Genomic DNA, 236,253 nt, shown 5'->3' on the forward strand with positions numbered 1-236,253 from the left:
TATACGAAAATTTAATAAAACATTAAATCGTTTATTCTTCATAATACAAAAAAAAATAAAAAAACCACAAAAAACAGAGAACATAGAATTAGAATATGGAAATTCAATAGATATTGTAATAACAAAAACAAATGGTGTTGAATAGAAGCCAATAACTGCAAGAAAAGAAATAAATATATATTATGAATTTAAAAAAATATATATATATATTAATAATTGTATATTATATAAAACAAAAATCAATGTATTTGATGAAGGAAAAAAGAGACTACAATAAAAATATAAAATTAAAAGATATGTATGTGTTTTTATTAACGGAAAGTAATTAAACAATAGTAACGGGTTTATCTCCAACAAAACTTGGACTTTGTGTTTTCCTGTAAGGCATTTAATAGTAATGGTAACAAACTGCCTTTGAATTACCGATAGTGGAAAATAATAAGCTTAAACGAAGAAAGTACCAAGTAAAAACATATTTCCTCATACTCAAGCAATCAGTAAATTATCTAGAGAAAAGAACAATATTGAATCCACATTGTAAGGGACAGCTCTGTTAAGAAAGTTTTAACATTAGATCACTGAAGTAAAACCACAATATTATTTAAGTTCTCTAGGTAGACTTGAGGTTAAACTTTTATAAAAATCATAACTGAAGATCTTGAGAATTTAAAATTTCTGCTAGTCCTAAGTACTCAACATGTTGCTTGACCTGATAAATTTTGATGTGCTAATACTGGACTCTACTGAGGATATAGTTTCACTACATCACATATAAGTGGACCCGTGTTGCCAATGTTCGAACTCAATCCAAGTTTGATAAAAATATTACAACTTATCGAATTCGGACCAATTCAAATATTCCCTTCAACAGTTATCGGCCTACGAACCAACAAATGGTTTTTGACGAATTTCATTCAATATTATTTCGATGAGACACATTTTAGTCCTATCAAGTTAGACATAGAGTTGGGAGGTTAGGTTATATGTAATTCTAAGTAGATTTAACGACGTACGCTTGTATATGTGCTGTCTGTCTGTTGCAATCACGCCATCTTTCGAACGAGTTGAGGTAGGCTATCATTTTGCACACATATGTATTTTGCCTCCCGATATTCAGTATTTTTATGATATTAGCCCCATTATTCGACGTAATTGTGTTAAATTTCGTACTGGAAGATGTTAATGGGAACTACATCCTATGACAAACAAGTAAAAAAGCTAGAAGATCGGCCGGGCCGAACTTTTAATACTCTCCACCATTTGGAACGAATTTGGCACTTTCCAAAAAAAAAAAAAAATATTATGGTTTATACGACGACTTTTGCCATAAGCCAATATTTACAATATTTAAAAGCGAAACTTTAAAAAAAAAATTGGTGAATAACGTAGCTATAATCATCAAAACACAGAATACAGGGAGATACTATTATATGTTGGCTATACCAAAATGTGGACCTGCACAGCCATTTTTCTGATAATGGCTTTAGTACCCATTACGAACTTCAAATGCCAAATTTGAAACATTTCCGGTGAATAATGTCTCTTAAATCACTAAAATACCGAAAATAGGGAGGTACCATTATATGGGGGCTATATGAAGACGTGGTAAGTAATTTTTGTACCCTCCACCAAAGTATGGAGGGTATATTAAGTTTGTTATTCCGTTTTTAACACCTTGAAAAATACATTTTAGAAACCAAAAAAGCATATATATTCTTGATCAGCATAAAATTCTATGTCGATTTAGCGATGTCTGTCCGTCTGTGGAAATCGGTACCGGTACACAATATTCCGTATTCGTATGATATTAGCGATAATTAAAGTGGTATTTTTTTTTTTTTAATTCCTTCCAAATGTTGGAGGTCATTAAAAGATTGGCCCGGCCGAACTTAGCTCCTTTTTCTTTTTGAAATTTTACGCAGTAAATATTGCCAACTTTGAATAATGCTCTCGAAAGCACAGCCAAAAGAAATTCAATTAGTTCCAGCCCTTTTACTCGATCCTAGAAAGAGTTCAAATTTTAATCGAATACAACTATCAACTTATACAACTTTTCGAATCAATTTACATAGTAACACCCCTTAGGTTCTAAATCTGCAGCTAGAATCTTGAAATTTTGCATGGGGGTTTTGGTGCGTATGCGTCTGAAAAAGCTGAGTTTTGGAAAAACAAAATACCAAAATGTATTGAAAATTGAAGGCTTGTATTGGACAAACAGTGTGTCCCTGATGAAGTGCAGGACAGATGTTCCAAAGGGAAACTCAAACTTTAAGGATACGAAAAGTTCTGAAATAGTATCTGGAAATAAGATATGGAGGATCTTTTGAAAATATGTACTCTATTCTAAATTTGATATTGGGCGAAGAAATAGGGCTGGAATTCTCAAATTTGATATTGACCTCTCTGTTGGTATCTGGAAATAAAATATGGGAGTGATTTTGGAAATATAAACTATAATTGTACGAAAAGTACTAAATATGGTATTGGATCATTTTTTCGATTACCCTTTTCTATTTAGAAATCAGTAAGGAACAGCCAAAAGTCGGGGGGGGTCGAGTATATGATATCCTACACCACTATGCATAGGTAGTACCCCTCTCGTAAAAAAAAGAATTTATTTCAAGTAGATCATACCATACATCAACATTTGGCTTTAGAGCAATTATAGTTTTCTATAGAGTGCATGATAACACTTGGAGCCGAGTTGCACAAAATGGAAACGTACGTCCTGAAATTCAAATTGCGTTGATTTTAGCCATTATTTGCACAATGAACCTGAAATCGGATTAAGGGTATATATGGAAGCTATATCCTGAACCTGAACCGATCTTCACAAAATTTGATACACATATTTCAGAGCTGTATGTAAAATCTGGTACCAAAGATTATTGTTGTGGAATGGATATTACGCTCGTGAGGAACTTTAAAACACAAACCAGATAAAGCATATATGGGAGCTATAGCTATATATGGACCGATTTATACCAAATTTGAAGTACTGGTTTATAGGATGAATTCAGCTATATTCTAATATGAACCGATCTCGATAAAATTTGACAGAGATATTTTCGAGCTGTATCTGATGTCCGGTACCAAATATCATTCTTCTGGATCCCCAATTCGAACGAAACATATATATGGGAGCTATCGCTATATCTGAACCGATTTTCACTAAATTTGATGTACTTGCTTCTAGGCCGAATTCAGTGAGATGTTCCAAAATACTGGTCATTTGGACTTATATTAGTCACTTGGTGCACAATTAACCCGAAATCGGTTGAAGATATATATGGAAGCTATATCTAATTCTGATCCTATTATCACCAGTAGGTTTCGTCCTTGGGCCAGACAAATATTGTTTGGATAATTTCATCTCAATCGGATAATCAATGCGGTCTGCATTTTTTTCACAAGAATACATGGACAGACAGACGGTTGGACTGGCATGTATAAATCCGCTCAGAAAGTGATTCTATGAAGATCCTCAAAAGTAACCATGGTTCTATCTCGCTTGCTTCTCCATGTTACAAACAAATACACAAAGACATAATACCCTTACCACTGTGTGGTAAAAAATATTTGTTTTTAAGCATTAGCTTGTCTATTTTAAATTACAATTTTCTTTTAACAAAACAGGTAATTTTATTCATCATAATAAAGGAGAGAATTTCAACAAAATGTAAAGAGAGGGTAAAATTAAGTTAAGGGTTAAAAATGATAGTAAAAATCTTCAAAATACCTGAAAATCTGAATAATCGTTCATACTGATTACTTACCTTTATCTGCTATAAAAAAAACAAATTTAGTTTATATATCAATACAATTTATTTATATTAATTAGTTTGTTTATTCTTTGTTTTTAATTTTAATATTTATTTTCATTCAATGCAACATTCAAATGTACTTTCTTGTTATTGTAATTTTGTTGTATTGTTATTACGTTCGATTTACTCAATTATGGGTTCTATCATTCCCTGGGGGGAGGAAAGTGTATTACATACGTCAAATATGGAATAATGCCATTTTCCCAGATTATAATTTTGCATAATATTTTTAGATATTTAATTTAATTAATTTAGTTAATAATGTATATCAAGTTTTTGCTATTTCTTTTCTTTAAATATTTAGGCTACATTCCTTGGATTTTTCTGTTTCTTTTTTTTTTTCTTTATTGTTAAAAGTACATGAGAGAGATTTCGTTTTAATGATTTTAATTTTTAACAAAAAAAGGGAGACAATTTATTTATGGTAAAATTGTATTTATTTTGATTTTGATTTGGCTTAAGATGCAAAGCCAATCCTGGCAGATGTATAAGATATGATTTTTTATTCATTTTCCAAAAATACTTTACGGAAAAGAATAATTTTGGATAACTTGTTTCATTTATTATTTCGTCTCTAATGTCGCCAGAATTGGTCTTCCATCTAACCAAAATCGCATATCATCGTATTTTTTATACATTTTTTTATTTGGTTGCTTATTTTTTTATTTTTGTTTTTATGTATATATATTTTTTCTATATAAATTTACTTTTTCTATTTCTGCTATATGAGAAAATTGTAATGGAGATTAAAAAAAACTTTAAAAATGTTTATTAAAAAATTGTACAAAAAAGTTTATTTTTATATTATCTTCATTAAAGCAGAGATCATTACTTTGTTTATTGTTATTATTTCATTGTAAAATATTTTATTGTAAACAGTTTCTATAAAAAAAATTTATTTAAAAAAAGCTCAGACAAAATGCAATTAATTACCTTTACGTTAACGGACATTTCAAGGATATGTGTCACACACACATTGGCAAATGAAAGAAATCTTTTGTTGTTGTATATGAAGTAAAATATTCATTGTCTTACTTAACACTTAAAACAAGATGTAATAAAAAATTAATGATTACTAATTAAAATATATATTCATTTAAATGTCTTTCAAAATATGTTCTTTTTTCTGTAATAAACTTGAGATATATATTTGTTAATAATCATTAATATATAACAAATTCTTTATTAACTTCAGTTACCAACATAATTATAACATATGGAAATTCATTATTTTGGATATTTGGATTTTGGATATTTTGGATTAAAATAAACGAGAAAAGTGAGTCATACGAAAAGAGATACGCTGTTTTGACTAGATAAATAACTGCTCATTTGATCAACGCCCAGAGGTAATATCCATAAGCAAAATTGAGTTCTTGGAAATTCGTAAAAAAAGTCACTTAAAAATTCCGAATTTTTATACCCTACAACACTATGTTTTGGGTGTATTATACGTTTGATTGGGCCAAAAATTATGTAACACCACGAAATATTGGTTTCCCACATAGGAAAGTATATATTGATCTTCCTTTCTCGCAGAGCTGAGTCGATCTAGCTATGTATGTCCGTCCGTCCGTCCGACTGTCCATCTGTCCATGTTAATTTGTAATCACTCTACAGGCCGCAATTATGGCCCGATCTTCACGAAATGGAGGTGGGGCTAGGGTCAGAATAGAACCCTATTTCTTTTGGAGATGATCGCATAATATTTAGGGGTTGAAATGGACCAAAAACTGAAAAAAAATCCTGATTTTGCTGTTGCTCTACAGGTCGCAATTATAGACCAATCGAAACGGAAGCTAGCATGGGGCTAGATCTTAGGGCTGGGCAGAAGTCTACCAATTTTGATGGTCATCGGGTAATATTTAGTGTGTGAAATAGGCCACAACATTTGTGTTAAAAAAAACTCAATTTTTCTATTAAACCGCGAGTATTTTTAGCAGCGACGAAATCACAAATAGACGAACAGGCCAATTCTGACGTAGATGCCGATAGTAAATATATTAGTTATATATAGCGAAATATATACAATGTGTATATACAAAGAAAGTGGATGTTAGTTAGAATGCTTATATCTGGATGCTTATGGCTGGACCGATTTTGACAAATTTTGTCAATTCAGAATCCCCTCTTGACATAAAAGTATAAAATCTGAAAAAATCGCAGAAAAATATGCCAATAATGATGCTAATATAGATTTTGTAGTATTTTGTGACATTTTTTATTTTTTAATATTTTTTTTAATTTTATCGCATGCGATTTTTTCAATTTAACTTATATTATTTTTTCACCTTACAACACAGGTTGGGGATACTATATAAGTATTGGAAATATCGTCCGATCCTCACGAAGATTATCACAAGGGTAAGGTTGGGCTCAGAAGAGCTAGGCCTATTATTTTCAAAGATGTCCGCAATTTATTAGGGCTTGAAATGGACCAACAGCTAAAAATTTTCTTGATTTTGCAGCCGTTATAAAGGTCACAAATAGAAAACAAAGGACACGAAATCTCGCATAAAGTTAGAGTTTGGGACAGCGGGTACAATGGACCACTAATTTTGTGTGAAAAAATACCAGCATTACTTACAGGCGATATCCGAAATACACAAAATGCGAATTTCTGGCTTTTTTATGCTGATTTCGTTGACGAATACAGCCAAATATCGTAGACAAGCAAATCATATAGATGAGTCTAAATTTGGAGATACAGAGGGGCTCCTTGCTTTTGGAGATGATTGCAAAATATTTAGGGGTTCAAATTAACCAAAAACAGAAATGTTTTTCCGATCACACAATTGAAGCCAATCGACGCGTCTGTGAAGGGAGTTAAGGACAGGGAAGAATTCTAGCATTTTGGATGACTGTATTATATTTAGCTGTAAAATGGATCACAACAACTAACAGCCCGACGGAGTGTATAAATATTGGGCAAATGTCCCTAGTCAAAATCCTAATTTCAAAAGCGAAATCTTCTAATATGGATTTGGACATAAGGGGGCTTCTAACATATTGTAGTGTTGTAGGGTATAACATAGTCGGACCCTCACGACTATAGCCTTTGCTTACTTGTTTAAAATTAGTTTAAAGCAAAGGCTAAGTTTCAAATTGTTGAAATTTTTATCAAACATTTTTTTTAATTTTTTCTTAGTAGAATCCACAATTTTGAAGATTTGCACTTAAGGTTACCATAAAAGAAATATTTGACTGTTTTCGCAAATTATATCAAATATAAGTATTGAAATTTGTGACCATTTATGGTCTGGTGCTTCAGAAGGGGTTCGCAGATATATGCAGGAGAAAACTGAAACCAACTTCAGACTGCTGTCATTTCTAAGCCACTCGTCCGGCAGCTATTAAATTATTCCAGTGAAAGCTCATTATATTGTTTACTGGCTTACAAAAGCATTTTGGTGAGAATTTTCCAGAAAAAAAGTTATTCGCGATGGAATTCATGATCTTTATATTTGGCTGGAAAACCACAAGTGACTATCATTAGAGCACTCCAGCATTTAAATGTGAATAAATCTTTTGTGTCTCGTACCATCGCTCTTTACCGTGATACTGGTAGCGTAGCCCGACGTCAAGGAAGAGGACGGAAGCAAACAGCAACATCAGCAGAAGTGTTTCGAAAAGTAAATAATCGACTTGATCGAAACCCTCGTCGCAATGACCGAAAAATGGTTCGTGAGCTGAACATATCGCAATATTCCATTCGGCAAATATTGAAAAATAAAGCCATTGAAATTACAAAAAGTGCAAGAAAGTGCAAGAGTTGTTTGCTTGGCCGAAAGTGGTGAACTGACGAATTTGGTTTTCTCCGATGAGAAAACATTCCTTATTCAGCAGTTTGTAAACAAACAAAAGGATCCTTTTTACTTGCCAAAGAGGTCAGCTGAAAATGTACACCTTCGGTTAGCCACGAGAACTCAAGCGCCGACCATGGTGATGGTGTGGGCTGAATAAATGCCGAATATTATGTCGAAAATATTCTGGAGGGTATATTAAAACCTTGGGCACACAAACATTTTGGCCGCAGACCTTGGACATTCCAACAGGACTCAGCATCATCGCACTCAGCACACCAAGAATGGTTACGAAATGAAGTTCCTCGCAACATTTCCACCGCACTATGGCCACCAAAATCTCCGGATACCCATCCGTTGGACTATTGTGTCTGGAGTATCTTAGAAAGCTAGGTTGACACTTAAATATACCAATGTGTCGATCACCTCAAGCAAGCGCTTCGCTGGGAATGGGCCAAAATACCGCAGAACAACATTCGGGCAGCTTGTGACGGTTTCATTGGCCGTTTGAAGGCCATAATTCGTCCCAAAGGTGACCAATTCGAACAAATCTAAACTTATTCTAAAATTAGATGCTATTTCCGACATTTTTGGCTTTCGTTTAATAAAATTAAAAAAAAAAATAATGTTAAAGTTATTGCATTTGATTTTGTTGCCGCTTTTTTTATCTCACCCTGTAGCATGTCTGAACAATAAAAAATTCTTAGTCATCTTCTAATCTCTTAAAGTCCTCTCGAAACTCTTTTATATTTTGAATATATTTCAAAGTCTCCCAAATTATGCACTAAGTTTCCAAAAGATTTGGTAAGTTCAGCTTAAGGAAATGTTAGAGCCCTATGTAGAAATGGGACTTACTGTGAATCTTAAACTTATTATAAATTTCAGCATTTCTAAGGGAGCTGACATTTCTTATCTGAGTTCAAGCAATTTTATATTTTTAAAATAAATTATTGCTGATATCGGAAATCATTTGAAAGGTCTTCCATTGATAAAAGAATTTGGTAATATGTCTTGGTAAATTTTTTGAATTGTCACAGTGCAAAAATTCTGAAAAGTCTTTTAAAGATAGAGGGCCTCTACCAGTTTAAAGTATTGGCAAAGATTTTCTCAGACAGGGATCATCTATAAAAAGAAAACCATTGAGAATTAATGAAAATAAAAAACATTTGAAAGGTCTTCATTGGTAGAAAATGTTCAGGATATTTTTTGGATAGAAGGACTTTTATAAGTTTAAGTAAGTGACCTTCAATAAATCATCAGAAGATATAAAATCTCCGAAGAACTTTGAGATGTGTCATTTGTCTTACATTTTAATATGACGCCTTTCAAAAATCTCCTAAAGATATTCGACCGTTCTTCTGGAAATAGAAACCATTTTTTATATGTTTTTCATAGAAAGAAAAGCTTTTAGAAGTCTTCTTTGGATTTCCGAATACCTCTGAAAAACGAGTCGTAATAGAAACCCTTTATGATAGCTCTTCACTAGATAGATACTCTTTGAGAGGTCTTCCATCGAGAGGAGATTTTCAAGAAATTCTACAGATATGGTATTTGTTAGATCCTAAATAGACGGAGAAATCTAGAGAATATCTTCAAAAACTCTCTTATGTACGGAAGACGTACAAAATAATCTTATTGACCTATCTTAAATAGAGTTACATAGAAATATCTAAAACTATGATATATAAAATTCCTATTATGAAAGAACTTTGTGATACAAATCAGTTGGAATATCGAAGATTAATATTAAAAGATATCATATTGATAATAAAAAGGATTTTAATCTCAATTTCTTTAACAATCACTGAAAGGATTTTTATACCCTAGACCACAGTGTGATATGTTATTTGTGCATTTCCGATTTGGAGTTTAAGTCCCTTACATTTATAATATACTCTCCAAAAAATAATAGTTGTAACCAGATATCAGATATACCCCAGTATACCTCTGCCAATTTTCATCAAGAATTGGATGGATTTTTGAACACTCGCGGTTCCAATATATCAATTGCTCTGATATATAATTTTTATACCATCCACCATACATAGTATGGTGGGTATATTAGTCAGTCAGTCTTTTGTCAACGATCAACGATATTGTGTAGCCCCCCATAAAAAGGCAACCCCCACCCGATATTCGATATTCAAGATGATTTCAGCCACATTTTTCAATGGAATTATCAGAACTTCTACACACTTCTAATTCTTTAACAGTAATTTGATTTGTCAATATAGGTCCACGCTATCGTATATCAGCCAAATAACGGAACCTCCCAATATTCGATATTTTGATGATTGTAGCCAATTTTTTTATTGAAATTGTCTGAAAATCCACACAAAGAGTTCCTTTCAAGTACTTTACCCCATGAAAAAGGACTGTCTATATAGGTCCACGATATCGCATACCCCCATACAACGGTACACCCGCTATTCGGTATTTTGATGATTTTAGCGACAGTATTTCACCAGAATTTTTTCAAATTTCTTGTTTCAAGTTTGCAGTGGTTACTTTAAAATTTTCTATGCAGATCCTCGTCCACATAGCCCCATATTCGGAATTTTGTCGATTTTAGAAAAATGTTTTTCCGGTTTTTTTTTCAAATTTCGTATATAAAGTTCCTAATAGGTGCTACCATCTATGATTGAAAATTTCTCATGCAGGTCCATGACTTCTTATATAGCCCCCATTATTCGATATTTTGATGATTGTAGCAAAAGTTTTCAATGGAATCGCAGGAGATCGGGAGAATTGTCTATATAGGTCCAGGATAGCGTATAACCCCCATATAAGGGTACCTCCTAATATTTGGTATTTTCATGATTTTAGCACCTATTTAGAATGGAATTGTCTGGAAATCCACTCAAGAAGTTCCTTCTGAATAATTTACCCTCTGAAATAGAACTGTCTATATGAGTCCACGATATCACATATCCCCCAAAAACGGTACCCCCGATATTCGGTATTTTGATGATTTTAGCGACAGTATTCACCGGACTTTTTTCAAATTTCGTCTTTAATGTTCGTAATGGGCTCTTCAACCCTTGGCGGAAATTTTTTACGCAGGCCCACGTCTTTGTATAGCCCACATATATGGTAACGTAGTCCGACGTCAAGGAAGTGGACGGAAGAAAACAGCAACATCAGCAAAAATGGTTCGAAAAGTAAAGAAGCGACTTGATCGAAACCCGCGTCGCAGTCGCCGAAAATGAAAAATGGCTCGTGAACTGAACATATCGCAATATTCCATTCGGCAAATATTGCAAAATGAGCCCGGGGTAAAGCCATTGAACCTCGAAAAAGTGCAAATGTGCAGAACTTACACCCCAAGAGAAAGAAAATCGACATGTCCGATAGTAGTGAACTGCCGAATTTGGTTTTCTCCGATGAGAAAACATACGATGTCCCGCAGTTTGTAAAAAAAAAAAAACAAAATGATCGTGTTTGCTTGTCAAAGAGGTTAGCTGAAATGTGTACTTTCGGTTGGCCACTAGAACTCAAGCAACGACTATGGTGATGGTGTGGGCCGCCATAACAGCCGATGGTCGCTCTCCGCTCGATCGTGATATCAGAATAAATGCCGAATATTATCGCGTAAAAATTCTGGAGGTTGTATTAAAGCCTTGGGTTCCTCGCTTCATTTCCAGCGCACAACGGCCACCAAAATCTCCAGATAACAATCCGTTGGACTATTGGTTCTGGAGTATTTTGGAGAGCAAGGTTGGCACTAAAAATAATAAAGTATTGATCACCTCAAGCAAGTGCTTCACCGGAAATGGACCAAAATACCGCAGAGCAACATTCGGGCAGCATGTGACAGTTTCATTGGCCGTTTGAAGTCCATAATTCGTGCCAAAGGTGACCAACTCGAACAAATCTAAACTTATTCTAAAATGTGATGCTATTTCCGACATTTTTTGCTTTTATTCAAAAAAAATTTAAAAAATTTCAAAATTATGGCGTTTGACTTTGTTGCAGTTTTTGTATCTCACCCTGTATATAGATCGTACTCTTCCAGGGGAACTCCTTTCGTGGCTTTTCAGACAAAATTGGCAATAATAATCCAAATACCGAATATCGGGGGTACCATTATATGGGGGCTACACGATATCGTGGACCGATATAGTACCTCTTTGAATTTGACCTGCCTGCAGACAATAGACTGATCTGTGCAAAATTTTAGCTTCCTCTCTTCATTAATACAATTTAATTTCGACTCTAGAGTGATTACAACTGACGGACGAACGGACGGACAGGGCTAAATCAATTTTACGCTGATCAAGAATATCTATACTTTGTGAGGTTTAAAATTATCATTCCGATGAGTTACAAACGAAATGACGATATTTATATACCCTTCATTCTATATATAGTGGAGGATATAAAAAAGCTGGATTTTGACAATAAATTCCTTAAAGGTCACTGAAGGGACCTATTTAATATAATACATAAATTTGAAATATAAATTATTATGATTTCACCTATCCACCAAATTTAGGAGAATCAAGTCATTACAATAGAGATTATGTCGATTAACTATGGATATACTTTATCACAATAACTTCTAAGTCATCTATACCAAATATGCTCTTTAAGACGCTGAACCACAACGAAACGCGTCACAGAGTGGTGAGTATTTCAAATTTCGTTTCAAATGATAAATGAAGAACTTAAACCATAAATATATGACAAGAATATATTTTTCGATTGGTTACACATTAGCTTAGCTTCATATTACTCTCTATTACAGAGAGTAATATTTTTCAAAAGGAAACTGACGAAGAGGATGCTTTTTCGGCTCTTTGATATGACGACTTTGGTGAATAGCAAGACCCTTTAGTATCGAGCATTCTCAAGTCATTGAGAATTATCCTGCCTACTTGTATTTTCTAAAAGCCTTTAAAGGAATCTAAATCAATGTGGCACGCAGTTACCAACAAGTCGCTTTGGAATTTGATGGCTATTAGAATAATTTGTATTATAAAGAGTCAGAAATTATATTATTTAATACAATTTTGTAGTAGACCTACCAATATTTCGGAGCATTATACACCGTCCCCATCATCATCCATCATATATGAGTAAAAAAATAGGACGTTTAGTTTTTAGCTGCCTAATTTCTTTCGAGTGATTCTAATGGATGATGAGCATTCTGAGCCTTCAACTCTCATTCACTACTACAATTTTAACCAATGTGTTTACCTTTGCGAATTTCGAAATCCAATAGAAAAAGAAGAATGCTATAATTTTGTCCAATAACTGTTACCAATAGCAGTTTGAATTTAATTTATTGATTAACATATATGTTTGCATGTATGTATGTGTGTTGTTGTATGTATGTATAATTTATTCCATGCTTTTAGGATTATTACTTGGTTTAGTGTTTTCAATCGGTTTTGAACAATTCATACATCTTTTGTTTTTGTTTTTTTTTTTTATAAACAATGATTAAGGGAATGATTTGTGTTGTTTTTAGCTTAAATTCATTTAGGCTGTTTTGTTTTGTTTTTTTGTTTTTATTTTTGTATATGTATATATATTTATTTATTATTTTCTTTTTTTAATATTTATTTTTTAATTTTCGCAATACATGAGACAATACACTGACAATAATCAATCAATCAATCAATAATAATAATCATAATAATTTTGTTTATATGACAATCAATCAATAATATTAATAATAATTTATAGTCATGATAATACATAATGCCATAATGATACAAGAATAATAATTGTTTTTATAATAATTTGTTTATAATATTACAATAATAATAATATGTGTTATGACAATTTTTACTAAGTTTAACATTTTCATTTTATTTTTTTATGATTTTCATTTAGTTAAATTTAGGCTTATTTTGTATATTTCCTTTCAATTATATTATTTATTTAGTTTTTGTTTTCTTCTTTTTATTATTTTAAATATATAGATTAATATTATTTAATAATTTGTAAATATGTATAATTTTCCTTTTAATTTGTTTGTTTTTTTGTTTTTGTTTTTAATTTATTTAATATTTATTTATAATTTGTTTTTATATCAGTTGATTTATGTTTCTGTATGGATTTCTTGTGGATTTTTTCTTTGCTGTTCTCTGGAATATGTATCAATCATTCATAATTTGTTTAAAAAACATAAACTTATTTTGTCTATTTTTTATTTGTTGTTTGTTGTTGTTGATTTCTGAATAATCTATTTTGTTTGGTTGTTTTGTTTTGTGAATTTGTTGTTGTTGCTGCTGTTGTAAAACATAAACACAAGGAATCTAACAATTGCAGTTAGCATTGGGTGTGCCTTGAGGTTGATCGGTCAGTCTTTGGCCTTTCTGGCCTCCGCCCACTAACGTCGGATCAGCATCTAAACTTTCGGACATTTTGTCGCATATAATGTCGACCAAACGTTCAAAAACAGCCTGGAAGAAGAAAAGAAAAAAATTAATTAAAATATTCAAGAATATTTTAGACTATATGCCTATATAAGAACTGTATTAAATAGTACTAAATTTGGAACAGTTTGGTTTAGGGTGAATGGATGAAGATGGTCCCTATTGCTGGTTGTTTTCTGCTAAAGAGGTGGTTTTGAAAATGGGTAATACAAATGACCGAAAAGTACTAAATAGTACTATATTTGGTAAAATTTGGTATTGGGTGAAAATATAGTATTTGAGATCTGAAATTTGGTATTAGGTAGGTGTAGACGGGACATATTGAAGTGGTTTCGGAAATGTTTACTATAATTGTATGAAAAGTACTGAGTGGTACTATACTTGGTATTGGATGCAGTGATAGAGATAAAAATCTAAATTTTGATATTTAGATTACGTCCTAAATTTGTACGAAAAAAATATTGAGTAAAGGAATAGAGTTGAAAAACTGAATTCGAAAATGTCCAAACAAAAATAATAGCTGTCAGAAAATGTGATTTTCTTCAAACTACGCATATTCCTATAAAATACCCAGGATAGGTGCACTGATTTTTCTACCTACCGCATCTATATACAGAAAATTTGCTAAGCCCAAAAAAGTGCTAAGGGTAAAATCTTTAAATTTGAAATGTATGTACTAAAAGGCACTAAAAATAGTGCAATTATTTTGTTAAAATTATTCGCATATGGATCACTATTGGTACGAGACATCAGGACTTTTTTAAAGAATATTTTCCGATATTTAAAAAAAAATTTCCAAAAGACACTCAGACGTGAATTAAAAAAAAAAAATATTCTCCGAATAAGGCTCTGGCTTGGATTTTTAAAGAATATTTTCCGAAGGACACTTTTGATGGACTCATCAACGTGATTTTCTATATTTCCTTAAACATTCTCTACTGTGTTTTTTTTATGTTGTCGCACACAACAACCAAGAAATATAATTAATATATAAACTATCAAAATCCTATTCAGCACTGATTCAGTGGTCACTCTGAAAGCCACCTCTGCGGGAAGCAATTGCTGTGTCAATTTAAGTTATATTTTTATACCCTAAACCATTCTATGGAGGGTATGTAACTCCTCGAAATACTCATTTTAGATCCTACAAAGTATATACATATATTCTGGAGCAGCGTAAAATTCTAAGACTATCTAGCGATGCCCGTCTGTCTGTATGTCTGTTGTAATCACGTTATATTTCGAACGAATTGAGGTAGAAGGTTAAAATATTGCACACATGCATAGTTTACCAGTAGGCAGATTAAGTTCGTAAATGGGCCATGTCGGTCTACGTTTTATAAAGCTGCCATATAGCGGTTACTCCTGATATTCGATATATTCATGATTTTAGCGACATTATTCACCGGAATCGTTTCAAATTTCGTATTGGAAGATCCTACTGGTTACTACAACCTATGGAAAATATTTTTTATGCGTCGTCGTCCATCTATATGACGGTACCTTCAAATATTCGGTATTTTCATGATTTTAGCGACAGTATTCACCGGTATTAAATTTCGTATTTGAAGTTCGTAATGGGACTACAGCCTATGACCAAAATTTTTGTAAGCAGGTCCACGTCTTCGTATAGTCGCCATATGGACTTTTCCGATACTCGGTATTTTCATGATTTTAGCGACATTATTCACCGGAATTGTTTCAAACTCCTAATGCAGGTCCACTTCTTTGCATACCTCCACTTCTTTGGTACCTCCCTATATATGGTATTTTCCACGGGAATTGTTTCAAATTTGAAGGTCTTAATGTGTACTACTACTTCATATAGATCCGAAATAACGATACCTCCCAACATTCTGTATTTTGATGATTTTAGCGACCTTGTTAACCGGACATTTTTTTCTAACTTCGTACTTGACGTTCGCAATCTACAATATAATGCAGAAAACTGTCTATGCGGTCCACGTTTTCGTATAGCTGCCATATAACGGTTTTATTTAAGAGGTATTTTACGACGGATATTTTTTAATTTTCAAGTTCCTTCCAAATTGTGGAGGATATTAAAAGTTTTTTCTCTTTCCTTACCTTAACATTAACATTCTCTTTGGCCGATGTTTCGAAAAATTCCACTCCCAATTGATCGGCCAATTGTCGGCCACGTTCAAAGGAGATTACTCGCTGGTCTTCCATGTCGCATTTGTTGCCCACCAGAATGACTTGTGCGTTGTCCCACGAATAGGTTTTGATTTGAGTTACCCTAAATTCCATGGACAAAAAGGAAAGAAACAAATTTTAAAATTTTCATTCCTGAGATGGAGTCGACACCTCCTCCCATTGTTGTCTTACCAATCTTGTACAGAATTAAAACTGTCCTCATTTGTGACATCATACATCAAAATGAAACCCATGGCGCCACGGTAATATGCTGTTGTTATTGTTCTATAACGCTCTTGGCCTGCAGTGTCCTGCGAAATGGAAAGAGAACAGCATTTTAAAGAAGAAATACGAAAAATACATTCCGTTAAAGCAACCCCATCCACTCCTGACTCCCACTTACCCATATCTGCAGCTTCACCCGCTTGTCATGCCGAAACACTGTTTTCACTTTAAAATCAATGCCAACCGTTGACACAAAGGCAGATGTAAAGCTGTCATCGGCATAGCGGAAGAGGAAACTTGTTTTGCCCACACTCGAATTGCCAATTATCAACAATTTGAACATATAATCGAAATTCTGATCGGAAGCGTCTTTTTGCCATTTTGGATCACCAGCACCAGCCATCTGAAAAGAGGGAGAGAGAGAAAAGGCTATTAAAAATGGGAAAACATCACAACATAGTTAATATTCAAGAAGTTTGCCATTTCAACATTTCTGTCACGTAGAGGAGATTAATGAAATCCCTGCTGTTTGTCAGCAGCTTCAAGTGTGTCTTGGGCTGCCTTCTTTCCTTTTAGGAGCAACAAAACAAATGATGATGATTTCATAACTTGTTTTGTTATACAAAAAAAATCTGGAAGGCAATCTTTTAGTTTTTTATCATGAAATTGTTTACAATGGCAAACAAGGAATTCGACAATTGTTTTCCTATTTTCAGCTTAGATTTCTCTGCGGCAAGGATAATAATATTCGCTGTTGCGCCCTTTTGAAACTCTCAGAGTCATAAAAAACCTCAGACCTAATTTTTTTAAAGAATATTTTTTTAAATATATTTTATTTTATTTCTTTAATTGTTTAAAAAATATATTTAATGTACCTCAGAGTTACAAACATGGATTTTTTGAAAAATCCTTTTTTTAAGGATATTTTCTGAAAGACTCTCAGACGTGTATTTTTTAAATGTATTTTTAAAGGACTCTCATATGTGTATTTTTAGAGGAATATGTTCTGAAGGTCTCTCAGACGTGGATATTTCAAAGAAAATTGCTTGAAGGACTCTCAGACGTGGATTTTTTAAAGAAAATTTCTTGAAGGACTCTCAGACGTGGATATTTCAAAGGATATTCTCTTTTTAAGGATATTCGCTGAAAGACTCTCAGACGTGGATTTTTTAAATGTATTTTTGAAGGACTTTCAAATGTGCATTTTTTTTTTCTTGAAGGACTCTCTGACGTGGATTTTTCAAAGAAAATTTCTTGTAGGACTCTCAGACGTGGATTTTTCAAAGAAAACTTCTTGAAGGACTCTCAGACGTGGTTTTTTCAAAGAAAATTTCTTGAAGGAGTCTCAGACGTGGAATTTTCAAAGAAAATTTCTTGAAGGACTCTCAGACGTGGATTTTTCAAAGAAAACTTCTTGAAGGATTCTCAAACGTAAATTTTTAAAAAAAACCTCTTGAAGGATTCTCAAACGTAAATTTTTAAAAAAAACCTCTTGAAGGACTCTCAGACGTGGATTTTTCAAAGAAAATTTCTTGAAGGATTCTCAGACGTGGATTTTTCAAAGAAAATTTCTTGAAGGACTCTCACACGTGGATTTTTCAAAGAAAATTTCTTGAAGGACTCTCAGACATGGATTTTTCAAAAAATATTTTCTGAAGGACTCCCAGCATTTGGAGGACTCTCAGACGTGGATTTTTCGAAGAAAATTTCTTGAAGGACTCTCAGACTTCGATTTTTCAAAGAATATTTTCTGAAGAGCATTTGGATTTTTCAAAGAATATTTTCTGAAGAGCATTTGGATTTTTCAAAGAATATTTTCTGAAGAGCATTTGGATTTTTCAAAGAATAGTTTCTGAAGGACTCCCACATTTTGAGGACTGTCTGGAGTGGATTTTTCAAAGAATATTTTCTGAAAACCATTTGGAGTTTTCAAAGAATAGATTCTGAAGGACTCCCACATTTGGAAGACTCTCTGAGGTGGATTTTTCAAAGAAAAATTTCAAAAGGACTCTGAGAGACAATAACACTGGCATTTTTATAAATTTAAGGATTTTTTTCTCGGAAAGACTATCAAAGTCTTAACCGAGTGTTTTTTGACGGACTCAGAGGGCCTTAAATGGGATTTTTACATTAGTATTTCTCAAGGACTCTAAAAGTCATAGACATGGATATTTTAAAGAATATTTTCTAATGAACTATTGTAGTTTAGTTTTTAAGGACTCTGAGGACCATATACGAGGAGTTTTTAAGATTATTTTCTCAAGGACTATTAAAGTCTTCGTGGATTTCTAAAAAATGTTTTTGAAGAACTCACAGGCTTTTAAAGAATATTTCTCAGGGACTTTAAGTGCCAAAAAGAATATTTTCTAAAGGACTTTCACTACCATAAAATTAAATTTCTTCAAAGAAGATTTTAAAGGATTTTTGAACCGCAAACATCAACATCAACTTTCGCGGCCTTCAGTTTGGACTTTTAAGATCATTGTCCAAAGGACACTGAGAATAATAAGCGTTGATTTTCTAAAGGATTCTCGGAACTAAAGGACTCTTACAATCATAAAATTTAACTTTTTCAAAAGACTCTAAAACCATAAATGTAATTTGTTGAAGAATATATTTTGAAGCCTTCAATTTAGATTCAAAAAATGCCCAAAGGACTCTTTGAGTCATAAGCCTAGATTTTTTAGAGGACTCTCCCAACCACAAACACGCATTTTTAAGAATGTTTTCCAAAGAACCTTCAATGCCTTACATGTTTATTTTATAAAGAAAGTTTTCCTAAGGACTCCCTCTCTCTCTCTCTCTTTGCCGTAAAAGTGGAGCTTTTTGAAGGAATCTCAGATTTTTAAAATTTTTTTTGGAGGACCTCCAGAGCCACAAACGTGGAGTTTTAGAGAAGGTACTCTGAAGTGTTAAAGAAGGATTCTAGAGCCATAAACGTCAATTTTTGAAGAATATATTTTGAAGCACTTTCGTAGCCTTCAATGTAGATTAAAAAATGTCCAACGGACTCTGAGAGTCATTAGCGTAGATTTTTTTAAAGGACTCTCCCAGCAACAAACACGGATTCTTTAAAGAATATTTTCCGAAGGATCCTCATGTATTTTATAAAGAAAAATTTCTTACATACTCTATATCTCTCTCCCTCTCTGCCGTAAAAGTGGAGCTTTTTAAAGAATAATTTTTGAAGGACTTTCAGATATTTTAAAAATTATTTTTGAATGATCCACAATCGTGGAGTTTTAAAGAAGATTCTCTGAAGTTTTAAAGAAGTTTCTCAGTAAAAGCTGTCAAATTTAAAAAAAAATTATTGAAGGACCCCCAGAGCCACAAACGTGGAGTCTTAATGAAGGTTCTTTAAAGAACTCGAAGAACCATAAACGTGGTTTTGTTACAAAAGATTTTCCGAAGGGCTCGATGAGCTATCAATTCGTGGTTTTAAGAATATTTTCTTAGAGAGTTTTTAACAACTATTTTCCGAAGGACTCGTACCTCATTAATCAACAAGCGTGAAAGTAAGTCGTAAATTTCTAAATATTATTTTCTAAATTAATTTAAGAGTTATAATCTTGAACTTCTAGGGAACATTCAGGGTAAACATGACCAAAACTTTTGCTTTCTTCATCGATTTTCGTGTTTCTAATTCCCAAACCAACGTCGACTGATATCGAGTTTTTGATCTGTAGTTTTAGCAACAAATAATATAAGCGATCCTCGCTAAACTATATTAAAAGTGTAGAATATCACAACAACAATAACAATAATTGTTGCATACTTTTGGGCTATTTTAAAAAAATTAAAATCGAGCAAAAAAGCTTTGAATGCAAAATCAAAAGTCGTTACGAAAATTCGGCGTTGTGATTTCTCCGACAATAGAAAATAATTTTGGACTCTATGACTAAGTGGAAGTTGACTAAGTCGACTAAATGGAAATCGAGTTACGTATCCTCAGCGAATAGCTTTGGAGCTATGTCCAATATTTTTTTTTACTTTTGAAAATACAATAACAAAATGGACACAATTGCATCATAGTCTCTGCACAACGTAAAATGCATTTTGTCATCCGCATTCTTAACACTATTCTTATACATGTTATTCCCCCTTAGCTTGCTCTTCCCTCCCTAGACATTACCACAATTCCATATCCTTAGAAATACATAAGCAAAATGAAAAGCACTTTATATTTAGCTACGTGTCAGTGCATCCTTGTCTTTTTTCAAGAATAATAAAGAGTGGGTGAGTGAGTATATATTCCAGTGTGTGAGTATGTGTATGTTTGCATTTCATTTGTATTCGTTAGTCTCCGGTTATTATTGTTTTTCATCTACATCTCTTTACAGTAACGAAGTGCCACTCAACGGGTTGAAACACTCACCTCCAGCAACGCCAGGCGAAAAGAAAATATAATAATAGAGAAAATACTTGGCATGACTGTCAGCGTGAGTTTGCATTCACTCATCATTTCCTGTGTGCATTCTACACAGACCCGACCCGACCCACCCCACCTAACCCTTTATTCCAAGAAACCCCAACATTTTCCAGAACCTTAGCCACGTATACCACACCTTAAGCCCTAACAATTGTCGTTGGCTTGTCGTGGTTCTCTTGGTTTTGGTGGGGGAAGCGGTTTGGGAAATACAACCGGAAAATGTAACAATCGATTTGGAAATGCATTTGACGTAAGAAATGCGAGCGAGCAATGCTATGAAGCTAAACTACATCCACATCCACTGTGACAATATGGATTTCGGTGAAGCTTTTAAGGTTGCTTTCGTAAAACTCCCAAGGATGAATGGATGTCGAAGATGGATGGAATTCAAAAAGCCAGCCAACTAAAGCTGACAGTATTTCTGGATCCTTTTAAAATGTAACTTTATGTTAAATGTGGATTTTCTCAGAGAAATACTATGTCAGCATGATGCTGAGATATGAGTTTAAAGGATAAGGAGATTTTTTGTAATATATCTCTTTAATAAAATAAATAAAGGGAATGTGAAATATAAAAAATAATATAAAAAGGAAGGAAAATGAAAAGCTTTATAAATCCTTTCAGGCTGCTAGCTGATATTTATCTATATATCTAAACCAGTAAAGAAAGTCCTAAAGTCGGGCGGGGCCAACTTTTTGATACCCTACACCACTTTGCTAATTTAGTAGAGCTCCACATAACAATTAAAAGTTTTTTATGGGAGAATTCCATCATACACGCCATGATTATAATTATAATTTAAAGTTCAAAGGACAAAATGTGCCGAAGCATTTGTATCTTTTAAAGTCGGAAATGGGCAATACAACATTTGGTGCAAAATTGTTCTGAAATCATATAAAGATATATATGGGAGCTATATCCAAATCTGAACCGATCTCGATAAAATTTGGCAAAGATATTTCTGAGCGGTATTTGATATATTTCCCTGAATATCGTTGTTACGGAGTGCATATTACGGCTGTGGGTAACAAATATAACAAATCGGATGAACATTATATAAAGGAGCTATAGCTATATCTGAACCGATCTTAACCAAAATTGGCATACTAGCTTCTAGACTCAATTCAGTATGTGTCAAACTCCATCCTATTTGGGCAAATATTAGACATTGGGTGCACAATAAAAGGTAAACCGGACGAAGTTATATATGGGAGCTATATCCAAATCTGAACCGATCTCGATAAAATTTAGGAAAGGTATTTCTGAGCTGCATTTGATATATTTCCTCAAATATTGTTGTTACAGAGTGCATATTACGGCAGCGGAGTACAAAAATAACAAATCAGATGAACAATATATATGGGAGCTATAGCTATATCTGAACCGATTTCGATCAAATATGGCATACTTATTTTTAGGCCTAATTTGGCTGTATGTGCAAAATTCCATATCATTCGGGCTGATATTATACGTTTGTTGCACAATAAAAAGCAAATCGGACGAAGATATATATGAGAGCTATATCTAAATTTTTACCGATTATCTCCAATTTCAATAGGGTTCGTCCTTGGGCCAAATAAATGATTTGTGCAAACTTTCATCTTAATCGGATAATAAATGCGACCTGCATTTTGTTCACAAGAATACATGGACAGACGGACTGACATGCATAAATCAACTCAGAAAGTGATTCTATGGAGATCCTCAAAAGTAACTATGGATCTATCTCGCTTCCTTCTCCATGTTACAAACAAATGCACAAAGACATAATACCCTGACCACCTTGTGGTGTAGGGTATAAATAAGTTAAAAAGTATCTGTCGATCTTGCCTTCAGAAGTATACACTCAGCCAATGTACGATTATTTAAAAATATTTTGACGTCTGTTATGATTATTCAAATGTTAACCCCTCATGGAGTAGGTTTCGAAAGAATGGGCCGATACATGCCATTTCGTATCGGACCTAAATAAATATTTTATAAAGATTGCGATGTGCCAGGTTTGGACTATATTGCTAACTTCCTTCACTTTACATGACTTATAGGTATGATAAATTTTAGAAAATGTTAAGATGTGCCTGAGGTACTAGATATAGTCGTATGAAGTATTCAATTTTCATGCTTCATCTAATACATATAAAAATATTGGTATGGTATATATTACAAGAAAATCGAACATTTATATCCAAATTATGGAAAATCATAAATTCCATATTCATCTCAGGTTTCTGGCAAAGAGAGATATATTTAGATATAGCAGATTGTAACGAATCGCTGACTTCTTTCGCAAGTTATGACAGATAAAAGTATTGGGGGAGTTACCAGAAGGAGTGGGCCGATATTGTCCATCTCCGAACTCGATCTAAGTTTGACAAAGATATTATGATGTACAAAGTTTGGATCAAATCGGATACTCCCTTCGAGAGTTATCGTGCGCACCTGACAGACGGACGAACGGACATCGCTAGATCGACTCCTAATGTCCTAACCGTTATTTCGACTAGGCACGTTTTGACCGTATCAAATGATATATACCCCCTCTAGTCATATAGCTGAAAGTATAAACAAAGTGATGACTGATTGATTTATCAACACCGAGACAAAAAAAATTGAATTTAAAGTCGTGAAATTTCACATGAGGGAAGCATTCGGCTCAAAGAGACAGGATTAAAAATAATTATGTACTGAATGACTCTCAAAGGGATAAACTTTTATTTATATTCCCAAAGGTCTCTACGAAAAATCTCAGAGTCGCTAAATTCGGTTTTTTGAAGATGATTTTCTGAAAGAATATCAATCCCCTAAAAGTGGAGGTTTTTAAGAATACGTTCTGAGGAACTCCTTAAGCCATAAACAAAAATGTTTCCATGAATATTTTCTAAAGGAAACTCAGAGACATAAACGTGAATTTTAAAATAATATGTTTTCCAAAAGACACTAGGGAATGAAAATTGGTTTTTAAGAATATTTCCTGAAGGACTATCAGAGCCAGAAACGTGAATTTTAAAATGTATTTTCCTAAGAATCCCCAAAGGAATTAATTTGGATTTTTAAAAAAATATTTTCTGAAGGTCTTTGAGAGCTATAAATGTGGATTTTTTAAAAAATATTTTCTGAACGGCTTTCAGAGGTATAAATAACAATTGTCTAAAGGATTTCCGGAAGGATTTCTGTGTTTTTTTTTTAATATTATTTTCTGATGAATCTCCAACAAACCAAATAATGATATCTTCGGTAGGAATCTCAGAACTATAAAGATGGATTTAAATGATTTTTTCTGAAAAACTCTCAGAGGTCGATTTTGTAAAAAATATGGACATTCAGAGCTATAAATGTGATTTTTTAGATTTTTTCAAATCTTCTCAGCCTTTTTAAAGAATGATCCAAAGAATTCCCAGATATATTATCGTGGATTTTTTAAATATTATTTCCTGAGTATTCCGCAACAAACTGATGATTTTTAAAGAATATTTTTAGAAAGGCTCTGAGAACTATAAACATGTGTTTAAATAATTTTTTTTCTGAAGGACTCTCCAAGGGATTAAGGTCGATTTTTCAAAGAGTATGTTCTGAAGAACATTCAGAGCTATATGTGTGGATTTTTTAGATTTTTCGGGTTCTCTCAGCTTTTTTAGATATTGGTCCAAAAAATCCCCAGAGAGGGTTTTGATTTCTTAAATATTTTTATTTTAAATATCATATGCTCAGAATTCTGCAACAAACAAAACGATGATTTTTAAATAATATTTTCAGAAGGACTCTCAGAAGTATAAGCATGAATTTTGATGATCTATATTTTTTTCGAAATACTTTCAAAAGTATTAAAACGGGTTTTTCAAAGAATATGTTCTAAAGGACTCTTAAATTTCTTGATGATACTTTCTGAAAGACTTTCAGACTCATAAATGGAGATATTTAAAGGATATTTGTTAAAGGATTTTCAGAGCCTTAAATAGAGATTTTTAAGAATATATTGTGAGAATCGCATTAGCGTATGAGTTGTGACTGAATTCTTGGAAATTCAATTTCAAAGTACGAAAAAATACCAAACATTATTCCGGTATTACAACATAAGGGATTGCCTACAAATATCGAACCGTACTAAAAATACAAAAAGTACTTAATTAAACTTAATATAGGTATAGGAAAAAACAAAGAGATGTAGATGTGAAATGTGGTATGAAGTTCTCTTGTTACGTTAAGGGATTTTTTCAATTTAAGTGTTCCAGTGATACATTCAACAACAACAAATATTGTTGTAAAATAGTACTCAAAGTTATAATAAGTACTAAAATCTACTAAATAGGGATATTAGTATAACATTCAGACCTAAAAATCTAATATTTAATTTGAGACTCACTCTCACAGTTAGTATAACCGCCATGCACGCCAAGAGTGAGTTGTTATCCTTAGTTACCAATCTTTTTGTCAAATGGTCATTGGAACAATTTTTTTAAAAAGAAAGTCCTTAAAAAATCCAGAATTGTTAAAAGGATCCCCAAAATTCAGGACATTTTCAAGTATATTCTTAAAAAAATTTCTTTAAAACATCACAATTTATGTTAGAAGGCCTAAATGTTTATAATCAAAATTTTCTAAAAATAATCCGTTTTTTCATTCCACAAATGTTGTCTGAAGGTCTTTGAATTTTTTGTTAAAAAATCCAAGATTCATAGTCGGGAAAAATATACCCAATTTTAATACCCTACACCACATCGGTTCAGATATAGCTATAGCTCCCATATATATGTTTCATCCTATTTGGTGTTTAAGTCCCTCACATTCGTAATATGCACCCCACAAAAATGATATTTGGTACCAGATATTATATAGAGCTCGGAAATAGTTTTGCCAAATTTTATCGAGATCGGCTAAGATTTGCATATAGCTCTCATATATATCCTCTGATATATTATTTTTGAAAATAATCCTTCTCGAATTGATATCATGCACTCTTTAGCAATGTTATTTTGTATAAAAGATTCAGAATTGGATATGCCTCCCATATAAAGCCAAAAGTCGGTAGGTGGTATGATCTACTTCAAATAAATTCTTTTGTTACAAAGCTCTACTAAATAGACATAGTGGTGTTGGGTATCATATAATCGGCCCCGCCCGACTTTTGACTTTTCCTGTTTTTTTTTTTTTCAACATCATTTTTTATAATTTTTGTATAATAAGTTATTTAAAATTTGTTAAAGTCCACTCTTTTGGCAAAAAGGTCTTGAAAAATACCTCCGGTATATGTCTGAAGGTCCTTAAGAATATGTTATAGTCGACATTTTGCAGCACATCCTAAACTAATTTCTTAAATACTCCACGATTTCTGCCAATTTTTAGTTGGAATGTTCTTCTCCATGATTTGAAGACTTTGATTAGTATTCAAAATACAGGATTTATGTAAATTAGGGAAGACCTTGAATTATGTTGAAAATCCACGAATTATTGCCAGAATGTCCCTAAAAAATTATTTTAGAAGATCATCGATTTTTGTGCAAGACATCCACGATTTATACTAACAAGGAAGTTCTTAAAAAGTGCAATAGGCATTTATAACGAGGCTTACTATGAAGGTTAAAACGTCTGAAATATGGTTCTATTTAATCGGGAGCTAAGATTTTTTAGGAACTTTTTTCCAGAACTTTCTGACCAAAAATATTGATTTTATGAAGTTGTTTTTAAAAAGCTTTTCAATCAAGTGTCGTAAATACATTATTCTCGATTTCGTAGAACCTCCTGATTGAACACGGTCAATTATAATTTGTTTCATAATTATCCGGACAAAACCTATGTCTTCTTATCAAGGGCTTCAGGCAGACATCATACGTTTTTTTTTTAATTAATTAATTAATATTTTTTGATTTTTCGTTCAAAAGGTCAAGGACTCAAGGACAGGTAAAAATGTGAATATGATGTTCTTTAAAAATGACAAAAATCGAAAATCGTGCATTTCTATTAAAAATATTTTTTGACAGATTTTTCAAATAAAAATCGATGGGCCTACAATGTGTATCAACTGGTAAATTGGCTCATACTTTCCAACTCATTTTTCAGTATCCCCACTTTATTGTTATTTCCTCGCATACATTTCATCTGCCTACCTGTATCCCATAGATATCCCCAATTATATGTATTACACAAGCCAAATTGTATCCATAGAACAAGCAAAATTAGCTAACCTTAAAAATAACTGGAATTCCACACGGCTGACTGGCTCCAGGAGGCGACCTTGAGGTCGTTACAATATTTAAAACTATAAATAGAGAGAAACTCCCATCGACCTGCACCATTTAAACGCATGGTAACCTGCATTGTTGGCACTACAACTACCAATAAATTTGAATCATCGAACAGAACACAAATGTGGGCGTTGTAAGTTTACATAACCACACAGCCATATTGGCCATATAGCCACATATTCTGCTGGTTCCAGCTAAAGTCCTCATCTACCTGTTTAAAGTCCGCATTTCGAGTTTTGTGTTGTTGTTCATTCCACAATAACTCAATACTGATAAACCAATAAATTCCACTACCTGACACACTTCACATCCGTGTAGGGTCCCCGATATGCTTCCCCTTTGCCCCCACGCAGGTTGGCTAGCAGGAAAGTAACCACACCAAAAATAGTTGTTGCATCAGCAGCAGCAGCATCATCATCCGTTTGATGGGTAGATAAAATGCATTACCACGTTTTCCGCATTATTGGCTTTTTGTTGCACTTCCTGTTGCTTTTATTGGTGGCCATGTTGTTATTCTTGTTTTTGTTGCTGGTGTTACTGCCGATTGTGCTGATTCTGCTTTAGATCCTTTGGCAGATTGCTCCGGCTGTCGACTGTTTAAATATTTACCTCTTCCAAATGAAATATGAAAACAGTTGACCTTGTGTTTGTGTGTGTGTGTCCATTACCCATGCTGGATAATTCAGCTCTTTGTGGCTTTGAGAGAGAGAGCGAGAGAGAAAGAGCGGGCAAATGAATGCATAGCAACAGGTTGCATCTGCCATGGTAAAATTGTTTTATATTTTCCAAGTAATTCTATTGGCGTTGAAAATTGATTGCAGTAAAAATGTTTTTGATTAGTTCAATATGTACACACGTTCATTTGTGTATGTGTATATTTGTGTGAATGTATACTCATAGATGGTTCATGGACAATTTGGTATTTCTAATATAAAATAAATACACAAGGACGATATTGGATATAACAAGTCGGTTTTGCCGACAGATGTATACCCCCAGTCTTGAGTTATGATTATTCAAACTGTTGACCCGTTATGGGGAGGTTTCGAAGCAGTTGGCCAATATTGAAAAGTTCGTATCTGACCTAAGACTGATAAAAATATTACAACGTGTCAGATTTGGACTATATCGACTAATTCCTATAATTTATATGAGATATGTGCAAATGTTTTGAAAATGAGGAAATATACGTGAGGTAACAGATAAAGCGGACCGAAGTATTCCATTTTCATACTTAATCTAATACAGATAAATATATTGGTATGTATTTGAAGGAAATAGAATGTTTATATCCACTTTTATGCGACAGTAGGATGCTTATTTTGATTGCTTTGAGCGTTTTGTTTTTCAAAATCTTGTATGTTGGAGAGATACCAGAAGAAATGGTCCGATCCCTACCATTTTTAGAACAGGCCTTGTATTGATGGAAATATTTAGATGTTAGATAGAATTAAATAGAATCGGATGTTAATTTCGATTTTGTCTTATGAGCTTCATGAACATTCACAATTTTGACCCTTTGACATTGACATTCCGACTTACTACCAGATCTTGGGCTCATAAAAATGGTAGAAGGTGTGAATTTTGAAGACAATCGGACAATACATCATATTTTTTAAGAGTTATAATTATTCAAAACGTTGACCCTTTGTGGGAGAGGCAATTGAAGGAGTGGACAGATATTATCCATTTTGACCTAGAACTGACGCAAATATTAAGATTTGCAAAGTTAGAAGAACATTAGATTATTGCTTTCCTTTCCTTCCTTTTTATACCCTCCACCATAGTATGGTGGTCGAAATACACATTTTAGATCCCACAAAGTATATATATTCTTGATCAGCATAAAATTCTATGTCGATTTAGCGATGTCCGTCCGTCTATCCGTCTGTCCGTCCGTGAAAATCACTCTAGCTTTCGAAAGAATTTAAGTAGATTGATAAAATTTTACTCATATTTGGGTATTGAAAATGGGCAATGTAGGTCCACATTTTGGTATAGCCCCCATATAACGGTACCTCCCGATATTCGGTATTTTGATGATTTTAGCGAATTTATTTACCGGAATTGTTTCAAATTTGGTATCTGAAGTTAGTAATGAATACTGCAGCCTAAGACAGAAAATTGTCTGTGCAGGCACACGTCTTCGTATAGCCCCCATATAACGGTACCTCCCGATATTCGGTATTTTGATGATTTTAGCGAATTTATTTACCGGAATTGTTTCAAATTTGGTATCTGAAGTTAGTAATGAATACTGCAGCCCAAGACAGAAAATTGTCTGTGCAGGCACACGTCTTCGTAGAGCCCCCATATAACGGTACCTCCCGATATTCGATTTTATAATGATTTTCTCGACACTATTCACCGGAATTGTTTCAAATTTGGTATTTGAAGTTCGTAATGGATAGTACAGCCTAAGACAGAAAATTGTCTGTGTAGCTCCACGTCTTCGTAGAGCCCTCATATGGCGGTATCTCCCGATATTCAGTATTTTGATGATTTTAGCGACATTATTCAACGCAATTGTTTCAAATTTGATATTTGAAGCTCGAAAGGGATACTACAGCCTAAGACAGAAAATTGTCTGTGCAGGTCTACGTCTTCGTATAGCCCTTATATGACGGTACCTCCCGATATTCGGTATTTTAATGATATTAGCGAAATTATTCACCGAAATTGTTTTAAATTTCGTATTTGAAGTTTGTAATGGATACTACAGCCTAAGATAGAAAATTGTCTGTGCATATCCTCGTCTTCGCATAGCACCCATATAGTAGGATCTCCCGATATTCGGTATTTTGATAATTTTATTAACGATTTTTTTGAAGTTTCGCATTTGCATATTGTAATGGCTTATGACAAATGTTACCTATGCAGGTCCATATCGTCGTATAGACCCTAATATAAAAGCTACATTCCGTATTTTAACAGAATTTTTAACGGATTTTGTTGTTTTGAGAATTGCCAAATTCGTTCCAAATGGTGGAGGATATTCAAAGTTCGGCCCGGCCGAACTTACATCTTTTTTTTTTTTTTTTTTTTGAAAATTTTGACGTTTGGTGGACCGATATATTCCATCTTAACATCAGACCTTGGCTTAAGGAAAATATTGGTATGTATGAAATTTGAAGACAATCAGACTCTTACATCACATTTTATAAAAATTGTAATTATTCACAATTTTGACCCTTTGTGGGGAGGTATTGTCCATTTTCACACCAGACCAAGCACTGATGCGAATATTAGGATTTGCAAAGTTGGAGTAAAATCGGATTATCTTTTCGACCTTTTGTGGGGGAGGTACCAGAGAAGTGGACCGATATTGCCCATCTCCGAACTAAATCTAAGTTTGACAAAAATATTACGATGTACCCAGTTTGGAATAAATCGGATACTCCCTTCGAGAGTTATCGTACACACCAGCCAGCCGGACAGACAGACGGACGGACATCTCTAGATCGACTCCAAATGTTCTGAAATGGATTTGATCCAAAGAGATCTAGGATCTTAAACCGTTATTTCGATTATCAAATCAAAGGTATCAAATGATATATACCCTCTAGCCATAATTACCTCTTCGGTAAAAATCCACAAAGTCTTTTATAGAAGACCACAGAATTATGTATTCCGAGAAGGCCTAAATGTCTTCTTCTTTTCTAGAATATATTTAAATAATCATCTTAATTCCATCCTACTCTTCCAAAAAACTCAACTTTTCCGTAATAAAACTTTCAGTGGAAATTAAAGTTTATTTAACCCTTCATGTGTGTACTCCTTGAAGAAATCTTGTCTTTACGCAATTGATTTGCTCTTCGCTTACATTTCAAATGTCATTGCATACTTTGGGGGTTAAGGGAATATATCTGCCACATTTGCCCCATCCATTTATTAAGAACAAACTCTTTCTCAGTTGAATATACATTTGCACATATTCATGCATAAATATTAATATATAATGAGTGTTATTGCTCTGTGTGAGTGTGTGTGTTGGTGAAAGTGTACGTGATCTTTAATTCTTGAATTGTTTATTTACTTAGCAATCACCTGAGATATCAACACATAAGTCGAACATTTTGTATTCGTAGTTAATTCGAATGCAATTTATTTGCATTTTAAATTGACTTTTAATGGTTATGTTAATGTTGCCGTTGTTTTTCGCTTGCAATTCTTTTGATAACTAATTTAATATGTAAATGTGAGTGAACAAAAGTGAAATTATTGTTTATGATAATGTGATTTTATGCGGCAAATGACCTTGGCATCGCAGGGAAAGGAAAGTGAATGAGGCGAGGTTTTGCAAATAGTCTATAATTTCCAATCACAATGGAATTAAATCAATTTGAGGGTGGGAAATCCTGTTTAATTGTTGAACATTTGATGAAGGATATAAAGATGAGTGAAACATAACAAAAATATGAGGGTATATGGGTTTTACAAAATAATGAAATAAAACTACAGGTTAAGTTTTCTTTGTTTAATCGGGAAGTTTGAAACTGTGTGTAAAATATGATACCGAAGAAATTCGAGGTAGAAAACCGTAGTTTGTGTGTATAGAAAAACTGAAGATAGTCTTTAATATATGTAATCAAACCTTCTAAGAGTTAGTGGAAAGTCATGTATGTTTGGCCTAAGATATGAAATCAAAAAGTGATTTCAATGTCTAAAAGGTTATGTAGTTTACATGTTTACCGAATTCATTTGGGGTTCAGAATTCCAAGAGCTGCGAAGTGAACTATCTAAGCCCGAAGTTACTACGAAGTAAAGGCGAAAGAAGACTTCTATAAAGTGTAGGAAACTCATACATATACTTTGAGTTTCTCACAACGAAATAGATTTTAGACGAGTTGGGAGCTGGGTGAACTAATCTGAAAAATCGAATTTATGCTTATTCGGAAAATGGGTCATGTAGGTCCACGTCTTCGTATAGCCCCATATACCGGTACCACCCAATATTCGGTATTTTGGTGATTTTAGCGACATTATTTACCGGAATTGTATCAAATTTGGTATTTGAAGTTCTTAATGGATACTACGGCTTAAGACAGAAAATTGTCTGTACAGGTCCAAGTCTTCGTACAGTCCCCATATAACGGTACCCCCGATATTCGGTATTTTGATGATTTTAGAGACATTATTTAGCGGAATTATTTCAAATTTAGTATTCGATGTTCGTAATGAATACCACAGCCTATGACAGAAAATTGTCTGTGCAGGTCCACGTCTTCGTACAGTCCCCATATAACGGTACCACCCGATATTCCGTATTTTGATGATTTTAGCGACATTATGTACCGGAATTGTTTCAAATTCGGTATTTGAAGTTCATAATGGATACTACATTCTAAGACAGGAAATGAGCCATGTAGGTCTACGTCTTCGTATAGCCCTCATATAACGGTACCTCCCGATATTCGGCATTTTGATGATTTTAGCGACATTATTTACCGGAAGTATTTCAAATTTGGTATTTGAATTTCGTAATGAATACTGCAGCCTATGACAGAAAATTGTCTGTGCGGGTCCACGTCTTCGTATAGCCCAGATGGTACCTCCCTATATTCGGTATTTTGATGATTATAGCTACATTATTCACCGATTTTTTCAAGTTTCGCATTTGAATATTGTAATAGCTTCTGTAAAATGTTGCCTATGCTAGACCACGTCGTCGTATAGACCCTAATATACGTCTACATTCGGTATTTTTAAGATTTTAACAGAATTTTCTCAAAGTGCGGCCGAACTTACAGCTTTTTTATTTGTTTATTATTTTTTTAATATCGTAGATCCTTAAAAGTATGCAACAATTTGCGAGTTATTATACCCTCCGCCATATGGCCTCGGGTATATGTAATTTGATACGGCCAAAATGTGCCTCATCGAAATAACGGTTTTAGGACATAGGTCTCTTTGGACCAAATCCGTTTCTTGACATTTAGAGTCAATCTAGCGATTACCGTCCGTACGTCTGTCTGGCACGATAACTCTCGAAGGGAGTATCCGATTTGTTCCAAACTTGGTACATCGTAATATTATTGCCAAACTTAGATCCAGTTCGAATATCGGGCCACTCCTTTTGGTACCTCCCGCACAAAAGGTCGAAATTTTCAAAAAATAAATAAATATTTTACTGCACAAAAAGAGAAAGGATACTCTGATTTTGTTCCGACTTTAAAATTCTAATATTTGCATCAAGTCTGATAGGTCAGGTGCGAAAATGGACAATGTCGGTCCACCCCATGAAGTACGTCCCCCACAAAGGGTCAAAATTTGGAAAAATTGTAACTCCTATAAATTTGATGTAGTTTAGTTTAGGTTAAAGGATACATGGTTGTTTAAAACACAACCACTCCACTCGGAAACTGCTGGATCATTGTGTTCATCCTATTTAGAGAAGAAGAAGAAGAAGTCCAACGTGAAATAAAAATATAGCAAAAGGGAAAGTTAGAAGAAATAGAGGAAGAAGCGAAGAGGATGAAAGTTTATCAGCGTGTCGTCTTTAGCCATTTAAATCTTCTGGCTAATTGAAGCATGACTGCTGGCTCGGTTTCAGAAAAAGAGGTCAAATCGGGTAAAATTTACCCAGTACCCACTAACCTCTGTCTGTCTCCATAAAGAGTTGGACAGTGGCAGAGTAAGTGCTCCACCGTCTCGGTTTCCTCCTCGTCCTGACAGAGCCTGCAGTATTCAGTGTCGTCGACCCCCTCCTTTCTGAAGTCGTAGCCCTTATGTTACAGAGTCCTCGTAGGCCTACCATAAGCTTTAGGTCAGATTTCGTCAAGGAGATGACTGACGTTAATCTCCGTTCGGAGATCACTGGCAATATTTTTTTGGAAATATTACTTCCCCTTCCTTCTCCCAAGTTAGTGCTTATGTAATACTTGGAAGAAGTGACACAACAGTGGCTTCACTAAGCTATCGATCCGCCTCTGGCCAATTCATCTGCTGATTCATTGCCGGATATGTTAATTTAAAGGATCTTCGGATATCCAAGACTTCACAGAAGACTCCAGATCCCGTGCCACTTTCCATCTTTGAACTATCAGTATAGACAGCCGTTAAAATGTGGTTTGTTCCGGGTCCAGATGTCTCTGTTTGGTATATGGACGTCCAGTGATTCGAAACTTTGCCTGGGTGATATATATTCACCGGTTATAGCCCGACTTCCTATACTCTCCACATATATTAGAATAATAGAATGTCCAAAGGACTGACTCCGCCATTGATCGTAGGGCAGCTTGTTCCTCTACAAAAATACTTAAGGGCTTTGAACTTTATCAATGTTTTTGCTGAAGGTAGATCTGTCTAAAGCACCGAACAACTGATTCACATAACCATTCGATTATATGTGGTTTAAGTCACCAACTCTTCCCTATACAGTTTCTACAAGAATAGATTGCGATTAAGCCGTTTTTCGCTCGCCCCTCGATGTTCCACTTTTAATTTAGTTTTTGGTCAAGGGTAGTACCGAGGCACTTAGGTTCCGTTGACAGGCTTAACCTAACTACATCCAGCAAAGGTAGCGAAAAATCTGGGATTTTCCGCCTCCTTATGAATAGTACGATCTTAGTTTTAGATGGGTCTGAAAATCTACTATTATTTTAAGAAACCACATTCACATTTTTTTGTTTTGTTCGCTGCTGGTGTTGAACTCGCAGCCTTATAATTTGTTATTCAACTCTCTACACGCCGGGCTACAGTTACCAATATTTGTTAAAAATCTCATATATAAATAAACAACTCATAGTATTTTATAACTCTTTTCTTTGTTTATCAACGCCGAGTCTAATAAAGTTTTGGTTATGTAACCAGACGCAACGTTACTCATTACTTGGTAATGAGGTAAATAAGTTCGATTACTTTATAATTATTAAGGAAATCGTCATTACCTACTCCATTCTTCTGGTAATGCAGAATGATATCTCTTTACATTATCTTTTAATGGGTTATTCAGTCCACACTACTGCCATGTTATGGCTGGGTCTTCTAAATCACACTAGCTTCTGGCTTTTTGTAGAAAAAATATCATAAAATTTTCTAATTTGAGAGACATGCTGTTCTCTCTTTCTCTTTATAAAAGCATACCACCTGCCCATCCACCAAAGATAATTCTCGGATCTTTAACATATAAACAAATGTCTACTTCAAAGTTAAATATCCATGGAATTGGCGTCAAAATGCCATTAGCCAACAATGTTTTATCCATTCTACCCTCTATAAATAATTGATGATGGTTTTGAGTTGTCTACAACAGAAGTTGTGCTCATTGCGTGTTACCATCATTGTTTGAATGTCAATCAGAGAAAGAAAAAAATTGACATTTTTGTGAATTTTGTTGTTTTATTTATTGTCAAAATCTAAATACGACTAAAAATAAAAGCACAACGTCAGCAGACAACGAAGTGAAGAAGCCATTTCAAGGCATTCAACATTGAAGAGAACAACAACAATTGATTGACCTCTCCTCCCTACTTTGTATTGAACCGGAGAGACCAAAGAGACCGCAGAGGGAGAGAGAGCAAAAGGAGTGTGGTTCGAATATTATAGATATTGTGTAGGTGTTTGCCATTGTTGGAGTATATCAGTTGGAGACATGCAAATGTTTTAGACCAGATTATTTGTTTGCTGGAAAAAGAGTTTGTTTCCAAAGGAAGGTGAGTTTGTATGTATGCATGTATTTATACATGAATATATGTGTGTGTATATGTGAATATGTTAGTTTTATTATAACAATAGAAAAATAGATTTAGTTTGGATTTTATATTGGATGATTATCTCTATCTGTGCATAAAAATGACGAATGTTGTAATAATAGAAAGGAAGGAAGAACAAAAATTGATAGTAGCATAGTTCATGCATGAACGAGTTAGTTCAATAGTACCGTTCATTGAAAAAGAGCATAAAAACTCTCTCCGTCTAGGTAGTTTATTATAAATTACTGAAATTTGATCAGCGAACAAACAATCCAAGCTACTAATCTTGTTCGGGGTTTCATCCGCATAGACTAGTGAATATATAGCTAACGAGATGTTAGTTTTGTTTTTTATGCAGTTGGCTGAGACGCTTTTGCATAGTCAAGAAGCTGATTGAGCCAATCGACCTACTCACCTTTGTCATTCCGTTTGTAACTCCACGAAATACTCATGTCAGATCCAATAAAGTATATATATTTTTGATCAGTATATATATTTTTGATCTTTCGAACGAATTGAGATAGAAGGCTAAAATTTTGCACAAATGAGTATTTTACCAATTTGTAAATGGACGTTTTCATATAGCCCCCAAATAACAATACCTTCAGATATTCTGTATTTTGATGATATTAGAAAAAATTTTAACCGGACTTGTTTAAAATTTCATATTTGAAGTTCGTAATGGTGAACTTAATATACCCTTCGTAATGGTGAACTTAATATACCCTCCAATGATGAACTTAATATACCCTCCATACATAGTATGGAGGGTATATTAAGTTCATCATTCCGTTTGTAACTCATCGGAATAATCATTTTAGACCCAACAAAGTATATATATTCTTGATCAGCATTGTCCGTCCGTCTGTTGTAATCACGCTACAGGCTAAACGAATTAATACAGAAAGCTAAAATTTTGCCCAGATCTCTCTTTTGTTCAAGATGGGCTATATCGGTCCACGATATCGTATAGCCCCCATATAACGGTACCCCCGATATCCGGTATTTTGATGATTTTATCCACATTTTTCAATTAAATTTTATGAAAATCCAAACAAGCAGTTCTCTAAGAGCACTTTACTTCTTAGCTGAGAATTATCTATATAGGTCCACGATCTCGTATATCCCCATATAACGGTGCCGTGCCGAGGAGTTATTTGAGGACACTTTACCCCCTGAAAAAGAATTGTCTATATAGGTCCACCATCTCGTATATCCCCCATATAACGGTGCCCCCTTGATATTCGGTATTTTGATGATTTTAGCCACACTTTTCAATGGAATTGTCTGGAATTCCACACAAGGGGTTCTTTGTGAGCACTTTACCCCCTGAAAGGGAATTGTCTATATAGGTCCAAAATATCGTATAAACCCCATATAACGGTATCCCCCGATATTCGGGATTATGATGATTTTAGCCACACTTTCCAATGGAATGGTCTGAAAGTCCGCACAACGAGTTCCTTGTGAGTACTTTATTCATTGAAAGAGAATTATCTGTATAGGTCCGCGATATCATATAGTCCACATATAACAGTACCCCCCTGATATTCGGTATTTTGATGATTTTAGCCACTTTTTTAATCGGAATTGTCTTAACCCTACTATGCATTTTGTATCATATATGAGACAACCACGTTTTTTTCATTTTTTACATATGTTATCTCCAAAAAATTGGTAAAAGTCGCCATAATAAGTGAGACGACATATCAACGAACAAGATCAAAGAAGAATTGAAAGCTTATGCGATAATATGTATTTTGAAATAACAGTTGTTTTGTGACATTCGCTGAAAAAGCACGTGTAATTTAGAAGCTGTTATAAATCGTACGTTTTACTGTAGGTACTTCTGAAATCAGAGATTTAGTTTATATATCTTATTTGTAGTTTAGTATTTTTCATTATTAAGTTTGAGAATTTGAGAAATTTTATATTTTAGTAGTCAATAAGTAGTTTATTTCGGTTGTGCCATATATGATACATTATGCGTTTAGCAATAAAATAATGGTTGTAGCATATATGATACAACCACATATGTATATGGAATTTCACAGTAAAACACGTTTAAAAAATTGTTTTTAGCTATAAACCATGTCATTTAAATCTAAATATTTAAATGACGAAATGATAACTAATTTAGTTAATCAATTTTCCGAGAGCGAAGATGATTTAGATGATTATAGTAGTGATGAGGAAGAATTTTCAAAAAACTTTAATCCTACGATAAGCGGATCACACAGCGAGTTACCGGGGATAATACAGAACCTAACGATGATATAGACGATTTCCATATAAATGATTTACCAATAACTTATTTGACTTTATACAGAAATGTATAAATATGTTCTATAAAACCTTTTTGTATGCATGTATGTATAATCAAAAATGAATAATCAAAATGAATTATGTTTTTATGTTATTTTTTCCCTTAATATTTTAAATTCTTCAAGAAGAATCATGTTATTTTTTATACTAAATGTAAGAAAACGCCATTAATTTATTTTAATTCCAAATAAATATCAAAAATTAAATTTTTGGAATATATGTGTTTGGGGTTAATACATAAGTGCATGATGTCTCATATATGATACAACCAGGGAAATCCATTTTCCACTGGCTTTCGACTTGCAAAGTTAAAAAAATATGTATTTTTCGATAATCCAGTATCCCAATTACACAAAAAAAATATTTGTTTTTAAATAAAAAAAGTCGTGCATGGAAGGGTTAAATTCTATACAAGGAGTTATTTGTGAGTATTTTATCCCTATTCAAATGGCCAATGAAACCGTCACAGGCTGCCCGAATGTTGCTCTGGGGTATTTTGGCCCATTCCCGGCGAACCGCTAGCTTGAGGCGATCGACACCTTGGTACTTTTTAGTGCCAACCTTGCTTTCCAAAATACTCCAGACACATTAGTCCAACGGATTTGTATCCGGAGATTTTGGTGGACATTGTGCGCTGAAAATGAAACCAGGAACCATATATGGTGCGATGGTGCTGAATCCTGTGGAATGTCCAAGGTCTGCGGCCAAAATGGCTTTAATACACCCTCCAGAATATTTTTGCCATAATATTCGGCATTTTTTCTTATGCAACGGTCGATTAATACGAGTGGAGAGCGACCATCGACTGTTATGGCGGCCCACACAATCACCATGGCCGACGTTTGAGTTCTGGTGGCCAACCGAAGGTGCACATTTGCAGCTGACCTCTTTGGTAAGTAAACTCGATCATTTTGTTTGTTTACAAACTGCTGGGCAACGAATGTTTTCCCATCGGAGAAAATCAAATTCGGCACTTCACCACTTTCGGCGGTGTAAGTTCTTGTACTTTTTGGAATTTCAATGGCTTTTTTTCAATATGCAACGGGTATCGATCAAGTCGCATCCTTACTTTTCGAACCATTTTTGCTGATGTTGCCAGTTTCTTCCATCCACTTCCTTGACGTCGGGCTACGCTACCAGCTCACGGTAACGAGCGATGGTTCGAGACACAAAAGATTTATTCACATTTAAATGCTGGAGTGCTCGTACGATAGCCACTTGTGGTCTTCCAGCCAAAGAAATCACACTATCATGCTTGTATTTCATCACGAATAACTTTTTTTCCGGTAAATTCTCACCAAAAGGATTTTGTACGCTTGTAACTTATATAGTTAGCTGTCTCTGGAATAATTTTAACAGCAGTCGTATGAGTGGCTTAGAAATGACAACAGTCTGAATTTGGTTGCAGTTTTTTTTCATCTCGCCCTGTATATCTGCCAACCCCTTCTGGTACCTCACCCACAAAGGGTCACAATTTCAAATGCTTATATCTGTCATAACTTGCAAAACAAGTCTGCAATTCTTTAGAACTTGCTATATACAAATATTTCTTGTAACCAGAAATCTGATATGAATATGTAATTTATCGGAATTCATGATTTCACATAAAAATAGTCATAAATGTTCGATTTACCTCAAATTTTACAAATACCAGTATTTTTTTCTGTATTAAATGAAGTATGATGAGTAAAAAAGCTGTAAGTTCGGCCGGGCCGAACTTTGAATACATCTAAACCGACATAGAATTGTATGCTGATCAAGAATATATATACTTTGTGGGGTCTAAAATGCATATTTCGTGATGTTACAAACGGAATGACAAACTAAATATACCCTCCATACTATGGTGAAGGGTATAAAAATGGAATGGTACGAATATTTCCACGTACTCCAAAAATTTGCACTTATCTTATAAAGTATGGGAAGTAGTCGATATAGTCCAAATCGAATCAAATTGTTCCAAAAAATTGAGTCGCACAAAGAAAGGGTCATCAATTTGTGATTAAAAGTCAACATCCCAGTAGTAGTATGAATATCTCAATGTCCTCATTGATCAAATGATCAATGAAGTCCATTTGCTGTTATGATGTGTTCCGATATTAATGATTCCTACCCCTTGCAATATGTTTTTCTGCCTAGCCGCGACGTTAATGCCACAGATGTTATTTCCAAGTGTTAATAATTGTACCACATGGGATATTCTATGCCACCTCCCCCACATGGTTATCTGATTATATTGTGGAAAAGTTTTCCAATTTATCTATCTCTCTACTTTCCACCTACATTTCCCTTCTATTTAAATAATACGAATTGTGTTTTTATTGTTATTTTCTCTAACAAATCCAAGTTTATATTTAATTTGTTTATACAAACTTATCAATCAGAACGAAGGAAAAACCTTTGCCATACAAAACAATCCAACAATCCGGCGCATATGTTCGAATGGCAGAAAAACAAGAGCAGCAACAACAACATGCACAGAAACAGAAACATTATATTAATTGAATACAAATCCGTTTCCATACAAGTGAAAAGTTATACAAATACAAGCTAACAAACATGCACGCACACACATATGTGTGTATGTATAATTTGTGTATATGTGTGTTTGTATTACCAAATGTTTATCTATGTTCAATCATCGTTAAAGTGAGAAAACAGAGCAAAGTGGGAGTGGCAGGGAGCGGGAAGGAGAAATAGAGTGAAAATGTGGGAGGTGTGCCCCGCAACATGTTCGCCAGCTTATGGATTATTTCCACTTGAAAAAAGCTTATCCCAGCACATAAATACCACAAAGTTTTATTCTCGACAAGGCTGTATTAAGAAATACCACTTTTTTCTCTCTCTCTCCCATGACAATGACAATAACAACAACAGCAAACATGGAAACAAACTTTGCTGGAGAATGTAAACATTAAAGTTACTTTTGAGGGTTTTTCTTTTCCAAACTAAACTAAAAATAAACTTGAGACCATTTTGAGTTGCCAACAAAAGCAAGATTCCCTCAAAAAAAAAAAAGCAATGTACGAAAACGAACTTATCATTTCGGATAATTTCCTGTAACTGATAAAAAAGAGAGAAATGTCAAATTTTTTGATTGACATTAAACATCCATGCTTCAATCTCAGACGTGGCGTATGAATGATGTGTGTTCGTTGAGTTTATACGGCGTCATACGTACGGTTTTTCTAGGGCCTTTTTTTAGCTGGGACGGTATCAAAAATGTGTTGTTGTTCGGCATGACGTTTATTAACACAACATCCTCCACACAATTCTGGGTTGAGACCCAGACTACGATTTGAAGTCAGTTACAATAGATCGTCTTCCAAACCCTGGTTTATATCAGTGTAGGGTAGAGAGCCACATTTTTATCTTATCTAGTTATTATATTGTGTGATGAAGCTGCTTTTCTGGTTTCTTCTTTTGAATTTTCGTAGTGCACTTTTAGGCGCCCCAACAATTATTCAACTAAAATTATTCAACTAAAGTTAATTTAAATAGATTTCCGACAATTCGAAAAATACAAAGTAACCTAAAGGCCAGTTTCCACATCGTGTTAGAGTCATATGTAAAGTGATATTTTAATTTTTTTTGTGTGAACACTTTTGTAGTATACTTATACAGGGTAAGATGAAAAAACTACAACCAACTTCAGACTGCTGTCATTTCTAAGCCACTCATCCGACAGCTGTTAAAATTATTCCAGAGACAGCTCACTATATTGTTTACAAGCGTACAAAAGCATTTTGGTGAGAATTTTCACGGAAAGAGGTTATTCGTAATGGAATTTAAGCATGATAGTGTGACTTCTTTATTTTTGGCTGAAAAACCACAAGTGGCTATCGTTAGAGCACTGCAGCATTTAAATGTGAATAAATCGTTTGTGTCTCGTTACCCCAATACTGGTAGCGTAGCCCGACGTCAAGGAAGCGGACGAAGAAAAACAGTAACATCAGCAGAAATGGTTCGAAAAGTAAAGAAGCCGCATCGCAGTGGCCGAAGAATGGCTCGTGAGCTGAACATTTCGCAATATACCATTCGGCAAATATTGAAAAATGAGCTCGGGGTAAAGCCATTGAAATTCCAAAAAGTGCAAGAACTTACACCGCAACAGAAAGAAAATAGACTCAAAAGAGCTAAACAGATGCTTCCCTTGGCCGAAAGTGGGGAACTGCCATATTTGTTGTCCAGCAGTTTGTAAACAAACAAAATGATCGTGTTTACTTGCCAAAGAGGTAAGCTGAAAATGTGCACCTTTGGTTGGCCACCAGAACTCAAGCGCCGGCCATGGTGATAGTATGGGCCACCATAATAGTCGATGTTGTATCGACCGTTGCATCAGAATAAATTCCGAATATTATCGCGAAAATATTCTGGGGGGCACGCAAATATTTTATCCGCAGACTTTGGACATTCCAACAGGACTCAGCACGCGCCACCCAATAATGGTTACAAAATGAGGTTCCTCGCTTCATTTCCAGCGCACCAAAGTCTCCGGATATCAATTCGTTCGACTATTGTGTCTGGAGTATTTTGGAAAGCAAGGTTGGCACTAAAAAATACCAAAGTGTCGAGCACCTCAAACAAGCGCTTCGCTGGGAATGGACCAAAATACCGCAGAGCAACATTCGGCCAGCGTGTGACGGTTTCAATGGCCGTTTGAAGGCCATAATTCGTGCCGAAGGTGACCAATTCGAACAAATCCAAACTTATTTTAAAATTTGATGCTATTTCCGACATTTTTTGCTTTCATTCAATAAAATATAGAAAAATGTAAAAACTTATGGCGTTTGACTTTGTTGCAGTTTTTTATCTCACCCAGTATTTTAAACATTGTTGTAACTTGCTATGTAACTGACCGAATGAGAAACAACGCCCAGACGAATCGGCCATGTGATAAGGCTGGGGTTTTGGAAATGCTTACTGAAAGAGTAAAAAATCTAAAATGTCCCAAAAATGTAATACTTTGTTTTGGGAAAACGGAATGAACTAGAATTCTGAGACACTGATGGTGTGCAGGATAGATGTACCAAAGGGATATTGTAAATTTGAACTTTAAGATTATGAAAAGTTTTAAAATGGTACTAAACTGTACTTTAATGTACTAAAAATTGAATACTTTGTTTTGGATAAACGAAAATTATAGACATTTGGAATGGAAGTTATTGAGGGAGTGCAGAATAGATGTACCAAAGGACTTTGGGAAATTGAACTTTAATGTTCTGAAAAGTTCTAAAATGGTGCCAAACTTCGAAAATGGTACCATTTGGTGCTATGTGAACTGATGAAGCTAGCAACTTAAAATTTGGTACGACAATCAAGGAAGTAAGTTTTTTATATAAAGGTGGTAAATTGTTGGTGCTAAATTTGCTATTGCTCGAACGGATACTACGTGAAATCTGATATTTGACATTTTGATGACTCTTAGAGTGTAGCGTTGAGATTTGAAAGTGGTTGGAAATATGTACTAAAAAGTACTTAATGGTACTAGATCTGGTATTTTGGTTGAAATTTAGTTGAAAGTCTAAAATTTGGAATTAGTATCATTGCCTGGCGCGGGATTCGGAAATACGTACTAAAAAGTACGAAAAAAGTGAATAGTATTGACTTTGGTGTTTGGGGAAGAAATAGAAATCTGAAATTTGGAGTGAGAGTATTTGATATTGTGTAGGATGGACAAACTAAAGAGTTTTGTCGAAATTCTAACAGTACGCAAAAGTACAAATTCGTTCTGGGTGAATGGAAGAAGGTGGTTATTTGTTATATAGGTATTGTAGTCCCTGTTTGTGGTAGGTTTGTGATATAGAGGTGCTTTTGGAAATGTGCTACAAGTGCACGAAAAGCACTAAATTGTACTATATTTGGTACAATTTGGTATGGGTGAACAGATAGAGCTTGGAATCTGAAGTTTGGTATTACGGTCGCTGTTCATGTGTAGCCTGAACATTGAAGGAGCTTTCTGAAATATGTACCAAAATTGTACGAACAGTACTGAATAGTACTATGTTTGTGTGAAGGAATAGATATAAAATTCAGAAATTTGATAATTATATTAATTATGATATCTGTATTTGGGATTTGGCGGTATTTTGAAAATGCGTCCTATATCTGTACGAAAAGTACTAAATGGTACAGAATTTGGTATTGGGTGCAGCGATAGGACTGGAATCCTCAAATTTGATATTGAGGCCACTGTTGGTATCTGGAATTGAGATATGGAGGTGGTTTTGGACATGTGTTCGAATATTGACAAAATGTACTAAATAGCTCTATATTTGGTATTGGGCGATGAAATTCTAAAATTTGATATTTAGGATACCGAAAGTATCTGTGGTGAGATTTGGCGGTGGTTTGGAATCATGTCCTATATTTGAACGAAAAGTACTAAATGGTACTAAATTTGGTATTGAAGGAAGTGATAGTGCTGGAATCGTCCAATTTGAAATTGAGGTTCCTGTAGATATCTTGAGTTGAGACATGGTAGTTGTTTTCGAAAAATTCTGAAATGTGATATTAGGTATCTGTTGGTATTTAGAATTGAGATACGGAGATTGGTTTAGGAATGTGCGAAAATTTTGAATTGGGTGAAGGAATAAAGCTTAAATCCTGAAATTGGTTATAAATGTCACTGTTGGTATCTGTGGCTACGATATGGAGGTAGTTTTGGAAATGTGTACTATAATTGTTCGAAAAGTACCTAATGGTACCAAATCGGGTTTTGGGTGAAGGGATATAACTGATATCTCGAAATTTAATTTTGAGGTTGGTATTTGGGTATCTGGGATTAAGATAGGAAGTAGTTTTGGAAATGTGTCCTATAATTGTACAAAAATACTAAATTTGGTATTGGGTGAAAGAATAGTTTTCCAATCCTGAAATTTAATATGGAAGCACTGTTGTTGTCGGTGGTTAAGAGAAGGAATTCATTTTGGATACGCGTGCTATAATTGTACTAAATGTTGCTAAATTAGGTAATGGGGGAAATTACTGAAATTTGATATTAAGGTCTCTGCTGGTATCTGAGATTAAGATATGAAGATTGCTTCCGTACTTTAACTATACGAAAAGAAGAAAATTCTACTAAATTTGGTTCTGGGCGAAGGGTTGAAGCTGAAATCTTGAAATATGATTTGGATGTCACTGTTGGTGTCTGTAGTTAAGAGAAGAAGATGGTTTTGTAAATGTGTACCATGAACGTACGAAAAGTGCAAAATGGAGTGGAATTCTGAAATTTGGTATCGAAGTTAATGTTCGTGTCTCGAGTGGAGAAATGTACCAAAAGCATGGTAATAAAATTTGGAGTGGAACTTAGAATAGAGCTGGAATTTCGAAATTTAATATAGAGATCACAGTAGATTTATAGTTTTGAGAAAAAGAGGTAGATTTGGGAATGTGTGCTATGATTGCTCGAAAAGTACTAAATATGTACTAATTGGTACAAAATGTGATGTTGAATGAATAAATAGATCATGGATATATAAACAAAGTGTTATGGGACTGGTGCAGTTGAAAGGCTAATACGATGTATGAAATGCAATTGTTGTCCAAGAAATAATGATCAAATTGAGCAGTTTGAGTACTGTAATGAACTAGTGGAACAAATCTAAAATTTTAAGAAGGACTTTTCGTTGACGAAATATCGAAAACTTGCGAGTTTGTCATAAAATTCTGCTATAGATCCCAAAAGACATTAAAAGTCCAAATCTTTCCTAAAATTAAAAGAAAATCTCTTAACAAATGTTGGAAAAGGTCACACATTATAATCTTTAGATTTAGTAATGATTTTGCTGCTGTTTTATGTTTTTAAAATAAATTTTCATACTTGGTCCATTTTTTCTCTTATTATACTTTCATGCAATTTTGGACAACTTATTAGCCGTCTCCTATCTTCTCACTTGTTGCTTCGCAGTTTGTTGCACTTGTCATCATAAATCTTTTCAAACTAACCAATAAACTTATATAAAAATGTGGCACAACAAACTTTGGAATCAATTTAAGAGGTCATAAAACTGACTAACTTGCAGCCTCATATACATTTTCAATAGACACCCAACATTGCTTGGGCGCCATTTAGTCTGGATTTTAGTTTATGTGAACTGCGTAGTAAAAATGTGTGTGTGATTTTGTTTCTATATGTGACATCAGTTTTCGAAAAAAAAAATAAAAAGAACAAAGTAAGAATGCACAATGGTTGGATGTAACCGACCACACTATAACCTACAACACAAAAAATTTTTAAATTTTTGTCTCTTAAATTATTAGCCAAAAACAGGTCAACAAATTTCCTATCTAGTAATTGTTTTCTTAATTTATTCAATAAAATCTTTGTCATAATCTACTTAAATTCTAAATTATTCAAAATTTCCCATGAATTTTCCATAATAAAGCCTGGGAAAAACTTTCACCAACCAACCTACGCCGTGAAAATCTCATTTAAATGTTATTTGAGGCAGTAAAATTTAAGTGAATCCCATCAAAAAATAAAAGCCTAAACATGATAATGTTTATTTTTAGCGACAACAAACAATAAAAAAGGCAAACAAAACGATGTAACAACAACAACAAAAACAACAAGACCTAATATAAAACTGACAAATATAATAAATAAAATGAATGATGTGCCGAGCCAAGCGTCATCATTAAATGGTCGGTCGGTCGGTCACCAAAGAAAAGTTCAAACAAAACGAAAAAACACAAACACAAAGAATAGCAAAAAAGTAAGGACATAATAATGGCATAAAAAATAAATCACATACACACGCACACTGACACCGATACACATTTTTGTATTCTGACCAGGTCGTTAGACTGTTAAAGACACACTTCTATGCAGCCAATGGGGAAACCAATACATGGGCGAGAAGAATTTGAAAAAAATTTACAAATGTGTACATTAGGGTGGGGTAATTTGAAAAACCCTGAAGTGGCGCGTCGAACAAATAAGTCCACTAGAAGATATGTCTGCGGTGAAAATATAGTCCGCTTATTTTGTCTTGAATGTTTATTCCCTCAGCCATATGGCAATGGTATGATATGGTATATATCATTTGATATGGCCAAAACGTGCCTCATCGAAATAACGGTTTTAGACCCTAGGTCTCTTTGGACCGAATCCGTTTCAGGACATTTGGAGTCGATCTAGCGATGTCCGTCCGTCTGTCTGTCTATCTGGCTGGCTGGTGCGCACGATAACTCTCGAAGGCAGTATCCGGTTTGATCCAAACTTGGTACATCGTAATAGTATTATCAAACTTAGATCGAGTTCGGAGAAGGAAAATATCGGTCCACTTTACTGCACCGAAAGTGAAAGGATAATCCGATTTTGCTTCAACTTTGCAAATACTAATATTTGCATCTCTGCTAGGTCAGGTGCGAAAATGGACAATATCTATCTACTCCATCAAATACTTCCCCCACAAAGAGTCAAAATTTTAAATAATAATAACTCTTATAGAATTTGATGTAAGAGTCCGATTGACTTCAAATTACCCATCACAATATTTTTATTGACCCAAAGGTCTGGTGTGAAGATGAGATATATCGGTCCACTTCTTTCTAACATCCGCGAAATTAACATCCGATTCCATTCAGACATGGCGCCACTCAATATTTTTATCAACACAAGATATGCTATAAAGATGGTATAGATCGGACCAGTTCTTCTGGTACCTCCCCCAGACAGGATTCAAGATTTTCAAAAACAAAAAATCTCAAAGAAAGGGAAATAAGCATCAACTCTCTTCAAATTTCACACAAACAAACATTTTTGCTAACACAAAATCTGTTGTGAAGATGATATACAGGGTGAGATGAAAAAACTGCAACCAACTTCAGACTGGCTTAGAAATGCCACCCGTCCGTCAGCTGTTTAAATTGTTCTAGTGACAGCTCATTATATTGTTAAAAAATGTATAAAAGCATTTTGGTGAGAATTTTCCAGAAAAGCAAGTTATTCGCGATGGAATTCAAGCATGGTAGTGTGATTTCTTTATATTTGGCAGGAAAACCACAAGTGGCTATAGTTAGAGCATTCAGCAGTATTCAAATGTGAATAAATCTTTTGTGTCTTGTGCCATCGCTTGTTATCGTGATACCGGTAGCGTAGCCCGGCGTCAAGGAAGTGGACGGAAGAAAACAGCAACATCAGCAGAAATGGTTCAAAAGGTAAAGAAGTGACTTGATCGAAACCCGCGTCGCATTGGCCGAAAATGGCTCGTAAGCTGAACATATCGCAATATTCCATTCGGCAAATATTGAACTCGGGGCGAAGCCATTGAAATTCCAAAAAGTGAAATAGTGAAAATAGATGAAAATAGACTTAAAAGAGCTAAAGCGTTGATTGGCTTGGCCGAAAGTGGTAAACTGCCGAAATTGGTTTTCTCCGATGAGAAAACATTCGTTGTCCAGCTGTTTGTAAACAAACAAAATTTTATTTGCCAAAGAGATCAGCTGAAATTGTGCACCTTCGGTTGGCCACCAGAACTCAAGCGCCGTCCATGGTGATAGCCATAACAGCCGATGGTCGCTCTCCGTTCGTATTAATCGACCGTGGCATCAGTATAAATGCCGAATATTATCGAGAAAATATTCTGGAGGACTCAGCACCATGGCACTCAGCCACCCAAGAATTGTTACAAAATGAGGTTCCTCGCTTCATTTCCAGCGCACAATATTCACCAAAATCTCCGGATATCAATCCGTTGGACTATTGTGTGTGGAGTATTTTGGAAAGCAAGGTTGCCACTATCGCTTCGCCGGCAATGGGCCAAAATACCGCAGAGCAACATTCGGACAGGGTGTGACGGTTCAATTGGCCGTTTGAAGGCCATAATTCGTGCCAAAGGTGACCAATTCCAACAAATCTAAACTTATTCTAAAATTTGATGTTATTTCCGACATTGTTTGCTTTCATTCAATGAAATTTAAAAAAAAATGTTAAAATTATGGCGTTTCAATTTGTTGCAGTTTTTTTTTTTTATCTCACCCTGCATATGGGAGCTATATCCAAATCTTAGCCGTTCTCGATAAAATTTGGCAAAGGTATTTCGGAGCTCAATAAGATATATGGTACCAAATATCAATGTTGTCGAATGCATATCACGAATGTGAGGGACTTAAACACCAAATCGGATGAAATATATATATATATATATATATATATATATATATATATATATATATATATATATATATATATATATATATATATATATATATATATATATATATATATATATATATATATATATATATATGGGAGCTGAACCGATAATCACCAATTTCAATAGGGTTCTTCCGTGGCCAAACAAATATTATTTGGAAAATTTCATCTCAATTGTATAATAATTGCGAGCTCTATTTTGTTCACAAGAATACATGGAGAGACGGACTGCATAAATCAACTCAGAAAGTGATTCTATGAAGATCCTTAAAAGTAACTATGGGTCTATCTCGCTGCGTTCTCCATGTTACAAACAAATGCACAAAGGATATAAAAGAAATACCCTTACCTTTTGTGTAGGGTATAAAACTCTCTAAAACATTACAAAAGCATCGAAATGCTCATTCTGGCAGTTTTTGCCTTCAAAACTCAAATAGTTTACGAAATATAAGCCGAACAAATATTGTTTGCATTCCAAAACAAAATAAAGTCTGAGGAAAAAACTCAAAATGGACACTCGATTTTCATCGTAGTTATAGGGTCTCATGGACTTTTTTGCTCAGTACAACCCCACGTTAAGAAACGCGTCCATTACGGTTTCCAAATCGCCCCACACTAATGTACATACATATATACTCCCATGTAAGAATCTGCTAAGTAACAGTGTCTGAAATTTTTGGTTGGTTCATAACGTCATTTATGAAATGTTTTGAAATTATAATCGATATTGGATAGAGAATAATAAACATGTAAGAAATCTCTAAAACAGCTTGCTTATGGTCCCCTTTGAGTACCCAATAAAGTCTTTAAAATACCCAGAGCTACTACCCTATAAAAAATCAAAATTAAGTTTCTTTTTTGAATTCTCCAAAAACTGAATATCAATTGAATGTCATTTCTAATAAAATTTGTGGTACAATCTAATGAAGGAATCATCCTTTCCGGCTGAGGCAACCATCAACAATAATGGCAATAATTTTCTGTGAAAAAATAACCACTTTTTTATCGGATAATCATTATCAACAGCATAATCGGTTCTGGTCTACAACACATCGACAATAATTGAAGATCAATACAAGGGAGGCGGTTTCACTGTTTTATCAACACCCCTGCACATCCTAACCATATAATAGCCCAGCTTAAGTTATCAAATGCAACCAAAAGATTGATAAGCTGTGATAACAAACCCCGAGCATACCAGTCAGTCAGCAAGAAACCGTTATCAAGTATTTCTGCTCACTTAATTTCCATCGCAAAACCCCATGCACCGCCAAACATCACCGCACCATGAAATTACCCCCATTTACAATTCGTAGAAAATGTTATCGTGTTTGTTGTTGGCTATTGTTGTTGTTGCACGTTTTCATCACATTGTCCCAATGCGGCCCACGCCACTTGTTTGTCTTCGTGAAAAGGACAACCGAGAAAGGATGAAAAATGCAAACTGTTTGCGCTTTTTGTTTCCATTATTTCCAAAAAAATGTCCTTTTTCGTTTAAAATTCTTTTTTTTTTTTTTTTTTGGTAAATGATTGAGTACAGGCGTTTGGGATGTCGATACGGAGATTTTATGGGATTGTTCGGATATTTGGGATTTTGAAAAAAAGAAAAAAGCTATTTTAAATAAAAAAATAATAAAGATAGAAAATTATGGAGTCAATGATTGACACCAGCTGGTTACGATATCATAAGGACGCGATTACATCATAGTCATATGTAAAGTGAGTTTTTTAACTTTTATACCCTCCGCCATAGTATGGAGAGTATATTAAGTTTGTCATTCCGTTTTTAACACCTCGGAATATACATTTTTAACCCCACAAAGTATATATATTTTTGATCAGCATAAAAATCTATATCGATTTAGCGATGTCCGCCCGTCTGTGGAAATCACTCTATCTTCCGAACGAATTGAAGTAGATTGATAAAATTTTACTCAATTGTATATTATGTCTGCAGGACTTTTGGTATTGAAAATGGGACATGTAGGTTCACGTTTTGGTATAGCGCCTATATAACGGTACCTCCCGATATTCGGTATTTTGATGATTTTTGCGACAATATTCATCGGAATTGCTTCAAATTTTGTATTTGAAGTTCGAAATGGATGCTACCGCCTAAAACAGAAAATTGTTTGTCCAGGTCCACGTCTTCGTATAGCCCCAATATAACGGTACCTCCCGATATTCGGTATTTTGATGATTTTAGCGACATTATTCACCGGAAGTGTTTCAAATTTGGTATTTGAAGTTCGAAATGTATGCTACAGTCTAAGACAGAAAATGGTCTGTGCAGATCCACGTCTTTGTATAGCCCCCATATAACGGTACCTTCCAATATTCGGTATTTTGATGATTTTAGCTACATTATTCAGCGATTTTTTCTTAAGTTTCGCATTTGAATATCGCAATGCCTTATGAGAAAAGTTACCTATGCAGATCCATGTCGTCGTAATACCCTAATGTAACAGCTACATTCGGTTTTTCTTTTTGTTTTTTTTTTTTGTGATATTATAACAGAATTTTTAACGGATTTTATTGTTTTTGAGAATTGTCAAATTCGTTCCAAATGGCGTAGGGTATTCAAAAATCGGCCCGGCCGAACTTACAGCTTTTTTAATTGTTTAATTTTACTTTTTATGGTATACTTTAAGGAGTTCGAAAGAAAAAGACGATAAATAAATAATAAAGATATCAACGCCCAGACGAATTTTTGACTCCATTCAATCTGGTTCTGCCTCTAAGTCCAGTCTCAAAAAGTATGCAACCTGTATGGGTTGTATCCATAACGAGACTGGAGTTAGGTGAGTAGGCTTGGCTGGACAGCGAAACAGCTGCAGCGTGTCATGTGGGTCTGTGTCACAAGCTGGGCAGATGTTCTGCACATCGCTGTTAATCTGGGCCCAGTAGGAATTTAGACGGCTGCACCATCCGGATCGTAATTGAGCCAAAACTACTCGGGTTTGTCGGGGCAGCTCTCGTTCATCAGCTGCGACGGGAGGGGGATGGTCTCCTAGCACAATATTCACTCTATATCCTTCAATGACTTATGAGACCGCATTAGAGTGAGTACTATTCAGTCCCGCTTGATAGGCCTGTTGATCTAGAGGCTCTCTCTTATACCTCTGTACCTCTCTCTCTCTAGATCATAAAGGTCTTTCCTAACGTGCCTAGGCGGAGGTTGCCTATCCACAAGATGGTGATTCGGATGGCTTTGTCTATAACACCCAAGCATTGACAGCATTTTGTTATATACATGTTCGTGTTCGTCCATATATGTTCCACTGTGGAATGATTTGGTATGAGAATCAAGGTTGGAAAGTAAGTTTGATATGTGAAGGTGGTTTTATAAGTGTTTACCAAATATGCGAACTGTATTAAGTGGTACTAAATTTGGAACAGTTTGGTTTAGGGATGGTAAACGTATGAAGCTGGAATTTTGAAATTTTGTTTTTGAAATTTATATTTGGTACAATTTGGTATCGGGTGAACAGTTAGTGCTTGAAATCAGAAATTTGGTATTAGGGTCGCTGTTCATGTGTAGCCTGGACATATGCAGGTTGTTTCGAAAATATCTATATATATAAATGAAAGTTGTGTTAGTTACTACGCTTATAACTTAAGAACCGCTGGACTGATTTTAACGATTCATACAAATTCGGAGTTGTCTCTTTTCCGAAAAGGATAATATCCAAAAAAATCGGGTAAAAATGTGATATATTAACATTTTTATTTTGACTTTTCAAATGTACAATAGTAATGTTTTATTTTGCATGATTTTTTTCTATTTTGACTGGCTTTTTTCTAATATACATTTGTAGTGTTTTTTATATTTTATTTTTGAATTCGAATATTAATACCAATTTATTTAATTGACTTGATTTCTTGAGAACTGAAATTGATGGCGGGTTACATGGAAGTGTAGTACCGAATTATGTATTGGCGAAACGGAATAGATGATACCGAAATAATTTAATGCGGTCACACCAAAGTTAAAAGATAATTACTTTTTCAAAATCGTTAAAAAAATCACGAAAAAAAGATCTCATTGCAACAATTCTCAAAACGGGAAAATATCGAAATAAAATTCCAATGCAATTGAATTTTAAAATAAAAGTACATTCTATTGACAAACTTTGTAAGGATCTTTAAACAGTTGCTGTAAAAAATCAACGAACAAGTTGAAGATTTTTTCTATTTGTTATTCTTCTTTTGTAAATTTTTTTTCAATTTGTAAAATCATATTGAATTCAGTGGATTTTTTGTGAACAAAATAAAGAATAATTTTTCACCAAAAAATGAAATAAGTGAGAAATACGATGGTAACTGACATCTACCTTTCAACTCCAGGGCCTACATCGTGCTTCAGCTGGAAGATGCGCAGACATTTAAACAAACAAAAATGACCGAAAAAGACTAATGGGGCTTATTTCAAAGAGTGGCCCTGCTTCTTTCATGTGGCAATAATCCGTCCAATGAGAGCTCAAAATGCAAAAAATTTTGGGAGTACAATCAGTAAAATACCAAATATAAAGGGTGCAAAATAGTAGAGCGAACGGGAAAGAAAAAGATTTCTATCCTTCCAAAAATTCTTCCTGAACATTTAAGATACCTTAAATCGCTTTTGCAGGTCATGATATCGATCATAAATAACCATCGTATGATTTAAGCCATTTTTGGAGTCTTCGCCACTTTCTTCTATTTTTGGCCCTTATTTGGCATCTTTGTTTCTAAGGGGGGTAGAGAACCTCTTCGCATAAAATCTTCGGAGTAGGGCCCATATTGGTCTTGACCTCTAAAAAATTGTATTTATGCTACCCTGGGCTAAGGAACCATCGTACAGATAATTGCCACATAGAAATTTATTCATGTAAAGTCCCCACATTGGAGTATCCCCAAGTCCACTTTCACATCTAATGTGTGGTCAGAAAAGAAAAATTTGTATTCTATTGAATTTGTAACCCCCAAGAGAATATTGGTTGGGAACGTAGATTTGGGTTATACATCTATATGAAATAAATTGTGAAAACATGAACAAATTACAAATATGTGAAAGTAGCACAGGACCGAATATTTGTTGAATCGTCATTGAATTATACAATGATGAAAAATATGGACTTTATGGGGTCTCCAATTTACAATTTAAATGACAAATAAAAATAGTTCCCATCTTAGAGTAATGGGTGTAAAATAGTAATTATATTTGACTATTCTGAAATCAGTCTGCCCTCAATTATGAGGTGGATAAAACTATTTTTACTTATTTAAATCACGTGATTTTTTTTCAGTTTGACATGCTATGTTGTTCTGCTATATTTTCGATTTGGCCTCTATTTGTCATCCTGGATTATAAGGGGTGAAGAAAGTTTTCAATGTAGGTCGATGTTTCGCATTTTACCATATTTCAAAGGATTTGGGGGTGTGTATTTGGGGGTGAAAATCTTACACAAAAATTTCAACATATCTACAAATTTTAGATTTTTCTCCATGTAATAGTACCCCCTCAAGTCCACCTTTTGGCGGACAAACAGACCGACATGGTTAGGGGGACTTATGAGGACTCTAATGCACAATCTGAGGTGCTAATGGGTTTAAAAAATTAATTAACTTTGGCTATTCTTAAATCAATTAGCCCTCAATTATGAGGTGTACAAAGTACAGTAAATTCCAAATTACTGCTCATTTGACTAAAAATTAAAAACTAATCGACCAGTACGTGAACATTTATAACATTCATATCTTTAAATAATTATGCTTTGACAAATATGCATAATAGACAAAAACTACGGGCCGGCAACGCGGACCGGGCCAGCTAGTATACTATAATTGTACGAAAAGTACTGAATGATACTATATTTGGTATAAATATAAAATTCTGAAATTTGATATTTAGATACCTGATAGTATCTGTGTGTAGAGATTTGACGGTGGTCTGTAAATGTGTCCTATGTTTGTACGATCAGAACTAAGTGATACTAAATTGGGTGAACCTATGTCGCGGTCTCTGTTGGTATCCAGGATTGAGATATGGGAGTGGTTTTGGAAATGTGTGCTATAATTTTACGGAAAGTTCTAAATTGTACTAAACTTGGTATAGGTTGAAGGAATAGAGCTTAAGTCGTGGAATTGTATATGTATGTCACTGATAGTGTTTGTGGTTGCGAGATATATGTAGTTTTGGATATGCGTACTACAATTGGACTAAATGGTACTATGTTCATGTAATGGGGAAAATAAAAGAGCTGAAATCCTGAAATTTAATATTAACCTCACAGTTGGTATCTGGAATTTAGATATGGAGGTGGTTTTAGAAATGTGTACTATAATCTTACGAAAAGTACGAAATAGTACTAAATTTGATATTGAGTAAAGGTATAGAGCTGGAATCCTGAAATTTAATATGCATGTCTCTATTAGTGTTGGTAACTGTGGTTGAGATAGGGAGCTAGTTTTGGATATGCGTACTTTAATTGCACTAAATGGTACTAAATTTATAAGGAAAATTAAGAAGCTAAAATCCTGAAATTTAATATTAAGATCACAGTTGATATCTGGAATTAAGATTTGGAAGTGCTTGTAGAAATGTGTACTGCAATTGTACGAAAAGTACATAATAGTACTAAATGGTATGGTAAATGGTACTAAATTGGGTGAGCCGATAGAGCTGTTATCACGAAATTTAATATTGAAGTCTTTGTTGGTATCCAGGATCGAGATATGGAGGTAATTTGGGAAATGTGTACTATAATTTTTTGAAAAGTACTAAGTGGTACTGAATTGGGTAATGGGTGATGGGATAGAGCAGGAATCCCGAAATTTGATATTGAGGTCTCCGTTGATATCTGGTGGTGGTTTTACAAATGTGTATCTACAATTGTTCGTAAAGTACTAAATGGTACTAATGGAACAGTGACCTCAATATCAAATTTCAGAATTTTAGCCCAATATCAAAATTTTGAAACATTTAGTAAGCATATCCAAAACAATCTAAATCTCTCCATCCTAGACACCAACAGTAATCCAAAATGAGTATCATTTAATACATCGTACTAAATTTTCAGAGATTAAAGTTTTTCCTTTTTCTGAAGGAATAATAGAAAAATGTTTAACTTTAAAATTTTAAAGTCGACTTTTCGCTGACGTTTCTTTTTAGATAAAAAAATTCTGGAGAGCGACTAAAAGTAGGCTATATAACTGCTACATATTGTTTTTATATGAGCACACCTCTGTTACGAGCTGCACCTCTATATATTTTATCAATAAAATATTCTTCCAAATTCCATTTTGTAAAGTCGTTGGTAGAGATCTTCTACAAAATCTCTTGATTTAAAAAAAAGAGACTTAAAATGCGCTCGAAGCCTCTACACCAGAAATGAGCCAATTTTAAAAGAAATTATTTAAGGGAAAACTAAAATCAAATTATTTTTTATGATTTTATTTAGATTTAAGACAAATTACGAGCAATTAATTTCAACTTTAAAGTTGGTGAATTCTCACGTATTCTCTTCTAACGTGGGGTTTAAAAAAGTTCTCAATAACTACCAACCGAAAAATCCAATTTTAGATATCATTTAAAAAATATATTCCTACCGGCATCCCTTTTCTTTTGGTGCGTGTGTGTGACATTGGTGGGCGGTTGCCATTTAAAGTCTCGAACCTCTCCTCCAACAAATGAAAGATGTTCTTGACAACAGAGAAAAAAATAGATGGCCAAGAATAATAACAAAAAAACGGATTGATGTTGACATCTTCAGTGGATGTTAGTAAGGGCAACATTTAATATTTAAAACTGAATAAATATTTTTCATGTAAATAGGTAGGAGGGGTTTACCAAAGACGATATTTTAAAGTGGTTGACTAATTGCTGAAGTGAGCCATAAGTGCTCGCGTAAGTTCTAACTAATATGTATTGTAACGGGGGTCCTACAAAACTGAATAGAGACAATTAAAAACTGCGTTAAGCTGGGACGATCTGAACTTTTTATACCCTCCACCATAGTATGGAAGGTATATTAAGTTTGTCATTCCGTTTGTAACACCTCGAAATATACATTTTAGACCCCACAATGTATATATATTCTTGATCAGCATAAAATTCTATGTCGATTTAGCGATGTCCGTCCGTCTATCTGTCTGTCTGTCTGCCCGTCTGTGGAAATCACTGTAGCTTCCGAACGAGTTGAAGTAGATTAATAAAATTTTACTCAATTGTATATTATGTCTGCAGGACTTTTGGTATTGAAAGCGGACCATGCAGGTTTTGGCATAGAACTCATAAAACGGTGCCTCCCGATATTCGTTATTTTGATAATTTTTGCGACAATATTCAATAATAATATATACAGAATTTTTAACGGATTTTATTGTTTTTTAGAATTGCCAAATTCGTTCCAAATGGTGGAGGCTATTCACAGTTCGACCGGCCGAACTTACATCTTTTTTACTTGTTATAGTTTAAACCACTAGAAAAACTTTGGTTATATGCATATCTCGGATAACCGCTTCATGGGCTATATATCCAAACTTGTGCCAATGTTGTATATTTCTGCAAAACGTTATTCTAGCCTTTATAATATATTTGGTCTAAAATATTGAAAAATATTTTCTAGATTTTAAATGGCGTTACCGTAATTTGAAGCTATTCCAAAATCTGCAACCCTCGAAAGTATATACATATATTTGGGACCAGGCCAAGATATATATAGAGTTGATGTTTCCTTAAGAATGTTTTATGAATAAAATATATACAGGGTGAGATGAAAAAACTGCAACGCCATTATTTTTACATTTTTTTTTTTTTTAATTTTATTGAATGAAAGCAAAAAAATTTCGGAAATAGCATCAAAATTTAGGGTTAGGGTTTAGGGTTTGTTCGAATTCGTCATATTTGGCACGAATTATGGCCTTCAAACCAATGAAACAGTAACACGCTGCCCGATTGTTGCTCTGCTGTATTTTGGCCCATTCCCGGGGAAGCGCTTGCTTGAGGTGATCGACACTTTGGTATTTTTTGTGCCAACCTTGCTTTCAAAATACTCCAGACGCAGTAGGCCAACGGATTGGTATCCGGAGATTTTGGTGGCCATTGTACGCTGGAAATGAAGCGAAGAAACGCAATTTGTAACCATTCCTGGGTGGCGCGTGCTGAGTGCGATGATCCTTTTGGAATGTCCAAGGTCTGCGGCCAAAATGTTTGCGTGCCCAAGGCTTTAATACACCCTACACAACATTTTCACGATAGTGTTCGGCATTTATTCTGATATTATGGTAGATTAATACGAGCAGAGAGCGACCATCGGCTGTTATGGTGGCCGACACCTTCACCATGGCCGGCGCTTGAGTTCTGGTGGCCAACCGAAGATGCACACTTTCAGCTGACCTCTTTGGCAAGTGAGCACGATCATTTTGTTTGTTTACAAACTGCTGGGCAACGAATGTTTTCTCATCGGAGAAAACCAAATTTGACAGTTCACCATTTTCGGCCAAGAGAAGCAACTCTTGAGCTCTTTTGAGTCTATTTTCTTTCTGTCGCGGTGTAAGTTCTTTCACTTTTTGAATTTCAATGGTTTTAAACCGAGCTCATTTTTCAATATTTGCCAAATGGAATATTGCAATTTGTTCAGCTCTTAAGCCATTTTTCTGCAAATGTCACGCGGGTTTCGGTTGAGTCGCTTCTTTACTTTTCGAATCATTTCTGCTGATGTTGCTGTTTTCTTCCGTCAATTTCCTTGACGTCGGGCTACGCTACCAGTATCACGGTAACGAGCGATGGTACGAGACACAAAAGATTTATTCACATTTGAATGCTGGAGTACTCTAACGATAGCCACGTGTGATTTTCTAGCCAAATATAAAGAAATCACACTATCACGCTTGAATTCCATCACGAATCATTTCTTTTTTTTTTCTGGAAAATTCTCACCAAAATGCTTTCGTACGCTTGTAAACAATATAATCAACTGTCACTGGAATAATTTTAACAGCTGCCGGACGAGTGGTTTAGAAATGACAGCAGTCTGAAGTTGGTTGCAGTTTGTTCATCTCACCCTCTACATTTGTCGGCAAAACCGACTGATACTTTTTAACTTGTTTTAGAATATGTTTATATGTTTGACAACCTGTATTTCTGAAGCATGTCTCTTATGGACAGAAAACTTTTAGCAGGTCGTCTGTGGACAAAAGATTATTGAAATATATTTTATAGACGGAGGGTCTTTGAAAGATTTTCTACAGATTACAGACCTTTTAAAGGTTTTCTACAGAGAGAAGATTTATACATGTCTCCTTCGGAGAGAAGGACATTAACCGGCTTTTGGCAAAAGATGTGTGGATATAAGACCTTTATTACACTGTACGACAAATTTAAACTTTTGGTCTCACCCATGATCAAACTGACCAGATTCTGAAAATATAGCTCAAAATAAAATATACGTTTCTCCCAGTTTTTCTAGATCAATTCATTTAAGCTTTTTACGAGCAATTAAATTTTTGGAGTATTCAGCCAGTATATACCTACAAACAAATAACCTTTTAAAAAACACGTTCAGGCCGAAGAATGTTGAGAGAGTTTATGACCTCTGACAAATATATTTTTGATTTTTTTTTGGTCATAGAAAATTAAATCCATTTAAATTTCCAAATGTGACAAATTCTCTGAAAACGATGAGCGAATCCTTTGTCCCACATGCATTATCTCACATCGCACATCATCAAAGTGACCCAGTAACACCATACAAAAGCAATGTCATCGCGTTTCGTTAGATCAAGAAGAGAAAAAATAAAAAAAAATAATAAATACATAGAAACATTATTCAAAAAGGATAAATGGAAGCCACTACAACCTCCATATGGAAATTCAAAGGCGATATATTGTTGATGGTTTGTTTTTCAAAAGATTGTGCCATTTTTTTTCTGCCCTCGAAACTCACATCATTATCAATGCAATGGTCTGGGCTGCCAGCATCGAGATGTAATGGAACGTGGCATGCGATATGCCATGGTGGCTGTGGCGGTGGTGATGATGATGTGTATCTTGCATGGCCAGCAGACTAGATGCCTTGCATTCTTTGTTGTTGCTCGTGGATAAAATGAAGTCAGAATGTGGCCAAGAGAAAATGTGGAAAATGTGTGGGTTTTAATGGAAAAACAGGACAACGGGCACAACAAAGAAGTAGAAAAGAAAATCAATATTACACACCATTCATCCTACGCTCTCAATGTCTTCTAAGGACTCCCCCACAACACCAGTCACTCTATCTCTCACTTTCTTCTCTTCATTTGCTGGCCATGGACGAACAAATGTCCTCAGCTGGCTGTTGGCTTCCCAACTCAACTTTGCTTTTATTGTACCCCAACTTGGTTGTAAGGCTGATGGAGATGGTGATGTTGATGATGTGAATGTTGATGTTACAGACCCCATACTGTAACACAATTGAAAATAATTATATATTTCTTATTCTTATTGTTGTTGTTGCCGTTGCCATTGCTATTCGTAATAGGAGAAGCTAAGAAAATGAATCTGTACATTCTTTTGCCGGAGAATATTATATTTCACGACATAGCTTAGATTCCGCCATAATGAATCCTTGTTTGGCTGCTTCAGGTCTATTGATATTGAAATCGAGGGAAACTAGGGGGATGCCATGAAGGCCAGGGAGGGGGATAAAGGGGATGGAGAAACACTCGTAATAAAAAGTGGGAGTAAAACCAACATTTTAATGGACTTCTTCGGTATTGAAAAACAATCTTATGGATAAGGCGAGAAAACAAAAACAGAAAGTAAAGCTTCCCGAACACCAAGAGGATCTTAGTCACATAGTTTCATAAGGGTTTTTATTCAAAACAGACGGACACATCATTAGAATGTAAATGCTGCTGTTTTACATTTTCAACGAGACAGTGGGACGTATCCGTAATTTGTCATTAATTATACGTCCCGTAGCCTGTGGCTAATATCTTTGTCGAAGGGTGAGTGGGTGATAGGAGGTGAAGAATATGTAATGGGGTATAATCATGAATTTCCGTTGACCTTAATGCATTTCTGGGTAGTTCGAGCAAGTAAGTATGTGTGTGGTGGGAATATATGTAGATATATGAAATCATCGTATGTTATTGTGCTTAACGGAAATAGTCAATGCGGAGTGTAACAGCCCTGCGAACAACGTCCGACACGTCTGCTCAAAATCTGAAGTTTTGTCCGACGTATAGCCGAATTTGGTTTCCTACGATGAGAAAACATTCATTGTCCAGTTGTTTGTAAACAAACAAAATGATCGCGTTTACTTGCCAAAGAGGTCAGCTGAAAATGTGCACCTTCGGTTGGCCACCAGAACTCAAGCCGATGGTCGCTCTCCGCTCGTATTAATCGTCCGTGGCATCAAAATAAATGCCTAATATTATTCTGGAGGGTATATTAAGGCTTGGCCACGCAAACATTTTGGCCGCAGACCTTGGATATTCCAACAGGACTCAGCACCATCGCACTCAGCACGTGCCACCCAAGAATGGTTACAAAATGAGGTTTCTCGCTTCATTTCCAGCGCACAATGGCCACCAAAATCTCCGGATACCAATCCGTTGGACTTTTGTATCTGGAGTATTTTGGAAAGCAAGGTTGGCACTAAAAAAAACCCAAAGTTTCGATCCCCTCGAGCAAGCGCTTCGCCGGGAATGGGCCAAAATACCGAAGAACAATAATCGGGCAGCGTCTGACGGTTTCATTGGCTGTTTGAAGGCCATAATTCTTGCCAAAGGTAACCAATTCGAACAAATCTAAACTTATTCTAAAATTTGATGCTACTTCCGACATTTTTTGCTTTCATTCAATAAAATTAAAAAAAATATATATTAAAATTATGAGGTTTGACTTTGTTTCAGTTTTTTATCTCACCTTATAGGTCCGAATTCTGAGCAATTTGTCGGAAGAATTTTTATTCTTGCTTGCTTGCTTTTTCTCTTCTGCTTGTCTGACAACATTTGTTGAAAATGAGCAAAAAAGAAAAAAAGAAGTGTCTCTCTCTCCATTTTTCTCTCTCTTTTCTCTCTCTTTTCTCTCTCTTTAAGAGGCTTTGGTGCTCATACATTGTGTTCGAAATAAATGCGTAATCGTAGTCATGTCATCGGGGAAATGTACGTGTTTGGTTTGAAATCAATCAGAAAACTCTACCTACCGAGTTAAGTTTGAAAGTCAGCAAAAACTTGAGATTTTCATACAACCCCTTGGTCAGCCAACACGTCAACTACTCCATATAACTTTCCGTCAGAAGTCGGATAGAATACGCATCCGAAGTCGGAAGTTTCATCCGAGTTTCAGTTCGAAGTCGAGCCAAACTCGGACAGTTTTGTTCGCTGGGAAATTCTAAAGTATCAGTCGTTAGTGGCCGTCAGATACTAAGTACAGGCTTTGTGGGGGGAGATTCCAGAAAGAGTGGATCTCCCATATTCACCCAATATCTAACGTTGGCAGAAATATTTCCATTTAGGAAGTTTGGATAAAATTACAGATCTATTTTGCATTCTTTAAGAGTTTAGACCAGAAAGTGTAGGATGATACAGCCGCACGTGACCTTAATCTAATAAAAGTATCTTAACAGTGTTTCTTTCAATCTCATCGAATGGTCCCTTTGCTTGCTGGAAAAAGCATGACTTTTTTGAAAAATCTGGTGAGGTGAAGTACCATAATTAATGTACAGAAATATGTCATTTTAAACCTAGACCTAAAACTGGTAAACATTTTAAAAGTTAACTCTATCGAATTTTTTTTATTATTCAAAACTTTTTCCTAGTCAAGGTTAAACTGTCAAAAACAGAGATTCCCGTTTTTGGGAGTTTTTCTTCGAAATTTATACATCTCAATATTTGGAACATCTTTAGTTTAGTAAAAACTCTCCAATTTTTCATACCCTCCACCATACTACGAAGGGTATATTAAGTTTATCATTGCGTTTGTAGTACCTCGAAATATACATTATATACCCCTTTCGAATAAAATTAAGTAGGTTGATAATTTTACTCAGGTGTGTGTTTGGTCTTCAGGACTTTTATTGGTATTGAAAATGGGCCCCCATATAACTCCAGATATTCGATATTTCGATAATTTGTGCCACACTTTTCACTGGAAATGTTTCAAATATGGAATTTAAAGTTACTAATGGGTACTGCAGAAAATTCCTCATGCAGGTGCACGCCTTTGTATAGCCGCTTTAACGGTTCGTATCTGAATATCGTAATGGCCTATGGCAGAAAATGCCCTACACATGTCCACATCTTCGTGTTGGCCCAATATAACTAGCTCCCTATATTCGGTATTTTTTTTTAAATTTTACCAGCATTTTTAAACCACTTTTTTTGAAAATTTGCAGATTCCTTTTAATTAATGGAGAGTATTCAAAGATTGGCTCCGCCGAACCTACCACTTTTTTACTTGTTTAAATATATTTTTTTTGTTATGCGATGATTATTCACACTATTGGCCCTTATGGGGTAGACTCTGAAGGAGTGGGTCAATATTTGACTTAAGCCAAATATAAATTCTACAATGTGCCAGATGTTGACTGTATCGATTACTTCCATCATTTTATATGAAATAAGCTCTATTTCTTGAAAAGGTTAAAAAATGTACGGTAGGTGCCAGCTATTGAAAATCTAACAATTATTTCCAATTTTTTGGGTATAATTAATCTAAGCTTTAACCTTGTGTGCGGGAAGTACGAGAAGGAGTGGACCGATAAATACCATGTTCAGAGCAGATCCCCTGTGGAGAGAAACATTTACATATACCAAGTTAGAAAAGATTCGCTTACTTGTTTTGGAAGCTATTAGAGATATAAATATGGGAAATTGTGGCCCTTTCTGGGCCATATCTGCCCGATATCTACCATCTTCCCACCAGTTCTTGTATTAGTAGAAATATTGCAATTGGTAAAGTTTAAAAAGAATTAGATGCTTGTAACCCCTTTGTGGGGGAGGTACAAGAAGAAGTTGTAATAGTATTACGATGTACTAATTCTGGACCAAGTTTGATCCCCCTTCGAGATCCCCCTATTTCGAAATAGGGATCCCCCTATTTCGATGAGACACGTTTTAGCCGTATCAAATGATATATACCCTCTGTAGCCATATGAATTGAACAGATTCGGATTTTAAATTTTGGAATGGTTAGAGTGTCGGCTAAAATTTTTCATCCACTTTTTTGGATGGGTTCTCTCCAACTTTTTAGAATTTTTTTGAAATCCCACTGATTTTTGACGTCGTTAGGGTTTCGGTCATATTTCCCAAAAAAAACGGGTTTCATCTGATACTTAATGTTTTCATTGGGCAGTATTTCCCCTTGCTAAAATGTTGCTATTTAGGCCATCTTTTGGGTATACCTCAACCAATTGTATTTTAATGTTTCTGCTTTCATTGGGTATTTAACCACCATAATCCCCTCTTTGATATGGCGCCCATACAAATATTCCTCCTAATGAGAGTAACTCAAGAATTCCATTTGTATTTAATTCGATTTTTTAAGAATTTTAATTACAAATTGAATAATTCGAATTTCAAATGAAATAATCCGAATTTTAATGAATTACAAATAAATTTCTCGAATTACAATCGAAAAATTTTGAATTACAAATGGGATGCTCTCGTCTTTAGAAAACAATTTAAGAGTCTTCCAAACTTGTGTTTAGATCCGATGGACATCTTGCATATCTTCCATTTATGAGCTTTATGAATATATACATATAAATGTATATACAAAACGGTGGATGTAGAACCACTGTCTGGACAAGTTTTATATGTAAGTTCCAAAACAAAATATCTCCCTACATAGTGGATATGTATATCTCAAAATATTTTTTTTAACAACTCAAAATAATTTAATTTCCATTGCCTTTAATTCATTTACTTGTGAAATATATACACATGTATTTTGTTTAACAAATTTACAAGGCACAGCGGGTGTTTTATATGCACACACACACTCTCATACACTTATACACCCTGTCATGATTTATTATTAATTATACGTTTTATGGTCATTGGTCAATTTGTACAACAAGGTCATGACACAGGAGGAAATTTGATATTTCCTCTCCATCGCCCGAGTTGACATTATGATGAATGAATTTCGATATGAATATAAATATTATTTTGTAATGAAAGTTATATCGAAAAATATATATATCGAATAAACACACAGTATCCTTGGAAATATGATTAAGAAATATTTATATCTTTATGATGCGGTATTCTGGTAATTAGATTTTCACATTATCTCCAAGGGTGGGAGTTGATTAAATTTCCTTTCAATGCAAGGAGTCAAAAGGCCAAAGTGCCACTTTTTACACTCCAGGTGATTATGTATTTGTACATTAGTTTGAAACAGGTAAAAGGAAACGAGATAGACCCAGAGTTCCTTTTGATGATCTGCAGAGAATCACACTCTGAGTCGATTTATGCATATCCTTCCGTCTGTCAATGTATTTTTGTAAATAAAGTACAGATCGCATTTATTGCTCGATCCCGATCAAATTTTGCACAAGTCGTTTGTATGACCCAAGGACGAGCCCTATTGAAATGGGAGATAGTGGGTCAAAATTTAGATGAAAGGTGAGATGAAAAACCGGCAACCAAGTTCAGACTGCTGTCATTTCTAAGCCACTCGTCCGACAGCTGTTAAAACTATTCCAGTGACAGCTCATTATATTGTTTACAGAAAAAAGTTATTCGTAATGGAATTCAAGCGTGATAGTGTAATTTCTTTATATTTGGCTGGGAAACGACAAGTGGCTATCGTTAGAGCACTCCAGCATTTAAATGTGAATAAATCTTTTGTGTCTCGTACCATATCTCGTTACCGTGATACTGGCAGCGTAGCCCGACGTCAAGGAAGTGGACAGAAGAAAACAGCAACATCAGCAGAAATGGCTCGAAAAGAAAAAAAGCGACTTGACAGAAAGCCGCGTCGTAGTGGCCGAAAAATGACTCGTGAATATTAGCTCAATCAGCCCATTCGGCAAATATTGAAAAATGAGCTCGGGGTAAAGCCATTGAAATTCCAAAAAGTTAGAAAGCAGTAAGTTTAAAAACCCTCCACCATTTGAAACGAATTTGGAAATTTTCAAAAAATAAAATCCGTTAAAAGTTCTGTTAAAATCTTAAAAATTCCGAATATAGGTTAATTGGAGTCTATACGACGTGGACCTACATAAGCATATCTGTCATAAACCATTACCATATTCAAATTCGAAGCGTGAAAAAACGGTGAATAATGAAGCTAAAATCATCAAAATACCGTATATAGGGAGGTACCGTTATATCGGAGCTATACGAAGACCTAGACCTGCATAGACAATTCTCTATCACAGGCTGTAGCATCCATTACGAACTTCAAATGCGACACCTCAAACAATTTAGGAAAGCATTGTACCTTAAATCGTCAAAATACCGAATATAGAGAGGTACTGATATATGGGGCCTATACGAAGACAGAGACCTTCATTGACAATTTTCTGTCGCAGACTGTAGTTCCCATTACGAACTCTAAATACGTAATTTAAAACTACTCCGGCGAATAATGACGCTAAAATCATCAAAAAACCGAATATTAGGAGGTACCGTTATATGGGGGCTATACGAAGACGTTGACCTGCACATACAATTTTCTGTCATAGGCTGTAGTATCCATTACGAATTTCAAATACCAAATTTGAAACAATTCCGGTGAATAATGTCGCCAAAATCATCAAAATACCGAATATAAGGAGGTACCGTTACATGGGGGCTATACGAAAACATGGACCTGCAAAGACAATTCTTTGTCTTAGGCTGTAGTATCTATTTGGAACTTCTAATACCAAATTTGAAACAATTCCGGTGAATAATGTCGCTAAAATTATCAAAATACCGAATATCGGGAGGTTACGTTATATGGGGGCTATATGAAAACGTGCACTTACATGGCCCATTAACGAACTACTGGCAAAATAAAGATGTGTGCAAAGTTGTAGCCTTCTATCTCAATTCGTTCGAAAGCTAGCGTAATTACAACAGACAGACGGACAGATAGGCGGACATCGCTAAATCGACTTAGAATTTTACGCTGATCAAGAATATATATACCTTCTTGGGTTTGACATGAGTATTTTGAGGAGTAACCCTCCATAGTATGGTGGTGGGTATAAAAAGTGTAAGAACTTACACCGCAACAGAAAGAAAATATTTCTATTTAATTGGCAGTTTAAGGCCATAATTTGTGCCAAAAGTGACCAATTCGAACAAATGAAAACTTTTTCTAAAATTTGATGCTATTTTCGACATTATTCGGATTCATTCAATAAAAATAAAAAAATGTAAAAATTATGGTGTTTGACTTTGTTGCAGTTTTTTATTTCACCCTGCACTTTTTGTAGTCTAAAGTGTATATTTTAAGGTGTTTTAAACGGAATGATATACCCTCCATACTGTGATAGAGGCTATAACGAATAAACAAGTAGGTAAGTTAGGCCAGGGCGAACCTTAAATACCCTCCACAATTTGGAAAAGAACTTGAAAAATGTAAAAAAAATCCGTTGAAAAATGCCAGGGATATACCAAAAACTAGACCTATATTGAAAGTTCTATTCGGTTCGAAATTGTGACCAGATCACCCAAAAAGACCTTAAATCTGTCGCTACAGTTTTATGGGTCTTATACCAAAACGTAGACCTTTATAGCAATTTTTCAGTACCAAAAGTCCTGCAGACATAAATCACATCTGAGTAAAATGGAATCAATCAACTTTGAAAAAAAAAAAACAAACCCAGGTCCAATATAATATTTTATATGGACTACGATTTTTCAAAAGGATGATGCTTTGTAGGGAAAGATCCACAAACAGTGGGCCGACATTATTTATTTATATATACACCTGATCAAATTATAAATTTTGACTACATCGGCCTCATTCTTCGCTTAAAATGAAATATGTTATGCTTTTGAGCTTTTAAATGCGATATATCAGAAAAAGCGGAATATATGTCATATTATAACATTAGGTATTGAGTTTTTGGCAGGAATATTGTTTTTTTTATCCAAATGTCCTGAGAGATTGTTTCCATGAGGCATTTTGGTCGTATGCCTTCTCTGGATTGAAACATACGACCAAAAATTGCTTATCGAAATAAAAATCACTTCCTACGTTTGTCTTTCAATAGTGCCCTAATTCCAATGTAGGATTCACCGATAATTTTGAAGAACATAAAATGTTTTAGAAAAATTAATAAAAATTTGCACCTGAAGTCGAGTTGATTGTCTCGACTTCGATTTCAGAGACATTGTCTGTCTTTCTAGCCCTGGTTACAAGTTTTCATCATCAATTTTTACTTGTTGCTCGCACAATATCCTTCTCTTAGCCGAATTTTCTTCTAACAGATAATCTGTATGGATTTCAAGTAAAAAAAAACCTCAAACCGCAACAAAAAATATTTATATTTAATGTTTATAATTTTCTTAATAATATCTTAATTGTTTTTTTTAAGTCTGGAATATAATATATTTTAAATTCATAAAACTTTGACCACTGCGTATTGTTAATATATTACTTATACGCAGACATGTCCACAGTTATGAAAATGCCTGTCCACCTCCAGCCAAAAAAATATATACATTTGGATACATCAAAACTGTTTAAACTCACCTTTGTTTTGTTGTTTTCTTTCTCTGCTACTGTCTGCTTTAGAAAATGAAAATTCCAAGATTCACTTTTAGGTGTCGGGTTGTTGTTGTTGTTGTTGCCTTTCTCTCTCACGCAGAAAATTCAGCTAGGTTGAAAATTTCAAATAATTTCTTTATTATACGCAATTTTTGAGAAAAATTGGAACAGTTTGTAATTAAGATGAACCAGAAAAAGAATGGGTTTCTGTGTCACACACACACTCACACACTGGGGGCATACAGAGGAGGCAGCGAGAAAAACAACTGCCTGATTGGGGTTATCAGTTCTCTGTTATTTTATTTTTTATTTATACATATAACTATGTATATTTCTCTTTTTTGTTGTTGTTCTTTTTTCTCGTTCTGCTGTTGGGCACAAAACCGTGTTATAAAGGAGGGGAGAGAGCGAGTGAAAAAAATACACACATAAAGAAGTATTCAGCAATTTTTTTGTTTTTCAAAAGACACTGTTTTTCCTGTTGTTTCTTTCTTTCTTTCTTTAATTTCAACAAATAAAAATCCTTGTAGTCAACTTTGGCCAGGACAATTTCCTGTTACAACCTTAACGACCAAGACCAAGGCGAAATGTAGATTTTTACTGCTGCTGTTCTTGGTGTTAAAGATGATGTTTTCTTTGGCTGTGTGACTTGACTTGGCTGCTGATTTTAGCCCGAGTTATTTTGCGTATGTGTGTGTGTGCTTGTGTCTGTGGGTATGTATATGTGTGTGTGTTCTTGTTGAGAGAATGTCTGTATATCTGACTCTGGTTTGCTGATGTCTACAACAGTGTGATATACACTTTGTTCGTTTATTACACACGGCTGGCTATGGCTGACTGACTGTTGGCTATTGGCGCGGCAGACTACTACGACTGCTAACTAAGTATGACTGCGTCCTAACAATAAAATTTTGTTGGCGTTTGTATGACGTTGAGATGTAGCAGAATTACTTGTTTTTCTTGTTGTTGTAGTTGTTGTGTTTAACTGCTGGTATTCCTGTTGGACTTCTCCGCCACATCCATAAACAGATACATAAATCGATAATAATTGTCGTCTCGTTTTACTTCGTTGATATATTCTTTTTTTGTTGTTGTCGGTTCCTTACTGGTTAATGGGACAATGATGATTTTTTCCAAAGGATTTGAATTTTAATTTTTTAATTTTTAAGTTATTGAAAAAGCTGTGCGTTTAGATTTCTTAGCTGAGGAAACAGTGATTGAATGAATTTCACAAATTTAAAGCATATGTTAGGGAGTTGGTAGTTGGTTTGAAACTTTAGTTAGTTTTTCTTTTACAACACTTTCGTTATTTTATTTTAATACTCTAACAAACTCCGTTATTTTATTAAATCCAAATTCACAGGATATTTTTTCGTAAAAAAATAATGCCAATGGGTTTTCCACTTTTTTTTTTTGTATAGCACTTCTTATTGTTCTCCAACGTCTGCGGTTGTCGTCTTTTTGTCAATGTGAAAAAATTTTCTCAATTGTCTACGTGTTTGCTTTGCATATTCTGTTTCTGCTTCTTCTTACTTTTGTTCCTGTTTTCCACTCACGTCAAAATGTTGTATACTAACGTTTTTTGCCCTGTCACACATACACATAGATGACTGTGGACATGGAGAGTTGTAAACAGCGGTGAGTTCTCTTTGATTCTTATATTCTCTTTACTTTCTTGGAATTGTATCCTTTCCTCACTGCAATTTCATTCTTAAAATGTCCACAATTTTTTTTCGTTTATCTATTTCTAGTTTTCGAAAAGACCACCAGATGTTCTCGTTCGATTCGTTTTAATGAGAATGAGTGAATGAATGTAATTGAAAGGTAAGACATTTTGGTAACGGTTAGCAGAGCGCATGTCTGTAAACTGTCAGTCGCCATCACTGTATAACAATGATTGATAACGGTAACTGTTTGCAGATGTTAAAGCACAGTGTTGTGTTTTAATTTAAAGATGGAGACAAATTAAGACTCAACACGGTTAATGAAATATCAAATGTGAGTGTGTATTGATTTTATAGAACATAATTAGCGATTATGGCACAAACTTCCCAATAAACATTAATGTAATATATGTGACAAAACTCTTTGATTTATTAATTAGAATCGAAGATAATTGATGAAAATTATTAAAGATATCGACTGTCAATTCCATTGTGTATTGTGTCAAACATAATTCGCTGAATTTACGTTCGATTTTACATAAAAGCACTTGAATCGAAAGTTGCAATCCACTGGAATTATTATATATAAAAATAGTTTTCACCTACTTTTTTATTTGAAAAAATGTAATTTATGGCAAATTTTTATAACAATCATGGATTATTAATAAACATTTGTTATAATACAACCAGAATTTTTAAAAGAAAAATGGTTAAAAAATGAGTATTGGATTCATGGTACAATGAATTCAAGGTAGGGCAGAACTACCATATGATTTAAATTTTTTTTTATTTTCTTGGCTTAATATGTCATCTTTATTTGTTTATGTATGTGTTTTCTTTTCAATAACAAAAAAATTGTTCAGAAAATATTCAAATTTGGGTGTTTTCAAAATGTTTATTTCAACGTATGCATCGACAAAATCTAGAGTTTTTGTAGCGAAATAATCCTTTAGAGATATATAGTACATGATTTTGAAAAGAAGTTTTGACCTTTCATTCAGTTATCGCGTTTTTCAATTATTTACTCAAAATAAATGCAACAAGTAGTTTGATTTTTTATTGTTTTGATACTAATTCTAACATTACAAGCCAAACAGGTAGACCTCTATACTTGCAATTTTTTCAAAGTTAGCCTACCTTCTCTTCATTGTACCATGATTGGATTTCTCTTCTATAATTGTTTTTATACAACCAGAATTTTAAATGAAAAATGTTTAAAAATGTGTATTGGATTTCTCTTCTATAAAAACCAAGGCAGAATTAAGAATGTAACCTTATGCAATCATATATTTACATTTTTTCATTTTTTTAAACATCTAATTTGCAAATGTATATTCATTATACAGTGAATTAATGCATCACAATTAGAGATGGGAAACTGTTTTGAATGAAGTAAAATTTGACAAGAAAATGCAGAGCTGGATGTTTTTATTTGAAACGAGGTTACCTTGAATTAATTATACCCTAATATGATCTGGTTACTTGGAGAAATTGTCCAGTAGCTTCTTTCTGAGGTAGTAAAGTAATTTTATTTTATTTTGCAAGGAAACTGTGAAAAGTAAATGTAACGGATACCGTCTTTGTTCAGCAGCTGGGTAAGGTGTATCTAAACACGCAACGTTAATCCAATAGATCTATTAAACGTAGAGGTTAAATCTTAAATATTGTAAACGAGCTATAAAAATCTGGCCATAACTTATTTTATAAATCATAACATCGTTTATCATGCCTTTTAACTATTTCTGAGAAGAATTTCTTTGAATTGATTGGAAATTCCGAACTTGTTTCATTTTTCTTACAAAACCAACAGAATAGTTTCTAGGTTGACCACATCATTATAAAACCACATCATTTAAACAAAATATATATGAAAAACAAAACTCTTTCAAATTCCTATAAAAGAACACAACGTGCGATTTGCAGTTACAGTTCATCAGAACAATTCGATTCGTGTTGGTTACGCAGAGCAATATCGTTTAGATCAAATTGAAAATCATTTCCTTTGTTGCCATCTTTATTGCAATGTTTGCTGTTTTCAACATAGCATCGGCCAGAAGATATGCACCTAAAAGAGGAAAGGAACACAAAAACCCGGCATCAGCAATGCAACCCATAGTGCCTCTGCCAATATTACCACCTGCTGGACGGCCTTATTTTGCTGATCCAACACCAAGGAGACCTGGTCTGGTACCACCTATCAAGGCTTAAATTGGCAAAGTATGGAAATTAATAAGTGTTTGAAAAATGTATGTGTATTTCCAATGTTTACATACATATATACAAAATATTTGCAATTATATAAATAAAAATATTATGAGTCATTTGTTTAAATCACTTATTATTGGCACCGCTCTTATTACAATCTCTTTTAGGAAGCATGCTAATTTTCGTACATGAGATCGATTAATCTTTACAAAATGTTGTTCTATAACCCAAAAGATCAACAAAAACATAGAAATATAAAGATAGGACAAGACAGAGTCAAAATATGGCAACCCTATGTATGTATTTATTATTTTAAAAATTAAAAATATATATAATTTTGAATGAGTCTGACAGGAAGCGGGCATAGCCTCAGGGCTGTATTTCTATAGTTTTACAAAGCTGTTCTACTTCCTTATCATACCATGGATTCTTGCAGGTACTGGAACAAAGCATTTACCTTCTTCATTCTACCATGGAATTTGCAAACTCTCAATGAAAAAAATATCAACATTTCCCTCTCGCATAATTCTCTTTTGCAGAACATTTGTGTTAACAGGCGACTTCCAGTAAGAATTTGTTTATAATTTTACTACGAGGAAGGATTTTTCCTTTACGATATCATAAAAATTGCAAAACTAGTAGATTCTTCTAGGTTCTGAAACAGATCATTTAGTAGTAGTTGAAATTAATCGATATCGATAAAGACAGTCAATTCCCAGTGAGTGTCATCATTCCACAGTAAAATTAAGAAAGAAGAAGATATGTTGTTTACATTCTTCCAACTTTTTATCAAAACGTACTAAACGTTTGTTTTTCTTCCCCTCGAAAAATGGCATCCACATTGGAACAGTACATAAATCATACCGTGTCCATTATAACTGCAGATGGACGTAACTTCATTGGAACATTGAAAGGATTCGATCAAACTATAAATATCATATTGGATGAATCACATGAGCGCGTATTCTCCACAACATCCGGCATTGAGCAAATCGTTTTGGGTCTACATATTATTCGAGGTGACAACATCGCTGTAATAGGACAAATAGATGAAACGATTGATTCCCGCCTGGATTTTGCCAATATACGTGGTGAACCATTGGGCCCAGTTGTTCATTGAGATGGTGTGAAAATTGTAAAATGTTGCCTACTAGTCTGTACAAACACAAAATGAATTAAATAAAACAATACATTACATTTAAGTAAAACAATATATTTTATTTATTTTCTTATATTTTACTCGCCATTACAATCAAAACTAACTTCATGACAATCCAGATTTTCCAAATTCACCACAACAATACTTTGGGTTTCGGCAAATCTTGGCACACACACCAATCGGGTTTTCTGGCCTTGTGAACCTTCATGAAGCCGAGTTGAAAACTCGTCACAATTACCGACAAAATAGACATGTGGACAGTCTCTAATAACAAAAGGATCACAATCCAAATATGGATAACATGCCAATGTGTCGGGAGCCGTGGGAGCTAAGTGACCCCATTTAAGCGTGCAACGTAAGGCTTCCAATGGTTTCTCGAGACCTGTATTCCTTAACATGTCATTAACATTCTGGCCAGCAGTACCCATAACAAGGGCATCGTCCACTGAACAAACATAAGGATTTGAAACACTTTGAAAGTTTTCATGCTTGGCAGCCTTAGGAAACATGCAGCTGTGGAATGGTTGTTGTGGCATCATAAAATTTGCTGGATCATAGGCGCCAGGCATAACATCAAGATTTATGGAACTGGACCAAGCTGCAAACCATTCGTCTAATGCATGCATGGCATCGACAACATCTTTGGATTCATTGGGTCGAGACTGTAAGGAAGGCAAGCGTTTTTCTTCGCTACTTTTTACTGAATTTCCAGCAATTATAACACGCATCTTTCTCGGTTCTCCAGCCTTGAGTAAATTACCGCGTAGCCAATATTGAAAAAGATTCAATGAATCAACAAAATTATGGGAATTAACTTGATCTAAACCGGATAATAAAACAAGCAGACGATCTTTTCCCTTCTTTGGCAATGGCCTTTGGATACCTCCTTCATAAAATAGAATGTCCTGGACATCGAAACGACCGTCTTCTTCAATTAAGCCCATAACGGCACAAACAACGCCAGTGGCCATTTCTTCACACCGTACCTTACCATGTAGACGTACACGTTGCAACTCATCTTCCAATATTACTTTATCTTCAGGATCGGAATAATGTTGTCTAGCTGGTTGTGGTGCTAATTGATTCTCCTCCGATATTTCCTTCAATATGCTTGGTTTATGTTCCTGATGTTTGTAAATTGTACCAATAATAATGCATTCCTCTTCATCTTCTTCGCGTAGATCACAGAGTTTCTTGATGGGCACAGCTTTACCCCAATGTTCCTCAGCCCGTTTGGCCAGCAGCGCAGACATTTCGGTCAATCGATGCGAATACAAATGGAAGAATTGCCTTTGGTAATCGAACGATTTTACCAGGAATTTCTGTGAGAGATTCTCATACTTGTGGGCGGACATTTCTATTTATTTGGATTTGGATATTAACCGTCCTTCCAAGGCTATGCCTATGAGTAGTTTTGTTTACCTTTATAAACCGCCAAGACAGACGACACCGCGGAACGATGTTTTGCGGCGGCAAGAATTTCGCAATGTTCTTCTGTGTAGGGTGGTTCACATGTTATATATTCTTAAACCATCGATAATTAATACAAAAATACAAATGCTCAGTTCCAGAGCATGGAAGAATCTTCTTTTTTGAGATATTAAACGAATCGTTAATTCATTTTTTCAGTTCCAGAATCTACTAGTTTTGGAATTTTTTATCGTAGCACAATGTTTCACATTCTTCCAGTTCTGGAAGTAATGCTGTGTTCGTTTCATGGTAGAAGATAGATTAATATATTTTTAAAATGTTTTGTCAAAAATAAGTAGATTTTTATATGTTTTCTTATACGACGCCAATCGGAGGTTGTTATAATATGTATTTTTTAACAAATTTTACCTATTTTAATGATTTTTCATTGAAAATTTTCAATCACATAGTTAGTTTGACGGTTCATTGTCCCAGCAGCTGTGTCGATGCGTCTAGCTATATTCTTCTACCATGGTACTTTTGGCCCATTACATTGTTGATAATTTATATGTAAGCAAACTTTTTTTCTAAATTACCAAATGGTAAGTCGATATGACACAATAAGATTCTAGTACATAGTTGTATTTTTCCTAGTTTCTTGGAAATTGAACAAATTTTCTCGTTAAACCACCATGGGAACTTCACGTATTTTTTCACAATTTTCTTAAGTTTCTTCTCCGCCCCAAACACACTAAAATAAATTCTCCCCTAATGCTATAAATTTGAATCTTAACAGAATTTGAAAATTTTCAGAATTATTTTGAATTGCTCTGTTCCAGAGGCTGCGAAAATCTACTAGTTTTGCAATTTTGTATGATATCATAAAGGACAAATCTGTTATCGTAATAAAAAGCTTCGCATTCTTGCAGTCTGGAACAGACCAAAAATTCTATTTATTTTGTATGGATTCTCAGACCTTTCGGTTCACATAAAAATATATAAAATTACTATTAAGAAATCAGAAGCCATGAAAGAATATAATTTTAAGTTTTTATTCAGAACCATCAAGAATCTACTGGTATTGCAATGGACTATCGTAGTAAAAATGTTCACATTCTTGCAGTTCTGAAAGAGACAAATTGTTTTAATCTTCGAATGCCAAATGTAATCAAGGGGTTTGTCGTGTACCGCAATACCAATCTAAAAGCCTAGTGGTGATTTCCATTAGTTTGTAGAATCCGCGCTGGTTTAAAATAGATCCGGAATAAGCAATAAATAATGATGATGGTCTATAAAAAACCTCCGCAAGCAAAAAATCTGCTAAGATCTACTGGAAGGATACATTTAGTCGGCATATTCGATATTACCAATTAGCTTTTGAATTTGCTTTTATTTGAATGAACAATCACCATTTTTGTGATCTAATTTAATGTGTGGTCAGGCTACTGCATACGCCACATTTTGTAGAGTATGAACCCTCTTTAACATTTCGATAACGCACACGCTAGAGATGACACATACACTTATTACCAAATAACTTATTCATCCACCACTTCTACATCTGATGCCAAAGAATAAAAACTTAATTAGAAAAGGTTTATAAGAATTATTTTCAAAAAAAGCACCAAAACCCGAACATGGATAATGTTAGTATGCGTATTGACACATTAAAAACAGAAGCAAATGACCTGCGAAAGGAAGTCAAAGAACTAAGAGGTAAGCACTTAACATTGCTTCCAATGGAAATGACTAACATATTATTTCTTTCCATTCCATTGATGAATAACTGAAACAGCATCGCTGGAACAACAAAATGAACTGATTATCAGTCTGCTTACTAGGCAGAGTCAATTGCTGGAACAAGCTAGTTTGATATTAGCGGCAACTGAACCAAATGTATCCGAAGTGGTTTATGGGACAAATATTACGGAAATTATTCGCCGTTTCCCCTTAAAAGATATGGAAAGTTTGAAGCAATATGAATCGAGACTAAATGATGATAATATGCAACAAAATGTAAGAAAGCTGCATAACTCTATCTGTCTAATTTCAAATTTCACTTTTAAGGAATTTTGCTTATTTAAAAATGAAGGAAATCCACAATTTACGTTTTGATATAAAACATAGTATTCTTTAATTTTAAAATCGAAATTCTTTCTGTTTCTTTGCAAAAGGAATTTAAAAATTCTTTACTTCTATATATACCTGTCTTTTTCTGCAGATAAATATCGTACAACATCTAGTTGCACCCCATGGGCTTGTAAAAAATATAGGGCATGTCATTTCGGACAAAATTATTATGGAAGTCAATGTTGATGGTCATCATAATAAGAAAAGGCTGCTGGATTACAAACGATTTATAGAAGTTTTGTATGGTAAATCACAAATTATACATTGTAATAAACAGCATTTGTATATCTACGTGTTGCCAATTTTACAGGTGCCTGCTGTAACGAACACTATACGCAAAAAGACTTCTTAAACGATCTTAGGCGAGCGTTAAGAATTGCGAAAAATCGTTGTCACAAAAACAATTGCGTTGCCCGACAGAAGCTGCGTGGATGTGAAACTGTAGCAGAAATAAATTTGGACATTGTGAAAACCGAGGGTGGTGTTAAGTTTGAATAGAGAAAAGTAACCTTTGTATTTCTATGTATATATGACATTAATAAAAGTTTAAGCACTAGCTAGGAATAAGATCATTTTTAATTACTATTAAGTTAATAGTAGTATTAAGTATTGCTATTAAGTTAATATAGTATTAAATCTTAATTATTTGACAGTCTATTCTAAGATAGGAACTGAAATCGTATACGAGGATACTCATTTGAAATTGAGAGAAATTGTAAATATTAAATCTAAGTAATATTTGTACATCAACAATGAACGTTTTCTTTTTATTTTTGAATTGGATTATCATGTTAGTCAAATTTTGTAAGATACATTCGAACATTTTTGATAGAGATTATCTATTCTCCATGAAACGAGAATGACAACAATGCCTGTTATCGGGTGATTTGATATATGGGTTCTACTAATGTTCGCAATTTTCTACAAGGCTTGGGGTTCATTCATTTGAAAAAAGGGCTTTAATACAAAAATGCATGACCTTTCGTTTTTGTTCAAGCCATCTGGTTTTAGGTATGGCCTATATAATTTTGAAGAAAATCTAAATTGATCAGAAGAGAAATTACATTTGTACAAAGCGGATTTCCATTAATTAGATGTAATAAACAACAATTCATAAAGCAAATTAATATTTTTTAAGAGTTTTAATGTTATTGGAAAGGATATACGCTTGAATATAGACAACGGAGAGCACTCATCGCTTATCATCGAAAAAATTCGAATCTACAGATGCCACATATGTCGTTTCAGGGATATGAGTAAAAATACTAAAGTCACCCAAACCTAAAATGTTAAAAATATTAACAACTATAACAGATTTATGAACTAAAAATGGTACATTGAAATAGAAAAACTAACCCCTACATGATGACATCAATTGAACAATTGTAATTATTGAAAATTTTTTTTTCGAAGTCTAGTGGATCGACTATGCAAATTCGAATTCGTTTTTTTTTTTTTTTTTTTTGAGTTACCGACAAAAACTCAATCATTGATATAAAATAGAATTTAAGGTTGACAAAATTGGTATCTATCGGTAGGTCTTAGCGACTACTTTAGTTTCGTCGCTAACTTACCAACAAATTTCGTGAATTACCGGTTTTTATCGTTAACTCAAAAAATGAGTTAGGGAACTCCACTACTGATCGCGCAAAAACTGCCAACCGACATCTGTTTGCAACAGATTTTATTTTATTTTCCCAGTAACATTTACTCAGCGATAAGTTACTGAGAAATAATACGATTTCTTCTTCCTCGAGAGTAAAAATTGCAAAACGTAAACGAACAGCATCTTGCAAAACATTTGTAAGATAACAATCTGATCCAGCAATACAACTCTGGCGCAAATCTTAACAAAAGAAACGTTTTGATGCAGTTTATTACTTGTTGTTTACATTTTCATTACAAAAAAAAATTAATAATAAAAATCATAAAACGTTTCAATACAAACAAGTAAAAAACATTAAGTTCGGCCGGACCAAACTTTTAATACCCTCCACCATTGGTTAAAGAAAACGTTTTTTATAAAAGTATCTGAATTCAAACGTTCTCCACTCAATTAACTAAAAATAACAGTAAGACTATTTGGATAATGATGTTAAACTTTTCAAAAAAAAAAAAACAAAGTAAGTGAAGCCGTTATATGGGGGACATTCCAAAACCTATACATACAATGTTTCGCCACCGAAGCTAGAACTCAATACCAATTTTTAGACAAATCCGTGAAAAAAATGTGGCAAAAATCATCAAAATGCCGAATATGGGAAGGTACCGATATTTAGGGGCTATATAAAAACTGGACCTATACATACAATGTTTCGCCACACGAGCAGGAACCTATTAAGACCTACAAATACCAATTTTTAGACAAATCCGTGAAAAAAATGTGGCCAAAAATCATCAAAACACCGAAATCATTGGCAAATGTGGCAAAAATCATCAAAATACCGAATATCGGAAGGTACCGTTATATAGGGACTATACCAAAACGTGGACCGATCTCATTTTCAATACCAACCATCCTATAATAAAAATTGTTCTGCCAAATTTTGAAGCTCTACGTCAAATTATGTGGGCTGTATCGTGATTTCAACAGACAGACGGAGAGACAGACATACGGACATAGCATGGTAGAACCAAGAAGTTAGTCATATAATCATATTTTTTCAAATTTATACATTTGACAACATCCCATTGTCAAAATCTATATCCATAAATCAGACAATTTTTAGCTGTCAACTAAATAAATAAAAAAGCTCATTGTTGAAAAGAATACACAAAATTACTTATAGTTTAATATCTAACCAGAAGGCTATATAAAATGAAAAATAATAGTGCGTGTGAACACTCCTTTACATTTCGATAACTCATACGTGCTAGAGTAGACAACTTCACTTATTACCAAATGACTTATTTATCCACCACTTCTACATCTGCTTCGATATCTCGTCATGCAAAACTGATGCCAAATAATAAAAACTATACAAAGGGAAATTAAGCAAAACAACTGCAAGAAGGAATTAAAAAACAAAACAAACATGGCAAATGTTAGTGAGCGCATTGATAAACTAAGTGATGAAGCAGCCGGTTTACGGAAAGAAGTGAAGGAACTAAAAGGTAAGCACTTACAATAATTGTTTGTTATTATCAAAAATGACCCTGACTAATTCACATACATTTACATTTGTCTGGTTTTCTTCTTTATGTTTGGGTGAATGAATGGAACAGAAACATTACAAGAACAAAATGAACTGATTATTAACCTGCTTACCAAACAGAATCTATTGCTGGAGCAAGCAAGTGTGGCACCACCGTCACTCGAACCAAATGCAACCGAAGTAATGTATGGGAAAAATATTACGCAAATTTTGCGTCGTTTTCCATTACAAGACATTGAAGACCTAGGCGAATATGAAGCAGAACTAAATGATAATAACATGCAACAAAATGTAAGGACCAGTAGCCCGACCAGTTTAAAATGTTCACTTGTGAGAAATTTTGCGTGGGCTTAAGTTTAGGTGCTGGGCTCGTAATGTGCCTGAACATTTTGATTAAGGCAAAGTATTTTAAGGGAGATCCGGTTGTCCTTTTATTCGACTCGAAAGTTTGGATACAAATCCTAATTTTAACCGGTTTTACCGACCACCATTATATGGCACTTGTTGCATAAGTATTTCCATAAGCTTTCCACATTGTATATACCGAACTTTAGAATACAATAGCCGGCAAAACTGGATTTTCATGAACGAAAAATACTTTTTCCAATATCGGGGTAAAAATACGCACCTGTTATAAAAATTTCACATAATCCCAGAATAGCACCTGAAATCAATTTGCAAAAATGCGAAAGTCTTCGCTTTCTGTTTTTTTTTTGCAACGTAGCTAGTTCTCACAATAAAACATATATAATTGGATTGACTTACTCTATGAATAATATGTTTAACTGTCTGTCTTTCTCTGCAGATTAATATTGTACAACATCTAGTAGCACCCCATGGACTTGTAAAAAATATTGTGCATGTTATTTCGGACAAAATTATAATGGATGTCAATGTTGATGGCCATCACAATAAAAAGAGGCTACTGGATTATAAGAAATTTATAGAAGTCTTGTACAGTAAGACAGAATTTTCAACAGTTGGCTTTTTACATTGTGTATCTCTTTGTTTTCTTAATTTCCAGGTGCCTGCTATACGGATGGCTATACTAAGAAAGATTTCCTAAACGACTTGAGGCGTGCACTTAGAAATAGTAAAAATCGTTTGCACAAAAATAACTGTGTAGCTCGACAAAAAATGAGTGAAAGATTTATTGTAACAGAATTAAACATGGACATTGTAAAAACTGAAGAAGATGTTGATTTCGAATAGCTTACTAAATTCGATTAATTTTAAGTTAGCTTATTTTGGACTATTTGATTTAGTTTTCATTCACAGTTTTTAGGTGATAAATAGGAGTAAGATTTTTTATTTCTTTTGTCAAATTTCCTGAGAAATGGAAAAAATAAACATCTGTTAGTACAAACTAACATCATCAAAAACTACTTTGCAATATAAAAATAAGTTTACATAATCTTTTTCTGTGATTTACAAGCTTTATTAATCACCAAAAACGGAATTATCTTCTGTTTTAATTATTGATTCCAGTTGTGAGTTGGATTGTTCTTCATCATCCATAAATTCATCCTCGTCTTCATCGCCATAATCATCATCAGCATTGTTTGAATCTTCATCATATTTACTGGATCGTTTTTTCACACGTCTACACCTTATTTTAGAATTACGATTTTTAACACATCTCAAACCACGGCGAAAATCCGACAAAAATGTGTTTATACTGTAACCATTCTTATAAACGGCCTCTGCAAAAAGAATAAGAAAATTTGTACATGAAAATGATTCATTCATTCAGTTTTGGTATTGTTCAATCATCATTGATGACAAATACTTACGATACACTGCATCTATAAACCGTTGATAATTAAGAAGACGCTTTTTGCCGTGTATTCCCTCCAGATTGGATTGTACTATTATATTATCAGATAATACAAATTTCAGATTTTTGGCTACGCCCTTGGGTAATAATAAACGTTGGAGTATAAGTACCTTGGATACAAAAGAAGCAAAGAATAAATAACAACCCCACTCGCACTAAAAATTTACAACTATTATATAGGAGCTATGTCAAAACGTAAGACCGCGAAATTTCAAATTAAATTAAAAGTTTGAACTCGTTCAGCATGGGGGTCTTTTTTATGAAAAAGCTCTTGTCCACTTGATTGCAAAAACATATTAAAGGTATCATTTTTGTCACTGGATATAAAATACACTTATGCTGACAAAAGATCTTCAAAAAGTGGACATAATTCCCTGACGAATATCTACTACTTACATTAACATTTTTAAACTATTTAAGTTGAGTATTTATAAATCGTTCATAGTGAGCGAAATTGTGTCAAAAATGCTTTAATGCTATCGCCTCTCGAGATCAGTAAACAGTAGAATATCCATAGAATCCAAATAGCGTACTAAACTTACAACTTCATCTTCGTTATTTTTTCCAATCGATAACAACTTTTCAAGCTTATCGAGATCATCCAAAGTACCGAGTGGGAACATTTTCGAAAAATTTACAACTTTTTTGTGTATTGCTTCTTCACTGGATTTTGACTTTGTGCTGTCCCTAAGAATTGCAAGATTTCCCATCACCTGGATCTTTTTACTTTCCGACAATTCATGTATTATGGCCAATATTTTGGCATTCTGCTTCATTAAGCCATCTGAAATACAATAATAGATTTGTATATTATATTTATATACATGTTTATGTTTCCTCACACTTGAGTTCATTTATTTCATTCTTCAAGTCAGTCATCTCCTTTTCCAGTTCATCAACTTTCACATTAACATCATTGCCCTTGAGCACACTTATTTCCTGCTTTAGTGAGTTGGTGAGTTTTATTAACTCCTCAACCTTAGCAGCTAGATCCACTGTTTGATCCATGGCCGTACAGGCAGGATTCTCACAAAGAAAATTCTTGAAATCTCCCAAACGATACAATCAATCCTTCCACTTTTTATTGTTTTGATTGTTTTGTTTACAAATCGACCGAGTTATCGATAACAATATTCGCAAGATAATGGGGATCACACGCATTGCAGTTACGCTCCACACGAAAACGTATGGCATTTGTCCAAACTATGGTACAATGAAGACAAGGTAGGATACATGGTAGAAGAATATAGGTAGTCGCATCGACGCAGCTGCTGGGACAATGAAATGTCAAACCAATTTTGGAATTGAAAATGTTGAATGAAAAATTTTTTTATTTGTAAAAATTGTTGAAAATGGCATTTTACAATAACCTCCGAATGACGTCGTATAAGAAAACATATAAAAAGCTACTTATATTTAAAAATAAATTTTAAAAATTTTGACATATCAATGCTCCCAAGCGTTGATGCATCTACCTGTATTTTTCTACCATGGTAGGATACATTAGAGAAAGTTGCAAGCACAGTACAATGGAATCAAGTTAAAGCACAGCTAACAATAGATTTTACTTTTTTATGGTTGAGTTACCCTTCACTCTCAATGGAATGTTATTTGGTCCCCTAATATATACAAAAGGTGTTTAATACCACCACAAATTATATAGATTTGGTCTATATACCTTCAAATTTCATATTTTTATTATTTAATTCAAAATAAACAAGGTAATCTTATTTAACTCATTTTAAAAATAAGGAAAAATGTCAAATAAATGAAAACAACTCGTTGCATATAATTGTGAGTAATTTTGACAGAAAGCGGACATAGCTTCAAAAAACAACAGTTTTCTACAGGGATTAAAGCTAGAATCACAAGCAATAAATGTTGTTGTTTTTATAAAAATAGACAACGGCTTTAAGCTTGTCTATTTTGCAACAACAAAAACTCAGGTGCTCAATTCTTGTTCTATGAAAATCTGTAATGTAAAATTTAATAAAAACGACAAATTTTAAGTAAGAAATTTTATACACAAAATATTTTTCATTTCATTTTTTTCAACAAAATTCCAGCCGCAGGTTTTAAGCTCTCTGATGGAACTTTGCCAGATTTAAAAGATTTAAAGAAGGAAGCTATCAAAATTATGATCGGCGAGGCTTCAATAATTCAACTTAAAAGTTTATCAACCATCTTGGGAATCATTTCCGGTAATGATTGTATTATGCCAAAACAATAGAGGTACCTCATTTGATAAATCGAATATGGCAATACTTTTCCAACGAACCTTATCATTTTTCACACGAGAATTATTTTATATCTAAAATGTATACGTATGACGCGTGGTATATTTTACAAAAATAGTAAATAATCTCTTATCTTCGGCGTTCCTTGGAACGTAAAATTTATCTTCTCTGGGTTTATACAGGGTGAGATAAAAAACTGCAACAAAGTCAAACGCCATAATTTTTGTATTTTTACATTTGTTACATTTGAAATAGCATAAAATTTTAAAATAAGTTTGGATTTGTTCGAATTGGTCACCTTTGGACGAATTATGACCTTCAAACGGCCATTCCCGGCCAAGCGCATGAGGTGATCGACACTTTAATAATTTTTGGTGGCAACCTTGCTTTTCAAAATACTCCAGACGCGGAGATTTTGGTGGCCATTGTGCGCTGGAAATGAAGCGAGGAACCTCATTTTGTGACCATTCTTGGGTAGCGTGTGCTGAGTCCTGTTGGTATATCCAAGGTCGGCGGCCAAAATGTTTGCGTGCTAAGGCTTTAATACACCCTCCAGAATATTTTCGCGATAATATTCGACATTTATTCTTACACGGTCGATTACTACGAGCGGCTGTTATGACGGCCCACACCATCACAATGGCCGGCGCTTGAGTTCTGGTGGCCAACCGAAGGTGCACCATCACTTTGTTTGTTTACAAACGGCTGGACAACTAATGTTTTCTTATCGCAGAAAAGCAAATTCGGCAGTTCACCACTTTCGGCAAAGCGAAGCGACTCTTTAGCTCTTTTGAGTCTGTTTTCTTTCTGTTGGTTTCCAGCCAAATATAAAGAAATCACACTATCACGCTTGAATTCCATCACGAATAACTTTTTTCTGGAAAATTCTCCCCAAAATGCTTTTGTACGCTTGTAAAAAATATAATGAGCTGTCACTGGAATAATTTTAACAGCTGTCGGACGTGTGGCTTAGAAATGGCAGCAGTAAATATACCGACATCTTTAGTTGTTGTGTAGTCCTCGAATGATGCTTTATTTTAAGTCAGTCTTTTCACCATATTAACCGGGTGAAAAATGTCAAAATCTGCATAATAACCTCAATATGGATTCTGTACTAAATCGAAAACTGAAAATGCGGCCTGATGATAGATATTTTTAATATTTATACCTGCCCTAGCTGGTGGAAAATTATACTTTGAATCAAAATTCAACCATTCTATAATCATATTATTTATGAGGCTAATATTTTTGTTTTCTGGTTCAGATCAAAATCATCTTTGATAGTAGGTTAGAACGTGCAAAAGTGAAAAAATAATAATAATGAAATAAATGTTAATTTCCTATCGTACGCCCATATCTAATTCAAACATTCCATAATCACGTCTCATATTATTTATGAGGCTATTATTTTTGTTTTCTGATTCAGATCAAAATCTTCTTTAATAGAAGGAAAAAACGTGCAAAAGTGAAAAAAATATATGGTCTGAAATAAATATCAATTTCCTGTCGTACGCCCATATCTAAGGAATTAAATTAAATTTAACTGAAATGACATCAAATAAACAAAAAATTTGAATCGTATGATTGTACGAGATTTCCTTCGTAAATGTATCATAAATTCTTGTACTTTCTAGTACAAATCTAATGCATGGAATTGCAACGTGTTGAAATTTTTTATGTATATTTATTAAAATTTATATTTAATAGACAAATTATTATTATTATTTATAATTAATAAACAAATTTCACTCATAATTATTATATATTTTATTGATTATCACGAATTATTTTTTTTTTTTTTTGGAAAATTCTTACCAAAATGCTTTTGTACACTTATAAACAATATAATGAACTGTCACTGGAATAATTTTAACAGTTATCGGGCGAGTGGTCTGAAGTTGGTTGCAGTTTTTATACCCTCCACCAAAAAAGGTATGGAGGGTATATTAAGTTCGTGATTCCGTTTGTAACTCATCGAAATAATCATTTTTGACCCAACAAAGTATATATATTCTTGATCAGCGTAAAATTCTAAGACGATTTAGCACTGTCCGTCCGTCTGTCCGTCTGTCCGTCTGTTGTAATCACGCTACAGTCTAAACGAATTAAGAAAGGAAGCTAAAATTTTGCACAGATCTCTCTTTTGTCTGCAGGCAGGTCAAGTTCGAAGATGGGCTATATAGGTCCACGATATCGTATAGCCCCCATATAACGGTACCTCCCGATATTCGGTATTTTTATGATTTTACCCACATTTTTCAACAGAATTGTCTGAAAATCCATACAAGGAGTTCCTTGTGAGTACTTTACACGCAGACATAGATTTGTCTTTATAGGTCCACAATATCGTATATCCCCCCATATATCGGCACCTTCCTATATTAGATATTTTAAAGATTTTAAAAGAATTTTTATTGGATTTTATTTTTTTTTTTTTGATAATTTTCTAATTCGTTCCAAATGGTGGAGGGTATTCAAATAAACAAAAAATTTGAATCGTATGATTGTACGAGATTTCCTTCGTAAATGTATCATAAATTCTTGTACTTTCTAGTACAAATCTAATGCATGGAATTGCAACGTGTTGAAATTTTTTATGTATATTTATTAAAATTTATATTTAATAGACAAATTATTATTATTATTTATAATTAATAAACAAATTTCACTCATAATTATTATATATTTTATTGATTATCTCTTAATTGGCTCACTAAGACTATTTTGAACTCTGTCTTTGTGGTTACTCTTGACAGATCTATATGGTTTAGTTGTATATTCAAAACGATTATAGGGTCTCTTATGACCAATTGGCTCAGATAGTTCGAACGGTTCCTCGGGATTGTATTGTTCAACGGATACATGATGAGTCTTTTTTGCATAATGTTTATACGATTTTAGTGGATCCGTTGGTATTAAAATTCCGATATGGTCCTTGTGTGGGTCCAACAAATTTATGATGTGTATGAGTCTTGCTTGCATAATGTTCATACGATTTTAATGGATCCGTTGACATTAATGTTCCAAAATGCCGATATGGTCCGTGTGTGGGCCTAACAAATGTGTGATTTCTATAATGAGTATTACTATGTGGATTCACAACTTCCCTGTGTCCCATTGTGGTCATAATTGGTTCTCCATGTCTGGGATATGATGACAGGTGAATTTGCGTTGGTTTCTCTGACATTTTTATCCTTCTACCATTTTTGAAGTCTACATCCAATGTAGCTGATGTTAGGACGATATATGTCGTAATTATGACTATTATAAATATCCTCATGGCAACTGGGATTATCTTAACCTTATGTTATCAAAATGAAAATGTGATTAACTACGATCGCTCATAGAGCTTATATAACCAATATCTGTTACAATAATTACAACAATATAGAAATGAATAAATGAATAAATTGTGGTTTTTTCAAATTAGAATTTCAAACTGCATTAGTCAAATGAAGTTTAAATTTCCCATGGCTGGGTAAGAAGTTATTCATCATTGCTGAAAATAAAAACGCGTACAAAACGACTAAGATGTTATAACAAGTTGGGATATTGACAAGCTGAACCCATAAAGCTACGCATTTAGCTTTATTTGTTTACATACAAAACCTTTATCTGGGTTTAAAGTTATAATTGATTTTTATCGTCAGATTTATTGTGGTTATTAAATAAATTATATGTTAGCCTACTTTTAGTTTGGACACCTATAAGGGGAGGGTACATAAGCAGCTTGGCATCATGGCTAGGCATATTTATGTCAAATTACAAAGGGAAACGTCGGCGGCTCTGGCATCCCTTTATGATATGTCACCAAATATGCCATGGGAAGACTTCAAGCTATTTATGTACTTGCACCCATGGCTCAATAAAAAATGTTCAAAGAAACCAGAGAAATGTAACTCTGTGCTGGAGTCTTATAGTGTCAAATAGACTTTAAAATGCGCAACAGTTGGCTTTGTTTATTTTGTTTTTTTTTATACAAAATTCTTATATTGGGAAAAACCCTCGAAACAAGAATGAAATTTCGGTGTTATTCCACAAGATGGAATCTAAAATAGTAGGACAATACAGTTTTATCACAAAATTGTTCAATTTGTTATCTATTTGCGTCGGAAATTTGCATTTATTTTGCAACCAAATTTTAAATCATTTCAAATTATAGTATTTTTTATTCAAAACAATACACATACATATACAAACTGTGTGTATGTTTTGACAGAATAAGGGTACCAAAAAAAATGTATGTGAGGGGTTGCTTTGTTAAACCTTCTGTAATTGTGGCATGCTTGCACCTTTGCCCATGGCACAGCTTCGTGAAACTACAGAAATACAGTCCTTAGCGCTTGCTTGTGGTGATCGACACTTTAATATTTTTTAGTGCCAACCTTGCTTTCCAACGGATTTGTATCCGGGGTTTTTGTGGCCATTGTGCGCTGGAGATGAAGCGAGGAACCTCTTTTTATAACCATTCTTGGGTGGCACGAGCTGAGTGCGATGGAGCTGAGTCCTGTTGGAATGTCCAAGGTCTGCGGCCAAAATGTTTGCTTGCCCAAAGCTTAAACACACCCTCCAGACTATTTTCGCTATAATATTCGGCATTTATTCTGATGCCATGGTTGATTCATTCGAGCGGAGGGAGGGAGTGGCCATGGTGGCCAACGGAAGTTGCACATTTTCAGCTGACCTCTTTGGCAAGTAAACACGATCATTTTGTTTGTTTACAAACTGCTGGACAACGAATGTTTTCTCATCGAAGAAACCCAAATTCGGCAGATCACCACTTTCGGCCAAGCGAAGCAACTCTTTGTCTGTTTTGAGTCTATTTTATTTCTGTTGCGGTGTAAGTTCTTGTACTTTTTTGGAATTTCAATGGCTTTACATCGAGCTCATTTTTAATATATGCAGAAGGAATATTCCGATATGTTCAGTTCGTGACCCATTTTTCGGCCACGGAAACGTGGTTTTCGATCAAGTCACTTTACTTTTCGAACCATTTCTGATGATGTTGCTGTTTTCTTCCGCCAACTTCCTTGACGTAGGGATACGCTACCAATATCATGGCAACGGGCGATGGTACGAGGCACAAAAGATTTATTCACATTTAAAAGCTGTGGTTTTCCAGCCAAATTAGGGAAATCACACTATCACGCTTGAATTCCATCACGGATAACTTTTTTTCTGGAAAATTCTCACCAAAATGCTTTTGTGCGCTTGTAACCAATATAATGAACTGTCACTGGAATAATTTTGACAGCTATCGGACGAGTGGCTTAGAAATGACAGCAGTCTGAAGTTGGTTGCAGTTTTTTCATCTCACATGTATGTATCAAGAATATTTCGGGGAGTTACAAACGGAATGACAAAGCTAATATATCCTCCAAACAGTGGATGCAATCATTGAAAAAAACATACATTGCAGGGCGCGCTTTACAGATATTAACCAATGCATGGTATTGAAAGATTGAGCAGTTTAGATCAATTTCTTGAAAGAAAATCCTGGCATTGCATTTATTTTTCGCGCTATTTAACTCATTTTAAAAATGAGCGAAATTATGAAATTTGTGAAAAAAAAAACTTGTTACATATGATTAACACTGATAGTTAACATTACAATGTTACAAACAAAAGCATACGCATGGTAGAAGAGCACTGGTAGATGCATCAACGCTTGGAAACATTGATATGTCAAAAATGTTTAATTTTCTTTTCAGACATAAGTAGATTTTTATATGTTTTCTTATACAACGTCATTCGGGGGTTATTATAATACACGTCCTTCAACAATTTTAAATAATTTTTCATTCACTATTTTCAATATCAAAATCGGTTTGACAGTTCAGTTCAGTGTCCCACCAACTGCGTCGATGCGTCTACCTATATTCTTCTATCATTAACATACGTACAATTCATGGTAGAAGAATACAGGTAGTCGCATCGACACAGCTGTTGGGACAATGAACTGTCAAACCGATTTTGATATTGAAAATAGTGAATGAAAAATTATTGAAATTTGTAAAAATTGTTGAAAAATACATACCATTACAAACTCCGATTTGCGTCGCATAAGAAAACATAAAAAATAGACTTATTTTTGATAAAGCACTTAAAAAATGTTGACATATCAATGTTCCCAAGCGTTGACGCATCTATCTATATTCTTCTACCATAGTACAATTACAACACATATACACAAGTTATACATGTGTGTGTATTGTTTTGAATAAAAAAGAAAATAATTTGAAATTATTTCAAATTCAGAGACAACAGAAATGCACAACAGAAATCACGTTAACGGGTAACAAAATGTTTAATTTTGGGATAAAATAACTTGGATTCGATTTTATGAAGACACCCCAATATTCGATTTATGTTTTGTGGATTTTCACCAATATAATAATATTGTGAAAAATGTTGAATAAACAAAACCAATTGTTGCACGTTTAAAAAGTCTGTTTGACATAATTAGACTCCAGTACTAAACCTAGTAAACTGTGAACTTACTTTAAGCGACTTGAAATAAAATATGCTAAAATGTATTTGCTTGAATGTTCACATTTGTGTAATTGTATTTATTTTAATTTTTCTTTATATGGTTATTAATAATTGAATAATGTTATTTTTTTAAATGTAAGTGCAAAATTTCCAACGTCACATCTTAAAAACTGTTACTTCTTGACAATTTATTGACGGGGTACTGAGTTGGAGGATATCTATTGGGAGTTTTTGTTGGTTTGCCTGACCAATTGTTGCGTGTTGGTTTTCCAATGTTTGAAGGGCCATAGGGTTTCACAGCAGGTTTATAAGGCTTTGCTGTTGCAGGTCTATAAGGTTTCACAGCCGGTTTGTAAGGACTTGGTTGACCAGGATAGTTTGGCTGGTTTGGTGCAGGTCTATTAGGCTTATAGGGTCCTGCTGTAGGCAAAGTGTACCGTCTATCTTTAGGTAATGAATGTTGTTTGGCTGTTGCTATTGTCGCCAAAACAATGATTGCCACCAAAACGAAAATAGCTCTCATTTTTCGCGATTTTGTTGAGAACTATTAGAATTAAAGTTAATCGACTTTCTGATTGTCAAATGACACTGTTGTTTATCTTGATAATTACACCAGCTTTTATATCGAAATCGAATTGGAAGTTGAGTACTATTTAAAGAAATGTGGTTACATAAAATATTTTATAGAAAGAGTTTGCGGTTATTGATCTGTTATATTAATATGTTCGTAAATTCCATGTTTTGATTTGAATCGTTATAAAGTAATGTATTTTTATTTGTATATCTTCCACCATATCGATATCTGTCCGTCTGTTCAAATCAAAATAGGGATCACAATATTTAAGATATGTAAATTTAATTTTGGTACTGGTGTTTGTAATACTCTTAAGACGTTTGGTATAGCTTCCATGTAACGGTACCTACAAATTGTCGCTACTTTGATGATTTTACCCACAATTTTCCCCGGAATTGTTCCAAATTTGTTATTTGGGTTTGTAAAGAGTTCCACTTTTTGTGGCATAACATTTGCTTAGTTCCACCACCTGCAAGAATCTACTAGTTTTCCAATTTTTTTTTTGATATCATAAAAGAAAAATCGGATATCGTAGCAAAAAGTTCCAGAACAGACCAATTGAATAATAACATAGAGGTAGGAATACATATTTTTTTTTTTTTAACTGGCTAAGTCATTGCCTGGTTTCTTCGCAGAGGAACCAGGAGGTTTAAGGTTGATTTAGTTCGCTCATTTGCTCTTTTCCGAAGAAGCAGACGATAAATTAAGCCAGTCAAAAAAGCCTTTTATGCATTCTCACCTTAACATAAATAAATATCATGGTATATGAATATAGGTAGATGCATCAACGCTTGGGAACATTTATATGTCAAAAGTATTTAAATATTTGTTGAAAAAAATAAATGTCTATTGTTCTGTTTCAGAACCTACAAGAATGTACGATTTTTTAAATTTTTGTCGATATCATAAAGGAAAAATCGGTTGTCGTAGCAAAAACTTTACATTCTTGCAGTTCTGGAAAATACCATATTTGTTTTCCTATACGACGCCGATCAGAGGTTTTCATGATATGCATTTGAATTCGGGAACAATTTTTACAAAATTTAAAAATTTTTCATTCAAAAATTTCAATTTCAAAATTGGTTTGACAGTTCATTGTCCCTGCAGCTGTGTCGATGCGACTACTTTCATTCTTCTACAATAAATCTAATTTACACAGATACCATGGTAGAAAAATATAGGTAGATGCATTAACGCTTGGAAACATTGATATGTCAAAAATTTTAAAATGTTTTATGAAAAATAAGTGGATATTAAAATGTTTTTTATATGACGCAAATCAGAGGTTGTTATAATATGAATTTTTCAACAATTTTTACAAATTGTAATAATTTTTAATTCAACATTTTCAATTCTAAAATCGGTTTGACAGTTCATTGTCCCAACAACTGTGTCGATGCGACTACCTGTATTCTTCTACCATGACAGATACCTATAATGCACGTTCTACAAGCATACTTCATTTATTTGACGTAAAATCAAAGTCAATGTAAATAACGCGATTAATGAAAACAAGTTCGTTATAAATAAGTGCTTTGTTCCAGAATGTTCAGAAATTGATCTGTTGTTAGTACAACCCAATTTTTTTGATATCATAAAGGAAAAATCGGTTATCGTGGTAAAAAACTTTTAAATTCATGCAGTCCTGCAACAAACCATATAGTAAACAAAGAACTGATGCTCTGTTCCACAACCTGCGAGAATCTACTATTTTTGCCTTTTTTTTTTTTTTGAAACCAAAAGATTAATTTGAACTCTGTTCCAAACCTGCAAGAATGTACAACATTGTAGTACGATAACCAATTTTTCCTTTATGATACCGGGAAAAAATGCAAAACTAGTAGATTTTTGTAGGTTCTGGAACAGGCCAATGGAGTGTATTGGTCTGTTCCAGTACCAGCAAGAATCCGCTAGCTTTGCATTCTTTTTCGCTAATCGTAGTAAAATGTTTTACATTCTTGCAGATCCAAACAAACAATTTTCTTTCATGCAATATAAGATTGTTATTAAATTCCTATGCAAAAACTAAACTCGTACAGCTTACATTTATAGGGTAACCTGGTTTCGAACGGCGTAAGTCAAAAACGGCAAATAATAAAATATTTACCTTAAGTGATGAGAAGTATATTGCAGATCAAAAATGATCTATTTTTGAGTACATCGAAGCTCGCAAAAATTGATGAAAAGGAATTGGGAAAAATATTTTCCTCAAAAAAAAAAGTGGAAATACACTGCATATGTCGAGTTACAATGAAAGAAGAGCCAGACATAGATCTCTGATCAGCAAGCGAAATCAAGGAGTAAGATTGCGATTTTCCAAAGTGCACATATCAAATGATTTTTCGAACGGACGAGAGCGAATTCAGATCTTACAGGGTGAGATGAAAAAACTGCAACCAACTTCAGACTGCTGTCATTTCTAAACCACTCGTCCGACAGCTGTTAAAATTATATCAGTGACAGCTCATTATATTTGTTTATGTTGGCCTTCCTTCCCGAGTCCAGTCAATCACGGATGCTGATTGACACAACGGGGCTCTCCTCGGCGGAGACCGTAGAGCGCAGATGCCACCGGGTGGTGGTTGTTGTTGGTTAGCTCACTTTGATACATTCGAGACTCTGCTCTCATTGGAAATAATTGTAAATGTAGTATTAGTAATCGACAATGATCCTCGGCGATCACTGCGATCCTCTGCAAATGCAAGAACCTCTGCGTTCACTTGTCGTTTAGTAGTTGCAGTGTACACTTCTCGCGCGCTAACTCCTCGTACCACGTTTATACTAACCAGGCCTTTGACGCCACCCCAAATTACTTAAGGTAATTTTGTTGTATTAGAAAAGAGAAATACACAAATAAAGGATGAAACTATTTAGAATTAAATACTAATCTCTTTTGTTTCATTTCTTTGCTATTTCTTTTCACCATCACCACACGCGCGTATCACCCGTACCTCTCACCATCACATAACAACTTTGGGGAGTTATCGTTGTTGTTGCCGTTGTCTGCCATTCCTCCACTCCCCTGAGTTAAACAATATTGTTTACAAGTGTACAAAAGCATTTTGGTGAGAATTTTCCAGAAGAAAAAAAATTATTCGTGATGGAGTTCAGGTGTGATAGTCTGATTACTTTATATTTGACTGGAAAACCACAAGTGGCTATCGTTAGAGCACTCCAGCATTTAGATGTGAATAAATATTTTGTGTTTCGTACCATCAATCGTTACCCTGATACTGGTAGCGTATCCCGACGTCAAGGAACGGGACGGAAGAAAACAGGAACATCAGCAGAATGGTTCGAAAAGTAAAGAAGCGACTTGATCGAAACCCGCGTCGCTGTGGCCGAAAAATGGCTCGAGAGCTGAACATATCGCAATATTCCATTCGGCAAATATTAAAAAATGAGCTTAGGGGTAACGCCATTGAAATTCCAAAAAGTACAAGAACTTACACCGCAACAGAAAAAAATAGACTCAAAAGAGCAAAAGAGTTGCTTCGCTTGGCCGAAAGTGGTGATCTGCCGAATTTTGTTTTCTCCGAGGAGAAAACATTCGTTGTCCAGCAGTTTGTAAATAAACAAAATGATCGTGTTTACTTGGCAAAGAGATCAGCTGAAAATGTGCACCTTCGTTTGGCCACCAGAACTCAAGCGCTGGTCATGGTGTTGGTGTGGGCCGCCATAACAGCCGATCTCCGCTCGTATTAATCGACAGTGGCTTCAGAATAAATGTTGAATATTATCGCGAAAATATTCTAGAGGATATATTAAAGCCTTGGGCATGCAAACATTTTGGCCACAGTCCTTGAACATTCCAAGAGGATTCAGCACCATCTCACTCAGCACGCGCCACGCAACAATAGTTACAAAATGAGCTTCCTCGCTTCATTTCCAGCACACAATTGCCACCAAAATCTCCGAATAGCAATCCGTTGGACTATTGTGTCTAGAGTATTTTTGAAAGCAAGGTTGGCACTAAAAAAATACCAAAGTGTTGATCACCTCATGGTACAATGAGGAAGTAGAATAGCTTTGAAAAACTACAGAAATACAACCCTGAGGCTATGCCCACTACCTGGCAGACACATTCAAAATTATATGAAACAGGTTGTTTTCATATTTTTCCTCAATTTAAACTGAGTCATATAACGCGAAAAAAATGAAATGCCCGGATTTCCTCTCACAAACATGATCCAAACTATTCAATCTTAAATAGTTTGTTTTCATTTTTCAAAACAATAAATACATACACAAAATTGGAAGAAGTCAGCTTCTGGACCTTGTGTATTGCATTTTATTGAGGGTATTATGGATCAGACTATGTACCTTAACATTTTGAAACAAAGTTGGGCACTCTGTAAGGAAAAGCTTGCCCTTGTCGAAGATTATTGTTTAATCAAGACAATGATCCGAAACACAAGACTTATAAAGTGCTGTCATGGCTGCTATATAATTGTCCCTACGTTATGGATACACCAGCCGAGTCCAGACGTAAACACCATAGAGAATTTATGAAGCTATCTCGATGGAAAAATCCGCCTGCATACCATATCTTGCAAAGAAGTTTTGAAGAAAGGTTTGTAGAAAGAGTGGCAAAAAAATGTAACCTAGATTTTGCGAAAAACTTGTTAAAAGTATGCCAAATAGGCTACAAATGGTAAAAAAGTAAAGGAATGGATACAAAATATTAATGTTTAGAAATACTTTAAATTATACGAAGTGTACGAGTTTGGCTTTGTCATTGAAATATGATCTCTTTTAATTTTTATTTATTTTTTTACTTTCAATAAATTAACATGTTAAGTTTTTTTTTTTTGCTTTTTAAATTACTTTATAGTACACTGTATAACAAAAAGTTAAAAAAAAACAATTTTTTTGTAAATATTTTTTTTGGGAAGTTATTAAACAATAAACATTTTTCTTTGGCTGTACGAGTTTCGCTTGGAGCTACTGTATGTTCTCTCACACAAATTCAAGTCGCTCATTATGATTAATAATTTGTATTGCTTTTAGATTTTATTAATAAAAATATTGTGTGCATATACTTATGTACACACACATATATGTATGTGTTGGCATGCATAGGGGATTTTTATTGATATTTTTCACTTTAAGTTTCTTATCAGTTTATTTGCAAAAAGCTAAAATAAAGACAACAACATTTTCGGTAATTTACCCTTAGCAATGGGATTTTTTTCCTGTCTACGAATCTTTCTATAAAATGATGCAGCCTCAGAGACATCTTCACAGTTACTCAAATCTTAATCTTAGAGCAAAAACTCTTTACTGGAACTTCGCAAATATGAAATTTTTCACACTCCTGGCTGCACTGATGGCATTGTTTGCCATCTGTAATAATTTCTCGATGGTATCGGCATCTCGTGACTCCAGACCTGTTCAACCTAGAGTTCAACCACCACCGCCACCACCCAAACAAAAACCATTCATCTATGATGCACCAATTAGAAGGCCAGGAGGACAAAAAACTATGTACGCTTAAAGTGTTAATAATTTGTACTTTTTAATAAATTTTATTTACGGCAAATATATCATCTTCTATTTTTAGTTTGAGTATTTTTTAAAGACACTTTTTTAAATTAGAAATATGTATTTTTAATTGCCTCACACCATTGTTGCCATTGAAATCAATTTTAAATTGGACAAAATGTAAATTTCAATAAAGTCGATTTTGTGGAATAACCTTAAAATTCTATTCATCTTTTGTGTATAAAATGCAACTCGGATTCGACACAATTCGTTGTCTCTAAACATCAGATAATATTGTTACAAAAATTATGAATAACGCTGTTTAATTTTCAAGTGTATCGGCAAATCGTCAATAGCCTAAAAAGCAGTTAGGCTGGAAATACATAAAGCGCATATTTGGCTGGCCTAAGTCATCGGCTGGCTTCTTCGTAGAGGAACAAAAGAGTTTTAGGTTGATTTAGTTCGATTTTGGCCCTAGGCTCTTTTGTTCATTTCCAAAGAAGCCAGCCAGATAAGCGCTTTATGTATTCCCACCTAAAGTTCGGCCGGGCCGAACTTTGAATTCCCTCCACCATTTGGAACTAATTCGAAAATTTTCAAAAAAAAAAATTTGTTAAAATCTAAAAAATACCGAATATCGGAAGTTGCCGATATATAGGAGATATACGATATTGTGGACCTATATAAACAATTCTATTTCAGGGGGTAAAGTACTCACAAAGAGCTCCTGTGTAGAATTTCACAGAATTCCAGTGAAAAATGTGGCTAAAATCATAAAAATACCGAATATCGGAGGGTACCCATATATCGGGGATATAACCCATCTTCGAACTCGACCTGCCTGCAGACAAAAGACAGATCTGTGCATAATTTTAGCTTCCTATCTTAATTCGTTTTGAATGTAGCGTAATTACAACAGACGGACGGACAGGGTTAAATCGTCATAAAATTTTACGCTGATCAAGAATAATTATACTTCGTTGGGTGTAAAATTATTATTTCGTTGAGTTACAAACGGAATGACGAATTTAATATAGCCTCCATACTATGTAGAAGAGGGTATAAAAAGGTACCGGAGGGTATAAAAAGGTATCGGCATACAATCAAATGTTTCCACTTATTTATGCCCACCACTATTCTATGGAGGGTATATTAACTTTTTCATTCCGTTTGTAACTCCTCGAAATATTTGTGATAGACCCTAAAAAGTATATACATTCTGGATCAGAGTAAAATTCTAAGACGATCTAGCGATGTTCGACTGTCTGTCTGTGTCTATCGTAGTGAAAAATTTACATTCTTGCAGTTCAGGAACAGACCAAAGTTGTTTTGGTATTTGGTATCAAACAACTTGTTGCATTTGTTTTGATAGGAATTCTGACATTACAACCGGTAGGCCTCTTTTCTTGCAAACATTTTTCAACTTAGTTTTCATTGTACCATGGTAGTAGCCATCGTAGAAGAATACAGGTAGTCTCATCAATACAGCTGCTGGGACAATGAAATGTCAAACCTTTTTTGGAATTGAAAAATTTTGAATGAAAAAATTATTGAAATTTGTAGAAATTGTTGAAAAATGAATATCATAACAACCTTCGATTTGTGTCGTATAAGAAAACATATAAAAACGACTTTTTTTGACAACACATTTAACAAATTTTGACATATTAATGTTCCTTAGCATTGATGCATCTACTGTATACTTCTACCGTGGTAGTAGCCGTGGTACAATTTATATTTTGTAGTTCTTCCTTATATGTGGGCCAGACCAAATATTTTGTTATTTTCATGCCTCTGAGAGGGTATTACCATCTCAAGTCAAGGAAGAATATAATCTAAAACAGAAAATTAAAATATTCCTCTAAAAAGTTATGTAAGACTTAAGGTGAGAATACATAAGTCGCTTTTTGACTGGCTTAAGTCACCGGCTGGCTTGTTCGAAAAAGAACAAAGGTGCGTAGGGCCAAAATCGAACTAAGTCAGCCTAAAACTCTCTACAAGGAAACCAGTTAAAAAAGCGTTTTATATATTCTCACCACTATGTTATTATTCAATTTCTTTGTTCCGGAACTGCAAGTTTGTAAAACTTTTTACTACGATATCTGATTTTTCCTTTATGATATCGAAAAAAAATAGAAAACTAGTAGATTTTTGCAGGTGGTGAAACAAAGCAAATATTATGCTACAGAAAGCAAGGGCTGGATTCTTGTTCTATGAAAATGTGGAATGAAAAACATTTCCTTTATAAAATTTTCATTTGACATTTTTTCCATTATAAAAGTTTTCATTTTACATTTTCATAGAACAAGAATTGAGGCCCAAACTCATTATAAACTCAAAATACCAAAATACAAAATTGTGGGTAATCGTTGTAGGTACCGTTACATGGGGGCTATACCAAACATCTTAAGAGTATTACAAACGCCTGTGCCAAAATTCAATTTACTTATCTTAAATATTGCGACCTCTATTTTGATTTCAACAGACGGACAGACATCGTTATGGTGGAAGATATAAAATGTTAACAGAATTGTTAACGGATTATATTTTTTTGAAAATTGCCAAATTCGTTGCAAATGGTGGAGGGTATTCAAAATATTCAAAAAAAAATTATTCAAAGTAATTATTTATAACTATTCAAATCAAAACTTGGAATTTACGAACATATTAATAAAATAGATCAATAACCGCAAACTTTTTCAATAAAATATTTCATGTAATCCTTTAAATAGTATTCAACTGCCAATTCGATTTCGATATAAAAGCTTGGGTAAGTATCAAGATAAACAACAGTGCCATTTGACAATCAGACAGTCGATTAACTTTAATTCTAACAGTTATCAACAAAACCGCAAAAAATGAGAGCTATTTTCGTTTTGGTGGCAATCATTGTTTTGGCGACAGTAGCAACAGCCAAAAAACATTCAACACCAAAAGATAGACGGTACACTCTGCCTACAGTAGGATCCCATAAGCCCAATAGACCTGCACTAAACCAGCTAAACTATCCTGGCCAACCAGATCCTTATAAACCGGCTGTAAAACCTTATAGACCCGCAGCACCAAAACTTTATAAACCTGTTGTGAAACCCTATCTCCCTCCAAACCCTATGAAACCAAAACTCAACAATTTGTTAGGGAAACCAACAAAAACTCCTAATAGATATCCTCCAACGCAATACCCCGTCAATAAATTGTCAAGAAGTAACAGTTTTTAAGATGTGACGTTGGATAACATTATTCTATTCTATTATTAATAACCTTATAAAGAAAATTTTAAATAAATACAATTACACAAATGTGAACATTCAAAGCAAATACATTTCAACATATTTCCAAGCATGGTACAATAAGGAGGTAGAACAGCTTCGTAAAACTACAGAAATACAACCCGTTTTACCCGTTTCTGTCAGACTCATTTCAAATTATATGCAAACATTTGTTTTCATATCTCCTTAATTTTTAAGGTAGAGCTACAAAATTCCCTTTTTATTGTCCAATGTTTCCATGCATATTTCACATGGTAGAATAATACAAGTAACAGCAAGTGTTATTGTACAACAACAACCACATGCAAAATTGATTTTGCACGTAAAATATTTATTTTATATATCATTCTCCTGAACGTAAATTATTAGCTATCAACAATCGGTCAATTTCAACACTTCATGCAATCCATTATCCATTTTTGAGGCAAAAATATCACAAGGGCAAGGTAGACCTTCCCATGGCATAATTACAGAAGCTACCCCCTAAATACGATTTTTTTCATTTTGTGCCCTTAAGGGCTAAGGCTGGAAATACATAAAGCGCATATTTGGCTGGCTTAAGTCATCGGCTGGCTTCTTCGTAAATAAACAAAGGAGTTTTAGGTTGACCTAGTTCGATTTTGGCCCTAGGCTCCTTTGTTCATTTCCGAAGAAGCCAGCCGATGACTTAAGCCAGCCAAATAAGCGCTTTATGTATTCCCAGCTTAAGTACATAAAAAGCTTGAAGTCATGGCTAGGCATATTTTGTGACATTTCACAAAGGGATTACAGAGCCGCACTAAAATCCTGCCGTCGTTTTACATTATAATTTGACATTAATATGCCTAGGCATGACTTCAAGCTTTTTATGTACTTGCGCCCTTATTCTGTTGAAACATATACATATTATCTGTATGTGTGTGTATTGTTTTGAATAAAAAATACATTAATTTGAAATTATTTCAAACTTGGTTACAAAATAACAAATCGTACATTTTTGTGATAAAATTGTATTGTCCTACTATTTTAGATTCAATCTTGTGGAATAACCCTGAAATTCCATTCTTGTTTCGCGTGTTTTTTTTTTTCAATATAAGAATTTGGTTTAAAAAAAATTAAAAGTAAACAAAGCCAACTGTTGCATATTATAAAATCCATTTGACACTACAAGACTCCAGCACAGAGTTGCATTTTTCTAGTTTCTTTAAAGTTGAGCAAGCTTTCTTATTGAGCCATGGACCTTCTAAAGTTCGGTTTTAGATGCTGGTTATGTTGGCAGAAGTTGTTCTTCTGCCAAATTTATTTCGAATCGGCAAGAATATTGATATAGCTCCCACATATAACTTTCATCCGAATTTAGATTTAGGCCCCTCAGAGTCTAATATGAACTCTATAACAATGATATTCGCTACGAGGTATCAGTACTTACGTACTACTTATGATTATGTATGTATACATATACATAAGTATATATATATCTTCAGGCATAGTAGAACTAAGGGTTTAATTACATAAGAAGCTTGAAGTCATGGCTAGGCATATTTTGTGGCATTTCATAAAGGGATTACAGAGCCTCACTAAAATCCTGCCGTCATTTTCCATTATAATTTGACATTAATATGCCTAGCCATGACTTCAAGCTTGTTATGTACTTGCACCTTAAGAAGGCAAAATCAAGCAATCATATGTTTACAATTTTTTTTCAAATTTATACATTTGATAACATCTCATTGTCAAAATCTATATTCATAAATCCATTATATTCACACAAAATCAGAGATAGGAACTGTTTTTGCATCGAAATTTGACAAGGTACATTACAGAAAATGTAGAGCTGGAATGCTAATTTGAAATGAGGTTACCCTTATTTCATTGTACCATGGCTTCAGGCTACTTGAAAATGGAGCTTTTTTAAAGTCAAAATGTGTGTAAATATTTTTTATTAAAATATGATACAAGACTTCATTATCTTTACCCAATACGACACAATACCGAAAATTATACTTCGAAGCATTGTACAATAAAAAGGTAAGGTAGAGCTACCAGCTAATTACAATTTTTCTTAATTGTGCCCGGCTTCTGCCATTAGAAGAAACGCGCATTACAGCGTGCAAATTAAAGGTAATACCAATTATTACCATGGAAATGAAAGAATTATCAAGTGGGATAATATTTTTTGATAGGAAATTCAGGCACCTCATTCGTCTTTCACTCTTTTCAATATTCAAAATAAGGAATACAAAATTCAAAATATTAAGTAAATTAGAAAACCCTGTTAATTCTAATTTTGGATAATTCTGACAAAGCATAGGCATAGCTCAAGGGGTGTATTTTTGTACTTTTACGAAGCCCGTCTACCTCCCAATAGTACCATGCTTCCATCGTAAACTAAGAAGATAACGTCATTTCAAATAAGCATTCCCATTTTTGCTTTTTCTGTAATTTACCTTGTCAAATTTCACTGCATAGAAAGCAGGTTCCCATCTCTGATTTGTGTATGTACAATGTATTTAAAAATAAATATTTTGATATGAGATGCTGTTAAATGAATAATTTTGAAAAAAAAAAATTAACATATGATTGCATGACTTTACCTTCTTAATTCTACCATTCATGCTTCGAAGGACACACGGGCGAAAACAAAAGATTGAAAGATACTACACATTCACCCAATAGCAATATTTTCAATGTTTCGCAATATTTTAGATTTTTAATAATAATCATTCTTTTACACGTATTTTTAAGGCCGTAAGTTGTTGCCAGATTGTAAATTTCTGTTTACAAGTTTTTTAAAATGTTATTAATATAATTCCATTAATGTTTTATTCAAAAAACAAACGTCAATAAAGGATTTTTTGCGACAAAAGCATGTCATCGACCTCAGAAGATAAAAGAAGATCGCGATAAACGAATGAAACGCTATGGATTATTCACAATATCTAATGCAATTGCAATTTTGTTTCATCCCTAAACGGAGACATTTTTTTAAATGATGTATTATGAAATTGTATTTCATCAAAATTTGAATTTTTTAACATTATTTTAGAGGTATCCCAGAACCTGCAAGAATTTAATAGTTCTCATGGATCTATAAGAAAAGTTGCTCAATTTCAGGAAGCTAGGAAAAATGCAACTATAGTTGTGTTCCAGTACTTTTTTAGTAGTAAAACTAGCAGAAGAGAGAACAGTTCGAAATGTCATTCTCATTTAGGTTTGCTCAAAAACTAAGGGAACGGAAAATTAGCAGAAATGCGATAAAATGTCAAAATTCAAAATTCCAAAAGTAAACAGCCTAAATCGAACTGGTGAAACCTTACTGAAAAGGGCGCCAACACTTAAAAAATTAGTATTGAAGACGATAAGTTAAAATTAATAATTTATAATAGTAATTTATAATCTGATTCCTCATTCTGCCAGTCCTCTTCACTGCTGGAATCATCCAAAAGTGAATACATCAGTTGCTCCATATTTTCTCTTTTTGTTTTTTGCACGACAAATATTAGTTTTTCCTTTAGTTTTCAAGTTGATCATTTTCTTTATTGAAATGTATCAATACATTTTTCAACCTTGTTAGCCCTGCCAATTAAATGTCAAATTTACAATATGCACATTTCTGCTCGGCCAAATTCATGTAGATAAAACAAGCAGAAATATGCACCACTTAGCGCCATTTTTTTCTCGAGAGAGCTGCAAGTTTTGCTAGTTTTTGGAGTTCGGGAACGCGTTGTAGCAGAATTAGCGCTAATTAGTACTAATTTGCAGGTTCTGAAACACAACTTATGTACCAGAGCCTTATAGTGTCAAATAGACATCTAAGTATGCAAAATTGGCTTTGCTTATTTTATATTTTTTAACAAAATTCTCATATTGGAGAAAACAACAAAACATGAACGGAATTTTGGGGTTCTTCCACAAAATTGAATATATGATAGTAAGACAATTATATTTTCTCCCAAAAGTGTGTAATATGTTTCCCATTAAGGTCGAAAATATACATTTTTGTTGCAACTGAATTTAAAATAATTTCAAATTATTTTGTTTTCATTCAAAACAATGCACACACATATACAAACTGTGTATATGTAATGACAGAATTGGGGCACCAGAAGAAAAAAATTGTATTTAGGGGGTAGCTTTGTTCTACTTTCTGTAATTGTGTCATGCTAGTTCTGAAAATTTCTTTCAATATCATAAAGGGAAAATTGGTTATCTCATTTTTAGATTTTTGCAGTCTGTTCCAGACTATTTGTTTATTTTTCAGAACAGTACATATATATACAAAAACTATACTTGGTAGGTTCCAGAACTGCAAGAATGTAAATGTTTTTACTACGATTACCGATTATCCCTTTATGATATCGAAAAAAAAAACTTGGAAAACTAGTAGATATGTGCAGGTTCGGACATTACAAAAATACTAAAAGAAAAAATTGTATTCAGGTGATTGCTACTTTGTCGTCATTGTTCCATGGAAGTAACATTTTCACATTTCATTTTTGCGAATTCTGGAACAAAACGAATATGTTATTTAATTCCTTTTTTAATATCAAATCACCCCACTGTACGTTGATAATGAAAATAATAATCGATGTGTCAACGAATGTTATTCGTGGGACATGGCAACCCTTATGCCATAACGGACTTCCACAAACAATAACAAAACTTGGCGTGCCTTGAATGGAAAGCATATTTTTGAAATAAATTTTCCTGTGTTTCTGCGTCTTAAAAGGGCGATCGGATTTAAAGAACCATTTAAAAAGAGTTCTAAAAAAGAAACTTATAATTAACAGAATGAGCGATTCAACAGCAAAACGATACCGAGGACGTTCCAAAAAAGGGTCAATGGCGAATAAGAGCCAATACAACAGCTATGAATGGTCTGTTGCAAATAAAGCAGAGCTCGATCCTTGTGATTGCCTGCATGTTGGCTGTGAAGGATGCTGGTATCCATGTGAGACGTGTGGCAGTGTCAAATGTTCTACGTTTTGTCGACAAAAACGTAAAGAAACAGCATGGGAACAACAATATATTGAATGGATGCGATCCAATTAGAAATATGACGGGTGAGCTACGAAAAGTTGCACTCCCGTTTCTTTTAATTCTTACTGAAGTAGTCCAACATTAACTTTGACCTGAAATTCAATTGTTTTTATGTCTTTGATTTTTCTCCATTTTCTTTCGATGCACTTGAAATGTTTTGTTTAATTTATAAAAATTTACAACATGCGCCGGATATTACTTAACTTAATATGAATTCAATGTTTTGCTTTTTTTAAACACATGTGTTATTTGAATAAATTAATATCTTATCTTTTCCTATATTGATCATTGACTATGATATTTTTGGAGATCACAGACGTTCAGAACAAACACCTATCCTAATCCCATTAATTTTTAACATTTGTTTTAAAAACTTTAAGTTAAGTTTAAATTTCTATACCTTTTGTCTAATCGATTTCGGAAAGAAATCAAACTGGATGATTTTTGTAAAGTTCTATACTGAAAGAATATTAGATCCCACGGAAAAAGGCCGATTGACATCCTTATTAGTATTCAGGATCTCAACATTGGGAAACTTTTTTTGTTGTTATATTGACCGCCGTTGCGTCAATGAAAATTTAACCCGATATTAGTTTTGGTATGAGGGAGTCGGTGCACGACTGCACCTTTCTGAATCTGGTTGTCAAAAGGAAGACTGTTACCAAATTACCATTTTTTTCAGAACGGCATTAAAACCCCTGTGCTATACGTACTGATGTAAACGTTTTGTTTTTTCTTATGATGTTAGACGCCCCTTACTAGATCATGTAATACTTTCTGACGCGCTTGGGCGGATTGCTTGTATGCATAACATAAATATCCCAAAGTATATACACTAATGTAATATTTCATATGAAAATAATGATTGGTAATACCAACTTAAAGAATTGAAAAATTTAGTCTCATATTTGAGCGAAACTTAAAATTGCTATGAAAGGTGAGATTAAAAAAACTGCAACCAACTTCAGACTGCTAACATTATATTGTTTACAAGCGTACAAAAAGGTGAGAATTTTCCAGAAAAAAGGTATTCGTGATGGAATTCAAGCGTGATAGTGTAATTTCCTTATATTTTGCTGGAAAACCACAAGTGGCTGTCGTTAGAGCACTCCAGCATTTAAATGTGAATAAATCTTTTTCAGCAGAAATGGTTCGAAAAGTAAGGAAGCGACTTGATCGAAACCCGCGTCGCAGAGGCCGAAAAATGGCTCGTGAGCTAAACATATCGCAATATTCCATTCGGCAAATATTGAAAAGAGCTCGGGGTAAAGCCATTGAAATTCCAATAAGTGCAAGAACTTACACCGCAACAGGAAGAAAATAGACTCAAGAGCTAAAGAGTTGCTTCGCTTAACCCAAAGGGTTGAACTGCGGAATTTGGTTTTCTCCGATGAGAAAACATTCGTTGTCCAGCAGTTTACAAACAAACAATCGTGTTTACTTGCCAAAGAGGTCAGCTGAAAATATGCTCCTGCGGTTAGGCACCAGAACTCAACCGCCGGTGATGGTGTGGGCCGCCATCAGATAAATGGCTAATATTATCGCGAAAATATTCTGGAGGGTGTATTGAAGCCTTGGGCACACTGACATTTTCGCCCAGACCTTTGACATTCCAACAGGACTCAGCACCATCGCACTCAGCACGTGTCACCCAAGAATGGTTACAAAATGAGTTGGACTATTGTGTCTGGAGTATTTTGGAAAGCAAGATTTGCACCAAAAATACCAAAGTGTCGATCGCCTCAAGAAAACGCTTCGCCGGGAATGGGCCAAAATATCGCAGACCAACGTTCGGGCAGCGTGTGACGGTTTCATTGGCCGTTTGAAGGCCATAATTTGTGCCAAAGGTGACCAAATCGAACAAATCTAAACTTATTCTGAAATTTAATGCTACTTCCGACAATTTTTGCTTTTATTCAATAAAATTTAAAAATAAAATGTAAAAAGTATGGCGTTTGACTTTTTTGCAGTTTTTTTATCTCACCCTCTAGTTTCCTATTCGTGTACATTCTTGAACTCTGTATTGACTTGGAAACATTTTTTAAGGCCCTGTAACTAAATTTATTCGATTGGCAGTTGGTCTGTTCCACAACTGCAACAATGAAAAATTGTTTACAACGATCATATAATATCAAAAAAAAAAAATGACAAAAGTAGTACATTCTAGCAGGTTCTTGAACACAGAAATTTGTTTTCTATAAAGCAAATATTCTTTTTGTAAAATTGTTTACTGTTGCAGTTCAGGCATATCTTATATACATGCGCCTTGGTTCTGATAAAAATCAAATTAATCCCTGAAAAGGTGTCTATATTTATATACCTTATGTAAATATGGCTTGGTTTTAATAATCCTTAACAATACAGCTTGATTCCTAGAAGAAAGTCTTAATATTTCTAAATGCGAGTTGAAATTATTAACAAGAAGCTGCAAGAATTTACTTTTTTCCATTATTTGAATCATACAAGAAAATCTGTTAACATAGTAATATTTTTACATTCATGCAGGTTCTGGAACATATCAATCCTTTAAAAATCATTTAAGTTCTTTGTTATAAATCGCATAGTTTTCCAAACAATCCGTAATTATAGCGAGATAAAAAAAGTCATATAATATTTTTTTTATTTATTTATTATTTTTTTTTTGTAATGAAAGTTTATTTTCTTTCGTTTTCTTTTCTCAAAAATAAATAACTTAGACATTTAATGATATAAGAAATTATAAACGGTGCCTTAAATTAAAGAACTTTGTGACCATTGTTGTACTTCTGTGGGCAGGGCTTGATATCGTTGTACAGCCTGATTAATTTGACCATATGTTAGCACCATTTTATGCATTTCAAATTCCTTTTGCACTTTACATGTTGTCGCTGTTAGAGGCAATATAATTTCCATATTTCGCAAGTGTTCGAAAGCTTTCAAAGCCACGGGCCTTTCAATGCCCTGCATTGTTGATGAAACTTTGGCAAACTTATGAAATCGTGAAAATATAATTTCAAAATTGAATGGATCACGATCATAAATTTCCGAATGATGTTTAATGGCAATGATTAGACACAATTCCAATACGGATAGACCGCACAAGAGCTCAACTTTTTCATCCATTTCATAGATGGCAGTTAACTGGGTTATTTGTTCGGCGGTAATTTGTTCCGCAATCGAAAGAGAGGTTTGCATTTGGCAAACCAATCGAAAAATAAAAATTTTAAGGAAAGCTTGACTAACATCAAAATCAAATAGAGCCTGTAGAGACTTAACAACTGAGGGCGTTTTAATTAACTCTGCAATATGTTTATTCCATGCTTCCATATATTTCTTGCTAAACTTATATTTGGAGGGTTGAAAATGGCTGCGATGAAATGTCAATTCACTGGACTGTAAATGTTTGAGTGTGCCAACTCTGTCCGCTAGTTCTTTTAATTGTTTTTCACTGGGTATGGTTAAAAGTTCAGCAAACAGCTTAACATATTCATCAAAGTCTTCTGCATTTGGAAATATGAATACCTGACGATGTGAAAAACGTGATTTTACACGCTTCTCCAATAGCTCAATAACATCTAAACGACAGGTAACACCCAAGACACAAATCGGTGCCTGGGCACTTTGTGATACGTCAAAGAGATTATATAGCAGAGTTTGATTGTGATGTGCGCAGAATAAGTCGAATTCGTCCAATATGAATACCACACTTTTAGAACGTTTATTACCCGCCTTCAAGCAGGCAAGTAAAAATGCCAAATTTTCGGAAAATGAACCGAATACTTTGCCATCAGTGGCATTTTCCAACTGCATTTGTACGGTAACCGACTTGAGTGCCAGGCGATCATCTGTATGTAGATTACCATTGAGATGGACAATTAAGGTGTTTTGTATAAAATCCTTGTTTTTCATTAGGTCCGTCAGTACAGCATTAACGAGCTGAAATAAATAATTTTAGGATAATTTCACTACTTTGGTATATCTGTAAAAATAAATCACTTACTGTTGTCTTCCCCGATCCTCGCGGTCCAATCAACAGCATAGAATTCGATTCACCCATTTCTGCTGTCCTTTGCAACAATTGCCGAATATTATCACGTTCATTTTCATGACCACGAAAAGTACTGTAGTCCGTTTGTAATCTTTCCTTAAGGAATTTTCTTGTTTTTAATATTTCTTCACTATCATCGGGCATTTTTATTAAATACTTTATTGGGTTATCAATTGATTTATTTACAACGATCCCGTTTGTTTGTTTACCGACGACTCCGACTGAACAAATGCTCTGCTGCCGCCAATTTTTTTGTTTGTAACAGCATAAACGATAAATCGATAACTGGTAGGATCGATGACATTGTTTGAAGATAGATCATGGTAGAGAATACAGACAGTCGAATCGACACAGTTGCTGAATATTTTGAATGAAAAATTATTCAAATTCGTTAAAGAGTTGAAAAATTCATATCACGAGGAACTCCGATTGGCGTCATATAAGAAAACATATAAAAATCTACATAATGTCAACATTATTTGTTTATGTGTGTGTTTTCTTTTTTTATAATAAAAAAATTGTTCAGAAAAATATTTAAATTCAATTCATCGACAATATTTACAGTTTTTGTAGCGAAATAAGCATTTAGAGATACATATTAAACATGATTTTGAAAAGAAATGTTGAACTTTTTATTTAGTTTTCAATAATTTATTCAATAGCAATGGAACAAGTTGTTTGTTTTTTTTCTATTGTTTTCGTGACATTACAAGCCAAACAGGTACACCTCTATACTTGCAATTTTTTCAAAGTTAGCCTACCTTGTCTTCAAAGTTGCGCTCCAGGCCCATTTATTAGATCGTGTAAAGAGCGAATTCCCTTAAAATCTTTTAACCGTCAAAATTTCGACTGAAACGAATAATAATTCGCCTCTGTTTATCTTTTTTGTGGCGAATTTGTAAACATATAAGGAAAAAACAAAGAAATGCATACGAAACAAAGCACACGAGCATAGTAATAAAATTAAACAAATTTATAAAAATTAAACGTTTCAATGAAAATATTCAAGCAGTCAAGCAGACAGAAAAAAATTATGTGTGTCTGTATAACCATGGTACAATGAAAAGAAGGTAGGTCAACTTTGAAAAAATTGCAAGTATAGAGGTCTACCTGTTTGGCTTGTAATGTCAAAATTAGTATCAAAACAATAACAAATCAAACAACTTGTTGCATTTATTTTGAATAAATAATTGAAAACCGCGATAACTGAATGAAAGGTAAACACTTCTTTTCAAAATCATGTACTATATGTCTTTTAAGGACTATTTCGCTACAAAAACTCTAGATTTTGTCGATGCATACGTTGAAATAAACGTTTTGAAAACATCCGAATTTAAATATTTTCTGAGCAATTTTTTTGTTATTGAAAAGAAAACACATACATAAACAAATAAAGATGACATATTAAGCCAAGAAAATAAAAAAATTAAAATCATATGGTATCATAGCCCTACCTTGATATCATTGTACCATGTGTATAACATAATAGGTGTGTCTGGTTACTTTTCCTGCAGGAATTGTCCAGCAACTTCTTTCTGAGAGAGTAAGGTAGTTTTATTCTCTTTTGCAAGGAAAATGCGAAAAGTAAACAGACGGTATTCCTGCAGAAGCTTGCACCTAATCAGCTGATCAAATCAAAACAAACCAATTTGTCCCCCATCAGGAGAATTAAAACAAAGGAAGCAATACTAATTTTACAAGTTTTTTAAATAAAAATGTTGGAAATAGTCTTTTATTTTCTTATTACATATTAACATTTACGTTTTTCACATTTTGTAAAGTTTTTCTCCAAAAACTATTAGTCTTGCTAATTCCAAAAAAAAATTTTCAAATTGAAAGCACAAAAATAAATAAACAAACAATAGAAAACATCTGATTGAATGTCGATGAATGAGAAGAAGAAGAGTTGCAAGCGATTGCAAGAAAAAATTTTTCCAGCAAGAATTTGCAAACTCTCACTGAAAGAACTGTCAAAATTTCTCTCTCCAACCGCTCTCTTTTGCAGAACTTTTGGGTTAACAGACGACTTCCAGTAACAATTTGTAACAATTGTTACAAATTTTAGGGTAACCAGACACACCTAATATTTGTAACAACTATTACTTTTAGCACAAAAGTTCTGCAAAAGAGAGTGACTTGAGAGGGGTTTTGACAGTGCTTTCACCGAGTGTTTGCAAATTCTTACTGAACTAATTTCTTGTTGCAAACATTTGCTATGTTTCTTCTTCTTTCCGTGATTTGTATTTGGGAAAGCACATATAAATATATATTTTGATAATGATAAGCCTAAAGGTAAGATGACATAAAAGGCTCTTTTGACTGGCTCAAGTAATTGGCTGAATTCTTCGGACAAGGAACATTCATTCAACATTTTAAATTCTAAAATCAGTTTGACATTTCATTGTCCCAGCAGCTGTGTCGATGCGACTACCTGTATTTTTCTACCATGAGCTTTACACTACTTTTCTTATTTTGCCATGGGTAGTCATGATTCGTAGTGGAAAAAGGAAGTTTTCAAATATGGGCCATACTTTTGTTTTAAAACAACCAACTAAAAATGTAAATTGTTGAAATTCATTTGATTTCTGAAGCCAAAATCGAACAATTACGAATAAAAATAATTTATTTACTCTCATTTTAAAACAATTAAAATTAAGTCTATCATGTCTAGCCGTCTCTACCGAAATTTTCAGTTTATTCAAGCTAATGCGAACGAGAGAATTTTTCACATTGTTCCTGATTTTTAATTACAAAAAAAAAAAAAATCAAAAAACCCAGAACTACTTTTTGCACGTTGCATAGTCGCAGTTCACTTCCAAATAGGAATATATAACTTGATACAAAAATACAGTTGACCATATAAAAAATATGCGAATTTGTTAATAATACCGATAAAAATTCTGTATTTGCTAAACTTTTTTGATTTTTGATATATCAATGCTTATAAACGATTATGCATTTGCCTATTCCATTTAAGAAAATCAAATTCGATTAGTAAAAGGTGTCACCCTGCAATGTCACTAGATACGCTGTTATCGAAATCAGCAACAATGTGATGGAGGTATTCACACACATTGACGGCCAAATGTCAAAATTACCAACCACGCAGCCAGCTATAGAAACTTCTCAGACTTTTTATTAAGAGACTACGGGATTTTTTTAAAGAAAATTGGACTGAAATATGCCTCCAAAAAAAGCTCCAGCGCCAAGTAAAAAAACCGAGCAGAAAAAGAAGGAAAAGGTCATTGAGGACAAGACTTTCGGTTTAAAGAATAAGAAGGGTTCCAAACAGCAAAAATTCATCCAACAAGTTCAGAAGCAGGTTAACAGCGGTGGTCAACATCCGCGCACCGACAACAAAAAGAAGGATGAAAAGGAGAAGAAATTGCAGGAACAAAAGGAATTGGCATTGATTTTTAAGCCGGTGCAGAAGGTCGAAAAGGGTACAGACCCCAAATCGGTTGTGTGTGCTTTCTTCAAACAGGGAACATGTACCAAAGGTGACAAATGTAAATTCTCCCATGACTTGGCTGTGGAAAATAAGGTCGAGAAGCGTTCCATCTATGTGGATATGCGTGATGCCGAAGAGGATGACATGAAGAACTGGGATGATGCCAAACTCAAGGAGGTGGTTAATCAGAAACATTCCAGTGAAAAGAAGAGGCCCACGACTGATATTATTTGCAAGTACTTCATTGAGGCGGTGGAAAAATCGAAATATGGCTGGTTCTGGGAATGTCCCAACGGCGAGAAGTGCATTTATCGACATGCTCTGCCACAGGGCTACGTGCTGAAGAAGGACAAGAAGAAGGAAGACAAACCAACGGAAATTTCATTGGTAGATCTAATCGAAAAGGAACGAGCAGCTTTGGGTCCCAATACCACTAAAGTAACGCTGGAAACATTTTTGGCCTGGAAGAAACGAAAGATCCAAGAAAAGAAAGATAAAATGGCCGCTGATGAGGAACGCAAAAAGAATGACTTTAGCAAAGGCAAACAATTCGGTATCTCGGGTAGAGAAATGTTTAGCTTCAATCCTGATTTGGTGGATGATGGTCCGATGGAAGATGGCGATGCTGCCTTTGACACCTATAAACGTGAAGAGAACGAAGAAGAAGTCGAATACAAAGAATTGGATTTGGCGTCACTTTCTCTGTCAGCCCAGGAGGTTGATGGAACGGGTACACAGGCTTCAGCAACACGTCTACAGGAACAGGCCGATGCATTGGAGAAACAAGAAGCCGAAGCGGCAGCCGCTGCAGCTGCTGACGAAGAGAGTGCAACATCTAACACACCTGCCACTGATGCTGCTCCCATCAATAAGGATCTGTTTATGGGATTAGCCGATGAATTGGATGATTTAGATTTGGAAGATGAAGACGAGGACGAAGATGACTAAGATGAAGAAGAAGATAGAGATTAGGGGACATGTGTCATGTTTTTAAAACCACAAGATACTGCTTATCTGCTGCTTCAACAACAAAATAATCTTCTGAAGAGAAATTAAATAACAAAATGTTATATCAATTTAAAGAATTTTTAATAAATCTTAGTTATTTGTCAATACAAAAAATGAGAGCGTAAAAGGTATTGATTCAATTTATTGGATTGTATTTATTTTAATCATGGGTAATTATCTATTAATACCTATCATTAACAAGTCATGGATACGAACAATGTGATTGAATTTATTAAAGTAGTCCTGAGAAATTACGTTCGATGTCTGAAATCTTGCGCGAATCATTCTTGTTTTCAAACGGATATATTGATTTTATGTTCTTTGTAGATATTGATTGAATTGGGTATTTGCTGTTCCAAGTCACAGTTTGATTTAAACATAATTTAACGGTACCTGTCGATTTAAGGTATTGATAACACTTGAACCTTTTTACACCAAATAATATAATTGATTTTTTTATGGATACAAGGAAACAACTTCTACTTCATCTTATGCAATTGCGGTGTCCTCTACCCATTTCTGTAAGACTATGAATGCTATACAAAACAACCCAAAAAAAATTTCCGTTCTCAAAAGCCGAATCCTCGACCATGGATTGTTACATAAGTCTGTAATATAATTTTGTTTATGTGCTCTGATAATTCGGTGCATTTTTATTACAGCGGAACTAAGTTCCAATCCTTTAAAATCCTTATTCATTATTGGTTCTCGACAAAATATTGATTTTTCAATAGAAAATGTGCCACAAATGTATCATTTTGGGGTTGGTTTGATTCGTACGTCGGTGGTTCTTACATAACGGTACCAAACGATTTCAGGTATTTTGAAGGTCGTATTTACATGAATATTCTAATCGAAATGTTTTTAATGTGGCATTTAACTTTATTCCTCGCAAAATACAGTAAAATCCATTTTGTAGTGCTATTTAGCAGTACCCCCGATAGAGACATTGAAGATAATCTACAAAATATCCCCTATAACATTAGACGTTAAATTTTCTATTTTATTTTGATGTAGTTCTAATTTAGCGAATAGCAGTTTGAAATTACGTTTTTTACTCAAATTGATTGTAAAGTATTCTATCAAGTTTAAAATACTGGAGATGCCGGGGATTGAACCCGGGGCCTCTCACATGCAAAGCGAGCGCTCTACCACTGAGCTACATCCCCCATAAATAATTACATTTTTCAATATAAAGTAAAACAAGTAAAAAAGCTGTAAGATCGGCCGGGCCGAACTTTTAATACCCTCCACCTTTTGGTACAAATAAAATCCGTTAAAAATTCTGTTAAAATCTTAAGAATACCGAGTGCTTATACGACGACGTGGGCCTGCATAGGCATATTTTGTCATAAGTTGTTACAATAATTTAATTGTGAAACTTGAAGAAAAATCTGTTTATGTAGTTAATGTAGTTAAAATCATTAAAATACCGAATATTGGGGGGCGGGGGTACCGTTATATGGGGGCTATTCGAAAACGTGGACCTGCACTGACCTGCAATTTTCTGGCATGGGCTGAAGTATCCATTACGAACTTCACATGCGAAATTTGAAACAATAAATAATGTCCCTAAAATCATCAAAATACCGAATATCGGGGGGTACGGTATATGGGGCTATATGAAGATGTGGACCTGCACAGAAAATTTTCTGTCTTAGGCCGTAGTATCCATTACGAACTTCAAATACCAAATTTGGAACGATTTCGCTAAATAATGTCGCTTAAATCATCAAAATACCGAAAATCGGGGGGTACCCTTATATGGGGGCTATACGAAGACGTGGACCTACATGGCTCATTTTTTGACTTAGGATTTAGTATCCATTACAAACTTCAAATACCAAATTTGAAACGATTCCGGTAAACAAAGTCGCTAAAATCATTAAAATCCCGAATATCGGGGGGGTACCGTTATATGGGGACTATATGAAGACGTGAACCTACATGGCTCATTTTTTGACTTACGATGTAGTATCCATTACGAACTTCAAATGCCAAATTTGAAACAATTCCGATGAATAATGTTGCTAAAATCATCAAAATACCGAATATCAGGAGGTACCATTATATGGGGGCTATATGATAACTTGGACCTACATGGCCCATTTTCGAACTTAACCTGCCTACTGGCAAAATATACATGTGTGCAAAATTTTAGCCTTCTATCTCAATTTGTTTGAAAGATAGCGTGATTACAACAGACAGACAGACGGACAGACAGACAGACGGACATGGCTAAATCGTCTTAAAATTTTTACGCTGATCAAGAATATATATACTTTGTTGGGTCTGACATGAGTATTTCGAGGAGTTACAAACGGAATGACAAAATGAATATACCCTCCATAGTATGGTGGAGGGTATAAAAATATCCTTAATTTTATCCTGAATTATTACTTCAATATTTAGATAACACATCCGAAGATTGTGGATGAGTAAAACAATAATGGTAGGGATAGAATAAATAAGAAACAATATTACCTTGTAAGGTATCCTAAAGAGAAGATACAAAACCAAATATATAAATATTTTTATATTGTCGACGAAAGATTTTTGGTTACTAAAAACTGCAAAGAATATTTCCCCTAAATATTTATGCCCAAAGGAACTCTCCGAAGTTTCAAATATTTCACAAAGTGAAGTCAAAGGCAATAACATAATCTGTTCATCATATCTACCATGTCATCAATGAAGAGCTATACAGGGTGAGATGAAAAAACTGCAACCAACTTCAGACTGCTGTCATTTCTAAGCCACTCGTCCGACAGCTGTTAAAATTATTCCAGTGCAAGCTTTCAAAAGCATTTTGGTGAGAATTTTCCAGACAAAAAAGTTATTCGTGATAGAATTCAAGCGTGATTTCTTTATATTTGGCCGGGGTGAAGCCATTGAAAGAAAATAGACTTAAAACAGCTAAAGAGTCGCTTCACTTGGCCGAAAGTGGTGAACTGCCGAATTTGGTTTTCTCCGATGAGATAACATTAGTTTTCCAGCAGTTTGTAAACAAGCAAAATGATCGTGTTTACTTGCCAAAGAGGTTAGCTGAAAATATGAACCTTCGGTTGGCCACCAGCATTCGGGCAGCGTGTGACGGATTCATGTCGGTTTGAAGGCCATAATTCGTGCGAAAGGTGACCAATTCGAGCAAATCTAAAATTATTCTACAATTTGATGCTATTTCCGAAATTTTTTGCTTTCATTCAATAAAATTAAAAAAAGTAAAAATTATGGCGTTTACTTTGTTCCAGTTTTTTTATCTCACCCTGTATATTTGAATTATAATTTGTGAACACAAATTGAAGTCTAATCAACAGTTGTATTCAAGAGTCTCCATATCCAGCTGTTTGCAGCAAAGGAAATGTCTCTGGGACAAAATTATACTTGGAGATGCCGGGGATTGAACCCGGGGCCTCTCACATGCAAAGCGAGCGCTCTACCACTGAGCTACATCCCCCATAATTATGGATTTATTTATATCAAAAATGGATGATTAAAATTTAAGAGACAGACCTTTAAAACCAAACTGCGGTTTAATGAATACAACCGTGTAAATGTGGAAAAGGACTCACATAGCCCGGGCTATATAGAATGGTCTCTGATAAACATAAATTGATACATGAAAATTTTTTGCATAAAAAGGATCTCAAATCTTTTCTAACTCTTCAAAGCATTCATTTTCCGTTCCATTTTTTAAATAGTCCAGTTTTACTCTGCCTAACAGGTTCATGTTGCAATAACCATTGGACATTGTAGAAGAATACAGGTATTATCGCTTGGGAACATTAATAAGTCAACGCAACGCAACATTAATAAGTCAAAATTGTTTTTAATTTTTTTTTTTCAGTTTTTTTTTTTTTAGTTTTTTATAAGTTTTCTTATACGACACCAATCGGAGGTTGTTATGATATATATTTTTTTTAACAATTTTCACAAATTTGAATAATTTTTCATTTTAAAGTTTTCAATTTCAAAAAAAAAAAGTTTTGAATTTCATTGTCTCAGCAGCTAAGTCGATGCGACTTCCTGTATTCTTATACCATTAAAGAACAGAAACATAGTTTCCTGCAATAACAGTCCAGCAACTTTTCTCTGAGAAAGTCAAGTAAACCAATTATGGAATTGAAAATGTTGAATGAAAAATTATTTAAATTTGTTAAAATTGTTGGAAAACGCGTATTATAATAACCTCCAAATGACGTCGTATAAGAAAACAAATATAAATCTACTTATATTTGAAAAGATATTTAAAATTGTTTTTTGACATATCAATGTTCCCAAGCGTTGATGCATCTACCTGTATTCTTCTACCATGCAAAAAATTAACCACAAATGGAAAAGTTGCAAGAGATTGCAAGAAAAAATTTGTTTGGCAAGAATTTGAAACCTTTCATTAAAAGAACTGCAACATTTCTTCCTCGAATCGATCTCTTTTATAGTACATTTTTGTTAGCAAATGGGTAACTGGGCAGACCTAGTATAACACAGTGCAAAGCCAGAGATGCATCACATACTCCCTATTAAGCCAGGCGTTTTGTCATTAATTACTTGTAACAAATGGAAACGTCACATGAAGGTATTTCCCTATATTAACATGTTATTAGTAATCCGTTAAACATTAAGGTGAGGATACATAAATAGCTTGGCATCATGGATAGGCATATTAATGCCAAATTATAAGGAGAGATGACGGCAGGAGTCGAGTGCGGTTTTGGCATCCGGTTATTATGTGTCACAAAATATGCCATGCGAAGACTTCAAGCTGCTTATGTACCCACACCTTTAAACGAAACTAACTGGCTTAAGGCATCAGCTGGGTTCTTCGTAGAGGAACGGAGGAGTTTTAGGTTGACTAAATTCGATTTTGTCTCTAGGCTAGGCTCTGTTCATTTCCGAAGAAGAAGCCAATGACTGAAGGCAGTTAGTTTTGTTTAAAGGTGTGGGTACATAAGCAGCTTGAAGTCTTCGCATGGCATATTTTGTGACCTATCATAAAGGGATGCCAAAGCCGCACTCGAATCCTGTCGTCCTTTCCCATTAGAATTGACACTATCCATGATGCCAAGCTACTTATGTAGCCTAAAAAAGAGTTTTATGTATTTTCACCTTAAAACAATCAAGCAATCAGTTGATTTTTCAAAACGAAGCAATTTACCGCCATAAAAAGGAATGTAGAGCGCAAACAGAGAATTCCAATAACAATGTGCAACAGTAGTTACAAAAAAAACTTAGGGCAAGCAGACACACCCAATGAGGCAAACATTTCATACACATTTCCGAGGATACTTTTGTCGTTAAAAATCCGGCACATAAACACCTTATATAACGGACTGTCAGAATAGAATCGATTTATTATCTAAATTTCTACCGGGGTTTTTAAAACAAGACTATTGTAGTAAACGTTAGTGAAAAACTGTCTGTCATCTGCCATATGATCTATAACTAAATTTTCGAAACTAATTTAAAAATTATCTGGAGATGCCGGGGATTGAACCCGGGGCCTCTCACATGCAAAGCGAGCGCTCTACCACTGAGCAAAGCGAGCGCTCTACCACTGAGCTACATCCCCTACAATTATACTAAGTTAAAAGCCTATTCGTCTAGTTGAATCTTAATATTAATTTTATATTAAAGGACATTAATTTTTTTATTAAAATCGAAAGTTTACAAAATTTTCGTTTTAGATTAAAATTTATGAATCCTTCAAAATTCATTATTGCGGACAAATTATTTTGTTTTGACAAATCAGCTGATTGCTTGCAAGATTTTTGTCTATGTTTACTTTTCTGAGTTTTCTTGCAAAAGAGAATAAAACTACCATACTCATTCAGGAAGGAGTTGCCAGACAATTCCTGCAGGAAAAGTATCCAGAATAAGTAAACAAAAGATGTAACAAATGATTTTTGAACCAGTAACTACGATTACGCCGTACAATTGTCTATAAAAACTTGATAGTTGGCAACGCCATTGATCACTTAGCCTGTATGAACCTATCATTAATAATAATCATGGTAAAATAGTACAGGTAGTCGTATCGACACAGCTGCTGCGGACAATTGACTGTCAAACTAATTTTGAAATTGAAATTTTTGAACGAAAAATTACCGAAATTTGTAAAAATTCTTCAAAAGGCATATCATAACAACCTCTGATTGGCGTCGTATAAGAAAACATAAAAAATGATAAAAATAAGTAAATTATTGCCTATTTTTCAATCTGCTGATTTTTTACTTTTTATAGCCTCCACCTTGGAAAGGTTTGTATCATCCATAAATATTTATTATAGAACCCATAAAGTATATATTCATAATCAGCATAAAATTCTAAGTCGATTTAACGATGTACGTCTGTTGAAATCACGATACACCCCACATTATTTTACATAGAGCGTAAATTTAGCGGAACAATTTGCATTTTGCCTAGGATGGTTGGTATTGAAAATGAGACATATCAGCCCACGTTTTGGTATAGCCCCCATATAACGGTATTTGTGGGTCATAATGGCTTCTGGTTCCGGTGGCAAACATTGAATATTTAGGTCCATGTTTTCCTATAGCGCACATAATTCGATACCCACCGATATTCGGTATTTTGATAATCCTAGTTACCTTTACCCATGAAATTCTTAAAGTATAAAATTGTCTGTAGAGGTTCCCGTTTTGGTATGGCCCCATATAACGGCCTCACCCACTTAATGCTTTTTTGATAAGTTTAACTGCATCATGCAAAAGGTCTTACTGGTATTTGTAGTTTAAAGTAGAGCACGCTTCAATTCAGATACTTAAAAATATTAAATATTATATAAAAATGATTCCTTTACCCTAAGGTGGTGGGTATTAAAAGTACGGCCCGGCCGAACTTAATGTTTTTTACTTGTTTACTAAGTAAAATTTTCCAGTAAAATTTTGCAAACTCTCAGTAATTCAACTCTCACAATTGTTCTCTATGTTCGCTCCCATTAACTGGAATTTGGGATATCTAACAACATTTGCAATATTTTGTACAAAATACTGAATTATCATTCGTACAGACCTAATAAACTTTTCCATGTATTTCTCTTAGGTAAACGTGATCAAAAACAGTTTTTTTTTTAACGAAACAGGGATTAGGCCTGCCTTGAGTTATTGGTATACCAAAAAAAGAACAGCATTCCTGTCCAACAATTACTATTTGTATTTAGCGCTTCCTAACCTTTTTCTTTTGACTTAACCCGAATTTTTAGACTTATCCTTACAGCCTGTTCCACGATCTCACTAACTTTCGTTCTTTCTTTCGCATAGCCTTACGTGATTCAGTGTTGCAAAATATTTTTTGGCAAAATTAATCGCGAAATAAGGCAAAAAAAAGCGCCAAATGTCTAATTTAAACGCGAAAAAGCAGCAGTGGCTCTGTCTCAACTGACAGTTCAGTTGTAAACAAACAAATTGTAAATAAACAAACAAAATAAAAAAAAAATGGGGTGAGATTTTTTGTCTTTTGGCTGGTGGTTGGTATTGTTGAGTTGTGATGGTACAGGTTTTTACGTTTATTTGTTGTTGTTGGGTATGTGATTCTGGGGAACTGAACTGCCTGGTAGGTGTTACCACTGCTACGGTCTTGGATGGTCTTGATGGTGTGGTATCCAATGCCTCGAAGCAGTAATCTATTTCGTCCGCGTAGCCAAAAGTTTTACCACTTGGTGCTGCGGACTTCGACAAGAAGAGTGTCCGGTCAATTGCTGTTTCCAGCTCCGTTAGGCACTCAAACCGGTATAAACCACCACCTGTAACTTGCAGCCCTTTTTTATTTTCCGCAATTTTCTTTTTGGTGCGGGATTTTAGATCGGCCCACGTCTGTAAATAGTAATGCCGGTCAGACAAATAGATCGTAAGCAGAGTTTTCTGACTTACCTTTTTCCACTCTGCAATTGTGCGGGAAGGAGGACCCATGGTATTTAATTTAAAAACTAACTTCTTCCAGTGGTCCTCCAGGGATTGCCTGCTGCTTCCAAAAATTGGCACTCCTCTGGCAAACTCGGGATTCTCCTCCATATACTCAACTAGTGCCCGCAGCTGTGTAGTTGATGATTTTTTCGTGCTGGAATTGAGAAAATAAAAAAATATATTTATTGTTCCCATAATAAATTGGATTTATTATTTTTACTTACATTTTTGTTTCCATTTTCAATTAAGCAATGTTTATGTTTTAAAACAGATTTTCCTTAATTGTTATCGTACGACAGCAAACACACAAGTGACTGATTTTGACATTTGTGTTCGCATGCGTACGAAAGAAAAAAGATAGTGGAACGCAAAATTACACTGAAACGCTTACGTTTTCGTTCGCATTGATTTTCGTGCAAATTTTCGTTCTGATGGATTTTAGTGGAACGGAAATCAGCTGTTTGTCGTGTAAAAGTTGTGCGAACGTGTTCTTTCGATATCGTGGAACAGGCTGTTAGAGTTTCAAAACTCGGTCATTCCCACCTTTTTACATTTGCTTCAATCTATCGATTATAACACCATTGACTAAGATTAACCCGTTGTACCCCAAACTAAAAATTAACTGGAGATGCCGGGGATTGAACCCGGGGCCTCTCACATGCAAAGCGAGCGCTCTACCACTGAGCTACATCCCCTATGAAACGTTAAGCATTTTTTGCATAAATTTATTTATGCATGGATCTGAGCAATAAAAACTCTGGAGATGCCGGGGATTGAACCCGGGGCCTCTCACATGCAAAGCGAGCGCTCTACCACTGAGCTACATCCCCCACCCTTTTTGTTCCAGTACAAATTTTCCAGCCGATCCAATAGGTAATTCATTTGTTTAAAAAAGTTTCCCATGGATCTGAGCAATAAAAACTCTGGAGATGCCGGGGATTGAACCCGGGGCCTCTCACATGCAAAGCGAGCGCTCTACCACTGAGCTACATCCCCTGATGGGAATCGGTCGCCACATTATAGTTTTGTTCATTTTTCTTTTCTAAAAATTGGAGTTTTGCAATCTGTCAAATTTACTTTTGAATTCATGTTTTTATTTGTTCTAGCATTACTTCCATTTTAATGATTAATGTGTTGCGATATTCTTATTAAAACACTTATATTTTGAATATACGACTGTCTGCTTTGTAACAATTGTTGTAAATTTTTACTGGAGGAAATCTGTTAACCCACAAGTTCTGCAAAAAAGCTCGATTTGAGTGAGAAATTTTGACATTTCCTTTACTGAAAATTTGCAAATTCTTACAGGATAAAGGTGCAAGTACATAAAAAGCATGGCTAGGCTTAATAATGTCAAATTATAAAGGTTATATAAGTGCGGTTCTGTAATCCCTTTATGAATTGTGACAAAATATGCCTAGTCATGACTTCAAGCTTCTTATGTACTTACACCCTAAGGCTGGAAATACATAAAGCGCATATTTGGCTTGCTTAAGTAATCGGCTGGCTTCTTCGTAGATGAACAAAGGAGTTTTAGGTTGACCTAGTTCGATTTTGGCCCTGGGCTCCTTTGTTCATTTCCGAAGAAGCCAGCCGATGACTTAAGCCAGCCAAATAAGCGATTTATGTATTCCCAGCTTAAGTCTCATATTTCAATAATTTGCAACCTCTCTGCTTCCTTCTGAGTATCTGGGAATTTGTTTTTGGAAATCGCAATCCTAATTTTTTTGCTGTCGGAGATTCGTCCTTTTGGCTCATTTCCTTTTTTATTTTCAATGAAATACAAAATGCTCTGTTTTGACAAGAATGCTGATTGCTTGCAAGTTTTTGTAGGGATTCCGTTTGTTTCGTTTTCACTGTTTTTTTAAGAGATTAAAACTCATGGTAGAATTAAGAAGGTACAGTCATTTTTTTCAAAATTATTCATTTAACAACATTCCATTGTCTAAATGTTTATTTATAAAACCATTGTGCTTACACAAACCATCTAATTGCAAAAGCATTAGATTCTTGCAGGTTCTTGAACAGAGAATAAGTTAGAGTAGCCATTTCCACCCTTCTTAAGGAGCAAGTACATAAAAAGCTTGAAGTCATGGCTAGGCATGTTAATGTCAAATTATAAAGGAAAACGACGGCAGGATTTTAGTGCGGCTCTGTAATTCCTTTATGAAATGTCACAAAATATGCCCAGCCATGACTTCAAGCTTCTTATGTACTTGCGCCCTTACACTTATTGATGGTACCTCGATATACGAATTATAAACATTTTTGACTAACTAATTTAGTATTGCCCTTTTCCACAACCTGCAACTTAGTGATTCTTATCGGAAAATCGTATCGGCTATAGTATTAAAAACGTTTACATTCTTGCAGTTCTGGTACATATCATAGCTTTATAATATATAATTTAGCTTTCCATTCAAAAGAAATTGTAATTTGTATGAACTGTATACTACGCAATATTATATAATAAGCGCATACCATGGTAGAAGAATATAGGTAGATGCATCAACGCTTGGGAACATGTCAACATTTTTAAAGTGTTTTGTCAAAAATAAGTCGATTTTTATATGTTTTCTTATACGACGCAAATCGGAGGTTGTACTGATATGTATTTTTCAACAATTTTTACAAATTTCAATAATTTTTCATTCACTATTTTCAATATCAAAATCGGTTTGACAGTTCATTGTCCCAGCAGCTGTGTCAATGCGACTACCTGTATTCTTCTATCATAGCGCATACAAATTGTTTTCTTTTACCATGGCAACTCTTTTCTGACGAACTGGACCTTGTCATATCTAAAATATTTTCATATGACAAGTGACAGTTTTTACAAAAATAATAAATTATACTTTATTTTCGGCGTTTCTTGGCACATAAAAAACCTTCATTGTAAGGAAACGTTTTCGGTGATGCTAGTTCTTGTGTAGTCCCCGAATAAAGTTTTACTTTGGTTCCACCTTTAAGGTTCAAATCCCCAGAATTACCAGCTGAAAAATGTTGCCAAAATCTTTACAATACATGTTATAAGGATTCTGTACTAAAACGAAAATTTACGCTGATGATTTCTTGTAACGAATTTAATGCAAATTCGACTAAAAATGAGGGGAGAAAATGATATTGTCGTCATACTTGTCCTAAGCGAAACCAAATTCAATCATTCCATAATAGAGTTTTACATGACTTATCAGACTAATATTTCAGTTTTGTTTTCACAAGTCAGCTGATTGCTTTGAAAACTAGCGGTAGACGAATATAGGTAGACGCATCGACGCAGCTGCTGGGACAAGGAACTGTCAAACCAATTTTGGAATTGAAAATGTTGACTGAAAATTTATTTAAATTTGTAGAAATTCTTGAAAAACGCGTATTATAATAACCTCCGAATGGCGTCGTATAAGAAAACATATAAAAACTACTTATATTTGAAAAGAGATTTAAAATGTTTTAACATATCAATATTCCCAAGCATCTTTCTGTATTCTTCTACCATGATAATAGGCGTGTCTGGTTACTTTTCCAGCAGGAATTGTCCAGCATCTTCTTTCTGAGAGAAAAGGTAGTTTTATTCTCTTTAGCAAGGAAAATGCGAAAAGTAAACAGACGGTATTCCTGCAGAAGCTTCCAACTAATGAGCTGATTTGTCAAAACAAACCAATTTGTCCCCCATAAGGAGAATTAAAACAAAGGAAGCAATAATAATTTTACAAGTTTTTTAAATGAAAATGTTGGAAATAGTCTTTTATTTTATTAACATGTATGTAATAATATTAACATTTACGTTTTTCACATTTTGTAAATTTGTTCTCCAAAAACTATTAGTCTTGCTAATTCCAAAAAAATATTTTCAAATTGAAAGCACAAAAAGAAATAAACAAACAATAGAAAACATCTGATTGAATGTCGATGAATGAGAAGAAGAAGAGTTGCAAGTGATTGTAAGAAGAAATTTGTCCAGCAAGAATTTGCAAACTCTCACTGAAAGAACTGTCAAAATTTCTCTCTCTCTAACCGCTCTCTTTTCCAGAACTTTCGGGTTAACAGACGACTTCCAATAACAATTTGTAACAATTGTTACAAAATTTAGGGTAACCAGACACACCTAATAGTTGTGTTTGGTTATCTTAAAATCTGTAACATCTGTGATCAGAGATGGAACCTGTTTTCCATGCAGTGAAATTTGACAAGGTAAATTGCAGAAAATGCAGAGATGGATATGCTAATTTGAAATGACTTTACCTTCTTAATTTTACTGAGCGGTGCCATAATGGTGTCGATATTTTGTTACATACTCTGAATTTTAACGAAAATAAATACTCTATTACAACACTTTTTCTAGTTCCTGGCCGCGTTTATATGGTTATTCACGATATACCCACACTGATTTGCCAATAAAAAAAACATTGTACCTATTTAGTTCCAAGATATCAAAATAAATGTAAGTTGACATACTTATTATTTCGACCATAACGTATACATTATAATAGAACATTATTAACATTTTTCAGTTAAAACAAAGAAATAATCATTAAACAACATTGCTAATGTTTGCTTCCATAAATAGCTTTGCCACAGTGCCACATAGACTCGCGCACTCACAAAACATGTCTGCTGGGTTCCACTCACTTATGAACAACAAACAAATTGTATGACTTTTCAACTGGGCCTATTTACTTATATTGGTACTTTGGCAACACTCTGACATGAGGGGATGTAGCTCAGTGGTAGAGCGCTCGCTTTGCATGTGAGAGGCCCCGGGTTCAATCCCCGGCATCTCCAAGTTTTTTTATTGGATTTTTTTATTTTTCTTCTTTAAATCAAATTTTTGATTGTATTTTTTTATTTTTCTTCTTTAAATGAGAAGTTGTTAGGCGTGGACTATTTAAACTTTAGTCCTGATTTTTTATTAGGCGAGTTTACTGGCGACAAGTTTTATCGTTCTCTTTTCAAATTGCCTCTTGCATTTATACAATAGTTTTCATCATTGCCTTTTCTGTCTTTTTTAATTATATTTTTGTATAAAAATAAAAAACCCATAAATAATTGCCAGTACGAGCAATGTTTTTCCATTTCCATTCCCCCTACACCTCTCTCACACAAACAAAGAATTCATCCTATGGCACAATTCAGAAGGTGGAACATCATATGACTATTGCGACGTGCTAAGTTACATGAGATATGTTATAATTTTGAGAAAATGTTAAATATGCGTACTCGACCGAAGTATTCCATTTTTATACTTCATCTTATACAGAAAATCGAATATTTATATCCATATCATCTCAGGTTTCTGGTTGGGAGAAAAGTTGTAAAAAATGGCTGACTTGTTTCGCAAGTTATGGCAGATAAAAGTATTGAAAATTGTGACTCTTTGTGGTGAGATATATATCATTTTCACAACAGATCTTGCGTGACTCTTTGTGGTGAGATATATATCATTTTCACAACAGATCTTGCGTTAGTAAAAATGTATGTACGTGTAAAATTTGAAGAGAGTTGGGAGTTTATTTCGCTTTCTTTAAGCGTTTTGTTTTTCAAAATCTTGAACCCTATGTGGGGGAGGTACAAGAAGAACTGATCCGGTCTCTCCCATCTTTATAAAAGATCTTGTGATGTGCTAAATCTGAACGGAATCGGATGTTAATTTCGTGTTTTATGAGCTTCATGGATAATCAAAATTTAGACCCTTCACACCAGACTTTAGGTTAATAAAATTATTGTGATGTGTGTAATTTAAAGGGAACCGGATGCTTATTTTATGATCGTTTTGGTTATTCAAAACATTGACCCTTTTGCGGGGGAGGTACCAGAAAGAGTGAACCGATATATCTTCTACACACCGGACCTTGGATTAATAGAAAAATTGTGATGTAAGTATTTTATCGGATCGGATTATCCCTTCTCTTTCTGAGCAGTAAAATATTTCGACCCTTTGTGGGGGAGGTACCAGAAGGAGTGGACCGATATTGGCCATCTCCGAACTCGATCTAAGTTTGATAATAATATAACGATGTACCAAGTTTGGACCAAATCGGATACTCCCTTCGAGAGACCAGACAGACTGACCGATGGATACGCTAGATCGGTTCTAAACGTCCGGAAACGGATTTGGTCCAAAGAGACCTAGTCTAAAATCATTATTTCGATGAACCACGTTTAGGCCGTATCAAAGGATATATACCCTCTCTAGGGTATATTTTGGAAATTTGGAGTCTGCGAAGGTTTGTCACAATTTGGAAATGTGGAGTCTGCGAATGTCTGTCAGAATTTGGAAATTTGTAAGGTCCATTCTATTAGGAAATTATATAATATGTTTATATGTGTTTGTATTTTAGGGAAGACATTGAAAGTTCTGTGAGACAGATATAGACATTATCTGTTTTCTTTAAATAAATATTTTTTACACATTACATTGTTTAGCTCATTTAAAATTCCTAAAACCTAGAGTATTTGAGCCCTAAACCATCTTACATTAAAGTCCAAAAAGTACCTTCATGCTAAATCAAGAGCTGTTCGATTCCACCCTTTTATATCCTTTTTCCGTACAATGTACAAAGAAATTGAATAAATTCAAAAGTAGTCTAAATTCCATAGACTTCTGTAAGAAATCAACTTAAATTACAAGCTATTTGTCTTTGTTATTTACGACTTGACTTACTTTCTTTTCATGCCCGCCAATCAAATCTGGAGGGTGTTGAACCCAGAGATTAAATTTTTCACAAAATACTTAAAATTTTGGCACACATTTCGTTGGCAATAACAAAAATTAATTCGCAACGTATTTTTAAAATCGCGCAGACATTCTTCGTGCTTACGCATGAAATACCGCTAACCATGTCATTTTATCAATGGCTTTGTTGTCAGCTTTGGACGTAGCAACGGAACAAACGAACGAACGATCCGACCAACCTACCTATCCATGCACTTTGCGTTGTGCTGTGTTTTTGTTGTCTTCTGGAAACCCCCAGTTGACCAAGTTAAAGGTGCAGTCATCAACATTTTTATGTTGGTGGCTGAATGAATGGTTTTCTTTTTAATTTGCATTCGTTGTAACGCCACGACAGCCATCCTTAACATCCATTCGAGCATTCATTAAGTGGGGAAATGTTTTTATTTTGTATTATTACTTTTTTTTAATTTTTGGCAAACTAAAGAGGCTTGATGTATTTTGAATGTTGGAGAAAGTAGGTAGTTGGATTGTAATGGAACATCATTTGTCATACAAATAAACTGATCATCTTCCTTATTGAAACAGCATGAGAAAATATACTATCATTAAGAATCCGAAATAAATATTTGAATGAAGCTGAAATTCTGTAACTTTTAGCGCGTTCACATACAAACTTTTAACCGGATTAACCCTCCTTATCACCACATATTTACTTAATCCGGATTAAATCAACAAGTTGTCCCAATTCATATTGGGCGCCAATTCATAACTATGTGCAGAACATGTGACTGGCGTGCAGTACATTTATCCTGCACAAAACTACATTAAACCATTTTCACAAGATTAGTATTTAACAATTAAAATGGTATCAGTCAGTTTTTGCCGACAGATTTAGACCCCAGCCTTGAGTTATGAGGTACCGAAGCAGTTGGCCAATATTGACCAATCAGTATCTGACCTAAGACTGATAAAAATATTAAAACGTTGCAGATTTCGACTATATCCTTTATTTATGAGATATGTGCAAATTTTTTGAAAATGTGGAAATATGCTTGAGGTAACAGTTATAGCAGAATGAAGTATTAATTTTCGCACTTATGCTAATATTACGATTCGCAAAGTTAGAGCAAATTCGAATCCTTTATCTTGTTGTAAATTATTTTCCTTGAAAATGTAGACATTTTGTGTGGTAGTTACCACAGAAAGAGTGGACCGATATTGCCCATCTCCGAACTCGATCTAAGTTTGACAATAATAATACGATGTACCAAGTGTGGATCAAGTTGGGATTATCGAGAGTTATCGTGCGCTCTAGCCAACCGGCCAGACAGACGGACGGACGGATGGACATCGCTACCCTCCCTAGCCATATGGCTGAGGGTATGAAAATATCAAATTTCAGTCTCTTTGTCTGAAAAATGGCCTGGACCTTAAAAACACCTTAAATCTTTGTTTATTTCTCCCAGATCGAATTTTCATTCAATGGAAACCCAAACTTTCTAATTTACACCTACTTCCGTTTAAAATCTGAGATGAAAAGTTGTAATAGCGATTATCAGGGGTACCGTTAAATTGAAGCTATATGTTCTTGGAACCTGAAACGTCACATTACAAGCAGCTTGGTATTAAAATCCAAAATCTAAAAAATATTTGAAATTTTGAATTTGAATTATGAGAACCCTAATGTCAAATTACAGCTCATTCGGTTCGAAATTGTGGCTGAAATATTTAAAATTCCTAAAATCAAAAGAATATACCGACGAATGGGGACTAGACCAAACTTTCTAAATTTTATATTGGCCGATAATGTCAGTTCTGTTTTGACACTTTTGTAGCAAACACATGCGAAACACACGTTAATAAACAACGTTACGCTACACTGCTTCAGAACGCGGAATATTGGTGATTATATATTTGACCAATAATCGGTCCGTAACTTTGGCACAACGTGAATTTCGTCGCAGATTTCCTGGCTGTCTAAAGCCTACTGGTGAAACACCGCGACTTTTAGCCGCTCACCTCGAAGAGACTGGCACATCAAAAGATGCTGCCAGACGTAGTAGACCCGGAGTATCCGTTCAGCAGAGAATATTACTGCTGAAGCCGAGGATATCACGGAAGCGACGTCGACCTCGACGAGATGACGTGCTTCGCAAATGGGCATCAGTCGACGGTCTTTACAGCGAATTTTGGTACAAGATTTGAAAATGTTTTCGTATAAAGTCCCTTAGCTGTTAGCTAACCGCCATCCGTAATAAGAAGAGGTGAGTGATGATGCCCATTTCCAACTTAGCGGGTACGTAAATAAGCAAAATTTACCCGAAAATCCATTAAACCCGCTCAAAGTCTCTGTATGGTGTGCTGTTTTCGCTGGAGGATTCATCGGATCTTTTTTCTTTGCAGAAGTCGCGGGCCAAATGGTTACTGTGAATGATGAACGCTACAAAGCAATGATCAACGACTTCTTTTTGCCGCAACTTGATAAAGGATACATTTCCCAGGCGCAAATCTCCCGTTTGGCGATTTGCACTGGCCAGCAAGATCGCCTAATTTGACAGCTCCAAACTTCTTTTTATGGGGCTTTTTGAAGTCGCGGGTTTATGTCAACAAGCCTTAGACACTTTCAGCTCTTAAAGACAATATTCGTCAAGAATGGGAGGACCAAAGTTATGGAAAATTTCATAAAAAGAACTCAAATGGTAACAAATTGTGGCGGCTTGTTCTCGACTTCATGTAAGAAAAACTAAAAGACCGAATAAAAATAATCCACAAGAAGAATCAAAGTTTTTTATTTTTTAATTACAGCCAAAAAACAACGGAAGTTTATTTTGCTTCCTCGTACAGGGTGAGATGAAAAAAACTGCAACCAACTTCAGACGGCTGTCATTTCTAAGCCACTCGTCCGACAGCTGTTCAAATTATTCCCGTGACAGCTCATTATATTGTTAACAAGCGCACAAAGGCATTTTGGTGAGAATTTTCCAGAAAAGCAAGTTATCCGTTATGGAATTCAAGCGTGATAGTGTGATTTCTTTATATTTGACTGTAAAACAATTACTACTGGAGTGCTCTAACGATAGCCACCCAGCATTTAAATGTGAATAAATCTTTTGTGTCTCGTACCATCGCTCGTTACCGTGATACTGGTAGCATAGCACGACGTCAAGAAAGTGGACGGAAGAAAACAGCAACATCAGCAGAAATGGTTCGAAAAGTAAAGAAGCGACTTAATCGAAACCCGCCTCGCAGTGGCCGAAAAATGGATCGTGAGCTAAACATATCGCAATATTCCACTCGGCCAATATTGAAAAATGAGCTCGGGGTCAAGCCATGGAAATTCCAAAAAGTGCAAGAACTTACACCGCAACAGAAATAAAATAGACTCAAAGCAGCTAAAGAGTTGCTTCGCTTGGCCGAAAGTGGTGAACTGCCGAATTTGGCTTTCACTGATGAGAAAACATTCGTTGTTCCGCAGTTTGTAAACAAACAAAATGATCGTGTTTACTTGCCAAGAGGTCAACTGAAAATGTGCACCTTCGGTTAGCCACCTGAACTCAAGCGCTGGCCATGGTGATGGTGAGGGTCATAACAGCCGATGGTCGCTCTCCGCTAGAATGGTTACAAAATGCGGTTCCTCGCATCATTTCCAGCGCACAATGGCCACCAAAATCTCCAGATACCTTTCCGTTGGACTATTATGTCTGGAGTATTTTATAAAGGAAGGTAGGCACTAAAAAATATCAAAGTGTCGATCACCTCAAGCTAGCGCTTCACCGGGAATGGGCCAAAATATCGCAAAGCAACATTCAGGCAGCGTGTGACGGTTTCATTGGCCGTTTGAAGGCCACAATTCTTGCCTTGGTGATCAATTTGAATAAATCTAAACTTATTTTAAATGTCTAAATGCAGAGCAACTTTCGGGCAGCGTGTGACGGTTCCATTAGCCGTTTGAGGGCCATAATTCGAACAAATCTAAACTTATTCTAAAATTTTATGGTGTTGCTTTCATTCAATACAATTAAAAAAAATGTAAAAATTGTGGCGTTTGACTTTGTTGCAGCTTTTTTTATCTCGCCCTGTACTTGTATATGCTGCACCTCGTATATTCGTTAGGAATCCTAAACGACAATAATAGTATCTAAACACTCGGGTTAATCTACTTTATGAGGATTTATTTGACGTATAAGCAATATAAACAATAAGCCACTGTCTTTACTAAATCCGGTAATCTCTAAAGACTATCTATAGTTTTAGATTAATGCACCGGACTTTTTGGGTTAGATTCAGTTGGACGTGTGGCGATCTCACTCCCCTCTTTTCATACTATTCTACAATTGATGGGTAAACCACACATTCTTCTCGATATTATTTCAGAATAAGAAAACCCCACCAATTGTTTTATTTAATTCCCATACACATCTATAAACTTTAAATGATTTATGTAAATGTTTCACAAAATAAAAAAAAAAACTCAAAAAAATTTGTTTGTTTAAGAACTTTCAATTCAATTTTTAATGGCAAGAGGAAAAAACGTTTTACGTTTGGGGGAAATTCCAAAATTTTATTCACATTTTGGGTGCCGTTCGATGGGAATGTGTGTGAATGTGTACTGTGCTGAAATTAATATTCAAATATTCGTTTTTGTAATTCAACAATCAGTTTGGTGGGGTTTGATTTTTGTTATTCTTTTGTAATTTTATAAAATTAACGACACGCTAATTAAAACATAATTTATAACACAATCTGAATGACGCATGGGAATCGGAGGGAGGAAAATTGGAAATGTTTGGGGGAAAAACTAGGTACACAATTTTAAACATTTTGTGATCCTCGGGGATAGAGAAACTTTTATATATGCATCCGGAGGACTAGAGAAACCTTAAATTATTTTTAAATAGTGACTATTCATTGTGGAATACTTAACCGAATTGATTACTAGCATTTAATCAATACATCAAATGTCACATGCCCTAAACTCCATCCAATGCAAATGTTAAACTCTCCTCTTCTCTATTCTATACACAATAGTCTCCCCACCCGCGTATGGGTTAAACCAAATCATCAACAAATTCTAAATCGCAGCCATATCGATATTATCTAAACTCAGTGAGCTAATCTACATTTCACGATCACACAATTAAACCACAACCAAAGAGCAGCAGCAGCAACAACAACACAACCCAAAAAAATGTTCAAACTGAAAAAAAGTAGAAAACTTGACTTTGAACTGCCATAAAATGTTTATTTTTACCCATTTTACCGTGTTGTGCTATTGTAGATGTTGTTGCTTTAAATTCGAATGCAATTTCTAAATACGAGTAGGACAAGTTTTGAGAAAGACAACAAAAACTAAACAAAAACACAAATCTAGGCTTCCTTTTACCCGTTTGCACTCTTCTCTTAGGCCGACAAGGAGCTTAATATGCGCCTCTCTAGTCTCTCTCATAGAATTATTTCTGTTTTTATTTTGTTTTGTGGAAATTTCTCTCGCCATTTAAAAGAGATTCAAGAGACATTCGAGAAGAAGTGGGAGCAAATGAATCATTTCCCCACAAAAAAGTTGCCATGCTTTATAAAATAACTAGCTAAACCCTTTTGAACTGAAATGCATTCAAAATTGTGGTTTTAAATAAAAATAAAACTAATTGAAAATATATAATATAAAAATGTAAAAAACTTATTTGTTGTAATGCTTTAAGATATAAATGTTGTTGTTTTTCCTTCAGGAGCGTAAACAAACCAGTCTCTCGGTCTACCAACGCGAAAATCTGCCAGGCACAGCTGACCATGAGAAAAGCAGGAACATGTCAAATTTAGACCAAATGCACGAAAAGTTTGTTTTTTGGGATTTAATGATTGTCATAGCAAATGCTAAGCATGCTGCATGCTTTTAAAGTTTAACGGCAATAGATATGAACCTATGTACTTCCCCGTAAGAATCGTAGCCTCAATTAAATCGTTGTGTAGATATTTTTTACTGCTAGCCTAATGTCATTGCAAAGGAGTGGTAGGAATATGTTTCTTAATAAAATATTATCCAAATCTAAAGCGATCTCAATATAATTTGCCAACATGTATGTTTGTACCAAATTCCGCCACTTATTCCAAATTTCATTGGAATCTGTCATACAGGGTTGCCAATATTCGACGGACCTTTGGGCCCATTCCAATCAACGAGGCTTGTCCGCAGGCAACATTCTTTGCGTCAATTGAATTTTGTACGGGAACAAATGCAAATCAATGCGAATAATCCGTTGTAAAGTGGACCGAGCCATGCCCAACTGCTGAGAACGGCGTTTTTGGGATGTTCTTGGGGACCTCTCAACACTGGCTCGTACGGCAGCGATATTCTCGGCCGATCGCCTTGGTCGACTTTTATATGGCCTCTTCGGATTAGAAAGAGCCTTACCAGTCGAAAATTTTTCGTATAAACGCTAAATGGTGTTCTTAAAAGGCGCACTTCTCACATTTTTTAATGTTTTAAAAGCACGTTGAGTTTTCACAATTGACTTCTTCTGTTGAATGTAAATTTGTATTGGTTAAATCTGCATGGTAAAAATCTGCTTGGACTGACGCTTCAAACGCGGTATGTCATTAAGCGATGTGACATCTCTGTCAAAAGTTATGGCGTTGCCATATGGGTCCGACGAATATGGGCAACCCTGTATATATCGTGTTTGGTGCATCAAATACATGAAATCGGCCTAAAATATATATGGGAGCTATATACAAATTTGAACCGATTTAAATGTAATTTAGCCAATTTTTATGCGTTTCGAATTTTTTTGTTCCAAATTTCATTGAAATTGAGGATTCATAGCGTGTTTGGTGTATCAAATACATGAAATCGGCCGAAAATATATATAGGAGCTATTTCCAAATCTGAACCCATTTCAATACAATTTAGCAAATTTATATTTGTTCTGAATTCCCTTACACATTTCAAATTTCATCGAAATTGGGGATACACAGCTTGTTTGGTGCATCAAATACATGAATCGGCCGAAAATATATATGGGAGCTATATACACATTTGAAACGATTTCAAAATTATTTGACAAATAAAATTTTAGACCAAATTTCATCACACATTCCAAATTTCAGTAAAATTTGACATAAAAAATGTGATCGATGCATCAAATATATGATATCGGTCGAAAATATATATGAGAGCTATAGCAAAACTGGTTTGAGAGTGACAAGGAACACTTTCCTCGTTACCATATGTTACATGTCTTAAGAACAACAACACAATCAGATCGTGGAAACAGGCTCTTGATAGAGAACAAAGCCTCTAATATCTTAAAACGCCTGACGGAGATAAATATTATATGTTTTGTCACAAATAGCCATAAAAAAGAGTTCTTTAAATTTCGAAGCCGGTGTAGGGGTCCTCGAGTAATAGAGAAATTTTTTACATTGGGTAGACCAAAGTAAAAATACTATCTAAGTGAGGTTCATACAGATAAACAATAAACTGCAACAAAGACAAACGCCAAAATTTTTACATTTTTTTAAATTTTATTGAATGAATTCAAAAAATGTTGGAAATAGCATCTAATTTTAGAATAAGTCTAGATTTGTTCGAATTGGTCACCTTTGGCACGAATTATGGCCTTCAAATGTTGTTCACACGCTGCCCGAATGTTGCTCTGCGATATTTTGGCCCATTCTCGGCGAAGCGCTTGCTTGAGGTGATCGACACTTTGGTATTTTTAGTGCCAACCTTGCTTTCCAAAATACTCCAAACACAATAGTTGAAGGGATTTGTATCCGAAGATTTTGGTGACCATTCTGGAAATGAAGCGAGGAACCTCATTTTGTAACTGTTCTGGGGTGGCACGTGTTGAATGCGATGGTGCTGAGCCCTGTTGGAGTGTCCAAGGTCTGCGGCCAAAATGTTTGCGGCCCAAGGCTTCAAGACACCCTCCAGAATATTTTCGCGATAATATTCGGCATTTATTCTGATGCCACGGCCGAATAATAGGAGCGCAGAGCGACCATTGGCTGTTATGGCGCCCCACACCATCACCGTGGCCGGCGCTTGAGCCAACCGAAGGTTTACTTGACCTATTCGGCAAGTAAACGCTATTATTTTGTTTGTTTACAAACTACTGGACAACGAATGTTTTCTCATTGGAGAAAACAAATTTCAGTTTCAGTTCACCACTTTCGGCTAAGCAAAGCAACTCTTTAGCTCTTTTGAGTCTATTTTCATTCTGTTGCGGTGTAAGTTCTTGCACTTTTTTGAATTTCAATGGCTTTACCTCGAGCTCATTTTTCAATATTTGCGAATAGAATATTGCGATATGTTCAGCTCACGAGCCATTTTTCGGCCACTGCCAAGCGGGTTCCGATCAAGTCGCTACTTTACTTTTCAAACCATTTCTGTTGCTGTTTTCTTCCATTCACTTGCTTAACGGCGGGCTACGCTACCATTATTACGGTAACGAGCGATGTTACGAGACCTAAAAGATTTATTCACATTTAAATGCTGGAGTGCTCTAGTGATAGCCACTTGTGGTTTTCCAGCCAAATATAAAGAAATCACACTATCACGCTTGAATTCCATCACTAATAACTTTTTTTCTGGAAAATTATTTTTATGGTGATATGTTAAAGCTTATGTCTGTATATACAAGCCTGCTTCAATTGACAAAGTAAAAGACAAAATTGAAGTATTTATTTGTGAGATACCGGCCGAAATGTTGGTAAGAGCATGGCAAATATGGACTAAGCAGATGGACCATTTGAGGCGCTTTTTAACTTTCTCGTATCTCTTAAAAAAATCACCATTTATTTCTTTTTTATTGTTGCACTAAAACATTCCCTAGATTTACGTTTGACCACCCTGAACGTCATATTGGACTGTTTCGAGACCATTTGTTTAGTTTCGTTGGTCCCGTTATACAGTCTTTGGTTTATTTTCATTTAATTTTCCCGTTCATAATGTTCAAGTGTTGTATTTGCTCGAACGCAGTATTTCATTTCAGGAGTCTAAAGAATTCTTATGCTTATCCAATCGACTAATTTTTACGATCTTGGCAACCCTGTGCCGAAGTCATCAGTGAAAATTGAGACATCTTCATTGGCTCTCTTTAACTCACTCCCAATAAAAAAGACCAAAACAAAAGCAAATCATGCAATGAACGGCTTAAAACAGGCACGGCGCCCAATGTGTAAGCAAAACAACTACAATGTTAAGCCATTATTGAGAGAGTAATTGAGACCAATATTTGTTGGCGAGAACTGCAAAGAGAGAGACTATAAATAAAAGTTTCGAAGCTCGAGAAGATTCACAACAGACAGAGTCTTCTTCACATAACGACGTTCGAATTTACACAAGAAGCAAAAAAAAAAAACAAAAGTAATCAAATAAATATCCGAGCGAGTGATAAAAAATAAATAGATTTTGAAAAAAAAAAATCAAACAAAAAAGTGAACTGAATTGCAAGAGAATTACAAAAATAAAATATTTACAAGCAAACGTGTGTTGATCTGCATCGAGTGCGTGTTTTGATATTTTTCCAACAAACTAATCGATAGATGCACATGAATTCCAATAAATAAACGGAACTATTGTTGCTGACAAATTTAAAATAAAACAACATTTAATTGCTCTCAGAATTATCTTAAGAAAAAGCATAACAACAATAACAACTGAAGTGAACGTTTTTTTCAGTTCATTTAATTTGAATATTACCTGACTTGAAATCATAAACATCACTTGTCGTCAGTTCAATCTGTCAGTGGGCTGTCGATAGCAGCAATCCAAAAATTGAGATACAACTTCAGGCGATTTCATCAGTCAATTGAATTTAATTTTTTTCGGTTTCCATCAATCGCTCGCTGTTCGTTGGTCAGTTCATCGAGTGACAACAAAGGCGTTGAAAAGAAATACAAAAAAGAAAGTTTTCAGCTTGACTCCATATTTAAGCAAAAAAAAAAAAAAAAAATAAAAACACAAAAACATCTTTTGTTTTGTTATTTCATTATACAATAGATTATTATTGTTTAAAAATTGTTTGGTGTATTTGTGTGTGAGTGTGTCTTTTTGCCTACATCCAACTTTGGCCCCATATTTGAAAGATAAAAAATCTCACAACAACCTACGATAACAAAGTTCAAGTAATACAACAACAACAACAAAAACAACAACCACAACACCAATAAACCAGCAACATAAACTATAGTTTATTCATCACCATCAACATCACCATGGCTATAAAGTTAAACGCAGCGAAAGTTTCTTTGGCACTTTGCCTATTCCTAACTGTGGCCGGCCACAGTTCCTTTAGGCAAATGTCGGCCCAAGCCTCATCGATACCCATTTGGGAATTTTTAACACGAAATGAAAAGGTAAGTTAATGGCAATTTGTTTTATTCCTTTAATATCGCCTTAACCTTAGGGCTACAGGGGTTAAAAATATTCCTTGACGAAGTAAAATGGTTATGGGCGGTATCTAAGCTGATGTATAAAGGTTATGATCCACGCTCAGACATCGATGTGTTCAGTCAAAGCCACTTAAATGAAGGGACTAGCAGTCTTCCAATGCTAAAACATATATACATCATTATTAATGTTGGGCGCCACCAGCTAATCCAATAATAGCAAAAAGTTCTTGTACATAAATTATTATTGATTAACTTAGAATTCAAGATTCAGTCTAAAAGCATTTTTAAAGCAAACGAACGCATAAATTAATTGCCAATTCCATTGATTATACTTCAAATAAATGACAGATCTCTGTAAAACGCGTTTTATAGGCGCCGGTATAAAGCAGCTTTGAGTGGATTTTTTTTCTAAAAAAAAAAAACACAATTATAATGCGACGATGGACAGGGTTTAGAATTTTGCTCAGACTGAGCTGCTTACGATTATGTGGGTGTCGTTTTGCTCCGATGGGGAAATGGGGAAAGTATTTGATCTTATTTTAGTTCTGACCAACAAGCAAAGAAGAATTTAATCAAAACAAGTAGAGTTTTATTTCGTTCGCAATCTATTGACCTCTACGCAAGGTGGTGTATTGTTTCGTAGACCAAACATAAATCCACTGTATTTTTGTTTTGGTTATTTAAGGACTTTTAAGACCAAAGCACAACCAGGTCTTCGCTTCATTTTCTGCTTTGCAAATGTAAAATAATAAAAAGGGCGACGGACGAGTGGATAAGTTAAAGCCACGTTAGATCCCATCAAAAAATTTTACAGGTAACAGAATCAATAGAAAACTTTGTATCGGATCGGATATCTGAAACAATTGACGGATTCCTACCACAAATGCCGACTGGAAGCTGTTGTTATACAGACGTGCTAGGGAGAAGAGCGGGACTGGGATTTTTTTTATTGAAGAACCAAATACCGTAACTTCTTTCTGCTTGTCCGATCACAATACGATCCTTAAATTGGAGGTCCAGACACAATATCGGCTACCATAATTATATGAGTACCAGATCATGCGGGAGTTAGAGGTAACGAAATAGCGAACTCTCTCGCCATAAAGAGGAAAGGAATTAGAAACAATAAACTAAGACAATACAGTATCGCTTAATGCGTCACGTCTAGTATTAAAGACATGCCCCAAAAAACGCCCACACAGAAAGACAAAGAAAGACAGAAAGACAAAAAATCCTATGGGGCGACCCCAACGAGATAAAAAACGAAGAACCTTTTATTACTAGATAAGAAGTAGATTAGTGCCCCATTACGGGACACATGGGCCTACAAGCTAATCTGTACAAGATATGATGTGCAGATTATAGAATATGTATTCAGGGCATACGAGGAAGATGACGAAACTTTGAAACATTTTCCCTGCCAATGCCCAGCGTTTGCAAATATCAGATCCCAATTCTTAGGGAGCGACTCCATGCCAGACCTTAATCAGATCATGGTTAATGATATAAAACAGTTAAGGAATTTCATTAAGGCACCTGAATTTCAAATATAACTGACTGTAAACTGCCCGTCTTCTTTGGAAAACCTTTAGTCTAGAGCGCACAACAGTCCTATATTGGGTTAAGTGTGTGCCCACCAGGGCATGCGCGGATTGTTTCGCCCCTCTTTTCAGCCTAACCTAACCTAACTAACCTAATAACTATCTAACCAGATGAATGATCTAATTCTTCTTGAGGGGTATGAACGGGAAAATCGAACCGCTTGATGGTATTCTATGCCCACAGTTTATAAGCAGCATGGACCTAAACAAATGATGTTAGTTACAAGAATAATTGTTCTGGTCATATTTCGGAAACACTCCTATCATATCTGATCATGGTTTCTGGCAAAAATTCTCTTCAGGACTATTTGAGATTCATTTTTTTAATTTTTAAATCAAAAATATTCTCAAAATTAAAAAAATAAATTCCGCAAATAAGTTATTCGCCACATGGAATTCTTCAATGCATTTCATTTGTCGTTGGGCGGTTGTGTGTTCCAGCGAAAATTCATAGACAAGTTTGTTATTAATAACTAACAAAAACAAAACACGGTTATAAAAAGTAACTGGATTTTTATTGGCCTTTATTAAATATTCAATAACAATGCCGGCAATAATATGCGTTAAATTAATAAAAAAAAAACAACAAAAACAGCAGTAACGATATATGCTATACAATAAATTGTTAGAAAAATAAACACAAACTCAATGAAAAATACACAAAAACAGACAGACAGGCCGATAGACGGATAAATGAATGAGACTTCAAAAAAAACAAGACAAACGTAAAAAAAAAAAACTAAGAACTAGGTAAATCACCGGACTATATCGAGTTATCATCATCCAGTCAAAATTTGCACTATAATGCTGTGAACATTTCAATTATTAATTTAAAACTATTCGACGATTAAAATTGAAGATTTGTTGTTTTTGTTGTTGGCCCAGAGAGACCATCATTGAAAAGCGATTGGAGATTTCTTTATCGATACCCGAGGAGATTGTAAACTAAGTAGATCACTTCAATGGGCGGCTTACGCTTCTTGGGCCCAAGGAAAACTTTGTTGGCCATGAAATTATTAACTACAATTGGAATTAGATTAGCGTTAACGAAAATTAAATGAAATAATTTAATGGAAACATGTTCTTTTCACGCCATTGAAAATTATCATTTTTTGTTCAGATGTAAAGCATTAATAATGGAAGTGTGAAATTAGGGCATAATACCATTTGAATTAGCACTACGTATATACATATGTAGAAACTGAGTTTTGAAAACTATTATCAATTTTTTTGTCCAATTCTTGTCTTTAGATAATGCTGCGTTTCGATCTGGTACCATTAAGTTATTGTGGGACTGTGCTCGTTGTTCATGTCGTATGAATATTAAAAAAAAAAGAATTCTAAATAATATTAGTTAATTTCTGAATATTTTACCACATCCTGTGCCTCAAATCTCGCTCAATATTAGATGGAAATTTCTATAACAGCGTTACCTAAAATTCAACGTAGCGTAAACACATATTTAACTTCCCCACAATGGTGAAATGCTTGTATTACCCAAAAACGTCAGCTTCATATCTTAGAATCCATCAAAAACAAGTAAAAAAGTAGTAAATTCGGCGCGGCCGGACTATGAATACCCTCCACAATTTGCAACGATATATAGCTGTTATATTGGGGTCCATACAATGACCTGGTCCAGCATGGGCAATATTAGTCATAGGCCATTACAAGATTCAAACACGAAACTTGAAAATTCGGTGAATATTGTATCTAAAATCGTCAAAACACCGAATATAGGGAGATACCTATAAATGGGGCTATACGAGATCGTGGACTTGCATAGACATTTTTCTGCCATAGGCTGTAGTATTCATTACGAATTCAAAATACGAAATTTGAAACAATTTTGGTCAATATTGTATCTAAAAACGCCAAAATACAGAATATTGGGAGGTACCGTTATATGGGGGATATACGAAGACGTGGACCTGCATAGACATTTTTCTGTCATAGACCGTAGTACCTAGTACGAACTCTAAATGCGAAATTTGAAACAACTCCGGTGAATAATTTTGCTAAAACCAAAAAAAAAAAAAAAAATACAGAATATTGGCAGGTACCGTTATATGGAGGCTATACGAGGACGTGGGTTTTTTGTCATAGGCTGTAGTACCCATTACAAACTCTAAATACGAAATTTGAAACAGCTCCGAGAAATAATGTCGCTAAAATTAACAAAATACCGAATATTGGCAGGTACCGGTATATGGAGGCTATACGATATCCTGGACCTACATAGACAATTCTCTTTCAGGGGGTAAAGTACTCACAGAGAGCACCTTGTGTAGAATGTGGTTAAAATCATAAAAAAGCCGAATATAGACCGGTAGACTTCGAACTTGACCTGCCTGCGGACAAAAGACAGATAGGTGCAACATTTTAGCTTCCTATCTTTCTTCATTTTGATTCTAGCATGATTACAACAGACGGACGGACAGGGCTAAATCGTCTTAGAATTTCACGCTGATCAAAAATATATAAATACTTTGTAAGGTCTGAAATTATTATTTCGATGAGTTATAAACGGAATGACGAACTTAATATATTTTCTATACAATGCATGGTGGAGGGTATAAAAAGAAGATACGCGTATGCGCTTGTTGAAAGTTTAAATTGCTAAGTAAATTAAATAAAGGGGACAAATTCCCCCTCTTCCACTCTTTAAGAAATTTCCGAAATTCGTGCATTTTTGTTATGAAGTGTCTTCGGCGATGTAACAGACAAAAATACGAAAAATATTTTGTAGAAAATTTCTTTAAACGGAATCGGAGCAGGAAAAAAATATTCTGCAAAATTATTTGTCTTAAAATACGCCTAAGAGTCCCAGAAGAGGCCAAGAGTCTAAATCTTACCTAAATCCATATACAGAATGAGATAACAAAAAACTGTCGGAAATAGCATCAAATTCTAAAATAAGTTTAGATTTGTTGCTCTGCGGTATTTTGGCCCATTCCCGGTGAAGCGCTTGCTTGAAGTGATCGACACTTTGGTATTTTTTATTGCCAAACTTGCTTTCCAAAATACTCTAGACACAATAGTCCAACGGATTGGTATCCGGAGATTTTGGTGGCCATTATGTGCTGGAAATGAATCGAGGAACCTCATTTTGTAACCATTCTTGGGTGGCGCGTGCTGAGTGCGATGGTGCTGAGTCCTGTTGGAATGTCCAAGGTCTGCGGCCAAAATGTTTGCGTCCCTAAAACTTTAATATACCCTCCAGAATATTTTCGGGATAATATTCGGCAATTATTCTAATGCCACGGTCAATTAATACGAGCGGAGAGCGACGATCGGCTGTTATGGTGGCCCACACCATCACCATGGCTGGCGCTTGAGTTCTGGTGGCCAAACGAAGGTGCACATTTTCAGCTGACCTCTTTGGCAAGTAAATACGATCATTTTGTTTGTTTACAAACTGCTGGACAACGAATGTTTTCTCATCGGAGAAAACCAAATTCGGCAGTTCACCACTTTCGGCTAAGCGAAGCAACTCTTTAGCTCTTTTGAGTATATTTTCTTTCTGTTGCGGTATAAGTTCTAGCACTTTTTGGAATTGTAATGCCTTTACCCCGAGCTAATTTTCCAATATTTGCCGAATGGAATATTTCGATATGTTCAGCTCACGAGTAATTTGTCGGCCACTGCGACACGGGTTTCGATCAAGTCGCTTCTTTACTTTTCGAACCATTTCTGCTGATGTTTCTGTTTTCTTCCCATCACTTCCTTGACGTCGGACTACGCTAGTATCACTGTAACGAGCGATGGTCAAGACACAAAAATTTTATTCACATTTAAATGCCCTAACGATAATCACTTTTGGTTTTCCAGCCAAATACAAAGAAGTCCCGAATAACTTTTTTGTCTGGAAAATTCTCACCAAAATGCTTTTGTACGCTTGTTTACAATATAATGAGCTGTCACTGGAATAATTTTAACAACTTTCGAACGAGTGGCTTAGAAATGACAACAGTCTGAAGTTGGTTGAAATTTTTTCATCTCGCTCTTTTTATTTAGATTAAGATTTGGACTCTTGACGTCTTCAAGGATCTGCAGTAAAATTTTATGACAAATAATTTTGTTGAATTTTGATTTGCTACGATCCCGTTTAAAAGAAGTTTTTAACCATATTTTAGAAAAAGGGACTAAAAAGACCTCTTTTCTGACTCCCTAGAGGGCTAAAATTTTCTACCAAAATATTTCTCGTATTTTCCCCAACAATACTGCCGAAGGCACTATATACCGCATTCAGCGGAATCTTAATCCGCAAATTTTGTGTGGAAGAGAGTGGAACTCGAGATGTAAACTTTCAAGACATCGATACACGTGTCTTTTTTTATCTCTTCTTTTATAATGGATTTTTCCCGAAATTTTTGGAAAAACAGAATTAGTCCCACAGTGGACTTTTTGGTCCAGCGTTGAATGATGCAACTTAGAACGATGACTTAAATATTTGTTTATGCTTAGTAAATAAGTTATTATGTATATGAAACTTGTGAAACAACACGAGACTCGACTATCGATTGCTGAAGATCGATAGTCGGATATTACAAAAAAAAAAAAAAAAACGGTTTCCTCATCAAAATCGAATTCGTAATTACTGAGTTTTTGGTCTACCGTAAAAGTATACAAAATATGCTTACTGGCATTTTTCTTTGAGCGTATAATTTATGTTTATTTTTATACATTTTTGTCATTCATATCGAAACACAACAACGACTTGAACCGTTTTTTCGGCGATAAAAAAACGTGTTTGTGCCAGCACATTGTAGTCCATCACATTCATAATTTCTATTGTTTTTGTATTGTTAATATCTACATATGTCTGTCTGTATCTATCCTAGAAGTATAGAAAATTATACTCCATACATAAGCTGCAAACTAGACATAAAACGCGGTATTGTATTGTACTCCTTTTTGTGAAGAGTACCCCCCGACCAAAAAAACAAAAAAAAAACTATAGCTTCAAGGTATTAATTCGGCAATTTTGTCATTTGCAAGCTATACTTTTTGATTGTTCTATTGAACTCAGCAGCAGCAGCAGCAATGACCAGTTTTCGTTTCAATTCAATGATCTGATATTCTAATCTGATGGTCAAGAAATCGACGAGATCTCTTGTTTTTTTTTCCTTTTATTGAATTTAAATATTTATGATTTGTTTTATTTAATGATGACAATATTTGTCTATGAATTATGATGGCTGGTACGCATAACGACACACTAGCCTGGTTTGTTTGAGTGGAAATAAGAAAATAATCACAGATGACAAATTGACAAGATTTTTTTCTAAAAAAATATATAATTAGTTTTAATTGAAATTGTTGGTCTTTGGCGAAGATTTGTTAGAAAAATGTTTGTTTAACATTGCATAAAAGATGCCATGTGTGTAGTACCATTAATACTCTCAAAACCATTCGATGATCAATGTCAAGGTTTATTTGAATAGTTCGTAGCAAATTGTTGGAAAAGGTCTCCAAAAATATATGTTGCCATGGGGTTTTTAGTAAGCTGTGTAAGACGCGTGCATATTACGGCTATGGCGAACAAATATAACAAATCGGATGAAAAATATATATGGCAGCTATAGCTATATCCGAACCGATTTTCACCTAATTTGACACATTTGTTTCCAGACTCAAATTGGTCGTTAGTGCCAAATTCTATCCCATTCGGTCCAATTTTACACGTTTGGTACACAAAATCGGACGAAGATATATATGGGAGCTATATCTAAATATTGATAAAGAGTCAAAATTTTTTGCATTTGTGGGGGAGGTACTTGATGGAGTGGACCGATATTGTCCATTTTTTCACCTGATCTACCATTGATAAAAATATTAAGATTTTCAAAGTTGGAGCAAAATCGGATTATCCTTTCTTCTTCTGTGGAGTAAACTTTTTTTTTTGGAAAATTTCGACTTTATTTGACCGATCTCCGAACTTGATCTAAATTTCATAATAATATTACGATGTACCAAGTTTGTACCTCCCTTCGAGAGTTAACGGGCGCACCAGTCAGATGGATGGACGGACGGACTGTCATCGCTAGATCGACTCCAAATGTTCTGAAACGGATTTGGTCCAAAGAGACCTAGGGTCTAAACCCGTTACTTCGATGAGACACGATTTGACGATTGATTTTGTAATATACCATATCTAGCCATATCAAATTTGATAGAGATATTTGAATTACATCCAGTATCACTGGTACAGAAAATGGGTCATATCGATCCTCTTTTTGGAATAGTCCCCCTGGAAGGATTATTCCGATCCATTAAATTTTGCCTTATATTGTCATTTAAAGTTCTTTTTGTATATACACGCTTTTTACCCAATTTTTTTTTTTTTGAAGAGCTGGTCACCTTATTCTTTACGGCGGCAGAAAACGAAGAATGTGTCAACCAGTAACTGTTTGCGTTGTACAACGATACAATGGTTTCACCCACTTTCACTTTACCAATTAACGTTATTAGAATCACTGGTTCTACAATTATTGGCAAATGTTAAAGTATAACAAACATTATTGTCTAAATATAATAGAGGTGCTAATAGACGAAAAGATGCTAACAATCTTCAATTACTAGGTAGTAAGAGATTAAGATGAAATACAAGCTTTTATTTGTGTTTTCAGAGGGAATAAATTGTTTCAATGAGCCTCTTACACACTGCGAACGAAGGGCCTGTTTTTGTATGTCGAATGTGAAAAAAACATTACAAGTGTGTTTTTTTCAATTTGGAATTAAATTTAAAAGTAAAAAAATAATTTTGGAAGAACTTGAAAAATGTCAACAAATTTAGAAAAATACTGTTTAAATTATGAGCTTTATGCGGGGGCTATACGAAGACCCGGAGCTGCATAAGTACTTTTTCTTCGTAGGCTGTAGTACCCATTAAGATCTTCAAATACGAAATTTGAAACAATTCTGGCGAATAATATCGCTAAAATCATCAAAATACAGAATAAAGGAGATACCGTTATATGGGGGGCTATACGAAGACGTGGTCCTGCATACGCAATTTTTAGGCATAGGCTGTAGTACCCATTACAAACTTCGAATACAAAATTTGAAACAATTCGGGTAAATGATGTCGTTAAAATCATCAAAATACAGGATATCGGGAGGTGCAGTCAAAATACAGGATATCGGGAGGTACCGTTATTTGAGGGCTATACGTGACGTGGAACTGCATACGACATTTTTTGTCATAGGTTGTCGATAAATCGTCTTAGCATTTTACGCTTATCAAGAATATGTATACTTTGTTGGGTCTATCATGAATATTACAAACGGAATGACAAAGATTATATACCCTCCATAGAATGGTGGAGGGTAAAAAAAAAATGTTATGGTTTTTATACCATCCACCACATAGTATGGAGGGTATAGTTCTTCGTTCCGTTTGTAACTCATCGAAATAATAATTCTTGACCAGCGGACTCTGCCCTGTCCGTCCGTCCGTCCGTCCGTCCGTCCTTCTGCTGTAATCACGCTAAAGTCAGAACGATTAAAGATAGGAAGCTAAAATTTTGCACAGATAAGTCTTTTGTCTGCAGACAGTTAAGTTCGAAGATGGGCCATACCGGTCCACGATATCGTATAGCCCCCCATATAACGGTACACCCGCTATTGGGTATTTTGATGATTTTAACCACATTTTTCAATGAAATTGTATAAAATTCTACACAAGGGGTACTTAGTAACTTTTATAATCCCTAAAAAGTAATTGTCTATATAGGTCCGCGATATCGTATATCCCCTTTTAACGGTACTTCCAGATATTCGGTATTTTGATGATTTAAGCCACTTTTGTCAATGGAATTGTCTCAAAATCCACACCAAGAGTTCTCCGTTAGTACTTTATCCCTTGAAAGAGAATTGTATATATAGGTCCACGATATCGTATATCCCTAATATAACGGTACCTCCCGATATTCGGTATTTTGATGATTTTAGTCACAATTTCAATGGAATTGTCTGAATTTCTACACAAAAAGTTCTTTGTGGGTACTTTACTCCCTGGAAGAGAATTGTCTATATAGGTCCACGATATCGTATATCCCCCATATAACGGTACTTCCAGATATTCTTCCAGATATTCGGTATTTGGATGATTTTAGCCACATTTTTCAATGGAATTGTCTCAAAATCCACACCAGGAGTTCTCTGTGAGTACTTTATCCCCTGAAAGAGAATTGTCTGTATAGGCCTAGACATCGTATAGCCCCCATATAACGGTACCCCCCAATATTCGGTATTTGATTATTTTAGCCACATTTTTCAATGGAATTGTCTGAAAATCCACACAAGGAGTTCCTTGTGAGTACTTTATCCCCTAGAAGATAACTGTCTAAATAGTTCCACGTTTCAGTATAGTGCCCATATAACGGTACCCTGATAGTCGGTATTTTCATGATTTTTTGTGGCATTATTCACCGGAGTTGTTTCAAATTTCGTACATAAAGTTCGGAACACTTACTACAGCCTATGACACAAATTACTTATGCAGGATAACGTCTTCGTTTCCCCATATAACGGGTTTCTTTTGAGCGGTATTTTTCAACGAAATTTTTTTTGAAATCTTTTAAGTTTGTTCCACGGAGGGTATAAAAAGTTCGGCCCGGATTTAGCTTCTTTTTTACTTGTTAATTAATGGTATATTTATATGGTGAAAATATCGCCTCTTTGAATACCAACGATTCTATAAGTTTTATAATAAGTTAACATAATATTGCAAGATCTTGGGACAAATATGGATGGCATTAGTATTGGATACATACAAATTTTGGGTCCTTCCTTATTTTGTCTGCTGTAACTTGTCATCTGCAATTTTTCTCTCAAAAATAAAAAAAAAATATATATATATATATAAATAAAAAATTAAAACTCGTACTTTCGTTTACCTTTTCTTCCTTTCCTCGTGGTACCAGCTGTAATGAGTATCTCAAAATTTTCAAATATTTTAATATTCATATATTCTGATTTACAACCCCCTTCACATCATCAACTAATCACGAAAAAAACACGAAATAATTAATTACACATTTTTGTTTTGTTTTAATATAGGCAAATAATTATAGCCGGTTTTATTTTTTTTTTTTGTTACTTGTAAATGTAAACAATTCGGCAATTTATCATTGTTGGGTAAAACCAAATGTGACAGCCTTTTCTAATTGTTATTGTTTTACTTCATTTTTATTAATGATCTACTTTCTAAGCACATTTTCAAAACCACTTTGAATTTCGAATGATTTACGATGTATTGGAGAAAATGCGTTTTATTTTTTGAAAGGTTATTATTTCAATATTTTATACAAATTATTTCTCCTCTGTCAAATTGAAAGCATTTCTATTCGAATTAGTCAATGATGAAAGATTCTGGTTATTAATATTTGTTTCTCCTTTTGAATTCCCTTTTTTTTTGATGAAACGATATTTGTTTCATTTACAAAAATAACAGCAACAGTAACAATTCTGCACTAAATATTCACTTGTTTTGTTGATACGCTCGGTTGCATTTTATAGTTTTCTATTGTTCGTTCGTTCGTTCATTCATCCACCCATCTATCCTCAAGCGAATTACGAATTGCACTTTACACGTTTTTGGAGTTTGTTTTTTTTTTTTTTTTTTTTTTTTTGAGCGGGATGGATGTTGAATTTTTGTATTTTCCTCATCGTTTCAGCTAGTTTTTATCTGAAGACGCAACAACAACAATAGAAATTAAATGAAGTGCAGATTTATTTGTTACAGTTTGTTAAAAGTACAAACTGCTATCCGTTTTCATTGCCTGGCTGGCTTTTGCCGTCGAACAATACAGAGCAAATTGTTCAATTTCCTTTTTTGAGTTCCAGATAAAGACACAGTGGGCAAAAAGGCGGACAATTTATTTACCCACAGCTTATTTATCCACAAATGTGTATTACATGGTAGAAGAATATAGGTAGACCCGTCGACACAGCTGCTGGGACAATGAACTGTCAAACCTATTTTGGAATCGAAAATGTTGAATGAAAAATTATTTTAATTTGTTAAAATTGTTGAAAACGCGAATTATAATAGCCTCCGAATGACGTACTATAAGAAAACATATAAAAATCTGCTTATATTAAAAAAAAAAAAACATTTAAAATTTTTTGACATATCAATGCTCCCAAGCGTTGATGCATCTACCTGTATTCTTCTGCCATGGTGTATTATTTATTTATCCACAAACGTGGATAATTTTTTATCTACCAAAGTGGATAGGTTGTTTACCAACAAACGTGGATAGTTTATCTATCCACATATGTTTGTATAATTTATTTATCCTGGATAATTTTTATACCCTCCACCATAGCATGGAGGGTATATTAAATTTGTAACACCTGGAAATATACATTTTAGACCCCACAAAGTATATATATTCTTGATCAGCATAAAATTCTATGTCGATTTAGCAATGTCCGTCCGTCTGTGGAAATCACTCTAGCTTCCGAACGAATTGAAGTAGATTGATGAAATTTTACTCAAACGTATATTATGTCTGCAGGACTTTTGGTATTGAAAATCGACCATGTAGGTCCACGTTTTGGCATCGCCCTCATATAATGGTGCCTCCCTATTTTCGGTAGGTTGATGATTTTAGCGATATTTTTCACCGGAAATGTTTCAAAGTTCGTAATGGGTACTACAGCCTATGACAGAAAATTGTCTGTGCACGTCTTCATATAGTCCCTTTATATCGGTACATTCCTATATTCGGTATTTTGATTATTTTAGCGACATTATTCAATGGAATTGTTTCAAATTTGGTATTTAAAGTTTGTAACGGATGTTACAGCCTATGACAGAAAATTGTCTGTGCTCGTCTTCATATAGCGCCCATATTACGGTACCTCCCTATATTCGGTACTTTGATGATTTTAGCGACATTATTCACCGGAATTGTTTCAAATTTAGTATTTGAAGTTCGTAATGGGTACTACAGCCTATGACAGAAAATTGTCTGTGCAGGTCCACGTTTTCAAACAACCCCCATATAATGGTACCTCCCTATACTCGGTATTATACTGATTTTAGCTACATTACTCACCGAATTTTTTTCAAGTTTCGCTTTTGAACATTGTAATGGCTTGTGACCAAAGTTGCCTATGCAGGTTGACGTCATCTTATAGACCCCAATATAAATGCTATATTCGTATTTTTAAGATTTTAACAAATTTCTTTGAAAATTACCAAATTCACTCCAAATGGTGGAGGGTATTAAGTTTTTTACTTTTTTTACTTGTTTTTGTTTATTTTCTATCCACTGTGCCGCACACATGTCTTGGAGCATTTCAAACCACAGCAGCATTGCAGCATTACCCACCACTACTTCCGTTAACTATTGCAAATTGCTGCGGACAATAACAACATTTTCCTAATCTTGCGGATAAGGCATTTGCCAACGCTGTAATTTCTAATGGAAGATAAATATAAACATTCGTTTATCTATTAAAATATTTGAAACATATCCGCATGGGTTTTGAAATTTTTGATTATTTTTTCAATTAGTATTGGAGTGGAGAAAATATTTACTATATTAGAAAAATAATCATAAAATGTCAAAACACGTAGGGAAAGGATTGGAATGTGTGGCGAGTTATTTTCCGAAATAAGAACGCTGACAAAAAAATGAAAGATGAAAAAACTGCAACCACTTTCAGACTGCTGTCATTTCAAAGCCACTCGTCCGACAGCTGTTAAAATTTTATTGTGTACAAGCGTACAAAAGCATTTTGGTGAGAATTCGTGATGGCATTCACGCGTGAAAGTGTGATTTCTTTATATTTGGTTGGAAAACCACAAGTGGATATCGTTAGAGCACTCCAGCATTTAAATGTGAATAAATCTTTTGTGTCCCGTACCACCGCTCGTTACCGTGATACTGGTTTTTTCCGATGAGAAAACATTCGTTGTACAGCAGTTTATAAACAAACAGAATAATCGTGTTTACTTGCCAAAGGCTGAAAATATGCAACTTCAGTTGACCAACAGAACTCAACCGCCGGCCATGATGATGCTGTGGGCCGCCATAACAGCCGATGGTAGCTCTCCGCTCGTATTAATCGACCGTGGCATCAGAATAAATGCCGAAAATATTCTGGAGGGAGTATTAAAGACTTGGGCCCACAAACATTTTGGCCGCAGACCTTGGACATTCCATCTGGACTCAGAACCATCGTACTCAGCACGCGCCACCCAAAAATGGTTACAAAATGAGGTTCCACAATGGCCACCAAAATCTCTGGATACTAAACCTTTGGAGTATTCTGTCTAGAGTATTTTGAAAAGAAAGGTTGGCATTAAAAAATACCAAAGTGTCGATCACCTCAAGCAAGCGCTTCGCCGGGAATGGGCCAAAATACCGCAGAGCAATATTCGAACAAATCTAAACTTATTCTAAAATTTGATGTTTTTTCTGAAATTTTTTTGCTTTCATTCAATGAAATTAAAAAAAAATTAAAAATTATGGCTTTTGACTTTATTGCAGTTTTTTTATCTCACCCTGTACGTCGTTTACAGTTTATCAGATTTAATAAACCCTCATAATACTATTGAATATATGTCAAAAAAAAATTCGCTTAAAGGGGGTTGTAAACGCTGCAAAAAATTCTAATGTAAACCTATCATGAGAGGACTTTTGGTTCTCAGACCAAATGTCAAATATTTTACGTTTCTTCGATATTCAGTGAAAAGCCTAAGGAGATTTTAATTCTTTTTTAAAATTATTACTTTAATAAATCTTTAAAATAAAAACGAGAGTAAAAGAGATTGGTGGCTTTAAAAGCGCCCGCAAGGATTTTTTAAATTTAGGTCAATATTTTGTTGATATAACGGATCCGGTTTTTGTGAAGTATTTCTGTATTTTTTTTTTTTTTTATACCCTACACCACATAGTGGTAAGGGTATTATGTCTTTGTGCATTTGTTTGTAACATGGAGAAGGAAACGAGATAGACCCATAGTTACTTTTGAGAACCTTCATAGAATCACTTTCTGAGTCGATTTATGCATGTCAGTCCGTCTGTCCGTCCGTCCGTCTGTCCATGTATTCTTGTGAACAAAATGCAGGTCGCATTTATTATCCGATTGAGATGAAATTTTCCAAACAATATTTTTTTGGCCCAAGGACGAACCCTATTGAAATTGGTGAGAATCGGATCAAATTTAGATATAGCTCCCATATATATCTTCATCCGATTTCGGGTTAAATGTGCACCAAATGTCCACTATCAGTCCAAATTACCTGAATTTTGGCACACCCAACCGAGTTCGGCCTAGAAGCAAGTATATCAAATTTGGAGAAAATCGGTTCAGATATAGCTATAGCTCCCATATATATCTTTCATCCGATTTTATCTTGAAGTCCCTCACATTCCTACTATGCACTCCACAACCGTGATATTTGGTACCAGGTATTAAATGGAGCACAGAAATAGCTGTTTTAAATTTTATCGAAATCGGTTCAGATTTGGATATAGCTCCCATATATATCTTCATCCGATTTCGGGTTAATTGACCACCAAATGGCCAATATTAGCCCAAATGGCCCGAATTTTGGCACATGTGACCGAGATTAGCCTTAAAGCAAATACAACAAATTTGGAGAAAATCGGTTCAGAAACAGTTATAGCTCCCATATATATGTTCTATCCGATTTGGTGTTTAAGCCTCTCACATTCGTAACATGCACTCCACAAGAATGATATTTGGTACCAGATATAAGATACAGCCCAGAAATAGCAGTTTGTAATTTTATCGAAATCGGTTCAGATTTGGATATAGCTCCCATATATATCTTCATCCGATTTCGGGTTAATTGTGCACCAAATGACCGATATAAGTCCAAATGGACTAAATTTTAGTACATCGGACCAAATTCAGCCTAGAAGCAAGTATATCAAATTTAGTGAAAATCGGTTCAGATATAGCTATAGCTCCCATATATCTTTCATCCGATTTCATCTTTAAGTCCCTCACATTCCTACTATTCACTCCACAACTGTGATATTTGGTACCAGGTATTAGATGGAGCACAGAAATAGCTGTTTGTAATTTTATCGAAATCGGTTCAGATTTGGATATAGCTCCCATACATATCTTCATCCGATTTCGGGTTAATTGTGCACCAAATGACCGATATAAGTCCAAATGGACTGAATTTTAGTACATCGGACCAAATTCAGCCTAGAAGCAAGTATATCAAATTTAGTGAAAATCGGTTCAGATATAGATATAGCAACCATATATATGTTTCATCCGATTTAGTGTTTTAGTCCCTTACATTCGTAATATTCACTCCACAACCGTGATATTTGGTACCAGGTATTAGATGGAGACCAGGAATAGCTGTTTTAAATTTTATCGAAATCGGATCAGATTTGGATATAGCTCCCATATATATCTTCATCCGATTTCGGGTGATTGACCCGAATAGCATCGTAATAGCATCAATTTTGGCAAATCCGACCGAAACCAGCTTAGAAGCAAGTACACCAATTTTAGTAAAAATTGGTTCAGATATAGCTATAGCTCCCATATATATCTTTCATCCGATTTGGTCTTTAAGTCCCTCACATTCGTAATATGCACTCCACAGGAATGATATTTGGTACCAGATATCAGATAAAGCCCAAAAATAGTTGATTTTAATTTTATTAAAATCTGTTCCGATTTGGATATGCCTCCCATATATATCTTCATCCGATTTCGTGTTTTTGTACATAAGACAGAATTCAGTCTACAAGCTAATACGTCAAATTTGGAGAAACCCGGTCCAGAGATAGCTATAGTTCGTAAAATGCACGATAGAATTAGATAGATTTTGATTTTGTACCAAATATCTCATACAGCTCTGAATGCCCTGTATTAACCTTTTTACGAGAGCTCTACTAAATATGCATAGTGGTGTAGGGTATCATATAGTCGGCCCCGCCCGACTATTGAGCTTTCCTTACTGGTTTTTTTTATTAAATTCAACTAAAATCTTAAAGAGTTCCATCACCTCCCTTATATTTTGCATTGAAAAAACTAAAAAAAGGAGTGTCATGTTGGTCTTGCCTAACCGGCCAGACCCATAGAAAGGTCTACCAAAAACTCATCTAAATCCTCCTCTAAAATCCCCTCTTTCACCATATCAACATTGAAGAAGAGACTACAACAAATTCCAATCTGAAGATGATGGTGGTTGTGGTGCGGTCAATAACCTGTTGCTATTGTTGTTGCTGCTGCTGCCGACTTAGCCCAATACATGCCGGATGAATATCAAAAGCAAAAAAAAAAAAAAAACTAAAGAAAATCGCCGTATTTATAGTCACATAATCAAAATATCATTAAGCGAAAACACAATAACATAAAAAAATAAAAACATTTCGAAAAGACCAACGACGACAGCAACAACATCAGAAACAACTTGATAATTACATGCGAATCAAAAAACGAAAGAAAGAAATTAATAAAGAAAAATAAAAACACATGAGAGTAAATTTACATAAAGAAAAAATATATATATATAAAAACAAATTGCCGCCATATATGGCCCGTCGCAATACAGCGAAAGCGTTTATTTGGCAAAAAAAAGACAAATCTGCGTTACTGACCCAATGTTAAATGTTGACGCCACACACCATCTCGACGACAGCCAGACGGACGGACGAATGGATGGATGGACAATACAATTTCCAATGACAACAATAGCAGCGGCTTCCTTTCATCCCTCCCAACCACTTGGCTGGGTGATGGGACTTACGTAAATTATTGACTAACATATTCAGTTTTCAGGCTTTTATTTTGTTTTTTTTTTTCATTTTGGAGGGGTTGAACTGGTTTCCCCCCATAATTGGTGTGTCGTCTGGCGACAGACAACAACGCCAGCGACAACGAATCGCTCAATTGATTACATTTCTTAAATAACTGATATATTAGCTGAAATTTCAAAAATAAAAAAGTAACTCTTTTTTCACAGAAAATGTGTCACAGCTGAATGTGTGTCTGTGTGTGGTATCCATGTGTGTGTGGTTGGTGAGAAAATTCAAGATGACCAAAAGCGATCACTTCATTTTCATAGCACAATGGGATGAAATGTATTAGACTATGTTTACATAGAGCCCTTTGCAGTGATAATTGGCCAATTGCAATGAGTTTGATTATGAAAACATATTGTGATTGATGTATAAACCATATGAAAATAAATGCCATTAATACAGATAACCGCATCGACATAGGTGTTGATACAATAAACAGTCAAACCAATTTCAGAATTCAACGTTTAAAATTGAAAATTTGAAATTTGTTAAAATTCTTCAAAACTACATAATATAAGAACCTCGGAATCACGTAGCATGATTTTTATTTTTTATACCCTCATCCATACAGGGTGAGATAAAAAACTGTAACAAAGTCAAACGCCATAATTTTTACATTTTTTGTTGTTGCAAAAATTTTAAATTTTATTGAATGAAAGCCAAAAATATCGGAAATAGCATCAAATTTTAGAATAAGTTTAGATTTGTTCGAATTGGTCACCTTTGGCACAAATTATGGCCTTCACATGCTGCCCGAATGTGCTCTGCGTTATTTTGGCCCATTCCCGGCAAAGCGCATGCTTGAGGTGATCGCTTGCTTTCCAAAATACTCCAGACACAATAGTCCAATGGATTGGTATCCGGAGATTTTGATGGCCTTTGTGCGCTGGAAACCTCATTTTGTAACCATTCTTGGGTGGCGCGTGCTGAGTGCGATGGTGCTGTTGGAATGTCCCTGGTCTGCGGCTAAAATGTTTGCGGACCCAAGACCTTAATACACCCTCCAGAGTATTTTCGCGATAATATTCGGCATTTATCTGATGCCACGGTCGGTTAATACGAGCGAAGAGCAACCATCGGTCGTTATGGCGCCCCACTCCATCACCATGGCTGGCGCTTGAGTTCTGGTGGCCAACCGAAGGTGCACATTTTCAGCTGAGCTCTTTGGCAAGTAAACACGATCATTTTGTTTTGTTTACAAACTGCTGAACAACGAATATTTTCTCATCGGAGAAAACCAAACTCGGCAGTTCACAACTTTCGGCCACTCTTTAGTTCTTTTGAGTCTATTTTCTTTCTGTTGCGGTGTAAGTTCTTGCATTTTTGAAATTTCAGTGGCTCATTTTTGCCATATGTTCAGCTCACGATCCATTTTTCGGCCACTGCGACGCGAGTTTCGATTAAGTCGCTTTTCGAACGATTTCAGCTGTTGTTGCTGTTGCTTCTCCCGTCCTCTTCCTTGACGTCGGGCTACGCTACCAGTGTCACGGTAACGAGCGATGCTACGAGACACAGAAGATTTATTCGCATTTAAATGCTGAAGTGCTCTAACGATAGCCACTTGTGGTTTTCCAGTCAAATATAAAGAAATCATACTATCAGGCTTGAGTTCCATCACAATTTCTGTCTGGATAATTGTCACCAAAATGCTTTTGTACGCTTGTAAACAACATAATGAGATCAATCAATCAGATCAACTGTGTGTTTCTTTTTCCTTTACCTATACCACATAGTTATTTCAATCACAATAAATATTTTGACAACTAATCGAATGATCAGCTGTTTCAAAGGGAGCATCCATGGTAGAATAATATACTCAGCTGCTGGGACAATAAACTGTCAAACCAATTTTGGAATTGGAAATGTTGAATGAAAAATTATTTCAATTTGTAAAAATTGTTGAAAAACGCGTATTATAATAACCTCCGAATGACGTCGTATGAGAAAACATATAAAAATCTAATTATATTTGAAAAGACATTTAAAATATTTTGACATATCAATGTTCCCAAGCGTTGATGCATTTACCTGTATTTTTCTACCATGGGAGCATCTATTTATTGCCATTAACTGTCAAAATACGTATTGTAACTGAAAATACAAAAATGTAAACAAATGCTCATGATATTTGGTATTTTTTAGGATTTTGTCACAGTTTCCACAGGAAGTATTTGTACATGCATGTGTCAAAGTATTTTGACTTTTTTCAATATTTGTGTTTTATGATATAATATACTACTTTGTTTGTAAACATTTGCGAAAAAGGCAATAAAGATTAAAAAGCTTTGTTTACCCGAGTATAAATAATAAAATTTGGCGCCTAGTGTAATTTTTTAAAGGCGCTCCTTCGGAAAAAAGCAATCACAAAAATATTGACGTATTGAATGACAGCATGTGAAATTATTCAAATTCATTGATGACTTTTATATGGTCATCAACATATATGGCTGTAATAAAAAATGGATTGACGTAAATCAAAATAATCATGACAGCCCAAGTCGGGTGACTTCATCACCATCTTCCATACTACTTATACCTCCAACATCAATGGAATTTCTAAGAAAATAATTTTCATTGAAAAATGGCAACGTAAAATGGTTTTGCATGGCGAAATGATGAATTAATCTACCGATAAGATCGTGTCATTAATATTTTCCTAAACAACGCATTTATTAACACTTAATTAGGCAAGCCACATATTTTTATTGCTGTTGTATTTTCCAAAACAAGAACCTGTTTCATCTTTTTCCAGAAAAAATCCAAAACATCAATGTTGAACTTATCTACATAACTTGATGGTTAAGTTACCTATGCTGATGAGATGGGGAGTTTTTTTCTCTCTCTCTTTCTACATTCTTTTGTAGAAAAATATTTACTCATCAGCTAGTAAGTAATTCGTTCATTCATCTGATAACATGTTTTATGTGTCTTGATCATAACCACGTTCTGACATTCCTTATTTTATTTATTACCCTCCCGCGTTTTTCTTGTTCTTTTTTGAAAATTCTTCTTTCAGTGATAAATGGCTGGAGAATCTTAACTTATCTTCAAAGTAGCTATGAATGTCTAGAGTGCTTTGGCAATAAATCGCTCTGTTTGCAATTAATGCTGGTAGTCAGTCACGCAAATTGAAGAAATGACGAGCGTATAAGACATTATTAAAAGCAGTAGCCGAAGTTGATGAACCATCATTGATAATGCATTCACAATAGCAAATGGCAATAAACATTAAGTCAGAGGAAATGCATCATCATTGGCTGCCATAAAAATGATATTAAAGATAGATATTAAATATATTATTTGTGTGAAAAAAAAAATATAAATACAGGGTGAGATGAAAAAACTGCAACCAACTTCAGACTGCTGTCATTTGTAAGCCACACGTCCGACAGCTGTTAAAATTATTCCAGTAACAGTTCATTATATTGTATACATGCGAAAAAAGGCATTTTGGTGAGAATTTTCCAGAAAAAAATTATTCGTGATGGAATTCAAGCGTGATAGTTTGATTTCTTTATTTTTGGCTGGAAAACCACAAGTGGCTATCGTTAGAGCTCTCCAGCATTTAAATGTGAATAAATCTTTTATATATCGTAACTTCGCTCGATTTCAAGGAAGTGGACGGAAGAAAACAGCAACATCAGTAGAAATGGTTCGAACAGTAAAGAAGCAACTTTATCGAAAACCGCGTCGCAGTGGCCGAAAAATGGCTCATGAGCTGAACATATCGCAATATTCCATTCGCCAAATATTGAAACATGAGCTCGGGGTTAAGCCATTGAAATTCCAAAAAGTGCAAGAACTTACACCACAACGAAAGAAAATAGACTCAAAAGAGCTAAAGAGTTGCTTCGCTTGGCCGAAAGTGATAAACTGCCGAATTTGGTATTCTCCGATGAGAAAACATTCGTTGTCCGGCAGTTTGTAAACAAACAAAATTATCGTGTTTACTTGCCAAAGAGGTCAGCTGAAAATATGAACCTTCAGTTAGCCACCAGAACTCAGGCGCCGGCCATGGTGATGATGCCGGCCGCCATAACAGCCGATGGTCGCTCTCCGCTCGTATTAAACGACCGTGGCATCGGAATAATTGAAAATATTCTGAAGGGGTGTATTAAAGCCTTGGGCCCGCAAACATTTTGGCCGCAGTCCTTGGCCAACAAAATCTCGGGATTCCAATCCGTTGGACTATTGTTTCTGATGTATTTTGAAAAGCAAGGTTGGTACTAAAAATACTAAAGTGTCGATCACCTGAAGCAAGCGCTTCCCTGGGAATGGTCCAAAATATCGCAGAGCAACACTCGGGCAGTGTGTGACGGTTTCATTGGCCGTTTGAAGGTCATAATTCGTGCCAAAGGTGACCAATTCGAACAAATCTGAACTTAAACTAAAATTTGATGCTACATCCGACATTTTTTGAATTCATTCAAAAAAATAAAAAAAATTAAAAATTATGGAATTTGACTTTGTTGCAGTTTTTTATCTCACCCTGTATTCTTGATCAGCATAAAATTCTATGTGGGCTTGCGATGTCCATCCGTCTATCCGTCTGTGGAAATCACTCCAGCTTCCGAACAAATTAAAGTAGATCGATAATGTATTATCGATGTATATTGTATCTGCAGGACTTTTGGTATTGAAAATGGACCATGCAGGTCCATGTTTTATTATAGCCCGTCTAAATGGTACCTCCCGATATTCGGTATTTTAATGATTTTAGCGACATTATTCACCGGAACTGTTTAAAATTTGGTATTTGAAGTTCGTAATGGATACTACAACCTAAGACAGAAAATTGTCTGTGCAGGTCCACGTCTTCGTATAGCCCCCATATAACGGTACCTCCCGATATTCGGTATTTTAATGATTTTAGCGACATTATTCACCGGAATTGTTTGAAATTTGGTATTTGAAGTTCGTAATGGATTCTACAGCCTATGACAGAAAATTGTCCGTGCGGGCCCACGCCTTCGCATATAACGGCATCCCTCGATATTCGGTATTTTGTTGACTTTAGCGAGATTATTCATCGGCCTAAGCCAGAAAATTCTCTGTGCCTAAATTCGGTATTTTGATCATGTTTTGAACTACACTATTCACCGATGTTTTTTGTCAAGTTTTGCATTTGAATGTTGTGATGGCTTATGACAAAAGTTGCCTATGCAGGTCCACGTCGTCGTATAGACCCTAATATAAAGGCTACATTCGGTATTTTTAAGATTTTAACGAATTTTAAGGATTTTTTTTTTTTTGAAAATTAAAAAATTCTTTCCAAACTTTCAGCTTTTTTTACTTGTTTTAATGTTTGACAGTACTTTTTGAAAGACGAATTTCTAAGTATTAGTGGAACTGAACAGAAATTGAACAAGTCAACCCAGCTGATTTGCTTTTTTATGAAAAAGATCAGCCTATTACTCATGGTACAATAAAAAGGTAACGTATAGCTCCCAGCTGATAACAATTTTTATCTACTTCTGCCAATTTTGTGTATGTATTTGTTGTTTTGAAGAATGAAAACAAAATATTTTTAAAATCAATGATTGGAAGAAAATCAAATTGCGGGGAGCGTATCAATAATATTAACCAGATTTGTCATGTAATTGAAAGATTGAACACTTAGGATCATATTTTTGAGAGAATATCCAGAATTTCATTCATCTTTGGTGTTATTTGACTCATTTTAGAAATTAACAAGAAATATCAAATAAATGAAAACAACTTGTTGGATATAATTTTGAATAATTCTGACACGAAGCGGGCTTAGTCTCAAAGCTGTATTTCTGTAGTTTTACGAAGCTGTTCTACCTCCTTATTATACCATGCTATTACTTATGACAGAAAAGCTATCTTCTTATGTACCTCCATCTGTTAAAAATATTTAAATCTTTCGTTTTTCTCTTTGCATTTAAAATCCTTTGAAAATATTTCTTATAAATCCACTTTTCTGGCACTTATAGGTCGTTAAGAATATTCTTTAATATCCCAAAACAATGGTCCATAGAGAATATTTTGAAAAATAATAAGAAGAATATTAAAAAAACTATGTGACCAATTTGACAGACCTTCATAAATGTAATTTTACACTCCACAATGGGTTAACAACACGATTATTATTTCCATAAGGTATTTATTTGTTTTACAGAAATAAATACCCATGACTGATTTAAGGTGACACGGATTACGGTACCTCTTCGGAATAGAAATGTAAATGACATAGCCGACAAACATTCGGGGGACGTTCCAATATAGTTGTTCATTGCAATCAGACGAGTGCGGCAAAAAGAGCCAAATTCGTATAGTGAATAGTCCAGCTAACGTTAAAAATGAATTAAAATTTTTTTGTCAACTCAAAGTACGTGACAAATTTAACAATATTCAGACAATTCGGCGCATTGTTTTAAAAAAAAATGATTATATTGGAATTGTTTTTTTTTTATTCCAATAGAGGTGAAGTATAGCAAAATAAAACCCCCGCATAAATTATTGCACAATATTTTAGTTTAGGTTCTTGTTTTTCGCCTCAAGAAGCTAACAAACAAATTATTGACGTTATTTCGGTAAACAAACAAAAAATATTATTAAATTGTCTAGCTCACACACAAAACAAAAAAGAAGTTTTTGAATGAATTCCAAAAAAAAAAGAGAAGAAGAAGAAAAAATAGCCACTCGAGTTTTATTATTGATTTATTGAGAATTATAAGCGATTTGCCATTTCAACAAAAACAAGTGAATTGGAAGAACCATAATGATGATGATGATCTCAACGTATCAGTGTGAAAGGCTTGATAAAAATCTTTTGTTGTCTGTTATATAATTATTTGATTGAAGCCAAAATCAAAGCAAGTGACGCGTTGACAGCTCTTGATTAAACGCGTGTTGGGGGGTTCTAAGTTGTTTGGGAATTTTGAAGTTGGCGTGAATTAGTTTGGTTTTTTTTTAAATTTTTCAAAACAGTAGGAAGCAATTTGAAATTTTTTGTTTGTACATTTAAATTTCAGCGGAGTTGTGTTCTAGATGATTGAATCAGCGCTGTGATTGAAACCCCTTACCCCAATTGCAAGAGATATTTTGTATTTTATCAAGTGAACTTTTGCGTTTTACGGGTGCGTATCTGTACAAAAGTCTGTACCAAATTCAAAATTGCCCTTTTCCATTTAGGTCGCCTTAACAGCCTTACTTCAGACTCTTTAAGATAATCTATAAACTATGGATCAGATAGGTCAAAATTTTTTGTTTTTCTTCGATATGGAAATTAAAGGAACATAGAACTTAGTATAAGGTAGTAGAATACCGGTATTCACATCGACGCAGCTGCTGGCACATTGAACTGTCAAACCAATTTTGGAATTGAAAATTTTGAATGAAAAATTATTAAAACTTGTAAAAATTGCTTAAAAATTCATATCTTACATAACACATAAAAATGTACTCATTTTTGAGAAATCGGTAAAAAGTTGTGACATATTAATGTTCGCAAGCGTTTTGCATCTACCTATATTATTCTACCATGCATATCTGTCAAGGAAGAACAACAAGGCGAGAGGGCAAGAGATAAAAGTGAAACAAACAACTCACCAATCGTTGGTGAGCCAGTTCGGAGGGGGACTTAAATGTAAACGAGAGCGAGAGAGAGAGAGAGAGTGCACACATGTCGCTATATCCCAGAGCTGGCCAAATTATTGGTGAGTTTTTCTTTAACATCTGCTCTCTCGAACATTAAAAAAAAGACAAGTAAAAAAGCTGTAAGTTCGGCCGGGCCCTCCGCCATTTGAAACGATTTTGGCAATTTCCAAAAAAATAAAATCCCTTTAAAATTCTGTTAAAATCTTAACAATACCGAATGTAGCTGTTATATTAAGGGCTATACGACTAAGCCATTACAATATTAAAATGCAAAACTTGAAAAAAAAAATCGGTGAATTATGTAGCTAAAATCATCAAAACGCCGAATATAAGGGGGTATACCGAATAATATTTGGGGGTATACCAAAACGTGGACCTATACTGACAATTTTCTGTCTTAGGCTTTAGTATCCATTACGAACTTTAAATACCAAATTTGAAACGATTCGAGTGCATAAGGTGCTAAAATCGTCAAAATACCAAATATCGGGAGGTGGCGTCATATGGGGGCTATATGAAGACGAGGACCTGCACGGACAATTTTCTGTCATAGGCTGTAGCATCCGATGCGAACTTCAAATACCAAATTTAAGATAATTCCGGTGAATAATGTCACTAAAATCATCAAAGTACCGAATATCCGGAGGTACCGTTATATGGGGGCTGTACGAAGACGTGGACCTACTTGGCCCATTTTCAATAACAAAAGTCCTGCAGACATAATATACATTTGAGTAAAATGTTATCAATCTATTTCATTTCGTTCGGAAGCTAGAGTGATTTCCACAGACGGACTATTTCCATATTTAGACTATATCGTCTACTTCCTATACTTTATATGAGATATGTGAAATAGTCTAAATAGAATCGGATGTTAATTTCTCGTTTTATGGGCTTCATGTATATTTAAAATTGTGATCCTTTGTGGGGGAGGTACCACAAGGAGTAGACGGACATATTCCATATTTACACTAGACATCGGGTTAATAAAAATATTGTGATGTGAGTAATTTGAAGACAATCGGACTCTTAGATCAAATTTTATAAAAGTTAAAATTATTCAAAATGTTGAACCTTTGTTGGGGAGATCGTCCTTTAAGATTCCCTTAAGATCGTCCCTCAAGATTCCCTTAAAGTCTACTGTAGAGACTTCCTTGTCGTATATTAGTACTAACTTCAGATCGTCTTTGACGTCAAAACGAAAGACTTAAGACACAAACCCCAAATAACAACAAGAATCGCTGCCCCTCAAAACACACAAACAACACACCTTAAAGCAAAACGCAATTATTAGCCAAAATCCAAATCATGAAATATTTTCAAAAAATAATGATAATGATAACAATAACAATAAAAAGCAACAACTCGTGCCTGTTATTATTAATCCGTCCATAATTATGCAAATTAAAATAGCCGCCGTTACTGTCACAACCCCTATACCTGTTAACAACGCAAATAATTCTTGAGAAAAATCTATAGCATCTTCCGAAAACGACTGAATATTTCTATGGAATTCTTTTGCTTCCTTTCCTACGTCGCCGACGTATAACCGCAAAAATGGTCTCTTATGTGTGCAAAATTTTGTAGATATTCGAGAGTGTTAAACAAAATAAAATTAAACTGGTTTTATATTTGAAAATTTGCTTTGGCTAAATCGATGTGTCACACAAGTGATATTTTTCTTGTCGAATTCGAATGATAGATACAAATATTTGCTCTGTCTACTAGTCTTGCAATTTTCTTCGATATCATAAAGGGAAAATCGGTTATGGTAATAAAAACTTTTACATTCTTGCAGTTCTGGAACAGAGAAATTATAAGCTGCGTGTAGTTAGAAGACCTTCTATGGGTTTTGTCAATGGAAAGATTAAATAAAAGTAGTAGCCAAAAAGACTTCTAAAGCTCTAAAGAGAATATTTGGCTGGCTTAAGTCATCGGCTGGCTTCTTCGTAGATTAACAAAAGAGTTTTAGGTTGAGTTAGTTCGATTTTGGCCCTAGGCTCCTTTGTTCATTTCCGAAGAAGCCAGCCGATGACTTATGCCAGCCAAATAAGCGCTTTATGTATTTCCAGCTTAAAACAGAATAGGCCTTATTACATCGGTCGGATCTTACTTACATCAGAATAGTCCTGAACATCCCTCAAAATACATTTTTGAAACGGATTGCTTCAAAAATATTTGAAGCCCCTTAACAGACAAGAAGACCTCCCACAGCATCTCAATTCCAAGAAATGCGTTACTTTTTTTTATTTATTATACCCTCCAGCATTTAACTTTGTCATTCCGTCTGTAACTCCTCGAAATATTCATTATAGACCTTAAAAAGTATATATATATTCTGGATCAGCGTGAAATTCTAAGACGATCTAGCGATGTCCGCCTGTCTGTCTGTCTGTCCGTCTGTCTGGTGAATCACGCTATCTTTCGAACGAATTGAGACAAAAGGCTAAAATTTTGCATACATGCATAGTTTACCAGTAGGCAGGTTATGTTCGTAATTGGGTCATGTCGGTCCACGTTTTCGTTTAGCCCCCATATAATGGTACCTCCCGATATTCGGTATTTTCATGATTTCAGCAACATTATTCACCGGAATCGTTTGAAATTTTGTATTGGAAGATCCTAATCGGTACCTATGGCAAAAAAATTCGAATGCAGTTTCACGTCTTCGTATAGCCCCATATAACGGTACCTCCCGATAGTCGGTATTTTCATAATTTATGCGACATTATTTACAGGAATTATTTCAAATTTCGTATTTGAAGTTCGTAATGGATACTACATCCTATGACAAAAATTTTTGTATGCAGGCCCAAGTCTTCGTATAGCCCCCATAATACGTTACCTCCCGATACTCGGTATTTTGAAGATTTCAGCAACATTATTCACCGAAAACGTTTCAAATTTCGTATTAGAAGTTCACGTCTTTGAATAGTCCCCACATACGGTTTTCATTTAAGTGGTAGTTTTCGGGATTTTTTTTTTTTTGAAAAATTTCAAGTTCCTTCTACATGGTGAAGGGTATTAAAGTTCTACTTGTTTATATCAACATTTTGGGTTTCAAAGTTACCGATTTCTGTCGGCAACTCCCAAAATGAGTTAGAGAATCCCACCACAGAATAATCCTGAACATCCTTCAAAATAAATTTTCAAAAAGAACTGCTTCAAAAATATTTAAAGTCCCTTAACAGGCAAGAAGATCCCCCACAGCATCTCAATTCCAAAGAATGCCTTGCTTTTCTTATTTATTTTATTTTTTACAAAATTCACCCCGTCGAGGCTTCAGTTCATTAATTATCTTTTAGCGTTTGCACACTTCATTTGCAAAATTTACAGCGAAAGCGCTATGTCACCGCAGACACTTGACCCCCACCCATCCAGAATGTTTGCATTATCAGTTAACAACTATAAAATTAATGTGCTAAAATAAACAAAAACAAAAAGAAAATGAATCATTTTTGAGATTTTTATTTATTTTTTCATCATATTTTTTTTAATAATGCCAAGGTTTAGTTATACTGTGGAATTTCGAAAAAAGGTGTGTGTTTAACAGGCACCCATCTCCTTGCGCATCATGTTTAATCGTAACGATGATCAATGAGAAAATATTTACAACAACAAATGATGATGACATTCAGAAGATTTTTTTTTGTTTTTGAAATGACATTGTACAAAATAAAAATGACACAAAGACATACTGTTTAGGGAGGTGTTTAAAAATTAATAATATTTTCGCAAATATATTCTGTAATTATTTTTTTTAATTTACCTACAACAGAAAGTATAATAAAACAAGTAAAAAGCAGTTAGTTCGACCATTTGGAACGAATTTAGACAATTTAAAAAAAATAAAATTCGTTAAAAATGTTGCTTAAAATTTTAAAAACCCAAATATAGCCATTATATCAGGTGCTATACGAAGATCTTCGTAGGCAACTTTTGTCATAAGCTATTACAATATTTAAATACGAAACTTGAAAAAATCCGGTAAATAATGTAGCTAAAATCATCAAAAACCGAATATAGGTTCCGTATAGGTACCGAGGTACCGTCCTATCGGGGCTATGTGAGGACCTGAACCTGCATAGACAATTTTCTGTCACAGGCTGTAGTACCTACAGGGTGAGATTACAAAAATACTTCTGTCATTTCTAAGCCACTCGTCCGACAGCTGTTAAAATTATTCCAGTGGCAGCTCATTATATTTTTTACAAAAGCATGTTGGTGAGAATTTTCCCAAAAAAAGTTATTCGTGATGGAATTCCAGCGTGATAGTGTGATTTCTTTATATTTGGCTGGAAAACCACAGGTGGCTATCGTTAGAGCACTCCAGCATTTAAATGTGAATAAAACTTTTGTGCCTCGTACCATCGCTCGTTACCGTGATACTGGTAGCGTAGCCCGACATCAAGGAAGTGGACGGAAGAAAGCAGCAACATCAGAACAAATGGTTCGAATAGCAAAGAAGTGACTTGATCGAAATTAGCATCGCAGTGGCCGAAAATGGCTCGTGAGCTGAATTCGGCAAATATAAAAAAATGAGCTCGGGATAAAGCCATTGAAATTCCAAATGTGCAAGAACTTACACCGCAACAGGAAGAAAATAGACTCAAAAGAGCTAAAGAGTTGCTTCGCTTGGCCGAAAATGGTTTGGTGGTCTCCGATGATCGTGTTTATTTGCCAAAAGGGTCAGCTGAAAATATGTACCTTCAGTTGGCCACCTGAATTCAAGCGCCAGCGATGGTGATGGTGTTGGCCGCCATAACAGCCGATGGTCGCTCTCCGCTCGTATTAGTCGGCCGTGGCATTAGAATAAATGCCGAATATTATTGCGGAAATATTCTGGAGGTTGTATTAAAACATTTTGGCCGCAGACCTTGGACATTCCAACAGGACTCAGCACCATCCTTCATTTCCAGCGCACAATGGCCACCAAAATCTCCGGATACCAATCCGTTGGACTATTGTGTCTGGAGTATTTTGGAAAGCAAGGTTGGCACTACAAAATACCAAAGTGGCGATCACTTCAAGCAAGCGCTTCGCCGGGAATGGGCCAAAACAACGCAGAACAACATTCGGGCAGAGTGTGACGGTTTTATTGGCCGTTTGATGGCCATAATTCGTGTCAAAGTTGACCAATTCGGATTTTAAAAATATTATTCTACAAATATATTTTATTTACTAAAATACGATACCTCTAACCATTGGCCCCACGGGTTTTCCTCAATTTGTTATTCGTAAACTCATGGCTGGTAATAAAATAAAATGCGAAAAAAATAAACATAAATAATGTGGCAGAACCATCAACACATTGACAGCTAATAAATTATGAATAATTTCTGTGTAAATGTAAACGAAAGCCTTTAAACAAATTATGTACATGCTATAAATTTATAATTGTTGCAATAAAAGTATTTTTTCTTTTCTTTTTTTGCTGATTCTGATTTTTATTGGCTCTTTGTAAGAAAACGAAATAAAGAACAGATCCTTATATTTTCGAAACTTCCCTTTCTTTGTGCGGCAATTTGTACATCACTCTCGATTTTATGCGAGTGTTTGTATCTGTTGCCAACTTATATAACATTTATTTGCCTCAACATTCCGCATACAAATTACCACAAAATAAATTCTGCCCAACAAACAAAAATCCAATCATAAAAAGTGAATCACAAAGAATATCCGTCCACATTTTGGTTTTGCCAAATTTCTTAATTTCAAATTTCCAGCACATTTTTTTTCTCAAAATAATTTTTTGTTTATTTATTTGTTTTTTTTATTTTAGATGTCTTATTTGTATTCCCATTTTGCCCAATTGGTGAGCGTGCACTGTAAAACAACAGCAGCAACGTCAAACACACCGGTCAATCAATGCAAACATGATTTGTTGAATTATGGCTATGAGAAATTGCAAACGTTTGCGGATAACCAACTGGAGGCAATGGATCCCTATCAACGGAATTCGGAAAATTTAAGTAAGTATATTTTTACAATTATTAATATAAGTTGTTATTATGATGGAAAACTTAAAAAGCTTAAGCAGGGCTGCAGCCCTTCATTAGTCATTTACATAGCGGCGAATGACGCCCTCGTTTAAAACTTTTTTCTACAATAAAATTGGCCGAGTAAAAAATAGTGTGAAGAAATTAAAATTTATTTCCGATCAAATATTTTACGATTGCCATCACGCATTTCCAGTCGAATTGGCATTAAATTATTTACAGAAAATTTTCAACGTAATGGTGTAAGCATGATACAATAAGGAGGTAGAACAGTTTCGTAAATACAGCCCTCAGGCCATGTCCGAATTATTTAATTATTCAGAATTATTCAAAATTACATCCAACAAGTTGTTTTTATTTATTTAGTATTTTTTTTTTGTTTATTTCTAAAATGAGTCAAATAGCGCGAAAGATGAATGAAAAGCTTGGATGTTATCTCAAAAATATGACACTTAGGTATTCAATCTTTCAATTCCAATGCAGATCTGGTTAATATTATTAATGCTCGCCCCGCAATTTAAGTTTCTTTCAATCATTGATTTTGAAAATGTTTTGTTTTTATTTTTCAAAACAACAAATACGTACACAAAATTGGCAGATGTCAGGCACACTTAAAAAAAAAAATTGTAATCAGCTGAAAGCTCTACCTGAACCTTTAAGGTGCAAGTACATAAAAAGCTTGAAGTCATGGCTTGGCATATTAATATCAAATTATAACGGGAAACGAAGGCAGGATTTTAGTGCGGCTCTGTAATCCCATTATGAAATGTGAAGATTTTGACATCACTTTTCAGCTGATTTTCTGGGGTTAAGATCTAAAAGCACAACTTTTACAAAAAAACGTAATTCATGGACTACACAAGAACTAACAGCATTGAGGAAATTTCCTTAAAATTAAGCATAAAAATCTCAATTTTTATATGTTTGGTCTTAAAAAATATAAATAAAACAAGAAAAAAAGCAGCTAAGTTCGGCCGGGCCAATTTTTTTTATACCCTCCACCATGCGAAAGGAACTTGATTTAAAAAAAATCCGTTCAAATGAAAACCTTTATATGGGGCTATACGAATACGTTGTGCTGGATAAGTAATTTTTTTGTCATTGGCTGTAATAGTACGATTCCGAACTTCAAATACAATATTCGAAACAATTCCGGTGAAAAATGTCATACGAAATTTGACGCAATTCCGGTGAATAATGTCTTGGATAGCGATATATGATTGCTATACTAAAACGTAGACCTATATAGACAATTCTCTTCGAGGGAGTAAAGTACTCAGAGAGAACTCCTAGTGTGGATTTTCAGACTATTACATTGAAAAATGTGACTAAAATCATCAAAATACCGAATGTCGGGAGGTGGGATATACGATATCGTGGACCTGGATAGACAATTCTCTTTCAGGGGGTAAAGTACTCCTTGTGTGGATTTTAAGACTATTCCATTGAAAAATCTGGCTAAAATCACCAAAATACCCAATATGGGGGGCACCATTGTATGGGAGCTATACGATATCGTGGACCTATATAGACAATTCTCTTTCAGGCGGTGAAATATTCGCAGAGAATAGAACTTTAGATAGTTTCATTAAAAATGTGGCTAAAATCAAAATACCGAATATCGGGATATCGGGAACGATATCGTGGACCTATATAGACAATTCTTTTTCAGGGGGTAAAGTAGTTAAGAAGAACTCCTTGTGTAGAATTTCAGACAATTCGATTGAAATATGTGACTAAAATAATCAAAATACCGAATATCGGTGGTACTGTTATATGAGGGCCACACGATATCGTGGACCGATATAACCCATCTTCGAACTTGACCTGCCTGCAAACAAAATACAGATCGGTGCAAAATTTTAGCTTTCTACATTTATTCGTTTTGACTCTAGCGTGATTACAACAGACGGTCAGACTAAATCGTCTTAGAATTTTACGCTGATCAAGATATATATTCTTGATCTTTGGTGGATCTAAAATTATTATTTCGGAATGACGAACTTAACCATACATAGTATGTAGGGTATAAAATATGGAAATATAGCGGTTTTTATGTGCCTAGGAACTAGCCGAAAATAAGGGATTAATTATTATTTTTGTAAAATATACCGTCTCGTCATACGAAAATATTTTAGGAAAGAAAATATTTTTTATATGAAAAATGACAAGGTTGATTTCGTTGAAACACGGTTGCCATATTCGATTAACAAATGAGTCTACCTCTCTCATTTTGCCATGGTTAAACCCAAATTCAGGTAGATGCATCAACGCTTGGGAACATTGTCATATGTCAAAATTGTTCAAATGATTTTTTTCGTAATCGGAGCTTGTTATGATATGCATTTTTTCAAAAATTTCTACAAATTTCGTTAATTTTTTATTCAAAATCTTCATTTCCGAAATTGGTTTGACATTTCATGGTCCTAGCAGCTGTGTCGATGGGACTACCTGTATTCTTCTACAATGGTTAATCCATTGACTTTAATAACCCCATGGTACACTAAAATCAAGGTATGGCACTGCTACCAATAGATTTTATTTTTTATTTTCTTGGGTTGCCACATCAACCATGGTAGAGGAATACATCAACGCTTGGGAAAATTGATACGTCAAAATTTTTAAAATGTTTTTTTTTGTTTTTAAATAACTAAATTTTTATAAGTTTACTTATACAACACCAATCTGAGTTTGTTATGACATTCAATTTTTTCCAAAATTTTTACAAATTTCCATAATTTGTCATTCAAAATCTTCATTTCCAAAATTGATTTGACAGTTCGGTTTACGAAGATTAGTCATTTGTATGATCGAAAAATACAGGTGTAAACATTAATGTATCAAAAATATTTAAAAAAGTCTGTAAAAGTAAACTGATTTTTAAATATTTTCTTATATGGTGCCGTTCAGAGGTTATCATAATAATACGTTTATACTTTCCAGATCCAATGGAACTACATTGTGTATACATCAAGTGCAATCGTTCTGTATGCACCAAATTCAGTGGATTTCATAAGATATTTTCACAACAATTTACTGACACACACCTGACACAATCTGAAATAATTGTTTTTCTTGTTCACGTTTTTCAGTTTGGACTTCAATTATGCGTGATCACCCCAGCTCCCAATTGATTACCACACGCAAACCGGCACTGGCCACACCTCCGGCAACAAGTATTATCATTCTTACCCATCAACAACCCAGTACTCCAAAATCCAATCCCATAGGTGCCACAACAACAACAACAGAAACACAATATCCACACAATCCCATGTTTGATAGCAGCGAACAAAAACACCAATATGCCATGGATATGGACATTGCCTATGGTTATCCCAGTATGGCCCATAATCCTCAGGTTGATGTCTTCGATGTGGGCAGTGTTCAGAAAACCTACCTAACTGGACCCTCTGTGGTGCGTGTCAAGCCCGATGGTACACCCGTCGAAGAGGACAAGAATAAACCAGTGGTCAAGGATGATGATTTGGAACACTATGTCAATACTGGACTCTTTGGAAGTGATAATACCAAGCCGGTGGCACACACACACACTCCCACAGCCACAACATCATCAAATGGAAAACATAGAAAAATTGCCACCATTAATGCCCTGAAACAACAATATTTGACGAATCTGGCAATACAGCAACAACAGCTATTGCCACCCTATGAACATTCCCGCAATCCACGTCAGGCATATTGAGGATAAGTTTTTCTTTTAATGCCACTAATTTGCAGGAACGTTTTTGGAAGACATTGAATAATTTCGAAAGTGTTTTACTTTTCAGTGCGGAAATGACGATCTTCCGATCATTTCATTAGCCTTAGCTTTATATATTTGTATTTATTTTTATATAAAAAAAAAACAAACAAACAAAAATAGTAATTTAAGTGCATTTTTTTCTCAGTGTGATTGTCAAAAACTAATAAGAGTGAATGTTGTACATTCCAGATTATCGATTTTTTTTATGTATGTGTAAATGTGTAGAGAACAATGAATGAATGAATGTGTCTCCGAAATCTCTTTCTTTCTTTCACATAAATATCCTTCTTTCAATATCTTCCTTCAATTTTAAGAACATTTTTTTTTATTTTATATGCATGCATACAACTCATGGAACGATTTACATACATTTTATATAAATAATATTTGTATTAATTATTTAATAGATATATTTTTGTAATGTGTCATTTATTTACTCGTCTATCCTCTGTTCTGTATCATTTATTTTATTTGTATTCTACGTTTTTTTTGGACATATATTATATATTTTTTAATTATTTATTGAGTGCTTTAGTTATAGGTTATATATAATTTTTGTAATATAAATTGACCAATAAAATAAAATTCAAAAAAAAATATATAGTTTAAATTTTTCTTATAGCATTAAAACATTTCTACATAGGGAGTTTTTGGAACTCTTTCAGGAACGATTGGACATTAGGTACCTTTTTATACCCTACACCACAAGGTGGTCAGGGTATTATGTATTTGTGCATTTGTTTGTAACAGGCAAAAGGAAAGGAGACTATGGCATAGAATCACATTCTGAGTCGATTTATGCATGTCCGTCCGTCCGCCTTACCGTCCGTCTGTCCATGTATTTTTGTAAACAAAGTACAGGTTGCATTTATTTTCCTCTCCAGATGAAATTTATCACAAATCATTTGTTTGACCCAAGGACGAACCCTGTTGAAATTGGAGGTAATCGGTCAAAATTTAGATATAGCTCCCATATATATCTTCGTCCGATTTGCCTTTTATTGTGCACCAAACGTGTAATATCAGTCCGAATAGTATGAAATTTTGCACATACAATCAGATTGGACCTGAAAATAAATATGCCAAATTTGATCGAAATCGGTTCAGATATAGCTATAGCTCCCATATATATTGTTCATCCGATTTGTTATTTTTGTCCTCCGCAGCCGTAATATGCACTCCGTAACAACAATGTTTGGGGAAATATATCAAATATAGCTCAGAAATACATTTGCCAAATTTTATCGAGATCGGTTAAGATTTGGATATAGCTCCCATATATAACTCTGTCCGATTTAACTTTTATTGTGCACCAAACGTCTAATATTTGCTCAAATGGTATGAAATTTGGCACTTACGACCGAATTGAGTCTAGAAGCTAGTATGTCAAATTTGGTGAAGATCGGTTCAGATATAGCTATAGCTCCCATATATACTGTTCATCCGATTTGTTATATTTGTTCCCCACAGCCGTAATATGCACTCTGTAACAACGATATTCAGGGAAATATATCAAACACAGCTCAGAAATATCTTTGCCAAATTTTGTCGAGATCAGTTCCGATTTGGATATTGCTCCCATATATATCTATATCTGATTTCAAATTAATTGTGCACCAAATGGGCAATACAAGTCCGAATTTAAAAGATACAAATGCTTCGGCATATTTAGTCCTTTGAACTTTAAATTATAATTATAATCATAGCGTGTATGATTGAATTCTGCCATAAAAACTTTTAATTGCAAAGTCGTGTAGCAAATTAGCAAAGTCGTGTAGGGTATCATAAAGTCGGCCCCGCCCGACTTTAAGACTTTCTTTACTGGTTTTCTTTGTATACCCTCCAGCTTGAACAGGATTAATTAACTTTATCATAGATGTTACACTAAATATTCGTCGTAGACCCCATAAATTATACAGGGTGAGATGAAAAAACTGCCACCAAATTCAGACTTCTGTCATTTCTAAGCCACTCCTCCGGCACCTGTTAAAATTATTCCAGTGACAGCTCATTATATTGTTTACAAGCGTACAAAAGCATTTTGGTGAGAATTTTCCAGAAAAAAAGTTATTCGTGATGGAATTCGGGCGTGATAGTGTGATTTCTTTATATTTGGCTGAAAAACCACAACTGGCTATCGTTAGAGCATTTCCATTTCGTCCAGCATTTAAATGTAAATACATCTTTTGTGTCTCGCACCATCGCTCGTAGCCGTGATACTGGTAGCGTATCCCAGCAGAAATGGTTCGAAAAGTTAGGAAGCGACTTGATCAAAACCCGCATCGCAGTGGCCGAAAAATGGCTCGTGAGCTGAAAATATCGCAATATTCCATTCGGCAAATATTGAAAAATGAGCTCGGAGTAAAGCCATTGAAATTCAAAAAAGTGCAAGAACTTACACCGCAACAGAAAGAAAATATGCTCAAAAAAGCTAAAGATTTGCTTCGCTTGGCCGAAAGTGGTGAACTTCCGAATTTGGTTTTCTCTGATGAGAAAACATTCGTTGCCCAGCAGTTTGTAAACAAGCAAAATGATCGTGTTTACTTTCCAAAGAGATCAGCTGAAAATGTGCACCTTCGCTTGGCCAACAGAACTCAAGCACCAGGCATGGTGTTGGTGTGGGCCGCCTAACAGCCCATGGTCGCTCTCCGCTCGTATTAATCGACCGTGGCATCAGAATAAATGCCGAATACTATTGCGAAAATATTCTGGAGGGTGTATTAAAGCCTTGGGCACGCAAACATTTTGGTCGCAGACCTTGGACATTACAACAGGACTCAGCACGCGCCACCTAAGCATGGTTACAAAATAAGGTTCCTTATTTCCAGCGCACAATGTCCACCAAAACCTCCGGACACCAATCCGTTGGACTATTGTGTCTGGAGTATTTTGGAAAGCAAGGTTGGCACTAAAAAATACCAAAGTGTCGATCACCTCAAACAAGCGCTTCGCCGGGAATGGGCCAAAATACCGCACAGCAACATTCGGGCAGCGTGTGACGGTTTCATTGGTAGTTTGAAGGCCATAATTCGTGTCAAAGGTGACCAATTCGAAAAAATCTAAACTTATTCTAAAATTTTATTCTATTTCCGACCTTTTTGGCTTTCATTCAATAAAATTTAAAAAAAAATTAAAAATTATGGCGTTTGAGTTTGTTGCAGTCTTTTTATCTCACCCTGTATATATTCATAACCAACATAACATTTTAAGTCGATTTAACAATGTCCGTCTATCTGTCAGTATTTCTGTTCGAATCACGATGCAGACCACATTATTTGATGTAGAGCTTCAAAATTTGGCACAAACAATTTGTATTGTGTGTTGGTGTGGAAAATGAGATATATCGGTCCACGTTTTGGTATAGCCGCCCATAACGGTACCTCCCGATACTTGGTATTTTGACGAGCTTATTGTTTTTTTTTTCATAATCTCCTATAAAAGTACAAATTGTATTAATAAATTTGTAATTCACTCTATTAAGTGTAACGCAAAGTAAGTAAAATGTATAGATTGTATCAGAATCGAATATGCTTGAGATAGAGGATAATGTAAACATATCATTATTTTTATAAAATATCTAGAAACTATTTTTGATTTTATATTTTCAAAGAACCTGACACTTACATAAGACAATTTGGTCTTCAATCCGACTTGTATTTTACTATCATATACATACTGGACAGATAGTCTTCCTTGCCGTCTAGAATTTTTCACAGCCAGTAAATACAGACAAAATTTTACACAGCAAAGAGCAATCAAGATTTTTATAAAAAATTTTGAATTGTCATTTATTCGTCAAATAAATAACGAATCATCTTAAAAGGCGTAATTTAAGTATTGGTATGCAGGTATTTTATGTGACATCTCGTGACAAATGTCATTTCTTTCCTGTGAATATTTTACTTTGAAATACATCGTAAATACCGCTTAGGTATTTATTCGACTGAAAATTTTAATTATAGAGCATACTTTTAGGCGGACAACGTTTTAGAAGATTATTAAAGCTGTTATTTTTAAATCCCAAGCAAAATGGAAGTAGCTCCATGATTTGATATGATGATTCAAAATATTGAGCCTTTGTGGGGGAAGAACCAGAAAGAGTAGACCGATGTATCCCTTCTTCACACCACTTGCATTGTTATTCAAAACGATTACCAGTGGGGAAGATAATAGAAGGAGTGGTCCGTTCTTCGAATCACGAAACGAAATAACGAAAAACGATTTTTATGTCCGACATCATTTTTTATTTATCGGAAAGATGTAATAACCGCCCTTATTGTTTTGTTTTTGAAAAAAAAATAAAAGTACCTAACTCTCTCAGACAGAAGTTGTAGGATAATTCCTTCAGGAAAATTAAAACAATTACGAAAACAAAAACTATTTTACAAAGTTACCAACCCCAACAAATGTTACCAATTCTACCATCTGTGCAGACAACAGAGTGGAACTATTTTATCGATGTCGGCGGTTTATTAGATCGGCGTATTGGCCTGCGGCGCGCCGCCGTTTTACAATCGACTTGTCTCCTCAGCAACTGTGGCAGTCAACTTCATGTTCAGTCAATCTAAAAAACACAAGTCGGAAGAAACAAGATAATAAACGCTGCAATACAAAAAATAGAGTGTAATATATTGAATATTGATTGTGCTACAACTTAAATAGCAAGCTGATGAAATTCAAATAAAAATTACAAAATCGAAAGCAATATATTGTGTGTGAAAGAAATAAAACATTAAAAAACTAAGAACTGAAAAAGCAAGAAAAGTATAAACTAAACTTGTAAGTTAACAAATACAACAACCACGACTAAACAAAAAAGCCGGTTAGTGTTATATATTGACCATACCCACATATATACAATTTCTATATACCAAAGGGAACCATACACATATATTTACGTGAGTATGTTGAAGCAAGCTTTAAGAAAAGGGAGATTTTCTTTAAAGTTTGAATAAATATTCATATTGGAATCGATGGAAAATTTGTTTTATTAGCGCGGTTTGCGGTATAATTATTTTAAAAATCATTCGGAACTACAACATGTATAGGTCAACAATTTAAAATAAGACAATATATATTTATATAAAAAACTCATTTAAAATGGAATTTCATTAAATAAAGACTTGTTGGAAAACTTTGAAAATCAACAACCACGTGTTGTTGCTATTCTAGAAATTTCTTTTCAAAACATCAAACGAAATTTGCGCTTTTTTATGGTTTAATATTTAAAAAATCTCACTCTGTTTTGGTTTGTAAAGCCATCATACCATCAGCTCTTGCCAAAATATTGTTACGCCCAGTCCCCCAGTTTATTGCGGTTTAAGCAAAAGAGTTCTTGCTTGATTTCTTCTGGCACGTACACCATGACCACCACGTTGTTTGTTTTTACATGATTACAAAATCCATTACCCCCCGCGTATCTCTCTGTTTACACTTTCCTTCCACTCTCTTCTCTATTACTCTCTTTTATCAAATCAGCTGTTGTTGTTATTTAACCTCCCCATTCCACTCAATTGATTAGGCAGAAGATGTAAAATTAAATTACAAAACAGTTTTAGTGAAGTGGAAAAAAACTGTGCCTTTATTGATCATGGTATATATTATTATTATAAGAAATATTTTTTAAATTAATGCTCTAATATTTTTAATTCTAAATAAACAATAAATATACATATGTATATAGTTGTGCAAGTCGTCTAACCACAAGCAGTCTGGAGTCTTTCGTTGTGATCCATAGTAGAAGAATGCAGGTAGTCGCAGCGGTACAGCTGCTAGGAAAATGAACTGTCAAAGCAATTTTCGAAATAAAGATTTTGAATAAAAATCATTAAAATTTTGTAAAAATTGTTGAAAAATTCATATCATAACTACCGCCGATTTGCGTCGTTTAAGAAAACGTATACAAATCTACTTATTTTTGACAAAATATTTTACAAATTTTGACATATCTAACAATATACCTGTTTTCTGTGGGAATATGTACTTCATGTCGTTTAAGTGTGATTATAAATTTGAGTATAAGTTGATTATTTCTTTCACCCATGGACAAAACAAACATTGTTAGGTTTCTTTACCCTGGATAAACAGTACCAGAAGATTTTAATTTACATTTCCCAATAACTTCATCTGATTTCTGTAGAAATATTGGGATGTGAAGAGATGAAATAACTGCAACAAAGTCAAGCACGATAATTTTTAAATTTTATTGAATGAAAGCAAAAAATGTCGGAAATAGCATCAAATTTTATAATAAGTTTACATTTGTTCGAATTGGTCACCCTTGGCACAAATTATGGCCTTCAAACGACCAATGAAACCGTCACACGCTTCCCGCTGCGATATTTTGGCCCGTTCCCGGCGAATCGCTTGATTGAGGTGATCGAAACTTTGGTATTTTTTGTGCCATTCTTGCTTTCCAAAATACTCCAGGCACAATAGTCCAACGGATTGGTATCCGGAGATTTTGGTGGGCATTGTGCGCTGGAAATGAAGCGAGAAACCTCATTTTGCAACCATGCAAAGTGCGATGATGCTAAGTTCTGTTGGAATGTCCAAGGTATGCGGCCAAAATGTTTAGGTGCCCAAGGCTTTAATACACCCTCCAGAGTATTTCGCGATAATATTCGGCATTTATTCTGATGCCACGGTCGATTATTATGAGCGGAGAGCGACCATCGGCTGTTATGGCGGCCCACACCATCACCATGGCCGGCGCTTGAGTTCTGGTGGCCAACGAAGGTGCACATTTTCAGCTGAACTCTTTGGCAAGTAAACACGATAAATTTGTTTGTTTACAAACTGCTGGACAACGAATGTTTTCTCATCGGAGAAAACCAAATTCGGCAGTCCACCACTTTCGGTCAAGCGAAGCAACTCTTTAGCTCCTTTGAGTCTATTTTATTTCTGTTGCGGTGTAAATTCTTGCACTTTTTGGAATTTTAATGGCTTTACCCGAACTCATCTTTCAATATTTGCCGAATGGAATATTGCGATATGTTTAGCTCACGAGCCATTTTTCGGCGGGTTTCGATCAGGTCGCTTCTTTACTTTTCGAGCCATTTCTGCTGATGTTGCTGTTTTCTTCTGTCCACTTCCCTGACGTCGGGCTACGCTACCAGCATCAACGAGCGATGGTACGAGACACAAAAGATTTATTCACATTTAAATGGTAGAGTGCTCTAACGATAGTCACTTGTGGCTTTCCAACCAAATACAAATAAATCACACTATCACACTTGAATTCCATCACGAATAACTTTTTGTCTGGAAAATTCTCACCAAAGTGCTTTTGTACGCTTGTAAACAATATAATGACTTGTGACTGGAATAATTTTAGCAGCTGTCGGACTACGCTACCAGCATCAACGAGCGATGGTACGAGACACAAAAGATTTATTCACATTTAAATGGTAGAGTGCTCTAACGATAGTCACTTGTGGCTTTCCAACCAAATACAAATAAATCACACTATCACACTTGAATTCCATCACGAATAACTTTTTTTCTGGAAAATTCTCACCAAAGTGCTTTTGTACGCTTGTAAACAATATAATGACTTGTCACTGGAATAATTTTAGCAGCTGTCGGACGAGTGGTTTAGAAATGACAGCAGTCTGAATTTGGTTGCAGTTTTTTCATCTCACCCTGTATTCGTCTTTCTATTTATAGTATTTAGATGATTTTTCGATACATTGCAGTACATTGTGGTTACAGGTTGTCTTTGGACATTATTTACATCATGCAAAATGAAACCATATAGACGACTCACATTCGAAGTCGACTCAATGTCCGTACGTCGGCCCATGTATTTTTGTAAATTATGTTACAAATGTAACAAATTTCTAGCTTATAAATTTTGGTGAATATGATTTTGGATATAGCTATAGCTTTAATTTGTATTTTTGGCAGGAATTTTATTTAAGTCCCTCAAAAACTGCAATAATAATTATATTTGCTACAAAATGCCATTTACAGTCAAGTATACCCTAGACAACTTTTGTTAATTTGAAGATGCATTTCCTACATATTAGTTCTATCCGATTTCACATTTACATCACTATAAAGACGTATCACAGAATATGATTCGTAGCTCTCCTTTTTATGCATAGTGGTGTACGGTACCATATAGTCAGCTCTACCTGGTTTATTAATTTATTTTAGTGTTTTTATATAAAGAAAATACAATAATTGTTAATTTTTATAGTACAGTACTTGAGAAACTATTACAGCTTTCTTGCAAAAAATATTTAAATTTTATACGAGATCCAGAAATGCAACAACTTCCTTTTAAAAATTGTCCTTTTCTACCCTCACATCTCAAAGACAATCGAATTTTCTATATTTACCGGCAATATCCATGCACATGGAAATATAGTCCACATATTAATTACCAAAAAATTTTTTTTTTCATTATATTTAAAAAAATCTTGCCATTTATGTATTCTACAAATAAACAACAGCAAAACTATTCAGTACAACATGAAAAAATCATACCACCCTGAAACCTGTAATATTCATAACCACCAAACAGCAGCAGACTCCCCTCTGCCTACCAATTGCAATTGTTTAGAGGTCAAAAAGTCAATAAACTCATTTCACTTGGTTTGTGTGATATACAGTTGCAGTTGTTGGATGCATAGATGAAGGATGGATGGATGGATGGAAGTGGACGGCGGATAGATGTTCTTGCAGTTTTGCCTTGCAAACAGCGGCCGGGCAATGCATTGCACGAAAAACGACAAAAACAAGTTGAAGATACGATATACAATATACCCACATACATCCATGCGCATTCATATATATATGTTTGTAGGTGCCAGTCACCATTGCAAGGCAATGCAGAATAGTTGTTGTTGACAGCAACTACGTCGTCGTCGCTGTTTGTCGCTTTTGGAGAAATATGGGAAAAACAAATTGCATATCATGGAGAGAAAATATAGTCCCAAACACATAAGCTGACGTTGGAGCAATGTTGATGTGGTGGTATAGTTGATATGTGGAGGAAAGCAAGCCAAAAAAAAAAAAACAAACAAACAAAATGTAATGTGAAATCCATCCCTCCCACAGAAAGTCAAGAGGAGGTACGGCAGAAAAAAAAAAAAAAAAACAAGAAAAACAAGGAAAAGTTGTCGGCCGGTAATGATGATGGAGGTTGCAAATAAAAAAAGCAAAACAAAACTCAATCTCGTATGCCTAGATTAGCTTTTCAGCTTTCAGCTGCTTGCTGTTGGTGTATAAAAAATACATACTAATATAAATGCGGTTTCAAGCTAATATTAACTACCTAATATGAATACACATATTATATCTGTGGAATACGGTAATTCATTTTTTGTATTCTAAAAATTAAAGACAAGCTTAAAAAATATTTCTTTATATTTACTCGAGTTTTTTTACTGATATTACAAACAAATCCTCCCAAAATATTTTTATGCAAACCAATGCTTATTTTACTGATATTAAGACTGCGTTGAATACCTAAAAACATCGTTTTGTGATTGAATACTATGAATACATTCTTGAACATGAAACTCAGTTCATACTCAAAGCAATTAGATTTTTGGAAATCAATATATGAATGGTATAAAAAGCGACTGATAACAACAATCGAGAAAGCACATTAATGTGAGTTCCAAGCGTTGATCAAAGGTCGCTACGGTTAACTATCCATCCCTTCAGATATTTAGACAGCAGAAAGGACTTTCTAAAACATTATTATAGTAACAGTAATAGTAACTGACCCAACACCCGGATAAGGACTAAATTTCTTTTCAGTGGCAGCGGGGCTAGAGAATGTTCTACGTACGACACTCACTTCGTATACAAACAATTGGAATTTTGAAAAGCAGTTTAAAAATTATATGTATCGATCTTCTTTGGTTAACAATCGACTGCTCGAGAAAGCGTAGTGAATTTAATTCAAATAGTTCACTAAAAGTCTTTATATACCTGCTGGACAAATACCCGGATTAGGGCAACATTTCCCTTTCATCGTCATGATCTTCGTCAGTCCGGTCTTATTAATGCCTGAGTAGAGAACTTATAGTTAGAGGGCAAACAGAGCACAAGCTAAAACTGTTCACCAAAGGTCGTTACATGCCTGCTGGCCATAGAGTAAAATAGGGAGTTATAGAAGGTGATATCTCCGGAACTATTTATCCTCTATTCCGGAATTACACGTCCTCCAGTCGGCATTGAAAGGGTTTACTTTGCAGATGACTGTACGATCATGGCGTCGGTTCCGTCTTTGGTGACATATGTGTCAGGTGGAACGTAGTTCTCGCGGAACTTGCCGCCGTCTGCCACACGAGAAATATAAAAATAAATAAACGGTCTCATTTTAACTTGGACTACGAAGATGATAATGCAGCATAATGTAGTGATCGACCACTACAACAACAACATAGGTCGATAACGCTTAAGGTCAACAATCTTATCGAACTTCAAAGGTCTTTTATTTGCTCGACTGCCTCTCTGGACTAGAATTTCGATACACATTTCTTTAGGCATATATTTTGTGGATGGGTGAATTGTCGCATCAGTGCATTTCTATATCTTGAACAAAATGTGTATGACACTATATACAGACTTTCCATCCTTAGAATGACCGATTCAAAAATATTTCTTAAACTTTCTAGAATCAAACCTGTATTGTTACATTCTTGTATGCATTCTATACGTGTGGCACAATAAAAGAATTGTATTTACATAGTATTATTTATTTTGTATCGACAAAACAAAAATCTACCTTCAAGTGGTTGCTTTGGAAATGATAAAGCACCTGTTCCCCCCAAATAAAAAATGTATATGCTCCCAGGACACCTAAATTGTTTTTAAATGCTAACAAAACCTCCACCACCTACTCCCAACTTCGAATTTTCTATCATTACTTAAAGATACATACCGTAAATGTTACTTTTTCTGCCACTCCCTCTCCTGTTCAGTGCAACATTTTGTTCTATCGCTATTTGTATTCTATGAAGAACGAAAACAAAACGAAAGAAAATGTGGACAACCGTCAGCCAGCCAGTCAGCTGATAATGAATGTATTGCGTGGTGATGTGCCCCCAAATAGCTCAAGTCTCTAAACGGCTTGCCAGCCAATGATATTACAACAACGCAGTGGTATCGTTAATCAGACGTTGTTGTTTACTATTTTTATTATATGTTTGTTATTCTGTCGCAATTATATATGTATATATAGTATATGTTTTGTGCGTACGTCCATATATACATAAGATTTAATAAAAAACAACACCTGTTTTTTGGTGAAAAACAAAAGAGACATTTTCCCTGAGTTTTTCACGTACGCCACTTTTTTGTCATCCACAAGTAAATTAAACACGTGGTATGAACAAACAACAACCATAAAAGTCCTTTGTCAAAGGACACATCGTCAGGTCAATATTCTTGTGTGAGAGAATTATGAAATAGTTAAATATTGTACACAAATAACAAGATAATACACTATAATTGTAAGATTAAATAAAAATTAACACCGATGACAAAAAAATAACATTGTGCGAAATTTTTTTCATAAATACAGGGAAGTCCAGCTGATTATGAAAGTAGTACTAGGTTAAGTTAGAGGATGCGTGGTTGCTTAGCAACCGCTCCACTCGGAGACCTGCTGGTCCATTGTGATCATCCTGTTGGAGTGCAAATAGAAAAATAAGAGATTAGAAAAAGACTTATGAAAGAAGGGTATATCCACGAAGAATTTATCGTGTTGTCTTTAGCCATTTTAGTCTTCTAGCTGGCTGAAGAATAATTGACGGCTCAGTATTAGAGAGTGAAGACCGATCATGCAGAGTTTGCTTACCCGTCAGTCAGCCTCAGTTTGACTCTAAAAAGAGTGTTCCGCAGATTCTGTCTCTTCCTCGTCTTGACAAAGCCTACAATAGTCAATATCGTTTCCCACCCCCACTTGGAAGTCATAGGCCTAATATAACAGTGACATGTAATTAAGCCTACTATAATTTTGTAGGTCCGATTTCACCATGGAAATTAGTGATAGAGATCTCCTTTCGGAGATTACCGGCCAAATGTTTTTGGATGCAATACAGCCTTTTGCATTTTGCCAGTTATGCTGAAATCTTCCAGAATAGTGCTTGTGTATAATCTGGAAGCTCTCAATCTCTAGAACAGCTGACTCGGAGCCACTTCTTGTCAATTCATCCGCAGCTTCATTGCCAGAGATATTGCCAAAGCCAGGAACCCAACAAAGCTTTATACTCTTTCCAGAGCATTTCTGCACTCCAGGGGAGATTGATGGTGGATGAATTTAGCGCTTTTAGGGCTGCTTGACTATCGACTATCGGGTTTCGCTGACGTATAAAGTCAGAAATCGGAGATATAGCGAAATATATGAATCTAATTGTTCAGATATTATTTTGAAATATCATTAGAACGACAGGGGGCATATGTATTTGGGAAAAAGGGGCCATACAAGCATGACAACCAATATATCCCTTTTTCATGACTAGATGATATTATTTTGATAATTAAATGAATCAAAAGCATACACATTAATAAAGTACATGGAATGTGTTTAAACGAAAAAATTGTGCTGATAATGATCTGATACTCATTTGAGATTTTTAATAGATGCAACAAATTACTTCTGATAGCCACTTGAATCCTTAGGAGGACCTTTAAGGTGATGCTAAAAATTGTTTTTAACCCTACGATAATAGTTCTGGTGGTCCTAATAAAATATTCCTAACAAATATCAAAAACTATCCCCCTCACTTGGGCGCTGCTCTGCAGGTTATAAAAATTGAGGACAAATCCATCTTTTGTACATGCTACTTTGCATCGCTGTATTTTGTTTGTATTTCACATTGTTTTATTTTTATTTCTACTTTCTTTTCACTGTTGTTGTGTTTTTTATTATATTTTTTTCTCTGTCTCTCGCTATTCCATCTCTATTTAATTGTTTTGTTTGTAGCACACATTTTTCCTTACATATATCTACGTATGTGACGTACGCCACAGACCGACAGATATGTTAACATGTGTCTGTCTATATAAATTTTAAATTGTCGTTTCGTTTGTTTTGCTATACGCCGTTGTCGTGGTTTATTTTTCTGCCGGCTGACTGGATGGCTGGCTAGCTATCTGATTGTTACCGGTAACAATTTTGTGTCTAATATTCTCAGTCCAATTTTGAAATCTATTCACTGCTGTTCGCTCATAGCGAAAACATTAAGAATTTTTTCAACACACGCTCCCCTGCTCGTTGCGAGTATTTACCACGAGTTTTTAGTATATTTTTCTGAGACGCATTTTATTTATTTCGCTTGAAAATATTGAATTGCGTAAGTGTTGTGAATACATACGTTTTTTTTTTTTGTGTTTTGATTTTGAGTTTGAGAAAACACCCACCGGCAAAAAAAAAATAAATCATTTTTGCTAAAGCCGGTTTTAAAAAAGCCGCCTAAAAATAAGAGAAGTAATTAAAAAACCCAAAATTAAAAGAGAAGAGTTTTGCTTGCTCGTAATGATAAAATGTGACAAAAGGGCTTTCCTCAAAAAGTGAAAAACGTTCGCCCTATGACCTATAAAAAAATTTTCGTCTAAATAAAACAATGTGCTTAAGCCGTGTATTATTGTCAATTGATAAATATTTTAAATAAATACCAAAAAACTGTGTTAATTAAAGTTGTTGGTATTTTTCCACCGAAAATATTTCGTACATAATATTTAATTGAAAGATAATTAGATTGATAACATATTAGGTAAATCAAAAACAAGGTGGCGATAATTTTCATTACACTATGTTATAATAATGAGATCTAGAGGCCAAGCGCTCCATGTTTTCACACTCAAACGTTAACAACTACACAACACCTTACAGTATCTGAAAAGTATTGAATTTTTCTATCATATCTCAGGCGATGGCACATATCTATAAAGGTTTGAAGATAGAACTCGCACTAGTAATGTATGTAATATATACAGGGTGAGATAAAAACTGCAACAAAGTCAAATGCCTTAATTTTTAATTTTTTTTTTAAATATTATTGAATGAAAGCCAAAAATGTCGGAAATGGCATCAAATTTTAGAATAAGTTTAGATTTGTTCGAATTGGTCACCTTTGGCACGAATTATGGCCTTCAAACGCCCAATGAAACCGTCACACGCTGCCCGAATGTTGCTCTGCTGTATTTTGGCCCATTCCCGGTGAAGCGCTTGCTTGAGGTGATCGACACTTTGGTAATTTTTTAAGGCCAACCATGCTTTCTAAAATACTCCAGACACAATAATACAACGGATTAGTATCCGGAGATTTTGTTGGCCAGTGTGCGCTGGAAATGAAGCGAGGCCCCTCATTTTGTAATCATTCTTAGGTGGCGCGTGCTGAGTCCTGTTGGAATGTCCAAGGTCTGCGGCCAAAATGTTTGCGTGCCCAAGGCTTTAATACACCCTCCAGAATATTTTCGCGATAGTATTCGGCATTTATTCTGATGCCATGGTCGATTAATACGAGCGGAGGGCGACCATCGGCTGTAATGGCGGCCCACACCATTACCATGGCCGACGCTTGAGTTCTGGTGGTCAACGAAGGTGCACATTTTCAGCTGACCTCTTTGGCAAGTAACCATGATCATTTTGTTTGTTTACAAACTGCTGGACAACGAATGTTTTCTCACCGGAGAAAACCAAATTCGGCAGTTCACTTTCGGCTAAGCGAAGCAACTCTTTAGCTCTTTTGAGCATATTTTCTTCCTGTTGCGGTGTAAGTTCTTGCACTTTTTGGAATTTCAATGGCTTTACCCCGAGCTGGGGTATTGCGATATGTTCCGCTCACGAGCCATTTTTCGGCCACTGCGACGCGGGTTTCGATCAAGTCGCTTCTTTACTTTTCGAACCATTTCTGCTGATATTACTGTTTTCTCCCGTCCACTTCATTGACGTCGGCCTACTCTACCAGTATCACGGTAACGAGCGATGGTACGAGGCACAAAAGATTTAACCACATTTAAATGCTGGAATGCTCTTACGACAGCCTCTTGTGGGTTTCCAGCTAAATATAAAGAAATCGAACTATCACGCTTGAATTCCATCACGAAAAACTTTTTACCTGGAAAATGTTCATCAAAATGCTTTTGTACGCTTGTAATATAACGAGGTGCCACTGCAATAATTACAGCAGTCTGAAGTTGGTTGCAGTTTTTTCATCTCATCCTGTTTATAATACATATCATTCCATATCAAAGGCATCGGTTCTGATTGCCATACCATATAATGGTGGTGAGTCAAAAATGTGTCCTGAAAGTCATAGAGAAAGCTCCATGTTTCAAAATGGATTCCATATCAAAGGCATCGGTTCTGATTGCCATACCATATAATGGTGGTGAGTCAAAAATGAGTCCTGAAAGTCATAGAGAAAGCTCCATGTCTCAGAATGGAAATAGATGCGTCCTATGGATTTTTTTTTTTTTTTTTTTTTTTTGTTTCTAGAGCTATGAACACTTCTTTTTAAACTATTCACTGAGTCACGTAGCTATCGTCTGTTAACGGTGATCGGGGAAACTGAAAATGACGTTTCGGCACAACATTGACGGCGAAATTGTGTCATTTCAATAACAAAAAGAGTCAAAATCTAGAATATTTTTTTTTCTAAAAACAAATACAATAGACCAAACAAGGCCGAATTTTGTATTCCATTGATAAGATTAAATTTTCTTTCAACACTTACCGGGGTCTGCCCAGCTCACATGTTCCACTATCATAAAATAAATAAAGCACAAATGATTATGAATTATCTTCAAGTATTTATTATTGACTAATTCTTTAATGTTTTTTTTTTATATTTTCAGATAAAAGAAAAATTACAGCAAAGGGAGCAACACTATTAAAATAAAATTATTCCAAATTTTTGTTGTCAAAAAAAAATATTTTCGAAAAGCGCTTGCTATAACTCTGTCTCTCATTTGATTTGGTTAACAAAAGAATTCAAAACGGATCGCTTGCCTGAAATACAAAAACATCTGTTGAAAATAGAAACCATAAAACTGCATACGAAAAACGATCGGCTATGTCCTCTGCTACAACGATCCCATCTACCGCCCATCATAATTCAAACACTACACAACTATCAACTGCAAATTGTAAAGCAACGAGAACCGCTGCACCACCTCCATCATCTTCTGCCGCATCAGTATCTCAATTCGATATAACAAAGGACGAATTTGAACGGATATCGGAGGCATTGAAAAAGGAAGAATTTCGTAAATTATTTCTAGACTATATTGAGGAGATCCAAGATCCAGAAAATCGCAAACGCTATGAAGATGAAATCAAACAAATTGAAGCTAAACGTGGCGTCGACGTAATCTTTGTCCATCCTCAACCCGGGTTTGTTATTAAAACCTCACAGAATGGCGAACAAAAATGTTTTATAAATTGCGCCAAAAACGAACATGTGGGCAAGCCCACAAGTCAGGTCTCACTGAATCATGCGACCGGCCAAAAGGGATTGAGCTGGTCCATTCCCATGGCCCAGGCACCACCACGTGATGACTTCGATAATAACAAGAAACGTTGTTGCGTCTATGATGTTGTCTTCCATCCTGATGCCTTGTATTTGGCCGAAAAGAATTCAGCCTTCCATAAGTGCCTGGTTGATACAGCACTAGATGCCGTGGAAAGGGAATATAAGGTAAAGTTTAGTTGAATGCTATTTTAAATGGCCTTGTTTGTTTAAAGACTTTTTGTTCGTTGCAGGTAACACTGGATCGAGTTAATATCAAATTTCCCAAACTACAATACAAAGGTTTGCCCAGACCCACTGTGATACGTAAACTGTCAAAAACCCCCTCTAAAGATGCTGAAGAACCCCATCCCCTTGAGCACATGTATCCAGCAAAACCCACAGCCGATACAGAAGCTCCCAAAATATTACCCATGAAAAGCATGGAAAACATGAACAAAAAATCCGAATATTGCACCCCAAAGTACACGCTAACACATCGCCATGATGTCGATCTCAGTCAATATACAAATGAATTAGATGCTAAACTAAATGCCACCAAACCTCGGGAATTAGTTGTAGACATAGAACTGCCTCTATTGAATTCCAGCAATGAATGCCAATTAGATGTAACAGAAAAATCGATATTTTTGCTCAGTGATAAAGCTGGGGCCAAATATCGCCTTAACCTCGATTTGCCGTTGAAGGTTGATGATAAGAACGGCTCGGCGAAATTTGATGTGGATACCAGACATTTGGTTATAACACTGCCTGTAATACAAACGCCATTGGCCATACAACGAGAAATGCATGAATCGTTGTTACATTTGAATCGTGAAGATAGTGGTGTGGAAAGTGATATGCTCAATGAAGATCTGGTGTCGAGCACCGCCGAATCTCCTGTGGAGGAATTGAATTCTACTCCCTTGGATGAAGTTTTACAGAAGGCTGTGAACAATGTTGCTGCTAATGATGGCGATAGTTTCCTCAAATCTAATGTGGACTATCAACTTCCAAACAAATTTGACTGCAATGTATTGGATAACACCATGTCACTGATACTGCAGGTGCGTAATGTCCAAGATGATTCCATACAAATGCAACAGCATGAACATTCTTTAGAAGTACAATTTAGTTCTGTGGGGTCGGGATACTATCCCACCTACTACGCCTTCTACATTCAGTTGACCGAAAGCAATAGCGAAATGAAAATCAACAAGGTTGAAGCTGAGGCTTGGGAAAATAATGTAATTCTAAACATATATCTCAATCAAACTGCCGAGAATTTAACTAGCTATCTTGCTGGTTTAGATAGTGATCATCTCAAGGAGTATTACATTTATGGTAAAACCCAAATGGCCCATAAATCGAGGCAAAGGCAAAAGGTGGTGGCCAAACATCTGTTAACAGAGCCAACCAATATGGACATAACCATAGAACGTTCAGAGTGTGATAAATCAGTTGATATAGAAATCAAACCACGTTTGGCAGAAAATTCCACATGCAATACCAACACCACGGAGGATGAAGATTGTCATGGTACCACCAGTGCTAGTGCTGATAACAACTCCACACAAAACTCCAAGAAGCTAAATAAAAAACAGAAACGTAAAAATAAAAAACGTCGTTCTCTAAGTGAATCTGCCTGTGATGACATTAAAGCATATCAGCAACAACAACAACAACAGGATCAACTAGATCAACAACAGAAACAACTGCAAGACCAACAGCAGCAGGAGAAGACCTCCAACGTTATAACTGAAAATGAAGCCGATGTTGATGCCGACGACGACGAAGATGATGAAGATTCATCACCGGAACGTTGTGACAAATCATCGAAACCTCCCCATCATCCCATATCCTCGTCAATGAATGTGCCTTCGGCATTATCATCATCATCATCATCTAATTCTGCCAATTTAAACTGCATGGGACAGCAGCAACAACGTAACAAACAGCGCAGTTTCTCTGAATCTCGTGATAGTGTTATAAGTCTCAGTGCTGGTAGCTGTTCGTATAAGGGTATTTTGAAACACTATAGCCGTTATGGTCCCCGCCCATCCCTCACCGATTCATGTTCATCTATTGATGAGTGTTCATCGTCGGCCTATTCCACCTCAGTGGATGGCATGGCAAATGCATTTAATGCTCTACGTTTTTCACAATCATTCAGCGATATACCCGAAGAAAATGTTGTCGGTCTATCGGAAAGTTGTAAGAAAACTGTTCGCTTCAGTGAAGTTATACGCAAGCAGGTGTTTAGGTAAGTAACATCTGGGTATATATTTGGGTGGGTGAACTATAGAGTTTCCAAAAGCAAAAGAAAAAAAATTGATTTGCAATGAAAGACTAGGCCGGACCGTCCCAACTAAATTTGGAAGTTAACGAAAAATCCTTGAGTTTATGCTTGTTTATGAATACGCATTTAAAAAAAAATAATATAAATATTCATGTGACTGACAGTTCGAAAAGTCTTTAAAAAATATTATTAAAAAATCCGCGATGGTGCCTCTGATCAGAAGACATTTAAAAATAAGATTGCATTTCTAAAATTGTGAAAAGTATCCACGGTTTAAGCCGTTGAAATCGTTGATATTTTCTGAGAAAAAATCCAAATAGGCCATTTATCATTAATAATTACTGAGAAAAGATATGAACTTTTATAGACCTGTAGTGGAGTTCCCTAACTCATTTTTTGAGTCACCGACAAAAGTTTGTAAAATTAAATTGCTTATGATTTCTGTAATTAACGAAATTTGTCCAACAGAATCAAAGTAGTTATTAAAATTTTGTCCGTCGGTTACTCAAAAAAATGAGTTAGAGAATCGCACTACTGATATACCGAATAGTTAAAAAAAATCCCCAAATTGTAGACAGAAATATCAGCTCCACGACACGTGGCAATTATTGACTTATTTATCTGAAATTGTTGTCTTCCTTCGTAAATCATTTATCCGATTTCTAAAATCTTCCATTATTCTCTTTCAGATTGGATTCCAGTATCTTGGGTCAACGCAAAAAGAATCAAAAACGTCGTGATCGTAAACAAAGAGCTTTACAACGTCGTCTTAGTGAAGGCGATTCCGCTGATTATGAAGACAATAAGGTAAATTGACGATAAACTGAGAAATTTGCAAATCTACCCCATAATTTCATTTATAACACATTTATCTGATCAAGAAACAGAATCATTAATCACGTCACTGGACGTGTCATCATAAGGCCATATATTAAATTGCCACCAAAATGGCAAACGATCATCTACCTCCTCCAACCATAGTTAGTCGTTTGTACATTTGTTTGATTGGTCCCATTAAAATTTGTTTTTGTCTCAAATTACTCGACACTATTTGGTTTAGCCGTGTCTTGCGTCTTTTGTTTATCAACAATTTTCTAGTTATTTATTTATTTAATGATTTGCACTTGCTGCGCCCGTTGCCACGAATACGATGACGTGCGATTTGTTTATTATATCCTTCGTTTTGTAGATTTGGCAAAAATATTTATTTAGTAAATCATGGTTGTTGTGTTTATTTTTTATAACATCTTCATACATAGTATCATCCCCCTTCTACAAATAAAAAACAGACCTTTTTCAAGAAAAAAAAAAACAAAAAAAAAACAAAAAAAAAAACAACAACAATTGATAGAAAATCGATGGCATTAAGCCAACTATGTCTACCTCGCTACGATGTGTTCATATAAGGTATAGCGTGTAATTTATCAATGCAATATGTGGATGCCGTTCAGTTTTTCCTTTGCATTTTATAGGACATGCTTCTTCTTCTTCTTCGTTTTCTATTTATATTCTATATTTATAGTTATTATTTAATAGATTAAATCATAAGCGCTTGTGAAATATGGACACTTGGTGTAGGTTAGTTCTACGGTTTTATTATCTTAAAAACAAACGCCAACCGGTACAAATGACAAATTATGTGTCATTTGTTGATAAACAAAATATGTTTTAAGGTGCATATTTCAGATAAAGAAATGTTTTTTTTTTTCATTATTTTATAATATAATAAATATTTTAGACTTAATATAGGGATATTTAATCCGTTGTGATAATAAAATAATTTAGCTTTTTATACCCTCCACCATAGTATGGAGGGTATATTAAGTTTGTCATTCCTTTTGTAACACCTCAAAATATACATTTTAGACTCCACAAAGTACATATCCTTGATCAGCATAAAATTCTATGTCGATTTAGCGATATCCGTCTGTCTGTCCGTCTGTGTAAATCACGTTTTGGTATAGTCCCCATGTAAAGGTACCTCCCTATTTTCGGTATTTTGGCGATTTAAACGACATTATTCACCGGAATTGTTTCAAATTTGGTATTTGAAGTTCGTAATGGATACTACAGCCTATGACAGAAAATTATCTGTGCAGGTCCACGTTTGGACCTGGTATAGCCCACATATGACAGTACCTTCCTATATTCGATATTTTGATAATTTTAGCTACATTATTAACCGATTTTTCCAAGTTTCGCATTTCAATATTGTAATGGCTTGTGACAAAAGTTGCCTATGCAGGTCCACGTCGTCGTATAGAATGTAATATAACGGTTAGATTCCGTATTTTTTAGATTTTTATCGGACCTTCGCCTTGTCATGTCATGTCCACAGAAGTTCTTGGGTCGGCATTGTGGTTTGTCTAAATACTTCCTCATTACGCCTTATAAGGGGTCAACGAGGTATTCTTATCCGTGCTCTAAATGTCTTGTAAACCTTGTTCTTAATGTTCAATTTAACGCTGATAGCTGTGGCTTGTGCGAACTACTTAAACGATTTGTCGACTATGTCCCCCAGATAGTTCCCCTTGACCTGGTCATTCAGCTGTGTTCACATCTCCGCGGACAAGGCAGGAAAGGGTGTGGCCGTGGACTTAGTGGCGGATATTTTCATATACCGCGAGATAGATTGTAGATAGAAATGCCAATTCAAATTGTTTTTAACGGCATTGTTCAATTTGAAGTTACGAAAAGTTAGTTTTCAATTATTTTGCTACATTGACAAATTTTGCGTTCCAATTGTCCGACGCGACATATTTTCAAAACTTTAAGTTTTTCCCGTCGTGGATGATATAAAATATTTATGTCCGAAAAATTCTCTTGTCTTTCGAATAAACACATTAAATATTAAATGAATTTATTGTACTTTCCATTACAACAACAAATCAATTAATATTTAAAAATATATGTTTATCTCTTTTCAGCCTATGGTACCTTTACCAACATCCAATTCCAGTGCGCAATATTTGAAAACGAAAAATAACTGCAACAATAACGGTGTCTCTTCGGCAGCAACCAACAAGAATAGCAACAACAAGGCCAAGGATAAAAAATCGAATCAGAAAAACAATCGACCACGGCTGGAGTCGGAATCATCATCCGATGTGGATAATCACAAGAATGCTATGATGTTTGAAATGGACATGTAAAGCGCAACCCAAACTCCAAAATGATTTTCCAAAATTTATAAAACAAAAGCACCCACCAACTAACCATGGAGCAAACTAAAAATAAGTGGTCCTCTACAAAATTTTGTATTGAATGGAAATTTGAAAAAGAAATCAAATCGTCGTGTTTCATCAAAACATATTAACAAACATACATACATCAATACACAATATATATCCATTTGAAATTGTTTACTTAGCTATTAGAGAAAGTAATTTTAATAATGTTATTACACACAGCAACAAATATTGTAGTAGGCTAGTATATAGTTATCCTAGTTTCAGAGTATTTAAAAGAAAACATCTAAATATTCATCATCTATAGGAAGAGTAATAATTGCCTTATAAGAAACAAATTATGTATTTGAATACAACAATAATACCTTAAAACCCCACACTAACATCAACATGCATGCGTATATATATTGCTCAAAAAATATCCCCACAATCCCCTTGAATTTTTTTGTTAGCACATTTGGCCCTTTTAAACAATTTGTAAATTTTTGTTTTCTATTTATTAAAAAAAGAAAGAGAATTATATTAATTTGATTTCTGTTTGCCTTTCACACACACACATAAATATATAACGGTTGTATAAATTCCAAATATTATTTGCGAAACACAGCACTTTAAAAGAAAGACTTTAAAAATTTTATAAAAATTGTTAGAAACTTTTAATTTTTTTGTTATCATATGTAATTATTATTTTCATTTTCTTCTCTAAGAAAAATCCAATATTGTTATAAAATTTAAAATTTTGTTAATTCTATTAAAAAATTAAAAAAAAAAAACATACATTTACCCCACAAAAAAGAAAAACCTCTTGTGCATGCATGCCTCAAATATGAAATTTTTCAAAACGAAAATGAAATCAATTTGAGTTTTACAAAAGAGAACGAACATGAATGTTTCTTCTGCTTGTTCTACACACGAAGTATATTTATATAAATAGGGTTCACTTCTATATTCATCAATTACAATTGTTCATATCAAACACATTTATATAGATTGTATGTACTCCTGTATGAGGAATCTTTTTTATTATTATTATTTCTAATGTTATGCCACATATACATACACACATATATATTGAAGTTATTCCTTACAAAAATATAGTATATACAACGTTTAATACTGTATCGATTGCATACGAAAGAAGAAACCTCAAGAGTTTTTTTTTATTAAAAATTATTATGTATGTACACTACTTTTTCCTTAATTGTGAATAAAACATTTTAAATAAAAATACCAATTTTGTATTATTAATACTTGCAAAATCAGGAAAGTGGAGAATTCCTTTAAATATATAGAGGTATACAGGGTGAGATAAAAAACTGAAACAAAGTCAAAGGCCTTAATTCTTACTTTTTTTTAAATTTTATTGAATAAAAGCAAAAAAATGTCGGAAATAACATCAAATTTTAGAATAGGTTTTTATTTATTCGAATTGGTCACCTTTGGCTCGAATTACGGCCTTCAAACGGCCATTTTGAGACTATTTTCTCGTTGCGGTGTAAGTTCTTGCACTTTTTGGAATTTCAATGGCTTTACCCCGAGCTCATTTTCAATATTTGCCGAATGGAATATTGCGATATGTTCAGCTCACGAACCATTTTTGGGCCACTGCGACGCGAGTTTCGATCAAGTCGCTTCTTTACTTTTCGAACCATTTCTGCTGATGTTGCTGTTTTCTTCCGTCCACTTCCTGGACGTCGGGCTACGCTATCAGTATCACGGTAACGAGCGATGGTACGAGACACAAACGATTTATTCACATTTAAATGCTGGAGTGCTCTAACGATAGCCAGTTGTAGTTTTCCAGCCAAATATGAAGAAATCACACTATCACGCTTGAATTCCATCACGAATAACTTTTTTTCTTTTTTTAAATTGAAATTGTTTCTCAATTGGCGAAGCAAATTACCGGATTGACTCGAAACAACACATCCCAGGGCATTCCTCGCCCTCCATAGAGATCGTTACGTATGCGGATCATGGCATGTAGCCCCGGTGTTGATTGAACAGCTCGCTGAGCTTACCTTAACCTTAACGGCCACACTCTTTACCACCTGATTTGCAGTGATGAGAACATAGCCGAATGTGCAGGTCGAGGGAAATATAATACCGACCACGAGCATACCCAAGATCCTAAGGTTCACATTCGGTATGGCCTGCAAACGTGAGTGTAATACAATAGAAAAGTATTCACATCTGACAAAATGACACCTGTGTACCATTTACATACGGATATTACAATTTTTAACTTAGTTCAGCATAATCATATGCTTTCGATGCAATTCCTAAATGGATGTAAACGAGGGAGTCATCCAAATCATTATGTGGCTCAATAATTTTCAGAATGATCTCAATTAGTATTGGTCGCATTTTTTTAATTGTCCTACGAAGCTGTTCTACCTTCTTATTATACCATGGGAAAAACTAATCATTTTTTTTCTTTTTTATTAAATTTCTTGCCTGGAAGTAGTTTCGGAAAAAATTTGTTCATAAATTGAACTCAAGTGTCGTTTATGTTATAAAATTAATAGCTGCATCTAATTATGAGATCTCTTAAGATTGGGTGCAATATCATAACATTTGGCATTTGACCCAATGCCTTCTGCCTTAAAATAAGTGTTAGACTTAGTCGGCATTATTCTGACATGTCGGTGCTGTGGCAAAAAGTTGGGTTACAATATTGGGCCATGTTGGGCGCCAGATTGCCTTAAATGCTAGCTTTTTTTAGGTTGAGCGCCGTAAAATATTTTCTCCGATAATATTAAAAAAACCCACGTCAATATTGACCAGTTTTGTGCCAGCAAAATATAATTTTTTTTTTCATAAAAAAATATTACAAAACAATTTCATATAATAAATAATTTACAGCATGCATACATTTATATATTAAAACCCTAAAACTAAAATTTCTCTTCAATTAAATTACGAAAATGTACAATTTGTTGCAAATCACGACGTTTCACTTCCAAAACATACAACACCGGACAATCCAATGAGCTACATTTCAAATCACCAACTCGACCACAACATGCCTGACAAATGTGCTGCGTCGTCAGATATCCTTTTTCAATTTTGGACATTTTCGCTTGTAATATTATCATGGAACGTGTCGGATTGCCACAACAAACATCACATATTCCTTGTTTGGTGTGTCGGCCACAGTCCACCATACAATTTGTGGAGGAGAAGAATTGGGATATTGTACTTTTTTTTGATTTATTATTGCCACAGGGTATGACCTCATTGGCCGATGACAGAGCTGGTGTCATAAGGATTTTACGTGGTAAATTTGCAAACCTTGAAGTCGAGGAGGAAGTAGAAGTAGATTATTATGTTAATAAGTTATCCTGCTAATAAACATACCATTCATTGACATCAGCTCCAATTAAAAGCAAACAACGATTTAAGGGCGGTATAATGGCCTTAGTTATATAATATATGCCATTTATTTTGAGACCCTCATCGGCCAGCACTTCATGCGGATGACGTATTAAACGAATCAATGGCACACCAGGTGGCCCATTGGTTATTATGAATGGGACACGTTCTCCGCGTCTCGGTATGCGACGGGGATCTGTCTGAATCCATTTTCTTTATATTTCACAATAAAAACAATTTACAATTTTTAATAAATTTCTCTTAATTTTACCAATAGTTCACATTACCTTGTCAACTCCAGTGCAGGCACACAGGCATTGGCTTTATAGCCATTCATGCCTCTAAACTCCTTGGCAAAGATTAAATCTTGTATATTGGCACGTCCAGATAACAGTTTGGTAAATTGCCTGCAAACATATTGCTTCACTTGGCTAACGTCAGCGGTTTCGAAAAGTATTCGTAAAACTTTTTCCAACATCTGTCATACATAGGGAATGAAATATAGCTAAGCTTTCAAATGTTTTCCACTGCCTTACCTTTGCGACCATAGGACAGCCATCTCTTCGCACAGTTTCAATACCCTTTGCTTCATAGACGGGTTCTTCTTGATCGGGAGTTTCATACATATAACCCACATAACGTTTTTTAGTCTGGAATAAAATATACAAAAACAAGTAAGCAAAGGCTAGAGTCATGCGGGGCCAACCACGTAATACCCTACAGCACTACAATATGTTGGAAGCCCCTTATATCCAATTTCATTTTGGAAGATTTCGTTTTTGAAATAATGTCATAGAGCCCTGCCCAGATGGGTTTTAACCGGGGACATTTACCCAATATTTATGCACTACGTCATGTTGTTAGGTATTCGAAACAATTTCACACGAAAGTTGTGGTCCAACTTACAGTTAAATATAATCCAATGGTCATCCAAAATGCTAGACTTCTTCCCTATCCTTAACTCTCTTCTGATGCAAAATACCGTTTCGATTAGTTTTCAATTGTGGCCTATAGAGCGACTACAAAACAAAATTAGAAAAATTTTAATTTTTGTAGTCCATTTGAACCCCTAAATGTACATCTTAAGAACAATAGGCTTTAAATCTGACCCTAACCCTACCCCCATGCAAAATTTCGTGAGGATCGGACGATAATTGCGAACTGTATATAATACCCTCAAAACGTAATGTTGCAGGGTGTAGAAAAAATTTAGAAAATTTACAATTCAAAATTGAAAATCAAATTGAAAAAATCGCATGCGATAAAAAATATGATAAAATTTGAAAAAAAAAAAAGTGGAACAAAAGATTGTCACTTTTTTATTGGTATATTTTTCTAAGATTTTATCCTTTTCGAATAGATGGGAGTTGTGAAAATCGGCCCTGGGGTTCTTAGCTTATAAGGAGAATAACTAAGATCTCTTTCTTTTACATTTACAGGTGGAGATAAAAATAAAAACTGCAACAAAGTCAAAAGCCATAATTTTTACATTTTTTTGAATTTCATTGAATGAAAGCAAAAAATGTCGGAAATAGCATCAAATTATGTCCTGTTGGAATGTCCAAGGTCTGCGGCCAAAATGTCTGCATGCCCAAGGCTTTAATACACCGTCCACAATATTTTCGCGATAATATTCGGTATTTATTCTGATGCCACGGTCGATTAATACGAGCGGAGAGCGACCATCGGCTGTTATGGCAGCCCATACCATCACCATGGCCGGCGCTTGAGTTCTGTGGGCCAACCGAAGGCGCACATTTTCAGCTGACCTATTTGGCAAGTAAATACGATCATATTGTTTGTTTGCAAACTGCTGGACAACGAATGTTTTCTCATCGGAGAAACCCAAATTCGGCTGTCACCACTTTCGGCCAAGCGAAGCAACTCTTTAGCTCTTTTGAGTCTTTTTTTTCGGTGGAATTTTAATGGCTATACCCCGAGTTCATTTTTCAATATTTGCGATATGTTCAGCTCACGAGCCATTTTTCGGCCACTGCGACGCGGGTTTCGATCAAATCCCTTCTTTACTTTTCGAACCATTTCTGCGGATGTTGCTGTTTTCTTCCCTCCACGTCCTTGACGTCGGGCTACGCTACAAGGATCACGGTAACGAGCGATGGTACGAGACACAAAATATTTAATTAACATTTAACATTTCCGTTGCGGTGGAATTTTAATGGCTATACCCCGAGTTCATTTTTAATATTTGCGATATGTTGAGCTCACGAGCCATTTTTCGGCCACTGCGACGCGGGTTTCGATCAAATCGCTTCTTTACTTTTCGAACCATTTCTGCTGATGTTGCTGTTTTCTTCCGTCCACTTCCTTGACGTCGGGCTACGCTAAAAGCATCACGGTAACGAGCGATGGTACGAGACACAAAACATTTAATTAACATTTAAATGCTGAGTGGAGAGAGTGGTTTTTCCAGCTAAATATAAAGAAATCACACTATTACGCTTGAATTCCATCACAAATAACTTTTTTCTGAAAAATTCTCACAAAAATGCTTTTGTACGCTTGTAAACAATATTAAGAGCTGTCACTGGATTAATTTTAACAGCTGTCGGATGAGTGGCTTAGAAATGTAAAAAATTGTTGCAGGTTTCAGTTTCTTCATCTCACCCTGTATACTGTATCTATTTTGCTACATATCCGATATCTTGGCTATTAGCATCACTGTATTGGCCAGAAGTGACCTTTTAATGTATTGTGATTTGGCTGTGATTAAAAATATTCGCGGTTAAGTGCAATTTTCCTATTTTCTTACATAACAGTCCTAAACTCAACTGCAAAAATCAGCAAAATTTCCTGTTTTTGGTCCATTTCAACCCCTAAATATTTTGCAATCATCTCCAAAACTAAAGGGTTCTAACCCCACCTCCATTTTCAATTTTGTGAGGATCGTGTCATAATTGTGACCTGTAGCTTGATTATAAATTAACATGGACAGATGGACGGTCGGGCATACATAACTAGATCGACTCAGCTCGGCGAGATAGAAAGATCCATACATACTTTCCTATGTCGGAGACCAATATTTCGAGGTGTTATATAATTTTTGGCTCAATCAAACTTATAATACCCCCAACCCACAGTGTTGTAAGGTATAAAAATAATTGCCAAACATTCATTCTTTCCAAACATCATCAGATTAGAAAGCCATTTTTGAACATTTCTTCACACTCTTACCTGCAGTATACACGGCTGATAGACCTTTTCCAATTTCAATTTTACGGGATGGGGATTCTGTTTTGTTATCGCATCGGCAATTTCTTCACCAATACGAAAAGCTTCCTCGCGATTGCGACCAGGTACCAAAACGAAAAGAGAATCGGTGTCACCATAGACAACCTTAACATTCCAGTTTTCATTGGCTTCAACCGTTTTAATAGCCCTCTCCAATGTTTCACGGCCTTTAGCCACCACCGAATCGCCCACCTCTACGCAAGGCATGCGACCACTAAAATTTGCTGCCGTATAACCGTAGGTGACATTTGCCATCAGTTTTAAACCCAATTGACGCGAATGAAGGATGCGCTGCAATGCTGAATTGGTTTTGTGTAACTTCATGGACTGCTTTACCATTTGACGCGTGTCTAGAATTTCGGTCAGCATTCTGGGTAGAATGCCTTCACGTACGGACGACTTGACAAAGACCACACCGCAGGGAGAGATTGTGATGAGATCACAATCCACCAGTTTACGCAGCATTGTGGGTGAGACACGCAGCTGGGAGGCACCAAATTCAAATGGGGTTGATCTGAAAAGTTGATAACATTTAAAGTAAACTTAGCTTGTGGGTAATGAAAAGAGAAAAGCCTATTTACATTCCCAAATGTTCCACACGTCCCAGGCAAGTTGAAAAACAGTAATTATAACCAATTATCATGCTGGGGTATAAACTTTGAAAATCCAAAACAATCAGGGGATCCGCATAGAATCTAGACTGGGGCTCTAAAATTAAGGGTAAATACTCTGGCGCCCTCATATGGGCTCTTTGTTGAACGCTGGACGATGCGGGCACCAAATTTTTGGGTTTAGCTATTCTGTAATTAAGTAATGAAAATATTACCTCTAAATGATTTATTATTGGCAAATGAAAGCCTACCTCAACATCATACTCTCCACACGAAATTGTGAACCTCTCGACAGGACTTCATAGAATTGTATGCCAATCAATTTTGCCATTTCACTGGTGCGTCCAATCAAATCCAATTGATCCAATAATGCCAGCGTACCTCTTACCCTTTCCAAATAGTATTCCAAAACAATCCAACGTGATCCGGGTGAAAAATACCATTCCGTCAACGAACGATAACTATGGCAGGGGCAACGTTTGTGCAATATGTGATACATGACATTTTCAAAGGTATAGGAAGTGAGGGCTATCTCGGAACGCATGAGCCGCCAGACATCCAATAGAATGCGGCCACACAGTTTCATCTAAAACGCAGATATTCTTGTACACCTATTATTCATAAAGAGAATACTGTTCCTACCTCCACATCTAAATCGGTAAACGAATCCCGATCTTCATCAACAAATTCCCTAGTCTTTTGGGTGGGAACTCGTGACAGCAGAGGTGCAATATTTAAACATAAATACTTGGCCCGATCAATAATATAACCCCAAGAGGACATTTCAATTTCATAGCCGGCGTAAATATCGGGATCCCAACGTGAGCATAGGCCCAATAGAGCTTCCAACGCTTCAACTTCACTGTTAACAATTGTGACTTCAATATCTTCATCCAGTCCATGGATATGACCCTCTTTCGTTACCTTATCCCGGGGATCATGTACCATAATATAACCACAAGATTTCCTGGGCAATTTCTTTGCGTCATCAATGTGATCACTGGGTATGCTATTTTCAATGGCGTAGAATATACAGCGTATTTCATCGATTTGGGGATTTGGAAAGAAATCCTCACGAGTGGCCACAAATAGTTCCAAGGTAACCGTGGTTAGGTAATTGAACTGAAATTGGAAAAGTATTGTTTAATGTAAATTGTTGCAAAGAAATACAGAACATAGTTCAGGACAGACCGACACTTATTTGTTCGCAAAAATAACAAAGTGCGGTAAGTTGAAACAGGTTAGGTTTAAGGATGCACAGCAACATGTTTCACACGGAGACCTTTATCTCAGAAAGAATCAACAGTGGTGATAGGAAAGGGAACGTTATAGAAAAGAACAAGCAAAAAATCAGCCAAGTTCAGCCGGCTCAACTTTTTATACTCTCCACCATTCGGAAGGAACTTGAACATTTTCTAAAAAAAATCCTCTGAAAAATACAGCTCAAATGAAAACCTTTGTATGGAAGCTATACAAAGGCGTGGTGCTGCATAAGTAATTTTTTGTCATAGGCTGTAGTAACGATTCCGAACTTTAAATACGAAATTTGAAACAGTTCTGGTGAATACTGTCGCTATATTATCAAAATAACTAATAAAGGGAGGTACCATTGTATGGGGGTAATAGAAAGATGTCGACCTGCACAGACAATTTTCTGTCATAGACTGTAGTATCCATTACGAAATTCAAATAACAAATGTGAAACAATTCCGGAGAATAATGTCGCTTAAATCATCAAAATACCGAAAATAGGGAGGTACCACTATACGAAGACGTGGACCTGCACAGATAATTTTCTGAGATAGGCTGTAGACAGACGGACATCACTAAATCGACACAGAATTTTATGCTGATCAATAATAGATATACTTTGTGGGGTCTAAACTGACAAAACTTAATAAACCCTCCATACTATGGTGGAGGTATAAAAAGAAAGGTAGATTAGAGGAGGTGTATTACTAGTAGGGTTTGGTTAGGTAAAAGCTACTTTTGGCAAACGTAAGTATGATGAGAAGGGCTTTTATCATTAACTGCGGTCAGATATGTGATGCTGTAGCTGCCAGTCAGTGTGCCTATCGCTTAAATCAGACCTGTTAATCGACAGAAGGGTGCAGGATCTTCTTCTCGAGATTGCTAGATGTTCTGCCAGCATCTTCGGTGACAGTCATCTTGAAACAATTTATCTTAGCTTATCGGTGGTTTGACAGTCTCATCAATTGGTAGATTGATTGACTGGGAACCACTGCAAGGTTATTTATCAGTCATTTCGTCATTCACTATATTGCTGTGTTCAACAAAGCGTAATGAATTCAGGTATCTCAAAGAGGACTTTCTGGCAATCAGATATGACTCTCGATTTAATGGCACTTGACTTGAAAGATTTAAGGGCAGTGCTGACTATTGACATGTACTCGGATAGTTACTGGCCCTATAATGCTATTAGAAGGTTCCGTTTTGGCAGCCTCCTCCGCCTGAATAGCGCTGTAATTGTCATTAAATTTATAGAAGCATTTAATATTTAGATTAGTTCTGAATACTCCAACACTGGTATCATGCATCTTGGATCATGAATAGCCAGACCGTCCCCCTGCGTGGAGCATAGCTGATTGCTATCGAACACGTACACAGGTTGCAAATAGTGGAAGGCCCAGTGCATATACTGGGTAGCTACGAAATAAATAAGCAGTCGCGGAAAGTCAGCGGGCCTGGGGGAAGATTCTCGGCTTAAATATCCAAGTGCCAATGATGATGAAATAAGGGTAGCACTCCAATATGGACTTCTCTGTTATTAGCAATTAAAAGGTATTTGAAAAGTGTTCCTTCTCAGACTGCAATATGCTATTCTTCCTGGTGACTAAATGTCAGAAATTTTATAGGAACCCAAAAAGGACAGACACGCACAAATTTAAATCCCTTAAGACCGAGTTGATAAAGGACTCTTGACGTCTGAAATCAACCAACGATGTCGAGAGAGTGGTTAATGTAGTCACAAGTGTCCTTTCAAGGTATGAAAAATTTTGTTCTTTATATAAATATTTAGAGGTCGATGCCTCACTAAAGCCTTTGATAAAAGAAAAAGTTGCCAGATACACATAACCACCCGCTGGCAATGAAAATTCCATTTAACTCAATTTCACCAGTCCTATACTAGATATAAACCGGACTAGTACCAAATGTGTCCCCAAATAATGCAAAGGTAACCAATTGACACCTTTTCGTCCCTAAGTAATGCAAAGCAGCGACAGTTGTGCATAAATAAAAACCACCACGAAAAAACCAAACGAACATTTGAATGAGATCTCTACGAACAAGAACCACTTTGAATAGTTTTTTTTTTAGATTACCAATAAAAAAACAATGCACCGTTATTCTTGAGGAATGCAAGTGCGTTTTGTTTGGAAAAAGCATTCTTATTCTAATGTGAAGTGAAGTATCATTTTTCTGTGCAAATAAGTTATAAAGTGTTGAAAATAACAAATAAAAAGGTAAGAATGAGTAGTAAAAGTAATAATAGTAATAAAATAATAATAAAAGTAATTCAATGTAAAATTATAGCATTCTTCTCAGAATTGTTACAAATTATTAATTTGTTTGTTTTCACTATAGGTCAAATCAAAATTTTAGCTGATGCTTTAGCTGAGTTGAAGGTGATGGTGCTACGATCTCAAAGTGATGAGATACCATTATCGAATAGGTTCCCCATCACTTATGAAAACAAACATAGATTATATACAATTTGTGTTAATTTTTAGGTAAAGATTATAGCATCAATTATAAAAGGAGAGGAAATATCGAAATGTTAAAAATGTTCAAATATTACTACGAGTATAATATTGAGGAAAACCATGGAAAAAAGTTTGAAGTCCCTAAGTAATATATACAGCGTTATTTTAGGTAAGGTGTATATAAACATTATTTTTATATTCTACATTTTCATACATTAAACATTATTTTTTGCAGATTCAATACCAGTTACAGAATATTCGGACACCCCTGAAACACAACTGCGAAAAGCAATACAAGTGCTTTTATAAATATTAAATTTAATTTATTTTTGTTCAAGTTTTATAGAGTAAGGTATATTTGTATTCATTTGTTTGCAATAAAAAAATGAATTAAAACTAAAAATTAGAATTTCACTAACAATAATTGGTACTGAACTATCTCATGGGAAACCAGTTTAAAATTGGTCTGCTTATACTAGATAAGGGATAGTCAAATGACACTAGTACATAACTGTATACATAGAACTAGTTAAAAGGTAGTCTGCTGACACTAGTCTGTGGCTGTGTACTTGGAACTTGGTAAGGGTTAGTCTTTTGTCACTGGTATATGACTGTAAACCTGGAACTAGTAAAGTACCATCTACAGGTAATGCAAAGGGAGCCAATTGGTTACCTCGTATGACATCCCCATGTTAAAGTTTACAGTTGTTTGCACTGTGAGGGGTCTTAAGTGGAACTAGTTACTGTAACTCTGAGAATCGACGAGTTTCCGATGCCGAACTAGTTCATGTTGCTAGCGGGCAAGCTAGCCATTATGAAACCTATTATTAGCTCAGAGAACTACAAGTTACAAAATAAATTTTACTTACCTCAATATCAGCCTTGGCTTGTTGTAGATTTTCTAAAGCCACTTTAAAGCCATAGCTACTATTAAATGTTGTATCATTACTATGGCCACTACCGCCACCAGTGGTAATATCATGGACGTTTAGTTGGCGCAAAAACGAAGAACGTTCCAACTCGGCTAAGGCAGTTTGACTGGATACACTGGATTCGCTGTTCTGTGAAGAATGTGGCAGAATACTTTCATCGGCGCACGTGGGCACAACATCCTTGTCCTTTACATCTTCTTGATACGTAGTGGCATTGAGGGGGTTATGTTTCTCCATGGCTTCTTGCATTTTTTTATTCAATGAAACCCGTCTCAGTACACGTCTATTGTGTCGTCTTCTTGTTAATGGATTAACACGTTCCAAGGGTATTTTTTCCAATTTTGTAGTGACCGGAGTAAAACTTTTGTTTATTTCGCGATTTATTTGGGATTGTTCTTTGACTACGGGCGTTCCGGGGGTTAAAGGTGTTAGAGTTAGACTCATGGAAGAACAATTTAAACTAGTGTCACTATCATTGTCACCATCACTGCCACCGGCATTCAACATCATTGTAACCTTTTGTCGCCTCACTTTAATTGGACTATCTTCTTCGGCGGCTAAATTGTGCGTCTTCTCTTTTGCGTCTTCTTCCTTGAGATTTCCTTTTAGTTTTAACAATTCTCGCGCTTTGAGCCAAAGTTTTGCATCCTGTCTAGAGGGCGCCGACTTTTGTGGTTCAATGGCTACAGTTGTTTGATTGGCAAAATATTCCCTGACGCGCTGGGAGTTGCGATATCGAGTCAACATTTCTGGTCCACCCAAACGCATCAACTGTTGTCGTCTCCATAGAGTAAGACCCTTTACATCACTACCCAAAATACTTTGAAATTCTTCCAGATCATTGAGTTTATTGCTATTTATTTGTAGAATTGTAAAACCAATTTCTTTGTGTTTGGTAACATCATCTGGATTACTGTAGAACGGCTTCTGAAATTCATATTCTGGTAATTTGAGTTTTTCACAACCTTTCAAAACCTCCTCTCTTGTGGGTGGTAAATCAAGTGGGGTCAAGATAACCTCTGAATCTGGAGGTGGAGAATCGTGGCTATTGCTTTCATGGGATGAAATTATTTGAATGTTATTATCCTCGTAGGAATTGCCTGAATGTTTGTTTTGCAATAAAGAACTTGGACTTGAATTTTGAGTAAACAACGAGGGACTGTTTTCATAAAATGTTAAAATTTTGTTGGTTTTGATATGGTTTTCTATGGGTGGACTTGGGGTTTCGATGATTTCATCCTCCGAACTTTGAGAGAAAAACTGAATTGACGGAGATTTGGAATGTTGGATATTTGTGGATTGGGGTTTAGCCGAGTCTTCGGTTTCTATTGGTTTTCCCAGACTCTCACCAAGAGCAGATAATTTAAGAAGTGCATTGAATAAATTCTTATTTCCGGAAAATCCCAATGACGCTGAAGATATTTGGGAATCTTCCGATAAGTGTTTTGACATAATATGCAGGTCTTTAGAATCTTCATTTGGTCTTAACTGGATATCCTCTGTTAGAGTCCTTAGAGTGAATCGATCATTTGAATTAGTTTGTTGGTTATTTGCATCGTTCTTACCTCCATGTGTTGTTTTTAAGCCTACAGACGGTTGTGCTATATCTCTTTCAAAAACAGTTATATTCTTCACCAAACTCTGATTGTTATCATCAACTATCAGACTTCTGTCATCGTCCCATTCTTCTACAACATCTATCATAGATGTTTCCCTTGAACGTTCAATGGTTTTGAATGTTTCCTCCGAATCACCACTTGTTTCGAATCTTAAATGTTCCATAGTGCTTGAGGTGTAGTTGTGCTTCTCATTATCACTTGTTGGTTGACATTCTTCTGGTTGTGTTTCTGTGGTCTTCTTTTTCATATTGTCTGCTTCTATTGGATATTCATTGTTATTTCCTTCTTGTAAACATTCTGTAGGTTCTTGTAGGGCAGATTTATATTGTGAAGCCTCATTTGTAGTTTGAATTTTATTCAATGGTTTCTCTATTGTACTGGCTTCTACACTGCTGTTTTTAATGGAAGATTTACTGACGGGACTTTTGTGTTGCATTGTACTAAAAGTATCACAACGTTTCCCTTTATTACCTGCAGTTTCAATTCCAGCCGACTTTTCTTGCATCGTAGCGTCTACTTCTTTGTTATCCTTTGCATGTACAGAATCTTGCTTATTCTTCAAGTTTGCTGGCTTGGAATATACCTCTGAGACTTTTTGAATTCTTATGCCACAGTTTTGTAATACATGATTTGGAAGAGATTCTCCATTGATTTCTGTTTCATTTGTAGTTTTATTTGATATTTCCAAATTTTGTAATTTAAAGTCTGGATTTTCAATAACTTCTTTTGAAATACCATTCTCTTCTCTTTCCCCTCTTAAATTTGCAGACACTTTTTGACATACTCTTTTCAAACGTACACGACATTTCCTTCTTGGCGTAGGAATAGTATCAACCTTTTCAACCATCCCTAACTTTTGACAATATTTACGCTGAGTGTTTTTAATCAAATGATCCTTAGCATGGTTATTTAAATTTTCACATCGATCCTCGCCCTCATTCTCTGTTAAAGACTTCAACATGTGTTCATTATTCTTTACTTTAGCTCCATTCTCTAAATTAGCTGATTTAATTTGATGATTTTTTAAATTATCTCTTTCGCTATTCATGGCATTTGAATTCTCCAAATGGGTGGCAATTACCTCACCATTTTCACAAGTTATTTTGCGTCTTTTAGCCGAGCGTGATGTGCTAAGAAAACTACGTCTTAGACGTTTTAAGTTCGGTGTTTTTCGATACTGAAATGAAGGATTGTCAGCCTCATCATCGGACTCAATAACCTCATCATTATCTTCATCCACATTGTCCTGGTTAGCAGATGGAATGGTGTCCTTAACAAGTGTGGTCTTAATACTACTTCCTTCGTGATTTGAAAGTGCCCTCTTAATATCGTTTTTATTCGTTTGTACTTTCTGTTTCCTACTTTTGGAAATTTCAATATTTCCACCACTTATGTCTTCTTGTGTTTGGGATCTTGAATTACATTCATTGATTTCATTTTCGGAATGTTCCTGGATTTGCCCTATTTGTTCATTACCTTCTACACTGTACACTCGCAGCAATTTCTCATTTGTTCTTCGTGGAGTTAGATTACAAGTAACATGAGTTTTATCCAAATTTCTTTTCGAACGTCTTCGATTGACACTGAAATGAAAATAAAAAATGTAATTCATTGAGTGCGCATTATTACGAATAAGATATCCTAAACGATTGATATTTCAATTGAGGAAAAAATCACATCATATCTTATTTGACAACTTACTTGGCAGTTTCCTCAACAACAGGGAATTCGAACACGTTTTCTTGCTCTGATGACTCTACAGAAATACTCTTGCGCCTTAATTCGGTCATTGCCACTCGTCTGCGCAATGAAATCCTGCAAGGAAATATTTTTAAAATAATTAAAGAATAATCTGACTCAATACAACTTAAATGCATCGAAACTCTTTTTGTTCAAGAGTAATGCAGACTTCAATAAGTATAAAAGCAAAACAAGTAAAAAAGCTGTAAGTTCGGCCGTGCCGAACTTTGAATAGCCTCCACTTGTCACCTGTTGTAGGCTGTAGTTTTCATTGCGAACTACAAACACCAAATTTGAAAAAAAATTGTTGAATTATGTCGCTAAAATCATCAAAATACCGAATATCGGGAGGTACAGTTATATGGGGGCTATACGAAGATGGACCTGCACAGACAATTATCTGTCTTAGGCTGTAGTATCCATTACGAACTTTAAATACCAAATTTGAAACAATTGCAGTTAATAAGGTTCGTAGAATCATCAAAATACCAAATATCGGGAGGTACAGTTGTATGGGTGCTATACGAAGACGTGGACCTGCACAGAAAATTTTCTGTTTTAGCCTATAGTATCCATTACGAACTTCAAATACCAAATTTGAAACAATTCCGATGGATAATGTCGTTTAGATCACCAAAACACCGAAAATAGGGAGGTACCATTATATGGGGGCTATACCAAAACGTGATTTCCAAAGACGGACGGACATCGCTAAATCGACATAGAATTTTATGCTGATCACGAATATATAGACTTTGTAGAGTCTAAAATGTATATTTCGAGGTATTACAAATGGAATGACAAACTTAATATACCCTCCATACTATGGTGGAGGGTATAATAAAAAATGGTAAAATTAAGTCAGCTTTTTTTGCTTACATACCTTTCTTTTCTTTCACCGCTATTTATTATTCCCAGAATGAACACAATGGAACAAAGGTCTCCGAGTGCGTAGCAGCGCATTCTTAAATCCAACATGTTAAACCTAACTATAATGCGATGAACAGGTAGCTCAGAGATTCTGGATGAACGACTTTTTAAAATCAGAATGGAATAAAGTTTTCTACAGATGGTAAGTACTTCGATGGAATTGTAGTCAAACGACTAAAGTAGAAGATAAATATGAAGGCAAATAGGAGAAGAAGCTGCGGTCTTAATGGCTTAAATTTGGTTGTTATCTAAAATCCTAAAACGAATTATCGATATAAAAACTCCTCGCCTTTAGGGGATTTTCAGAGAACCACATCCTATGACCCTTATGTGTGTTAACGACGTCTAGAAAAAAACGTTTCATAGCGTTTCAAGTGCCATCTACACGTCACATTGAGATATTGTACTGTATTCGCCATTACTAAAAAAGTACTGTACATTTTGTAATGTCATCACGTTATATTTCGTCAATAGATGTCGTTGGCATTTTTGAAATATCTTCATGCCGACTTCAACACAATCTATAACTGAAAATTGTAATTTCGTCCAGTTTACCCGGTGTCGAAAACTGTTGATATGTACCAGTCTTGTACAAAGGTTCTTATAATGAAACTCCCTTTACCCCTAATGAGGGTCAACCTCATATATTTCACTAATTATACCCTCCACCATGGGTAGGAGGGTATATTAACTTTGTCATTCCGTTTGTAACACCTCTAAATATTCGTCGTAGACCCCATAAAGTATATATATTCATAATCAGCATAAAATTCTAAGACGATTTAGCGATGTCCGTCTGTCTGTCTGTCCGTCTGTCTGTCTGTCCGTCTGTCTGTCTGTCTGTCTGTTGAAATCACGATAGAGCCCACATTATTTGACGTAGACCTTTGGCACAAGTGTGTGTATTGTCCCTAGGATGGTTGGTATTGAAAATGAGATATATCGGTCCACGTTCTGGTATAGTCCCCATATAACGGTACCTCCCGATATTCGGTATTTTGATGATTTATGCCACATTTTTTCACGGATTTATCTGAAAATTGGTATTTGTAGGTCATGACGGGTCCCTGAGCGTGTGGCAAAACATTGCATGTATAGGTCCACGTTTTGGTATAGCCCCCATATAACGGTACCTACCGATATTCGGTATTTTGATAATTTATGCCACATTTTTTCACGGATTTGTCTGAAAATTGGTATTTGTAGGTCATGACGGGTCCCTGAGCGTGTGGCAAAACATTGCATGTATAGGTCCACGTTTTGGTATAGCCCCCATATAACGGTACCTACCGATATTCGGTATTTTGATGATTTATGCCACATTTTTTCACGGATTTGTCTGAAAATTGGTATTTTTAGGTCACAACGGGTCCCTGAGCGTGTAGCAAAACATTGCATGTATAGGTCCACGTTCTGGTATAGTCCCCATATAACGGTACCTCCCGATATTCGGTATTTTGATGATTTATGCCACATTTTTTCACTGATTTGTGTAAAAGTTGGTATTTGTGGGTCATAATGGGTCCTAGCTCGTGTGGCGAAACATTGTAATTATAGGTGCACGTGTTGGTGTAGCCCCTATATAACGGTACCTCCCGATATTCACATTTTAATGTTTTTTGCCACATTTTTTCTAATGTTCTTTTACCCTAGGGTGGAGGGTATTAAAAGTTTGGCCCGGCCGAACTTAATGTTTTTTTACTTGTTTTTAAATCGTTAATTTGAGGAAAAAAATATAAAATAAAAAACTTACAAATTCTTTGATTTCTCCGCAACCGATGATAAAGAAGAAGCCTCGGCATCAGGATTTGTTACTGTTTCTAAAATAAAAAGGCATAACACATTTCAGATCTCTACAATTTCTCGCCTTCCATTATAAACTTACGCTTCCCTGTCGAACGATTGGTAATAACCAAGGGCAACGGTTTGTATTTATGACCACTTTTGGGTGTTCTCGGCGAACGAGATGGCGATGCGGCGCCAAGTGTATGTCGTCTTTGTGGCGTAGTTGGGGTACGTGGTGGTGTTTTAGCTGTGGCTATATTTTTTGTACTTTTACTTGGTGTTTTAAGTATATCATCAGAACCATCGTTTTGTGGTAAAGATGTTTGTAACGTTCTTTCTGTTGATGTTTGTGTCAATTTCAAAATCAGATCATCCAAATCGTCAAGGGCAACAGAAAAATCATGTAGATTATCATCTGTGTCATCGGTTTTATTTAAATCATCATCACAGTGAGATTTCTCCAATACTGCTGCGGCGGCGGTCTCTTTGTCTAATAGCTCGGGAGACAGGGCAACTAAATGGGGGTGGTTTTGAAATGTAAATGTGGGATTCTTTGCGTGAATTTTCCTAGAAACTTACACTCCTTTTGATTTTGTGATAACGGAGCCAAACTGCTATCCAAATCTATCTTTTCACTGTTATTATCCTCTTCTAACTGTTGTAAGATATTCAACAACTCCACGTCTTCCTCTCGTACTGCAAAAATTACAAAAAGATAACAATTTATTAAACCATTTATGTATATTGCCTCAGTCCGCCAACACACTACTTACATGTTGCATTATGTGGAACATGCTGCTGTGATTGTGTTAAACTTAATACCAACTCTTCATCCACTATGGTTTCATCCATGAATATACTTTCATCTTCTGATAGTTTTTCACTATCGGCTCTTGTTAAATCCAACAATTCTTTGTTCGAAATACTTTGTTGAAAAACATTGTTATTGGACAAATGATTCTCCACAAAGGAAGCATTTATTAAATTCTCACTTCCATCGGAGCATTCTTCGGGATAAACAGCATTTTCCATCATTTTTGTAAGATTAAATGTGCGCTTTTGTTGTCTTGTTAAATTGAGGCTAGTGTTCATGGTCATATTTGAGACATTCGATTGTTGTGTACAATTTATGGTTTGATCAGTTAATTGAGTGGTTTCCAATATGGAATTCTCTAACGCTATTAGTTTACTAACTAAGGCAGTACGATAGAATACTTCGCTTTCAGTGGGATATGCAATGGGACGCTCTTGTGTTGGTGGGACTTCAAGGGCAGGAATCTGCAAACAAGATATTGCATTTTAAAACAAATAATTGTATTTTAATCTTATCACATTACCCCTTTCAATTTCTCTTCATCATCCTTAAAAGTCTCCAACAATTTTTCTCTACGTAACTTCTCATCGTTCCAAATAGATTCTATTCCCGGATTGGAATGTAAGGAATTTTTGCCTTTTGTAACTAGCTGAAAACGATTCAAAATAAAACTTGAACCAATGTCACATTCAAGACTACAGCATGAAATCTTTTTGGCAATATCACAGTCTAAAAGCTGAGCCTCACTGATTGCCTTAACCGCTACACTTTCAGAATTGTCTGATCGACGAAATTTTACAACTTCCAATGGAACATGAATCATACTCATGCCATATAGATTATAATCAATCATAAATTGTAAAATATATGGTACGTGAGCTTCATGTGGATGGAAATGTTTGTTCATAATGGCTCCATTTTGTAATAGATTAGCTGCTCGCCGCACAAAACGTGGATTAAACATGTGAATCTTTAGGTATTGATGCTCTGAACGATGATAGCCATAAAATGGTCTGTATAAATGTAACAATTTATAAAAATTACCAAAGATATTATAAAAAATAATTAGTACTTACATGCCCTTAACCAATTGCACCTTGAAAACATGCTGCACATTCGAGCTCCCTTGGCTCAGAGATATATTTATGGCCTTATCCAAATTCATTGCTATTTGATATATTGCCTTATTAACCGACTCGAAATCTTTTTGGTCATAGGGCACATAGAAGTAGGGGAATACGCCATGGACATGCATACAAGTCTTTTGACCCTGGGCATTTGAACCAAATATGCGTATAATGGGAACCTATGGGCGGAGAAGGACAAATAATACTTTTAAATTATGACACGCTTTTTCCGAATCATATCAAGGACTTGTTTGGGTATATTTAGGTGCAGGATGAACCAAAATCTCAACCGGCCTTAAAAATATTATGGTAAAAACTGAAATACATTGGAACACACAAATACATAGTTTCTAGAATTTACAGTTTCTAGAAAGGATTGCTCCTCATTTCTCCCAAGTCACACTGCTATTCCTACCAACCTTTTTGATTTCTTTGCCGCGAAATTCCGAATAGACAGGATCCAAGCCAGGCACTGGTTTCTCCATGTAAAAGTCGGCAATAACCAGACGTAGTGAGAATATTCCATCATTTGTAGACATATTCATTCAATATTTAGATTAACAAAATAATAAAATTGTGAAATTAATCGAAGACATGGTCTAAAACATGAGAAACAATCAGTGTTTATTTACATTGCTTCTTCTTGGCGCCCAAAGAAAAATATGGCATTCTACATGAATTGATAGCAAATTAATAACAGCTGGTTCAATAAAAGGTATCTAAAGACGAAATATATTACTCAAAGCACCATTCACATGAGGAAAGTCTAAATATTATATATAGAAAGCATATATTTCGTTTTAATGTTTCTTGGTTTTCGAAGCCTACTTGATGGCACTTGGGAACCGGTTACAAAGTACCTAATACTAAGTTTTAAGTTGTAAAAGGAAAACCCCAGTCCGTCTAAATTGTAAATTCCACTGCTTATACTTCAAATAAAACATCATAAAGAAGGTTAACCCAGGAAACACTCTTAGACAGACCTAAACCTTAAGTTCATCATGCTGGCAATATTTCTCTTTCACCAAAAATCGTATGAGTTTTTGGCAGTGTTGTCATATTTATTTCATGGAATTACCCGTGTGTCGACCCAACTTACTTTCATGAAATAATTTGTGTATTTACAGAGTCTTGACGTATTTATGTCAGTGATAGAACCTCATTTATGATAAGTAAGTTTAATTGTGGGAAGTCTCTGTTTTTAAGACAAAGGGGTAAATATGGGAATGCATAAAGCGCTTATTTGACTGGCTTAAGTCTTAGGCAGGCTTCTTCATAGAGGAATAAAAGAGTTTTAGGTTAACTTAGTTCGATTTAGGTTAACTTAGTTCCTTTGTTCATTTCCGAAGAAGCCAGCCGATGGCTCAAGCCAGCCAAATAAACGTTTTATGTATTCCCACCCTAAAGGAAATAAAAATATTGTAAAATAATACAGGTAACAGCAAGTGTTTTGTATAACGTAACAACAACCACATACACATTTGTTTTTGTACGTAATAAAAGTGTCAGATTTATATGTCCAAAAATGTAAACAAAGGAATTAATTTTTAATAAATTATTTTAATTTCAAAAATATACACTTTGGAAATTTCGACATATTTAAAAGTCATAGTGTCAATATAATGCCGGTTATTACATCTTTCCGATAGATTAAATAATGATGTTGTCGGACACATAAATCGTTTTTCGTTATTACAAGTCTCATTTAAATAAAAACTGTCCGATAAGCAAAGGGCTAGACCATCTTCCCTTTATCTTTTAAAGTAAAGTTTACTGAATTCATGTTGCCATATTTTATATTGATAATATGACAATAACAACAAAATATATTTAAATAAAGAAATGGATAACGCAAATCATTTATTTAATATTGAGGAACTGAATTATAAATTTATTTCACGAAATTAATAACAATTTCGTTTTGTTTATTATTTTCAACCTAAAACGAAGATGCCATTGTGAAAAAAATGCTGTGACTACCTGTTACTTTTACAAAAAGCGTGCCATATCTCTGTAAGAAATGCATATCGGATAACGTGAAAGTGGACAATAAAGGACTTTCTGGTTGATCCATGTGTATACCTATTGAAAATTATTATTAGAAATTAATTAAATCATGAAACGTCACATCGAATTTGACCCAAATATTACTATAAGCCCAATTCTCACGAGAGTAATTTTTAGTCCAAACAAAATGTTTATTTCCAAAACACACAAGGCTAATGAAACTGTCTTAAATTGAATACGTATCCACAGCTTCGTGTGTTAGTATTTTTATACCCTCCACCATAGTATATACCATGGTGGGTCCATGTGGACCCACGTTTTGGTATAGCCCCCCATATAATAGTACCTCCCTATTTTCGGTATTTTGATGATTTAAGCGACAGTATTCACCGGAATTGTTTCAAATTTGGTATTTAAAGTTCGTAATGGATGCTACAGCGTATGACAGAAAATTGTTTGTACAAATCCACGTCTTCATATAGCCCCCCATATAGTGGTACCTCCCGATATTCGGTATTTTTGTAATTTAAGCTACATTATTCACCGAAAATGTTTCAAATTTGGGTTTTGAAGTTCGTAACGGATGCTACAGCCTATGACAAAAAATTATCTGTGCAGATCCACGTCTTCGTATAGCCCTCATATAACACTACCTCCCGATATTCGGTATTTTGATGACTTTAGCGACATTATTCCCCGGCATTGTTTCAAATTTGGTATTTGAAGCCTATGACAGAAAATTGTCTGTGCAGGTCCAAGTCTTCGTATAGCCCCCACATAACGATAGCCCCCGATATTCGGTATTTTGATGATTTTGGCGACATTATTCACCGGAATTGTTTCCAATTAGGTGTTTGAAGTTCGTAATGAATACTACAGCCTAAGACAGAAAATTGTCTGTGCAGGTCCACTTCTTCGTATATCCCCCTCATAACGGTACCTCCCTATATTCGGAATTTTGATGATTTTAGCTACATTATTTACCGAATTTTTTTATTCAAGTTTCGAATTTGAATATTGTAATGGTTTATGACAAAAGTTGCCTATGCAGGTCCACGTCGTCGACCCTAATATAACGGCTACATTCGGGATTTTCAAGATTTTAACAGAATTTTTAACGGATTTTATTTTATTTGAAAATTTGTCAAAAGCGTTCCAAATGGTGGAGGGTATTCAAAGATCGGCGGGGCTCAACTTACTGCTTTTTTACTTGTTATTTCTAAAACATGTAAAATTGGTGGTGCTTCCTTTCTTTTAATTATTTTAATGGGGGACAAATTGGTTTGTTTTTGACAAATCAGCTGATTAGTTGCAAGTTTCTGTAGAAATACCGTCTGTTTACTTTTCGCATATTCCTTGCAAAAGAGAATAAAACTACCTTACTCTCTCAGAAAGATGTCGCTGGACAATTCCTGCAGGAAAAGTAACCGGACACACTTATATTACGTTTGTAGGTCTGATAGTCGTTAAAAATCCTCCTAAAACAACTTAGCTTATATTTCTTTTGAGTATTTATTCTTTGATTTATTTTTATTATTTTATTTTTTAACATGTTCATAGATTTTTAAATGTTTTTTTTTTGCATTTCTCCGCAAATGCATTTTTGTTTGTCTTTGTAATGGCTTTGAATTTGAATATTTATTTTCAAGTTAAATTTTAATTATTTTTCTATTAAAATGCTTAATATAAATTTATGATTTCATTTTTTTTCTTTAACTTTTTAGAAAGTAAAAAATCGCACACTAAATTAAGACAGTACAATTCAAGTTGATGAGTTCGAGTTTTTTGTTATTTTTTCTTCGTTTTTTTTTTGTTTGGTTTTGTAAAGAAGGCTTTTCAGGTGGATTTGAAAATTGTTTCAAATTTCCGTACAAAGAATAATGAAATGAAATGACGATCTAATTTTTATCAGTACAAAATTATGAAGAGAAAAATAAACTAAATATTTTGAATACAGACAAGATACGTTTATTAAGCTAAGTTTTCTAGTTTTTTTTTGTTCTTCCTTTTTGCGCCTTTGCAATAAATTAAATTTCCAATATTTATTGTTACGGCTTATTTTCAGAAAAATTCTCGGTATTTTATTTACTCGCCTTGGTTTGAATAATAATTATACAGTTTTTTATCTTTTAGTTCAGAGAGTGCTTGTAGATTATTTTTTATATTTAAGTTATTTTTTTTTTAATTTTTTACTTAGAAAAGTCATTTGGTTTTGAGAATTACTTACTATCAATTAGTAATAAATTTTAATGTTTTTGTTTTTTTTTTTTTCTTAATAAATTTTACAAAGTGCACATTTTTTATGATTTTTTCTTAAGTGAAAGATTTTGGTATTTATTTGTGATTTTATATTAGTTATTTTTAAGGATGTTTTTAGGTTAAATACATACATGTTTTTTTTCGAAAACTTGGGTCTCGGCAGAGCCACAAAATTTAGTGAAATAAATTCTATGTAGTCAAATAAATTTGGAAATCTTTTGTAATTTTAGAAGAAAATGTTCCATTAAAATACTAGAAAATCCTTCCATAATGGATTTTATTGGGCCGTTCCCCTAGAGTTTTAATCGCACTTGGCTCCAGCACAAACTTTATAGAAAAAAACTAGGGGGTTTAGACCACATATTATTCATTGCAAGGAATGCAGAGCGTAGGATATAGTAACAAACTGTTCAACGATTTAAACAAATTACGAAACTACAGGAAAGTAATTACTGTAGTCCTTGTTGGGGTATGCAACCTTACAAGCGTCTCCTAGACTGCAACATTATAGGCTACATTTTGCTCTTTCAACTCCTGATTGTCTTTAATTTTTTTTTTCAACAATCTTAATAACTGGAGGTAGATTTGATTCACCATATACCTGCATCTATGGCTAAACAGCCATATAATACTCAAAGCCAGGTTTCATTATGGGTATTCTAATATTGTACTCCTATGTGGTGGACCATGGTTAGAATTTTGAGAGTTCACTAGTCTTCGTTTCAATGTTGCTGCTTCTCGCTATATAACTCAGTGTCCAATAATAAGACCAAATTTCCAAACAGAGGCAGGGTGAATGAACGTGAAAGGGTTTAAACCCTACTGATCTCAGAGTGAGGAAATTGAAAGTGAAGGTCAACCATACGCTGGGGGTAGGTACTCGCAAAAGCCACCCACATAGTTACCGAAGCCTAAAAAATGGGCGTGATGATACCGCTACTGAAGCCAGACAAGGATGCCAGCCCAGGGTAGTCATACAGTCCAATTTCGCTTTTGTCGCCACCAGTAGCGAATACTATCCTTCTTCGTCAAGGACGTAACCACAACATACCGTGCAATGGGAAAGTAGTAGTCAACCGCCCACACTGTTTGAGGATGTCGAGAAAATTTCTCTTCAGTCTAGTTTGAAACGTTGGAAAATAAACTGTACATCAGTACGTCAGACGTTCGTGGAGTTTCAAAACAAGAATCTGGCACAGTGAAACAGGGAGTTCCTCAAGGTGGGTATCGTCTCCCTAGTTGTTTAACACCTACCTTTCCAGAATTCCGCGTCCTCCAGGAATAGAGACCATACAGTATGCAGATGATTGCTCGATTATGGCGCCGGGTCCTGTCCTCGATGGCTTGTGAATCAGGCTGAAAACCTATCTCGCAAAGGTTGCCTCCTTCTTGCATCGAGTTATATGAAAATATAATATACAAATAAATCAACGGCAACACTCTTTACAAAATGCAGTAGTAACAAGGTCCTCAAGATGCCAGTCGCCAGCAACTAGAGGCGGGGTAAGGAAACCTTTTGACCCCTTATAAAGGGCGCCCAGAGTTGCGAATTTTAGTGCTACGCAGTGGAAAAATACCGACCAACTGCAACATGTTGTCACCTCACGATGCCAGTGTACCATCTACATGAGGTGGCGAAAGAGTTCTTCCCAAAACTAAGCATGTATTGCGATGGATAGGCAACCTCTGTCCATACAAGTAAGGTGAAATCTTCTTGATTTAGAGAGAGGTGCAGAGAGAGAGAGAGTGCCTGAATAGTATAACATTAACGCAGTCACACTAGAATGCAGAAAAAATATCATACAAGAAGATGATCCATCTTTTGTTGCAGCTAAAAAAAACGAAGGAGAATACGATATTGTCGATCGTACATAAAGGGTGAGATGAAAAAACTGCAACCAACTTCAGACTGCTGTCATTTCAAAGCCACTCGTCCGACAGCTGTTAAAATTATTCCAGTGGCAGCTCAAATATTGTTTACAAGTGTACAAATCATTTTGGTGATAATTTTCGAGAAAAAAAGTTATTCGTGATGAAATTCATGCGTGATAGTGTGATTTCTTTATATTTGGCTGGAAAACCACAAGCGGCTATCGTTAGAGCACTCCAGCATTTAAATGTGAATAAATCTTTCGTGTCTCGTACCATCACTCGTTACCGTAATGCTGGTAGCCTAGCCCGACGTCAACGAAGTGGACGGAAGAAAACAGCAACATCAACAGAAATGGTTCGAAAATAAAGAAGCGACTTGATCGAAACCCACGTTACAGTGGCCGAAAAATGGCTCGTGAGCTAAACATATCGCAATATTCCATTCGGCAAATATTGAAAAATGAGCTCGGGGTAAAGCCATTGAAATTCCAAAAAGTGCCAGACTTACACCGCAACATAAAAAAATAAACTCAAAAGAGCTAAAGAATGGCCGAAAGTGGCGAACTGCCGAATTTGGTTTTTTTCCGATGAGAAAACATTCGTTGTTGTTACTTGCCAAAGGGGTCTGCTGAAAATGTGCACCTTCGGTTGGCCACCAGAACTCAAGCGCCGGTCATGGTGATGGCGTGGGGCGCCATAACAGCCGATGATCGCTCTCCGCTCATATTAATCGACCGTGGCATCAAAATAAATGCCGAATATTATCGAGAAAATATTCTGGACATTCCAACAGGACTCAGCACCATCGCACTCAGCACGCGCCACCCAAGAATGGTTACAAAATGAGGATCCTCGCTTCATTTCCAGCGCACAATGGCCACCAATATCTCCGGATACCAACCCGTTGGACTATTGTGTCTGGAGTATTTTGAAAAACAAGGATAGCACTAAAAAATACCAAAGTGTCAATCACTTAAAGCAAGCGCTTCGCCGGGAATGGGCCAAAATACCGCAAAACAACATTCGGGTAGCGTGTGACGGTTTCATTGGCCGTTTAAAGGCCATAGTTCGTGCCAATCTTGACCTGTTCAAACAAATCTAAACTTATTCTAAAATTTGGCGCTATTTCCGACATTTTTTGATTTCATTCAATAAAATTTAAAAAAAAAATTTAAAAATTATGGCGTTTGACTTTGTTGAATTATTTTATCTCACCCTGTAGTTATATTTATATTATAAATATGTCAGGTGTGAAATTGATAATATCGGCCAAATCTTTCGTACAACTTCTCATCAAACAATCAAACCAGGACCATGCCGTCCTAATGGATAGATGGTGAGGAAAAGGAGAAAACGCGCAAAATACTTGTTCGTACACTGGCAATTTTTTTTTTAAATTGAATATTGCTAGAAGATACGTTAAAACGCTATAACGACATTGAAACTCAACGAGCCTTCTTTATATACACTGACTACAATCTACATATTTTACTTCTCCCAAAAGCACCGCGTTAGCACTAACTTCTTTACTTTTTATTTGGACTTAAAGGGACACGCCGGCGTATTGAACGTCTTGGTGTTTGAACCAAACAACAACCGTCAATATTACCCTCCTGAGAAATATTCAAATTCAAATATTTTATCCATTTCCATTTACATTTTTCCCGTTTAAAGGGACACACCGGTGTATTGAACTTCTCGGAGTTCGAACCAAGCAACAACCGTCAATATTACCCTCCTGAGAAATATTCAAATTATACAATGTCATTTGCAACAGGTATGGCCATGTGCTGCTTTCTATTTCCCATCGACTTAGTTTAGAATTGTAAAAACATCTCTTGATGTATTTCTTCTTCTGATTTCAACATCATTAAATTAGGCAAATTTTGACTGAGAGTGACTTTATTCATAATTCCATATTTTTGTTTTCATTTTAATTAAAATTAGTAAAGTTTATGTTTTCAAATCGTATTATTATTTTTTTTGTTTTGTTTGATGTCGGTAGAGAAAAACGTTGCATGTATTTTTTTAGTGTTTTGTTTCTGATGTTATTATAATGCATAAGTTCGTTTATTGCTGATAGTTGTTGTTGATTCATTTTAAATGGTAAATGTAATGTTGTATATTCATTATTTTTGAGATGTTTTTATTTCTGGGTAATACTCCTTATGGAAGTTAATGTTGTTTGTATTGTTTGTTTTTGTTTTGTTTAAATAAAGTAAATTACTGCACATTATGTTGTTGTTATCATTATATTAAGCTGAGATTTTTAAATTAAGTTTATTTTTTTGGTAGTTTCATAATTAAACGTTTTTGTTTTATTTATTTGGATTCGTTTTTATTTTATGCTTAGGAAATCATCATAAAAACTTTAACAAACTTAACCTTAAAAAAGAGCAAAAATAAACAAAATTTAAACAAAATAAATTAAGTTTTAAAAAATATTTTTTTTTATTATTTTTTGAGAAACTTTGGATAAGAAAGGGGAATAGGGGTTGAAATATGGAGGATAGGAAGAAAAGGATTAGGTTATTGTTTAAATGGAAACAAAAAATTGCAATTTAAATTCGAAAAACAAATGAAATTCGAAGAATCTACGGGGTGAGTTTTTCTTTATATTGAAATTTGACATTGGAGATTTTATATTAATGTAAAAAAAGAAAATTTGATTTGTGTTTTTAATTTTTGCTAATTTGAATTTGATTTTTTTGGTTTGTTTTCTTTTTTCTTTTTGTTATTTTATAAATATAAATTTGTTAATAATTGTGATAATTTTTTTATTAATTTTAACTTTATCTCTTAGCAAAAAAAATACAATTAAAAATATATGTATATATGTAAATATTAGTTAAGTATATAATTTTCTTTATGAAAAATGGAGAAGAGCGACACTTCTTTGCATTTGTTTTTTTTTTTTTTTCTCTTGATAATGTGATGATGGATTGGTGTTAAGAGAGAGATAGAGAGGAAACTTGAAAGATTGAAGAGAGAAATTCGGTGATGTTGTTAAGGGACGTTTTGAGGAGCTGGTGGTGGTTGTGGTGTATAAAGGGTTTCAGAAGAGTTTTTTTGTGGTTTTAATTTTTTTGTTTGTTTGTTTTAAGTAAATGTTTTTTTTTTTTAATATATAAAAGCGACGTTTTGCTTAATAGAATTTAAACGTCAACAACCATTTTTTTGTGTATATCTGTGTTACCGACCACCGAACAGAATTCATCAAATGAAATTTTACCATCCTCATCCTTATCGGCAAAACAAATTGTTTTATCCACAATCTGTTGCAGTTGCGTATCCTTGAGATTATTGCCTACCATCATTTTTAAAACCTACAACAACGTAAAAGAAAAAGGTTTAATTGTTTGCAAATTAAATTTGCTTTCTAAAGTATCATCAAGCTTACCTGAAACAGTTCACCATTTGATATGTATCCATCATTGTCCATATCATATATACGAAATGCAAAGCGCAATTTGGATAATTTGTCGCCTTTAACGCTAAATTGTGATACACCTTGTATGAATTCCTTAAAATCTACTTCTCCATTACCGTCCGCATCGAAAATATCAATGACACGCTGAACCAGGGGATTTTGTTGCAGTTCTGGCAATGACATAAATTCATCCACGCTCAAGGCACCGGAATTATCCAAATCAAGTTTACGAAAACGTTTGCCCAAACGACGAATCTCATCGGCATCGACTGAAAGAAAGAACGAGATAAATAACATGTTGCACAACACATGTTACACAATTAGAACATGCCAAACAAAAAAATATATTTGTCCAAGAAACATCATTATAACAAAATAAAATCTTGATTTTCCAATATGTCATCTTCTTGTAAATGCTATAAATGAATAATAACACTGGGATACAAAACTTCAAAAAAAAAAAACAAGTTAAAAAGTATCAGTCGGGTTTGCCGATAGATGTGTGGGGTGATATGAAAAAACTACAAAACAAGCGTACAAAAGCATTTTGGCGAAAATTTTCCAGAAAAAAAGTTATTTGTGATGGAATTCAAGCGTAATAGTGTGATTTCTTTAAATTTGGCTAGAAAACAACAAGTGACTATCGTTAGAGCAGTCCAGCATTTAAATGTGAATACATCTCTTGTGCTCGAGGTAAAGCCATTAAAATTCCAAAAAGTGCAAGAAGGAAGGAAAATAGACTCAAACGAGCTATAAAATAATTGCTTCGCTTGGCCGAAAGTGGTGAACTGCCGAATTTGGTTTTCTCCAATGAGAAAACATTCGTTGTTTAGCAATTTGTAAACAAACAAATTGTTCGATTAAATCTATCTTGACTTGTGTTATGATTATTCAAACTGTTGACCTTCTACGAAGTATGTTCCAAATTAATGGGTGAATATTGTTCATTTTTTTTTTGAAAATTTTAAACTTTATCAGAAGGAGTGGACCAATATTGCCCATCTCCGAACTCGATCTATGTTTGACAAAAATATTACGATGTACAAAGTTTAGACCAAATGGGATACTCCCTTCGAAAGTTATCGTGCGCATCAGCCAGCCAGATCGACTCCAAATGTCCCGAAACGGATTTGGTCTAAACCGTTACTAGGCACGTTTTGCCCGTATCAAATAACATATACCCTCTCTAGCCATATGGCTTCGAAATGACCCAGAAAAACCGTAGCTATATTCGTCATCTGTGGGCTCCCACAAACTAGAATTGGAACATTAGAGCAAGTGTGTATTTTTGCTGTCGCACACTGTTTACATGGAGGTTTCGATCGAATATTTTTAATGCACTGTAGAATGACTGTATATGCTTTAATCCTGTGTTTATAACATTATGATTTAAAGGAGTATTAGTGCTTTAATTTGAAAAATGTTGAAAACTTTTTCGAAGGACGTTTGGAGTCGATCATCTCAAATAGAGTACACCGTCCGTTCCAAACTTTGCAAATCGTAATATTTTTGTCAAACTTAGACTGTTGTCGAAGATACATACATTTTCGAACAAATTGTAAATCAGAGGTGGTGGTTTTAGACGAACTTAAGGTAGTCTTTACAGACGAGATAAATGGAGAGTCTTTATTGACAAACTGAGAGGAGTTATTATACACCATCAGCCTACTCGCAGTTTCGCCATTCCAAAGTTCAATCGGAGCAATGAGCATGCATTTATTTAATGGATATAGAGTGTATGCATTTTAACTGTCTCCTGAACAGCAACGTCAACCGCAGTATCTTACGCCACATTTGAAACTCAATTGCAACGGATTCTAAGTTAAGATTGATGAAGCAATGGAATTTATAAATCGAAAGAATATTTTGATCGTAGATGTGTAGAAAACCAAACTCAATTAAAATTGCAACCTACAACGTTTTAATGGTTACAACATATTGAGAAAGGATCGCACCAGAAGTGGAGATGGTGGATTAGCGTTCCTCTTACACTATCCTGTCAATACAGACATATCTCGTTTGAGCAAGTCTCATAAAATGTATGGGAGTAGAAATCAAGTAAGGACGCCCCCATCCGAATAAAAGAAAACTGTCACAGTCACAGAGTTTGAAAGCCACTCTTTCTCTAACTATGGGAGAACTCACTGGCCAGGAGTTCAACAGCCTTCGCTTTAGAGGACTGCCTAACCTTATGACTTGCAGATAACAGATCACTGTCCAACCCTTCCCATATTCGGGTAGCAGAAAGCTAGCTATTATACCTACTAGATGCATATCCGAAATAAGACATTTTCCAGCAGAGTGGATGAGCGTCATGAGTTCCGCTTGTATTGACAGTGGAAGGCAACCGGTTTGTACAGGAGCACAAAATATAAAATGGCTAGACCATCTGACGTTTTGCCACATTGGAAACTATATGAGTAAACTAATAATGATAGGTCACTCTCGACTCCTGGGAAAAGGTATGAAGAAACCCAATCAAATTTAACGACATAATGTTGACTGATCCGAAAAGGTACGCTCACCACTTTGATCGCCAATTGGTCGAACACCCCGTGATAGATATGGCGAACGAAGAGTACTACGACGTATAAGATCACTTTCCGCCGAAGATATACAATCACAGTTTGTCTGTCAATTTTGCGAGTATCATAAGAAACGCTAAGTCACCCAAAGCGTTTGTTTCGGATAAAATCTTTATGGTAATGTTGAAACACCTGTCGCTATTCACGTACATCGTTCCCGAATAATTGGACTGGGTGGTCCCGCTGCTAGAGATGGGCAAATACGCCTGCAGTTAAGTACCAGACCAAACTCTCTACCTGTCGCTAATCACCCACATCCTTCCCAAAGAAAAGGGCTGGATGGTCCCGCTACTAAGGATGGGCAAGGATGCGAGCAAAGGCACCAATAAAGGCCAATTTTGCTTTTGTTGCCCGTTGCAAAGATTCTTGGGACAGTATTAGACGAAACAACATGCTGCCTTCTCATGACATTGTTGGACCATCTTCAGGGTGACATAAAAACTGCAACAAAGTCAAACGCCATAATTTTTACATTTTTTTAATTAAAGTTTAGATTTGTTCGAATTGGTCATCTTTGTCACGAATTGTGGCCTTCAAACGGCCAATGAAACCGTTACACACTTCCCAAATATTGCCTTGCGGTATTTTGACCCATTCCCGGCGAATCGCTTGCTTGAGGAGATCGACACTTTGGCATTTTTTTGGTGCCAACCTTGCTTTCCAAAATACTCCAAACACAATAGTCCAACGGATTGGTATCCGGAGATTTTGGTCACAAAGGTCTACGGCCAAAATGTTTGCTTGCCCAAGGCTTTATTACACCCTCCAGAATATTTTCGCGATAATATTCGACATTTATTGTGATTCTACGGTCGATTAATACGAGCGGAGAGCGACCATCGGTTGTTATGGCGGCCCACAGCAGCGCTTGAGTTCTGGTGGCCAACCGAACGTCCATATTTTCATCTGACCTCTTTGTTTGTTTACAAACTGCTGCACAACGAATGTTTTCTCATTGGAGAAAACCAAATTCGGCAGTTCACAACTTTCCGCCAAGCGAAGCAACTCTTGAGCTCTTTTGTGTCTAATTTCTTTCCGTTGCAGTGTAAGTTCTTGCACTTTTTTGGAATTTCAATGGCTTTACCCCGTGCTCATTGACAGTTTGTTGTTACAGACCCATGTCAAGTATAACCGTGGTGATATATGATCACTTCATAGACGACCTAAAATCGCAGTATGTCCAAAGGATTATCTGCCTTTAAGTTCTCTGAGTCTATGGGCGCATCAGATTCACTCTTTCTCTACAAATGGACTTAAATAATTTAAATGAAATTGGATATCCAATGCATCTGTGAGCAATAAGCGCCGTAGCTCTGTGAACTTTATGGCTGATTTCCCTAACCACTAGAGCTCCATAGATGATAATCGTTCGCACAATTCATTCAAATATCCAATTTCATTATAAGCAGTTTTAGGCCCCAACTTTTTCCTATAGATTTCTTGCAAGAGTAATGTGCAATTAAGCCCCTCTTCGTTCCTCATTATTTCTCTTCCAGTCATTGAGCTTACAATTGGCCTAATTGAAGAACACTACAGGATTGGAACTTTAATTTCAAAAAAGATTGACCGTGACGCAGTAGGCTTTTGCAGACGTCTACTTATACGCTGTGTTCTATGTTTCACATTTTTTTGTGACATGGAAAATCTAAAGTCTGATAGATTCTAAAAACATTAACAACAAACATGAATCTTCGCAAATTCTATTGAAGGTAAAAACATAAATTTTCATGGAGGGGAGTAAAGTAGTGTTCCATATATAAGATAGTTTAAAAAAGTGCATAACAAAATATAGACACATGCCATTCTAATGCTTCAATGCGCTAAGAGCGGCAGACGGGAGAAAGAATGGCAATTAACTTGAAATAGATATACACAGAGACGAAATTTTGACAATCTTTCATAGAGAAAAGAATGACAGCAAGTGAATATGAATACACATATGCAGATATAGAATATTATTTTGACAATCTAGCTAGTCAATGTCCCATGTCCACAAAAATTAAAAGAAAACACGAAAAGTATTTTCTTTTCTTTTTTATTCTATATATAGATGATGTTCAATGTCTAGCAACAATGCCAACAATGAATGCTGCTTAAACGGTGCTAGTAATGTGTCAGTATTTGTCATATAGTTAATATGTTTTTGAGATTTTTCTTCTACAAATCAAAAAGAAAAACAAGAACGTTGTAGTACTCGGCAACAACAAATAATATGGAGCATAAAGAAGAATTTTAAAATTCATTCATAAAATATATGGAGGTTCTTTTTTTTTTTTTTTTGTTGCTAGTATGTCTTTAGTAATTTTGTTTATATTATAGCCATCACATGATACACCTGTGGCTTTAGTTATGATGCCTAGCTTTTATTATAAATAACACTTTGCAACACATGTTCGAACCCAAAATATTTCAAGGATTTGATGAGAAAATCTGAACCTCAATATAAGAAAATCGGTGTTTCTCTTTTATTGGGGCTATACAAGGAGGTGGACTTTTGCTTACAACTTTTTGTGAGCATTTCAAAAAACCCAACATGCCAATTATAGATATTTTCGTGCACACAACTCCTAGGATAACATTCATTCCGTAATTGATAAAATCACCTGGGACTGCATCGATATGAATGCTACTCACATCTGTCTGATAGGCATATTGATCCAGAGGCTCTTTTAGGCTTTAGATCATGTTGGTCTTTCCTGATACCCCTAGTTGGGGGAATTTTATCCACCATATGATGGATAACACCCAAGCAGGTAATGCAATGAAAACAAGTGATTTTGACATATGAGCAGAACTCACGTAGATGGTCCACTGGAGTCTTGAGAGACCTATAGCAATATAAGTGGTCAAAAAGTTCTCTTTATCCGCAGTCCAAGTAAGACCTTGTTTCTAATTTTTGAATTTATCAGATAGAACAAGCAGACACAATTCTTTACAATCTCAATGCCATCTTTTTCGATCTCCGAAGTTTGGACTTTCTGATTCGAAATTCCACATTCAACTGGAGTCTACAAATATGCAACATACATTTTTGATAAGTTTGGTTTAGTCTTCGACTAATATGTCTAGGTAAGGGGTGCAATGTTGTTGGGAACGGAATCCGTGTTGAATGCTGATATAGTCTCCTCAAATTATGGGGACTTTTCCCTCAAAAGCCTCAAAAGACTTCGGTACTGCCGACAAATCCCAGCGTAAACAGATGTGTCAACATAACCATTGAGATTCCATCCGGTTCAACGCATTGGATGACTAAGCGTTTCGTACAAAATCACTCTTTGTAAACCGTTCCTGGGCAGGAATTGGTCTTATACGACGTAGTACTTTTCGTTTCATTCTATCATTTTCGGGATGTCCGACAAATTAGCGATTAATCGGTTCCAATGTTGGCACACTTTAAGTGGGCTAACTTCTTATTTCTCTTAGGATAATTCACTGACCCTGGGTCAGTAGGGTTGCAATGGCGGAGCTCAACACGCTCATTCGCTATTTCCTCCGCCTCTACGCCTATGGCTAAGGAAAGTGAGACACACTTCAAGTAGGCTACCTTCTTGTTTCTTTTATGACGATTCACTGACCCTGGGTCAGTAGGGTTGCAACGGCGGAGCTCAACACGCTCATTCGCTCTCTACGGCTATGGTTAAGGAAAGTGTACTGTTCAAGGGAAATATCTGCTTATGCAGACAATTACTGAGATATTGCCCCAACCAAGAGAAAATGCGGGCTACCAAGCAAAGTCATCTTCCAGACCTGTTGACATTAGGGTTAAATCTGTGTCATGTAGTGGTGATTAGTGTATAAATATGTCTTCGAAACGCAGCTCTAATAATTAAAAAAATGAATGAACAGAATAGATTTCATCCAGATGTGTCTTCTCTGGGATTTGTAACTTTCCGTCTGCTCGATAAACTGATGGTTAAAATAACTGTTGTGAATGTGGATTCGTGAACAATCAAACTGCAGAAAATCCATTGAAATCACACACATACAATACGCTAGATAAAATTCAACTGCAAAACCGAGACTATCAGGAGTTTCTACACTTCAGAATGTACCCCTGATATGTTGAATCCCCAAACAAAGTCAAAGTGAGAATATTCCAAATCGAAAAACAAACAAATGTATGTTTAGCGAAAGATTTCTCAATCATCTGCTACAATAACAGAGCACCCATGGAGACATTTAAAGGGTTATGATTTTCCCTCCCACCACAAGATTGGAACCTTCTTTTGTCGATCTAGTTTTAAGGGAAAACAACTGCTAAAAAGAAAGTTACTCGATTCGAATTCATGCTTCGAAAAATATGTTTTGTAAGTAGTCTACAACGAATTGCATTGGAAATGAAGATATGAACATCAATTTTAACGCCTTAAAATATCTGTTTTGACCTTCGATGAGTACATTTTGAAAACAAAACTTTTGTTTGTGTTTCAATATTGGTCTTGTTTTGTATAATGTAATAGAAAAATGTGATCTACATTACTAAAATAAAATATGTTGATTAATATTTACAAAATATATATGACGACAGAAATACTTACAGTTGGAGCACATCTCCATGGGCAGAGAAGTTTCATTTCCCTGAAAAGAAGAAAAATATTATATTTATATATACATTTGAAAGATTTTTGCAAACAAAGTTAATGTCTAAGATTTTTGTCATAATCAACCAGCCGTAGACAGATTCAAAGCTTTAAAATCCATTTGAATAAATCTGAAAAGTGGAACAAGCGAGAATAGGCAATAGAAGGGATACTCTATAAAATTAAAACAATCCATATCTTTTGGTTGTTCATTTTTATGTTGGCTACAGACAGTCTACTCGATAAAATAGACGTTCTTGCACTTATTTTTTTCTATTAGCACATGGCGACGTTTACAAACACCTGCGCATACATTCATAAAATAGGCAACAAATATCAAAGACAAGAAATGGGGGAAGAGCATGTAGAAGTAACAACATTATTGGCACCTATTGACAATTGGCAAATAATTAAATTACTGTTTCACAGTCGTACCTATGTCAGAAATCAGAGGGGTAGTAAGAAGGCAAATGATGTAAAATACTGAGTAATGCGGATTTGGAGGATAATTTGATATATTTGTTTCATTTACGTGCACAAATTTTCAAAATATGAATAAGATTCCATCTGTGGGCGATGAAGCGGAAAGTGTTGAAGAGTCCTGGGAAATATTTCGTTCTTCGAAGTTTTTATAGATGAACTGAAGATAGTGCTAAAGGAAGTAGTATCTCTTCAGAGATACTTGCTGAAGCAAGTCTTTACTGATAGGCTAAAGCAAATCATATGTACGGACTAAAGTAATTCATTTTATACGGGTGAAGCATGTTTTCTTTACACATTCTGAGGCAAGTCGTTTAGCTGTCTTTACAGATGACTTAAAGGGAATCTTTACAGACAGACGAGCTGAAGGGAGCATTTTTAGCCTGTAATATCTTTACAGAGGACCTGAAGGCCAGGGAGCTTTTAATGAAAAGTGGGTCTTTATAGCCGAATAGAGTAGTATTCTTATTAAAAAAAATTGTAGGCAAACTGAAGGGAATCTTGCAGACAAGCTGAGGGAACTCTCTACAGGTGAAGTAAGGTTAGTCTTTACAAACGTTCTGAGTGGATCCTTTGCAGACGGACTGAGGGGAAGGAAGAAGGCGAGCTGAAAGAAATCTTTATAACGACCCACGAAGAGTCCTTGCAGACGACCTAAGGTGAGCTCTTATAGACAAGGTGAGGGGTTTTTATAGACGAACTATTTATGAGGACGCCCTTTAATCAAACAAATGAACAACATTTGGTGAAAACCAAAGGCTTGAATGGAGTCAGAAAATGGAAACAGAACGAACACAACTGTATGAGCTGATACAACAACAAAACATTTGGTAAAATGAATTCTGAGTTGCTGGACTGGGCAATATGGGGGGTCCTGATTCCAATAATATAATTTTCCTGAGGTCGAAATTAAAAAAAAAAAAAACGACTACAAAATAAAATAAAAAGTAATAGTCGTTGCGGTGCACTTAGCACCTCCAGAGGTAAACAATGCGGCTCCGCTATGGTCAGCCAACGCTAGTGCTACGCCGTGGAAAAATATTCAGTTCTGCCAGAATGCCTCCCTTAAAACCGCAACAGGGTGCCTCCTTATGACACCCGTCGACCACCTACATGAGGAGTCGAAGGGTTAACCGTTGCGACATCATAATAAAATGCTGTCAATAGATGTTTGGGTCTTACAGACAGACCATCTTGTGGATAGGCAACCTCCTTCCAGGCACGTAAGGAAAGACCTTCATCATCTAGAGAAAGGTACAGGTACAGGTATAAGAGAGAGCCTCTAGATCAACAGGCCCATCAAGCGAGGCTGGATAGTATTCACACTAACGCGGTCTCAGAAGTCATAAAGGACATAGAGTGAATACTGTACTAGGATACCATCCCCTCCCATCGCAGCTTAGAGCGACAGCTGCCCCGACAAACCCGAGTAGTTTTGGCTCAGTTAAGATCCCTATTGAGCCCATATTGACAGCGATGTGCAGAACATCTGCACTCCAGTCTCGTTGTGGACCCAACCCGTACAGTCTGCATCCTTTTTGAAACTGGACCCAGAGGCAGTACCCGATTGGGAGGAGTCAGAACGAAAACAGCTGAACTGTTACAACATTTGGACAGATTTTAACATCGACTTCGAGGTAAATTTCCTTGTTGTCAGGTCCTCTAGAGGTTCACAAAATGAATAGAACTACCGTAACTGTAGGGAGACCCATATCTAGGAAATTCGGGCAACTTTTAGGAAAAATATATTAGTTTGTAATCAGGATCACAAGAGCTACAGGTGGTGAAGTTTACAAAATGCTCAATTAACATTAGGCTTTAAAATTAAACTATTTACCCCTACAGCGAAAATTGAAAATCAAAAACCAAAATGAAAAATGTTGTTTGATAAAATGTTTCAAGTCCTTGAAGAAAAATACAATTTATTTCTTTAAGATCAACATTCCCCATCAAAAAGGTAGGTTGCTCATGTTCCTTACAAAAAAACATGACCTATTTACATGCTACGGGTTACATTCAAGAATGTTCACCACCCAAGCAACATTAAAATTTGAAGATAGTTAGTGTAAAAAAAAAAAACAATTATTCTTAAAGGGGTGTGTATGCGATTGCGACACAATTGTATGCGATGGGGCCACTATAGATTTTTTGCTTTGGCTGGTCTCTTTCATTGCAATGTAGAATCAAAGGTGGCAGGTGGTGATGGTGGTTGCTTGTGGCTGACTGACTGTTTGGCGATTGTATTATTTCTATTCCTACATTTATTGGCCTTTTCTTGTGCTCGCCCTCACCCTCCCCCGCCATCGCTCTAAAATGTATGGTGAAGGCCTCATTGGGGCAATGGGACAGAGAAGGTCTTTCTTTTGTTTCGTGGTATATCATATGGTCTGCTCTCGTTTCGTTAAGTCGTCTCGTAAAACAACACATGAATTAACAATAAAAAGACAAGAGAAGAAATTTATTTACCATTTTGTTTGTTGCTTAAGTATCTGCGAAATATATATAGAAAAAGTTACGATATATATTTTCCTATTTTCTTTTATGCTTTTATTATTTTCTTATTGCAATGAAATTTCACTTTTTCGGTCACACTTTCTTCCTAAAAGTAGCGCTCCTCTTTATTTTTGCTCAGCAAAAAACAGCAGCAACACCAAAAATACACTTTCTGTCGTTTCTTCTTCTTTGGCTAGTTCTCTTTTTTATTTTTTCGTTATTCGCACTTAATTTCAATCACTTGCAATTTATTTTCAATCGATTTTTCTTTTTCTATATAGAATTCTTTTCTCTACAATATATTATCCGTTAGCTAAAGTTTTTATCACAACTAAATTTGTTGAATTGTAGCGTTTTATTTTTTTGCAAATTCCAATCAGAATATTTTTTTTTCCTTTTTTTGGGGCTCTTGGTGTCTTTTTCCGTTCATATACACAAAATTAGGGATATGTAAGTTCACACTGGACAAATCGATTGTTGGAATCGATAGATGGGAATATATCGATATTTTTCCGTTACTAATTTGAATTGGCCGTATTGATCATTTGTATATTGGTCTGTTCCACAAATGAATAAAAATGTAAAAGTTTTTACCTCAAAAACTGAGTTCCCCTTTATTTCTTGCAAGTACTGGAACAGAGCATATGATAATTTAGAAATTAGACACCACAAGTACTAGTAACCCTGTATGAAGGCTGGGGTTATATGTCTCAAAGTCACAACCTTTGAAGGCTTAAGGTGAGAATACATAAAAGCATGGTACAATGAAGAGAAGGTAGGTCAACTTTGAAAAAATTGCAAGTATAGAGGCCTACCTGTTTGGCTTGTAATGTCGGA

General features: G+C 35.0%; 12 protein-coding genes and 7 non-coding genes across 26 annotated transcripts; 6 read left to right on the forward strand and 13 right to left on the reverse strand.

Annotated features, from left to right (window-relative positions):
- Positions 1-12,870: 12,870 nt before the first annotated feature.
- LOC131800385 (ras-related protein Rab-3) lies at positions 12,871-70,696 on the reverse strand. 2 transcript variants are annotated; one of them, XM_059120461.1, is made up of 6 exons: positions 70,492-70,696; positions 68,900-69,023; positions 16,571-16,795; positions 16,360-16,478; positions 16,099-16,270; positions 12,871-14,040 (listed from the first exon to the last, which is right to left on the reverse strand). In XM_059120461.1, the coding sequence occupies exons 3-6, from the start codon at positions 16,793-16,795 to the stop codon at positions 13,894-13,896; spliced, it is 663 nt and encodes a 220-aa protein (XP_058976444.1). In that variant the 5' UTR covers positions 68,900-69,023; positions 70,492-70,696; the 3' UTR covers positions 12,871-13,893. The 2 variants fall into 2 exon arrangements, with proteins under 2 accessions (XP_058976444.1, XP_058976443.1); XM_059120460.1 differs by having other exon boundaries at positions 70,471-70,696.
- A 2,860-nt stretch (positions 70,697-73,556) lies between these two features.
- On the forward strand, positions 73,557-73,994 carry LOC131801623 (U6 snRNA-associated Sm-like protein LSm8). Its single transcript, XM_059120463.1, has one exon. It carries the CDS (start codon positions 73,613-73,615, stop codon positions 73,901-73,903), a length of 291 nt encoding a protein of 96 aa, XP_058976446.1. The 5' UTR covers positions 73,557-73,612; the 3' UTR covers positions 73,904-73,994.
- LOC131801622 (DNA polymerase delta subunit 2-like) lies at positions 73,981-75,440 on the reverse strand. Its single transcript, XM_059120462.1, has one exon. The coding sequence runs from the start codon at positions 75,295-75,297 to the stop codon at positions 74,020-74,022; it is 1,278 nt and encodes a 425-aa protein (XP_058976445.1). The 5' UTR covers positions 75,298-75,440; the 3' UTR covers positions 73,981-74,019.
- Positions 75,441-76,835: 1,395 nt separating this feature from the next.
- Positions 76,836-82,051, forward strand: LOC131801624 (uncharacterized). Of its 4 annotated transcripts, none has more exons than XM_059120466.1 (4): positions 76,836-77,068; positions 77,148-77,368; positions 77,574-77,727; positions 77,793-78,118. In XM_059120466.1, the coding sequence occupies exons 1-4, from the start codon at positions 76,990-76,992 to the stop codon at positions 77,978-77,980; spliced, it is 642 nt and encodes a 213-aa protein (XP_058976449.1). In that variant the 5' UTR covers positions 76,836-76,989; the 3' UTR covers positions 77,981-78,118. The 4 variants fall into 4 exon arrangements, 3 of the variants coding, with proteins under 3 accessions (XP_058976449.1, XP_058976448.1, XP_058976447.1); XM_059120465.1 differs by lacking the exons at positions 77,574-77,727; positions 77,793-78,118 and adding exons at positions 81,443-81,596; positions 81,662-82,051 and having other exon boundaries at positions 76,852-77,068; XM_059120464.1 differs by lacking the exons at positions 76,836-77,068; positions 77,148-77,368; positions 77,574-77,727; positions 77,793-78,118 and adding exons at positions 80,369-80,596; positions 80,708-80,928; positions 81,443-81,596; positions 81,662-82,051.
- Positions 82,052-82,053: 2 nt separating this feature from the next.
- LOC101897156 (uncharacterized) lies at positions 82,054-83,575 on the reverse strand. Its single transcript, XM_005179256.4, has 4 exons — positions 83,317-83,575; positions 83,017-83,258; positions 82,431-82,584; positions 82,054-82,340 (listed from the first exon to the last, which is right to left on the reverse strand). Exons 1-4 carry the CDS (start codon positions 83,480-83,482, stop codon positions 82,078-82,080), a joined length of 825 nt encoding a protein of 274 aa, XP_005179313.2. The 5' UTR covers positions 83,483-83,575; the 3' UTR covers positions 82,054-82,077.
- Positions 83,576-108,189: 24,614 nt separating this feature from the next.
- Positions 108,190-109,820, reverse strand: LOC101896980 (origin recognition complex subunit 4). Its single transcript, XM_005179255.4, has 2 exons — positions 109,529-109,820; positions 108,190-109,464 (listed from the first exon to the last, which is right to left on the reverse strand). Exons 1-2 carry the CDS (start codon positions 109,718-109,720, stop codon positions 108,280-108,282), a joined length of 1,377 nt encoding a protein of 458 aa, XP_005179312.1. The 5' UTR covers positions 109,721-109,820; the 3' UTR covers positions 108,190-108,279.
- A 2,809-nt stretch (positions 109,821-112,629) lies between these two features.
- Positions 112,630-114,086, forward strand: LOC131801625 (zinc finger CCCH domain-containing protein 15 homolog). Its single transcript, XM_059120467.1, has one exon. It carries the CDS (start codon positions 112,758-112,760, stop codon positions 113,973-113,975), a length of 1,218 nt encoding a protein of 405 aa, XP_058976450.1. The 5' UTR covers positions 112,630-112,757; the 3' UTR covers positions 113,976-114,086.
- Positions 114,087-115,132: 1,046 nt separating this feature from the next.
- Positions 115,133-115,204, reverse strand: TRNAA-UGC (transfer RNA alanine (anticodon UGC)). The gene has a single exon. It is a non-coding gene; the product is annotated as a tRNA-Ala (tRNA).
- Positions 115,205-117,420: 2,216 nt separating this feature from the next.
- TRNAA-UGC (transfer RNA alanine (anticodon UGC)) lies at positions 117,421-117,492 on the reverse strand. Its single transcript has one exon. It is a non-coding gene; the product is annotated as a tRNA-Ala (tRNA).
- Positions 117,493-119,508: 2,016 nt separating this feature from the next.
- TRNAA-UGC (transfer RNA alanine (anticodon UGC)) lies at positions 119,509-119,576 on the reverse strand. The gene has a single exon. It is a non-coding gene; the product is annotated as a tRNA-Ala (tRNA).
- A 430-nt stretch (positions 119,577-120,006) lies between these two features.
- On the reverse strand, positions 120,007-122,467 carry LOC131801754 (uncharacterized). Its single transcript, XM_059120698.1, has 4 exons — positions 122,182-122,467; positions 121,925-122,111; positions 121,476-121,867; positions 120,007-120,103 (listed from the first exon to the last, which is right to left on the reverse strand). The coding sequence occupies exons 1-4, from the start codon at positions 122,193-122,195 to the stop codon at positions 120,007-120,009; spliced, it is 690 nt and encodes a 229-aa protein (XP_058976681.1). The 5' UTR covers positions 122,196-122,467.
- A 113-nt stretch (positions 122,468-122,580) lies between these two features.
- On the reverse strand, positions 122,581-122,652 carry TRNAA-UGC (transfer RNA alanine (anticodon UGC)). The gene has a single exon. It is a non-coding gene; the product is annotated as a tRNA-Ala (tRNA).
- A 63-nt stretch (positions 122,653-122,715) lies between these two features.
- Positions 122,716-122,787, reverse strand: TRNAA-UGC (transfer RNA alanine (anticodon UGC)). The gene has a single exon. It is a non-coding gene; the product is annotated as a tRNA-Ala (tRNA).
- Positions 122,788-122,881: 94 nt separating this feature from the next.
- TRNAA-UGC (transfer RNA alanine (anticodon UGC)) lies at positions 122,882-122,953 on the reverse strand. Its single transcript has one exon. It is a non-coding gene; the product is annotated as a tRNA-Ala (tRNA).
- A 3,714-nt stretch (positions 122,954-126,667) lies between these two features.
- On the forward strand, positions 126,668-126,739 carry TRNAA-UGC (transfer RNA alanine (anticodon UGC)). The gene has a single exon. It is a non-coding gene; the product is annotated as a tRNA-Ala (tRNA).
- An 11,192-nt stretch (positions 126,740-137,931) lies between these two features.
- LOC131801626 (rhythmically expressed gene 5 protein-like) lies at positions 137,932-173,883 on the forward strand. The gene is made up of 3 exons (XM_059120468.1): positions 137,932-138,989; positions 169,856-170,045; positions 173,165-173,883. Exons 1-3 carry the CDS (start codon positions 138,849-138,851, stop codon positions 173,776-173,778), a joined length of 945 nt encoding a protein of 314 aa, XP_058976451.1. The 5' UTR covers positions 137,932-138,848; the 3' UTR covers positions 173,779-173,883.
- A 4,479-nt stretch (positions 173,884-178,362) lies between these two features.
- LOC101896448 (protein kintoun) lies at positions 178,363-197,033 on the forward strand. Of its 4 annotated transcripts, none has more exons than XM_059120470.1 (5): positions 178,363-178,736; positions 189,664-190,505; positions 190,571-192,579; positions 193,305-193,422; positions 195,543-197,033. In XM_059120470.1, the coding sequence occupies exons 2-5, from the start codon at positions 189,882-189,884 to the stop codon at positions 195,765-195,767; spliced, it is 2,976 nt and encodes a 991-aa protein (XP_058976453.1). In that variant the 5' UTR covers positions 178,363-178,736; positions 189,664-189,881; the 3' UTR covers positions 195,768-197,033. The 4 variants fall into 4 exon arrangements, with proteins under 4 accessions (XP_058976453.1, XP_005179309.2, XP_058976454.1 ...); XM_005179252.4 differs by having other exon boundaries at positions 178,363-178,660; XM_059120471.1 differs by having other exon boundaries at positions 178,363-178,617.
- A 1,567-nt stretch (positions 197,034-198,600) lies between these two features.
- Positions 198,601-216,303, reverse strand: LOC131801627 (DNA polymerase zeta catalytic subunit-like). The gene is made up of 17 exons (XM_059120472.1): positions 216,130-216,303; positions 215,660-215,889; positions 215,107-215,596; positions 214,543-215,047; positions 214,349-214,465; positions 213,870-214,283; positions 213,738-213,804; positions 211,016-211,129; positions 207,633-210,897; positions 203,681-204,160; positions 203,290-203,624; positions 203,009-203,227; positions 202,371-202,941; positions 199,715-199,828; positions 199,466-199,656; positions 199,164-199,391; positions 198,601-199,097 (listed from the first exon to the last, which is right to left on the reverse strand). The coding sequence occupies exons 1-17, from the start codon at positions 216,253-216,255 to the stop codon at positions 198,701-198,703; spliced, it is 7,863 nt and encodes a 2,620-aa protein (XP_058976455.1). The 5' UTR covers positions 216,256-216,303; the 3' UTR covers positions 198,601-198,700.
- A 3,395-nt stretch (positions 216,304-219,698) lies between these two features.
- LOC131801628 (calcineurin subunit B type 1) lies at positions 219,699-235,860 on the reverse strand. Its single transcript, XM_059120473.1, has 4 exons — positions 235,390-235,860; positions 232,402-232,441; positions 225,249-225,547; positions 219,699-225,174 (listed from the first exon to the last, which is right to left on the reverse strand). Exons 1-4 carry the CDS (start codon positions 235,390-235,392, stop codon positions 225,004-225,006), a joined length of 513 nt encoding a protein of 170 aa, XP_058976456.1. The 5' UTR covers positions 235,393-235,860; the 3' UTR covers positions 219,699-225,003.
- Positions 235,861-236,253: the final 393 nt, after the last annotated feature.

Source organism: Musca domestica, unplaced genomic scaffold, assembly GCF_030504385.1.
Source record: "Musca domestica strain aabys unplaced genomic scaffold, Musca_domestica.polishedcontigs.V.1.1 17, whole genome shotgun sequence".
Lineage (NCBI taxonomy): Eukaryota > Metazoa > Arthropoda > Insecta > Diptera > Muscidae > Musca > Musca domestica.

What these genes read in the sequence shown, in the direction of transcription:
- LOC131800385 (XM_059120461.1), bottom strand. Translation starts at nt 16,795, where the DNA reads ATGGCTGGTGCTGGTGATCCAAAATGGCAAAAAGACGCTTCCGATCAG. An exon ending in GGGTGAAGCTGCAGATATGG is followed by an intron (nt 16,479 to 16,570) that starts GTAAGTGGGAGT and finishes TCCATTTCGCAG; the next exon opens with GACACTGCAGGCCAAGAGCG. An exon ending in AAGAGAATGTTAATGTTAAG is followed by an intron (nt 14,041 to 16,098) that starts GTAAGGAAAGAG and finishes TTCTTCTTCCAG; the next exon opens with GCTGTTTTTGAACGTTTGGT.
- LOC131801623 (XM_059120463.1), top strand. Translation starts at nt 73,613, where the DNA reads ATGGCATCCACATTGGAACAGTACATAAATCATACCGTGTCCATTATA.
- LOC131801622 (XM_059120462.1), bottom strand. Translation starts at nt 75,297, where the DNA reads ATGTCCGCCCACAAGTATGAGAATCTCTCACAGAAATTCCTGGTAAAA.
- LOC131801624 (XM_059120466.1), top strand. Translation starts at nt 76,990, where the DNA reads ATGGATAATGTTAGTATGCGTATTGACACATTAAAAACAGAAGCAAAT. An exon ending in GGAAGTCAAAGAACTAAGAG is followed by an intron (nt 77,069 to 77,147) that starts GTAAGCACTTAA and finishes TAACTGAAACAG; the next exon opens with CATCGCTGGAACAACAAAAT. An exon ending in ATTTATAGAAGTTTTGTATG is followed by an intron (nt 77,728 to 77,792) that starts GTAAATCACAAA and finishes CCAATTTTACAG; the next exon opens with GTGCCTGCTGTAACGAACAC.
- LOC101897156 (XM_005179256.4), bottom strand. Translation starts at nt 83,482, where the DNA reads ATGGATCAAACAGTGGATCTAGCTGCTAAGGTTGAGGAGTTAATAAAA. An exon ending in TGAAATAAATGAACTCAAGT is followed by an intron (nt 83,259 to 83,316) that starts GTGAGGAAACAT and finishes ATTGTATTTCAG; the next exon opens with ATGGCTTAATGAAGCAGAAT. An exon ending in AAAATAACGAAGATGAAGTT is followed by an intron (nt 82,585 to 83,016) that starts GTAAGTTTAGTA and finishes TTTGTATCCAAG; the next exon opens with GTACTTATACTCCAACGTTT.
- LOC101896980 (XM_005179255.4), bottom strand. Translation starts at nt 109,720, where the DNA reads ATGCCCGATGATAGTGAAGAAATATTAAAAACAAGAAAATTCCTTAAG. An exon ending in GAGGATCGGGGAAGACAACA is followed by an intron (nt 109,465 to 109,528) that starts GTAAGTGATTTA and finishes TATTTATTTCAG; the next exon opens with CTCGTTAATGCTGTACTGAC.
- LOC131801625 (XM_059120467.1), top strand. Translation starts at nt 112,758, where the DNA reads ATGCCTCCAAAAAAAGCTCCAGCGCCAAGTAAAAAAACCGAGCAGAAA.
- LOC131801754 (XM_059120698.1), bottom strand. An exon ending in CAATTGCAGAGTGGAAAAAG is followed by an intron (nt 121,868 to 121,924) that starts GTAAGTCAGAAA and finishes TACTATTTACAG; the next exon opens with ACGTGGGCCGATCTAAAATC. An exon ending in CCCCATTTTTTTTTTATTTT is followed by an intron (nt 120,104 to 121,475) that starts GTTTGTTTATTT and finishes TTTCAAAATTAG; the next exon opens with TTTGACAGTCAATTGTCCGC.
- LOC131801626 (XM_059120468.1), top strand. Translation starts at nt 138,849, where the DNA reads ATGGCTATAAAGTTAAACGCAGCGAAAGTTTCTTTGGCACTTTGCCTA. An exon ending in TTTTAACACGAAATGAAAAG is followed by an intron (nt 138,990 to 169,855) that starts GTAAGTTAATGG and finishes TTTTTATTTTAG; the next exon opens with ATGTCTTATTTGTATTCCCA. An exon ending in ACGGAATTCGGAAAATTTAA is followed by an intron (nt 170,046 to 173,164) that starts GTAAGTATATTT and finishes CACGTTTTTCAG; the next exon opens with TTTGGACTTCAATTATGCGT.
- LOC101896448 (XM_059120470.1), top strand. Translation starts at nt 189,882, where the DNA reads ATGTCCTCTGCTACAACGATCCCATCTACCGCCCATCATAATTCAAAC. An exon ending in CCGTGGAAAGGGAATATAAG is followed by an intron (nt 190,506 to 190,570) that starts GTAAAGTTTAGT and finishes TGTTCGTTGCAG; the next exon opens with GTAACACTGGATCGAGTTAA. An exon ending in ATACGCAAGCAGGTGTTTAG is followed by an intron (nt 192,580 to 193,304) that starts GTAAGTAACATC and finishes ATTCTCTTTCAG; the next exon opens with ATTGGATTCCAGTATCTTGG.
- LOC131801627 (XM_059120472.1), bottom strand. Translation starts at nt 216,255, where the DNA reads ATGAATATGTCTACAAATGATGGAATATTCTCACTACGTCTGGTTATT. An exon ending in ATCACAAAATCAAAAGGAGT is followed by an intron (nt 214,284 to 214,348) that starts GTAAGTTTCTAG and finishes ACCCCCATTTAG; the next exon opens with TTGCCCTGTCTCCCGAGCTA. An exon ending in GTGGAGAGTATGATGTTGAG is followed by an intron (nt 203,228 to 203,289) that starts GTAGGCTTTCAT and finishes ACTTAATTACAG; the next exon opens with AATAGCTAAACCCAAAAATT.
- LOC131801628 (XM_059120473.1), bottom strand. An exon ending in CATGGAGATGTGCTCCAACT is followed by an intron (nt 225,548 to 232,401) that starts GTAAGTATTTCT and finishes TCTTTCTTTCAG; the next exon opens with TCGATGCCGATGAGATTCGT. An exon ending in CAAATGGTGAACTGTTTCAG is followed by an intron (nt 225,175 to 225,248) that starts GTAAGCTTGATG and finishes ACGTTGTTGTAG; the next exon opens with GTTTTAAAAATGATGGTAGG.